This window comes from Neoarius graeffei, chromosome 1, assembly GCF_027579695.1.
Source record: "Neoarius graeffei isolate fNeoGra1 chromosome 1, fNeoGra1.pri, whole genome shotgun sequence".
In the NCBI taxonomy this organism is placed as follows: Eukaryota; Metazoa; Chordata; class Actinopteri; order Siluriformes; family Ariidae; genus Neoarius; species Neoarius graeffei.
Window position 1 is genome coordinate 115547350 of NC_083569.1, and position 288358 is coordinate 115835707.

A 288358-nucleotide genomic window follows, 5' to 3' on the forward strand; every position below is an offset into this window, starting at 1 on the left:
AACTGGACACGCACGCCATGCCCCAAAGTTTTGACTGCAAGTGTTTCATTTGAGAAATTAATGGTGAATATCATTATATTTGGGTTATGAGATTAATTTATAAGAAACAACCATTGATTTTAACTCCCTGAGCTCCCTTCATCCTACCCATAAAGACACCCCCCTCCCCCTAAACACACACACGGATCCCAATTACACACATATCACAATCCCAATCACACACATACACACATCTCAATCATGAACACACACACACACACAATCCCAATTATACACACAATCCCAACCACACACATACACACGTCTCAATAATGAAAACACACACGCACATGAGGCAATACCAGTGGTTGAGATGTTAAAATAGAATTTTGAAAAAAATAAAATTAATATATTAGCAAGGCCAGACACTGATATTGGTCAAATCCGACACTGATGTTGGCCAGGCCAACTTGGCCAGTTCAAATTTATACATGACCTTGGGTTACCATGGACCTCTAATGCCACTTTTCCACTACCAACGCGGCTGAGTTGGGCTGAGCCGTGCCGTGCTGAGTTGGGCTGAGTGGGGCTGTTGGGGTTGCATTTTGACTACAACCGTGCTGAACCGTGCTGGCTGGAAGTGGGTGGACACATTGGGTGGAGTTATCGAAAGTGGGTGGACGTCACGTGATGTCGTTAGGCGGCGCAAACAGTGACATCAGTGACCTTTTAAGCGGTAGTCTCACGACCCGGATAGTAAACAATAAACATGGAGTCGTTAGTGTTGCTGGTCTTGGTGCTGTGGCTTGTTATCACCGACAACGGCAACAAATACTGGCAAGCGCGTATAGATGAGGCGAGGCGCATAAGGCTTCAGAAATTCTCGTAATGCGTAATTCTTCTTCTTCCGGGTTTACGGTGTTTACAGATCCCAGCGTGCTCGTGGGGCGTGTGTGGGCATGTAAGGACAATCAGTGCACAGGGGAGTGTCTCCTCATGCCCCTAGCCCCACTCGGCTCGGTTTGGCTCGCTTCAGCCCTACTCCAAAACCGTGTGAGCTTTGGGTGCTAAGCAGGGCTGAAGCGAGCTGAGTCGTGCTGCTCTGAGGTAGTCGAAACGCGAGCCATGTCGGGCTGAAGTGAGCTGAAAAAGGGTAGTGGAAAAGGGCCATAAATGGCCTCTAACTCCCAAACCATGGCAGATGAAGCTCAAGTTTGTATGAGCAGTTAATATGAAATCAGCATTTTCCTGAACATAGCATACATGACCTCGGGGGACCTTGAAAGGTCAGACTCGAGGTCGCTCAACTTGAATTGCCTATCACTCCCAAACCATGGCAGATAGAGCTCAAATTTGTATAGGCCACTAATATAAAGTGATATATCACCTTTCCATTGAACATAGTTTATATGACTCTGTAAGGTTGCTCAACCTTGAATATTGTATACTCCCTAAACCATGGCAGGCAGAGTTCAAGTTTGTGTGATCAGCTAATATAAAGCCGTATAAGAGGATTCAAGAATAAATAAGCATGCTATGAACATAAATCAAGAACATGGAAAGACAAAGGCAGGAAACAAGCTTGCAAACACTATTGAAACTCCAACAAACTACAATAACAATTCATTTTTCAATATTATGTCAGTGCAAGAAACATCTTTCGATTACGTTCATTATGTCTTATATTAAATATAGTTAGTTTTTGTTTTTTTCTTTTTTATCAGACATCTAATTTTTGGGTTTGTTTACCTGACATGTTTCGACGTACAACTTCCGTCTTCCTCAGAGTGTCACCGGATGTTATTGGTGACGCATCTTTTATCAGCTGCTGTTTCTGTTTCTGTTTTCAAACATCAGCGCTGGATCAGGGAGGCCATGGAGATCCGTAAGCGAAGCCCGAGGACCATCAACCGGGATGAGGGAGCATAAATGCTCTCCCATACCTGGAGTGACATCTTGCAGGGGACGAACAGACAGTAGAAGGCGTGACCGACCTGTCAAACCAGACAGGAAGGCCACGCCTTCAGAAACAGCAGCTGATAAAAGATGCGTCACCAATAACATCCGGTGACACTCTGAGGAAGACGGAAGTTGTACGTCGAAACATGTCAGGTAAACAAACCCAAAAATTAGATGTCTGATAAAAAAGAAAAAAACAAAAACTAACTATATTTAATATAAGACATAATGAACGTAATCGAAAGATTAAGAATTAGTTACGGAGACGAAAGCATCAAGGAGTTTCGCCGCCTAGAGCGATTGACACGGAAACGGGCACGCTACAGGAATCACCTGAGATTCAATCTGCGCTGCCGGGATGAGGAAGTCGTACCGGCCAGCCTGAACATCAAGAACCCGATTCCAACCAGAAACGCGGAAAAGATGATCAGGAAAGTGCGGATGACTCTGGTAAAAGAACGGATACGGTGCACAACGGATAAACTAAATAATATCAACAGCGAACTACACAGGGAGACGGAAACTTTCAAACGCCGGTTTCCCCAAAACAAGGAAATGGAAATGGCAATACACGGACACTTGGCAGACATACACGAACAGGAATTCACAGAGACAAAAACCCGACAAATCCGAAAACTGGACAAACTCATCGCACAGAAAAAGAAGGCAGAACCGGAGCACGCACACATCAACGACAAATGGATTCATAACATATCAAGGTACAAACTCTCACAAGCAGAACGCAGTATATTAGCAAAAGGACTCAACTACGCTGTCACACCAAACAATATACCACACGATGAATTCATTCTGGCAACTGAATTAGCATGTGAGAAAATACAGGATCAGGGACAAAAAGCAGCACTAAGAAACGCAATAGCTGGTATATTGAAAACGGCCAAACCACCACCTAGCAACATCACAAAACAGGAAGCCAAAGCCATGAGAACATTAGCTAAAAATAAAGATATCACAATCCTCCCAGCAGATAAAGGCAGAACAACAGTTATTATGGACACTGATGAATATGAACGAAAAATGAATGAATTACTCAGCGACAACGCATTTGAAATATTAAAAAAAAGACCCAACAGAAGACAAGAAAAAGAAACTTAAAGCACTACTAAAACCACTACTTGATGAAAATAAAATAGATAAGCAGGATTACAATCATTTAGTACCCACAGCCAATGTCATCCCCAGGATTTACGGCACACCAAAAATACATAAACCAGGAACACCATTACGCCCCATAGTAGATAGCATTGGTTCAGTCACATACAACTTATCAAAAGCACTCACCGAAATAATTAAACCATTACTAGGACTCACAGACCAACACTGCAAAAACTCAAAACATCTGGCAGAAGAACTAAAAAACATCAAAATGCAGCAAGACGAAGTTTTCATTTCACATGATGTCATATCTCTTTTCACCAGAACACCCACGGAAGCCACCATACAGATAGTCTCATCTCATTATCTCTAGCCGCTTTATCCTGTTCTACAGGGTCGCAGGCAAGCTGGAGCCTATCCCAGCTGACTATGGGCGAAAGGCGGGGTACACCCTGGACAAGTCGCCAGGTCATCACAGGGCTGACACATAGACACAGACAACCATTCACACTCACATTCACACCTACGGTCAATTTAGAGTCACCAGTTAACCTAACCTGCATGTCTTTGGACTGTGGGGGAAACCGGAGCACCCGGAGGAAACCCACGCGGACACGGGGAGAACATGCAAACTCCGCACAGAAAGGCCCTCGCCGGCCCCGGGGCTCGAACCCAGGACCTTCTTGCTGTGAGGCGACAGCGCTAACCACTACACCACCGTGCCGCCCATACAGATAGTACAAGACAAATTAAAAACAGACAGGACGCTCAAGAAACGCACAAACCTCACTGTACAAGACATCACTCAGCTCCTTCAATTCATCGCCACATCCACATACTTTCAGTTCAGGAATACAATTTACAGACAGAAGGAAGGTTTTGCCATGGGAGACCCACTATCAGCCATCATGTGCGGCTTTTTCATGGAGGATCTGGAGCAAAAAGCACTCACTACAATACCAGCGGAATACAGACCAACACTCTGGAAACGGTATGTGGACGACATATTGGAAAAAGTAAAGAGGGGACACACTCAACAGCTCACCGACCATCTCAACACCATAGACAATACCGGCAATATAAAATTCACACATGAAGAAGAAACAGAGCAGTCAATAGCATTTTTGGATTTAAAAATACATCACACAGAAGATGGGGACATCAAAATAAAAGTACACAGAAAACCCACACATACCGACCAATATTTAAACTGGACTTCCGAACACCCCATAATGCACAAAATATCCGTAGTTAGAACATTACATGAACGCACAGCAATAATTACAGATCCACAGGACAAAGAACAGGAGGAACAACATATACAACACGCACTGAAGGCATGTCAATATCCACAATGGGCAATATCCAAAGGGACGGAACAGGTTAAGAACAACAAAACACAGAAGAAAGAGAAAAAACAAACTAACAAACAAGAACACAGGGGAGTAGTTACATTACCATACATCAGGGGAATAACTGAACGCATTCAAAGAGTAATGAGGAAACACAACATTAACACACCTGTCAAACCATACACAACACTCCGTCAGATCCTGGTTCATCCCAAAGACAGAATACATCCGGACAACAGATGCAACACCATATATGAGATTCCATGTCAATTATGCAATAAAACTTATATTGGGGAGACAGGAAGGAGTTTCAACACAAGAAAAAATGAACATAAGAAAGAGTGCGAAAAGGAGACAGCTACAAGACAAACCCGAATAATAAAAGAAAAGGCACAACAGGAAAATTATAAGTCAGCTATAACAGATCATTGCAAAAGGGAAAATCACATTATGGACTGGGGGAATGCCAGAGTCATCCGCACAGAAGATAACAAACATCAGCGCTGGATCAGGGAGGCCATGGAGATCCGTAAGCGAAGCCCGAGGACCATCAACCGGGATGAGGGAGCATACATGCTCTCCCATACCTGGAGTGACATCTTGCAGGGGACGAACAGACAGTAGAAGGCGTGACCGACCTGTCAAACCAGACAGGAAGGCCACGCCTTCAGAAACAGCAGCTGATAAAAGATGCGTCACCAATAACATCCGGTGACACTCTGAGGAAGACGGAAGTTGTACGTCGAAACATGTCAGGTAAACAAACCCAAAAATTAGATGTCTGATAAAAAAGAAAAAAACAAAAACTAGTGCAAGAAACATTTAGAAGTATAACATATCTTGCTAAAAAAAATTACTTTGCTAAAAAGAAAATTGTTCTTTTAGCGTTTCTTGCTAAGCGAAATTGCAAATTGCTAAAGAAAAATTTGAGTCTTTAGCACTTTTCGCTAAAACAATTTGGATCCTAGAGTGAGCACAGTTCTTCTCAAGCTCACCTCCAATACCCTTTCCCATAACTTCATGGTGTGGTTCATCAATTTTATCCCTCTGTAATTACTGCAGCTCTGCACATCTCCCTTATTCTTGTATATTGGGACGAGCACACTCTCCATTCATTCAGCATTTTCTCATTCTCTAGGATCTTATTAAACAATCTCCATTTATCTGGGCTTGGGACCAGCACCAAGAGTACGCTTATGCACCCCCAGTGGCTGGATTACAGTTATTATTGCACCTACTGGTTAAAAATAGGAACTGCAACAAGCACTGGGGCACAGATTTCTCTCTCTCTCTCACTCCCCAATGGTTGGGTTGCCAGATTGAGCTAGGTTAAGGAAAAGGATGGTGATTTTTGTATTTCTATATTGGAATTTTCATGACACTGTTATTCATATCAAAAGCAGTATACAATTAAAGTGTTGCTTGAAAGTACAGAAAATCATCATCATTGAACTGAATGACTTCAACATTCATCAGGATCAGGAGGAAAGTTGAACACCAGACCTCAGCTCATATCTGTGTTCTCGCTGGTTATTTTCATTATCCAGTGTAGTAAGATTATTCTTCCTTGTCTCTCTCTTTCTTCTCTGGCCTGTTTCTGTTCAGTTTTGCACTGCAAAGTCTGACAAATTTCCATTCTTTAAACCAAGCTCAGTTTCAGCCTGGCAGTAGTGACCTGGTACATTTATGAACACTATAGTGTAAGCACCATCAACACTTTAGTTTCACTAATTTCCACAGCAGGCTCTGAGTGGCATCACACTGCCAAGTCCATTAGTTTGGTTTTGTAGGAAAATCCCAGGAATGCATTGGATTTTATTGGTTCAAATAATGGAAATTTTTGAAATGTCTTTTTTTTTCTGTAAACGTTTTCTAAGAGTGCAAATAAAACAATTTGTAACACGTAGCTAAGACAAGTAGCGTGTGTGTGTTCTTTATCTTTCAAATGTTAGTAATCTCATCTCATTATCTGTAGCCGCTTTATCTAGTTCTACAGGGTCGCAGGCAAGCTGGAGCCTATCCCAGCTGACTACGGGCGAAAGGCAGGGTACACCCTGGACAAGTCGCCAGGTCATCACAGGGCTGACACATAGACACAGACAACCATTCACAGTCACACTCACACCTACGGTCAATTTAGAGTCACCAGTTAACCTAACCTGCATGTCTTTGGACTGTGGGGGAAACCGGAGCACCCGGAGGAAACCCACGTGGACACGGGGAGAACATGCAAACTCCACCCAGAAAGGCCCTCACCAGCCACGGGGCTCGAACCCGGATCTTCTTGCTGTGAGGCAACAGCGCTAACCACTACACCACCGTGCCGCCATAATGTTAGTAACGTTAAGATTAAATAATTTCTAATGCATACACTAAGTAATACAATAGGCACTGTGTGAAAACCACTTAATGTTCAGTATTAATTTTGGAAACATGCAGGAAAAAACCCTGCTGATTATTTCCTGAGTATGAATAATTTCACCCAAGTCATTAAAAATAAACTAGAAAGGTACTCGGCGGAGTGCATACCTCTGGCGCACACACACACACACACACACAAACAAACGTAGAGACTCACACTGTAAAACCTATTCAATTCCCAGCCACTTTATAAGAAATAAAGTTGTGGTCAGAATTTTACAAAAGACCTTTTCTTTTTCTGTGGCAGAATGATTGTATAACTTTAATAGAAAAATTATTTGGTGCATTACTTTTTAATTTATTTGGGGATTTCTGAAATCAACACAAAGTCAAAAAAAAAAAAAATTATATATATATATATATATATATATATATATATATATATATATATATATATATATATAAATAAAACACCTCATATTTGGTTAAATGTCCCTTTGCAAGTTTCACCTTGATCAGACACTTTTGGTCGCCATCAACAAGCTTCTGGCAGAATTCTGGTTGGATATTTGCCCACTCGTCCTGGCAGAATTGGTTGAGTTCAGTTAGCTTTGTATGTTTCCAGCAAAAACCCAACTTTTAAATATATTTTTGATAGAGTTGAGGTCAGGACTTGCTTAAAGCTTAATGTTAGCCTGCTTTATCCGTTCCACAACCAGATCTGATGTGTGTTGGGGGTCATTGTCCTTTTGGAACACCCAACTCTGTTCAAGCTTCTGATGATCTGAGGTTATGCTGAAGAATTCTGAGGTAGTCCTCCTTAACTATTCCATCCACTTTGTGCAGTGAACCAGTTCCACTGGTAGTCTTTGTTCATTCGTTCACCTACAAACTTTAGTCAAGCACTAACATCCCCATATCATCACAGCTGTTGGCTTTTGAACATTGTGCTAGTAACAGTCTGGATGGTCCTAATCCTCTTCAGCCTGCAGGACACAACAAGCATGATGTGTGTGTGTGTGTGTGTGTGTGTGTGTGTCCAATTGGACACAATATATGTGCAATATATTATACATGTCCAAATGAACTCTGAAGGTGTTAATTCAACACTGGGGAATTTGCTGTGTAGTCATATCCTTTATTCAATCATGCTGGTTTTTAATGTCGTGCCGCCTGAGGGATCAAAAGTCACAGGGTTCAGTATTGGTTTTTGGCCTTGGCCCTTACTTACAGAGATTTCTCTCGAGTCTCTGAACCTTTTGATGATATTATGGATTGTCGATGGTGAAATCCCGAAATTTCTTGCGATTGTACAACCCCGATTCCAAAAAAGTTGGGACAAAATACAAATTGTAAATAAAAACGGCATGCAATGATGTGGAAGTTTCAAAATTCCATATTTTATTCAGAATAGAACATAGATGACATATCAAATATTTAAACTGAGAAAATGTATCATTTAAAGAGAAAAATTAGGTGATTTTAAATTTCATGACAACAACACATCTCAAAAAAGTTGGGACAAGGCCATGTTTACCACTGTGAGACATCCCCTTTTCTCTTTACAACAGTCTGTAAACGTCTGGGGACTGAAGAGACAAGTTGCTTAAGTTTAGGGATAGGAATGTTAACCCATTCTTGTCTAATGTAAGATTCTAGTTGCTCAACTGCCTTAGGTCTTTTTTGTCGTATCTTCCATTTTATGATGCGCCAAATGTTTTCTATGGGTGAAAGATCTGGACTGCAGGCTGGCCAGTTCAGTACCCGGACCCTTCTTCTACGCAGCCATGATGCTGTAATTGATGCAGTATGTGGTTTGTCATTGTCATGTTGGAAAATGCAAGGTCTTCCCTGAAAGAGACGTCGTCTGGATGGGAGCATATGTTGCTCTAGAACCTGGATATACCTTTCAGCATTGATGGTATCTTTCCAGATGTGTAAGCTGCCCATGCCACATGCACTAATGCAACCCCATACCATCAGAGATGCAGGCTTCTGAACTGAGCGTTGATAACAACTTGGGTCGTCCTTCTCCTCTTTAGTCCAAATGACACGGCGTCCCTGATTTCCATAAAGAACTTCAAATTTTGATTCGTCTGACCACAGAACAGTTTTCCACTTTGCCACAGTCCATTTAAAATGAGCCTTGGCCCAGAGAAGACGTCTGCGCTTCTGGATCATGTTTAGATACGGCTTCTTCTTTGAACTATAGAGTTTTAGCTGGCAACGGTGGATGGCACGGTGAATTGTGTTCACAGATAATGTTCTCTGGAAATATTCCTGAGCCCATTTTGTGATTTCCAATACAGAAGCATGCCTGTATGTGATGCAGTGCCGTCTAAGGGCCCAAAGATCACGGGCACCCAGTATGGTTTTCCGGCCTTGACACTTACGCACAGAGATTCTTCCAGATTCTCTGAATCTTTTGATGATATTATGCACTGTAGATGATGATATATTCAAGCTCTGCAATTTTACACTGTCGAACTCCTTTCTGATATTGCTCCACTATTTGTCAGCGCAGAATTAGGGGGATTGGTGATCCTCTTCCCATCTTTACTTCTGAGAGCCGCTGCCACTCCAAGATGCTCTTTTTATACCCACTCATGTTAATGACCTATTGCCAATTGATCAAATGAGTTGCAATATGGTCCTCCAGCTGTTCCTTTTTTGTACCTTTAACTTTTCCAGCCTCTTATTGCCCCGTCCCAACTTTTTTGAGATGTGTTGCTGTCATGAAATTTCAAATGAGCCAATATTTGGCATGAAATTTCAAAATGTCTCACTTTCGACATTTGATATGTTGTCCATGTTCTATTGTGAATACAATATCAGTTTTTGAGGTTTGTAAATTATTGCATTCTGTTTTTATTTACAATTTGTACTTTGTCCCAACTTTTTTGGAATCGGGGTTGTACTGTATGTTGGGAAATGTTCTTAAACTGTTGGACTGTTTGTCCATGCAGTTTTTCACAAAGTGATGAACCTCGCCCCATCCTTGCTTGTGAATTACAGAGCCTTTCCAATTACGAGTTCACCTCTTTACCAGTAGAACGTTCCAGGCAGGAGGATTTTTTTTTTTTTGAGCATTCCACATCTGTCCCTCTCTTTTCTTGCCGCTGTCCCAACTTGTTTGGAATGTATTGCTAATCTATTTAATCTGTAAATCTCTGTGACTTTCATTTCTACAAATAAAACATACACTGTAATTAAATCCTTACAGAAGTTCAGATGATTAAGAGGAGGATATTGTAATCATGCATGAAAATCCCTCACCTTTCGGCGAAATTCGCCATTTTGAAACCAAAATGGGTGACCTACGTGAATCGTGTAGATCCGATGAGAAAAAAAAATTGGGGGGGGTTTGATATTGACCCAAAGGGCAAGGAGGTCGCTTCGCACCCATACACAGTTCATGCCGGTTTGCGCCTCCTCCTCCTGCTTTGATATTGACGCCATAGCGACGAGTACATCTCGCTGCGAAGGGCAAGCAGCATCATTTCGCGCCTCTTCTCCTGCTGGCCAGAGCGTGCACACATCAGTCAGAGTGCAGACCAGACCGCTGGAAGCTGGATGGAGTCATCGGACTGAATTTCCTACTTTTTTCAAACTTTCCTGATTTGCCATCAAAACAAACAAAACTTCGGGCTTGATTATGTCAGCATTCGAAAGAGGGCGCGCGCGTCTTTTGACAATCCCTGTGTCCGTAATCGCTCGCTACTCACTATATAGGGCACTGTATAGTGGAGACGCCATTTTGTAGTGCTGTCCGTGCTGAAAGAAATCAAATTAAAAGTCTCAAATTTGATTTAATAAAAGACAGCAGCAAAGAAGAAAGTATTCAGCCTTGATTTAAAAAGAACTGAAAGCTGCAGGTACTTCCATATCTTGGCAGGCTGAGTGGTATGCTGGGGCACCTCTTGCCAGCAGACCAGGATATCCAGAGGGAACTTGTGCAGTTCAGTGTTGACCTGACCATCCCCAGCTTTAAGGAGGGAGAGAGCATCGTGGAGTGGTGGGGTCATGTCTTCGACAAACCAGACAAGTACCCCTCCCTGGGTGCACTGGTTAAGTGTTGCCTCTCCATCTTTCATGAACCTAGAGTCGAGTCCTCATTTAGTCTGATGAATGATGTAATTGATCAAAGGAGTGGCAACATGAATGTGGAAACATTTAATGCAATACAGATGGTCAAGTACACGCTGATGTCCAGGGGGAAGACAGCTATGCAGCTCTTTAGAAGGGAGGACGTGAAGTTTGGGGAAGTGGACAGAACATTGTGCAAGAACATTAACTTTGCAGCAGCCACATACAAACACCAGCAGAGGGTGAACAAGGAGGAAAAGCAGCAGAGCAAGTATGGCTCTCAAGCAACTTGCAGTGCTCAGCAGACCAAGAAACAGACTGCTGAAGGAGAGAAGCGGGCAAGGCTGAAACATGTGGCAACTCGGCGAAAGTGGGCCATGGAGACACTGGTGGTCCAGGCAAATAAAAGGAAAAAATGATCACTATTCCTTGTGTGTTCTCCACTTTCTTCGTTCTATTATTCGCATTTTTTTCCAGGGCATAATTTCACTATAACTACATGTATTTGTACTATATGTCCTTGTGCAAATGTCAATACAGTATACTTAGTAAGGAGGCTATAATATTTATTCTGGGGGAGGACAGGACCCCCCAAACAAAATAAAACAACACCAGAGGCCACATCACCACTCGTGCACCCTTCTCACCTTTTTCACCCCTGACCCGTTTTCATGCCTGTGTAATATTCAGACTGCTGTTCTGATAGAAATGCTGGCACGTACTGCTGACGTCAGTACGTTTATGTAGACGTTTATTGAATGTTGCCCCTAGAGGTCAGTCCAGTGATTTGCATTAATAATAAAGCAGCGTTCATGTGAAGCTCCGTGTCAGCAGTAATTTATAAATCAAAATACAAGGTATAAACATTACATTGGCGACGAGGATAACGGTGAAGACCAAACGACAACATCAACAACACAGCACTCCATATTTCTGTTTTTATTAAGTTAGTTTACCTCAGTCAGTTCAGCTAGTCAGGTAGCAACGGTCAACATGCTAGCCCACGGCCCGGCTGTACCACAGTTTGATCCGGAGAGCGAGCCTAGCTCTGTTGGACCCCGTTGGACCAAGTGGCTCCAACGGTACGAAAACTACACCACGGCAATGAACATCACCGGAGATGCGAGATTAAAAGCTCTTCTGCTTCATCTGGCTGGTGAGAGGGTGCACGACATCTATGACATGATGGCGAGAGACGCAGACAAGTATGCAGACGTCACGGCTAAACTAACAGAGCACTTCGCGCCGAAAAGGAACGTCCAGTATGAAGTCTATGTCTTCAGGAAAGCTGCACAACTGCCTGGTGAGAGTTTGGATGTTTATACCACCCGACTTCGCATGTTAGCGAAACATTGTGAGTTTAGCGATGTGGACAATGAAATCAAATCACAGATCATTCAAAGCTGCACGTCATCCAGGGTGCATAAATACGGCTTGAGAAAAGCAGACAAAAAGCTAAAAGACCTGCTCGAGTATGGAAGGACTCTTGAAATGTCGGAGTTGCAGTTGAAGGGAATCGAAGAGGGCTCCAGCCTCACCGCGTCAGTAAACCGAGTGCAGAAACATCAGCCAGAGAGAAAAGCCTACCAACAGCACGCAGCGAGACGTACCGGTGGCGGCGGCAACACTCGGTGCAGAAACTGCGGGGGTGAGTGGCCACACTCCAACGACTGTCCAGCGAGAGGCAAACAGTGCAAAGCGTGCGGGAAACGGAACCACTTCGCAAGGCAGTGCAGGTCAAAACAACACACAGAGCAGACGACAGACACACGGACACACAGGAAAAACAGCAGAAGAAGAGTCAACCAGATAGAGACCCAACGAGAACCAGCTCAACATGAACCAGCCCGATGTGAGTCATCTTCAAGCAGTGATGATGAGTGCTATGCGTACACTGTTAAAAGCAGCAAAGACAGCAAGCAGCTACTGACGAAGATCACACTGAATGAAGACAAAGTGCAAGCTCTAATCGACTCTGGTGCTGCAGTAAACATCATCAGTGAAAAGACATATATACAACAACCTGAGCATCCAGCCTCGCCTCCTCTGCACAGACCTTAGAATACTGGCCTATGGATCCAAAGACGCTCTGCCCATCATCGGGAAGTTCACCGGCTGTGTAGAGGCACGGAACAAGAGGAAGACAGACGGCACATTCTACGTGGTCAGAGGTGATGGCTGCTCCCTGCTCAGTTACCAGACAGCGGATGAACTGGGGCTCATCAAAATCATACACTCCATCACGCCCCCACCAACAAGCCTCACAGTTGCGGATCAGCTCGTAAGCAGCCACCCTGAACTGTTCGACAGCATTGGTAAGCTCAAAGATTTCCAGGTCACACTGCACATCAACCCAGACATTCAACCAACATGCCAGCCACACCGCAGAGTCCCGTTCCACGTGCATGAAAAAGTTGAAGCTGAGCTGCGGAGACTTGAAGCAGAGGACATCATTGAGAAAGTGACCGGCCCAACACCGTGGGTATCACCCATCGTCACACCGCCGAAGCCCAAAGACCCAGACAAGGTGCGCATATGCGTTGACATGTGGCAGGCAAACACAGCCATTCTGAGGGAGCGTCACCTGTCCCCAACCATCGACGACATCATTCATGAACTGAATGGAGCAACGGTGTTCTCAAAGCTGGACCTGACGGCGGGGTACCAACAGCTGGAACTACACCCCGACAGCAGGTACATCACCACGTTCACCACACACCTAGGCCTGAGGAGGTACAAGCGCCTCAATTTTGGGATCTCCTCAGCGGCAGAAGTCTTCCAAAACACCATTCGTCAGACACTTCAGGGCATCGCCGGAGTGAAGAACCTCAGCGATGACATCATCATCTACGGGGCGACACAGGCTGACCACGACAAGAGCCTGACGGCAGTGTTCCAGCGGCTGAAAGAATGGGGCCTCACACTAAACAGGAAGAAGTGTGAATTCAACAAGAATCGGCTAGAGTTCTTCGGGTTCGTGTTCTCGGATGGTGGCATCTCAGCAGACCCAAGAAAAGTCGAAAGCATACAACAAGCAGACAAGCCCAAGGATGCAGCAGAGGTGAGGAGTTTTCTAGGCATGGCAAACTACTGCTCACGCTTCATCCCTGACTTTGCCACCGTCACAGAGCCACTGAGGAAACTCATCAGAAAGGACACTCCCTGGCAGTGGGGTGTTGAACAGGACGCAGCGCTGAGCAAGCTTAAAGACAGCCTCACCAGTGACACCACGATGGCATACTTCAACCCCAACATGGACACTGAGCTCATCGTCGACGCCAGCCCAGTGGGACTAGGGGCAATACTGCTGCAGAAAGACAAAAGCAACAGGAAGCACATCATCGCTTATGCAAGCAGAGCACTCAGTGACGTAGAACGGCGTTACTCCCAGACAGAGCGTGAAGCACTTGCCATCGTATGGAGCTGCGAACACTTCCATCTTTACATCTATGGCAAAGAATTCACCATGGTGACGGATCACAAGCCACTAGAGCTCATCTGGAACAATCCGAGGTCCAAGCCACCAGCCCGCATCGAGCAATGGGGACTCCGACTCCAGCCTTACAGACTCAAGGTGGAGTACCGAAAAGGCTCGGAAAACCCAGCAGACTACATGTCTCGTCACCCAATCCAAACACACCCACACAACAAAAACACACGTGCAACAAAGGTAGCTGAAGAGTATGTCAACTTCATCACACAGAACAACACACCAAGAGCAATGACACTGGATGAAATCAAGCGTGAGACACTCAAAGACGAAACCTTGCAAAAGGTCAGTACCCTCATCCGTAACAACACTTGGCACACAGTCACAACAGACACTGTTCTGAAGCAATACGAACATGTAAAGGGTGAACTTACAGTGTCACATGAGAGCAACATCATTCTGAAGGGTTCCAGGATCGTCATTCCCTCTTCACTCCAGCTCAGAGCCCTCCAGATCGCACACGAGTCGCACCAGGGAACCACCAAGACAAAAGCCCTGCTGAGAGAGAAGGTATGGTTTCCAAACATCAACCGGCAAGCTGAAGCGATGGTGAGAGACTGTCTAGCGTGTCAAGCCACCACACCAGAGACACACACCGAGCCTCTGCAGATGTCAGACCTCCCCGACACAGTCTGGCAGGACGTCAGTGCAGACTTCTATGGCCCATTGCCAACAGGTGAACACCTCCTAGTCATCGTGGATGAGTACTCCAGATACCCAGTAGTTGAGATCATACGCTCCACATCTGCAAACACGGTCATTCCTGTGATGGACAAGGTCTTCTTGATGCTCGGCATCCCCAGAACAGTGAAAACAGACAACGGCCCTCCCTTCAACGGTGAATAGTTCAGCAAATTTGCGGCCTACATGGGCTTCCACCATCGAAAAATCACACCACTGTGGCCTCAAGCCAACGCCACAGCAGAGAGATTCATGAGGACACTCGGTAAGTGCCTCCGAGTGGCACACATGCAAAATATCCCATGGAAACAGCACCTATACACATTCCTATGGGAATATCGTGCCACACCACACAGCACCACATCATCATCACCTGCCGAGCTGCTGCTCAAATGCAGGATCCACACCAAAATGCCCTCTGTGACCACACACACACTACACCCGACAAGGCCCTTCGCACAAGAGACCGCGAGGCCAAAGCCAAGATGAAAACCTACTCAGACACTTGCCAACACGCCAGGCCTCACCCTTTCCAACCTGGCGACATGGTGTTGTGTTCCCAACCCAGGCACAACAAACTTACCCCAGCATACAACCCCAAGCCTTACAAAGTAACCACTGTCAAAGGCACCATGGTCACAGCTGAGCGGAGTGGACACTCGGTAACGAGAAACTCCTCCTTCTTTAAAAAGCTCAGTCCTACACTGCACGACACAGCAGCTGAAGAAGAGGACGATGTCACCCCTGACGTCACTACTGGCACTGCCCCTGTGTTAGCAAGGTATCCGGCCAGGCGCCGACAGCCTCCACTGTACCTCAGTGACTTTGACACAGCCTGAGGAAAGACAGGCAACTTAAAAAAAAAAAGAGAGAGAGAGAAGATACTGTGAAATGAAATGTGTAAAGAAAAAAGAAACTGTGATTTATACTATTGTAATCGGTTATATATTTCTATGCTCCCTACTTGAAATCACTTTGGCAAGTCTGCCAAGTCTAAGTGCACCCGATTTCGTTAACTGTCTGATTTCTATGCACTACGCTTTGAATCTACTCGGGATAAAGTTTTAAAATCCCAGTATTTACCCAAGTTTGGGTATTGTTGTAGTTTCATACCCTATGCTTGAAATACTATACTTAAGTATTTACGTAACCTCTTCTTTACTTCTCATGGTTTTCATTGCTGCACTTGAAAATGTGTATGTTGTTATTGCCGCACTGAAGTAGTTAAGAAAAATGTGGTTCTTTCTATTCAAATCTGCACTTACCCATCTATGCTGAAACAAGCCAAATACTTACCTCATGGCGTTACACAGTTAATTACAAACTAAGTGAATGTATGATTGCCTCCATACTCACCTGTTTATTGCACCAAAGGAGTCTAATCATTTATGCAATTAATATTCAATGTATTGTGTATTGAAGTAACCAGAAGTGGCAAACATGGTTAAAAAAAAAAAAAAAAAAGAAGTGATGTAATATTCAGACTGCTGTTCTGATAGAAATGCTGGCACGTACTGCTGACATCAGTACGTTTATGTAGACGTTTATTGAATGTTGCCCCTAGAGGTCGGTCCAGTGATTTGCATTAATAATAAAGCAGCGTTCATGTGAAGCTCCGTGTCAGCAGTAATTTATAAATCAAAATACAAGGTATAAACATTACAGATATCTGGATGAATGACAGAAAAAAAGATGCTTTTGGCAAGAATGTTTTACTGTGGTTCAATTTCAACTTAAACTGACAAAGAATTGCTTTGCCAACATTATAGCTATTTTTGAAATATTGGGTGGTTAAAGCTTGCAGGTGCAGAAAAATCATAACCTCCATTTGCCTAAAAAATTTGTGAACATTTGGTTCAATACTAACAAGGTAACACATTTTTGTGTCTGTATCAAGAAGTACCAAAACTATTTACTCATACTCAGTCTGAAAAAATGCCATTGATGCATTTCCAGTTTATGTCAAATAAAATTATTCATAGGGTTGTTTAAAATGTCTCTTTCCACCTCTGTACACTTGGGAATTACTACATGTGCATTTTTTTTACCTATTTATTTATTAATTTATTATTATTATTATTGCAGGGAGAGTTAAAGCTGTGGTGTCCATTCAGCCTGATGCACATGTGTTCATTGGAGAGCATGTTACTCTCAGATGTGACACACAGGGAGGAGGAGACACTCAGCGGCCATACAGCTGGTATAAGAATAATTACAGATTATCACAGGGAGGACATATAGTCTTCAGAGACGGCACAAAGCAGGAGTTGTTTCTCAGGCCTGTTGGTGACTCTGACGGTGGTTCCTACACCTGCAGAGGACAGGATTCAGAGATCAGTGATGCTGTTACACTGACTGTATCAGGTCAGTCTGTGGGGGTTTTGTTTTAATTTAATATGTTCCCATTATTTTTTAGGGTTCAGATTTTGAGCTGTCAGTAACTGAGTCCGGGCGGTGTAGTGGTTAGCACTGTCGCCTCACAGCAAGAAGGTCCAGGTTCGAGCCCCGTGGCCGGCGAGGGCCTTTCTGTTTGGAGTTTGCATGTTCTCCCCGTGTCCGCGTGGGTTTCCTCCGGGTGCTCCGGTTTCCCCCACAGTCCAAAGACATGCAGGTTAGGTTAACTGGTGACTCTAAATTGACCGTAGGTGTGAATGTGAGTGTGAATGGTTGTCTGTGTCTATGTGTCGGCCCTGTGATGACCTGGCGACTTGTCCAGGGTGTACCCCGCCTTTCGCCCGTAGTCAGCTGGGATAGGCTCCAGCTTGCCTGCGACCCTGTAGAACAGGATAAAGCGGCTAGAGAAAATGAGATGAGATTTTGAGCTGTCAGTAACTGAGTCCGGGCGGCACGGTGGTGTAGTGGTTAGCACTGTCGCCTCACAGCAAGAAGGTCCGGGTTCGAGCCCCGTGGCCGGCGAGGGCCTTTCTGTGTGGAGTTTGCATGTTCTCCCCGTGTCCGCGTGGGTTTCCTCTGGGTGCTCCGGTTTCCCCCACAGTCCAAAGACATGCAGGTTAGGTTAACTGGTGACTCTAAATTGACCGTAGGTGTGAATGTGAGTGTGAATGGTTGTCTGTGTCTATGTGTCAGCCCTGTGATGACCTGGCGACTTGTCCAGGGTGTACCCCACCTTTCGCCCGTAGTCAGCTGGGATAGGCTCCAGCTTGCCTGCGACCCTGCAGAACAGGATAAAGCGGCTAGAGATAATGAGATGAGATGAGTAACTGAGTCCCTGTTTTGTTTAGTTTGTCTCGTCGGCACCAATTTCTTTCTTAATATATTTATTTATTTTTCTTTCCCAAATTCTAACAGAAAACGAGAGCGCCCGAAAGGGGAAACCGAGCCGAGCCGCCATTTTGAATCCTCATTCACGGCTGTAATGCAAATGGCTTCCTTCTCGGTATACAAGTGCACTTCCATGGCAGGAAAAACACTACATTCTGCCGCCTATGTAGTGCCCTTTTTATACAAATAGGAGTCATTCAGGATTCAGCCATGTTTTTGCTCGACCAAAGTTATCCAGTATTATGACCTTTATATTGCATAAATAAAGCCATTTGGTGAAACTTTGAAGAAGAGATTGTACTGGTTTAAAGTTTTTACCGATCGTAATATTATGTATGAGGATAACATGGTCCAAAATGGGCCTCATTAACTAATGAGATCAAACTGTGAGCAAGTTAGACGTTTTTAGCTTTCTGCTGAAATGTTTTATTTTATTTCTTCTTCCTCAGGGTAGTGAAACTCGCTCTCGCTGTGAACACTGTCGTTATCGCTATCCATGCTGTAAAATTAATGCTATTCTCCTGAGAAATGCTGCCAAACATTTAGGATACAGACCCGCTCGCCAGCCAATCAGAGCGCAGGATTTGGACCGCGAAAAATATATAAATGTTTGTTAGAAATATTTCTGAAAGCATTTAATGAGCACAGTGAATCTATTGCTTCTGTTGTGAAGTGAAAAGCAGCTCTGACACCATCATTTCATACCAACAGAAAAACCCAAAGTGACTGTGAGAGTGAATCCTCAGAGCTCCGTCTACACTGGAGACACCATCACTCTGAGCTGTGAGCTGCAGCAGGGGGCTGGATGGCAGTTTCTCTGGGAGAAAAAGAATCAGGATTCGCAGTTTGTGAACACTGGAGCTGCAAACACCAACTCAGTCAAAGTGACAGTTGATACTGCAGGAGAAACTGGGTATCGGTGTGGAGCACACAGGCGGAACGCATGGGCGCAAAGAGACTACTACACAGACTACAGTGATTTTGTCAGGATTACAGTAAGAGGTACCGCATAAAATTTTCACTTTTTTCAGCAGGTCTGAAGTTAGGAGGGGTGTGAATAAAAATACTGCATAATTAGAGCAATTCCATGTTATTCTATAATGTTTTAAATAATCTTGAAATAAGTTTTAAAAGGTAGGTGTTATTTGTGGTCAGTGAGGTCGAACAAGGCTCAGTAAAGTCAGTAAAACAGTTGAGGGTCATTCCACGTCAATTCAACCGGGGCCCGCGCACTTGGGTCTCAAATTCTGAAAAAATCACCAGATGTGCCCATGTTACCTAGGAGAAACACTGTAAATTTATTTGAATGTAAGATGTATACTTTCCATGTTACAGCCAGTTTTAGTGGGGGAGGGGGTGTCTATTTTGTTCAGACTCCTTTTTTTTTGTCAAAGTTCACAAGCCCATAGCTCAAGAACTAAACCATGTAGGAGGCTCAAATTTTGCATGCTGGTACATAAATAGGAATAGTATGTAGCAAAACTGTCATTTTGGGTCTGGATGATCCTGCATGGTCATAGCACTCCCTCAAAAATGATCAAAATTTTATTGGAGTTTTTGGCTGTGCTCTGTTTAGGCCTTCAGAAGACATATTTTTACCCAACATAGGCTCTTGATTTCTTTCCCTTATTGAGATAAGTAAGTAGAGAAACACTCAAAAAAAAAAGCAATAAAAAAAAAGAAACTCTATCAGTGTTTGAACAGAAGACCTCACAAGTCTGACAAATCATTTTGGATGTCATTTTCAGAGCATCGTAACACCTTGTGGGTAAATAACCAAAGAGTAAATAACCAAAGGCCAATTTTGCCCTGACATGATCACCTGAGAGTGCCTGTGCAGGGGTGGAGGGATCCTTTTCAATTTCAGTGATTCAGTGATTTTAGGGGCATCTGTGTTTACTCTCAATATTGATCCCTCCACCCCTGCACAGGCACTCTCAGGTGATCATGTCAGGGCAAAATTGGCCTTTGGTTATTTACTCTTTAATGTTATAGAAAACATATTGCTCTCAATGGTGCATTTTGCCCATGTTCAGGGTGGAAAATAAAAAAGAAAGATTCAAGTAAGACAAGCCAAATTGGTGTTTTTAAAAAGAAGGTATCATGGAGAATAAAGAAAAAAATATTTTAAAAAATCTGCGCACATTCCCACAAGGTGTTACGGTGCTCTGAAAATGACATCCAGAATGATTTGTCAGACTTGTGAGGTCTTCTGTTCAAACACTGATAGAGTTTCCTTTTTTTATTGCTTTTTTTTGAGTGTGTTTCTACTTACTTATCTCAATAAGGGAAAAAAATCAAGAGCCTATGTTGGGTAAAAATATGTCTTCTGAAGGCCTAAACGGGGCACAGCCAAAAACTCCAATAAAATTTTGATCATCTTTGAGGGAGTGTTATGACCATGCAGGATCATCCGGACCCAAAATGACAGTTTTGCTACATACTATTCCTATTTATGTACCAGCATGCAAAATTTGAGCCTCCTACATGGTTTAGTTCTTGAGCTATGGGCTTGTGAACTTTGACAAAAAAAAAGGAGTCTGAACAGAAATTGACACCCCCCTCCCCCAGTAAAACTGGCTGTAACATGGAAAGTATACATCTTACATTCAAATAAATTTACAGTGTTTCTCCCAGGTAACATGGGCACATCTGGTGATTTTTTTTTTCAGAATTTTTTAAGACCTAAGTGCGCGGGCCCCGGTTGAATTGACGTGGAATGACCCTTGAGTGTGTGTTTATCAGGGAGAGATTCACTCTCGTATGTGAGATACAGACTGGTGGATACAGGTGATACAACTGTTATTTCACAAAATATAATAATAATTTATTATTATTATTATTATTATTATCCATTCAGTGATTATGAGAAGAATGAACACATTCCTAATCTCTTATAAAAGTGTTTATACCTGTATGGAAACAGAGAAGTGCAGAAATACTCACTATAACATTTATTCCATGTAACTGTTGAATTCTGGATTCTGATTGGTCAAAAGGTGTTGATTAATTTTCTATAACAGCAGCTCTGACAGTGCACTTGTTACAGGTCCCAGGGATGGGAGACTGCGGTAACAAATACATGACCTGTATAAAGCAGGTAAAGCAGAGGAATGAGGACACAGTGCGCCTTGTTTCCTTCCCAGATTGCTTCTGAGGAAACGGCGTCAGTTCCGCTCCCTTACTGTTCCCCGGAGCAACTAGTGACAACACAAGCGTTCCGCCCCTCCCATTTCCAACATAAGCGAAGCACCTCAAGGCAATATACGACTTCTAATTCAAAACATAAATGTATACATGAGCAAAAATAATTATAATACTAATTAAAGGAGTCTTACCACCGAAATGTGGTCACTCTATTTTAGGTGTGCCACGCACTCATCCTAATATGGTACTGTTTCTATAGTAACAGCTCATTCAGAGGGACTTGTATGGTGGATGCTTCACATAATCTAAGCCCAAAGATAAAGAGATTAAAAACATGTAATTTAACAAAACTATAAAAAAAAAGTGTATAATTGTTGATATGGTGAAGTTTTCTGTTCGAAGATGTTTGTTTAATTTAATTTATGGAAGGATTCTCCAGTGTGGCGGCACGGTGGTGTAGTGGTTAGCGCTGTCGCCTCACAGCAAGAAGGTCCGGGTTCGAGCCCCGTGGCTGGCGAGGGCCTTTCTGTGTGGAGTTTGCATGTTCTCCCCGTGTCCGCGTGGGTTTCCTCCGGGTGCTCCGTTTTCCCCCACAGTCCAAAGACATGCAGGTTAGGTTAACTGGTGACTCTAAATTGACCGTAGGTGTGAATGTGAGTGTGAATGGTTGTGTGTCTATGTGTCAGCCCTGTGATGACCTGGTGACTTGTCCAGGGTGTACCCCGCCTTTCGCCCGTAGTCAGCTGGGATAGGCTCCAGCTTGCCTGCGACCCTGTAGAAGGATAAAGCGGCTAGAGATAATGAGATGAGATGAGATGAGATTCTCCAGTGTCAGCTCTTTGAAACAGTCAGAGCTAAAGATGTAGCTTTAAAGGAGAGACGCAGAGCCTTTATTTTTAAATGCATTTCTGAGTGGATAGTATCTCCATCCTTGACTCTTGTATGCTGTATAAATGGGAATAAAAAAATATATATTTTTGAGAGTTAAAATCGACCACAAAGTTGGCATTCGAGCTGAGCCAGCCAGCCCTGAGTGCGTGACGTCACTGCAGTAATCGGTTTTAAGGCCTTTTACAGCTATAGACCAAAGTCATATAAATAAAAACTTATGGTGAAAGTAAGAAAAACCGTTACCGACTTGCTCAACTAAGACTGGTTTGACTTCATTGATTGTGGGTTGACTCTCATTAAAACAGGATGGGTGTTATAACTTATGCAACATACATGTACATGCATGCATTTTCACTGATAAAATGTAAAAGGCTAATTAAATAATCAGATGAACTGAGACTATCACATTCTGAAGCAAATTAAATAATCTTATACCGGTAACTGAAACACACAATACAAGTTACATGTATTTAATCTAAATGCAGGTAAACAACGTGTTGTTTTTGTTGTTTTGTATCCAAATGAGAGTCGGAGCTTACCCGTCTGTGTTCTCGCTTCTTGAAGGCTGATCTTGTGGCCGATTGTTTTGAAACAATCTGACTTTCAGTTGTTTGTTCAGTTCTCCGTTCATTCACTTCTTCCACATAAGGGCGAGATGGCAGCAATATCCAGCGCAGAAATAAGATGGCTGCTCCACTCATTCTCTATTTTGTCTATATGGAGTATTCCACCATTACTGCTCGGCTCAGGCAATTGCAAAGATTTGGACGCGTTTTGCTAGACATTCACGGGCACATTGGGTGCCTATGAAGTGGTCTCTGCTCTGCACATTTTATTGAAGACTCGTACGAAACCTCTGATCTGTTGAGGAGCGTTGGCTATAAGCCCGTATTGAAAGAGGGTGCAGTATCAACAATTAAAGAAAAAGAAAACTACAAGAAAAGGAAAGTATTTATTTTGTTTATTTATTTAAAAAAAAAAAGCAAAGTTCAGTTGCACCAGTCCTCCCGGGGTGAGCCGAAGGTTGTTGCTAAAACCCGGGATGGAATAGGACGTGACATATCGCTCGGGCAGTGACCTCCCCTCAGTTCTTGCTAAAACTGGTGACATCCTGTTCCGTCCCGGGTTTTAGCAGTTTGAACATTCTTGGACCATGAATACAACGTAAATCCACCTTCTGTCATGTTGCTGGCAGGTGCAGCAACACATCCACGTGGCATGGCGATAAATTAGCTCAAAATGGAGGATCGGAGTTGCAGCCAGCTCTGTGTTTTAGTATAGCGGAAATGGTGATGAGACCGATAGGCTTCCTGCTGTGACCTTATGGACGTCAAGGTCATTCACTTAGACCGCTACCTATATAAATCACTTTAATCATAAAAATGACTATATTAGATTTATTGTTAACGCTTAAAACTATTCCTGTGCCATTCTTGAGGTCTCAAGGCATTTATACACAAAAGTGAGGACATGGCTCTGCGTATATGCTTTAAGTTTTCTGAAAAGGACAGAGGAGTTCATGCTTTGCAGTTTATCTGTAATAGGACAAGCTGCTTTTTTGCCTTATTAACTAAATGAGAGAGAAACAAATCAAGGCTGGTGAGGAAATGCCTGTTTATAGCTACAATTAGGGCTGTGCGATGTCCCCTTAATTGGCATCGACGATGTTTACAGTGCAAACATCGTGATGGACGATCATATCGTGGGCGGGGGGGGATTTTAATACCATGTTATTAAATATATTATTATTATTATTATTATTGGTGTGACCGGGTGTAATATTGATGATTTTTGTTTATTCCAACGCACATAAACCCATTTACTGATATGCGCGCGCACACACACACACACACACACACACACACACACACACACACACACACACACACACTCCCTCCCAGTGGGGGGAGCACTGATGTTTAAGTGGAGCTTGGACTCCTAGATCGTGAGCGGAAGCCACAAGCAGGGGAGGGGATAAAGGGACTAAAAAGGAAGAGAACATTTTGAACCCTTTTGGACGGAGCGTGTGGGGAGTTGTTCTGCTGGTAGCCTAAGGCTAGTTTTAGGCCGAGCTGACTCCTGGCATGGCTCATGCGTGTAGCTCCTTGGTCACTGGGTGTGTTTTGACTGCAAAGAGGCGAACATTTAGGCGAGCCCGTGCTCAGCAGGTGCCCCACCGCGAGGAAAGAGGCGAATATTGAGCGAACCCGTACTCAACCGGCGCCTCACCGCGAGGGAACAACTGCGAGAATTATAGGGACAGGCTCGCGTACTGGCCTCTGTGAACATCACGCCATCAAGGAGTAGCCCCGTAGGATCACCAGTGTACCAGGTAGCTGCCATTGTCTTGTTGTCTCTAGCCTCGTTATGTCTGCTAAGCTGCTATGGCAAACAATTATTAATGCTCATGTTCTGGAATGGTTACATTTTAATAACAGGAGCGGCGTCTGCGTGTGCAGACTGGTGGGTTCGTCATTCTCCCGCGGACTTACACCTAGGACCCACTGTGGCAGGTAGCTAACGTCCATGTTACTGTTAAATTAACTGGGGGGAAGACTTGGGTTGAGGGTGCCTAGTGTATTTAACTGGTTGATGAGTAATCTCTCACATCCCACCTTTCTGTTCCATATATACACACAAATAATGGGTATGCAACATTCATGGGAGAGTAAGAGTGGGAATGGGATTTGTGTAGTAAGAAATGTGATTTTAAATTTAATGTGTTTGTAGTCATGTGTATTTTTGGTATGTTTCAGTGGCTCAGTGCTCAGGGGGTGGTTGTGCCGCTTTCTCTCCCTCCTGTATAAACCTCCAAGCCGTTTAGTGTATTAAAATTGAGTCAGGGCCAGATTTATTTTGATTTTATGTCTGTTTTGTTTCGTTTGACTGAGGCCATAGTCCAGCATACGGTGTCTGTGTCAACTGGCTTGAAGCTACTTACAGCAGGGTTTATCATCGGTTTTCATTAGGTATTGCGGTGTGCATAAGACGTGTGCTCGATTTGTTGTGGCTCATTTCGTGTACTACAAGCCATCTTAACTATTGTTTGCCGTGAGGTTTTCACGTGTGATTGCGGTGCCTTTCTTATAGATGTGTGATAGCTATACCTGCTGTGGGTCTAGATTCTCAAAGCCATTGACACAGTACTGTGGCCTAGTCAGCCTCAAGTTAATTGTGGGTTTTTTGCATATTATGTATTTGTTTTGCCTTCATTATAGGGGGCGATAGTGAAGTTGTGCAATTTCCTTTTTTATTGAAATCGAAATAAGAAAGAAAAAGAGACAAAACGACATTTTCCTCTATTGAAGAAAAATAAACAAAATATATTTTTTTACTCCATTTTACTTGTCCTTTGGATCTTTTTGAATATTGTTGGGGAACCTTTGGTGAATTTAACATCCTTCACCATATTACATCTGGCGTAGTCGGCAGGATCCAAGGGCTCGTGATTGGAGTATGTTTTGTTTGGGGCTTTTTTGTTTTTTTTTCTTGGCCAGTATTGGGGTAGGGGTTAGAGGCTTGGAGGTAGGAAGGTTCTTTTTTTTCCCTTTGGTTTGGAGGAGAGAAACGGTATCACACCCGCATCGTGGGACATTGGATGTAGGATAAGAAACAGCTGAAGACCCGCCACTTTGACAAAGACTATGTCCACTCAAGAAAGCCTGGGCGACCTGCAGGACTTAATGAATGAATTGAGACAGCTTCGGGCTGAAAACGAACAGTTGAAAGCACAATGGGGGCAAGAGGGTGCAACAAGTGGTTCAACATCGAACAGTGAGTTAAATGCACTACCTGCTCCCATTAATTCTTAACCTGCAACTAGCAGTGTTTCAAGTCCTGTGCTGCAACCACGTTATGTTTATGTCCCACGTGAACGCAAGTGTTCTAAGTTCACAGATAAACTGTCTGTTGATCTACTCACCGTGGATCAGTGGGTCAAAGAGGCCCGTAGATGTTTGGATGCTTGTCCATTGCCTGAGGCAGAACAGGTGTTGTGTGCAGAGCTTAAGGGGAGTCGCTGCGTTTGTAGCTTAAGGCTACCAAAAAAAAAGAAATGACATTGGGTTAACTTTAGGTTCCTAACAGGAAGTGTTGTGCGCAGAGCCTAAGGGGAGTCGCTGCGTTTGTAGCTTAAGGCTACCAAAAAAAAAGAAATGACATTGGGTTAACTTTAGGTTCCTAACAGGAAGTGTTGTGCGCAGAGCCTAAGGGGAGTCGCTGCGTTTGTAGCTTAAGGCTACCAAAAAAAAAGAAATGACATTGGGTTAACTTTAGGTTCCTAACAGGAAGTGTTGTGCGCAGAGCTTAAGGGGAGTTGCTGTTGTAGGTTGAATTGGGATTAATTAAATTATAAATGTGATAATTAAATTAATCAATTTATAAATAAAGATCAGTCTCATAAAATCTTAAATTATTAATCTTAATACTCACCATGAATGGTTACATTCAAGATTAATGGTAGCTCTGTATTAGATGGGAAACCCAGTTGTATACAAAAGCTAAATTCTGAAGGAAAAAGGAGTTCTAAATAGTTGACCTTGTGAATAAACAACAGGAACAAGTAAAATGCAATTCAATTTTATTAGCTTTTATTTGTCTACTACTCACTAATAATAATAATCTCAAAATACATTCAATGTCGGCAAAGGTAATAACAAGACAAAACAATGGAACAATTACACCTGGACTATAAATTTGAGGGAAAGAGAGAGAGAAAAAGATAGAAAAAGAGAATCCCTTGTGTGTGCGTGTGTGTGGAGGTGTGTGTGTGTGTGTGTGTGTGTGTGTGTGTGTGTGTGACCTAGCTTGTCGTTAGCTAAAACAAAGGAATGTTAGCTAAATAGAACAAAGGATTAGCTCTGTGGCTAATGTGTGCTTTGTGTAGGTATCTGTGGGCAGATGCTAATGACTAGCCACTCTGGCAATGCTTGAACAAAATGGCGGTCAGTGCCTAGGTGTCATATCACAGGTAACTCAATGAGGAAGGTATCAAAATGGCGTCGGAAAAATGGCGCCTGCAGGCCTAGTCGAGAACACAAGCCTACGAGCTAGCGTATCACCCTGAGGTAGCTAGCAATAAGTTGCTAAGGAGAATCTGACCACGTTACAGCTGGATCCAAACACTGTACTTAACAATTCCCAACAGACTATCTAGGCAAAGAACTCAACTCGAGAGAGAGAGAGAGAGAGAGAGAGAGAGAGTGTGTATATATGTGTGTGTAAGAGGTGTTGGATGGAGAGGACTAGGCCTTGTAGCGGTCTAGCCTCGGAGCTTAAAATAACAAACTTGTCGCTGCGCTGCTAATCAGATAGGGAAGCTAGCAATGGAGTTAAGGAAAGATATCATGCAAGATACCCTGTCTAACAAGTTCAAAGAAAAAAAAACAGAACCAAAATAAACAATAAAACAAACAAACACCTTCCGTGTCTGAGCGGGTATGCTAAATAGCTCAAAGCTTAAACATGACCCTAACAACCATCTGAATAAGCTACAAATTAAAAATTTGCCCAAGTGCCTACTCAATGCGATGGAAGTTCTTTCTCCGATGTCCGCGCTGAGGGTCGCAGTCCGAGGAGAGGAGGTTAGCGGCGCGTTGCGTCCAACCGCGGCTAACGAAGCAGGGAGATGGAGGCCTAGCTGGCCCACGGTGCTTCAGGAGAAACCTCCGGTGATGCGTCGACGAGAAAAAGCTGAGAGGAGCGAAGCTGTCCGCAAATGCCTCTTAGCGTGGAAAACTACTTAACTGTAGTTAAACTTTGCAAAGGTTTAGAATCAAAACCACTATATCGCTGAAACTTAGCGGGTCGTTCAAAAGTTCGGCCGAAACTAATTTGAACAGGCTGTTCTCAGACAATAGCGGTTAATCTCAACACTGTAGGCGGGTGTGCCAACAGTCCGTCCGACCACTCCAGTAGTCAGAACATGAGAGGACGAATCGAGGCGCTCTCGATACAGTTAAAGCAGTTCCACTTTACGTCACATCCGGGTGGAGCGCGCAAGGAATTGTGGGATCGTTATAGGGGGCGCTGGCGAGTTACCAACATTCCCCCCTTGGCCATAGGCGCTGAAAGGAGTGATACCCTATGGGCACATGGTGTTTAGTCTGCGACCCACGGTCCCTAGTAATCCACAATGAGGTAGTTCCACAATGAGGTAGTTCCAAGGGTCCTTTCTGTGAAAAGTCTTTCAGACACAGTTCAACAGTTCAATTCATTTCATACAGTCCATAAGATGCATAGGCACTTGGGCATGAAAGCATAGGCACTTGGACATGAAAACAATTACACTATGGCTACTTAACTACCTTCTACATACAACATTTCACACAGCAAAACAGGAAAAATAATCAAAACTCCATAAAGGAAAATGGAAAAGAGGGGTTAGTTAGCGTGTTAGCAAGCCTACTCTTCAAGAAAGTTAGTGGAGGCCTTAGGCCTGATGGAGAATCGGACAATGCCACGATCTAATTTCTCAGGTGCGTAGATCGTTTTGTCCAGTTTGCGGTGTAGTGTCAGTATGTACCTATGTAGAGTGATGGCTATGAAGACTGTGATAACCCAACCGCTAGCTAGAAATCCCAGCGCAATTCGGCTTATTAAAGATCCTTGATCGGACGAAGGGTTTGCGCGGTTATTCAAGAAAGTGGTAGCGATGCCAGTGGGCTTAAGATCGAATTGCACGGTTTTGGTCCCTTCCAGCAGTAGTTGTGCTTGGAGGGTGGAGTTTATCTCAAGTTCGTGACCTGGGAAGACATCGGGCATTTCTATCTCGGTCTCATACTGGTCAGCGCTAAGGTGATGGAGGGTGATGTCACCCACGTGAACAGTGGCTCCTAGTGGGACACTTAGGAGAGAGGTTTCGTTAGGGATCTTCATTCTAGTGGCAGTGTTATGTTGATCATATGATACCAGAATCTCAGTTTGGGGAGTGTTGATTAGCCACCGATTACCAGCTCTTTCTACTCTAGTTCCTATTCCTTCATCTTTAATAGACAATTTGCCTGCACACTTCTGCTCGGGGACTTTTGTCAATCCACAGAGACGGTCTGTGGTGTCTCGGATAAAGGGATTGCTGGGGCAGACCCAGTGGATATCTTTGGTAGAGGTGCACATGTCTAAATTAGGGACGAGGTAGATAGAGGGGTTGTCATCGTGATAGGCTATGGTGGAAGGTGTCTGCAAACGTACGTGTACGTCGTTGTTCCAGAAACCTACATTAAGGACAGATTTGATTCTGTATATGTTTTGCCGTTCAATAACAGGGAGATTGAGGATGAAGCCTATTTCTAGGTTTTGAGGGTTCACAAAAATGGGGATAGCACTGCCAAGACTATAAGCCAGATGAATCTGTGATGAGTAAACGTTAGTCGTGGTAGTAGATCGGAGTATGCTGTCAACCATGCTGAGGGGTATCAAATATGGTGGGATTTTACCTCCACTCAGGGTGCTGAGAGAGCTACTTACTTCTCTCATCAGGTCCTGCATTAGGTCTCGGATTACTCGGACGTACTTGACTTCGCTTCTCATGATTGTCGCTAGCCTGTCTACGGCATGTACTGTGTTCTTGATTAATGTAGAATGCATGTTAACGGTTAGTATGGTTCCCTGCAGGGTTTTGCCTAGGCCCTGCAGCTCCTCCTGTTGAGTTAGTAGTCTACCCTGGATTTCTGGCATTTCTTCCTTAAGAATGTTCATTTCTCGTTTGAGTGGTAACAAGGGTGGTTACTTATAGATGCACGCTTATGGATTGAGAGGCATGCAACTAAGTTGGGCAGGCTATAACTCATTGTTTGTCCACCCCCCTATGGAGTGTGGACTGCTCAAAAAGCTTTATTTGGTTGCTATGGACCCATCTATACGAAGGCGCCTGGCTGGGCTTCGAAGTTTTGATGCGGTAGGCGACGGGGGACAGTTTGCCGACGATTTCGAAAGGACCGGACCAACGGGGTAAGAATTTTCTGGCTACTCCTACCGGTTTGGTGAAATTGAAGTATAGGACTCTGTCGCCTACTTCGTACTCACGGTGTGTCGCCTTTCTGTCGTAGTAAGCTTTCTGTCCTTTCGCACTCTTTTCGAGGTGTTCCTGGGCCCACGCAAATGTGGCCTGCAAGTGGCGTTGCAAGTCGGTGACGTACTGGTGTGCGGTGTACGCAGTGGCAACGCTTAGGTCCTCTGGTCGGTAGAGGAGGTGTAAGGGAAGAACCATTTCACGGCCAGTCATCATTTCGAACGGGGTGACTCCGGTGGTGCGGTGAGGAGTGGACCGAATGGCCATCAGCAACAGAGGGAGTTTGATGTCCCAATCTTTGCCATGGTGACTCACATACTTGCGAAGCATGCTCACGATGGTTTGGTTGGCGCGTTCGACCTGACCGGAAGACTGAGGATGATACGCGATGTGGAATTTTGCCTCGACTCCGAGCATCTCCCACAACACTCTCATGACCTCTGCGGTGAAATGAGTACCTCGGTCGGAATCAATGGATAGGGGCAAGCCCCAACGGCTGAACACATGGTTCATAAGAAGGAGAGCGGTGGTCTCTGCGGTTTCGTTTGGGGCGGGCAAGCATTCCACCCACTTCGTGAATGCGCAAGTGACGGTCAGGAGGTACTTATTACCTCGAGCCGATTTCGGCACCGGTCCGACCCAGTCTATCTGGAGATTAGACCAGGGGAATGAGATGCCTTTGCTTTGCAGTGGGGCGCGGTTCAACGGTTGGGCTGGTCGGAATTGGCAGCAAATCAAGCACCCTTTGACATACTCGGTAACGTCCTGAATCATGAAGGGCCAATAGACAATCTGTTGGAGTGTCTGGTAGGTCGCCTGAGCGTTCCTATGGCCCCCGCACGGGCTGTCGTGAGCGTACTGCAACATGACCCCCCTATGATCTGTGGGCACGACCCACCGGGGAGGTCCCTGGTTGCGTGGTGTGTACACCAGGAGTCCTTTCTCGAGTTTTAAGCCGTTTTTGAGATTGTGAAGGTGATTTAAGTCTCGGGACTGTTGCAACTCTTGTGGGGAAATTGGGGACGCCACGGGGTCCGCAAGGAACTTACGGATTTGGTGGATCACGGGATCCCTTTCCTGCATAGACACCAGGTCGGCATCCTGGGGCAGTCGGCCGAGTTGCACTGTTCCTGCTTGGGGTACTGCGTCAGTTTGACCTGCTCTAGCCTGTCGGCGAGTAATCGCGGTTACGTTATGGCGTGGCGTCTCGGGAAGCCATGACGGCTGGAATTCCCAAAGGGGGCCGTCTACGGCTCCCGCTTTGGCGAGGCCATCTGCCTCATCATTACCGACTTTGTCAGGTCCTGGGACTTGAGAATGTCCCTTCACCTTCTTCCAATAGACGCACATTCCCTGTTCGGTTACGAGTCGATCGCATGCTAGGAAGAGTTCGGAGTGTTTCACTTCCTTGCCCCTTGCGTTTTTCATGTCCTGCACCTTCCACGAGGGAAAGTGTGAGACGAAGCTATGCCTGGCATAATTTGAATCAGAGCAGAGGACTAACCGCTTGATGTTCTCACGGGCAGCTTGTTGCAGGACGATGAGCATGGCTGCTACCTCCGCATATTGGCTAGTCTTAGCCCTGAGTCGATGTTGGTATTTCCCTTGTATAGGGCCGTTCACCCATACGATACCGACACCGGCTTGGACTTTGCGTTCATGATGGAATGAGCATCCATCTATGTAAGCGGTGGGGAGGTCTTTGCAGACGTTCTCGTCATAGTAGTGGTGGTCGGAGGGGAGAGCAGGTACGGTTGTTAGTTCGGTTTGATCCGGACTATTCTCGCAGTCGCAATGCTGGCATTCCGCCAGGCCTCGGCCAAGCGCCATCTTGTGGTTCTGGGCGTACTTCACCTCGACGTCGTAGCCCTGTAATGCCATCATCCAAGCTGCGATGCGACTGTTCGAAACTCTTCCCTCTCTCAGCCTCTGGCTGTTCAAGAACGAGACCGGTTGATGATTGGTCTCTATCACCACCTTCTGGCCACCAATGTAACTTCGAAAGTGTTCAACGGCCCAGACCGTGGCCAGCAGGGCTTTTTCGCAGTCTGAAAATTTAAACTCCACAGCACTGAGGGGCCGACTGGCGTATGCTACGACACGGCGATCTTTGTCATGCTGCTGTGACAGTGCAGCGCTCAGGCAGTGGGTGGAGAAACTAGCCTCCAAGAAGAACGGTTTGTCTTTGTCGGGATACGTGAGGCAGGGAGCAGAGCAGAGCTTCTGCTTCATGCTCTTGAACGCGAGTTCTTGAGGCTCACTCCACTGGAAGGGTTTATCCTTTCGGAGGAGCTCGGTGAGCGGTCGTGCTATCTCCGCGTAGTCCTCGATGAACTGTCGGGAGTAGTTGCAGACCCCTAAGAAGCTCCTGAGTTCGGGTACGTTGGATGGGGCTTTGATGTCTTGGATAGCCCGCACCCTCCCTGACTGGGGTTCAATGCCATCTGGCCCGACGCACAGTCCAACGTATTCGACTTTGGTGTGACACCACTGCCCTTTGGTGACAGAGAGCTTCGCTCCTGCTCTGGACAGCTGAGACAGAACATGGTGTATCTCTTCGAGGTGTGCATCAAAAGTCTGTGACCTAATGAGGATGTCATCGACATAGATCAAGTTGCCACGAGCTGCGGCATCGCTCATTGCCTTATGCAAGAAGATGTTGAATTCAGCGGGGGAGTTCGCGTAGCCGAACGGACATCGGTTGAAAGTTAGCTGGCGGTTCCCAAAGGAAAAGGCCAGCTTGTGTTGGTCAGCTGGATCCACGCGCATGGTCCAGAATCCACTCGCTACGTCGGCGGTGGAGAAGAACTTTGCACCCTTCACCTTGGCAAGTTCTTGATCCAGATGGATCATGGGCCATCTTGACAAGGGCACTTGCTTGTTCAGCTGCCTATAGTCAATGGTGAGACGCCACTTGCCGTTCGGTTTCAGCACCGGCCACAAGGGGGAGTTGTAAGTCGAGTTACACTCGCGAATGATCTGCTTTTCCAGCAGAGTGTCCAGTGTTTCTTGTATTGAGTCGTATGCGGCTAACGGGATTTTGTATTGCCGCACGAACGTTGGTGGAGCGTTCGGATCTGTTGGGATTCGGACGGTGTGGATGTCTGTGACTCCGCAGTCATTAGAATCTCGCGCCCAGATCGCCTTGAAGTCGTAGAACAGTTCACGTAGCTGTTGTCTCTGGGCGTCCGTGGTCAGGCTGTCAGCTTTCACCAGCTGTTGTTGAACTTCTCGTTCGAAGCCTGGGTACGGTTCACCTAGAGCTGAATCGACGACCTCAGTTGCAGGGGTGTCGTTGCTCGATTGCGTGGCAAGAGCGTACACCAGCATGTGTTTCGGGGTGTCAGTTTTGGTCATGACTATGCGCTCGTCGCGAAGCATGTCGTGAGGTTCGACGCGGATCATGTGGAAAGGAAGAGTGATCCAGGGAGGTTCCACTGGATCGGAATGAGTGTCCGGCGTTCGCAGCTCACCGATGACTGGAATGGTGAGTTCAAAGTCATGGAATGCCTGGTCTATCAGAAGGCCTAAAGGCCGACGGGCGGGGATCGTGATGGCGTCCCGCGTGGAGTTTTGAACCAGGAGGTAAGCGGAACGATGACTCACTTCAAGCAGCGGAGTCCCACACACGGCTAAGTCAAGCTCCATGAAGAATCTGAGAGGCTGGAAGAACGCCTGGGAGCTACGAAACTGTTGGTCTTTCATGATGACCAGCTTAAGAGGGGAACCAGCAGTCCTAGCGGGAATGACAATGTCAAATTCGCTAGCGACATGGCAGGCTTGGGGAATCGTTTGTCCTGACCGCATTTGTTCCGGGTCAGCTTGGAACGGGTGCTTAGCAGCGTCGGCTTGGGTCCAGATGACCCGGTTGACTAGGTCCAGTTGGGCTCCCAGTCTGACCAAGATGTCTGCCCCAATGACCAGTGGGTCAGGAAGTCCGGGGACGACACTCAAGAAATGAAGGAATTCTCTCTGACCGATGGCGAGCGACACGGCGCAGACGCCCGTGGCTTTGATGGGGCTCTGGGGTTGTTCGGCTGACAGTAGCCGGTGGCTCTTCTGCACAAAGACAGGGGAAGGAGTGCTCTGACGCACTATGTCGAACCACGTTTGGCTGATGGCTGACTTCTCTGACCAAAGCGCTAACCTGACGGCAGGTGCCGTGACGCCGTTGACAGCAATGTTGCCAGATATCCAGGGGTAGTACCTGGTTGGGGCAGATTCGCCAAGAAAGCAAAGGAAAGACGGGTGGCCATCAAGCGCGTTGCGGTTGAGAAGAGTGTCGGTTGAGTTTGGTACGTCTTGACTCGGCTCAGGGTGGAGCGGAGTGGTCTCGAGGTTCTCGGGGACCTGCCCTGACTCAGCTATCGGTGGAGTAGCCTCCACGCTAACTTCATCGCAACAGGCTCGATCATGACGACGAGGATCTGGGGTCTGTGGGGACGCGACCTGGGCCCACAGTTGCCCACGACGACAGTCAATGAGGGGCGCTAGCCTATCTAGTAGGTCTTGGCCAATGAGGAACGGTTCTACCCCAACAGAGCAGATGTAAGTGGGGTGAGTGATGGACATGCCCTGGAAGGTGAGTTCTAACCATGCAATGGTTGTTACTGGGGCTTGATTCTGGGTGAAGCTAACCAAGTTGACGTCACAACGTTCGGTTCTGATGGGTCTACCTTGCGCGCGCCGCGCATCAGAAACCTCTGCAAAGACTTTGGAACACATCAGGGTGATTTCTGACCCGGTATCCAAGAGAGCTTGGAGGGAAACGTTGCCTTCTACCACCACTGGGGTATAGATACGCTTGGCGTTGCCTTTCCTAACCAAATCTCCAAGAAACTGTGTCAGGGGTGCATCCTGCGGGTCAGGCTTCACTACTGGGGGGGGTGGTTTCAACTCATCGCTGCCTATTGGGCAGGGGTCCTTTCCCCACCCCACAAGGTAGACACGCGGTGGTGGTGGGGATGGGTCCCGGCCTAGTCATGCTGACGGTTCGTCCCTGTCCTTGCTCGGCTTACCCTTCCTGTTCTTATTGCTCAGCAGTTGTTTAACCCGTGCTAATTCAGCCCTCAGTTCTGCCATCCCAAGCGGCTCTTGGTTGGCTTGTTTAGCGGTAGCTAGCTTAGGGCTCCGCTCCCTTCGAGAGGAGTTGCGATGGGGCCTTGACTGTCCGCTACTCTGAGATTTAGGGCCATGACTGCCAGGTTTGCGGTTACCTTGCCCTTTGGCGTTGGGGCCCTGTTCCCCCTTGGCTCCAGCTTGTCGAACTTTCCAGTTACCTTTGGGTTGACTCGACGTCTGGTGGCCGGGGTTTGGGTTCGCCCAAGGGGGCCCGCGGTTTGGGGCTTGACCCCCTTCTAGGCCTAAGGACTGACCTTCCTGCTCATATAGGCTGAGGACTCTGGGATCGTCCTCGTGGCGGTCTGTGGGTCGGACGAACGTCTCCCACGTTAGTTGTGCGGTGCGACGCATTTCTCTCATAGTATGGGGGCGCTGGCGACACGCGAGTGTTACTTGGTTACGGATGCACGGGTGAAGGTTATGGAGGAAGAGGGACTTGAAGTTGCGATCTTCCTCTAGCCCGGGCTCGCTTCTGCCCTGAAAGTACGCTGCACGGAGCCGACGGTAGTACTCGCGAGGGTGTTCGCTTCGTTTCTGTCTGATCAGAATAGCACCCATCGTCGCAGCAGTCTCATCCTCGTACAACGAGTATTCCTCTTTCAAGTACTTACGTATTTTCTTGTAGTCGTCGAGGACTGACTGCGGTAAGGTCTCAACGAATGCTCGTACGCCACTACCTAAAGTTTTCCAGACTAGTCTGGCCTTTTCATGCGACGTAGCCTCTGGCAGGTCCAGGAGGCTACGCTCGATTTCCCGGAAATAATCATTAACGCTTCGGTGTCTATGATTTTCTGGCTCAAAACGCTCTATGTCTTTCGCAAGGACGTCGATTTGGCGGATCCTAGTTTTGCGTTCTGCGACGAGGCGTTTTGATTTTGACCCGTAGGGGTCCTCGCTGTCTTCGCTATTTGAGCTGCTCTCATATCGCCTATGTCTGCGTTTCGGCTTGTAGGCGGCCTCTCCGTCAGAGGAGTCTGAGGGTATGTAGCGCGGCGTTTTCTGCGGGCTAGAGGCTGCAGCGATATTGAAGCGCGAGGGGGTGTAGTGGGGAGTAAAGTAAAAACTCCCAGCGCCACGAGGTGGCGATCGCGCGAGTTGAGCTTGAGTGCGGTGTCTGATCTACCGTTCTAAGCTCAGGTTCTTCCTCCTCCAGAGCGGAACTCTGTTCTTGGGAGGGTTTGGCCGATCCCTCATCTGAGCGACGTGCTTGCGTCACTTCTTCTCTGAGGTATTCTATTTCGCGCTTTAGTTCATCTTGTGTGGCTCTCAGGCCCACGAGGCTACTCTCCGCGCTTTCTGCTCTCCTTTGAGCTTCGGCCAGTTGTCGTTTTAGTGTTCTTTTCTCTTGTTCGAGGGTCATACACACATGTTCCATTTCCTTATAGTAGATCATGAACAATTTGGGTAGCCCTTCTGGGAGAGTCATAGTACGCTCCTTAAGTTCCCTAACGGCTATGTGTATTTCATCAAAGCGAGCCTTTTGGTCCAGATCACAGAAGTAATTTCTCCTATCCTCCGGGACTTGGCCTAAATCGCCTACAACATCGAAGAGAGAGAGGAGGGGCCCTTCTGACTCCCTTGATGGGGAACGCGACATTTTGTTCGAAATGTATTAATTAACTTAAAGGAAATTAATACTAGGTGTTGATTAGGTTAGAATTTAATTCAATCCAAGTTGCTAAATAATTGATGTGGTTTCTTAGCTACTTTGTTTTCACTAATGTTTCACTTGTATTAATTAGCTCAATTAATAATTAGTTAATAATAATGATTATTATTAATAATATTAATTAAGTACTTGGATTAGATATTACTCTAATGTACTAATCAATTAAACCAGTTTATCAGCTAACTGTGGTTGGCAGCTGAATTTCAGTTCTGTGATTAACACACTGTTAATGATTCACCATTAAAGTCATCTGTGTTATACCTTGGCAGTTGATTTTGGGTATACAGCAGTTTACAAGTTATTGTTGAGAAATTCACAAGGTCATTAAACTATTCCTCACACGGGGCACCACTTTAATGTAGGTTGAATTGGGATTAATTAAATTATAAATGTGATAATTAAATTAATCAATTTATAAATAAAGATCAGTCTCATAAAATCTTAAATTATTAATCTTAATACTCACCATGAATGGTTACATTCAAGATTAATGGTAGCTCTGTATTAGATGGGAAACCCAGTTGTATACAAAAGCTAAATTCTGAAGGAAAAAGGAGTTCTAAATAGTTGACCTTGTGAATAAACAACAGGAACAAGTAAAATGCAATTCAATTTTATTAGCTTTTATTTGTCTACTACTCACTAATAATAATAATCTCAAAATACATTCAATGTCGGCAAAGGTAATAACAAGACAAAACAATGGAACAATTACACCTGGACTATAAATTTGAGGGAAAGAGAGAGAGAAAAAGATAGAAAAAGAGAATCCCTTGTGTGTGCGTGTGTGTGTGTGTGTGTGTGTGTGTGTGTGTGACCTAGCTTGTCGTTAGCTAAAACAAAGGAATGTTAGCTAAATAGAACAAAGGATTAGCTCTGTGGCTAATGTGTGCTTTGTGTAGGTATCTGTGGGCAGATGCTAATGACTAGCCACTCTGGCAATGCTTGAACAAAATGGCGGTCAGTGCCTAGGTGTCATATCACAGGTAACTCAATGAGGAAGGTATCAAAATGGCGTCGGAAAAATGGCGCCTGCAGGCCTAGTCGAGAACACAAGCCTACGAGCTAGCGTATCACCCTGAGGTAGCTAGCAATAAGTTGCTAAGGAGAATCTGACCACGTTACAGCTGGATCCAAACACTGTACTTAACAATTCCCAACAGACTATCTAGGCAAAGAACTCAACTCGAGAGAGAGAGAGAGAGAGAGAGAGAGAGAGAGAGTGTATATATGTGTGTGTAAGAGGTGTTGGATGGAGAGGACTAGGCCTTGTAGCGGTCTAGCCTCGGAGCTTAAAATAACAAACTTGTCGCTGCGCTGCTAATCAGATAGGGAAGCTAGCAATGGAGTTAAGGAAAGATATCATGCAAGATACCCTGTCTAACAAGTTCAAAGAAAAAAAAACAGAACCAAAATAAACAATAAAACAAACAAACACCTTCCGTGTCTGAGCGGGTATGCTAAATAGCTCAAAGCTTAAACATGACCCTAACAACCATCTGAATAAGCTACAAATTAAAAATTTGCCCAAGTGCCTACTCAATGCGATGGAAGTTCTTTCTCCGATGTCCGCGCTGAGGGTCACAGTCCGAGGAGAGGAGGTTAGCGGCGCGTTGCGTCCAACCGCGGCTAACGAAGCAGGGAGATGGAGGCCTAGCTGGCCCACGGTGCTTCAGGAGAAACCTCCGGTGATGCGTCGACGAGAAAAAGCTGAGAGGAGCGAAGCTGTCCGCAAATGCCTCTTAGCGTGGAAAACTACTTAACTGTAGTTAAACTTTGCAAAGGTTTAGAATCAAAACCACTATATCGCTGAAACTTAGCGGGTCGTTCAAAAGTTCGGCCGAAACTAATTTGAACAGGCTGTTCTCAGACAATAGCGGTTAATCTCAACACTGTAGGCGGGTGTGCCAACAGTCCGTCCGACCACTCCAGTAGTCAGAACATAAGAGGACGAATCGAGGCGCTCTCGATACAGTTAAAGCAGTTCCACTTTACGTCACATCCAGGTGGAGCGCGCAAGGAATTGTGGGATCGTTATAGGGGGCGCTGGCGAGTTACCAACACTGTGTTTGTAGCTTAAGGCTAACAAAAAAAAAAAGAAAGCGGCACAAACACCCCTGAATGCTGGCACCTCTGATCCGCCAACTCGTTTATTACTTCCTCGGTGACGTGATGAATTACCGTTCAACACGAAACCATGAGCACGGGTGATGTGCAGTGGGTGTATGTGCACTCTAGCTTAATGCTAGCCTCATTACAGTAAATACCAGTCGAGCCACCAACTTGCGCTCTGCGCAAAAACTTCTTGTTAGGAACCTGAAGTTAACCCAACATCATTTTTTTTTGGTAGCCTTAAGCTACAAACGCAGCGACTCCCCTTAGGCTCTGCACACAGCACCTGTTCTGCCTCAGGCAATGGACAAGCATCCAAACATCTACGGGCCTCTTTGACCCACTGATCCACGGTGAGTAGATCAACAGACAGTTTACCTGTGAACTTAGAACACTTGCGTTCACGTGGGACATAAACATAACGTGGTTGCAGCACAGGACTTGAAACACTGCTAGTTGCAGGTTAAGAATTAATGGGAGCAGGTAGTGCATTTAACTCACTGTTCGATGTTGAACCACTTGTTGCACCCTCTTGCCCCCATTGTGCTTTCAACTGTTCGTTTTCAGCCCGAAGCTGTCTCAATTCATTCATTAAGTCCTGCAGGTCGCCCAGGCTTTCTTGAGTGGACATAGTCTTTGTCAAAGTGGCGGGTCTTCAGCTGTTTCTTATCCTACATCCAATGTCCCACGATGCGGGTGTGATACCGTTTCTCTCCTCCAAACCAAAGAAAAAAAAAAAAAAGAACCTTCCTACCTCCAAGCCTCTAACCCCTACCCCAATACTGGCCAAGAAAAAAAAACAAAAAAGCCCCAAACAAAACATACTCCAATCACGAGCCCTTGGATCCTGCCGACTACGCCAGATGTAATATGGTGAAGGATGTTAAATTCACCAAAGGTTCCCCAACAATATTCAAAAAGATCCAAAGGACAAGTAAAATGGAGTAAAAAAATATATTTTGTTTATTTTTCTTCAATAGAGGAAAATGTCGTTTTGTCTCTTTTTCTTTCTTATTTCGATTTCAATAAAAAAGGAAATTGCACAACTTCACTATCGCCCCCTATAATGAAGGCAAAACAAATACATAATATGCAAAAAACCCACAATTAACTTGAGGCTGACTAGGCCACAGTACTGTGTCAATGGCTTTGAGAATCTAGACCCACAGCAGGTATAGCTATCACACATCTATAAGAAAGGCACCGCAATCACATGTGAAAACCTCACGGCAAACAATAGTTAAGATGGCTTGTAGTACACGAAATGAGCCACAACAAATCGAGCACACGTCTTACGCACACCGCAATACCTAATGAAAACCGATGATAAACCCTGCTGTAAGTAGCTTCAAGCCAGTTGGCACAGACACCGTATGCTGGACTATGGCCTCAGTCAAACGAAACAAAACAGACATAAAATCAAAATAAATCTGGCCCTGACTCAATTTTAATACACTAAACGGCTTGGAGGTTTATACAGGAGGGAGAGAAAGCGGCACAACCACCCCCTGAGCACTGAGCCACTGAAACATACCAAAAATACACATGACTACAAACATTAAATTTAAAATCACATTTCTTACTACACAAATCCCATTCCCACTCTTACTCTCCCATGAATGTTGCATACCCATTATTTGTGTGTATATATGGAACAGAAAGGTGGGATGTGAGAGATTACTCATCAACCAGTTAAATACACTAGGCACCCTCAACCCAAGTCTTCCCCCCAGTTAATTTAACAGTAACATGGACGTTAGCTACCTGCCACAGTGGGTCCTAGGTGTAAGTCCGCGGGAGAATGACGAACCCACCAGTCTGCGCACGCAGACACCGCTCCTGTTATTAAAATGTAACCATTCCAGAACATGAGCATTAATAATTGTTTGCCATAGCAGCTTAGCAGACATAACGAGGCTAGAGACAACAAGACAATGGCAGCTACCTGGTACACTGGTGGTCCTACGGGGCTACTCCTTGATGGCGTGATGTTCACAGAGGCCAGTACGCGAGCCTGTCCCTATAATTCTCGCAGTTGTTCCCTCGCGGTGAGGCGCCGGTTGAGTACGGGTTCGCTCAATATTCGCCTCTTTCCTCGCGGTGGGGCACCTGCTGAGCACGGGCTCGCCTAAATGTTCGCCTCTTTGCAGTCAAAACACACCCAGTGACCAAGGAGCTACACGCATGAGCCATGCCAGGAGTCAGCTCGGCCTAAAACTAGCCTTAGGCTACCAGCAGAACAACTCCCCACACGCTCCGTCCAAAAGGGTTCAAAATGTTCTCTTCCTTTTTAGTCCCTTTATCCCCTCCCCTGCTTGTGGCTTCCGCTCACGATCTAGGAGTCCAAGCTCCACTTAAACATCAGTGCTCCCCCCACTGGGAGGGAGTGTGTGTGTGTGTGTGTGTGTGTGTGCGCATATCAGTAAATGGGTTTATGTGCGTTGGAATAAACAAAAATCATCAATATTACACCCGGTCACTTATTATTTTTATTATTATTATTATTATTGAAAGTATTAGATACTCATCTGAGGCTTTGGCACATAAAGAAAAAAAAGCACTAGGTGATGTGGAATATTTGGCCTTGATAACGGATATGTGGTCCAGCTGCAACATGATGCCCTATATGTCAGCTACCGTACATTATGTGGGCCGAGAGTGGGCAATGCAGTCCAAATGCCTGCAGACGAGTTTCATGCCAGAGACACATTCAGCGGACAATTTAGAAGACGCATTGCGCGAGACACTTGCCGAATGGAAAATAGAGGAGAAAAAGATCGCCTGTATAACAACGGGGCGAATATTGTCACAGCCATCAGGCAATTGAAATGGCCGTGGTTAAGTTGTTTTGGGCACAATTTGAACCTGGCCATAACCAACTCGCTTGCGCAACAGCGGGCCAGTACAGACCGAGCGTTTGGAGTTTGCCGAGCAGTCAACACTGCGTTTGCGCACAGCTGGCTTCGGAGAAATGAGCTGCGCAAAGCGCAGGTGGAAATGAACCTCCCCGAGCACTCACTGATCACGGTAAGATATTAATCTGCTCTAACAATGAAAGACTAGTATTCAAACTAGGAGAAGAAACTACACTTAAGCTATTACTCATTGTTTATTTACACCATATCAATTAAAGATGCGTTTCGGCCTTTAGTGCGCACTTGAACGCGCTAATTTTTCCAATTTGTTAGTGTTTGAATTATTGCACCAGCTTTTAAAATCATGATTTAATATTGTTTTTTTTTTTTTACTGTCTTTACATTTATCAGAATCACCTTCATTCTTCCATTTGGTTTGACATTATGGCTTAGAGTGGACCATTTTGTGTCTGAAAGTAGGCCTATTTACCAGATTAAAGTTATTTGACTTCTGCCGAAGTCTGCGCTTCACTGCCGTTTGATAAGGTGCAATATTTCCCAACTGAAGTCATTAATAGTGGCTATTTGTTTGAACAACATGACAAATTTTACATTAAAAGTATAGTGTAGGCTAAAAAATGAAGTCGAAATTTATTATTAGTAGCATACTGTATTTGTGTAACCACATGTTATGTTCACGAGCACGTCCCTGCACCATAGCCTACGTGAACAAGCGGTAATAGGATATTACTTTATAATGATTTATATAATTATGTATTTATATATATATATATATATATATATATATATATATATATATATATATATATATATATATATGTGTATATATATATGTATGTATATGTGTTATATAATATTTATATATTAAACAAAACTAACGAACTAAACTAACTTTTTAGGTTAAATAGGCCCAGATGATACCGTATGCATGTTTATGACAGGAGGGGGCGTGGTATCACGATGGTGGCTCTCCATCGTGATGGATGACCACCATCGTCGATGGACGATGGCATCGTCTATTGGCACAGCCCTAGCTACAATATAACGCATGTGATAACAGGGACACACGTGTTTCGTTGATGCTCCACAACATTAAATGGTAACTACAAATGGATAAAGTGCGATGTTGTTCAATAAAAAATTAAAAAATGGTAATCATTGACAAATTGCTTTAGTATCGGAGGAATGAAACACTTCGGTACATGATGTTATCAGGAAATAATCATCTGTAGTAACAGAAACTCCATCTCGTCACTGATTATTTTTCTGGAACAACACAACATGGTGTGATTTATTCCTTAAGTGTACATGTACAGTATAATACAGTGTCTCTGAAACTAGAAGTCTCAAATATGAGAAATGTAAGAAATCATCTTCACTTGATTACAGTGTAAAGACAACATAGATTGGACAATAAATAACTTATAAATACTCTAGATGTAAATACACAGTAATTAATACAAACCCAGGTCAGGAAATGTAGGGACGGCGTATTGAAATTGAAATTAAAACTGAAAACAATGATTTGTAAATAATTTTGATCTGCATTGCACTCAAAACCAAACAACAGCACATTATTTGAGTTTTTCACTCATTAATTTATTTATTTACTTATTTCTTTTTCAAAATAAACACTTTTTAATTTTGATTCTTGCAACACATGTCCAAAAATTTGGGACAGTAATGCCGCTTTTCCACTACCAACGCGGCTGAGCCGTGCCGTGCTGAGTCAGGCTGAGCGGGGCTGTTGGAGTTGCATTTCGACTACAACCGCGCTGAACCGTGCTGGCTGGAAGTGGGTGGACACATTGGGTGGAGTTAGCGAAAGTGGGTGGACGTCAGGTGATGTCGTTAGGCTGCGCAAACAGTGACATCAGTGAGCTTTTAAGCGGTAGTCTCAAAACCCAGAGAGTAAACAATAAACATGGAGGACATGGAGTCGTTAGTGTTGCTGGTCTTGGTGCTGTGGCTTGTTGTCACCGACAACGCCAACAGATCCTGGCAAGAGCATATAGATGAGACGAGGCGCATAAGGCTTCATAATTCTCGTAATTCGTAATTCTCCTTCTTCCGGGTTTACGGTGTTTACAGATCCCAGCGTGCTCGCGGGCATGTGAGGACACTCCTCCTCACCAATCAGTGCACAGGGGAGTGTCTCCTCATGCCCCTAGCCTCACTCAGCTCGGTTTGGCTTGCTTCAGCCCCACTCCAAAACGGTGCGAGTTTTGGGTGCTAAGCAGGGCTGAAGCGAGCTGAGTCGTGCTGTTTTTAGATAGTTGAAACGCGAGCCGTGTCGGGCTGAAGTGAGCTGAAAAAGGGTAGTGGAAAAGGGCCATTTAGCATTTACCACTTTGTAATGTTGCCATTCTTTCTCTCAACACTTAAGATGTTTAAGGACTGAAGACTCCAAGTGATGAAGCGTTTCAGGTGTTATTTTGTCCCGTTCTTCCTGCAAACAGGTCTTAAGGTGTGTAACAGTACGGAGTCATCACTGGCATAATTTCCATTTCTAAATTCTCCACACATTCTCTATTGGGGACAGAGGGGACACGCCCTCTTCTTCCACAGCCACGCCTTTGTGATGTGAGCAGAATGTGGTTTTGCATTGTCTTGTTGAAATCTCCCTGGAAAAGATTTTGTCTTGAAAGCAGCAGATGTTGCTCCAAAATACTTACCCTTTACACACCAAAATTCCTCCAGATTCATTGACTCATTTAATGATGAAATATCAAAATCCCTTTCTGTCTTTCTTTGAGGAACATTGTTTTGAAACATTTCAGGTCATTTTCTCACACATTTCTTGACAAACTGGAGATCCTCGGCCCATCTTTGCTCCTCAAATACTCGGCCTTTCCTGGATACTAGTTTTGTCCCAAATCATGATTACAATCACCTGTTGACATCACCTGTTTCAAATCACATCATTATTGAATTGTTTTCCCTCGTTACTAGCCCTAAATTGCCTCGTTCCAACTTTTTTTGGAATGTGTTGCAGGCCTGAAACACAGGAATGGATGGATTAACAAATGAAATGAAATGAATGGATTAACAAATGAAATGAAGTTAACCAACAAAACATGAAATATCTTGGGTTCATTCTGTTTGCAATGAATTACAAGTCAAAGTAAATTTAGAAATCACTGCTTTTGTTTTTTATTTGCATTTTCCATTTCTGAACTTGATTTGGGGTTGGATATATAACATTATAATATTATGTTTCTAACTAACATCTGACCTCCATCAAGTGTTGTAAAGTCATATTTATTTTGTTGAATAAAGCAATTTTCATAAACTATGATAGAAAAGATAGAGTTAAACACAAATTCACTGTAATGAAAACATGAGTTTAATGTGTTTTAAATAAAAATAGTACACCTGTACCTGGTTGAAGATGTAATCTGAATCAGAATATTTCATTTCAACTTTTGCAAATTCTTCCAAATTATTGTTTAGTTGTAAATATCACTTAAACTCAGATGTGTAGTTCCACTCATCTAACATCTTGGTGTAATTATGAATTATTTATAACTTTTCCTGACTGTGTATTTGGTCTTTTGTAGTTACTCTGTGACTCTGTAACCAGGGCTTTGTAAAATAAAGTGTTTCTGTAAGAAACCATAACTGCTGACAAATCACTTTAATCACATTCACACAAAATGGAACTGCTCACATCACGATCACCACTTATTGCTGATATAGCTGTTTTTCACAGCCCTGTTCTGCTTCCTTTTACCAGTGACAGAAACACGAGTGCGTAAGAATGAATCATAATGTATATGGTTCATAAAGACTACAGCCGACATTATCCAGTTCAGTTTGGAAACAGATGATACCTGTTCATAAATACATTGAAAAATGTAGATTTTTTTTTTTTAGTTTATCAAAAATATTTCTTTGTAAATTAGATGATAAACATAATTTCCACTGTTCTGAAATAATCTTTATAAATGAATGATGATGAATTAATAATGATAGCTTTGATATTTTATCATTTTTCTACAGTGAGACCTAAACCAGTGGCATCCGTGAATCCTGATAAACAGGTGTTCAGTGGAGACGACGTCACTCTGAGATGTGACATACAGGATGAAAGTGTCTCTAGCTGGCAGTACAGCTGGTATAAAGATCCTTCACACAGTCATGTCAGTAATGAACAGGTGTACACAATCAGTGGTGTTAAAGCGACCCACACAGGTAACTACACCTGTAGAGGAGCAGAGAGAGGAGGCTCACGCTCATCACACTTCAGTGATGCTGTTACACTGACTGTATCCGGTGAGTATGGAAGGTGATTTATTTTTTTCTGAAATGTACAGTTAGACATACATGAAAAACTTCTCACTGTGTATTAAATAAATCTCAGAAAATAAACCCTAGTTTTGTGTTTCCTGTGTAACAGAGAGACCACGGGCAGTACTGAGTGCATCTCCACAGAGCTGGCTGACTGAAGGAGACTCAGTGACTCTAAGCTGTGAGGTTACAGGCTCCTCTACAGACTGGACATTCAGCTGGTACACAACTGTTCCCTACAGATCCGGATTAACTCAAATAACAAATAGTCGTGGCTATAACATGTCTGTGGAGCTCCTCTCAGACAGCAGCAGAGGATCTGGAGGCAAATACACTCTCAGTCCTGCTGCTCTGAAACACACAGGAGTTTATATGTGCAGAGGAGAGAGAGGAGAACCAGCCTTTCACACACAGTACAGCAATCCACAGCCTCTATGGATCACTGGTGAGGAACATTAACAATGGGTTTGGGTTAAAGTTTCTGACTGCAAAGTTGAATTCTGGGTAAAATGTTCTATTTCTATTGCTGCTGGAATTTTGAGATGCTTTTTGCTGCACACACTGTGTCTCCTATGTGTAAATGTTTTACCGAGATAAAATACGTCCCACATTTTACGATTCCGGAGGTCGCTGAAGCAAGTGAGCAACAATATCACATGACCACTGTGGGGCGTGTTGGACCTACTTTGAACCAAAACAAGTCGGTGTGGGCAAACATGGTGGACTCAGCTCTCCTGCCAGCTAAAATCCAGCGGAAATGAAAAGGAAAGCCTGCCTAGTGAGTGTAACTGCAAGATAGAGCAAGGTTAGATGATGTGTCATTTTTCTGGACAGATAACTAAATCATTCTAGCTAGTGTTTAGCTATCTTAGCCTTAGAAGCCATGGGCTCGTCTCCACGGTAGCGTGTATGGAGTTATACACCTAATGTTTTGATCTTGCAGGGAAAGAAACAATAACACAAAAGCAGTAACAGAGAAAATATATATTTGTCTTTTTTTCGCGGATCTATTCGTGAAGGTCAACCACAAATTACATCCCTGTGACTCAAAACTCTCCGAGGTCGATGCAGAGTCACAATGTTTTCTTCGCGTCACCATCCTGGTGTGCCACAGTTCCATAGTTATGCTAACTGGTTAAAGCTCCCTGCATTCGGCTGTTTCCTGTTTCTGTAGGGCCGTACCGTATACCTTAAGAGGGAGGAAAATGTTCCATAACAGAGAAAAGCGACCCTCAGGACATCAAAATGATCACATCTCGTCAGCCTGATATTGTTCTTGCGAGATGTAGGAAAATGTCATGCATGGAAAATTTTTTTTGAAAATTTCAGATCACTTTGTAGTCAGCACCGTTAAACAGAGTATGATATGGTGGTGTGAATGTCAGTTGAGATTCATTCAATATTTATTAATATGTATAAGGCAGTTAAAGAGCCTTTCACTTCTCGTCCTTTTGGCTAAGATCAAGTGTAGTATTTGTTCTTATCAGTTTAATATCTGATATGTTCTCTAAATGAGCAAGTTTTGGGGCAGCACGGTGGTGTAGTGTTTAGCACTGCTGCCTCACAGCAAGAAGGTTCTGGGTTTAAGCCCCATGGCCAATGGGGGGCCTTTCTGTGTGGAGTTTGCATGTTCTCCCCGAGTCTGCATGGGTTTCCTCCGGGTGCTCCAGTTGCCCCACAGTTCAAAGACATGCGGTAAGGTTAACATGGGGCAGCCTTGGGCTGAAGTGCCCTTGAGCAAGGTACCTAACCCAACCCCTAGCTGCTCCCCAGGTGCTATAATATGGCTGCCCACTGCTCTGGGTGTGTGTGCGCATGTGTTCACTGCTTCAGATGGGTTAAATGCAGAGGATGAATTTCACTGTGCGTGCATGTGGCAAATAAAGGCTGCTGCTTCTTCTGAATGCTGGTTGAGTTTGGTGACAAAAGCCATGTGCTGTCTTTTTGTTCCGTCTCTGCTCCTCATTTTGTCATTGGTTTATTTTCCCTGATATAAAGAGGATGAAGGAGATGACTGAGGATCTATGGGCTGGAGGGTTTTATTATAAAATCCAGAAAGCCAGAGAAGGTCAACACTGAAGATGTAACTGAATATGAATATATTATTAAGAATGAACAGGGGTGGGTTTCCCAAAAGCCTCTTAAGGCCAAGAGAGTCTTAAATTACCTCGTAAGAGCCATCATCAAGCTAACGTGGCTTTCCTGAACAACATTGTTGCCTAAGTAGTCCCTTAGTTGCTCGAAATTTACGAGAGACCCAGACCACTCGTTCAAAACAGAGCGACTCTCTCACAGCCAAATACACAGACTGCGTATGCGCTGTAGAGGGATGCTCACAGTCAGCGGGGGAAACTGGTGTTGAATCTGCTGCCCATGTTAAATTATTTTTCTTTTAATTATTTTTCTTCACTTTCTGGTGCAAGTACATCCAGTTAATTATTAAATAAATAAGCAAAACTTTATGAATATATTTCAATATGTTATGGAATTACTTATGCATATTGTCATGTCACATCGATATCACCACGTTTTAATCAAATTTAAGTCCATTAGGCGAGTGATTCACTAATTTAGTGTCATAAATGAGACACATTTCTGCACCTCTAACATTGTCTCTGTGTGTGTGTGTGTGTATATGAGAGAGAGAGGGGGTTTGACCTGTGTGTAGTGTGTACCAAAGGAGGTTGAATTGACCTCCTGAGATAGATAGATAGATAGATAGATAGATAGATAGATAGATAAGGAGGTCAATACAACTTCCTTAGGTACACACTACGCACAGGTCAAAACCTCTCTCTCTCTCTCTCTCTCTCTCTCTCTCTCTCTGTGTGCACTTAGAAGAGAGATCATTGCCCACTCTGCACTGTGGATAACAGTTGAAATAATCCTGACTGCATAATCGGGCTGTAATAGTGAAATGAGTGAGCATGAGGAACACATTTACTTAAATATTTAGCTTATTATTTGCTCATTCTTTCATGTGAACATTTGTTCATTTAATTAAAAACACACTTGGAATAAAAATACTGCCCAAAAACAAAATGGTTTCATTAATTAATTACCACATGATATTTGTAATGCTTCCAGATGATACGATATATTCTCTTATTTTAAACACTTTATATTTCATTAGATTTTGGTTAAAAACGAATGCCATGTGACCTTATAGACTGGATTTAGCAACTACTAATGCCTTCAGCAACGACAGTACAATTGCTTTTAGCAACTACTAATACCGATATCAGGGACGCGCATTACAAAGATGCTCTTCAGATTCCTTCTTACGAGTGAGTTCGGGAAAACCATGTACAGAGACAATGTTTGTTGCTGAAGAGTCTCTCAACTCACTCTTTAGCTCTAAAGGGCAACATTACTGGAAAACCCACCCCTGATCATGTGTTCTTAACAGATACAAAGATGTTAACAGGAGGCGCAAGATTCTGGGGTTGTTTTGTTTGTTTGCTTTCAGAAAACTTTTCAGAAAGACAGGCCCATAAATACTTCAGGTTTAAACACTAATACAAACACAGATATGGATATTCAGAGGACCACACAGTTACAGATGATGCCATGATGTTAGGCTACATCCACACGACAACGGCAACGAGATGTTATTTAAAAATATATCGCGTCCAAATGGGCAACAATCAGTAAAATATCAGGTCCATATGGCAACGCAATGCTTGCTGAAAACGATGCAATACACATACCACACCTCTAGGGGCGCTGTAAGACGGTCCCTTCGGAGACACCAGAACAATAGAAGTAAGGATGCATATTAGCCACAAAGTCAGGAAAATCTGTTTGTAAAATTACATTATAATGACCAAATACAATGAAAAGTATTTTTCCAGTCTCACCTGTGAAAGGTAATCCCATGTGATCTCGTTTGGATGGCAAACCTGTTGGTACAGTTAAACGCAGCTAATCTTTATTCTCCGCTTTGACCTCTCCAAAATGGCGGCGAGGATGACCTATGATTCTACGCGGAAGGCGGTGTCTTTAATGGTCCGGAATAAATTGAATGCTAATTAAATAATGATTAATTTGCTCCTCTACGCCCTTTTTGAGGAATGTATTGTAGGACTTAAACCCACATCTGAAGAGGTGAGATCGCTCTTTTTTTCTCTATTTTTGCTGGCGGGATTGACTCTCTCTCTCTCTCACTTTGCACCATTACACAATAAATATTCACAGTGAAAATATTTTGTAAGCGCGTTTCATGAACCAAGTTATAGGATTTGTTGACAACTCGCATCGCAATGAGAAGATCATTGGCACTACTGGTGTTAAGAATCAGACCATTTCATAAATGAATATTTTGCTGTAGAGCTGCAGTGTTTGTACAATTGCATGTTTTTGCTTCACTATTACTGTCACTATTCTGCTTCTTGCATTACTACTGTGAACTAACACTGAACATAATAATAATAATAATAATAATAATATCTAAGCTCGTGTTTCATTCTCACTAGTGCTCTGTAAGGCTTTTTCCTGGTGATATTCGTTACACTTCTACCCGGCGTGAAGCACTCACAGTCATGTGGTTGTGACGTCATCGTAAACAAATCCGTTCTACTCATCCAGACGACTTCACAACGGCAACGTTGCCAGATCTTTCCACTCTGGAACCCGTTCTCAAAAAGATTGCGTTTTGGGCACCCAAAACGCCGGTGCCGTGTGGACGCCAGGCCTAAACGATAAGCAATTGTATCGGAGTCACCTGAATCCGTTGCCGTGTGGACAGGGCCTAATAGACTGTTATTAAACACAATACAAATAGCAGAGCTGTAAAACAGGTAAGAGTCCGACACAGTTAAGTACAATATAAGACCAGAGGGAAAATCCAAAAGAGTCATCAAAAGCAAAGGGTCTAAACACAGCAATGGCAATCACAAACTAAACATGGCTCTGAACTTTACACTGTGTAAATGTATGTGCTGGTCGAATGTAATCTACAATGAGGAAGTGATCTGGAGGTGGTGTGTTCGAGCTCAGCTCATACTGAGATGATGGTGCCCTCTGGTGGTGAGGAGGCATTGCCCTGCTGTCCTGTGTCTTTGATCATTTTTTTTGTTCCTTCGCAGCAATTGTAAGACTTTCCTGTGCTCCTCGTCCCAGTTTTAATTTTGTCTCTTGGTTTTGACCTTTACCTTTTTGCAGTGTTTATGATTATGGATTATCTGGGGTTAAACTTTTGTGTTATGACCCATGCTATGGACTGTGGTTTTAATTACTGGATTAATAAACAGAATTCTGAACACACATGCACTTACTGTATATCCTTATTGCATATTGCACTGATTCTTATTTACATGACTCTCTTCTCTGTTTAAGGTGAATCTCCTCCAGTCTCTCTGATCATCAATCCCAACAGAACTCAACACTTTACTTCTGACTCTCTCTCACTGAGCTGTAACTCTACTGACCAGAGTCGTTCTACTGGATGGACGGTGAGACGATACACACACAGTGAGGGAGTGTTAGATTGTTCTCCATGTAAAATCAGCTCCCTCTCCACATCCTACACTGGAGTTTACTGGTGTCACTCTGAATCTGGAGAAAACAGGAATCCTGTTAACATCACAGTGCAGCGTGAGTCTTCATGTAGTGTGTTTATTAGTAAAGGAAAAGGTAAATGTTTCATTACAGAATATTCAGAACTCCGAGTTTCCAACTGGGAAAAACTGTTCATGAAGACAAAAACACCTGGAATTTTTTCCCTTTTAAATATATATAAAAATGTATTCATAAACCTTTTAAATATTCACTTTAATACAACTGTGACTTTGTGTGTTGAACACAGTATCTTTATATAATGTAATCTACAGGGCTTAGTTTATCTAAGTCTGTGTACAATGTGCTGTTACACTTGTTCACACAGGTGTAAATTATTTTTTTTTTTACTGCAGATTGAACTAAAACAAACATTTCAAAAATAAAACATTATTATTTTATTCATTGTCAGGTCCATCACGTGTAGAAGCTCCATTCTCAGTGCTCATGCTGATCTGTAGTGTAGTGACGGCCTCTCCGTATCTGCTGGCGACCATCATTCTGCTGGTCAAATGTTACAGAGCTCGAGGTAAGAACTCTCTGTATGTTTCACATCATGATCAGACTATTTGAGTAGTCGAGAAAAACATTTTCACTTTCACAAAAGCAGAAGACATTTGACTCACTGTTTTCATTTTAAAAGCAAAAATCCACACTTGAGTGTTAAAGCACTTGTTCTAAAATGCACTTACAATAAGATTTAAATGTAAGTTTGATATAAAACAGCACATCTGTTTCTGAGAGTGAATTTACACGGAAAAGCAGAGAATGTGCGCACATCAGTAACACAGGTGCTGGACCAAACAGAAGATAACTAAAAGAAAATAAAGGTTCGCAACACTGTTATATGCTCCATTTTTTATTTTTTAATAGCACGAAGTTGCAGACGCTCAGTCCTTCATCAAGTGCAACAAAGAACAGGTGTAGAGGGTGTGGTATAAATACCTGGAAAGTAAAGTACATTTCTAATTTAATAGTCGTAGCATTAGTTTTTTAGACGTCTTGGTTACGTTGATGGTGAGACTGTACACACTGATCTATACCGTAAGCCCACTGACAGAAACACTCTGCTCCGTGGTGACAGTTATCACCCCACACATCTCATTAGGAGCCTCCCAATAAGTCAGTTCCATAGGGCTAGATGGATATGCAGTTCTAATGACAGATACGATGAACAGGTTTTTGATTTAACGAACAGGTTTTTGGAACGTAGATACAGAGAGGAGTGGATAACGGCGGCGAGGGAGCGTTTCAATACGATTACCCAGATTGAGGCACTACGGCCCAAAACCAAACCCCCTCCAAGTTCTCCTCCTCTCTGTTTTACCACGTATTCATCCATAGGTTTTAAGTTACAAAATATTTTGAAAAAACACTGGCATGTTATTAGCTCAGACCCTGCACTTCAGTTAATTTATAAGGAGTCTCCAAAGTTAGTTTACAAACGAGCTCCGATTCTACGCGATCAGCTGGTTAAATCATATACTACTGCACCAGAAAGACTGCGCACCTTCTTGGATATTCCAGAAGGGAACTACAAATGTGCTAATTGTGTCCAATGTGGCTATACAGCCAAGTGCACAACATATAAACACCCACACAATGGTAAAACACTAAAAACACGTGGAGTCATAACATGTAACACCTCTTTTGTCGTCTATCTCATAAGATGCCCTTGTGGCCTTGCTTATGTAGGGTGTACTTCTAGACCACTGCGTGTCAGAATGTGTGAGCACAGAAGTAACATCAGGTGCGGTGATGAGCGCAACCCTGTGGCGGCGCACTTTAAAAAGGCCGGCCACAATTTGTGCTTTTTTCAATACATAGGTATTGAGAAAGTTAACAAGCCCCCTAGAGGAGGTAACCATAAACGTCTTTTACTGCAACGTGAGACTTACCACATATATACGCTTAACACTGTCTCCAGCAGGCTTAAATGAGGAGTTTGACATTAGACCGTTTTTGTAGGTTAACTTCTTTATATGTGGTTTAATATTGATGTCTTTTCACTTGTATATCTTAGTTTGTTGGACTCTCCATCTTGTGTTTCCTTATGACTACCAACTGTACTGAACAAGTGTATGATTGTGTTATTGTATTCTTAATAATTTTTTTCATGATATAGACAATCTGTAAGGGGTTTTATGGTATTTAATTGTTTTCCAATGTTCTGGCCATGAGGCTGATGAGAGTTTTATGACCTCTGAAGTAACGGATTGTAAATATTGCATAGATTTATTCTAGTTGATTGTAAATGATGTTTTGGGAAAGGTGCCCTTTGGTGCCCACTCTGTATATATCCCCCCCTTTTTTTTTTTTTTGTATGACACCACACCCCCCTCCCTTTCCAGGTATTTATACCACACCCTCTACTTTGTTGCACTTGATGAAGGACTGAGCGTCCGAAACTTCGTGCTATTAAAAAATAAAAAAAATGGAGCATATAACAGTGTTGCGAACCTTTATTTTCTTTTAGTGAATTTACACGGGACAGATGCTTCAAGTGGAGTTACATTTTCACTTCATAAATAAAGTATATCAAGTACAAATTATTTAAAAAATCGTGCAGAAGTGTGTTTCATACGCAGATGTCACACTTCACTTCACTGTCATTAATAAACCTTAAAACAAACAAAACACCCTTTTAACTGTGTTTAAGGGGAGATCAAATACAGTTTGGTTAACTTTCTGCCATAAACACCTGAAATGAATTAAATGAATGTTTTAATGTCTTTCACAGCTCACACTGTTGAGAGAATTGAGAATGCAGTAATTGAGGAGTGAGCAAAGTTCATCAATAAGAGGATGCATTTACTGTAAAATAATTTCATCACATCATCTTTAGGGTTTTCTGAGGATTTTAAAAGAATCCTGATTTGTCATTTTCATGTTAATTTCAGAGCGGTTGGTGAAAAGCCCAGTGATACTGGAGTTAAAATAAGTGAAGCTTTGTGTGTCTGCAAAATAAAAACAAATTAATTGACTGTTATCTGAAACATGGTGGGGAACCAACATTGTGTTTTCTCGGTATTAGTTCTTCCACTGTATTTGTCCGGCTGTGTTCTATTTCTGTGTGAGATTAGCTCTAGATGAATTATGAGGAGTAGACTTACAATCTCTGTTCAATACTGTTATATTTTGTTTGACTTTTCAGCTGTGTGAAGTTTAACTGTAGTTGTGTGAGGAGATTTGTGGATGAAATGATTTGATCAATTAAATAAATGCATCATTATCAATGCACTGAATTATTAACCTGCTCGCAATCATGTATCATATGAAGCAATACACTGAGAAAACTCTTGTGCCTTTGCCAATATCAGCATTTTTACTATTTTGTATTTTTATACAGTGATGTACTGGCATTAAAACATTTACTGAGCTAAAATAATAAAAATAAAAAATTCACCAAGACAATGTTTACTTTATTTCTATTGCTTTTATTTCATGTTTTAAACCCCCTTCTGCTGCTGTATCGTTGTCTTTTCATGGTCTTATATTGTCAGTTGTCTCCTGCTGTAACACTGGAATTTCCCACATGGGATTAATAAAGTGTTCTCTTAAAAGCAGGTACAGGAACTGGATCCTGCAGTATTATTCAGTGTAAGTAGAGGATCTCAGTGCAGTAAAGTTCAGGACTAAATGAGAAATCAAAGAGAAGTGTTATTACTCTTACTGCATGTCTACACACTGCTACACTGATGTACAGGACTAACATCACACTGAAAATGTCCACAACACAACAAAGGAAATTAACATTACAGCAGCAGCAGTGATTCAGACAATCAAATCTCCTCATGAAGTGAATTATACGGTTTCACTGACTACGTTTACATGCACGTCCAAATCGAGCTGCTGTTGGTAATCGAGCAAAGGGTCCCAGCAGGAGTGCCAGAGAAATCCAATCCTACATGCACAAGTGAAATCGGGCTATTGTGCAAGGTGCATTGTGCACCCGAGCCACACGTGGCGCTACACGCCCCATCGTGTTGGTACACTTCCGGTTGTCATCATGAAGAGCTATAGTGTTGCCAGATACTGCTGACGTTTTCCAGCCCAAAACAAGTTCAAATCCGCTAAAATGCACTTAAAACCCCCAATCTGGCAATACTAGTAGTTCCGTGTTCAAGCTGTTAGGCTTGCTCTAACAGACTATGGCTACAAACTGTCCGGCGCAGACCACTGTTTTGTAAGACAACTTATTTTGCACAATAATATTTTTCTAAAGTCCATTTTTTGCTTACAAAAAAAATTTTTTTTTTTGCTTACAATTTAACTTATGTCTTAATAAACACACAAAAAGTTCAATTGTTTTGTTTTTATTGATATTCTTCAAATGTTGGAGATATATATATATATATATATATATATATATATATATATATATATATATATATATATACACACACACATACACACAAATACAATGACTTGTTTATGTACACAATTCACAGCTATGCAACAGCTGTACAGATGTATTTGGTGATACAGTAAGTGAGCTAAATTTTAACAGTGCAAACAATGCCACAAAAAGAAAAGATTCATGCCGTTGTCATGATTCGTTGTCATGCCGACCGAGGCTGTTGTGTTTCCCGCTTGTGGTCTCGTCACTCGTCACTTCCGGAAGTAGCTCGACAACTAGCTCGATAGGGTATACATGCACAAAGTAGCTTGGCAGAAATCGCATAAACTAGGTTGTGTAGCTCGATTCCGAGAAATCAAGTTCGGTTCAATTTCAGCCGAATTAACGTGTATACATGACATTTTGAACTTCGACTTCAGTCGAGCAACGGCAGAAATTCGATTCTCTCTATGTGCATGTAAACATAGTGAGTGTTAAACCCTGCTAGATAACTTCCTAGTCCTGGCAGAGGAATTAAATAGTCAGGATTAGAGGTTTGTGAATCAAGCTTGTATCAATATCCATGCTGTATATGAGCACAAACAGTCTACAAAACTGGGGAGAATTTTTGAAAGGTGTCTGCAGGGAAGACAATCACACACTTCTTCCAAGGGAAAATTGTAACAAATGGTTTCATGCATATTTTACTGTCTGAATCATGAGGTCATGCTACACCACCAGCAGCCAGCAGAGGGCAACAGTGGCACACAGTGAAAGAGACCATTCAGGAGAACTCCGTTACCCAGAATTCTCTAGGTTGATTATTCTGGATTGCCTGCACCTGCCAGGCAGGATACTTAAAGCCAGCCTTTCACACAGCCATCTGTCATGCCTCTGTAGAGAGGTGACTGGTATGGTATGTCAGGTCTTTGCCCAAGGAAAGGTTATAATGGGAAAACAAAAAATGGAAATAAAAATTAAAACATTTGAAAAAGAACTGAAAGGAAAGACAGGACAAAAGCAGAGGAAAGAAGGGACTAGAAATAATTAATGCTTGGCCAAGAAAGAAAAAAAATCAATTTATATTGTAAATCCTAGCTTAATGCGCACCTCTCCAGAAATCTAGCAACATAGTGCGTTAACGTAGGCCGCAACTGCAGTGTTTCCGTTAAGTATAGAGATGCACCGATACCACATTTGTGAAAACCGATACGAGTATGAGTACTATCATTTCAGTACTTGCCGATACCGAGTACTACGGATACTGTTGATGTTATTAAAATATAATTTTTCAAAAATTGCAGCATTTGAATATTTAATAGGCCTACTTTATCTATTTCCCGTGAATGTTGTTTTCTAACTGGAGTGATCATGCACACGGGTTCACATTGACATTCTCCGCTGCTCCAGAAGCGCAGAGTAGCCTTGAGTCCACGTCACACAGCCAGACAGCGCCTCTTCACTGTAGCGCTTATCTTTTGCAACATTGTTACAATAATGTTGCAAAACCTAAGCGCTGCTGCGCTAGGCCTACATAACAATGTTGCAAAAGAAGCGCTACCGTGAAATGAAGAGGCGCTGTCTGCTGGCAGTGTAACGTGGACTACAAGGCTATCTGCGCTTCCGTGTGCAACCTCTCTCGATTGTCGCGCAACATTCACTCCCAGAAAACTACACTCATTGCAAATAGCCTACACAAAGAATTAAATATTTAGCTGCTGCAATTTCTGAAAAAGGCTGCTATTTATTTGGATTAGATTACAATGTCCAACTTTCGAAGTCAAGAAAGACTTGCACTCTTGCAACATGTAAGACCGATTGTTGATGAAGGGAGGAGAGAGCAGTGAGTTACCACATGCAGCGTGATCATTTCACTCCGCTGGTCACTTACCCCCTCTATCATCGGCCTTCCGCAACATTGCGGTCTTGGTTGACTTAAGGGTTGTTCTGGTGGTGCGCTTAAACTACTCCAATTACATTTAGCAACAAGACAAGGGCGTGAAAGGGAGGAGCAGTGACCATCGCAACATCACAGAGAGCGCACAAGATAACAGTGGCGGCCGGCGACGATGTATTATTTAATTTCCATGGCCAGTAATGCAGACTAAAATATGCCCCCCCCTCATGTGCATGTGCGCACATCCTGCTGTGTGCTGCAGGAGAGTTGAATGCCTCGAGCACGCTCTTGTTCAGTCGCAGAACTTGTTAGGCAGACGCTGTTGCTGTCCATTCGCAACATCGCGTCCCGTGCTCGTGGAGCTCCATACCTGTAGATGGGATGTCAATTTCCTTGGTCTTAGCGTTGCCCTCAACTGAAACAAGTTGGAAAACTCAATCAGCCATTTCTTAAAGCTCTCTCTCTCACTCTTCACTCTTAAACTCTCCCGGTTGGACTCGGACTTAAAAACTCTGCCGGTTGGATTCACCTATACAAAAATCCGATTTTCATTTGTTTGTTAGTGAGTAGCCTGTCCTACAAAACCCTTACCTAGGCGAATAGCCAACATTAAAAAAGGACAACGTTGGGGATCTTGGCGTAGGCCTATCTGCGTATGGCAGCGAAAGGGAGTGGAGTGGAGAGATGTTTAAAATGACATTGTTGGGGAAAGATGTTGTGACGGCACTGTTTCATGACTACGCAAACACATCTTCGTCATGGAAAAATGGGTTGTTGTCGAACAATTTTTTTTGTCTTCTGATGAAATTAGCCTACGCTCAATGCTTGAGATTTACAATTTTTTTCCTGGGAGAGGCTTTTTTTCCTCGAACGGACGCTGGCAAAAGGCGCTTCACGGAACACTATCGGCGCATGATATAGCCTATCATATTATGCTCAAGCCTGAGCTCAGTTTTTTTTTCTCTCTCGAATGGAACAAAAAGCGCTGCGGGGAACATTGGTATCGGCGCATGGGATCGGCACTGGTATCGGTTCATGGTATCAGCAACTGTTTGACAAGTACGAGTATGAGTATATTAGTGGAGTATCGTGGCCGATGCCGATGCCAGTATCGGTGCATGCTTAGTTAAGTACAATTGGCTGCGGCGGGCCGCCACACCTTCAGGAATTTCGTAACACCCCTAGAGCTATATGTATTTGACTACATTATCCGTTGCTTGCCCAGTCTTTGCCTTTGGGGCGAAGCGCAGTTCCACTGGCCGAGCTAGCAGTTACTTGATTGGTTTCCACGGGTCGCCGTGAGCTCTGATTGGACAACGTTCCACCTGGAGCAGCATAGCCAAGCCACCCTGAGGTAAACTAACTGCTACGCGGCTGTCACTTCAGCTGTCAAATTGGGAAAGGTAAGTGTTGGCAACAATTCTTGAAAAGTAGACAGCAGATGTTATGTTACCTTATAATTCCAGTGTTACTTGAAACTGTTTCGGTATGTCACAATTACGTTATGTAAAACTGTTAGGCCACGTTATGTTACATACTGAGTACTGACTACTGCTGAGACGTCTCGTTTGGCCTCCCGGTCTTCTGTGGTAGATTAGTCCGTTCACAAACTGAGGGGATGAATATCCACATGTAAACAACTACATAGATCTTCTAGATAGATTATCGTTTGGCATTTTCCAGATATAGTTCGTGAGAAATGTAAGGGCAGTTTTTTCGATTTCATTACAGCCTATCGCCAGAGCGCTAGTTTTTATTTGAGCTTAATTAAGTTGACTGATAACGTCAACGCGATATCTTTCAATTGCAGATGAGCTTGTTGAAGTATTTCGCCAAAAAAAGAGAGGCGACAGATGAAGAAACTGGGCAGGTAAGATTCATTCGTGCAAAATAAGTCATTCGAGCTAGGGATGGGCATTCGATTACGTTTTCTTCGCCGATTGTTGGGAGAATTAACGATGAATGATCAAATAATAATTAACGTCTTTATATTAAAGTAATCAATTATGCTATAATTTATCCCATTAGATTCCATGGAGGCCGGCGTTGGCCGTATTGCATCCCATAGGGGCCGGCGTCAGTGTTTTTAATAGGCTATATAGGTGAACGGATGACGCCATCATCCCATTTACAGATAAGCCTAAATACTCTTAAGATCAATATTTCAGACCCTCTTTGATTTATTTTATAATAAAAACACGTCTTTGTAATCTATTTTTAGATATTTTAGTTTTACTATAGATCTTGCGGTTTGTGAGCCGTCCTTGGATACAAACCACAGGTTCTATCTGATAGCCTATACACTAAATATCGAAACTTCAGACCCTCTTCAGTGTGTTTTTAGAACCAAAGCCATAACATCTGTATTTAACTATTAGTTTTACTATGAGATGTTCCAGCTCCTTGTCCGTAGTCTAACACCGAGTCGATAGTTGGAATTGAGATGAACCGCCACCATCCTTTTACAAGGCTCCGGTGCACACTGTTCAAATGGTAGGCTACATTTTTGTTGTGGTGGATGAATTGTATTTATACGCTCCATTATAGTGATGACAGTAAACTTGGACATTTAAAAACGGTCCCACGCCACACTTCGCTGTGCTGCTTCATGTTGATTTGAATTGTGAGGGAGATTTCTCCACAATGAACAGGGTAAGTATAACACTTTGCTATATAAAAACAATATGGGCACACAAATATTCCTCATTTCGCTCATACAGTCTGTTCTGTTTGATGCCTAACAGGTGAAAACAGACATCAGAAACAGACTGCAGGGGGACCATCTGGCTGCATGCATGCGCCTCAGCATCAATGGACCTCCAGTCAGCGAGTTCCCCTATGAGCAAGCCTTAGAGCTATTTTTCAAAAAAAAAAACAGGAAAATTAAGTGCTCTGAGCCAGCCTGCAAACTTTGCCACTGACATGTTTGTGTGATTTCCAATAAATGTGTACTTGTAGTAATCATGTGTTGTGAGATTTATGTTCAGGGTGTGGGGGGAATTTGGTCTCCCTGACTGTTTTCTAAACTGCCTTGTTCTGCAGGTTATGCTTGTTCTTTCAAGACTAGGTTTATTCATTTATTCCCTTACAAAGGGTCACCATTTTAGTGTTGTCAAATTTCTCAGAATGCTCCTGTATCCTCGTACTGGGGTGGGACATCTGAGTGCAGGTCTTGCCACCGCACCTTCAAACATTTTCTAGGGGAAACACTGAACTGTGATTGGTTAGTCTGCTTCGTAGCATCACATTTCTGACGACTCATTCTTTTCTGCAAAAATCAGGAACTTATTATTGCATGAAAATAAATTTATAAAGTGTGAGGCTCTATAATGATTGTAGCTCATTATAATGGCCAGTTTAATCCTGCATCTAAACCTGTGGATTTAAAGACTGTGGTGTTATTTTCGGACCTCGTTCCTGAGTGTGCAGTGGGACTTTCATTTCAAGCTGCTCATAGTGCTGAATACAGACATGTTAAAGCACTTCAGGAATACTCAGTGAGAATTCACTTGGTTTATCGTTGAATAATATGCTGAAGTAAAATATCAGGAAATTTATTTCAAAACAACATTGTGTTATTTTCTGTTTATTATTCCTACAGTGAAATATGGAGCTCATGTAACCCAGTGACAAAGGGTTAAAAATGTTAATGTATTAATATAATGCTCCTGTTTTCTGTGTCAAACAATAAGAGATGATCAGCCATATAGTTTTACTGTTTTCTCATCTGACCCAACAGAGAGCTGATCAGCCACTCAGAGCGCATAGTCAGTCAGGTCCTGCCTTAATTGAACATGATTGACAGGTCATGACGCATCTGCATGATCAGATCTGTGCGAGACAGAGATGATGTGCTTGTGATAGAGTTAAAAGTAAAAAAAAAAAAAAAAAAGTGCTTAAAAAAAAAAGTATTTACAAGCTGACTAGTCAAAACAGATCACTGACGTGTCGAGGTGACCTGGAGTTTGGAAAGTCATGTTTTTTTCCTCTCCATCCATTTCAGTAAACTAGTAATATTTTGCTAATTGTGTGTGTGGCCCTGTGCGACCTGCATGTAACTGAGTTCGGTGGAAGCAGGGCCCAGAGCCATAGTTACAGTTAATAGTACAAAATGTGAGGGAGCTATTAAATTGCTATGTTGTCTATTATTGTTATAATCTTGAATGTAAATGTTTGAAAAATGTCATCTCAGTATTAACATTTTACTGTGGAAAATGTTATTAGGGATACATCAATTGTGAAATGCTTGATCAATACTGATATTTAAAATAATTTGCAAAATATGAATGTTTCACGGTTCTCCACGAGGGGTTTTAGAGGGGCAGGCCGCCCCCGTTTAATTTCTGCCGCCCCTTTACAAAAGGAAGAGACATCCCTTTGTTTTCTTCGTGACAGATAGCCTCTCTCTGTTGGAATACCGACAACGCAGCAACACCCGAGTGTGAAACTCATTTACCAGCAATTAGTTTAGTCAGTCTGACGATTATAGTCCAAGGCCCTGTCCACACGGCAACGGATTCAGGTGAATCCGATACAACTGTTTATCGTTTCAGCCTGGCGTCCACACGGCACCGGCGTTTTGGGTGCCCCAAAACGCAATCTTTTGAGAATGGGTTCCAGAGTGGAAAGATCTGGCAACGTTGCCGTTGCAAAGTCGTCTGGATGAGTAGAACAGATTTGTTTACGATGACGTCACAACCACATGACTGTGAGTGCTTCACGCCGGGTAGAAGTGTAACGAACTCGATGTGAGTTGTCAACAAATCCTATAACTTGGTTCATGAAACACGCTTACAAAACATTTTTCACTGTGAATATTTATTGTGTAATGGTGCAGAGAGAGAGAGAATAGCCCTTAAGACAGTCAATCCCGCCAACAAAAATAGGGAAAAAAAGAAGCGATCTCACCTCTTCAGATGTTGGTTTAAGTCCTACAATACATTCCTCAAAAAGGGCGTAGAAGAACAAATTAATCCATCAACGTGTAGCATTCAATTTATTCCGGACCATTAAAGACGCCGCCTTCCACGTAGAATCATACGTCATCCTCGCCGCCATATTGGATGGGTCAAAGCGGAGAATAAAGATGCCTCATTCATGTGCTGCGTTTAACTGTACCAACAGGTTTGCCGTCCAAACAAGATCACATGGGATTACCTTTCACAGGTGAGACTGGAAAAATACTTTTTGTATTGGGTCATTATAATGTAATTTTACGAACAGATTTTTCTGACTTTGTGGCTAATATGAAGTCTCGCGCATAATAGTTTATGCGCATGCGTCCTTACTACTTCTATTGTTCTGGTGTCTCCGAAGGGACCGTCTTACAGCACCCCTAGAGGTGTGGCATGTGTATTCAGGGTCTCTGCACATTTCTGACCAGCAAAAATAATACTTTTTAAGACCATTTTAAGACCACTGAGTATAAAAAATAAGACCACTACCGCGGAACAAATACCTACAGTAAAAAAAAAAAAAAAAGCACACTCTAGGTTAAGTTCAAAGCATTTTTTTTAATAAATAAGTGCATCTTCAGTTTACAAAACAGAACATTAGCTGCCTTCTCGATATTTTAATAGTAGGGTACTGCTGTAAACAAACAGTGAGGAAACAAATTGATCTTCAGTTAACAAAACAGAACATTAACTGCCTTCTCGATATTTTAATAGTAGGGTACTGCCATGAACATAAACAGTGAGGAAACAAGGAAGTTTGACTACTGATCGAACTGCCTCAGTGCATCGGATTTCTCCTTAATGTCAGCCTTCAGGCCAACCAACTCCTCCCTTTTTTCTTTGGCTCAATGTCTGAGTGTGTTGGATTTTGTTATAAATCACACTCACTCACACACACTCACTCTCACTAGAGGTCCTCATAACCAAGTCAAACAGTTGCAAAAGTTGCTTACCAATTACAGTATTAATTTCCCATTTACATGAAACACTGAAAACAAGACGTTTATCCTTATCTTAATTTGTTAGGTTGGTGGAAGCCTACCTTGAAGTTTTCCAGCAAGTCCTCAGCAGTTGAGTGGCCCATATACTGTGATCCGAGATACCGGGACTGCACTCGAGAACCAGTCTCATCGGTCACCCAATACCTCACGTGAATGTCGAGCTGCTTGCGCTTGGTGGTTCGATTCATAGACTCATCAAACATGACAACAAAGCTGCCTTGATTGACGGTAGCCAGAAGTTCACGTTTGATAAATGGAGCCAGACCAAATCGCGCTAGATACGATGTCTTGTCTTTCCCACAAGTAAACGATTTGGCATACTCGGAATCGGGGAACATTGCCTGGAAGACTGCGCCCACACCTTCATTTGAAGTGTATGAGTGGTGTCGGGTAATCGTCTGCAGAACCCACAGTATTTCTGCCTTCAGCGTAGCGGTTGGGGCGAATGCCGCGAAAGCACTTGTGCTGGGACCCGGAGACGCTAAAGCTGGCGTTGCACTTTTTGTGACCGTAGAGGCGAACATTGGCATGGGGACTGTTGTTGCCCGACTAGCAGCATAGCGCATATGCTTTTCCCCTTTCGAGTGAGCGTCAAGGGCTTTACAGCCCATTGTTGTTAACTTGATGTCTTTCCGACATACCTTACATCTCGCTTCATATTCTGAAGTTGCTGTTGTTAGCCAACTTTTGTATTTTGGCTCCTCAAGCCACTTGTTACTAAACTTACACTTCCCCATCTCCGTTCATGTTCAAGTTCAACCACTTCTTCCTCGTCTGCTCTATTCTCAATGGTTCTACTACATGGATAAAAGAACACACTGCCCCCTGTGGCGTGGTTCCTGCGCTATTAGAACTAGTGCTAGACACACAACGGCTCTTGTGCTACTTGTTCAGCATCTTGATAACAAACGACGCTGGTTGAATAAATAACATTAGCGCGGAAAAAAAATCCAGACATATGTTTTTTTTTTCATTTATCGTAGGCTACCCGGATGAAATTTAATACCTCCCATGTGAAATTTAATACCATAGCTCAAAAAAATAGCGAAATATAATGCTTTTTAAGACCTTAAAAAACACATTAAAAATAAGACTTTTTAAGACTTTTTAAGGATCCGCGGAGACCGTTGCGTTGCCATATGGACCTGATATTTTACTGATTGTTGCCCATGTGGACGCGATATTTTTTTAAATAAACATCTCGTTGCCGTTGTCGTGTGGATGTAGCCTAAGAAAAGCGTTTCACACTTCAGCATTTGACACATTGCTCTTGCACCAGGAGATAACACGCTGTGGCAGTGGGGGCGTGGTCAAGTATAGGTCTGTGACAGGAGGGCGGAGTCAAGGAAGGTAAGTGGCAGAATCACTACACTTGTCATTAATTAATGTTCGTGTGTCTTCCCAGGGACCGCGCCCTATTTAAGGAGCAAGAGCAGAGGGAGCTCTCTCCCCAACCAGACGGCTGATGTGTGTGCATGAGAGAGTATATATGAACGCTGAAAAGCTGAATAAAAGTTTTGTGAACTCGGTTCTGGCCTGCTGTCCTTCTGTGCTCCACCCACCTACATGAACTGTCACAGTGGTGCTGAAACCCGGGAGAGCACAGAAGGACGGCAGACCAAAACTGAGTTCACAAAACTCTCTTATTCAGCTTTTCAGCGTTCATATATACTCTCACACACGCTCCGACACACGCACACACATCAGCCACCTGGTTGGGGAGAGAGCTCCCTCTGCTCTCGCTCTCTCTCCTTAAATAGGGCGCGGTCACTGGGAAGACACACAAACACTAATTAACGACAGGTGTAGTAATTCTGCCACTTACCTTCCCTGACTCTGCCCTCCTGTCACAGACCCATGCTTGACCACGCCCCCGCTGCCACACACGCCTTTATAATAACGTGTGAATCAACACCAAGTTCAAGATAACTGTTATTGTCGGCAGAGAAATAAAGGATAAAAACAAAGTTCAAAGTTGGTGCATAGCCATGGAGCAGTGTAAATATAGTTAAAACATCTTTTCAATGTACTTTACTCTCTAAAAAGAAAATTTTTCCAGTGGTGCCTGCAATTACATTTCCATTTCAAACAATGTCAGCTTTTGTGGAGCAGTGTGAATATAGTTAATACAAAAACTTCTGTACTTTCCTGTTCTTTTTTCGTAGTTTGCTAAATAAAATGTTTTTTCCAGTTCCATTTCAATGTGTCTGAATATGATCAGTGTGTGATGTATGATGCGTTTTGTACCAGTCCAATTGATTCCTCTATTCTAAATGATTACTACTTGAGAATATTTTATGCAAATGACATGTAAATTTATGCAAATTTGTTTCAAGGACATCCGATTGACCCCCATCCCCCCTATATTTTCAATCCATGGAGAACCCTGATGTTTGGCCAACACCGGTGTGCATCCCTAGTTGTTAATACTAAAGGTACCTTTACCAGTGAGCACTGCAATTATCAGCAGAGCCATACCATATGGAACATGTAATCTGACACTGCCAATTTTTTGTAATATTTGATTAAGGTAAAGCTTCATACTACTGTCACAGTAGCTATGCTATTAGGTAGTTTCGTTTAATCAGTACTATAGTGTACAAATGTATGCTAGTGTTAGAGTATTGATTTAGATACTGATGGAGAAGTATATAATGCACTTTACTACACACTTTAAAAAGGTGTCAGAACAAGTGAACCAAGGAGAGAAAGATGAAGTGAAAACCAGGAAGGGAGAGTTTTGACAGAGGAAGAAAAAGAAATGTAGTGCCTCTCTAACATGTACTGACTAACGTGAGAGGTGGCTAACCTCATCTCATTATCTCTAGCCACTTTATCCTGTTCTACAGGGTCACAGGCAAGCTGGAGCCTATCCCAGCTAACTACAGACAAAAGGCAGGGTACACCCTGGACAAATCAACACGGCTGTCACAGACAACCACTCACATTCACACCTACGGTCAATTTAGAGTCACCAGTTAACCTAACCTGCATGTCTTTGGACTGTGGGGGAAACCGGAGCACCCGGAGGAAACCCACACAGACACGGGGAGAACATGCAAACTCCACACAGAAAGGACCTCGCCGGCCCCGGGGCTCGAACCCGGACCTTCTTGCTGTGAGGCAACAGCGCTAACCACGACAGGTGGTTAATCTGTGTTCTTTAAAAATATATATCAACTTATTATTGTCAACATAATGCGTGTATGACTACTCTTCTTAAAGGAAACACTTACTTTTAACCAGTGTTTACAGGAATTATTAATCTAAACCATGCATTTAAATGTCTTTCACTTAAATCACCATTTAAGCATCAGTTCTAACACGTTACCATTAACTAAAATGTATTTGTAATTACTTCCCTTCTTAATTCACACTTGTGCTTTAAATACTCTTTTTAGCTTGAACAAAATTACTACTTGTCTTACTTAACTTAAAATATCAACTGAGTAGTCAGTCAGTGCAACTGTTTTAGAACAACATATAAAAGATTTAAGCATTTAAAGGCTTTTCAAATCTCTCTTCAATTGGCATTCACAGACACATCGAAAAAGAAAGGGGGAAAAACAGGGCCCAAGAAAAGAAAATAGCCGGCAATAAAGCAGCCTAATTTCGAATCCCCAGTTCAAAAGGTGCAGCCTGAATGCAGCTCGTGTGCGGTGTAACCTTAAACAAAATGGCTGCTTCACCGTGCAGGCAAAAACACACACATGCTACCTTTACTCAACTGGAATGTAGCCTTATACACGCAGGGTCCAAGGCAGCAGGAGCAGGAGGAGAGATGGCGAGAAGAAACGCGTGGATGAAGAGAATATTCACAGTGCTGAAGAGAAGACTCACGCAGTTGAGCATCTTGGCAAAGTCCACCATTTGGCAGCGCTAGCCGGCTCCGTCGGGGTCTTTGTGTCCGCAGTCGCTCCACACCGGCTTTACCAGTCGAGGTCGCTGCTCGCTGCTTGTTAGCAAAGTCCGGGCAAAAATACTCGCCACTAAGTCAGCAGCTAACTTAAACTTCTTTCTGTCTTCTTGTGATGAGCATTTCACTCACACTGACAGAACTAGCACCATTAAAGCTTCTCTCAGAGTCCCGGCTGAACACTTCCACTATAAATGGTGTAGAAATCGCTTAAAACTTCGTGTTTCACTCCATATCAGACAACACGCTTCTCACGGCTTGCTCGGTCGTCACTCTCTTTCCGCTCCCCGTCTCGCTCTTCCACATCCGTTTCTCTCACTTCCGGCTCCTCTGACCTTGAATGTGATTGGCTCATTCACCAAAGTTCCGGAAATAAACGGATTGTGAAGTCAGTCAGCAAAACCATGAGCTCACAGCTACTTCAGGCAAACTGTTGTCATGACAACCGAAAATCCCTCAGGAGAGAAATACACCCAGCACACACGCACGCGCCGCTTCCAACACACGTTAATTCACAATTCTGACGAAAACAAACCACAATATAAAACTCAAACAAAACGCTTTCACTATAAAATAAGGGGTTTTTGGGAAAAAAAGTTCACCTCAAACAAATAACTGAAAAAAACCCACTTCGTAAAAAAAAAAACACAAACATTTGTTTAACTCCTTCTTCCTATTCTGACAGGCATATTTAAAGCATTTTCACATATATTATTGCACAACAAATATTTAACATATTAAATGCTGTATTCAGTGAAACATTAACATTAGCCAATACAGTATGCATTTCTCTCATTGCGCAACATCATTACTTCATTGCTGGTCAGTGAATCTTAACATTTTAACCTTAAATTCTATTTATTCAACTATGAACTTATTCATTTATATTCTCATGAACACATTTCAACAAACGTGACATCAGGGAAACTACTGTTTATTACTGGAGATGACGACGTGTGAAAAGTTATTGTACCAACCTGGAAATAATAAAGTAAATAAAATCTCATCATATCTAGCCACTTTATCCTGTTCTACAGGGTCGCAGGAGCCTATCCCAGTTGACTACAGGCGAAAGGCAGGGTACACCCTGGACAAGTCACCAGGTCATCACAGGGCTGACACACAGACAACCATTCACACTCAATTTAGAGTCGCCAGTTATCCTAACCTGCATGTCTTTGGGGGAAACCGGAGGAAACGGGGAGAACATGCAAACTCTGCACAGAAAGGCTGTCGCCAGCCACGGGGCTCGAACCCAGACCCTCTTGCTGTGAGGCGACAGCGCTAACCACTACACCACCGTGCCACCCCTGAAGTTAGACATCATTTAAAAAAAAACTTAAACTTGAATGGGATAATCAGTGACTATTATATCCTCATGACTCACTGCATTAGCAACACTGCAAAAGTCACTAACACAAGCTAATATTGAACCATTAACACCACAGTTGATACCTTTCCCATGTTCTTCCCCCAACTGTGGTCAAGAGATACATGGGAGCATCTGTGTGCAGGTAGCCAAAGCTAATACTTTGTTTTGAGTGGCTTTATTGCCATTAAACAAATGCAGCTGAAAACAAATGTCTGCTTTACAGCACTTTTTCCCCCTTTTCCCTTATTTCTCCAGGACTACATTACCCACAATGCATTGTTGTTAAAGCACCTCCCCTACATTTTACAACACAATGCTGGTGGAAAATTATGACATTAACCAACATGGCATTCATTACAATCAATCAATAAATAAATAAATAAGCAAGCAAGCAAATGATGCTATAAGTTAAAACTGCAGTACTCTAAATATTTAGATCTTTTATACAACATATTGCCTGATAGGTTCAGATTTTATAAATTATTTACAGGGATTTCCTTTTCAGGAAATTTCTGAGGAAACTCACCTTTCTCCTTCATGGTCCTGCCTTCAGGTGAAGAGATTTGGTGCCATTTGGAGATGTTTTTGCCTGTGTTTGGAGAAACTTACACAGAATTTTAGGAGTTGAAGATAACTCCATCAAATTTGAGATTCAGATGGACAAGTACTTTGGGCATCCCAAAGAGCTGAAATTTGACGACCACCATTTACTAAAACAATAAATAAATAAATATATATATATATATTTTAAATCTTATGATACACTGTAGATCCTTAAAGCTCAGCATGTCCACTCAGAACCACTACTGTGGAGTGTGACATGACAAATATATTCAATACTGAACCTAGGCACCCCCAAAACAGGCAGAAATCCCATTTACTGGCCTCTGGTTAAACCCATTCCAGTCTGAAGGAGGTCAGGATTAAAATTATACTACAGTTACCACTAGAGGGAGTCAAAGACAATTTATTTTCACTTTTCAATCACTGGCCACCACATACTGAGTTACTGTAGCCTTCCTGTCAGTGTGATCCAGTCTGGTCATTCACCTCTGACCTCTCTCATCAACAAGGTGTTTCTTTTTGTCTTTTTCTTTGTGTAATCTATACACACTGTTGTGTGTGAAAATCAAAGGACATTCTGAAGTACAAGTTACTGCATGAGTTAATGCATTGTGTTGCTGCCACATGATTGGCTGATTGGATAACTGCATGAATCAGCAGGTGCATAGGTGTTCCTAATAAAGTGGACAGTGTGAATATGATGAACACTTAATATTTTGCCTATTTACAGCATTGCTATTCAGAGTGTTATTCTTGAGCACAAATTATTTTAATTCCAGTAAAGTGAAACATTATAGATTTTACAGTGTGAGTCTTAAAACAGGCTTAATGGCAAAAATAAAGAGACAGGAGCAACCATGTCTGTGTCAACTAAAATAGACCCTCCCTCTCTCTGTCACAGGAAGTGGTAAGGCTTTAACACACACCGCTGCTCTGTCAGTCAGTCAGTAAGTCATTAGACTTACAGGAAGGAGCTCAGTCCACTCCCTGTGATGCTCTGTGAGTAAATGTTCTCTTTGTGTCTTCATTAGAGTGAGTGGTGGGGTATAAAGTTGTTATTCTGCAGGGTGAATGTCCTGAGTGATGAGTTTATTGTGTCATTAGGACATTGTGTGTACTTCAGCATGACTGCTCAGATGGACCAGTGTATCCATATCTGTTATGAGAAGGGTTTAGTTTGATGTGTAACGACTCTCAGATCAACAGTGATAGATCAACAGGTAAGAGTACAAGTAGAGCAAGTTTAATCCACAGGGTTTAAATAATCTCATGAGTGTAAATGAGTCTGTATTGTTGGAATCTGTTCCTGATCTTCTGTGTCCTGCTGTCATCTGCTGCTCAGTGACAACCTCTCATGATCATTTGATCTGAAAATGACTAGATGGTGTTTGTACCTTCATCAGCGGAAGTCATGGTTGTGATGAACTGAAATGTCTTTAGCTGCTGTGGTGAGACTCTGGTGGTCTTTCTTGTGCACAGAAAGGTTTTAACAAAACCATGTTAGCATTAACTAGACTTCCTGAGAAATTGCCGTAGAACTAAATGCCTAGTTTCCTTTTTTTTTTCTTTTTTACTATAATGGTCTGTGCAGGGAAACATCTTACCACAGGAAGTTCACTATAATACACACTAATGCACAGAACTTTTTGTTCCAATAATCATCAGTCATTATTTACCTTTCTGTTTAAAATAATAGAAAATAAGAGCAGAAAAAAATGTTTCTCATGAGTCCTGTACACACACAGGTCAGTGACCGTGTGAGAGGCCTGAGAGCAGAGGCCAGTTCAAGGATGTGGTTTATTTTCTATTTTAATATCATGGTGCAAATTCAGCTGTGAAGAAGGAGGGAAGTGTGAACGTGGACGTGTGAAAGCAAGAACTAACTTTTAACTTTGTAACTGGTAGACTTTACTGTGAACAGAGAAGTTTTAACAAAACCATGTTTGCATTAACTGGACTTACTGAGAAAATGCCTTATAACTCAATACCTAATTTCCATTTGTGTTCCTGAGCAGGGAAATACCTTACTACAGCAAGTTCACTATAATACACACTAATGTCTTGTGTGTGTGTGTGTGTGTGTGTGTGTGTGTGCGTTTGAATAATAATCATTCTTATTTGTGTAAAACAACAACAAAAGCAGTTATGCAGAAATAAACATGTCTCATTAGCCTTGTTCACCCCCCCCCCCACACACACACACACACACACAAGGCAGTGACCATTTCAGAGACAGACACTAGTTGGCAGTTGTGGTTTAGCTTCTTCTTCTTTTTTTTTAATTCAGCGATGTCAGTTCAGCAGTGAAGAAGGGGGAGGTGTGAAGATGGTTGTGTTAAAACAATAACTGACTTGTAATTTTTCAACTGGAACCCCACTGACAGTTATTGTTTTGTTTTAAAGCCAAAAGTTGTCCAAACTGAAAATATTTGCATGTTGCATGGATTCATGTTGCTGAGGCCAAATTCTGAACCTACCACCTGCGTCATGCAGCAAAAATCAAGGTGCATTCGACCAGGTGTCCAATTTCCAAACACCCAGTTTGGGTGGGCCTGTGCCCACTCGAGGGTCAGATTCCTTTTCTTGGCTGACAGGGCTGATCTTCTGCTGTTGTGGCCCATCTGCCAAAAGATTTCATGTTTTTTTGTTTGTTTGCGTGTGTGTGTGTTGTGAGATGTGTTTCTGTTCAGAGTGTCTATTTCAGATCTGCTGCATTTGCCTACAGGTCATAATACACCCCCTCAACTCAAAATTCCGACTTGTGAACTCTCAACTACGAGTTCCTCCAAGTTCAACATGGCAGTCAGACTTACACAAAGGAGCATCTCTTCAGGTGCAACTTTTTGGGCAATGTTGCTGGGCAGTGTTCCCAGCAACGGGCAACCAGGTGAGACACCAGGCAACTAATTAGGGCAACAGACAATTGGTAACAACCAATCAGATAAGAGCAAATCTGTTGCCAGGGAGACAGACACGCAAAGATGGACACTGAAACATTTGCAGCTGTCACTTTTGTCTCTGCTTCAGCCTTTATTTCGCTCAAGTCAGTATCATTTCTGGAACAAAAGTGAATAGATACTGTGGTCAAAAGATAATTTGTCATTATTTTTATAAGTCAAAATATTCTGTTAAAAGCAAACATTTCTTAAATCTCTTTAAAAATGCTACTAGCCTCAATCACATATGCTATAACGAATAACTGACACATACATCACAAAAACATAACGGCACAAACAAAATCATTTAATTCTCATGTCGGCAAAAAAAAAAAAGGACCTAGACCAGGAGATGCTGCTGAGGAGGAAAAGGAGTGACAGAGCCCCTGAAAGGCTTAATTTCTTTTTTAGATCCCAAAGTTTCACCCTCAGGTTCCAGAAGCAGTCGTGCTCTGTATGTGAATTAGATCAAACGATAAGTTAGACAATCTCTATCGCAATTTTTTTTTAAAAAATGAACTGCTCACCACTTTTACCTTGATGCAAGAGAGCTAACAGTATTCCTACATAGCTAGCAATAACTTTCAGCTAAAGTTAAGTATATTTGCAAAAAACACTGCTAGTTAGCCAAAACCCATTCAGTTTCTATGGAGCGGTGTTTAGGTAACCGCAGTTTACACTTAGCTCTTGTCTCTCTTTTTCTTTGCTCCACTGCCGTTGAGACACTGCCATCTTTGTTGAAAATTTCAGAAGCTCTCAGGTGGTTGTGTGATTCGCTACTAGCATTCTGATTGGATGATCTTAAAAAGTTGCCCGAAATGATCAAAATTGTTCAGATAGAAATTATGTTGCCCAATCTCAGAGGGAAAGTGTTGAAGTACAGTTGCCAAGCAACATTGCCCAAAATGTTGCCCCGTGTATCATCACCTTTACTTTTCAGTGAGTTATGCTGTATATAAAAAGGATTTGCTTTAGCGAAGTCTATAACACTGATCATACAGTTTATTGTGTTGAGAAGGAAGGCTAACAAAAGATGAAGATGGAGGCACCCATGTTTTCCCCCTCTGTACTTTGAATCAATGGAGGTTAAAATGATGTCATTCCGATCTCTAATTTAACTTTTCTGAGGTCAGTTGAATGTAGAATTCCTGTAACTTTACTGTCAGGCCATTCTTCTCTGACCTCTCTCATCAACAAGGCATTTCTACCTGTTGGGTTGTGTGGGTCCCCCCTCCCCCCATTTCTGTGTAAAGTCTAGACACTGCCTGCAACCATGTCACAGTGACTGAGATCACAGTTTTTCCTCATTATGATGTTTGATGTGAACATTAACTGAAGATCTTGACCTGTATCCTGGGCTGCTGCTGGCGAAGTGAATGGTGGTGACAATTATAAGGACCCACAGCATTCCAGTAGTTCACAGGCTCCTTGTTATCACTGAATTGTTGTGTGCATGATTCAGTAAATCACACTGACTGAAACAGAATTTAAGCAAGACCATGCAGCTTTGATGAAACAAATTACAATTTCCAAACCTGCTAAAGTCGGGCTACTTTTATCTTGTTTCTGATGTTAAGGCAGAGATATTCTGAGAGGAACATCTCTGGCTAAGGTGACTGGTTAGTGTTATTTTATTTGAACATTGCTGAAAATATCTTTGTGAAGTGCCCAGGCAGTCGTATCGGTTTGGTGTTTGTCCTGATATTTGTGTGCGCCTGTGCTCTCACAACTAAATGTTCTCAGAAACAGTTTACTGCTTATTTAGGTCTTTTCGCAACAGTTTCGGTTCTCAAACAAACATCTAAGCAGTGAACTAAGTGTGTGTTAGTTCTTTTACTGAATAGATAGTGTGGTAGATGACTTTTCATATCATGGACCATGAAAACGGTAGGGCTCGACTTACGGGAATGAATATTTTTTATAGTGACTGCTCTCCCTTCTCACTGTCCTTTCCTCTCATGGGCAATGTGTCTTCGAATCAGTTGCGAAGGAAAATGTGATTTGAAACAAAGAAATAAACATACATTTGAATTCATGTGACTGCTCTATAAGCCAATCAAAGTTCACTTATTTTTATATATATATATATATATATGAGTCTGTCTCATGGGCGGCATGGTGGTGTAGTGGTTAGGGCTGTTGCCTCACAGCAAGAAGGTCCCGGTTTGAGCCCCGTGGCCGGCGAAGGCCTTTCTATGCAGAGTTTGCATGTTGTCCACGTGGGTTTCCTCCAGGTGCTCCGGTTTCCCCCAAAGACATGCAGGTTAGGTTAACTGGTGACTCTAAATTGAGTGTGAATGGTTGTCTGTGTCTATGTGTCAGCCCTGTGATGACCTGGCGACTTGTCCAGGGTGTACCCCGCCTTTTGCCCGTAGTCAGCTGGGATAGGCTCCAGCTTGCCTGCAACCCTGTAGAAGGATAAAGCGGCTAGAGATAATGAGATGAGATGAGATATATATATATATATATATATATGAGTCTGTCTCATGGGCGGCATGGTGGTGTAGTGGTTAGGGCTGTTGCCTCACAGCAAGAAGGTCCCGGTTTGAGCCCCGTGGCCGGCGAAGGCCTTTCTATGCAGAGTTTGCATGTTGTCCACGTGGGTTTCCTCCAGGTGCTCCGGTTTCCCCCAAAGACATGCAGGTTAGGTTAACTGGTGACTCTAAATTGAGTGTGAATGGTTGTCTGTGTCTATGTGTCAGCCCTGTGATGACCTGGCGACTTGTCCAGGGTGTACCCCACCTTTTACCCGTAGTCAGCTGGGATAGGCTACAGCTTGCCTGCAACCCTGTAGAACAGGATAAAGCGGCTAGAGATAATGAGATGGGTCTGTCTCAGAAACTGGGTACTGTGGGGGTACCCCACTAAATATACTCACAGTCAATAAACTATGCAGTTTTGAATGGTGATGTGGGTTTTAATTTGAAATAAAATGATGAAATAAATAATATAACTATTCTTTAAGTTCGTTTCTTAAGACACATATTTTTTAGGATGTTACCTCGTTTGTTGACAGTTTCGGCAAACACTTCCGCCTTCTTGAAAACAGTCACCAGATGTCGAGTGGTGACATGCCTTATCAGCTGATGTACTCTATGGAGGCGTGAACGTCCCGCCCAATTTGACAGGTAGTCCACGCCTCCTGCTGTCAGGTCGCTGCCCCAGGTGTGTGACAGCGCGTACGCTCCCTTATCCCGGTTCATAGTCCTCTGCGCCCGCTTACGTATCTCCACTGCCTCTAAAATCCAACGCTGGTATCTATTCTCTTCAGCGCGAATGACTCTGGCCTCTTCCCAATTCAGAATATGATTTTGCCGTTTGCAGTGGTCTGAAATGGCTGATTTTAAGTTTTCTTGGTTTGCTTTTTCTTTTTTGGATCTTGTGAGTCTTTTTGTTGTTTCTTTTTCACATTCTAATTGGTGTTCTTTCCTGCGAGTGTGGAAGCATCTGCCCATTTCACCAATATAGACTTTATTGCATGAACGGCAAGGGATTTCATATATGACGTTGCATTTATTGTCCAGTTGTATTTTGTCTTTGGGGTGAACTAGCAGCTGTCGGAGGTTCTTGTATGGTTTGACCGGGGTGTTGATGTGGTATTTCCTTATGGATCGTTGGATGCGTTCTGTAACTCCTTTTATGTATGGTAGTGTGACAAACCCCCGGTTTGTTTTTTCTGTGTTTTTTCTTGTTTGGTTGTTTTTTTCCTTTTTTTGTGTCTGTATTTTTCCTTTTCAAATTGCCCACGGTGGATATTGGCAGTTTTTTAATGCCTGTTGGATGTGTTGTTCCTCCTTCTGTCTGTCTTTCTCCTCCGTGATGTTCTGTGTTCGGTCGTATAATGTTCTGATTACTGACATTTTATGTGCTATGGGATGTTCAGATGTCCAGAGAAGATATTGGTCGGTATGTGTAGGTTTTCTGTATGTTGTAATTCTGATATTACCTTCTTCTGTGTGGTGTATTTTTAGGTCCAGAAATGCTATTGTCTTGTCCGTTTCCTCTTCGTGTGTGAATTTGATGTTGCCTGTCTTGTCTATGGAGTTTAAATGATCCGTGAGTTGTTGTGTGTGGCCTGTTTTGGTTATTTCAAGAATGTCATCAATGTATCTTTTCCAGAAGATAGGTTTGCATTCGTCCGATGCTGTTTCTATGGCTCGGGTTTCCAGATCCTCCATAAAAAAGTTGCATAGAGTGGCAGATAGCGGGTCCCCCATTGCAAATCCCTCTGTTTGTCTGTAGATTGTACGTCTGAATTGGAAATATGTGGACGTGGAAATGAAATGTAATAGTTTTGTTATGTCCTGTGCTGTGAGTTTTGTACGTTTTTTCAAGGTTCTGTCTGCTTTTAACCGGTTTTCTACTATGTTGAGAGTGTTTGTGACCGGTGTTTTTGTAAAGAGGGATATGACATCATGTGATACAAAGATCTCATCCTTTTTTATCTTGATTTCCTTTAGTTCTTTCGCCAGTTGTTTTGAGTTTTTGCAGTGGTATTCCGTGAGTCCGAGGAGTGGTTTAATTATGTCTGCCAGCGTCTTGGAAAGGTTGTAAGTAACTGATCCTATACTGTCTACTATGGGTCTTAGTGGTGCTCTGGGTTTATGAATTTTCGGTGTGCCGTATATCCGGGGGGTGATGTCTGCTGTGGGGATGAAGTGGTTGTATGTTTGTTTATCGATTTTGTTGTCGTCCATTAACAGTTTGAGTAATAGTTTTAGTCTTTTTTTCTTTTCCTCTGTCAGGTCTTTTTTGAGTATTTCATATGTGTTTGGGTCCTTGAGCATTTCATTCATTTGTTTTTCATATTGATTAGTATCCATGATAACCGTGGTCATCCCTTTATCAGCCGGTAGTATTGTTATTTTCTTGTTCTTTGTGAGTGTTCGGATGGCTTCCATTTCCTGTTTAGTTGTGTTTCTGGGTGGCGGTTTAGCTGAGGTGAGGATGCCTGCTATTTCGTTCCTTAATGCAGCCTTCTGTCCTTGGTCCTGTAACATGTTGCATGCTAGTTCCGTAGCCAGTATGAATTCTTCATTCGGGATTTTATTTGGTGTGATGGCATAGTTTAGTCCCCGTGAGAGTATAGTGCGTTCTGCTGTTGTTAGTGTGTGTTTAGACAGGTTGCAAATCCATTTTTCATTTATTTGCTTGTCCTTGCATTTATTTTGTTTCTTTTTGATAAGCCTATTTAGTTTTTTAATATGGTGTGTTTTTGTTTTTGAGAATTCTTGTTCTTGTATTGCATTTAGATGTTCTTCCATACTTTTTTCCATGTCACTGCTGAGTTTGAACCGGCGTTTGAAATCTTGTGTTCTTTGTGTTATTTCTGTATTTAAGTTGTTGATTTTGTTTGTCGTGCATCTAATTCTTTCTCTTACCAGAGTCATTCGCGCTCTTTCGATGGTCCTTCCCGCGTTTCTTGTTGGAATTGGATTTTTTATGCAGAGGCTTGCTGGAATGATGCCTTCGTCCCAGCAGCAGAGATTAAAGCGGAGATGGTTTCTTTGTCGCGCCAGTTTTTTCTTTAGTTTTTCCAGGTAACGTACCTCTTTGGCACAATCTTCTCCATAACTTATTTTTAATATGTAGTGAAAGTTCATTATGTCTAATTATTATAACTATTCTTTAAGTTCGTTTCTTAAGACACATATTTTTTAGGATGTTACCTCGTTTGTTGACAGTTTCGGCGAACACTTCCGCCTTCTTCAAAACAGTCACCAGATGTCGAGTGGTGACGTGCCTTATCAGCTGATGTACTCTATGGAGGCATGAATGTCCCGCCCAATTTGACAGGTAGTCCACGCCTCCTGCTGTCACTACCATACATAAAAGGAGTTACAGAACGCATCCAACGATCCATGAGGAAATACCACATCAACACCCCGGTCAAACCATACAAGAACCTCCGACAGCTGCTAGTTCACCCCAAAGACAAAATACAACTGGACAATAAATGTAACGTCATATATGAAATCCCTTGCCGTTCATGCAATAAAGTCTATATTGGTGAAACGGGCAGATGCTTCCACACTCGCAGGAAAGAACACCAATTAGAATGTGAAAAAGAAACAACAAAAAGACTCACAAGATCCAAAAAAGAAAAAGCAAACCAAGAAAACTTAAAATCAGCCATTTCAGACCACTGCAAACGGCAAAATCATATTATGAATTGGGAAGAGGCCAGAGTCATTCGCGCTGAAGAGAATAGATACCAGTGTTGGATTTTGGAGGCAGTGGAGATACGTAAGCGGGCACAGAGGACTATGAACCGGGATAAGGGATTGTACGCGCTGTCACACACCTGGAGCGCAGTCCTGGGGCAGCGACCTGACCAGGGGCGCAGATAGGATTTTTGAACTGGGGGGGACTGAGCTGTCAGCAAATGATTCCATTTTGTGTATATATATATATATATATATATATATATATATATATATATATATATATATATATATATACACACACGCACTACCGTTCAAAAGTTTGGGGGCACTTTGAAATGTCCTTATTTTGAAAGAAAAGCTCTGTTCTTTTCAATGAAGTTCACTTTAAACTAATCAGAAATCCACTCTATACATTGCTAATGTGGTAAATGACTATTCTAGCTGCAAATGTCTGGTTTTTGGTGCAATATCTCCATAGGTGTATAGAGGCCCATTTCCAGCAACTATCACTCCAGTGTTCTAATGGTACAATGTGTTTGCTCATTGCCTCAGAAGGCTAATGGATGATTAGAAAACCCTTGTACAATCATGTTAGCACAGCTGAAAACAGTTTAGCTCTTTAGAGAAGCTATAAAACTGACCTTCCTTTGAGCAGATTGAGTTTCTGGAGCATCACATTTGTGGGGTCGATTAAATGCTCAAAATGGCCAGAAAAATGTCTTGACTATATTTTCTATTCATTTTACAACTTGTGGTGGTAAATAAAAGTGTGACTTTTCATGGAAAACACAAAATTGTCTGGGTGACCCCAAACTTTTGAATGGTAGTGTGTATACATGTTATTTCACCTCCCTCACTGCCATCACCAGGAACTACCTGCAGGCCAGGACAATGATAACATTTTAACATAGCCTATGGAAATCCAAAGTTTACACATTATCATCACGCACAGAAACTGCCAAATGAGTTTTAAAACCGCTAAGTTCCAACTGTTAAACATAGCGAGAGGCTGGGCTACGTGTGTGTGTGTAAAGTGTAAACCAGTGCATCCTGACTTTCTAACTATGCCTGTGTGTTGCATGAGCGGCAGTCAGTCAACAACTCTTCGCAAAGTTTCCTTATGAAACAATATGCTCGCTGAAATTATGGCAGGGAACGCCAGATTAAACATTAAAACTGCCTTCTGAGCACTGTATCTACAGGCTGCCACCGAAAGAAGGAGGCTACCAGAAAGGCATCTCTACTCCGTACGATTTTACTTTCACTTCGACATTACTTTGAACAGACTATCAAAAAATTGCAAGGTGATATGATAAAGTAAGGCACAGTTTACTTACAGTCGTTTTTTTTTAAAACGATGCAATCGTTTTCTGCCTTTTGGCACCCTTCATCATGCCGTGTTGGGGTCCTGAACTAGGAGCTGTCCCTGATATGCCTGTCAAACTTGTTATGGGTAACCATAGCAACCAAGCTCGAGCTCGTAACCTGTGGAGTCTGCACAGTTGCAACTATGTATGTGCTGCTGTGCACCTCAATAAACCGAATGGTAATTAGTCTTTTGATTTTTCCGTGAGGTTTGCCTTATGCAAAGAAAGACAGCATAGACGTTTTTTCCTCCCTATAAGTGGGGGGGACCGAACGAGGTGAATTTAAATCTGGGTGGGACAAATCCCCCCCGTCCCCCCCCCTCTATCTGCGCCCGTGGACCTGACAGCAGGAGGCGTGGACTACCTGTCAAATTGGGCGGGACATTCACGCCTCCATAGAGTACATCAGCTGATAAGGCACGTCACCACTCGACATCTGGTGACTGTTTTGAAGAAGGCGGAAGTGTTCGCCGAAACTGTCAACAAACGAGGTAACATCCTAAAAAATACGTGTCTTAAGAAACGAACTTAAAGAATAGTTATAATAATTAGACATAATGAACTTTCACTACATAATAAATAATATAGAGAAAACTAAATCTTTGATGTGAATATTCAGAATTTGCCAATAATTCTGCAAATTTGTGGAAAAATGGCAGCTTGATCTGGGACATGATAAAAGGTTGACTGTATCGCATTCCCTTAAAAAGGTTGTAGTCCACTGAAAAGTCTACAGTTATCACTGATTATATTTTAAGTTGTAACTTTATACACCTAAAGATTGGTGCACTCACAGAATAATCATAACCATAATAAAACATCATGCAAAATATTTGATCACCGTTGTAACTCCATTTTCCGCATACCCAATACGATTGTGTGTTTTGATCTAAAAGGAAAGCCTCAAGGTCAAGCTCACTACCTCACCAAAAGTAGTAACTAAAAATCACTACGCCATATAAAAATCTAGTTATAAATCTGCAATTTTGTTTTTTAAAAAGAAAGCTGAAAGTTAGGTATAGAATGTTTCTGACAGAATATGTAGAGCTCTTTCCAAAATGCTATAAATCCATTTTGATTGTTTTCAGAAAAATGACATTTACCCAGACCCATAAATTTTGCAAATATTTAGTTTATCCTGTTATAATAGATAGTTGGTTCAGTCTGAACATTTTCAATAATAATTGACAAATCTAACAACAATGTTATTGATTATAACTCCAAAGTTTATTATATATTTTTTTCAAAACACTATAAATCCACTCATTTTTTTCTGTCTTTCTGTTTTTAAAACAAGAGAACATGCTGTAGATATATAATATCAAGAACTTTCATCATACAATTTATAATAAAATCAAATAAATTATATAAACACTTAAATAACATTCATTTATGTTTAATCTTACATTTTAAGACTGTCCACCACAGAAAACAACTAACTAAATAACAAATGGCCAGTTAGTTCAATTTTTTAAATGCAATCCATTCAAAGTGTCTCCTTAAATAGCATGACAAAACCACTAATTAAATAACAATAATCAGCCCGCCACCAGCATAGCGAATTTTCTTCGTTTGCTCTCGTTCATGGTGATCTTTGTTTAAACGGCGTCTTCTACCACCTGGTGTAGGTCTCAGATGTTCTTCAGAACCATCAAAAAGTATTCACAACCACCATTTGCAAAAGTTATTTGTGCTCAAGAAGCTGCACAAGCAAACAAAACTCCCCGCTTCAGGGCACTGCCATGTGGGATAGTGTAGAACGCTGACCGAACTCTGATTGGTCTCGAGGAAATGTTGCACTCAGCCAAAAAAAACAGGTGTAGCGCCTATCGCGTTTTGGAGAGAAACTACAATTTGCAGCACATATAAACAAGGAAATATAGCGATTTGGCATGAAACATTAATGGAGCAGTGAATAGGCTCAGTACACAGCAGAATAGCATGACGAACTCGTTTTTTTTTTAATTTGGCGTTTATCGCGTTTTGGAAAAGAGCTCTTCATATGTTACGATGGTAGCTTGTCTTGTACGAATTTCTGAGCTATAAAATGAGTTGTGGTCTATTTTTTACTGTAGTGTGTTATTTGTGTGCGGGGAAGGACACACATTAATAATTTGCATGTGTAGAATAAAATTTTCCACTCCAGCAGTTAGAAATTGATCGTGCTTCCATTTGCGGTCTTTCTGTTACGCGGGTGATCTGTTCGGACGTTATCACTGAAAAGGTGAGTTTTGACAGCTTTATTTTGTTTTAGTCTTGCAGTATAAGGCAATAGAATGTTTCTTTGTCATCTTACTTTCATATTTCGTAGTGTTTGCGTATTTTTGGCCAATATTTTGCAACCACGGTCAATTTAGATCAAACTTTTGATAGAATCTACGGCCAGTAATTTTGCCCCGCCCCCACCTCGCACTCCATCCAGTGCGGTAGTGATGTCCCGTTGCTCGCGCGCCGCACCAGAGACCCGCGTGACCTTCAGCCGGTCCAGTCGCTGTTCTTTTACCACCGCCGTTATTCTCATCTTTCCAGTGTGTTCTTGATTTTTCCATTGTGTCCTATTGTCCTATTTCGCCATATCAAATACCCAAAATGTATCATATTATTCATATTTAAGTGAATAATCAATTCCGTCATCATAACTTGGCATTTTTAACCCAAGCAACCAAAAAGAGAAAATTTATTCAATATTTTCACTCATCTGTGAAGGAGGGGCTTTAATTCTTCATGATGTAGTTATTTTATATGTAAAACAATTTTACAAAAGCATTTGGATTGTAATAAAAAAAAAAAAATTCCACAGTGTAGGCCAGATGAAGCAAGATGCTATCTTTATTCTTATTAAACATGACAAAAGAAACATGCAAAAAAATAAAATAAAATTAGAAAATTTATTTTTTGACCAGAATGTCCCAAATGAGAGAGCAGTTTCTGAGACAGACCCAAATATATAATTTACCAGCTGGGAGGTGACCGAGGTCTTGAAAATACTGACCGAGTCCATCTGGGCCGAGGTCAGTATTTTCAAGGCCGAGGTCATGGTATTTCACCATACAGACTGACCTTAAGCTGGTAAATAATATATTTATTTTTTTCTTTCCCAAATTCTCACAGAAAATGAGAGCGCCTGAAAGGGAAAACAAAGCCAAGGCGAGCCGGCATTTTGAATCCTCATTCACGGCTGTAATGCAAATGGCTTCCTCCTGGGTATACAAGTGCACTTCCATGGCAGGAAAAAACCCCAAAACATTTTGCCGCCTATGTAGTCCTCTATTTATACAAAATTGAGTCATTCAGGAGACAGCCATGTTTTTGCTCGGCGTTAGCAACAGTTACAGGTGTTCAGCTTTCTCCTGAAATGTTTTTTATTTTGTCTTCATCAAGGTAGTAAAACTTGCTTTCGCTGTGAACACTGTCATTATCGCTATCCATGCTGTAAAATTAATGCTATTATACTGAGAAATGCGAAAATAAACATTGCCAAAAATTGCTACTATGTTTGTTGTGAACGAGCGAGTCTCCAAAGGTCCGTAACCAGGGTCCATATCAGAGGATTCTGGACCACTCGCGAGCCAATCAGAGCGCATGATTTGATGGAAACCAGACCACGAAAAAAATAATTAATTTTATTGGTTGGAGAACTGTTGGACCTGACCAATTCAAAATGTGTTCCACAGTCCATGTTTCATTCTGAGCTGGAGTCTGATCCAATAGGCCATTTGCAGGAATTGGTCACGTGTCAATTTTCTCCATGGCAACAAGCCTGTGGTGGGCAAGCTAACTTGACATTCCTTGACAACTATAAGAGTTTGACTGGCGATGCGAAGCAATCCATTTCTATAATAGCTGTTTTTACCTTTTCTACTGTATTTTTTGACCCGCATTTTTGTGTATACTTGGAAAAAGTTGGTGGTTTTAACTTCTGTCATGAGTTAAAGTGAATCATTGGCCATAAAAGAGAGTTTTTTCAACTCAAGTTGCTCGCCGCCGAAAGAAATTCACGTGCGACATGGCGGATGTATCTGCATTTATATATCTGTATTTATTTTCAAGAATCTTCACACATTAAGTGAATGATAAAGGTAGAAAATGAGAAATTATAAGTTATAAACATACCTGAGAAATCCACCATTTCACCAATGCGTCTTCGAATCAGTTGCAAAGGAAAATGTGATTAGAAATAAAGAAACAAACAAAGAAACATTTTAATTCATGTGACCGCTCTATAAGCCAATCAAATTCACTAAAAATATTTAATTTTATTGGTTGGGGAACTGAAGGGCCTGATCAATCCAAAATGTGTTCCACAGTCCATGTTTCATTCTGAGCTGGAGTCTGATCCAATTACAGTGCACTTTCATGTGTTTTTGGGGGGAGGGCTAAAGGGAGGGGGTGGGATTTTTCAGTTGGATACTTTCAAAATCTGGTTTCTCAAAAATGACCTACCCTAGCTTTAAATAGCAAGTCAATCACTACGTTTACATGCACATAGAGAGAATTGAATTTCTGCCGTTGCTCGACTGAAATCGAAGTTCAAAATGCCATGTATACACCTTAATTCGGCTGAAATTGAACCGAACTTGATTTCTCGGAATCGAGCTACACGACCTAGTTTATGCGATTTCTGCCGAGCTACTTTGTGCATGTATACCCTATCGAGCTAGTTGTCGAGCTACTTCCGGAAGTGACGAGTGACGAGACCACAAGCGGGAAACACAACAGCCTCGGTCGGCATGACAACAGTAGTAGCGAGCAGCAGAAGAGGTCAGGAGGAACAAACGAAGAAGAGAAAATGGCGATGTAGAGCTCTCTGAAGTGTGGGTGGAGCACAGAGGACGGCAGGACAAAGCTTCTGGTACTAATAGGCTTTTTATTGTCAGACTTTTCAGTTTAACAGCCTACTTTTATTCTTGAGAGAAAAAAAAAACACACACACACACACACACACACACACACACACACACACACACACACACACACACACGTGCGCGCGCTGTGTTCTAGTCCCGGGATGAGCTCTCCCCTCTGCTCTCCCTCTGCCTCCTTAAATAGGGCGCGGTTACTGGGAAGACACACAAACACAGGTTAATTACCGTCAGGTGAAGTGATTCTGCCACTCACCTTCCCTGGCTCCGCCCTCCTGTCACAGACCGGCGCTTGACCACGCCCCCACTGCCACAGGCAAGCAGAAACGTGCACTTCTGGAGCAATGAGGAGACAGAGTTCATGCTCATTCAGCTTAAGGAGTTGAATATATTAAAATTCATGGACGGGAGAAAAACGCGCAATGGAGAACACGGAACTGATAACTTTGTTTACACTCTTGAATAGCTCTTCATGACGACAACCGGAAGTGTACCAACACGATGGGGCGTGTAGCGCCACCTGTGGCTCGGGTGCACAATGCACCTCACACAATAGCCCGATTTCATTGTGTGCATGTACGATTGGATTTCTCTGGCACCCTGCTGGGACCTTCAGCTCGATTACCGACAGCAGCTCGATTTGGATGTGCATGTAAACGTAGTCAGTGAGGTTAGCTGGCTCGTCTTATGTACTGGGCATGATCATGCAAATGGGTCATTCCATGTCAATTCACACACCCTCCCCAGTGACACCTCTTCAGTGACACCCAGTGACGCCCTACTTCAGGCCATTAGCTGGCCATGTGGGCACATGATGACTGGAATGAACGTTTAACCCTATCAACAGACACCTTTTATCAAACTTTTAAGCCAATAAAAACTTTGATTATCCAACTCCTTCAATATAAACTTAGTATTTGTATATGGTACTATTTTTGCATATTTTCTGAAAAATCCTAAGTCCGGAAAGGTCAACTGTTGTTTTGACTGCCTATTCATGTTTAAGGTAGTAAAAGCACACCCATATAGTGATTTTGATCTATGGGAAGATTATTTATACCCAATACCCCATTAGTTATACTGACAATTACAAGGGATAAACCCTTTCCCGGCTGTTTCACGATGCTGTTTTTTTTACATTTGACACCTTTCCCTGTATCCAACCAAACTCTGACCACTATACACTTAATAGTTAAATGCATCTTTCAAACAGGAAAGGGAAAGATGCAAACAAGGGGATGATCCCAAGAAAAACATCCTGGTTGCTTTACTACATTTGTTCTGACATCCGATCTGGAAGTTAAACCTAGACTCATCAGTATATATATATATATATATATATATATATATATATATATATATATATATATATATATATATATATATATATATAATTTCCTCTTTTTACTAATTGATATGCTAATTTTCCCCACATGAGTACCATATACAAATGCTTAGTTTATATTGAAGGAGTTGGATAATCAAAGTTTTTATTGGCTTAAAAGTTTGATAAAAGGTGTCTGTTGATAGGGTTAAAGGTTCATTCCAGTCATCATGTGCACACATGGCCAACTTATGGCCTGAAGTAGGGCATACCAAATGGTAATTTTGTCCCGAAGCCATATTTGGGGCCCTCCTGTACCCCCACCAAACCTCTGAGTGCCCTGAAACTCTCTAAGTACACAGTAGAGTTCCCAAATATGATGATAAATCAGTTGAAACCCCATCTACATAAAACCTTTCCAAGATATGGACCCCCAAAATGTCAAAAAAATTGTGTCATTAAAAAATCCACTTTTAAGGGGTTAATATCTATAAAGTTAGTAAACCTGTGCTATTTTTAGGTGCAGAATCTGATAGACAGGGCCAGAATACATAGATGTAGCAATTTACAGGTCTATATCCCCCTTAGAACAAAAAATATGGGCCTCCAAAAATGCTTGCAAATTAAGTGCGCAATTCCCGGACCCCAAAAAAGGGCGTGGCACCCAAACTTTGAAGGGCCATAACTCAAAAAACGTTCGAGCTAGGAAGCTAAAATTTTGGATTCTTTCATATGACATCATAAGGTACTAAGAAACTAAAAATAAGGCAAATTGAAGAGGTGTCACTGGGGAGGTTTTGAGCATTTGTGTGAATTGACATGGAATGACCCAAATAATAGTAGGTACTATTAGTAGTTTCAAGTATGAACTGTGAACTGAGAGCACACAGTGTTAATGAGGAAATTACTTTAAAATCCCTAAGAACACATTTTCCCCTATTGAACTTCTCTGTATATTTGTTCATTAGTCCGACTGCACTATTGGTCCAGAGGAGCCCAGAATTCCTAGCTGTGACCCCACCTGTATCTGCATGATTTATTACACTGTGCTACTGTCACTTGATTGGATGATAGATAATTGCATGAATAAGCAGGTTTTCATAACTCAGACATCCCAAGTCTCCCGGAAGTTCCAGGAGTCTCCCGCATATTGATAGCGGCTCTCTGATGCCCGCACATTACATACAATCTCACGGAATCTAGAGCAAGCGAGCAAGCTTCATCCCAAACTTTTCGACCAGTCAGTCAGTGCATAGAGCATGAAGAAGAGTAACAGCTGCTCCAGCCATTTTCTGGAACCCAGGAAATTAATACATGGTACAAATCATCATTTGTTTGTTTTTGGGTGTTCAGCTTTCACAGTTATGATAAAGCAGTGTCTCTTTGTAAATGTTATCTTTGTAAGCTCACTTGTTAGGCACAAGGCTAAATAATGGCAATAAATTACTTTCGTTTTACAGTGCTGGAGTGGCAGGAGCAGGTGTCGTGCAACAGGCAGGAATTTGTTCGGATTCACCTCCAAAACCAAGTCGCTCATAAAACTACAACCTTTTCTAGTTCTAACAGAGCCAATTAGGACCATATACACCCTTTCTATTTTGTGCTACAATGTTAAGTAGAGGTGTGTGTTGGGGGTTAATGCGCAATTACTGTTATTTTTATTTATTTATTTAATTTTTTACTAAAATCATCATAGGCAGCACGGTGGTGTAGTGGTTAGCGCTGTCGCCTCACAGCAAGAAGGTCCGGGTTCGAGCCCCGTGGCCGGCGAGGGCCTTTCTGTGCGGAGTTTGCATGTTCTCCCTGTGTCCGCATGGGTTTCCTCCGGGTGCTCCGGTTTCCCCCACAGTCCAAAGACATGCAGGTTAGGTTAACTGGTGACTCTAAATTGACCGTAGGTGTGAATGTGAGTGTGAATGGTTGTCTGTGTCTATGTGTCAGCCCTGTGATGACCTGGCGACTTGTCCAGGGTGTACCCCGCCTTTCGCCCGTAGTCAGCTGGGATAGGCTCCAGCTTGCCTGCGACACTGTAGAACAGGATAAAGCGGCTAGAGATAATGAGATGAGATGAGATGAGATGAAATCATGAGATTAGACGCACCACCTAGTGTCCAGTGTTAGAAATTGCCAGTCATACACACCACCTAGTGCCCAGGGTTAGGTAAAGAAATAGAACAAAAGAGGCTGGCTATGATAAGACAATTCTTCAACCCAGAAACAGATAGAGTTCCGCTTTTAGGCAGTGCGTAAATCGATATATTACTTTGTTTTGAGTGGCTTTATTGCCATTAAACAAATACAGTTTAAAACAAATGTCTGCTTTGAAGCACTTTTTTTCCCTTTTCCCTTATTTCTCCAGGACTACATTACCCACAATGCATTGTTGTTAAAGCAGCTCCCCTACATTTTACAACACAGTGCAGGTGGAAGATAATGACATGACCCAACATGGCATTTGTTATAAATGAAATGAATGAATACACAAACAAATTATGCTCCGAGTTCAAACTGCAGTGCTCTAAATATTTAGATCGATTATACAACATATTGCCTCACAGATTTCAGATTTTATAAAATATCTACATGGATTTCCTTTTCAGGAAATTTCTGAGGAAACTCACCTTTCTCCTTCATGGTCCTGCCTTCAGGCGAAGAGATTTGGTGCCATTTGGAGATGTTTTTGCCTGTGTTTGGAGAAACTTACACAGAATTTAGGAGTTGAACAGAACTCCATCAAATTTGAGATTCAGATGGACAAGTACTTTGGGCATCCCAAAGAGCTGAAATGTGACGATCACCATTTACTTAAAAAAAAAAAAATCTTATGATACACTGTAGATCCTTAAAGCTCGGAGTGTCCACTCAGAACCACTACTGTGGAGTGTGACATGACAAATATATTCAATACTGAACCCAGGCACCCCAAAACAGGCAGAAATCCCATTTACTGGCCTCTGGTTAAACCCATTACAGTCTGAAGGAGGTCAGGATTAAAATTATACTACAGTTACCACTAGAGGGAGTCAAGGCAATTTATTTTCACTTTTCAATCACTGGCCATCACATACTGAGTTACTGTAGCCTTCCTATCAGTGTGATCCAGTCTGGTCATTCTCCTCTGACCTCTCTCACCAACAAGGTGTTTCTTTTTGTCTTTTTCTTTGTGTAATCTATACACACTGCTGTGTGTGAAAATCCAAGGACATTCTGAAGTACAAGTTACTGCATGAGTTAATGCTTTGTGTTGCTGCCACATGATTGGCTGATTGGATAACTGCGTGAATGAGCAGGTGCAGAGGTGTTCCTAATAAAGTGGACAGTGTGAATATGATGAACACTTAATATTTTGCCTATTTACAGCACTGCTATTCAGAGTGTTATTCTTGAGTACAAATTATTTTAATTCTGGCAAAATGAAACAGTGGATTTTACAGTGTGAGCCTTAAAACAGGCTTAATGTCAAAAATAATGGGACAGGAGCAACCATGTCTGTGTCAACTAAAATATAAAACTGACGTACATACACTCTGTCTCTCTCTGTCACAGGAAGTGGTAAGGCTTTAACACACACCACTGCTCTGTCAGTCAGTCATTAGAGTTACAGGAAGGAGCTCAGTCCACTCCCTGTGATGCTCTGTGAGTAAATGTTCTCTTTGTGTCTTCATTAGAGTGAGTGGTGGGGTATAAAGTTCTTCATCTGCAGTATAAATGTCCTGAGTGATGAGTTTATTGTGTCATTAGGACATTGTGTGTACTTCAGCATGACTGCTCAGGTGGATCAGTGTATCCATATCTGTTATGAGAAGGGTTTAGTTTGATGTGTAACGACTCTCAGATCAACGATGATAGATCAACAGGTAAGAGTACAAGTAGAGCGAGTTTAATACACAGGGTTTAAATAATCTCATGAGTGTAAATGAGTCTGTATTGTTGGAATCTGTTCCTGATCTTCTATGTCCTGCTGTCATCTGCTGCTCAGTGACAACCTCTCATGATCATTTGATCTGCTCAAAGAAAATAACTGGATGGTGTTTGTACTTTCATCAGTGGAAATCATGGTTGTGATGAACTGAAATGTCTTTAGCTGCTGTGGTGAGACTCTGGTGGTCTTTCTTGTGTACAGAAAGGTTTTAACAAAACCATGTTAGCATTAACTAGACTTCCTGATAAAATGGCGTAGAATTAAATGCCTAGTTTCCTGATGAAATGCCGTAGAATTAAATGCCTAGTTTCCTTTTTAGGGATGCAGTGCTGCTGCACTGCAACCTATTGTTCTTCTACGTGTTTCTTCTTCCGCTTTCATCTTCCATACAAATTTTGATTCGTAATAACTCAATAACCGTACGTCGCACACAGACAAGCAATATATCAAAACTTGCAGCTCGATCGGACTCAGTGTGCTATTACTTTGTTCATCAAAATGTGATTTTTTTCGCGACATAGTCGCGAAAAAATCACCCAAAATTTCCCATTCATTTCTATGGAATTATTTGAAAAGCTACACATATTTATAGCTACCCCTAGAACGGTCTGGCGCAAAGTTGTGAAATTTTGCACACTGATTTTTGACAACCTCAGGGTTCTTCTCAGCAAGTTTCAAGTCACCACCTTAAACTCTCTAGCGCCACCAACAACTCAAAGTCACAGGTACGTTTCTGCTTGTAACTTTTGAACCGTTGGTCCGATTTTCAAAAACTTGGTATCCCTGGAATCCTTGGGCCAAGCCGAATCCAGCGCATCCTATGACATCAGTTTTCCCGCCATTTTGAATTTTTTGAAAATCAATTAAAATGCTTCTCCTCCCTCAATTTTTGACCAATTTCTCCCAAACTTGGTACATGCCAACTTTGGACTAAGCTGCACAAAAGACATTCCCGGATTTTAGAATTTCATAAGCATTTGGCCGTGGCAGACAATCAAAATTGGCTGCGCAGACACAAAACAGGAAGTGTGCTCATATCTCGGCCGCGCTTTGGCGTATCTTAACAGAACTTGGTGGCATTATGCCCCACCCATCCACGAAGGCCCACAAAAAAAGTGGAAGAAGTTGGCCGCTAGGGGGCGCTACAGCTGGGAAAAGTGTCCTTTAGCTCATATCTTGACGTCATATTCTGGAAAAGTTCTGCAATTTTGTACACTGCTTATTGACAAACTCAAGGTTCTTCTCAGCAAGTTTTGAGTCACCACCTTAAACTCTCTAGCGCCACCAACAGCTCAAAGTCGCAGGTCCAAAAAACCCCATCTTCCGTACAAATTTTGATACATAATAACTCAATAACCGTACGTCGCACACAGACAAGCAATATATCAAAACGTGCAGCTCGATCGGACTCGGTGTGCTATTACTTTGTTCGTTATTCTACGATTTTTTCACGACGTGGTCGTGAAAAAATCGTCCAAAATTTCCCATTCATTTCTCTGGAATTAATTGAAAAACAATGCACTTTTTCAAACCTCCGCTGCTCTGGCATGCTTTCGCCTAGAGACATGATTCAAACTCTAAAACGTAGGAAAACTTCTCCTCTGTGGATCTGGCATTCGACTTTTCTGCTAGATTCTACACTTTTGGATCAGTCCCGGCTCAAACGCCATGTGGGTTCCGGGAGAAAATACGGCTTTATAATGGGTGTCTATTGCATTACACACCAGTGGAGCTCGTTTAGTTTGGAGTGTAGAGAGCTTGAAAAAATAGCTCAAACTTTCTCGCTTAAACTGTGTTTTCAGCCACAAATTTCACTCTACAGACATGATTTTCTCAAAAGTAGTAGTCACACTTGTCCTGATTCACACAATGTGTCTACCTAACTGATAGGATTTACAGTTTTTGAATGAGATGCCTCAAAGTAACGAGAGGACAGCAAGTCTGCCTCATTGACTCCCATTATAAACCTGGCAAAAAAGTCACTCGTTTTTAACTCGCTCTAGTGTCCTCATTTTTCACACTAGTGACAAAAAAATTACATCTATGTGTTCAGGAGACCCTTGTAGCGCTCACTGTGAAATAATTATGTGAATAGCTGCTTTCGGTTTCGAGTTATCCGTCGTTGTTCGAGGCCTGCTCCTGAGCAAAGAACAGCAGAAAACTGACAAGATCTTGTGTGACTCAGCGCTCCTGCTCAGGACCGTCGCCATGCCGACTGGGGCCAGTGAGGGAGCAGAGAGCACCGGCGCTTTAAGGGGGGGCTTCGGGGGGCTCAAGCCCCTGGGCCACAGCCAATCAGGGGCCTCGTAAAGGGGCCTTGTAATATTAATAAAATAATAAACTGTCGGAATCGTGGGCCTACATTAATGTACGGATAGAAATAAGGTTAGAAATAAATGAGCACACAGTAGCCTGCTGTAAGAGACATGGTGGATGTGGTTCGCGAAACGAACACCCACAACTGTACCAGAATAAAATGTAACAAAATGTAACGTCACGCACGAAAGCATGCCAAAGACTGCAGACTACAGACTACTGAGACACAAATTTAGAGGCATTGAAAGATGAAGCGTTCACATGTTAGCGGGGCGCATAAAAGGAAAAAAAGAGAGAGATGCAGGTAATGATAGAATCGTTGCCTAAAGTCACAGACTTTTTTAAGGTAAGGATCACCAATCTGTTCAGAATATCAGCTACTTATCAGTTATCAGCCGTACCAGCAGCTAGGCTATGTGTAGCTAGGCTAGATATGCTATGAGGTAACGGATAGCATATTATTACATTAAGATAGCTACTGTTTTTTACGTTTGTGAAGGTGGAGGAGAACCAAGTCAGCGAGGCAGATGAGACAAACTGGAACTGTGCTGAGGAAGAGGAGGGTGTCAACTGCTCAAATGAAACCGTGAGGAGGAGGGATGATGGGGATAATAAAATGTCTAAAACGGCATCTACTGAAGAAATTGATGAAAAGATTGTAGCCTATAATTTTCACAGTTCGGGCAGCAGACAGAGTAAGCAATACTGAGGGGAATAGCAATACAAAGCTAACGCATATCCACATTTCTCGCTAGCTGTGTTGGGTGTGTTGTTAACCCGTGTGGATTTAAGTGAAATACTTGAGAAGTTCTGTGGTCAAGACAACGTTTTAAGGTAAGGACACTTGATTATTAATGTTTGCCCGCCGTGGCTTGTTGTTGACGAAAGGCCCACATGATTTTGCCTTATGCAGCTACTGCTAGCGTCATGCTTTGAACTAGGTTAAGCTCATTTGCGCTAAAGGATGTGTTTATTCAAGGACTTTGATGTGGCTAGTTTCTTTTTTAAAAATCGTATGCTCAAAACAGTATGCCCGTGTTCATCATGTTTAACTTTTTTCTTGATGGAGTGCGTGAAATATTGTTGCAAGTGGTATTTCGATGCAGTCATGCCAAAGGAGAAGGAAGACTTGCATGATGCTTGAACACAGATCGGTAAAATAGACCCTAGTACAGGGGTGGCCAACCAGTTGGAGACCAAGAGCCACATTTTTTACTGTGTTACTGCAAAGAGCCACATCATACACATTGGCACACGAACATCACCCATCCCTTCCTCCCTCTCTCTCTCTCTCTCTCTCTCTCTCTCACACACACACACACACACACACACACACACACACACACACACACACCTCTGCTCAGCCAGATTAATAGTAAATGTCACACACCAACATATTTTCTCCTACAGTACTAAGACCACAGGCTGAGGCCAGTCATTTTTAACAATGGACATTGTGTGCACTCATAGGCAGTTTTAAACGGGGGCCAGAGGGGGCCAGTGCCCCTGTAAAATTGCTCCTGGCCCCTGTTGTGGCCCCTGTGCTGAACAGATAATAAGATTTATTAATTTTGACGTGCGTTGGCTCGAAGATTGGAACTGACATGACAGAGTGTTCTACACGGACTCCTTAAAGCGCTACACGCACACTGTTACCTGCAGCAGAAAGACCAGCAGCAGCAGCGCGAATTGTAAACTTCGGACGTGAGTGATAACAGCTGTCACGTCCGAAGTTTTTTGATTGAAAAGCCATCAGATACAGTAGCGTTGACACGTTTCACTGAGCCATATAAAGAAGTATTTTTTGAGCGCTTTAGACTATGCAAAATAGCTGTGGCACTCTCAGTGAGATCTGCCTCTTGTGAGCGGAGTTTCTCCACTTTGAAACTGGTGAAGACCTGCCTCCGATCCACCATTAGTGAGGAGCGTCTAAGCAATCTTGGTGTACTCAGCATTGAATCCAGAAGGTCCAAGGCTTTGAACCTTGATGCATTTGTAGACCGTTTCTCAAGGAGTCACAATCGCAGAATCTTGTTGTTGTAGTGTTTCAGCCTGCTGTGAATGCTATAGGGTGATTCTGAGACCACTGTATGTGAATTTATTTTTTCTTTCTATTTTTTTGTACATTCAAGTCTCATGCTGTGAAAAAGAAAATTCATTCATGCTGTGAATTTAAAAAGTGTCATTGGACAGATAAACGGTTCATTGTATGCAAAAATAGAAATCTTATTTTACAAAAAAGAGAAACATGGTTTTAAGATTTATTGAGCACAATTTATTTTATGTTTAGGCTATTGAGACAGAATGTTTATCTCATTGTATTTATGCTCAATGTATTTTGTTTTGGTTTTAAATAAACTAAACAAAACATTTTGAACGCTTAAATATTGCAATGTTTTTTCCTTATATGTGCCCCCCTGAAAAAACACTGGCCCCACCTCGGCCCCCCTAGTAATTTTGGTATAGAACCGCCACTGTGTGCACTTACTATGCATGCTGCTTAGTGGGACTCATGGCATTACCAAAAAAAACCCACACCATACATATGACCGCACATGAACATCGCCCCCCCCCTCGCTCTCCCTCACAGACACACATGCACACGCTCACGCACGCACCTCTGCTCAGCCAGATTAATAGTAAATGTCACACGCCAACATGAGAGAAATTTACTCCTTCAGTCAGTACTAATACCACAGGCCAGTCATTTACAGCAATCAGTATTGTGTGCACTTACTATGCATGTTGCTTAGTGGGACTTCTGACATTCCTTGCCTTGAACAATCCTCTTCAAATCTGGCTTGTATTCCGTCGTTGCCACTCGAAGCAGTTCTTTCACATGGGTTTCAGTCAGAACAGAACGATGCTTTGACTTCACGTGTTTCATGGTAGAAAACACAGACTCGCAGACATATGTTGACCCAAACATTGACAGTATCTTAAGCGCAGCCGGTTTCACATTCGGGTATTTTTCCAATGGCACACTTTTTTCCAAAACTCAATGGTGCCTTCCCTCAAAACAGGTTTCAGTTGGTCTTCCTCACGAAGATCGATCATCTCCAACTCAGCCGCAGCCTCATCTGTGACAAGCGGGGCTTTCAAACAGTCCATCTCTGCATTGAATGGGTCGACGAGGAACGTAACCTGTGGCCTTTTCAGTTGTACATCACAGAACCGGGTTACAAAGCTTTCGTGCAGGTTTTCAATTAGTGTTGCATATCTGGCTCCTTCCTTATTCAGGGAGGCGGGAAGCTTTGAAATGAGCTAATGACGACTGACATATAAGGCAGAATGGCTTGCCATTACGTTCAACAAAAAAGTATAAACTCTCCCACTCTGTTAAAAATGTCCTATGTTCGTCTTCATATTTTCGTTTTGCTGTGCATTTTTTCATTGCCATTTTGAGAGGCTACTTAACGATTATCTCACGCACATGTGCATTTGACATGACCTGAAAATACCATAATATACCCAAGCAAAGCAAAGATGCATTTGACGAAAATACCATACTGAACTCAAGCAAAGTGCACACGCACATAAAAAAAAAACCACAAACACAAACTTCGATATGAACGTAAGAGCCGCATGACACCGGGCAAAGAGCCGCATGCGGCTCGCGAGCCGCGGGTTGGCCACCCAGGCCCTAGTAGGACTTGGTTTCGTGTATTTCGGTCTGTAGAGTTATGAGTTTGGCCGCTGTCCATGGTGTTTACGTTTCATGTGGCCGCCGAGCCAAGTACCTTGACTTGCAGTGAATGTTTGTTTTCATGCCGCCGAGCTATTTTTATGTATTTTATTTTTTAAAAGGACTTGTCTGTAGGTGTGTGTGTTTTATGTTTACAAGACATAGGTTTACATTATAGCGCACGTGTGCTTGTGTGGTTATCTCTGGCCATGCCCCCGCATGAAAGTTACGCAGTATCACTGTCCTGTCCGTGGTAATAATCAGAACTGGCTCTGTAATGATAACGCGCGCAATCTTCTCTCCCTCTGTGGTCGGATGTGTTGAGCGATGTGAGCGTGGGCCTTGCGCAGCTATGCTGAGCCAAACGTAACCTATCGTAGGCTTCTAGGCTAATTACGCGCTTACACTGTAAATGCTTGACACGTATTGCAAATAAAATAAGAGTGTTTTCCTGGCCAACGGTAAGGCTAGGGTTGACAGGTAGCCTATGAGGGGCCTCAAAAAACCCAGTAGCCCCTGGGCCACAGGTGTCGATAAAGCGCCCCTGGCAGAGAGGGGAGGGGCTGCTGTCTCAAGCACACACATAATCACAGCATTGTAGCATCGTAGCAGGTCACACATTCACGGCCAGCAAACATGCGTGACCAAATTGCTTCATGCACTGCATCCTCTCACGATTTCCCGCAGGGGAATTGTCGACTCTCTAGTTTTTTTTTACTATTATGGTCTGTGCAGGGAAAAATCTTACCACAGGAAGTTCACTATAATACACACTAATGCACAGAACTTTTTTTTCCCCAATAATCATGAATCATTACTTACCTGTCTGTTAAAAATAATAGAAAATAAGAGCAGAAACAAACATTTCTCATTAGTCCTGTACACACACAGGGCAGTGACCGTGTGAGAGGCCTGAGAGCAGAGACCAGTTCAAGGATGTGGTTTATTTTCTGTGAAGGAGGGAGGTGTGAAAGAGGACGTGTGAAAGCAAAAACTAACTTTTAACTTTGTAAGTGGTGGACTTTACTGTGAACAGAGAAGCTTTAACAAAACCATGTTTGCATTAACTGGACTTATTGAGAAAATGCCTTATAACTCAATACCTAATTTCCATTTGTGTTCCTGAGCAGGGAAATACCCTACTACAGCAAGTTGTGCGTGTGTGTGTGTGTGTTGGAATAATAATCATTCTTTACTTATTTTGTAAAACAACTTCAGAGAACAGACACAAGTTGGCAGTTGTGGTTTAGCTTCTTCTTTTTTTAATTCAGTGATGTCAGTTCAGCAGTGAAGAAGGGGGGGAGGTGTGAAGACGGTTGTGCTAAAGCAATAACTGACTTATAACTTTTCAATTGTAACCCCACTGACACTTATTGTTGTTTTAAAGCCAAAGGTTGTCCAAACTGAAAATATTTGCATGTTGCATGGTTTCATGTTGTTGAGGCCAAATTCTGAACCTCCCACCTGCATCATGCAGCAAAAATCAAGGTGTATTAGACCAGGTGTCCAATTTCCAAACACCCAGTTTGGGTGGGCCTCTGCCCACTCTCGGGTCAGATTCCTTTTCTTGACTAACAGGACTGACCTTCTGCCTTTGTGGCCCATCTGCCAAAAGATTTCACGGTGTTTTTTTTTTTTTTGTGTGTGTGTTGTGAGATGTTTTTCTGTTCAGAGTGGCTATTTCACATCTGCTGCATTTGCTTACAGGTCATAAAATGCCTCCTCAACTCAAAATTCCTACTTGTGAACTCTCAACTACGAGTTCCTCCAAGTTCAACATGGCAATCAGACTTACACAAAGGAGCATCTCTAAAGGTGATGATTTTTAGGCAATGTTGCTGGGCAGTGTTCCCAGCAACAGGCAAACAGGTGAGACACTGGGCAACTAATTAGGGCAACAGACAATTGGTAACAACCAATCAGATAAGAGCAAATCTGTTGTCAGTGAGACAGACATGCAAAGATGGACACTGAAACATTTGCAGCTGTCACTTTTGTCTCGGCTTCAGCCTTTATTTCGCTCAAGTCCGTATTACTTCTGGAACAAAAGTGAATAGATACTCTGGTCAAAAGAGAATTTGTCATTATTTTTACATTTATAAGTCAAAATATTCTGTTAATCGCAAACATTTCTTAAATCTCTTTAAAAATGCTAATAGTCTCAATCGCATATGCTATAACGAATAACTGACACATACATCACAAAAACATAACGGCAAAAACAATATCATTTAATTCTCATCTTGGCAAAAAAAAAAGGACCTGGACCAGGAGATGCTGCTGAGGAGGAAAAGGGGTGACAGAGCTCCTGAAAGGCTTTCTTTCTTTTTTAGATCCCAAAGTTTCACCCTCAGGTTCCAGAAGCAGTCGTGCTCTGTATGTGAATTACATCAAACAATAAGTTAGACAATCTCTATCACAAATTTTTTTTAAAAATGAGCTGCCCACAATTTTTACCTTGATGCAAGAGAGCTAACATTATTCCTACATAGTTAGCGATAACTTTCAGCTAAGTATGCTCGCAAAAAACACTGCTAGTTAGCCAAAACCCATTCAGTTTCTATGGAGCGGTTGTTAGGTAACCGCAGTTTACACTTAGCTCTTGTCTCTCTTTTTCTTTGCTCCACTGCCGTTGAGACGCTGCCATCTTTGTTGAAAATTTCAGAAGCTCTCAGGTGGTCGTGTGATTCGCTGCTAGCACTCTGATTGGATGATCTTAAAAAGTTGCCCGAAATGATCAAAATTGTTCAGATAGAAATTATGTTGCCCAATCTCAGTGGGATAGTGTTGAAGTGCAGTTGCCCAGCAACATTGCCCAAAATGTTGCCCTGTGTATCATCACCTTTACTTTTCAGTGAGTTATGCTGTATATAAAAAGGATTTGCTTTAGTGAAGTCTATAACACTGATCATACGGTTTGTTGTATTGAGAAGGAAGGCTAACAAAAGATGAAGATGGAGGCACCCATGTTTTCCCCCTTTGTACTTTGAATCAGTGGAGGTTAAAATGATGTCATTCCGATCTCTAATTTAACTTTTCTGAGGTCAGTCGAATGTAGAATTCCTGTAACTTTACTGTCAGGCCATTCTTCTCTGACCTCTCTCATCAACAAGGCATTTCTACCTGTTGGGTTGTGTGGGTCCCCCCTCCCTCCATTTCTGTGTAAAGTCTAGACACTGCCTGCAACCATATCACAGTCAAAGTGACTGAGATCACACTTTTTCTCATTATGATGTTTGATGTGAACATTAACTGAAGATCTTGACCTGTATCCTGGGCAGCTGCTGGTGAAGTGAATGGTGGTGACAATTATAAGGACCCACTGCATTCCAGTAGTTCACAGGCTCCTTGTTATCACTGAATTGTTGTGTGCATGATTCAGTAAATCACACTGACTGAAACAGAATTTAAGCAAGACCATCAGCTTTGATGAAACAAATTACAATTTCCAAACCTGCTAAAGTTGGGCTACTTTTATCTTGTTTCTGATGTTAGGGCAGAGATTTTCTGAGAGGAACATCTCTGGCTAAGGTGACTGGTTAGTGTTATTTTATTTGAACATTGCTGAAAATATCTTTGTGAAGTGCCCCGGCAGTCGTATCGGTTTGGTGTTTGTCCTGATATTTGTGTGCGCCTGTGCTCTCACAGCTAAATGTTCTCAGAAACTGTTTACTGCTTATTTAGGACTTTTCACAACAGTTTTGGTTCTCAAACAAACATCTAAGCAGTGAAATAAGTGTGTGTTAGTTCTTTTACTGAATAGATAGTGTGGTAGATGACTTTTCATATCATGGACCATGGAAACGGGAGGGCTCTACTTAGGGGAATGAATATATTTTATAGTGACTGCTCTCCCTTCTCACTGTCCTTTCCTCTCATGGGCAATGTGTCTTCGAATCAGTTGCAAAGGAAAATTTGATTTGAAACAAAGAAATAAAGAAACAAACATACATTTGAATTCATGTGACTGCTCTATAAGCCAATCAAAGTTCACTTATATCTATATATGGGTCTGTCTCAGAAACTGGGTACTGTGGTGGTACCCCATTAAATATACTCAGTCAATAAACTATACAGTTTTGAATGGTGATGTTGGTTTTAATTTGAAATAAAATGATGAAAGAAATAATACAGATAAAACTAAATCTTTGATGTGAATATTCAGAATTTGGCAAAAATTCTGCAAATTTGTGGAAAAATGGCGGCTTGATCTGGGACACGATAAATGGTTGACTACATCGCATTCCCTTAAAAAGGTTGTAGTCCACTGAAAAGTCTACCGTTTAGATCAAAACGCACGATCGTATTGCGTATGCGGAAAATGGAGTTACAATAGTGATCAAATATTTTGCATGATGTTTTATTATGGTTATGATTATTCTGTGAGCGCACCAATCTTTAGGTGTATAAAGTTACAACTTAAAATACAATTCATGATAGGAAAGCCTCAGGGTCAAGGTCACTACCTCACCGAAAATAGTAACTTAAAATCACTACGCCATATAAAAATTTAGTTATAAATCTGCGATTTTGTTTTTTAAAATGAAAGCTGAAATTTAGGTATAGAATATGTTTCTTCTAGAATATGTTAAGATAGTAGCTGGTCTTGTACGAATTTCTGAGCTATAAAATGAGTTGTGGTCTATTTTTTACCGTAGCGTGTTATTTGTGTGCGGGAAAGGACACACATTAATAATTTGCATGTGTAGAATGGAATTTTCCACTCCAACAGTTAGAAGTTGATCATGCTTCCATTTGCGGTCTTTCTGTTACGCGAGTGATCTGTTCGGACATTATCACTGAAAAGGTGAGTTTTAACAGTTTTATTTTGTTTTAGTCTTGCAGTATAAGGCAATAGAATGTTTCTTTGTCATCTTACTTTCATATTTCGTAGTGTTTGCGTATTTTTGGCCAATATTTTGCAACCATGGTCAATTTAGATCGAACTTTTGATAGAATCTACGGCCAGCTATTTTGCCCCGCCCCCGCCTCGGGCTCCATCCAGTGCAGTAGTGATGTCCCATTGCTCGCGCACCGCAGCAGAGACCCGCGCGACCTTCATCCGGTCCAGTCGCTGTTCTTTTACCACCGCCATTATTCTCATCTTTCCGGTGTGTTCTTGATTTTTCTATTGTGTCCTATTGTCCTATTTCGCCATATCAAATACCCAAAATGTATCATATTATTCATATTTAAGTGAATAATCAATTCCGTCATCATAATTTTTAATTATTTTTAACCCAAGCAATCAAAAAGAGAAAATTTATTCAATATTTTCACTCATCTGTGAAGGAGGGGCTTTAATTCTTCAAGATGTAGTTATTTTATATGGAAATAAATTTTACAAAAGCATTTGAATTGTAATCAAAAAAAATTTCCACAGTGGAGGCCAGATAAAGCATATGATATCTTTGTTCTTATTCAACATGACAAAAGAAACATTGAGTGTTAGGTAAATGCAAAAAAAAAAAGTAAAATTAGAAAATTTATTTTTTGATCATAATGTCCCAAATGAGAGAACAGTTTCTGAGACGGACCCATATATATATATATATATATATATATATATATATATATAAAATTTACCAGCTGGGAGGTCCATATCATGAAATACCGTGACCGAGGGCTTGAAAATACTGACCGAATCCCTCTGGGCCGAGGTCAGTATTTTCAAGGCCGAGGTCATGGTATTTCACCATACAGACTGACCTTAAGCTGGTAAATAATATATTTATTTTTTTCTTTCCCAAATTCTCACAGAAAATGAGAGCGACCGAAAGGGAAAACAAAGCCAAGGCGAGCCGGCATTTTGAATCCTCATTCACGGCTGTAATGCAAATGGCTTCCTCCTGGGTATACAAGTGCACTTCCATGGCAGGAAAAAAAACCAAAACATTTTGCCACCTATGTAGTCCCCTATTTATACAAAATTGAGTCATTCAGGAGACAGCCATGTTTTTGCTCGGCGTTAGCAAGAGTTACAGGTGTTCAGCTTTCTCCTGAAATGTTTTTTTTATTTTGTCTTCATCAGGGTAGTAAAACTTGCTTTTGCTTTGAACACTGTCATTATCGCTATCCATGCTGTAAAATTAATGCTATTATACTGAGAAATGCAAAAATAAACATTGCCAAAAATTGCTACTATGTTTGTTGTTGTGAACGAGCGAGTCTCCAAAGGTCTATAACCAGGGTCCATATCAGAGGATTCTGGACCACTCGCGAGGCAATCAGAGCACATGATTTGATGGAAACCAGACCACGAAAAAAATAATTAATTTTATTGGTTGGGGAACTATTGGGCCTGACCAATTCAAAATGTGTTCCACAGTCCATGTTTCATTCTGAGCTGGAGTCTGAGCCAATAGGCCATTTGCAGGAAATGTCAATTTTCTCCATGGCAACAAGCCTGTGGTGGGCAAGCTAACTTGACTTTCCTTGACAACCATAAGAGTTTGACTGGTGATGCGAAGCAATCCATTTCTATAATAGCTGTTTTTACCTTTTCTACTGTCTTTTTTGACCCGCATTTTTGTGTGTACTTGGAAAAAGTTGGTGGTTTTAACTTCTGTCGTAAGTTACAGTGAATCATTGGCCATAAAAGAGATTTTTTTCAACTCAAGTTGGTCGCCGCCGAAAGAAATTCACGTGCGAAATGGCAGATATATCTGTATTTATATATCTGTATTTATTTTCAAGAATCTTCACACATTAAGCAAATGATAAAGGTAGAAAAGGAGAAATTATAAGTTATAAACATACCTGAGAAATCCACCATTTCACCAATGTGTCTTCGAATCAGTTGCAAAGGAAAATGTGATTTAGAAATAAAGAAACAAACAAAGAAACATTTGAATTCATGTGACTGCTCTGTAAGCCAATCAAATTCTCTAAAAATATTTAATTTTATTGGTTGGGGAACTGATGGGCCTGACCAATTCAAAATGTGTTCCACAGTCCATGTTTCATTCTGAGCTGGACTTTGATCTAATTACAGTGCACTTTCATGTGTTTTTGGAGGGAGGGCTAAAGGGAGGGGGTGGGATTTTTCAGTTGGATACTTTCAAAATCTGGTTTCTCAAAAATGACCTACCCTAGCTTTAAATAACAAGTCAATGAGGTTAGCTGGCTCGTCTTATGTGCTGGGCATGATCATGCAAATAATAGTAGGTACTATTAGTAGTTTCAAGTATGAACTGTGAACTGAGAGCACACAGTGTTAATGAGGAAATTACTTTAAAATCTCTAAGAACACATTTTCCCCTATTGAACTTCTCTGTATATTTGTTCATTAGTCCGACTGCACTATTCTTCCAGAGGAGCCCAGAATTCCTAGCTGTGGCCCCACCTGTATCTGCATGATTTAATACACTGTGCTACTGTCACTTGATTGGATGATGGATAATTGCATGAATGAGCAGGTTTTCCTCATAAACTCAGACATCCTAAGTCTCCCGGAAGTTCCAGAAGTCTCCCACATATTGATAGCGGCTCCCTGATGCCCGCACATTACATACAATCTCACGGAATCTAGAGCAAGCGAGCAAGCTTCATCCCAAACCTTTCGACCAGTCAGTCAGTGCATAGAGCATGAAGAAGAGTAACAGCTGCTCCAGCCATTTTCTGGAACCCAGGAAATTAATCTCATCTCATTATCTCTAGCTGCTTTATCTTGTTCTACAGGGTCGCAGGCAAGCTGGAGCCTATCTCAGCTGACTACAGGCGAACGGCGGGGTACACCCTGGACAAGTCGCCAGGTCATCACAGGGCTGACACATAGACACAGACAACCATTCACACTCACATTCACACCTACGGTCAATTTAGAGTCACCAGTTAACCTAACCTGCATGTCTTTGGACTGTGGGGGAAACCGGAGCACCTGGAGGAAACCCATGTGGACACGGGGAGAACATGCAAACTCCACACAGAAAGGCTCTCACCAGCCACGGGGCTCGAACCCGGACCTTCTTGCTGTGAGGCGACAGTGCTAACCACTACACCACCATGCCACCCCAGGAAATTAATCCATGGTACAAATCATTGTTGTTGTTGTTGTTGTTTTTGTGTTCAACTTTCACAGTTATGATAAAGCAGTGTCTCTTTGTAATTGTCATCTTTGTAAGCTCACTTGCTAGGCACAAGGCTAAATAATGGCAATAAATTACTTTCATTTTACAGTGCTGGAGCAGCAGGAGCAGGTGTTGCGCAACAGGCAGGAATTTGTTCGGATTCACCTCCAAAACTAAGTCGCTCATAAAACTACAACCTTTTCTGGTTCTAACAGAGCCAATTAGGACCATATACACCCTTTCTATTTTGTGCTACGACGTTAAGTAGAGGGGTGTGTGTGTGTGTGTGTGTGTGTGTGTGTGTGTGTGTGTGTGTTGGGGGTCAGTGCGAAATTACCATTATTTATTTTTACTAAAATCATCATATCTCTGCAACCATAAAATATATATTTTTCAAAATCCCAAAGCCTATGATCTTCTTGCAGTGTCCCTTTACAGAGAGCTGATTTTCAGGTGAATTGAACCTGTTTTAAATTTTAAGGTCAAGTCCCTACAATAATCACGGGATTAGCACGAAGGAAAAAGCCATTACAAGATTAATTTATAATTTATCACTCTGTGATCAACTTCCCTGTATATTTCTGAATCTTGTCATTGCCTTTTTGTCCACTGAAAAAACATGGTCCAGTGTCTTATTTCCTCTTGTGTGGCAGGTAACATGTTGATGCAGTCTGGGAAGTACTGTCTTCAAGTTGGAGTGATTAAAAGTCACCCGCAAAAATAAAGGCAGCCTCTGAGTGCATTTCCTGCTGTTTGCTAATGGCTGCATGCAATTCTCCCATTGCAAGCTTAGCATTAGCGTCTGGTGGTGTGTATATACAGCAGTAACTATAACTGATGTGAGTTCTCTTGGGAGATAAAAAGGTCTACACTTAACGATGAGAAACTCCGCGTTAGGTGAGCAGTGTCTCTCGACAACAACAGAGTTTGTACACCAAGCTCTATTTATATAAATGCACAAACCTCTACCTCTGGTTTTGCCAGAGCCATCTACACTCGAAATGAATGGACATGCCATCTTGTTATCTCTCTCAACTAACTCATCGGGTTTTTCTGTGTTTATAGGCTCTGAAAGAGAATCTCTCACAACATGAGCCAAATGTCCGCTGTTCAATTAATACTGTATCTTCAGGTACTATTAACACATTGTGGCGTGTACAAGGTGTGGGTGGAGCACAGAAGACGGCAGGACAGAGATCAGGATGACAACTGGGTTTTATTGCCAAACTTTTCAGTCTAACACACAGAATTCAGTCTAAGAGGCTGACACGCACACACAGACTGTCGTCTCCTCTGGATCATCACTCCCCTCTGCTCTCACTTTCCCTCCTTAAATAGGGCGCGGTTTACTGGGGAGAACACACACAAAACATAGGTTAATCACACTCAGGTGAAGCGATTCTGCCACTTACCTTCCCTGACTCCGCCCTCCTGTCACAGACCGGCGCTTGACCACGCCCCCGCTGCCACATACCCCCCCGCCCGACTCAGGCCGGGCGCCTGTCCGGCCCGCAGCCGACTCCCCCCCCCCCCCTTGACGGGAGAGGAAGTCCGCCACGACCATCTGCGTCCCCGGCCTGTGGACCACCTTGAAGTTGAAAGGTTGGAGCGCTAGATACCAACGGGTGATCCGCGCGTTGGCATCCTTCATGCGGTGGAGCCACTGGAGGGGTGCGTGGTCCGAACAGAGGGTGAAAGAGCGCCCCAGCAGGTAGTAACGGAGGGCGAGGACCGCCCACTTGATTGCCAGACACTCTTTCTCGATGGTGCTGTAGCGCCCCTCGCGCACCGACAGCTTTCGGCTGATGTATAGTACTGGGCGATCCTCTCCCCCCACCTGCTGGGACAAAACGGCCCCCAGCCCTCTGTCCGACGCATCCGTCTGTAACAAAAAAGGGAGAGAGAAGTCAGGGGAGTGCAAAAGTGGCCCCCCACACAGTGCAGCCTTTACCTCAGAGAAAGCCCACTGGCACTGCTCCGTCCACTGGACCGGATCTGGCGCCCCCTTTTTAGTGAGGTCAGTCAGCGGGCTGGTGACGTCCGAATAATTAGGTATAAACCTACGATAATAGCCAGCCAGCCCCAGGAACTGTCTCACCCCCTTTTTGGTCTTGGGCCTCGGGCAGGCCGCAATCGCTGCTGTCTTATTAATTTGGGGACGCACCTGCCCGTTACCCAAGTGGAAGCCCAGATACCGTACTTCCACCCGCCCAATCGCACACTTCTTCGGGTTGGCGGTGAGCCCCGCCCGCCTCAGCGACCTAAGGACGGCCCTCAGGTGTTGCAGGTGCCGCTGCCAGTCATTACTATAAATGATGATATCATCCAAGTAAGCGGCCGCATAGGTGGCGTGGGGCCGGAGGACCCGGTCCATCAGCCGCTGAAACGTAGTGGGCGCCCCAAACAGCCCAAACGGAAGTGTGACGAACTGGTGTAAGCCGAACGGTGTGGAAAAGGCCGTTTTTTCCCGGGATAATGGAGTCAAGGGGATCTGCCAATATCCCTTCGTCAAATCCAGTGTCGAGTAAAAGCGAGCCGTGCCTAGTCGATCGAGCAGCTCATCAATACGAGGCATTGGGTACGCGTCGAATTTAGACACCGCATTGACTTTTCTATAGTCCACACAGAACCGGACCGAGCCGTCGGCCTTGGGAACCAAGACCACCGGGCTGCTCCAGTCACTGTGGGACTCCTCGACGATGCCCATTTCGAGCATGGCCTGAAGTTCTTCCCGAACCACCTTTTTTTTGTGTTCGGGTAATCTATAAGGACGGCTACGCACTACCACCCCCGGGGGAGTCTCTATGTGGTGTTCTATGAGGTTGGTGCGACCGGGCAGGGGCGAGAACACATCCGAAAACTCGGCCTGCAACTGGGCGACCTCCGTGAGTTGGGTCGGGGAGAGGTGGTCTCCACAGGGGACCGGAGAGGTGCGAGATGCCAATGACCCTTTTTGAACCTCCGGCCCCAGCTCCGCCTTCTCCGGAACTACCGACACCAACGCCACGGGGACCTCCTCGTTCCAGAGCTTCAGCAGATTGAGGTGGTAGATCTGTAGCGCCCCCTCCCTGTCCGTTCACCTAACCTCATAGTCGACGTCCCCGACTCGCCGTGTGACCTCAAAGGGCCCTTGCCACTTGGCGATTAATTTGGAGCTCGACGTGGGCAACAGGACGAGTACCTTATCTCCCGGAGTGAACTCTCTAAGGCGCGTGCCCTTGTTGTACAGGCGGGCTTGCCGTTCCTGGGCCTGCCGCAAATTCTCCTGAGTTAAGTGGGTGAGTGTGTGGAGTTTTGCATGCAGATCCATAACGTATTGAATTTCATTTTTGCTTTGCGAAGGTCCCTCCTCCCAATTTTCCCGCAGTACATCTAAGATGCCGCGCGGCTTACGCCCATACAATAATTCAAACGGGGAGAACCCCGTGGAGGCTTGGGGGACCTCTCGCACTGCAAACAACAAGGGTTCGAGCCACTTATCCCAGTTACGTGCGTCCTCACTTACGAATTTTTTGATAATATTCTTGAGGGTGCGGTTGAACCGTTCGACTAAACCGTCCGTCTGTGGGTGATACACGCTGGTGCGGATCGGCTTAATACCCAGTAGCCCATACAGTTCGGCCAGTGTTCGTGACATAAACGAGGTGCCTTGGTCCGTCAGAATCTCTTTCGGGATTCCGACCCGGGAGATGACGTGGAAGAGGGCCTCTGCAATACTATGTGCGGAGATATTGCGAAGAGGCACCGCTTCCGGGTATCGCGTTGCATAGTCCACCAGAACCAATATAAAGCGGTACCCTCGTGCTGACCGATCTAATGGCCCGACGAGATCCATCCCAATTCTTTCAAACGGGGTCTCGATTAATGGTAGGGGGCGCAAGGGCGCTTTTGGAATGGCCGCTGGATTTACTAACTGGCATTCGCGGCATGCCGCACACCACTTACGGACGTCGCCGCGAATCCCCGGCCAATAGAATCGGGCCATTATCCGGGCGAGTGTTTTATCCTGCCCGAGGTGTCCTGCCATGGGATTAAAGTGGGCCGCCTGGAATACCAATTCCCGGCGGCTCTTTGGAATTAACAACTGGGTGACACGCTCCTTCGTCTGAGTGTCCTGCGTCACTCGGTATAACCTATCCTTTAAAATGGAAAAATAGGGGAAGGTCGGGGTGGCATTCGGCTGGAGCGTTTGACCATCGATTACTCTCACTTGGTCAAACGCGTGTCGCAGAGTTTCGTCTCGCGATTGTTCCAGTGGGAAATCCACGAGGGATTCCCCAATAGAAAGAGGAGGGGCCGGGGGCTCCTCACTCTGTCGCGGAGATGACGTAGACGGCTCTGCAACCGCAGCTCCAGCCAAAACGACACCGGGCCCCCCCCTGTTAACTGGCAGGACCCACTCTTTACTAGGTGTGCCATCAACCCCCGAAATCCCGGCCAATCAGTCCCCAAGATCAAAGAGTGGGTAAGGCGAGGATTAACCGCCGCCTTCACTATAGATTTTTCCCCTCTGAAATATATGTGGACCGACACCAACGGGTAGCAGTGAACATCCCCGTGCACACACAACACCTTCACCCCTTGTGCTCCCCCCAATGCCTCGTCTTGCACCAGGCTTTGGCGGATCGAGGTCTGGTTGCACCCTGAATCCACCAACGCCTGATATGTCGCCCCTTGTACACTTACCGGTATGCGATACGCTCCGGCCTGATCGAGGGCAGCCTCTGGCGCGTCGGGGATCCGCACCACCGCCCCCACCTCCATCGCGGCACACTGTTGCTGCAGGTGGCCCAGTTCCCCGCAGCGCCAGCAAACCGGCCCGGGCCTCCCCTCTGCAGCTGTGGATTGAGGGTCACTCACCTGAGGGGGGGGAGAGACAGACGCAGAAGGGAGAAACGGGAGGGCACCACGGGTGCGGCGGGCCGGCTGGGGTGGAGCTGGCCCCCGCCTCCGAGGTGGGGGAATGGGGCGAGGACGGGACACAGGAGGAGGGGGGAGAGAGAGAGAAGAGGGAGAGAGAGAAGAGGAGAGAGAAGATGACGTCCTCCGTTGTCCTGCCGCCGGGACAGCCGCCAGATGATCCTCCGCCAGTCCTACGGCCTGATCCAGCGACGCCGGGCGCTGGCACTGGACCCACTCCGCGGTTCCGGCGGGTAGGCGGGCGATGAACTGTTCCAGCGCCACCTGGTCGATGATCCCCTCGGTGTCGCGATCTTCGGCCCTCAGCCACCGCCAGCAGGCGTCCCGGAGCTGCTGGCCGAACGCGAACGGGCTGCCGACTTCCTCCATTCGTAGCGCGCGGAAGCGCTGGCGCTGCTGCTCCGGTGTGCGCCCCACGCGCTGGAGGACAGCCCGGCGAAGGTCAGCGTAGGCCAGCCGGTGGTCGGCGGGGAGCTGTAGTGCGGCTAACTGCGCCTCTCCCGTCAGGAGGGGGAGGAGGCGCGCTGCGCGCTGCTCCATCAGCCACCCCGAGGCTTCGGCGACCTGTTCGAATAACGCGATGAACGCCTCGGGGTCATCCTGCGGGCCCATCTTAGTCAAGGTGATGGGCCCGCGGCCGGGGCGCTGGTGGATCCCGCCGACGTGAGGAGGCGCTGGAATGCCTCTCGGTCTTCCTGTTGAGCCAGCACCAGGGCTTCGAAGCGGCGCTCCTGCTCCTTCCGGAGCGTGACGAGTGCCTGGTGCTGGCTCTGCTGAGCCGTGGCGAGGGCGTGGACCAAGTCCGCGAACGGGGAGGATTCCATGGGGCTGCAGGACAGGTGCTCCACCTTTCCCGGGTTTCGGCACCACTGTGGCGTGTACAAGGTGTGGGTGGAGCACAGAAGACGGCAGGACAGAGATCAGGATGACAACTGGGTTTTATTGCCAAACTTTTCAGTCTAACACACAGAATTCAGTCTAAGAGGCTGACACGCACACACAGACTGTCGTCTCCTCTGGATCATCACTCCCCTCTGCTCTCACTTTCCCTCCTTAAATAGGGCGCGGTTTACTGGGGAGAACACACACAAAACATAGGTTAATCACACTCAGGTGAAGCGATTCTGCCACTTACCTTCCCTGACTCCGCCCTCCTGTCACAGACCGGCGCTTGACCACGCCCCCACTGCCACACACATCATATCCATCTTCCATCAAATATGTGATTTTCCGATGTGAAAATCAGCACTCTCCAGTCACAAGACAAAGCAATTCTACAGAGATGCGAGAGCATTCTTTGTCAGAATCTTTCAAAAAATAAAGGAAAAATTCCCAGTGAGAGATCAAATCTTGATGAATCTGTTAGTGCTCAATCCTGAGAACCATGATGATGTGAAACCAGAGCAGATTTTGATTTTGGCAGAAAGATTTCCAAATGTAATGAAGGCAGATGCCAGAGAACAGCTCCATAGAAGTCCTGGATTATGTGTCATCTAACCTGGAAGCACTGGCGCCAAATTATAAGAATTTACCAGTTGATGAGTGCTAGGGGAAGCTATCCAAAGTCACATCTGTGAGCTCAGGGCTGTTGAGATTCAGGGAGCTCTATCAGCTGATGAAGCTGCTATTGGTGCTGCCAAATTCTAACTGTGACGGGGAAAGGGCATTCAGCATGGTGCGTCACATCAAGACAGAATTTAGGGGTCAGATGTCTCACCAAATACTTGTTAATCTTGCAAGACATCAGATTCAGGGTGGCACGGTGGTGTAGTGGTTAGCGCTGTCGCCTCACAGCAAGAAGGTCCGGGTTCGAGCCCCATGGCCGGCGAGGGCCTTTCTGTGCGGAGTTTGCATGTTCTCCCTGTGTCCACGTGGGTTTCCTCCGGGTGCTCCGGTTTCCCCCACAGTCCAAAGACATGCAGGATAGGTTAACTGGTGACTCTAAATTGACCGTAGGTGAGAATGTGAGTGTGAATGGTTGTCTGTGTCTATGTGTCGGCCCTGTGATGACCTGGTGACTTGTCCAGGGTGTACCCCGCCTTTCGCCCGTAGTCAGCTGGGATAGGCTCCAGCTTGCCTGCGACCCTGTAGAACAGGATAAAGTGACTAGAGATAATGAGATGAGATGAGACATCAGATTCACAAGTTTATTGACAAAGAGTGCTATGAGGTGGAGGTGTCTGGAAAATTGCTCAAATCTGCAAAGCAAGCAGCCTTTAAATACAAGGAAAGCTTGCAAAAGGAACAGGCATAGAACAGAGGAAAGGAAAGAGCCCTTTAGGCCTAGGCCTACATGTACAATTACATTCATTGTCATTCATGCAATTCATTCATTGTTCTGTTATATTCATCTGTGTTTTGGTATCTAAGTAAAGGAATGTTCTGTGGTGAAATTATCTCTATCTATCTATCTATCTATCTATCTATCTATCTATCTATCTATCTATCTATCCTGGTCATCCTTCCTTATTTATGGAGGGCGGGGTGTCCAGATTCACCCTTTTCCACCAAATCAGTTCCAGGGCTGGTTCGGGGCCAGTGCTTAGTTTGGAACCGGGTTTTCTGTTTCCACTGACAAAGAACTGGCTCTGGGGCCAGAAAAACCGGTTCCAGGCTAGCACCAACTCTTTGCTGGGCCAGAGGAAAGAACTGCTTACGTCAGCGGTGGGGTGGAGTTGTTAAGACCAACAACAATAACAAGACTGTGAAAGGTCGCCATTTTTAAGCAACGAGATATCATGGATGCAGTAAAGCAGCAGTGGTCTGTGGAAGAGACAATCTGTCTCCTAGCGATATGGTCCACAGATGTAGTCCAGGCGAAACTGGAGGGTGCTACGCCGACCAAGCCCGTATTACACCAAATACAAAAAGAAATGGCTGCGGCGGGGTACGAACGTACTCTTGAGCAGATCAGCAACAAATTAAAGAAGCTGAAGAAAGACTACAGGGACCAAAAAAAGGACCTCGGTCGAAGCGGCAACGGGCAGCCGAGGAAGAACACCTTCGATATTCTGGACTCGGTCCTCAGCGATAGACCGGCAAATAACGCCACCGGAGCCTTAAATTCAGCGACGGCGATGCTGGAGGCGATGGTGCCGCAATCAGAGCCTGATAAGTTTCTTTTCAAACATTTTCGCCTTGCATAAAGTTTTAGTTACTTCAGTTAATGTTTGTTTGTATAATGTTATAATGAAATCTGACGCATAGTTTCATTCACTAGTTCATTTTTGTAACTGTGAACTTAGTTCAAAATTTTTCATTATGAACTACGGTATGAACTGAACTAGCTCATTTTAAAATTTGTGAACTGAACTTTGAAATAGTTTATGTAGAAAGTGAACTTTCCCAACACTGGCTGTTTTTATGTGGTTTATAGAGTTGTCCACCATCGGGGACGAGGACCTGATGTCTCCACGCCACTGCAGCTCTCCTGCATCATCCAGCAGCTCAGGACAATCATAGCAGACCAGACCTGGTAAGTTGTTGTGCTGAGTATCCAGTAGTCTGTCTCACTGGATACTATGCAAACATGGATATATATCTAATAGTGTGACTTTATAATATAAATACATGCTGTATAAGTGATCAGTCATTCATATAAAATCCCCTACCAACCATAAACAGTTAACTAATGCTCTTATTGCTGAGCTGACATGTTTCTTATATTGTATTGCTGAACCTGTGTTAATCTACTTATAACTTAATAAAAAACTTTTAAACTCATTATTCTGTTCTTGTACATAGCTAAGAGGAAGCGAGACAGCAACACTGAGCTCCTGGAATACCTTGAGCGGGCGGACGAGAAGTTCCTGCAGCACAGCAAGGAAATGAACGATGCCTTGCTGCACAAGCTGGAGGCAGACAACAGTGCGTTCCTCAGTATAATGGGGCGCATGGTGTCTGTAATGGAGGCGCAATCCAGAAAATAATCACGCCACTTTTCTTGTTTTGCACCTTTGCACTGTTCACGTCACTTTATGTTGTGTTTCTATGCACTATGTAAATAAATGTTTTTTCTAAAGAGACATGTCTGCTTGTATATGTTTTCACTAGTGATGTAAAATTATTTTAACTGTGTAATAAGTACAAGTAAAGCTGGTTAGAGCTTGTGAAAACAAGTAATGAAAGAACTCAACAAGCTACCCTTTTCAGTCACTTTATTTACAAATAAATGACTCATTTCTATGAACTTATCGAACTGAACAATTAAACAACATTGACATGAAGTAAATAGCAAAATAACCAAACAAATTACTCGTTCCCTCTGTTAAAGTAGGCCATTAAAGCAGCTCTAATGTCAGCCCCTTCTTGACTACCATGTTCAGGTAATGCCTGAAGAGGAGGCTGGATGTTGGCATGTCTGTCTTGGTGCTCCTCAGTGAAATTGTCGCCATGTTCCTCACAGATGTTACGAAGGACACAGCAGGTCAGCGCCATTTTCTTGCACAGTTCCAGCTTGCAGTCATTTCTTTTTAGTAGGCACCTCCACCATCCTTTCAGTCTCCCAAATGCCATTTCCACAACTGATCGTGCACTGCTGAGTCTGTAATTGAATGCCATCCCTTCCGGTTGTAGTAGTCTCAGGGATACTGTTCTAGTGCTATAATGGGAATATGGCTTCCATCTATTGCACCAACACACTGTGGCACTCTCCAACGACTCTGAAAGAGAGCAGCCATTTCCACTAACCTCTCAGCATCAGGGCATGTAATGTGGGCAGGGAGCAGCACCTTGATGACTGTGTTACAGAAATTCTGAACGCAATTAAAGATGGTGCTCATGCCTACTCCAAAAAGATGGCTGATGGTCCTGTATTCACCGCCAGTGGCCAGCTTCCAGATGGCAATAGCCACCCGCTTCTGGTTTGGGGGACACAAACGGTAATTTGTGTTCCTTCTCCCCAAGACATGCCTCACCCGACTGCAGATATACTCAAATGACTCTCGGGACACACGGAAATTCTGCACGAACTGGTGAGAGGTGAAATCAGGAACAATTGTGTCCCACCAGTAGCGAGATCTTGGGTGTGCCCAGACAACATGGGATCTCCGCCTTGCCATCAGTCGCAAGATTACCTGTAAAGAGAAAAATGTATAGGTAAATAAACATGTTGTGTGGAGAGTCATCAATACTCAAACAAATATTCATCATGGTACTTAACCCTTGTGCCTCTTTTTCCCCTTAGATTAGAGTGGGATGTGTATTGAGAAATAAATGTGCATGTGTGAGTGTTGGAAACATAAGTGTTACATTTACTTATGGTGTTAATGTACAGCACATTTGCCATACTTTATATTCTATTGACCTTATTATATTTCTATATGTATGAACACAGAAATAATAAAGAAAATTAACAACTGACAAGCCAAAAATATCCTTAGTGAGGCATAAGGGTTAAAGAAACGAGGTTAAACATAAATCATTCACTTGTATTTCCATGCAGTTTGTTTACATTCACTTCAGTCAGTTAAGTTCATTACAGAGCTAAGCATCCTCATATCTACTGCTGTGGTAGATATGAGCGGCGACTTAAAAATCGCCAGTAATATGTTTGTGAATTTGTGATGATTCCAGCAGGGACATAACACCGGCTAACGTTAGCTCATAACAAAGGCTAACATAACCATCTCACATTCAGTGTAAGTAAGAGTCAAAACGTTATTAGGTTATTACCTGTCTCCTAGAACGTAATCACCATCCAATCAAAACCTGTCGATCAACACAAACACATTGGATCTGCCGTTTTCTGATCCCAATGAAGCACCGTAAAGCCAGAAGCAGCAGCTGTACAAACGTGAAGTCATCCATTGTTGTTGTTGTTGCTGCTTCTTCTTCTCCGTGGTGTTGTTGCTTCGATGTTCGCGCCAAGGTTTATGCAAACGCAGCGACGTAACTGACATACAGTGACGTAATGACCTGGCTCCCCTTAGCACCCCGAGCAATGGAAAAGCAAACTGGTTCTCAGCTGGCTCGCAAGTTGAACGAGTTGTGAACCCGCAGTAGCACTGGCCCCAAACCAGCCCTAGAACTGATTTGGTGAAAAAGGGGCATCAGTAAGGAGCTTAATATATGGCACATTGTAATTATCATAGTTTATGGGTTGGGGGCAGCTAAGTCCCCAAGCCAGGGTGTCAGCTATGAATCTGAGTGAATTGAGTGAATTCGGGTATTGTTCATCTCCAAAAGGCCACCCCAAAATCCACCAGAATGCAGGAAATCACATCAACCAAATCCAAAATTTTCTGGGCGGGGGGTGTCCCTGAAATGAATTTTGGCAAGTTGGGATGTCTGTAAAGTGTTCTGTGAGTTTATGTATTACCTCCCTCTCACAAGTGATCTGTCTTAAACGTTTATGCTTAAACAGACACTCTTACTTTATTTCCACTTTTTCTTTCAGTTGAACTGTTTGATATTTACTACTCTATTTATAAACCAACACAGAAGAACAATAATAATACACACATGAATTGGGCTTCTGAGAAACTATGTACAGAAATAAATATCTTTCACACTTGGATAGCCTGGCATGGTGGTGTAGTGGTTAGCACTATCGCCTCACAGCAAGAAGGTTCTGGGTTCGAGCCCAATGGCTGATGGGGGCCTTTCTGTGTGGAGTTTGCATGTTCTCCCTGTCTGTGTGGGTTTCCTCCGGGTGCTCCGGTTTCCCCTACAGTCCAAAAACATCTAGGTTTTGAATAATTTATGAATGTTATTATGTTTGAATGTGTACCCCACCTCTCACCCATAGTCAGCTGGGATAGGCTCCAGCTTGCCCGTGACCCTGCACAGGATAAGCAGCTACAGATAATGGATGGATGGATTGACTTAGATGGCCACATCATTTTGAAACTAACATTCATAAATATCCCAGTAATGCTTTGAAAATTAAACACTAAACTCAAAGGAGCTTGAAGTTGGATGAAAGATGAGCAACCTTGAAATTGTAACTTGTAAAGCTTTAAGCTTCTCTTGATTTAATGCAGTGGAGTCTCTACTGTGTGCTCTTTTTTGTATGTGAGAGTTTGAGAAAAACAAAAAGTATTGAAGATTTTTCAGGAAAGAGGAAGGAAGAGCAGATACAGTGCCTGTACACACTAAAAGAGAAGTTAAAGATCTGGGATACACTCATCCTCTCTTTCTTTCCTTGTAGTGTGATTGAAAGCGAGAAACCACAGGAAGTGTTGAGACTTGAACACACACCACACCTCATTCAGTCAGTCATTAGAGTTACAGGATGGAGCTCAGTCCACTCCCGGTGATGCTCTGTGAGTAAATGTTCTCTTTGTGTCTTCATTAGAGTGAGTGGTGGGGTATAAAGTTCTCCATCTGCAGTCTGAATGTCCTGAGTGATGAGTTTGTCTCATTAGGACATGGGGTTATGTTCCAGTGCTGAGATTATCACACTTTTAATCATAATATTTGCTTTAAATAAAGTAATTTTCATTAAATAAAGGCATTAATGAGCAGAATATTGACTTTTGTATTTCTTACAGCTGGTAGTTTAGATTTTCTGAATAAGATTGAATCTTTTGTGTCTACAATGTGCTGTTTCCATGAACATACTGAATAATTTTCAGATTTATGTCATGTTTTCTGTTTCTGTTCCCTTTTTAGTGCTGGTCTCACTGATACCAGTGGCCCATGTTCAAGGTGATTTATACTGTATACACTTGATCCTTTATATTGTGTAAATTTCTTCTTTCTAATGGGGCTATAAAGGTTGTGTAGAATTTGTTACTCGTTGTTTAATAATCATTCAGAAGAATTATGTTCATTTCAGATAAATAATGGTAATAAAATAAGAAAACAATGACCAACAAAAATTCTGACGTGAATACATAGTTTTACATGAGTTTCACTGTGGTTCTTTAATTTGACATAAAAATCCCTTTACTTTAGAGATGCATCAATACTGGTACTAAAAATGCTCCAGTATGAACAGACAAAGCCAGGTGATCCCATGTGACATGAGCTTAGTGTATGTTGTTGCACTTATGAACAGACGACACAAAACAACAATGATGTGGACGTACTTCACAAACTATGATCCCAGCAAAACCAGTGACTGTATATATGGGTTGTCATAGTAACAGGGATTCAAAAGTAAAGCCAAAATTGTCTCTGAGGCCTTCTCGTGGCTGGCTGCAGTACAGTTGTAACCCCGCCCATTTCTATGTTACTCTATGGGAAAAGTGTCAAACTTCCATTTTAAGTTACATCTCACCCCAATTATTTTCAGCAAAAGTGCTGTCATTTTTATAAATGGACCCTGAGATCGACCTCAAAATCTTATCTCATGATCAATGAATTTTATTGGTGTTATTTGGTGATAAAACAGGGTGTGGTTGATGAGCTGATTGACAGTTTTGGACATGACAATCGAGCCTCATGAACACACATTCACTTTCCAACACACACCTGAATCTCTTTACAGTTCTGCAGCAAAGTCATGTCCTGTTCTGCTGTAAACTCTTCTAACAGACCCTCAGCAGACATCAGAATGTTGCTCATTCTGATGTCTAAGCGAGCTTATTGTACTGACATTATAACTATGAGTGAATGAAGCGATGGGATAAACCAAGGCAGATAACATGAGCAAAATTTCAAAGCAATTTTTTTTAATTGACTATGATCTTAGCAAACAATCAAAGTAGCTTGGGAAGGTCAAAAGGTCTGATTTGTGTACCAGCCATCAAGATTTTCTAGATTAGTAAATACTTTTGAATATAAGGTCTGAATTTTAGATTTGAGATGCAGCTCATGACAAGAATCACGACAGCAGAGGAAAGTTCCCTTAGAGACAGAGTGCATCAGTGTGTTTAGGGATTTTTATGCACAGTGACATTAAACATTTTACAGTTTGACTTGGAAACTTGACAGAGATTTTTTGGCTCTTGTATCTCGTGCATGTTGTTTTTAAATGTTCTGGATGTCCATAAGATACACAGTGAGTGTGCTGCTGCATCTGAAGGTACAAAGTATAAATCAGAGCCCTCTGCTTCACACCAGGCCAAATCACACCACACCAGAGTTTTTTATTTTTATTTTTTCTATAACAGCACTTCTCACTTGCCTGGTAAGTCAGGACAGGGAATATTTCTGTGGTTTTTACTCAGATATGTTACACATGAACATGTTACTGATGTAATAAAATGTTTCAATGTTACAGTCGGTCTAAATTCTAAATCTGGATATTTTTTAAAGTATTGGGTGGTTAAAGCTTGCAGGTGCAGAAAATTCATAATGTCCATTTACCCCCCCCCCCCCCCCCAAATAAAAAAAAAATTGTCAACATTTGGTTCAATACTAACAAGGTAACAAATTTTATTGTGTGTATCAAGAGGTGCCAAAACTATTTACTCATACTCAGTCTGTAAAAATGGCATTGATGCATCTCTAGTTTATGTCTAATTAAATAATTCATAGTGTTATTTAAAATAACTATTTCCACCTCTGCACACTTGGGAATTACTTTAGTATATTTTAACAAATCATTATTATTATTATTATTATTATTGTCACAGAGTATATTACATTACCTTTATTTTGTTTGTATTTTGTTTTATACAGCAGTCTCACATAACATTTTGTTAAGGGCCTTGAGGAAATTGGTTCCGGGCTCTGATGGCTATTATAGCTGTCCCGGCTACTGGAGAAACGCTGGGGTCCTTGACGTGGCGAAGATGGGGGTGAGCTGGGGTAGCGTCGTCCCCTTTGGTCTGGGGATTGATGGCGGTGAGAATACCCCTGCTCCGGCGAGAAGCCACACCTTGGTGACCCAGCATAATGTTGATATCTCTGCAGTGATGCATGCGGAAAGAAGCGTGAAGCTGCTCTTCCCCGCTGATGAGGGGACCATTCTGGTGAGCGCTGGTGCTGCCTGAAGTCCTCATGCCTGGATGGTGAAGACTTGTGTCGTTTTAAGTCGGTCACCGCCAACCTCAAGGTCTGGACTTCCGCTGACAGTTGTTTGATGGCTGATAATACATCAGGGGTTTGGTCTGAGTATGCTGCTGCTTTGGTGGACACCATTGCTGTGAGGTTTGCAACTGGTTGTGAGCCGGTGTTAGAACTTGAAATAGTGGTGGCTGCATTCTGTGGTTGTGCAAGCCGAAGTGCTTCCTGTGCTCGCTCCCACTTACACGCCACTGCTAGGGCCTCCTCCAACGTGGTAGCCCCATGTTTGTGGCACTTCACTTGCAAAACTGGGTCTAGTCCAGCAACAAATCGTCAGAACCGCTCCATAGTTATAGCCAGCTTTCCATAATTTGGAAACGTTTCAAAAACTAGCCTAGTTATCTCTGCAGCAAAAACTTCAAGTGGGTCCTTCAGCATGCGCTGACGGGCATTCACAAAAGTCTGAAAATGTTGCAAAAACTGCTTGCTGCCAAAAACATCAGTCAGTCGGGAAACACACGCATCATAGTCCTTCTGTGTGGCGGGTGGCAGTGATAACCAGTATGCTAAGGCATCGCCACTTAGCCTAGTTGGCAAAATGGTAGCTAAATTCTGTTGCTGAGACGCAGGACACGCTCGTACAGCGAGCTCTAATCTGGCTTTCCACAGAGAAAAACTTTCTTTCTCCTTACTGTCACCGTGGGCAGCACGGTGGTGTAGTGGTTAGCACAGTCGCCTCACAGCAAGAAGGTTCCGGGTTCAAACCCAGTGGCCAGTGAGGGCCTTTCTGTGTGGAGTTTGCATGTTCTCCCCGTGTCTGCGTGGGTTTCCTCCGGGTGCTCTGGTTTCCCCCACAGTCCAAAGACATGCAGTTAGGTTAACGTGGGGTGGCCTTGGGCTGAAGTACCCTTGAGCAAGGTACCGAACCCCTGACTGCACCCCGGGCGCTGTGTGTGGCTGCCCACTGCTCTGGGTGTGTGTGCATGTGTTCACTGCTTCAGATGGGTTAAATGCAGAGGATGAATTTCATTGTTCATGAAGTGTGCATGTGACAAAAAGGTTTTTTTTTATTGAATTACATTGGTCCCCAGCAGTAGACTCACCCAGCCTAACATTAGCAGCATCCTCGCTCCTATTTGCTTCAGTTGTAGATGCATTTTGTGGGGCAAACAGCACAACTTCCTCATAGGAGCTCATGTTTCGTCGCCTGAGATCGGAAGACTAGCAGCTGATAAACGTTGTGACTTGCATAAGCACTCAGTGATTAGCAATGTTCATCCAAAATGCACTCACTGTCAAACTCAGCTAGCCCCAGTAACTTAGCCCACTGCTCGGTCGAAACCCCCCCCACGAATCTTCCAATAACAACGAAAACACCGCTGACACCAGCCTGTAACCCTAAAAGTTGGTGCAAGCGCGTGGAAACTCTCGTCCTCCTTACCGGGGCATGGAATAAACGGGCTACAGGTGGTTTACAGAAATTCAGTTTATTGCAGACCGAACACTTGCATACAACTTCTTCACTCCTCTCACGTCTTTTTCTCCTCTCTCCCCGTGTTCCTCTTTTCTCCTCCCCCATGGTCACTTTCCCCCCGGAACCAATTTCCTCAAGGCCCTTAAAGTGCCATTCCACCATTGGATGTATTCTTTGGCATAAAATACAATATATTTTGACAACATATATAAATGGTATCACTAGATAGAGAAATCTCATCTCATTATCTCTAGCCGCTTTATCCTTCTACAGGGTCGCAGGCAAGCTGGAGCCTATCCCAGCTGACTACGGGCGAAAGGCGGGGTACACCCTGGACAAGTCGCCAGGTCATCACAGGGCTGACACATAGGCACAGACAACCATTCACACTCACACCTACGGTCAATTTAGAGTCACCAGTTAACCTAACCTGCATGTCTTTGGACTGTGGGGGAACCCGGAGCACCCGGAGGAAACCCACGCGGACACGGGGAGAACATGCAAACTCCACACAGAAAGGCCCTCGCCGGCCCCGGGGCTCGAACCCAGGACCTTCTTGCTGTTAGGCGACAGCGCTAACCACTACACCACCGTGCCGCCATAGAGAAATCTTTTAGCTTCAAAATGATATATCAACCATAATTTTTTGACAATGACAAGTATATTAATTTTGCGACCAAAGTCACCTACCCTTTTAATTTCCGCGTGTGATGTCATCGGCAGGTTCCCCTTCTTGTGTACCACGTGATGTGTGACGTGGCACATATTATCAGCAATGGCGGATAGAACGCGATAAAAATAATACCAATAAATCTAGCTAATACCAATAAATCTAGCTAACTGAAAGATTAACTCAAAATTTTTCGCAATTTTTTTGGCCCCCATATACGAGGAGAAATGACTCTCTCACTTTGGGGGTTTCCTGGTCTAAAAATAGACCGACACGTGGTACACAAGAAGGGGAACCTGCCGATGACATCACGTTTCACTACCGCGCGGAAATTAAAAGGGTAGGTGACTTTGGTCGCAAAATTAATATACTTGTCTTTGTCAAAAAATTATGTTTGATATATCATTTTGAAGCTAAAAGATTTCTCTGTCTAGTCATGTTGTCATAAAATATATTGTATTTTATGCCAAAGAATAAATCCAATGGGGGAATGGCACTTTAACAAAATGTTATGTAAGACTGCTGTACAAAACAAAATAAAGATAATGTAATATACTCCGTTTTATCATTATTATTGCAGGGAGAGTTAAAGCTGTGGTGTCCATTCAGCCTGATACACATGTGTTCATTGGAGAGCGTGTTACTCTCAGATGTGACACACAGGGAGGAGGAGACACTCAGTGGCCATATGGACTCTACAAAGACGGAAGCTATCTAGCCTCAAAGGAGTTCAGTATCAGGTCTGTTGGTGACTCTGGCGGTGGTTCCTACACCTGCAGAGGACGGGATTCAGAGATCAGTGATGCTGTTACACTGACTGTATCAGGTCAGTCTGTGGGTGTTTTGTTTTAATTTAATATGTTTCCATTATTTTTTAGGGTTCAGATTTTGAGCTGTCAGTAACTGAGTCCCTGTTTGTTTAGTTTGTCTCGTCGGCACCAATTTCCTTCTTAATATATTTATTTATTTTTCTTTCCCAAATTCTAACAGAAAGCGAGAGCGCCCGAAAGGGGAACCCGAGCCGAGCCGCCATTTTGAATCCTCATTCACGGCTGTAATGCAAATGGCTTCCTCCTCGGTATACAAGTGCACTTCCATGGCAGGAAAAACACTACATTCTGCCGCCTATGTAGTGCCCTATTTATACAAATAGGAGTCATTCAGGATTCAGCCATGTTTTTGCTCGACCAAAGTTATCCAGTATTATGACCTTTATATTGCATAAATAAAGCCATTTGGTGAAACTTTGAAGAAGAGATTGTCCTGGTTTAAAGTTTTTACCGAACGTAATATTATGTATGAGGATAACATGGTCCAAAATGGGCCTCATTAACTAATGAGATCAAACCGTGAGCAAGTTAGAGGTTTTTAGCTTTCTGCCGAAATGTTTTATTTTATTTCTTCTTCCTCAGGGTAGTGAAACTCGCTCTCGCTGTGAACACTGTCGTTATCGCTATCCATGCTGTAAAATTAATGCTATTCTCCTGAGAAATGCTGCCAAACATTTAGGATACAGACCCGCTCACCAGCCAATCAGAGCGCAGGATTTGGACCGCGAAAAAAATATAAATGTTTCTTAGAAATATTTCTGAAAGCATTTAATGAGCACAGTGAATCTATTGCTTCTGTTGTGAAGTGAAAAGCAGCTCTGACACCTTCATCATTTCATACCGACAGAAAAACCCAAAGCGACTGTGAGAGTGAATCCTCAGAGCTCCGTCTACACTGGAGACACCATCACTCTGAGCTGTGAGCTGCAGCAGGGGGCTGGATGGCAGTTTCTCTGGGAGAAAAAGAATCCGTATTGGCAGTTTGTGAACACTGGAGCTACAGACACCAACACACTCAATGTGACAGTTGATACTGCAGGAGAAACCGGGTATTGGTGTGGAGCACACAGGCGGAACGCATGGGCAAACACAGACTACTGCACAGACTACAGTGATGAAGTCAGAATTACAGCAAAAGGTGCGTCATAAATTTTTCACTTTTTCCAACAGGTTTGAAGTTCTGAGGGGTGTGAATAAAAATACTGCATAATTATAGCAATTCCATGTTATTCTATAATGTCTCATCTCATTATCTCTAGCCGCTTTATCCTTCTACAGGGTCGCAGGCAAGCTGTAGCCTATCCCAGCTGACTACGGGCGAAAGGCGGGGTACACCCTGGACAAGTCGCCAGGTCATCACAGGGCCGACACATAGACACAGACAACCATTCACACTCACATTCACACCTACGGTCAATTTTAGAGTCACCAGTTAACCTAACCTGCATGTCTTTGGACTGTGGGGGAAACCGGAGCACCTGGAGGAAACCCACGCGGACACGGGGAGAACATGCAAACTCCACACAGAAAGGCCCTCGCCGGCCCCGGGGCTCGAACCCAGGACCTTCTTGCTGTGAGGCGACAGCGCTATATTCTATAATGTTTTAAATAATATTGAAATAAGTTTTAAAAGGTAGGTGTTATTTGTGGTCAGTGAGGTCGAACAAGGCTCAGTAAAGTCAGTAAAACAGTTGAGTGTGTGTTTATCAGGGAGAGATTCACTCTCATATGTGAGATACAGACTGGTGGATGCAGGTGATAAAACTTTTATTTCACAAAATATTATTATAATAAACCATTCAGTGATGATGAGAAGGATGAACACATTCCTAATCTCTTATAAAGGTGTTTATACCTGTATGGAAACAGAGAAGTGCAGAAATACTCACTATAACATTATTCCATGTAACTGTTGAATTCTGGATTCTGATTGGTCAAAAGGTGTTGATTAATTTTCTATAACAGCAGCTCTGACAGTGCACTCATTCTAATATGGTACTGTTTCTATAGTAACAGCTCTTTCAGAGGGACTTGTACGGTGGATGAGTCACATAATCTAAGCCCGATGATAAAGAGATTAAAAAGATGTAATTTAACAAAACAACAAAAAAAGGGTATAATTGGTATGGTGAAGTTTTCTGTCGGAAGATGTTTGTTTAACTTAAGGAAGGAGTCTCCAGTGTCAGCTCACTGTAACAGTCAGAGGTAAAACTGTAGCTTTAAGTTTTCTGACAAAGACAGAGGAGGTGTAGAAGAGAACCGCTTCCAACGGTGAGTCAGTGAGTGCTGTCAGAGCTGAAATCTTCAGAGAGAGAGATGTGTGTTTATGTCTTCAGCTTCTCTTTTAGTGGATACTAGTCAGTCGCATGAGTGACGCACGGTCGTTGTTTGAGTGACGTGCCTCAGAAGTACTACATAAGTATTCCACACTTGCTATTTGTGCGGCCCGCAAGACAGAAGTATATCTCACTTTCTACCCCTATGTGTGGTGTGCACGCAGCGCACGTGACATGAGGGGCAAGACTCTGGGTATATACAGTTAGGTCCATATATATTTGGACACTGACACAAATTTTGTTTTTTTTTACCTGTTTACTGAAACATATTCAGGTTATAGTTATATAATGGACAAAGTCCAGACTTTCAGCTTTCATTTGAGGGTATCCACATTAAAATTGGATGAAGGGTTTAGGAGTTTCAGCTCCTTAACATGTGCCACCCTGTTTTTAAAGGTCCCATGGCATGGTGGTTCATTGATGCTTTAAACGGGCTCGTGGAGGTTTCCGGATGTTATATCCGCAGCCTTTCTCGAAATGAACCCTCGGCACGTAGATATAGCCTCCTGGGAGAAAGCCCCATTTCAGCGCTTTTCCCAGTGCGTCATTTTGCTAATGAGAAGCAGGAGGCGGGGAAGGGTAGAGGGTGGGGGCGGGTCTTATCATTAATATTCATGACATGTAAACGTGTTACCTCTGATTGGCTAACAGCACTGTGACGCTACCTCCAGTGGGTCAGAACAAGCGGATGTGGGTGTCTTACTATGGCGAGAGAGAAGGAACAAACCGCGAAGGGAAAAATACCACGCGCTGACATCATTAAGGTGCGACGCGAGGAAATAAAATAAAATCAACAAATGTTTGGGTTTTTACTGAACAAACAAACAAATAAAATGAACGAGTGACTTAAAAAAAGAATGTGGGTGTCTTTGTAAAAACTGTTTTGATTGGCTATTATAACAGAGCATGCTGCATGCTTTTTGGTTTTGTAGCGCAGAGTACCTGGCTAACTGCAGGGAGCGGTTAGCTGCACAGCTAATGTAGCCATTGCAAGGCTAACGTGGCACTGATTTTAAAACACGGCAAAACATAAGCTCATAAGTTACAGTCAATTTCCAGACTAAACCCAGTTTAACAGAGCATGCTGCATGCTTTTTGGTTTTGTAGCGCAGAGCACCTGGCTAACTGCAGGAAGCGGTTAGCTGCACAGCTAATGTAGCCATTGCAAGGCTAACGCACCGATTTTAAAACACGGCAAAATGACTTAACAGTTATACACTTACTTGTTCACTGTTTGTGGCTGATGCGGCAGGGATGCTTGGTACGGACCCAGGCTTCAGTGACAGTTGATGTGCAAAACCTGCCCTGTACTGTCCCAAGTTGTGGAAACATTCATCAGGAAAATGCTTCCGACAAACATACACCGTCTTAGGTAGACTCGACGGCGTATTATTGAAGTAAATAAAATTAAGCCGCTGCGTCTTCAGGGGCTCTCCCGTCGGCAGTAAAAACAGACTCCTTTCTGTGTTGTCACATCCATGTACAGCGCAACTTCCATGTTTGGTGGCAACTTTTGAGCTGGGCGGGCAATCCATACAGTGGGTGGGAATCCAGAGGGGGGGCATGGGGATCATCTCCCTTGCTGACGTCGGCAAGGGAAGAGCTTCTCAATGCGCCGTTTTGACGCGCCATTCTCAAATATTGGGCATAGTTTGGTTTACACATTATGAAATTTCTAGCCACTGGGGTGACTTAAGAAGGTCAGAGGAACTCATTTTAACATTAAAAAACCTCAGAAAGTGAAAATTTCATGCCATGGGACCTTTAAAGGGACCAAAAGTAATTGGATAATTGACTCAAAGGCTATTTCATGGGCAGGTGTGGGCAATTCCTTCATTATGTCATTCTCAATTAAGCAGATAAAAGGCCTGGAGTTGATTTGAGGTGTGGCGCTTGCATTTGGAAGATTTTGCTGTGAAGAAAACATGCGGTCAAAGGAGCTCTCCATGCAGGTGAAACAAGCCATCCTTAAGCTGCGAAAACAGAAAAAACCCATCCGAGAAATTGCGACAATATTAGGAGTGGCAAAATCTACAGTTTGGTACATCCTGAGAAAGAAAGAAAGCACTGGTGAACTCATCAATGCAAAAAGACCTGGACGCCCACAGAAGACAACAGTGGTGGATGATCACAGAATAATTTCCATAAAATTTTGTTTCCAAAATTAATACTGAACATTTAAGTGGTTTTCACACAGTGCCTATTGTGTTACTTAGTGTATGCATTAGGAATTATTCAATCTTAACATTACTAACATTTGAAAGATAAAAAACACACACCCTACTTGTCTTAGCCATGCAATACAAATTGTTTTAATTGTAGTCTTAGAAAACGTTCACAGAAAAAAGATGACATTTCAAAAATTTCCATTATTTGAACCAATAAAATCCAATGCATTCCTGGGATTTTCATACAAAACCAAACTAATGGACTTGGCAGTGTGATGCCACTCGGAGCCTGCTGTGGAAATTAGTGAAACTAAAGTGTTGATGGTGCTTACACTATAGCCAGTGTTCATAAATGTACCAGCTCATGGACCAGGTCACTGCTGCCAGGCTGAAACTGAGCTTGGTTTAAATAATGGAAATTTGTCAGACTTTGCAGTGCAAAACTGAACAGAAACAGGCCAGAGAAGAAAGAGAGACAAGGAACAATAATCTTACTACACTGGATAATGAAGATAACCAGCAAGAACACAGATATGAGCTGAGGTCTGGTGTTCAACTTTCCTCCTGACCCTGATAAATGTTGAAGTCGTTCAGTTAAACGATGATGATTTTCTGTACTTTCAGGCAACACTTTGTCATTATATACTGCTTTTGATATGAATAACTGACATAAAAATTCCATAGGGGCAAGACTCTGGGTATATACAGTATATTGGGGAGGAACCAAGGAACCAATCATGTAGCAAATAGCATTGTAGAAGGGAAGAAGACCACCTCATTTGCTGTTTTTATTTGAGTATGTATTAATTTACCATGCAAATGTCAAATAATAAAACGTAAGGGAATAACGCATTTTATTACATTGTAAAAAATCCCAACTAAATAGCCCAACAGTTGGGCATTGAAACACACTTTGACTCCGAGCTGCTGTCCGGCTCCTAGTCCTGCTGAGTGGTGGGACGGAGTGTTGGGATGTCCTTGTCTTCATCACTGAGCATGGCACAATGGCCTGACAGCGATGATGGGATTGCAGTGTCCTCACTTCTGGGCATCGTTAGCTGAAACATACATGAAAATCAGCATACAGTGGTGCTTGAAAGTTTGTGAACCCTTTAGAATTTTCGATATTTCTGCATAAATATGAGCTAAAACATCATCAGATTTTCACACAAGTCCTAAAAGTAGATAAAGAGAACCCAGTTAAACAAATGAGATAAAAATATTACACTTTGTCATTTATTTATTGAGGAAAATGATCCAATATTACATATCTGTGAGTGGCAAAAGTATGTGAACCTTTGCTTTCAGTATCTGGTGTGACCCCCTTGTGCAGCAATAACTGCAACTAAACGTTTCCGGTAACTGTTGATCAGTCCTGCACACCAGCTTGGAGGAATTTTAGCCTGTTCCTCTGTACAGAGCAGCTTCAATTCTGGGATGTTGGTGGGTTTCTTCACATGAACTGCTCGCTTCAGGTCCTTCCACAACATTTCGATTGGATTAAGGTCAGGACTTTGACTTGGCCATTGCAAAACATGAACTTTATTCTTCTTTAGCCATTCTTTGGTAGAACGACTTGTGTGTTTAGGGTCGTTGTCTTGCTGCATGACCCAATGTCTCTTGAGACTCAGTTCATGGACAGATGTCCTGACATTTTCCTTTAGAATTCGCTGGTATAATTCAGAATCCATTGTTCCATCAATGATGGCAAGCTGTCCTGGCCCAGATGCAGCCAAACAGGCTCAAACCATGATACTACCACCACCATGTTTCACAGATGGGATAAAGTTCTTATTCTGGAATACAGTGTTTTCCTTTCTCCAAACATAACACTTCTCATTTAAACCAAAAAGTTCTATTTTGGTCTCATCCATCCACAAAACATTTTTCCAATAGCCTTGTCCATGTGATCTTTAGCAAACTGCAGACGAGCAGCAATGTTCTTTTTGGAGAGCAGTGGCTTTCTCCTTGCAACCCTGCCATGCACACCATTGTTGTTCAGTGTTCTCCTGATGGTGGACTCATAAATATTAACATTAGCCAATGTGAGAGAGGCCTTCAGTTGCTTAGAAGTTACCCTGGGGTCCTTTGTCACCTCGCCAACTATTACACGCCTTGCTCTTGGAGTGATCTTTGTTGGTCGACCACTCCTGGGGAGGGTAACAATGGTCTTGAATTTCTTCCATTTGTACACAATCTGACTGTGGATTGGTGGAGTCCAAACTCTTTAGAGATGGTTTTGTAACCTTTTCCAGCCTGATGAGCATCAACAACGCTTTTTCTGAGGTCCTCAGAAACCTCCTTTGTTCGTGCCATGATACACTTCCACAAACATGTATTGTGAAGATCAGACTTTGATAGATCCCTGTTCTTTAAATAAAACAGGGTGCCCACTCACACCTGATTGTCATACCAATTTATTGAAAACACCTGACTCTAATTTCACCTTCAAATTAACTGCTAATCCGAGAGGTTCACATACTTTTGCCACTCACAGATATGTAATATTGGATCATTTTCCTCAATAAATAAATGACAAAGTGTAATATTTTTATCTCATTTGTTTAACTGGGTTCTCTTTATCTACTTTTAGGACTTGTGTGAAAATCTGATGATGTTTTAGCTCATATTTATGCAGAAATATCGAAAATTCTAAAGGGTTCACAAACTTTCAAGCACCACTGTATATAATATTAATTACATAAGCATATATATACTGAAATGAATGTTTAAAGCATGTGTATTTACCTGTGAAAATCCCTCTGGCGGGGTGCTGCCTTCTGCCGGCTTGAAGGCAAACTTCTCCCTGTCCGTGCAGGGCTCGCTGGTGCTGCTACCATCATCATCAAACTCTTCCTCCTCCTCCCCCTCTGCTGTTTCATGTTGGGTTACTTCACTTTTGTTCGCTTCTTCTTGGGTCCCATTTTCTAAACTTTAAACTGAAAATTAAATTTTTCCCACAAAATATCCACTGTTCGTCAGTCGAAAGACAGATGCTGCAGACACGCTGGTTTTATACCCACTCCTGGCTTGAGTCACACGCAAGTTATGAGTGATTGTAACGTGCTAATCACATGCATCACACGCGCTTCACAAATGCGACCTGAACTCGGAGCGCAGGAAACTGGTAAAATGCAAGTCTCATACACTCCACACACACTGATCACATGCGTTAGATATACACTTTCCACAGGGTAACGGCACAATTTTTCCCACGCCTCGAGGAAGTCAGGTGTGCAACCTGTACTTGACAAGTACTTTGCCCGTACTCCTCCCCCAAACTTTCCCCCGGGTTCACCATGACCCTGCGGCACGCCTGCAAGCTACCAAACCCTGCGACCCGTGCGTGTCCAAAACACTTATGGGGGGTTGTGAATGAGGCTTAACTGTACATTTTGATATCATGAGAAAAAATAAGTTCTGAAGAAAATACCTTTTGTTATTTCAAAATCAAGGAAGTCATTATATCAAGATAACAGAATTGAGAAAAGAATAAATAAATAACTCATGGTCTTTCTGGACTTCCGGAGTGATATCTACTGACTGGGATAAGATTCATTTGGCCAATTTAATTTGTTTGATTAAATACAGTTATTATTGCACCTTCTTCTTTTTCTTCTTTTGGCTGCTCCCGATTAGGAGTCACCACAGCGGATCTTTTGTCTCCATTGCTCCCTGTCTTCCGCATCCTTCTCTACCACACCTGCCACTTTCATGTCCTCTCTCACCACATCCATGTACAGTGCTCAGCGTAAATGAGTACACCCCCTTTGAAAATTAACATTTTAAACAATATCTCAATGAACACAAACAATTTCCAAAATGTTGACAAGACAAAGTTTAATATAACATCTGTTTAACTTATAACGGGAAAAAGTAAGGTTAATAATATAACTTAGATTACACATTTTTCAGTTTTACTCAAATTAGAGTGGTGCAAAAATGAGTACACCCCACAACAAAAACAACTACATCTAGTACTTTGTATGGCCTCCATGATTTTTAATGACGGCACCAAGTCTTCTAGGCATGGAATGAACAAATTGGTGACATTTTGCAACATCAATCTTTTTCCATTCTTAAACAATGACCTCTTTTAGTGACTGGATGCTGGATGGAGAGTGATGCTCAACTTGTCTCTTCAGAATTCCCCATAGTTGTTCGATTGGGTTCAGATCAGGAGACATACTTGGCCACTGAATCACTTTCACCCTGTTCTTCAGAAATCCAACAGTGGCCTTAGATGTGTGTTTAGGATCATTGTCCTGTTGGAAAAGTGCATGACAACCAAGGGCACAGAGTGATGGTAGCATCTTCTCTTTCAGTCGAGAGCAATACGTCTGTGAATTCATGATGCCATCAATGAAATGCAGCTCCCCGACACCAGCAGCACTCATGCAGCCCCACATAAGGACACTGCCACCACCATGTTTCACTGTAGGCACCATGCATTTTTCTTTGTATTCCTCACCTTTGCGATGCCATACAGTTTTGAAGCCATCAGTTCCAAAAACATCTTGGTCTCATTACTCCAGAGTATAGAGTCCCAGTAGTCTTCATCTTTGTCAGCATGGGTCCTGGCAAACTCTAGGCAGGGTTTTTTGTGCCTGAGCTTTAGGAGAGGCTTCTTTCGTGGACGGAATCCATGCATGCCATTCCTCTGCAGTGTACACCATATTGTGTCCCGGGAAATAGTCACCCCAGTTTGGCTTTTTTTTGATTGATTGATTGATTGATTTTATTCCGAACAGTAAAGAAGATATAAAAACCAACAAAAAATAAAAATGCAATCATCAAAACATCGTCATAAACAGAATAGCGTAGCCACAAGGCAATAACATAATAATGTTCGGAAAGGATTAGGAAGAAGTAAATAACTTATCAAATCCTAACCCTCTATACCACCGTTAATCAAACGTCACTTTCCACCATAATAAACTATATATACAAAAGAAAGCAAAATCAACAAAAAAAAATAACATACCGACATACCAACATGGTATAATATTGATCAAATCATATATACAAATACTTATGCTACGCATATATACACACATACAATACATGTATATAAGAGCTCCACATTCAAACTGTTCCAAAGCTTTACTCCACAAATAGAAATACTGAACATTTTTAATGTTGTCCTAGCACTGCGGATTTTAAATTTCAATTTCCCCCTTAAATTATAGCCCCCCTCTCTATCTGAGAACATTTGGATATTCCTTGGTACATTATAATTCCTTACTTTGTACATTACTAAGGCAGTTTTAAATTCTATAATATCCCTGGATTTTAAACATTTTGAATTTAAGAATAGTGAATTAATATGATCTCGGTAACCAGGACTATGAATTATTCTTGTAGCTCTTTTTTGAAGTATAGTTATTGCATGAACATTTTATACGTATTTCCCCACACCACTGAGCAGCAATTTAAGTACGGTAAAACCAGGGAACAGTAAAGACTGCGGAGTGAATTATAGTCCAGGACGTGCTTAGCTTTACTCAACACAGATATGCTTCTTGATAGTTTCATTAGTATGTATTTTATATGTGATTTCCAATTAATTCTATCATCTATTATTACCCCAAGAAATTTATTATTAGAAACTCTTTCAACATCAACACCATCTACCTGTACATTTATTGCCCTATTTATTTTATAATTATTAAATAATGTGATTTTTGTTTTAGACAGATTTAATGATAATTTATTTCGAACAAACCAACTTTTTAACCTGCACAATTCTGAAGAGATTGTTTTCTAACTCATGTAAATTTGTTCCAGAACAAAACACATTTGTCTCATCTGCAAATAATACCATCTTAAATATCTTTGATACATTTCACATATTTATATAAAGAATAAACAGTTTAGGACCCAATACTGACCCCTGAGGGACACCACAATCAATATTCAAACGAGTTGAGACAGTCACCCAACTTCACAAATTGTGTCCTGTTGCTCAAATAACTTTTTATCCAATTTAATACAACTCCCCTTATCCCATTATTGTTCTATCTTATTAATTAATATATCGTGATTAATAGTATCAAAATATTTTTGAAGATCAATAAATATCCCAGCGACATATTTCTTATCTATAGAGTTACTGATTTCTTCAATCCATTAGTGCCATCTCTGTTGATCTATTTGCTCTAAATCCATATTGACCATCACTGAGTAGTTTGTATTTTTCAATGACTTTATCTAATCTGTTATTGAATAGTTTTTCAAGAATTTTGGAGAATTGAGGAAGTAAAGTGTAAGATTGTGTGTGTTCTCGTGCATAGCTGTCCTGAGCTTTATGACCCTTTCACACCCTGGTAAACGTGCATAATCGCGAGAACATACTCTTTTATTTTCTCTGTACCTTCTAGTTTCGCTGAAACCACATTCCTGGTTCCTCCTGTTCTAGGGGGTGTATGGTCTGCTCTTTCATGTATAATAAAAACGACTCCTTATCTGGCGAGTTGACCTTGTGCCCCCGAGCCCCTTACTTATCTTGTCACGCAAGCTTCTGATGTATATAAACCCTGCTCTTTCTGTGTATCGTTGAGCAGTGCTTGAATAAACCAGATTGATTTAACTCGTGTGGTTTGTTTTAACCCTGCTCCAGAGCGCTCTTACGTCAACGCATCTGAACTGAGACAGACACAGGTTCTAACAATTTGGTGACCCCGACGTGATACTCTCAATCAGGTAAGACATGTTTGATTGACTACCTGGTTGGCAGTAGTTTCGTAGTGTCCTACGGAGGACAGTTTTCCCTGGTTCGAGTCCAGGAAGAGCGCGCTATACAAATTTGTACTATATTTGTTGTCTGTTCCTCTTCAGATCCGTTTGTTGTCATTGTACGATGGGAAGCTCGTTCCCTAAGCCTGCGCCAGGGGAAACCCCGGCCGAGTGGATGACTAGGTGCGGTTTTGCTTATTATGTTTCTCCCTGGCTCGATAATTTGGCAGGTTGGACTGAGGCCAACCCTCAAATTCCTTCCTATCCCCGTCAAGGTACATTCGATCCTGGTTATCTTGCATCGGCCCATCGCATGATTTATGAGGGATTAGGGGACCCCGGCTGGGATCGCCCGTATATGCGGGATGGATATGCCAAATGGTATGATATGAAGAAGATTTGGGATAATTTTAAACAGGCTTATACTCCCCGTTCAGTCCTGAAATCCATCCCGAAGCCTCGGGCTGCACCCGTCACCAAGGAAACGGAGGAGGCGGCGCTAGGAAAATCCAAATCTCATTCTGCTCCTCCAGCCTCGTTAGATAGTAAACCTCCACCTTATAGTAAGGCTGGAAAAATTACTGGTAAATCGCCGTCAGCTGCAAAAACGATTCCTAAAATTTATCCGTCCCTGGCTGCTGTGTCTGCGTGCCCCCCCCCCACGGTTGACAGAGGGCAGCGTCCCGGAGGGATAAAGGGTGCGCCTGCATCAGCCAAGAACGGCAAAGACGAAGAAAGTAGTGACGATACCGATGATGACACTGATGATGACGATTGGGATAATCCCGATGGTGTGGGTCCAGACGCCGGCTCGCGTCCTTATCCGCCACAAAACGCTGCTTGTGTATGGGTTGCAAAGCGCAGTGGTATTGATATAACTCCTCCGTCCCCGTCGGCTCTTAAGGACATCATCTCGCTTCTTCCGTCACCCGATAAGCCCTTGCTTTTTGTTGATCAGTTAATTAATGTTTCTCGTAATTGTCAGCTTACGGGAGCTGATTACCGGTTTATTCTGCAAAATAAATTAGGAGGCGCATATGATGAGACAGCCCTGTTAGAAAACGTTCAGGTCCTCCGCCCCGTCAACGATATTGCTGTTAATGTTAGGGAGGAATTGCCTCCGGTAGGGGAAAACGGTCGCCCTCGCCAGCGCACCGTGTCTACCTTCTTTTGGAAAGACACGCCGGACGCGCTGCAGCAGCTTCGTGAGCAATTGACGCGATACCTGCTCGCCTTAAAACAAGCAAATAGAGACCTGTCACAGGTCACTAATTGCAAACAGGAGCGTTCTGAGCTGACGTCGGCTTTCTGGAAGCGCTTTGGGGAAGTTTGGCAACATTTGGGAGGTCTTGAACTTGATTTGGCAAACCCGAACCCAATGTTCTTGTCCACCTTTCTGTCTAATTGTCGCCCCGAAATACAGAGCGTTTTAAAACATCACTGGAGTGACCGGAATAATCTGGTCCTCCGTCAGGCCGGGGAGCGGGTGCGCACGCTGGAGAGCGATGGTCTTTTAGACTGTAAAACGAATAAAGCATGTTTATCCGTCGTGCCGGGCGGACGAGCGGAGGGACGACAGGAGAGGGGTCGCCGAACGGGACCGCGCGGCGGGGGAGGGAGGAGAAATGGAAAGTGCCACTATTGTGGAAAAGAGGGGCACTGGATAAGAGAATGTCATGCGAAACAGCGAGATGAGCAGGAACGCGAGAAACCCGTCATGCGCGCCGGTTCAAGCCCCACAGGGCAGAGAGATCCTGCCCGCCCATAGGGCTGCCCTCAGAGCGATGAAACCCCGACCGTTGCTATGTTAAATCTTTTATTCAGCTCCCCTCTTAACGAAGATCTTCCCACTATTGTTTTATGCCTGGCAGGGACTGAATATCCTTTTTTACTCGACACCGGGGCTACCATGTCCTCAGTGGGGAGGGAATATGCGGGTCCTTTATCTACACGGTCTGTAAGCTCTGTGGGAATAGAAGGGGTTCCTTTCCATTCCAGTTGCACGCCCCCCCTTTCTGTTACTTGTGCCCTTGATCCTTTACTGAAGTTTTCTCACTCCTTTGTTTGCATGCCTGATTGCCCTTTTAACCTGCTTGGACGGGACCTCATGAGCCTCCTAGGGCTCTCTATTTCTTTTAGTGGCTCACACATGGTTGTTGACATACCAGACGACACTTCGTCGGCTGCTCTTGCCCTCACCTCCCTTTCTCTTCCCCATAACCTTCTCAATGCTGCTTGTGCCGTTACCCACCTCACACCCTCTCTTTCTGACCTTCCAGCTTCTCTTTGGGCGGAACATAAGGACGAGGTGGGCTTTGTTAACTGTACCCCTTACGAGGCGGTCATTAAACACTCTTCGCCAGTATATGTAAAACAGTACCCCCTTTCCCCAGCTAAACTGTCTGGCATTGATGATGTTCTGTGTTCTCTCCTAGAGCAAGGTGTGGTTGTTCCCTGTGTCAGCCCTTATAACACCCCAGTGAATCCGGTGCAGAAGCCCAACGGCACGTGGCATTTCACCCAGGATTTGCGTAAGATTAATGAGTTAATTATCCCAGTCGCCCCATTAGTTCCAGACGTTCCCTCTCTTATGGCCTCGATTCCGTGTGAACATGCGTTTTTCTCTGTGATTGACCTCTGTTCTGCCTTTTTCAGCGTCCCTGTGGGCCACGACACGCAGCCCCTGTTCGCTTTTACGCACAGGGGAAAGCAGTACACATGGACCAGGTTACCCCAAGGATATGTCGATTCCCCCGCGGTTTTTACAGCCGTAGTGAGGGACGCCTTGGCCGGTTTGTGCCTCCCCTCGGGCTCCTCCGTGCTCCAATACGCGGATGATCTTCTGGTAACGGCGGAGGACGAGGACCTTTGCGCTAAAGCCACACTCGCTCTCCTCTCTCTTCTGGCGCAAGAAGGTTTCAAGGTCTCACGAACTAAGCTTCAGTTCTGCCTCCCCACTGTTCGATATCTGGGTCACGATCTCTCCCAGGGCTCCCGCAGGCTCAGCCCCGAGCGTGTGCAGGTCATCCTAGACACTCAGGTGCCTGCCACCAAACACGCCCTCATGGCTTTTCTGGGACTTATCAATTACTGCCGCCAGTGGATTCCTGACTGTTCCACCTATGACAAGTGTCTGCGCTCTGCAATTCTGCACTCGGACCCTTTGACTCAGCCCCTGGTGTGGTCTGATGAGATGCTGACGGCCTTCAGGGCCTTGAAACAGGCTTTATGCTCGGCCCCTGCTCTCGGACTTCCGAATTACCGTTTGCCGTTTCATTTATATGTGTGCAACCAGCAGGGAACTGCGTCTGGGGTTTTGGCGCAGGAGCACGGGGGGGGTATGCGGCCTTGTGCGTTCCTCTCTAAAACTCTTGATTCTGTGGCACAGGGCCTCCCTGCTTGCCTCAGGGCGGTGGCTGCATGTGCTGTCATGGTCACGGACGCTGAACGGCTGGTTTTGTCTCACCCGCTCGTTCTCCACACCTCACATGATGTAGTGCACGTTTTAAAGAACCTCAGTACCCAGCATTTATCTGCGCAGCGTCGCTCTGGATACGAGTCTATTCTTTTGGCCACCGAAAACCTTACTGTTAAGCCCTCCTCCTCCTTTGATTCTCTCGCGCACGCGCTTCAGCACCTCCTCAATTCACAGGATGATTTTCTTCCTTCTGAAACACACGACTGCATTTCTAGCATTCTTTTCGAGACAAGTATCCGCCCCGACTTACGTTCCACCCCCTTACTTTCAGGTGATTCGCTGTTCGTGGATGGCTCGTGTTCACGCCCCTCTGACGGCGTCTTTGTGTGTGGTTATTCTGTGTGCCGCCTTCCTGATGAAACTGTTGAAGCTTTTTCTCTTCCTTTCTCCTCGGCTCAGGCTGCCGAACTATACGCTCTAACCCGTGCATGTGTTATTGCCCAGGACACAGACGTCACTATCTACACTGATTCACGTTACGCTTTCGGCGTTGCTCACGACTTTGGTCGGATTTGGGCTTCGCGTGGGTTCACCACTGCAGACGGTAAGCCCATTTCTCATTCTTCGCTTGTTACTGATTTAATCACCGCCTGTCTTCTCCCGCGCTCTTTAGCCATTGTTAAGACTCGTGCTCATTGTATTGGGGACTCTTTTGAGATCAGGGGAAACTCTCTCGCCGATCGCATTGCCAAAGCCGCGGCTGCCTCCGGTGTTTTTCCGCCTTCGCTTACTCTCTCCCTGGTCTCATCCAGCCGTATGATTAGTGCCGTTCTTCCGGACATTGACTTGATCTCCCTCCAGGCCTCCGCTTCGGCCTCAGACAACCATTTCTGGGACTCATGCGGCGCGCAGCCGTCTGACGGCGTTCGGATCGATGCTCAGGGCCGCCTTTGTTTGCCTAGACATTGCACTCCTTTCCTCGTCCGCGAGTTTCATGGTCCCACTCACCGCGGACGAAGGGGGGTAGTGGAGGATTTATCCAAAATATTTTGCATCGACAAAATACACACCGATGTACATCACATTCTAGACAGATGTTTAACGTGCGCCCAGAATAATCCATCTAAACCAGGCGCGGTACATCAGCACCTTCCCATACCTGACACGCCGTTCCAGGAATGGCAGATTGACTTTACTCACATGCCAAAACAGGGCCCCTTTAAGTATCTCTTGGTCATGGTCGACAAATTTTCACGATGGGTGGAGGCTTTCCCTTGCGGGAAAGAAGACGCTCGCACGGCGGTAAACAAATTGACGCAAGAAATCATTCCGCGTTATGGTCTCCCGGTAGGGATAGACTCTGACAAAGGGACGCCGTTCACCTCTAAGGTGACACAAGAACTATGTAAGGACCTAAAAATCCTTTGGCGATTCCACATCCCGTACCATCCACAATCCTCCGGTATTGTGGAGCGCGCAAACAGAACAATCAAGGGTAAGCTGCGTAAAGCCATGCAAGAAGCTGGTACTAAAAATTGGGTACAAGTTTTGCCTTTAGTTCTCGCTGACATGCGAATGACCGCTCAAGTGGCCCTCGACAACCTGTCTCCGTACGAGCTCGTGATGGGCCGGCCTTTTCCTACACCCTGGCGCAGAGGTATGCAGGCTATAGGAACGAGTGATCTTGATGTACATCTCAGTGAGTACGCCGTGGGTCTCATGCGGGTGTTGGATGAGTACTGGACGAGACTAAATTCCAAAAAGCCTCCCATTCCTGAGGCACCCACTCACCCCTTTGAGGTAGGGGATAAAGTGTTGGTAAAGAAATTTGCGAAATTAGGCGCTCCTTTGGAGGAACCGCCCTACAGTGAACCCACGGATGTGCTCGCTGTAACTCGAACGGCTGTACTAACTGACCTTTTTCCACAGTGGATTCATGCCAGTCGAATAAAGAAGGCTCCAATGTAATAGAAATCTATATTGTTGATGCTTAACAGGTTTTTGTGTTTCAGAAAGTTGCTGTGACAATAGCTGACGGCCTTTTCAGGGATCCCCTTTCCAGCATCCGGAGTGATCCGGTTTCGGCTGATCTACAAAGAGGGGATGGTCGGTGCGTCCCGCAGACTTCTGAACTGAGGAATCTGGAAGACACGTGAGCCTGGGCTACCTTCAACTATCTACATCCTGTGGACACAGAAAGAACAAAGTCAGTGACCAGTATGACTTTCCTTCTGGTATTGGTCTTAGCGCTTGGAGCAGGGAATCCCGCTCAAGCCAGCCACGAGGACAACGTTTTTTGGCGATTTGCCAATTGGACTGCTAAACAACATACTAATCAGTCTTGTTATGTCTGTCAATACGTTAGAGTCTAAACTGTAGTTATACTCTGTAAACAAAGTATAAAAGAGGGGATTGTAAGATTGTGTGTGTTCTCGTGCATAGCTGTCCTGAGCTTTATGACCCTTTCACACCCTGGTAAACGTGCATAATCGCGAGAACATACTCTTTTATTTTCTCTGTACCTTCTAGTTTCGCTGAAACCACATTCCTGGTTCCTCCTGTTCTAGGGGGTGTATGGTCTGCTCTTTCATGTATAATAAAAACGACTCCTTATCTGGCGAGTTGACCTTGTGCCCCCGAGCCCCTTACTTATCTTGTCACGCAAGCTTCTGATGTATATAAACCCTGCTCTTTCTGTGTATCGTTGAGCAGTGCTTGAATAAACCAGATTGATTTAACTCGTGTGGTTTGTTTTAACCCTGCTCCAGAGCGCTCTTACGTCAACGCATCTGAACTGAGACAGACACAGGTTCTAACATAAAGAAACAGGTCTGTAATTTGTGAAGTTGTGTTTGTCCCCAGATTTATACAATGGAATTACTTTTGCCATTTTCATATTGGTTGGAAATGTACCGGTTTGAAATGACAAGTTACAGATGTATGTTAATGGTTTAGAAATCCCCCCAATAATAGTTTTCACTAGTTTCATATCAATATCATTACAGTCTGTGGATATTTTATTACTACATTTATTGACTATATCAATAATTTCCTTCTCATCTACTGGTGTAAAAAAACATAGAACAAGAATTCCTCTTTATAAAATTATCTATACAATCATCATTTGTTACTGGATCAGAGATATTTTGAGCTAATCTTGGTCCAACATTAACAAAAAAAATATTAAAACTATTAGCAACTACACCCATGTTATAATTTTCGATACCTTTGTCATTAAAGTATTTAGGGTAATGTGTCAAGAACCGTCTTTAATAATACTATTTAATATATTCCTTTATTATTTTTATTATTTATTAATTTACCATAATAATCCTTCCTACATCTCCTTATGATACTTGTTAACTTGTTTTTATATTTTTTATATTTATTCTTTGCTTCTTAATTTAATAAATTCTCTATATAGAGTGTTTTTCTTCTTACAGGCATTTTGTAATCCCTTAGTAATCCAAGGTTGGTCATTATAGTTTTGTTTTGTACTATATTGCTTCAGTGGGCAATTTTTATCATATAATAATTTGAATATACTTAAAAAGTTATCATATGCTCTATCAATGCTATTCTCTGTATAAACTGATTCCCAGTCTTGTATTAATAAATCATATTTAATGCAAACATGGCCTCCTCAGTCCTAACTCTTCTATACTTAAGTTTATGGTCTGTCACATTTCTCTTATGATTACAGTCATAAATTGTAAAAACTGGTAATCACTAGTAATCACTTCACTGGTAATCACTAGATCACTAATATCATTGATTAATATTCCACTTATAATGTTATTCTCTATATCATTGGTAAATATATTATCTATTAAGGTAGCACTATGGTCAGTAATTCTGGTGGGTCTGGTAATTTTTGGGTGGAGACTCATACTGTACATGGTATTAATAAATTCCTCAGTCATACTGTACTTATTAGGGTTCAACAGATCAATATTAGTATCCCCACAAATGAAAACTTTATTGTCTACTGTAAATGTCTTTTCTACCCAGTCCTTAAACGCCTCTATACTAGTTTCTGGCGCTCGATATGTACTGCTAATTAATACATTTCTACTTTTTTCAATATTAATTTCGATTGTTAAACATTCTAATAAGTTATCAATCACAGTTGTCATGCCATCTATTAACTTATAATTCAAATTACAGTCCACATACACCGCCACTCCTCCTCCACCTTTATTTTTCCTGTTTATATAATTAAATTAATATCCAGCCAGTTTGAAATCCACTCCTTTCTTCATGTCAATCCAGGTCTCTGAGATGGCAATTATGTTGAATGGATAGTAAACTGACTTAAGTATTTCTTGATGTGTTTGAAGTTAGCATACATGCTTCTGCTGTTGAAGTGTATTATTGATAATTTTCCCACGGCCTTAGTGGACTGATTGTACTCTTCCTCTGTGTAATAGTGGCAATTGTCCTTAATGGTTGAAAAAAAGTTATTGTCTGGGTCTGTCATTTTCTGTATCCAGTAGTTTATGGTCAGTGAATTCATGTGGTTTCAGTTCCAGGTTTTCATAATCAACAAGCATTTGCGTGAGCCGAGTAGTGTTCCGAGTAATGGATGAAGGAGTTATTTCGGTGTATGTCATAGTTGGGTTTGGTGTAGTGTCATGTCGGTATTGATTACTGTACAGTCCTGATAGTCATCACTGGTATTTGTCAAAGTCCTCGATGTTCCGTATGACCAGAACTCTCACCTCCTCCGGTGTCCCATTCAGCTTGATGAAAACTTTGCAGTTGGTGATCCATGTAGATTGAATTTTATTTTATTTCTTTAGTTGTTGTGCTTTTCTGGCGATGTCAGCATTGCATTTTGTCAGGTGCTCATTGATGTAGATGTTTGTCCCTTTCAGTTTCCTTCCTTGTTTCAGTAGTGTAGCTTTATGTTTCCGGCTGATGAATCTCATGATGACGGCGGTGTTCTCCTTGTCTCTCCTGGGTAGAATGTGGCAGGCCTCGACGTTGTTACAATCAATATCGATTCCCTTTGATTGTAGGAATGCCGACACTTGTTGCTCCACGGAGTTGCTGCCCCATTCATCAGATTCCCCCTCCCTTGTCACTGCTTTTGCATATGACCGGGGTTTAATCTGGATCCCAGTGACGATGATGTCGTTCATCCTGGTGTACTGTTCTAAATCAGCAACTCTGCTCTCCAGGTGGGCGAGACGCCGGTCCTTCTCGGCGTTCTGCAGCCTGAGCGACTTTACTTCCGTCACCAGCTCCATGATGGTTTTCTGTTGCTGTTTAATAACAGAAACCTCTTCTGCCAGAAAGTCGAGTGACTTTTTAATATCCTCGCCTTCCTCGGCTGTAAAGTTCTTTTTTTGGTGGCATAATTCACCAATAAAGCCATCCAATTCGGTAAAATGTTTGGAGAGTCCTTTCCTCACTTCACTGCCTTTCCGAAATTTCCCGCCAGAGGAAGTGACATGTGTCTGCGTGGGTTTCCTCGAAGCTTTCTACTTCTTTAGATAACTGCAGGGAACTTGCATGTCGATTTTCTTCAGCCCTTCTCATCAGAAGACACTCCTGTCGAGGTGTTAACTTCCATGGACGACCTGGACGTCTCTGTGAGATGGTTGCAGTTCCATCTTTCTTAAATTTTTGGACCACTTTTGCTACAGTATTCTGACTGATAAGTAAAGCTTTGCTGATCTTCTTGTAGCCTTCATCTTTGTGGTGGAAAGAAATTATTTTCTTTGGGGAATTCTGAAGAGACGAGTTGAGCATCACTCTCCATCCAGCATCCAGTCACGAAAAGAGGTCATTGTTGAAGAATGGAAAAAGATTGATGTTGCAAAATGTCGCCAACTTGTTCATTCCATGCCTAGAGGACTTGGTGCTGTCATTAAAAATCATGGAGGCCATACAAAGTACTAGATGTAGTAGTTTTTGTTGTGGGGTGTACTCATTTTTGCACCACCCTAATTTGAGTAAAACTGAAAAATGTGTAATCTAAGTTATATTATTAACCTTACTTTTTCCCCTTATAAGTTAAACAGATGTTATATTAAACTTTGTCTTGTCAACATTTTGGAAATTGTTTGTGTTCATTGAGATATTGTTTAAAATGTTGCTTTTCAAAGGGGGTGTACTCATTTACGCTGAGCACTGTATTTCCTCTTTGGTCTTCCTTGTTTTCATGTACCTGGCAGCTCCATCCTCAACATTCTCCTTCCAACATGCTCTGCATCTCTTCTCAGGATGTGCCCATACCATCTCAGTCTCATCTCTCTTAGCTTAATTCCCAAGCTCTCCACATGCGCCGTCCCCCTGATGTGTTCGTTCCTTATCCTGTCCAACCTTGTCACTCCCATCACAAACCTTAACATCCTCAACTCCGCCACCTCCAACTTTGCCTCCTGTCTCTTCGTTAAGGGTACGGTCTCCAATCCATACATCACAGCTGCTCTCACTACTGTCTTATACATCTTACCTTTCACTTTTGCTGGGACTTTCCTATCACAAATGACTCCCAAAATCCTTCTCCAACTGCTCCACCCTGCCTGCACTCTCTTTCTCACCTCACTCTCGCAGCCCCCGTTTTCCTGCACAGTTGATCCCAGGTACTTGAATTCACCAACTTTCTTTACGTCTACTTCTTGCATCTTCACTACACTCTCATCCCCATTCTCACTGATGCACATGTATTCTGTTTTGCTACTGCTCACCTTCATTACTCTTCGTTCCAGTGCATACCTCCATCTCTCCAAACCCAGCTCAATCTCCTTTCTACTTTCACCACATCACAATATCATCCACAAACATCATGTTCCACGGTGACTCTTGCCTCACTTTGTCCATCAAGCTATCCATCACTATGGCAAACAAGAAAGGACTCAAAGCAGATCCTTGATGAAGTCCCATCTTCACCTTGAACCATTCAGTCGTTCCAACTACACACCTCACTGCTGTTTCACTGTTCTCATACATGTCTTGCACCACTCTAATATACTTCTCATTCACTCCACACTTTCTCATACAATACCATAACTCGTCTCTCGGAACTCTATCGTATGCCTTCTCCAGGTCTACAAACACACAACGTAGCTTTCTCTGGCCTTCCCTGTACTTCTCCATTAACATTCTTAAAGCAAAAATTGCATCCGACGTGCTCTTCCTTGGCATAAACCCGTACTGCTGTTCACAGCTTGCTTCTTCTCAATCTCACCTCCAATACCCTTTCCCATAGCTTCATGGTGTGGTTCATCAATTTTATCCCTCTGTAATTACTGCAGCTCTGCACATCTCCCTTATTCTTGTATATTGGGACTAGCACACTCTCTTTCTCCATTCATTCAGCATTTTTTCATTCTCTAGGATCTTATTAAACAATCTCCATTTATCCAAGCTTGGGACCAGCACCAAGAGTACGCTTATGCACCCCCAGTGGCTGAATTACAGTTATTATTGCACCTACTCGTTAAAAATAGGAACTGCAACAAGCACTGGGGCACAGATTTCTCTTTCTCTCTCACCCCCCAATGGTTGGGTTGCCAGATTAAGCTCGGTTAAGGAAAAGGATAGTGATTTTGTATTTCTATATTGGAATTTTCATGACACTGTTATTCATATCAAAAGCAGTATACAATTAAAGCGTTGCTTGAAAGTACAGAAAATCATCATCATCATTTAACTGAACGACTTCAACATTCATCAGGATCAGGAGGAAAGTTGAACACCAGACCTCAGCTCATATCTGTGTGTTCGCTGGTTATTTTCATTATCCAGTGTAGTAAGATTATTCTTCCTTGTCTCTCTTTCTTCTCTGGCCTGTTTCTGTTCAGTTTTGCACTGCAAAGTCTGACAAATTTCCATTATTTAAACCAAGCTCAGTTTCAGCCTGGCAGCAGTGACCTGGTCCATGAGCTGGTACATTTATGAACACTGGCTATAGTGTAAGCACCATCAACACTTTAGTTTCACTAATTTCCACAGCAGGCTCCGAGTGGCATCACACTGCCAAGTCCATTAGTTTGGTTTTGTATGAAAATCCCAGGAATGCATTGGATTTTATTGGTTCAAATAATGGAAATTTTTTAAATGTCATCTTTTTTCTGGAAATGTTTTCCAAGAGTACAAATAAAACAATTTGTAACACAAGTCAAGAGTCAAGATAAACTTTATTATCCTCCAGGGGGAAACTCAAGTGGTCCATATTGCACATCTCCTCAAAACATACCAAAGACATATAGACAGACAGACAATAGACATACCACATTAAAATAAATCTGTGATAAAAGGTGTGATGTAAGATAAAAACAATAAGAGATAAAAACTGTGCGCTAGATAAAATAAATAAAATGCATAAAAGGACATTTGTACAGATAAGTAAACTAAAGTGCAGCAGATGTTTTTGGTATGTTATTGTATAGTCTTATTGCTGTGAGTACAAATGATTTGTAGTATCTTGCTGCCCTGATTGGCCTCTGCAGAAATCTGTTATTAGACCTGGTGCTTCTTAAAAACTTTGGGAACAGAGGATGTGTTGGGTCAGTTAAAATTTGATCCATCTTTCTTAAAATAAGCTCATTGTACAGCTCAACTGCAGATGTCTGGTCCACACCAATAACCCGGCTGACTGATTTAATGATGCGCTGCAATTTTTTGTGGTCCTGTACGTGCATATTTCCATAGACGCAGATTAGCCCAAATGATAAAATACTCTGTAAAAGTGATTTATAAAACAATTGGAGAATACTGCAGTCTAATCTAAAATCTTTGAGTTTCCTAAGAAAGAACATCCTCTGTTGTAGCTTCTTACATTTGGTCTGTGCACACTGGTTAAAACACAATCCGTCGTCTATCTCTATTCCCAAATACTTGTAAGATGAGACCCGCTCTATCTGTTCGCCATTAATCTTGGATGGGGAGATAGGTATTCCTTTTTTGCTAAAATCTATCACCATTTCCTTTGTCTTTTTAACATTGACCAATAAAAAGTTGTCTGTACACCACCTAATAATAAAACCCTGAACCTCCCTTTCAAAACCTTCAACGGATAAGGTGTCAATGTAGGAAGCCCACCAGTGCTGTGTCATCGGCGTACTTAAAGGTATGAGCTGGGGAGGATGCCTGGCAGTCATTGGTGTACAGCGTGTATAAAATTGGTGAGAGAACGCAACCATGTGGTGCTCCAGTATTAATTGTTTTCAGTGAGGAGATGTGGGAGTTAAATCTTACTTGCTGACTGCGTTCAGTTAAAAAAACATTAATCCACAGTATGAGTCTGGGATTTACGCCTAGGTGTAAAAGCTTTCTCACCATCAAATGTGGTTGTATTGTGTTAAAAGCACTGCTAAAATCAATAAAACCAATTTTTACCAGACTCCTTGGGTGTTCAAGATGCTCATACACGTTGTTGGTCAAGGTAAGGAGCGCATCTTCGACCCCCCCCTCTTGGCACAGTAAGCAAACTGATTGGGGTCTAAAGAATGTGATACTTCAGAGAGAAGTTGGTTTAGAACGATTTTTTCAAAACACTTCATTACAGTGGATGTGAGTGCAACAGGGCGCAAGTCATTAAGTTCCCTGGGTCTGTTGTTTTTAGGCACTGGCACTATTAAAGATCGTTTCCAAAGACTGGGGACCACACCAGTGTCAAGGGGCCATTGGAAAAGCCTTTGGAAGGGCTGTGCCAGCTCATTTGCACACATTTTAAAAGTTCTGTTGCTGATACCATCAGGCCCAGTAGCCTTACGTGGATTTATGCGTCTAAAAAAGGATTTTACCTTATCAACAGAAATGTCCATACTTGCACCCTCCATACCCCTCACTTCCATGCTAATCAAATGCTGCTCTGTTTTAAAATCATGTAGTAATAAGTTTAATTTATATAGCGCCTTTCAAGAAACCCAAGGACGCTTTACAATAATAGACAAATAAATAAATAAATAAAAAATAAAGGGAAAAAAATAATAAATAAATGAATAAATAATAAAAAGTAAAAAGTCCACCAAGTAGGGGTAAGGATGTAATTCCCATGGTGTGCAGCCACAGTCCCACCGAAAGGCGCATGAAAACGAGTCCCACATCTCCAGCACAGCTGCCGTGCCGCCACCAGCCACATCGCTCAAACACCACGCCATGGATCCACAAAGTGAGCAGAGAAGCTCCGCCACGCAGAGCGCTGGTATGTCCCAAACCGCCTGCACAGCCGCCGCGACGCCACCGAGCAACATCGCTCGGAACATCACGCCAAGCATTAAAGCGCAGAGCGCTGGACAACCACAAATGCTAAATGAGCAACGAGCTCACTGCAGTCCACAGCTGGGAGCGCAGGCATCGCCCACAGCGAACCAAGGCCTGGAGGGAACCGATGCCCAAAACTGGGTCTGGAGCTACACCACCACCGGTGGACAAAACACACAAACAAACATCAAACTACACAAACACAGAAAAAATAAATAAATAAAAATTAAAAAATAAAATAAAAATACAATACAAAAGCTCTGGTGAGAAGCGGCAGCCAGAATACGCACGACGTACTCTCAACCGGAAACGGAAATGAAAAAAAAAACTACAATAAAACCTACATATGTGTCAAACCTACAATAAAAATCATTTAACTCATTGGCCATGTTGAGCTCATTGTCTACTGCCATCAGATGGTTCTTAGGCTTGTAATCTGTAATTGTCTGTACCCCCTGCCATGCTCTTCTAGGGTCACTGTTGAAAAAAACCTTCAAGTTTGCGTTTATATGCGGATTTACAGTCTTTAATCAGGTTTTTGATCTTTTTCTGTACAGTTTTTTTTTTTTTTTTGTCTTCTGTAGTTCCACCCGATTTAAATAGACTCTTCTTCTGATTGAGAAGTTGCTTTAATTCCGGAGTCACCCAGGGTTTATTATTGGGGAACATTTTAATAGTCTTTTTGGGTATGATTGTGTCCTCACAGAATTGTATATGTCTGGCAATGGCAAACGCCGCATCGTTGACGTCATCTGTTCCATCTGTTATTACATTCCAATCCGTGCTCGCAAGGCAATCCTGAAGTGCGCCAGTCGCGGTAGCAGTCCAGCATTTAACGTCCAGTTTTTTAACTTTCTCATGCCTGAGCCTGGGTACATAGGCAGGGCTTAATTTAATCATATTATGGTCCGAGTTCCCTAGACCGGGTAGTGCTTTAGAGTAAAAGGCATCCAGTATGTTACCATAACAGTGGTCAAGGCAGGTTTTATCACGAGTGGGACAAGTGACATATTGCTGGTACGTGGGTAAAAGTTCCTTTAGAGTGCAAAGGTTGAAGTCTCCCATTATGAAATTAGCCGCATCAGGAGCCTCTGTCTCTGCCTGCGACACCAGTTCATGAAGCAGAGTGGCAGCAGCCTGTGTGTCGGCTGAGGGCGCAATAGAAAAAGTCTAATTTGGTGTATTTCCCGAGGCAAGTGATCGGGCCTCAGGCACAGCGAAAGCAATTCAATGTCTGTGCAAACTTTGTGCTTTGTTGTTATGTGTGCAGGGTAACAGTACTTATTGTTCACAAACACACACGCCCCCACCTCTCTTTTTCCCGGAGTTTTGATTGCAGTCCATTCCCACCAGCATGAAGCCCTCCAGGTCAACTGATGAGTCGGGGTCCGCGTCCGTGAGCCAGCTCTCAGTCAAGCAGATGAGGCAGGATTGCCGGTAGTCCGAAAGGTATTGGCTGCTGGCTCACAGCTCATCCACCTTGTTCCTTAATCTTTGGACATTGCCCAGCATGATCGATGGAAGTGGTTGTCGGTAGGGTTGCCTTTTAATCCGCCCCCGGATACCACCTTTCCTTCCGCGTTTCCTTGCTTTAGAGTTCTTACTTTTGACACAATCGAGTGATAGCAGCGATGTGTCATCCAAGCGAGGGAGTGCAAGAGATGGTCTGAGATTCAGCAGAAATTCCCTTGTGTAGGTGATGCGATTTGCTCGGCCATCATGCGTATTTGAGTTGTAGCCAACTGCATGTCTGACAACAACTAGAAAAGTGATCAAGCTCACCAGTAGAACGACTGAGTTCAGTTTCATTTTGTAGCTTACACGCTGACGGTTCAGGAACTTAAATGGTTGCTGTTTTTGTTGCGTATAAAAGACACACGATTTAAAACAAACAAAACAGGTAAGAGGAGACGCACAACAGACCGTGTCGCCGCTCGCGCATGCGCCACAGACTCCATGCAGACACGTAGCTAAGACAAGTAGAGTGTGCGTGTTCTTAATTTTTCAAATGTTAGTAATCTCATCTCATTATCTCTAGCCGCTTTATCCTTCTACAGGGTCGCAGGCAAGCTGGAGCCTATCCCAGCTGACTACGGGCGAAAGGCGGGGTACACCCTGGACAAGTCGCCAGGTCATCACAGGGCTGACACATAGACACAGACAACCATTCACACTCACATTCACACCTACGGTCAATTTAGAGTCACCAGTTAACCTAACCTGCATGTCTTTGGACTGTGGGGGAAACCGGAGCACCCGGAGGAAACCCACGCGGACACGGGGAGAACATGCAAACTCCACACAGAAAGGCCCTCGCCGGCCCCGGGGCTCGAACCCAGGACCTTCTTGCTGTGAGGCGACAGCGCTAACCACTACACCACCGTGCCGCCATATGTTAGTAATGTTAAGATTAAATAATTTCTAATACATACACTAAGTAACACAATAGGCACTGTGTGAAAACCACTTAATGTTCAGCATTAATTTTGGAAACGTGCAGAAAAAACCCTGCTGATTAATTCCTGAGTATGAATCATTTCACCCAAGTCATTAAAAATAAACTAGAAAGGCACTCGGCAGAGGGCATACCTCTGGCGTGCGCGCGCGCGCACACGTATAGACTTGCACTGTAAAACCTATACAATTCCCAGCCACTTTATTAGAAATGAAGTTGTGGTCAGAATTTTACAAAAGACCTTTTCTTTTTTTGTGGCACAATGATTGTATAACTTTCATAGAAAAAAAATTATTTGGTGCACTACTTTTAATTTATTTGGGGATTTTTGAAATCAACACGCAGTCAAAAATATATATACACAACACCCTCATATTTGGTTAAATGTCCCTTAGCAAGTTTCACCTTGATCAGACACTTTTGGTCGCCATCAACAAGCTTGTGGCAGAATTCTGGTTGGATATTTGACCACTCTTCCTGGCAGAATTGGTTGAGTTCAAGTTGCTTTGTATGTTTCCAGCAAAAACCCAACTTTTAAATATATTTTTGAGAGGGTTGAGGTCAGGACTTGCTTAAAGCTTAATGTTAGCTTGCTTTATCCGTTCCACAACCAGATCTGATGTGTGTTTGGGGTCATTGTCCCATTGGAACACCCAACTCTGTTCAAGCTTCTGATGATCTGAGGTTATGCTGAAGAATTCTGAGGTCCTCCTTAATTATTCCATCCACTGGTAGTCTTTGTTCATTCGTTCACCTACAAACTTTAGTCAAGCACTAACATCCCCATATCATCCCAGATGTTGGCTTTTGAACATTGTGCTAGTAACAGTCTGGATGGTCCTAATCCTCTTCAGCCTGCAGGACGTAACATCCATGATTTCTAAAAACAGTTCTTGTCAGACCACAGCATGTATATGTATGTATGTCCAATTAGACACAAATGAACTCTGAAAGTGTTAATTCAACACTGGGGAATTTGCTGTGTAGTCATATCCTTTATTCAATCATGCTGGTTTTTAATGTTGTGCCGCCCGAGGGATCAAAGGTCACAGGGTTTTATATTGGTTTTCGGCCTTGCCCCTTACTTACAGAGATTTCTCTGGAGTCTCTGAACCTTTTGATGATGATATTTTCAGCAGCCCGAACTCTTTTAGAAACTATGTTGTAGGATTTCTGTGTAAACTACTCAAAACCTGCTACGATATAGAGAGACCGTGCACCTGGTCCGCCGTCCGATCTTGCGCGTGCCATCAAACTTAGCGCACTGACTTTATTATAAATCATACATTTATGATAAATATGTGTTGTGAATAATAGTTTCATGATTTCACTTTTTTATTGTTAAAAGTGGGCGGTACCTCGCATGGGTTTTCCCGTTCGTGCTGACCCCTTTGGGTGACATTACCTTTTTTTCTTTTTTGTAAATTATTGTAAATTTTTTGTGTAATTTATTATGTATTTCATACAGTTAATGTTCCCAATAAAGCTGAAAAAAAAATATGGATTGTCTATGGTGAAATCCCGAAATTCCTTGCGATTGTATGTTGAGAAACATTCTTAAACTGTTGGACTGTTTGTCCATGCAGTTTTTCACAAAGTGGTGAACCTCGCCCCATCCTTGCTTGTTAATGACGGAGCCTTTCCAATTATGAGTTCACTTCTTTACCTGTAGAACGTTCCAGGCAGGAGGTTTTTTTTTTTTTGGAACACTCCACATCTGTCCCTCTCTTTTGTTGCCACTGTCCCAACTTTTTTGGAATGTATTGCTAATCTATTGAATCTGTAAATCTGTGTGATTTCATTTCTACAAATGAAACATACACTGTAATTAAATCCTTACAGAAGTTCAGATGATTAAGAGGAGGATATCTGGATGAATGACAGAAAAAAAGATGCCTTTGGCAAGAATGTTTTACTGTGGTTTAATTTCAACTTAAACTGACAAAGAATTGCTTTGCCAACATTATATTAGCTATTTTTGAAATATTGGGTGGTTAAAGCTTGCAGCTGCAGAAAAATCATAATATTCATTTCCCTAAAAAAAATTTGTGAACATTTGGTTCAATACGAACAAAGTACCAAATTTTCATGTCTGTATCAAGAAGTACCAAAACTATTTACTCATACTCAGTCTGAAAAAATGGCATTGATGCATCTATAGTTTGTCAAATAAAATTATTTATAGTGGTGTTTAAAATGTCTCTTTCTACCTCTGTACACTTGAGAATTACTACGTCCTTTGTTTTTTAACCTACCTACATACACGTACGTATTTTATTACAGAGAGACCTAAAGCTGTGGTGTCCATAAAGCCTGATACACATGTGTTCATTGGAGAGTGTGTTACTCTCAGATGTAACACACAGGAAGGAGGAGATTCTCAGAGCTCATACAGCTGGTATAAAAACAAAGATCCACTCTCCACAGAGGGAGGACATGTAGTCTACAGAGTCCACACAAACCCAGAGTTGTTTCTCTGGTCTGTTGGTGACTCTGACTGTGGTTCCAACACCTGCAGAGGACAGGATTCAGAGATCAGTGATGAGATAAGATAGCCTTTTATTATCCCACAAGGGGAAATTTACATTGTTACAGCAGCAAAATATATAAAGAGAAAAAGATAAGGCAGTGAAGGAGTGCAAAAGTACCAAGTATACAAAAAAGGATATTATATATAGGAAATAAACTACAAAATTTAGAGAGAAAAAAATTTAATTTGTATAAATTAACAGGTTTGCAGAAATATAGTTAACAAAAGTGTATTACATAGGTTGAATATACTACGTGATACACGGGCGGCACGGTGGTGTAGTGGTTAGCACAGTCGCCTCACAGCAAGAAGGTTCTGGGTTTGAACCCAGCAGCTGGCGAGGGCCTTTCTGTGTGGAGTTTGCATGTTCTCCCTGTGTCTGCGTGGGTTTCCTCCGGGTGCTCCAAAGTCCAAAGACATGCAGGTTAGGCTAATTGGTGGCTCTAAATTGACCGTGAGTGCGAATGGTTGTCTGTGACCTGCGATGATCTGGCGACTTGTCCAGGGTGCACCCTGCCTCTCGCCCATAGTCAGCTGGGATAGGCTCCAGCTTGCCTGCAACCCTGTAGGACAGGATAAGCGGCTGCAGATAATGGATGGATGGATACTCTAGCTGTAAATACACCAAGTCAGAAAATGTTGGGACGGAATGTTGAAATTGAAATTAAAACAAAACAATAATTTGTAAATAAATTTGACCTGCATTGCACTTGAAACGAAACAAAAGCACATTTATTATTTTTGTTTGTTTTTCCTCAAAATAAACACTTATTTTGATTTCTGGAACATGTCCAAAAATTTGGGACAGTAAAGCATTTACCACTTTGTAATGTTGCCATTCATTCTCTCAACACTTACAAGATGTTTATGGATGGAAGACACCAAGTGATGAAGCGTTTCAGGTGTTATTTTGTTCTGTTCTTCCTGCAAACAGGTCTTAAGATGTGCAACAGTACAGGGTGGTCACTGTCATACTTTCCACTTCTAAATTCTCCACGCATTCTCTATTGGGGACAGAGGGGACACACCCTCTTCTTCCATAGCCACGCCTTTGTAATGTGAGCAGAATGTGGTTTTGTATTGTCTTGTTGAAATCTCCCTGGAAAAGATGTCATCTTGAAGGCAGCAGATTTTGCTCCAAAATCTCAGTGTACTTTTCAGCATTAATGCTCAATCACAGAAGTGTAAGTTACCTTTGTCAAGGGCACTGACACAACCCCATACCATGACACACCCTGGCTTTTGGACTTGTTCCTGCTAACAATCTGGATGGTCCAGAGCACACAGTCTCCATTTCTTTCAAAAAAGACCTGGAAGACTGATTCGTCTGACCACAATACACGTTTCCACTGTGTGATGGTCCATCCCAGACACCTTTGAGCCCAGAGAAGTTGATGGCTCTTCTGGACACAGTTAACATAAGGCTTCCTTTTTGGGCAGTGAAATTTGAACTGGTATTTGTGAATGTAACTCTGTATTGTAGCTTGACAAAGGTTTGCCAAAGTAATCCCGAGCCCATGTGGTTCTATCAGCGACAGATGAATGGCAGTTCTTGATGCAGTGCTGTGTGAGGGATCGGAGATCACGGGTGTTTAGGATAGGCTTGAGCCCTTACCCTTTACGCACCAAAATTCCTCCAGATTCATTGACTCATTTAATGATATGATGCACCATAGAGGGTGAAATATCAAAATCCCTTCCTGTCTTCCTTTGAGAAACATTGTTTTGAAACATTTCAGTCATTTTCTCACACATTTCTTTACAAACTAGAGATCCTCGGCCAATCTTTGCTCCTCAAATACTCGGCCTTTCCTGGATACTGGTTTTGGCCCAAATCATGATTACAATCGCCTGTTGACATCACCTGTTTCAAATCACATAATTATTGAATTATTTTACCTCATTACTAGCCCTAAATTGCCTCATCCCAACCTTTTTAGAATGTGTTGCAGGCCTGAAACACAGGAATGGATTTATATTAACAAATTAAATGAAGTTGGCCAAGCAAACATGAAATATCTTGGGTTCATTCTGTCTGCAATGAAATACAAGACAAAGTAAATTTAGAAATCACTGATTTGTTTTTTTATTTGCATTTTCCATTTTCCAACTTTTTTTTCAGATTTGGGGTTGGATATGTCACGTTATAATATGCAGTATATATGTTTATAAACAAACATCTGAACTCCATCAAGTGTTGTAAAGTCATATTGATTTTGTTGAATAAAGCAATTTTCATAAACTATGATAGAAAAGGTAATGAGAGTTAAACACAAATTCACTGTAATGAAAACATGGGTTTAATGTGTTTTAAATAAAAATCATACCTCTGTACCTGGCCCAAGATGTAATCGGAATCAGAATATTTCATTTCAACTTTTTGCAGATTCTTCCAAATTATTGTGTTTAAATAAAAATAGTACCTCTGTACCTGGTCCAAGATATCATCTGAATCAGAATATTTCATTTTGTTTCAACGTTTGTAAATTCTTCAATATTATTCTGATGTTGCATATATCACAGAAACTCAGATGTGTAGTTCCACTCATCTAACATCTTGATGTAATTCGTAATTATTTATAACATTTCCTGACTGTGCATTTGGTCTTTTGTAGTTACTCTGTGACTCGGTGACCAGGGCTTTGTAAAATAAAGTGCTTCTGTAAGAAACCATAACTACTGACAAATCACTTTCATCACATTCACACAAACTGGAACTGCTCACATCACGATCACCACTTATTGCTGATATAGCTGTTTTTCACAGCCCTGTTCTGCTTCCTTTTACCAGTGACAGAAACATGAGTGTGTAAGAGTGAATCATAATGTATATGGTTCATAAAGACTCCAGCCGACATTATCCAGTTCAGTTTGGAAACAGATGATACCTGTTCATAAATATAATTTTTTTAAAAATGTATTTTGTTGTTGATAAAAACATGTTTTGGAGATTAGATGATAAATGTTCCACTGTTCTGAAATCATCATGATATATGAATGATGACAAATTCATCATGATAGTTTAGATCTTGTATTATTGTTCTACAGTGAGCTCGAAACCTATAGCATCCGTGAATCCTGATAAACAGGTGTTCAGTGGAGACGCCGTCACTCTGAGATGTGACATACAGGATGAAAGTGTCTCTAGCTGGCAGTACAGCTGGTATAAAGATCCTTCACACAGTCGTGTCAGTAGTGAACAGGTGTACACAATCAGTGGTGTTAAAGTGACCCACACAGGTAACTACACCTGTAGAGGAGCAGAGAGAGGAGGCTCACGCTCATCACACTTCAGTGATGCTGTTACACTGGAAGGTGTGGGTGTGTGAGTTTGCTTGAGTGAGACATTAAAATGTGCAATTAGATATTCTTAGATTCTCATTATTAAATAAACCTACAAATTAACAATTTTGTATTTCCTGTGTAACAGAGAGACCACGGCCAGTACTGAGTGCATCTCCACAGAGCTGGCTGACTGAAGGAGACTCAGTGACTCTAAGCTGTGAGGTTACAGGCTCCTCTACAGACTGGACATTCAGCTGGTACACAACTGTTCCCTACAGATCCGGATTAACTCAAATAACAAATAGTCGTGGCTATAACATGTCTGTGGAGCTCCTCTCAGACAGCAGCAGAGGATCTGGAGGCAAATACACTCTCAGTCCTGCTGCTCTGAAACACACAGGAGTTTATATGTGCAGAGGAGAGAGAGGAGAACCAGCCTCTCACACACAGTACAGCAATCCACAGCCTCTATGGATCACTGGTGAGGAACATTAACAATGGGTTCGGGTTAAAGTTTCTGACTGCAAAGTTGAATTCTGGGTAAAATGTTCTATTTCTATTGCTGTTGGAATTTTGAGATGCTTTGTTGCTGCACACACTGTGTCTCCGATGTGTAAATGTTTTGCCGAGATAAAATGCGTCCCACATTTTACGATTCCGGAGATCGCTGAAGCAATTGAGCAACAATATCACATGACCACCGTGGGGTGTGTTGGACCTACTTTTAACCAAAACAAGTCGGTGTGGGCAAACATGGTGGACTCGGCTCTCCTGCCAGCTAAAATCCAGCGGAAATTTAAAGGAAAGCCTGCCTAGTGAGTGTAACTGCAAGATAGAGCAAGGTTAGATGATGTGTAATTTTTCTGGACAGATAACTAAATCATTCTAGCTAGCGTTTAGCTATCTTAGCCTTAGAACCCATGAGCTCGACTCCACGGTAGAATGTATGGAGTCATGCACCTAATGTTTTGATCTTACAGAGAAAGAAACAATAACACAAAAGCAGTAACATAGAAAATATATATTTGTCTTTTTTTCACTGATCTATTCGTGAAGGTCAACCACAAATTACATCCCTGTGACTCAAAACTCTTCGAGGTCGATGCAGAGTCACAATGTTTTCTGCGCATCATCATCCTGGTGTGACGCAGTTCCATAGTTATGCTAACTGGTTAAAGCTCCCTGCATTCGGCTGTTTCCTGTTTCTGTAGGGCCGTACCGTATACCTTAAGAGGGAGGAAAATGGTCCCATAACAGAGAAAAGCGACCCTCAGGACATCAAAATGATCACATCTTGTCAGCATGATATTGTTCTTGCAAGATGTAGGAAAATGCCATGGATGGAAAATTTTTTTGAAAATTTCTGATCACTTTGCAGTCAGCACCATTAAATAGAGTATGATATGGTGGTGTGAATGTCAGTTAAGATTCATTCAATATTTATTAATATGTATAAGGCAGTTAAAGAACCCTTCACTTCTCGTCCTTTTGGCTAAGATCAAGTGTAGTATTTGTTCTTATCAGTTTAATATCTGATATGTTCTCTAAATGAGCAATTTTTTGGGCAGCACGGTTTGGCACTGTAGCCTCACAGCAAGAAGGTTCTGGGTTCGAGCCCCGTGGCCGATGGGGGGCCTTTCTGTGTGGAGTTTGCATGTTCTCCCCGTGTCTGCAAGGGTTTCCTCCAGGTGCTCCGGTTGCCCCACAGTTCAAAGACAGGAAGTCAGGTTAACATGGGGCAGCCTTGGGCTGAAGTGCCCTTGAGCAAGGTACCTAACCCAACCCCTAGCTGCTCCCTGGGTGCTGTAATATGGCTGCCCACTGCTCTGGGTGTGTGTGCATGTGTTCACTGCTTCAGATGGGTTAAATGCAGAGGATGAATTTCACTGTGCTTAAGTGTCCATGTGGTAAATGAAGGCTTCTTCTGAATGCTGGTCGAGTTTGGTGACAAGAGACATGTGTTTTTCTTTTGTTCCGTCTCTGCTCCTCATTTTGTCATTCGTTTATTTTCCCTGATATAAAGAGGACGAAGGAGATGATTGAGGATCTATGGGCTGGAGGGTTTTATTATAAAATCCAGAAAGCCAGAGCAGGTCAACACTAGAGATTTAACTGAATATGAATATATTATTTAGAATGAACAGGGGTGGGTTTCCCAAAAGCCTCTTAAGGCCAAGAGAGTCTTAAATTACCTCGAAAGAGCCATCGTCAAGCTAATGTAGCTTTCCCAAACAACATCGTTGCCTAAAGTTGTCCTTGAGTTGCTTGAAATTTATGAGAGACCCAGACCACTCGTTCAAAACAAAGAGCGACTCTCTCACAGCCAAATACACAGACTGCGCATGCGCTGTAGAGGGACGCTCACAGTCAGCGGGGGAAACTGGTGTTGAATCTGCTGCCCGTGTTAAATTATTTTTCTTGTTATTATTTTTCTTCACTTTCTGGTGCAAGTACATCCAGTTAATTATTAAATAAATAAGCAAAACTTTATGAATATATTTCAAAATGTTATGAAGTTACATATGGACATCTTAATGTCACATTGATATCGCCACATTTTAATCAAATGCAAGTCCATTAGGCGAGTGATTCACTAATTTAGGCCGAATCCCATTTCACCCCTTGGACCAACCCCTTGGCCCTTCCCCTCCATTTTACGCGTTCACGTGAAGGGGTAGGGGTATCCCAATCCCAGTTAACGCGGAGGGGTAGGGGAAGGGGTAGGGCTTCTGTACCCCTCCAAATGGAGATTTTCCTGGAGCTGACTCCAAACGAAGGGGTTTGAGTGATTTCCCACAATGCCATGCGGATTTCAGCGAGATTTCAGAAAGATGGTGGTTCCCGCGGCGAAAGATTGTCATAAATGTATTTTCTCCATTATTTACGTGTTTTAAGTTGTTATCCAGAGGAAACACGCCGCTTGATTCGCTTTCGAGCTGAGAATGAGAAGCGATTTCTGAAATCCAAGCTGCTGCTAAAAAGCTTTGGGAGTGAGTATTGTTTTCGGTTGCTTGACTGCGTACGTTTTGTTCTGTTATTCTCGCTTTTATTGTTTACATGAGTGTTCTGACACCTCATTCTGTCGGATGTGGTGCACGAAGCGCCAAAGATATCCCATTCAGTGGTGTTAGTTAACAAATCACACCCTGCCAGCAGAGATTTCTGGTTCTGGCTCTGACTGTAGCGGCTGGTCGCAGCCAATGACGCATTTGGTCGCGTTTTGCTAACGTAAACGCTGACGGAGGTACGCGATGACGTATGCGATCGTTGAAGGGCTATCCCAATACGTAGGGGTTGAATTTCAAGCCCTATCCCTTGTAGCTCAGTTTCAAGGGGAAGGGCCAAGGGGAAGGGGTAGGGGTAGGGGAAGGGGTAGAAATTAGAATTGGGATTGGGCCTTAGTGTCATAAATGAGACACATTTCTGCACCTCTAACCAGGGCTTTGAACCAGAATTTTTTTCCTATTGGTTCGTTCCGAACAGAAACGGAATTTTAACGTTTCCGGTTTTGGGTTCCACCATTAAATAGACGTTCCCGAACCGGTTAGAACAAAAAAATTTCGTTCCCGGAACGGTTAATTACATTCCCTGTCAGCTATTTAACAAGTGGCTATAAAATTATGTCTCTGTCTCATCCAGCTTAAGCCAAATATAGGCTAATACTATTACAACCTTCATTAAATAAGACAAGAAATAATTCAAAACAATTATTATTTCAAATGTTGGCGATTTGGATTCTCAGTATGTCTTCCCATCTACACAAACAGAAAAAGTGCCAAAAATGAAAGATAATTCGTTTAGTGTGTTACCAAAGGCTAGTCAGGCCCTATGCATTGATAGGCTAACAGAGGTTAACGTCATTTAATGTTCGCGAGCCTCTCATTAACGTGGACAAATATATTGATATCGTGTTTGAAATTGACGTTTTTGAATAACGATAGACTGCAATATTTACCTCTTATTTAAGATGTGGAGACGTGATAGTAGTCCACCCTCCCGCTCTCTCCATTCAGTCAGCGAACGTCACACAGGAAGTGAACCCCAGCGGGTCATAGAAACTTGCGCAGGAGAAGAATGACTTTTTTATTTGTAGGCTACGGAAACTTTGAGGAACGAAATAAAAACCGGTATTAACCGGTTACCATTATTTTTAATAGGCGTTTCTGTTCCGGAACATAAAAAATAATAACGTTTCTGGTTTCGTTTCTGTTCCATGTGAAATAGAAAAAGTTCCCGGTTTTGTTTTTGTTCCTTGAACCGGTTCAAAGCCCTGCCTCTAACATTGTGTGTGTGTGTGTGTACGAGAGAGAGAGAGAGAGAGAGAGAGGGGGTTTGACCTGTGTGTAGTGTGTACCAAAGGAGGTTGAATTGACCTCCATAGATAGATAGATAGATAGATAGATAGATAGATAGATAGATAGATAGATAGATAAGGAGGTCAATACAACTTCCTTAGGTACACACTACACACAGGTCAAAACCTCTCTCTCTCTCTCTGTGTGTGCACGTCTCAGGGAGATCATTGCCCACTCTGCACTGTGGATAACAGTTGAAATAATCCTGATTGCGTGATCGAGGGGTAACAGTGAAATGAGCGAGCACGGGGAACACATTTACTTCATTATTTAGCTTATTATTTGCTCATTCTTTCATGTGAACGCTTGTTCATTTAATTAAAAACACGCTTGGAATAAAAATACTGCCCAAAACCAAAATTATTTCATTAATTAATTACCACATTATATTTATAATGCTTCCAGATGATATTATATATTCTCTTATTTTAAACACTTTATATTTCATTAGATTTTGGTTAAAAACGAATGCCATGTGACCTTATCGACTGGATTTGGCAACTACTAATGCCTTCAGCAATGACAGTACAATTGCCTTTAGCAACTACTAATGCCTGTATCAGGGACGCGCATTACAAAGATGCTCTTCAGATTCCTTCTTACGAGTGAGCTCAGTAAAACCATGTACAGAGACAATATTCATTGCTTAAGAGTCTCTCAACTCACTCTTTAGCTCTAAAGGGCAACATTACTGGAAAACCCACCCCTGATCATGTGTTCTTAACAGATACACAGATGTTAACAGGAGGCACAAGATTCTGGGGTTGTTTTGTTTGTTTGCTTTCAGAAAACTTTTCAGAAAGACAGGCCCATAAATACTTCAGGTTTAAACACTAATACAAACACAGATATGGATATTCAGAGGACCACACAGTTACAGATGATGTCATGATGTTAGACTGCTATTAAACACAATACAAATAGCAGAGCTGTAAAACAGGTAAGAGTCCGACACAGTAAAGTACAATATAAGACCAGAGGGAAAATCCAAAAGAGTCATCAAAAGCAAAGGGTCTAAACACAGCAATGGCAATCACAAACTAAACATGGCTCTGAACTTTACACTGTGTAAATGTATGTGCGGGTCGAATGTAATCTACAATGAGGAAGTGATCTGGAGGTGGTGTGTTCGAGCTCAGCTCATACTGAGATGATGGTGCCCTCTGGTGGTGAGGAGGCATTGCCCTGCTGTCCTGTGTCTGATCATTTTATTCCTTTGCAGCAATTGTAAGACTTTCCTGTGCTTCTCATCCCAGTTTTGATTTTGTCTCTTGGTTTTGACCTTTACCTTTTTGCAGTGTTTATGATTATGGATTATCTGGGGTTAAACTTTTCTGTGTTATGACCCATGCTATGGACTGTGGCTTTAATTACTGGATTAATAAACAGAATTCTGAACACACATGCACTTACTGTATATCCTTATTGCATATTGCACTGATTCTTATTTACATGACTCTCTTCTCTGTTTAAGGTGAATCTCCTCCAGTCTCTCTGATCATCAATCCCAACAGAACTCAACACTTTACTTCTGACTCTCTCTCACTGAGCTGTAACTCTACTGACCAGAGTCGTTCTACTGGATGGACGGTGAGACGATACACACACAGTGAGGGAGTGTTAGATTGTTCTCCATGTAAAATCAGCTCCCTCTCCACATCCTACACTGGAGTTTACTGGTGTCACTCTGAATCTGGAGAAAACAGGAATCCTGTTAACATCACAGTGCAGGGTGAGTCTTCATGTAGTGTGTTTATTATTAAAGGAAAAGGGAAATGTTTCATTACAGAATATTCAGAACTCTGAGTTTCCAACTGGGAAAAACTGTTCAAGACGACAAAAAACATATGGAATTTTTTCTCTCAGTACATTCCCTGTGTAACACCCGTCCCATGTTGCTAATTGGATATATCTAGTGTTGTAGTACTATGGGCGAGGTCCTGGGTACATATATCTGTGGTTTAACATGAAAGGGACAAATGAAATGAACTTACCAGTTTTCTGAATGGTTAACTTGATAATGAAATGCTGAATTATTTGGCGGTGCCTCCACTTAGCAGAAAAATACAATAAGTTTTCACCTATTTTGAATCCCACTAAGAATTATGTTAACTTATTACCCTTTTTACTCAAACACCCCTTCATCAAATATACACATGACACACACTTTAAATCCAAATTGTGAATTTAGTTAACACGAATGTAAATAATAACAATTAAAGATAGTACAAAAATGTTGAATAGACCTGAATGAGCTTACCTTTAGAATTTCTCAGAAATTATTGTTCTTGTTAATTTACCACTTTTTACACCTTTAGTCTTACCTAACAGGCCCACCACTCACACACACACTGCAACAAAATGAAATAATGTCTCTCTTTGAAAAAGCAAAAAAATAAAAACCCATTGCAGGCCTGAGTCGTTGCTTGGGAGCGTGGAGACCTAAAACAAAATGGCCGCTTCACTTGTACAACACAAGCAAAAGAAAATAGCAGTGCACTAATCTATAGTTAATTACTCACAAGTCTTGGAGAGGATAAAGGGAAAAAGAGGGCTGAAACTGGCTAGATGATGAGAGAGGGGGTAACGATGATACCGGGGGTACTGGCAACCCAGTTCACTAAGGCAAACTTGGCACGAAGAACATCTACCCATCCAAAAGGGTCCAAGGATGACTTCCTGGTCCACAGTCTGATAGATGTACAACAGCATTTCTTTAAGTCACTTAGACCGAACACAAACTATTAACTCATCATATCATGCCGAGCTTTACACAAGTCATCATGCTAACACACATTAACCACACCCAGAAACAGTATTTGCTACCAAGTGAATAACGTGTTAATACGCTAGCGTGCTAATGCGCTAACGGCAATTAGCATTATCTCTATTGACAGCATGGATCAAAACGAAACATTACACAATATACACAAAGGTTAGTTTTACCTTCGGCAAGAGATATGATGTCTGATACAGCTTAATGAGACTCTGCATCCATCCACGTATCAACACCACACACTGCCACCACGTTTCCACTGTCTTCTACAGCTCGTCTGTTTACCCCGGCTGAGCCCTGTTATTCACAGGACAGGGTTTCCTCTATATCGCGCCTCTATGCACCTCTTACTGGCTAATCAACGAATAAACAACCAGTGTGATTGAATAAACCCAAGATTGTCAACCTTATTCCCTGCAAGGCTGGGTTGTACCTAACATGCTTTCTATGTGCAAATCAAACAAACTTTCTCCAGTGACCTGAATTACATCAAACAATATGACAAAGATGAATCAATCAGCTTATAATGATTTTAATTATTTAACTGTTTTACTGAACGTGTTTTTTATCAGAGTGACTTTTTAAACATTAAAGCTTATTTAATTATTTACACATTTCTTTGTCTCTGTCTTAACTGAAATCTTTTAAGACCGGGCTACACCTGTAATTTCTGTAATTCTGAGTATGGATATGTTTATGCTGTTACTTTCCAGACTGAGTACGAGTCCATGCTTACAGATACCCACAATGATAATGAAATGAGTATTTTATTGAGTATTAATCAATCAGGGATGTCACAAAGCATTTTATTTCTCTCTGTTTATGTTGATTGCTGCTGTGTGCAGTGAACTCATTGTGCTTGGTTTCTGATTAATATGTTCTGGTATTAAAACAGTGTTTGTAATAGAGAGTACAAGGTGGCAAACTGAGTCATATCAGTGAGTTTGGTGATTAGAAATGTGCTGTGAATTTCACCTTCACTCAAGTAGACGGTGTGGAGCGAGGGGAAAGGAAGTGTACATGGCTCAGTGCTGTCATGTGTGACAGTTTCTCTACACACTCTCTTCACTGTTCACCCTCACAGATAACTTTGTGCTGCCATAACTAATGGCACCTTCTGTTTGTATACAGATTTACACATTCAATATCGATCAGTGAGAAAATATTTATTTTGTAAATGTGGTTTTCTGTGTTGTAGATGGTGCTGTGATCCTGGAGAGTCCTGTCCATCCTGTGACTGAGGGACATCCTCTGACTCTACGCTGTTTATATCGAAACCCAAAGCCCTCAAACCTCCGAGCTGATTTCTATAAAGATGGATCAGTCCTCCAGACACAGACTACAGGAGAGATGATCATCCATAATGTCTCAAAGTCAGATGAAGGTTTCTACCACTGTAAACACCCAGAGAGAGGAGAGTCACTGAAAAGCTGGGTCTCAGTCAGATGTGAGAAACTTTTAAATATTCACTTTAATACAACTGTGACCTAATGTGTTGAACACAGTATCTTTATATCATGTAATTTATCGGGCTTAGTTTATTGAAGTCTGTGTACAATATGCTGTTACACTTGTTCACACAGGTGTTAATTTATTTATACTTCAGATTGAAATAAAACATACAAACATTTCAAGAATAAAACATTATCATTATTTTATTTATGGGCAGGTCCATCATGTGTAGAAGCTCCATTCTCAGTGCTCATGCTGATCTGTAGTGTAGTGACGGCCTCTCCGTATCTGCTGGCGACCATCATTCTGCTGGTCAAATGTTACAGAGCTCGAGGTAAGAACTCTTTCAGTATGTTTCACACCATCATGATCAGACTAACTTTGAGTAGTCGAGAACAACATTTTCACTTTCACAAAAATTATTTGACTCACCGTTTTCATTTTAAAAGCAAAAATCCACACTTGAGTGTTAAAGCACTTGTTCTAAAATGCTCTTACAATAAGATTTAAATGTAAGTTTGATATCAAACAAGCACATCTGTTTCTGAGAGTGAATTTACATGTGACAGATACTTCAAGTGGAGTTACATTTTCACTTCATTAATAAAGTACATTATGAATAAATAAATAGCGCAGAAGAGTGTTTCATATGCAGATGTCACTTTTCACTTCACTGTCATTAATAAACATTAAAACAAACACCCTTTAAACTGTTTAAGATGAGATCAAATAGTTTTGTTAATTTTCTGCCATAAACACCTGAAATAAACTATGAAATGAATTAAATGAATTTTTTAATGTCTTTCACAGCTCACACTGTTGGAGAGAATTGAGAATGCAGTCAGAGAGGAGTGAGCAAAGTTCATCAATAAAAAGAGGATGCATTTACTGTAAAATAATTATGTCTTCAGGGTTTTCTGAGGATTTTAAAAGAATCCTGATTTGTCATTTTAAAGTTAATTTTAATAGCTGGCTAAAGTCAGAGCAGTTGGTGAAAAGCCCAGTGATACTGGAGTTAAAATAAGTGAAGCTTTGTGTATCTGCAAAATAAAAACTAGTTAATTGACTTATCTGAAACATGGTGGGGAACTAACATTGTGTTTTATGTTCCCAGTAGGGCTGAACGATTTTAAGAAAACACTGAATTGCGATTTTTCTGGCAGATATTGCGATTTCGATTTCAACCACGATTTTTTTTTTCTTTAAATCAAGTTTCAGTGCAAATTAATTCATACAATGAATTCCATAAAGCTAATGCAAGAATGAAAACTGAGGTCAACAGATTTCAAATGTAGGCCTGTTTATTAACAATGAGTGCCTGAGGAACAAGTTATAATAACTTAAAATAAAAAGAGAGCCATCTTTCTTAAACTTTTGCTTCTTTTATTTTTCCCCATCTACAACATATCAGACATAAAAAAAGGTTGATCAATGGCTCAGCAGCATCAAAATATTGCACTTTTGTAAAAGAATGTACATAAGCATTATAAATTATAACTAGAGCCAACAGTTCCCCTGTGGGAAATTGTGAGAGTGATGCAGTGGCTATTGCAGGAGCTGCACTGTACTGTGTGAATGTGTGACTTGCCATTATGCTACAAGCCTGTGTCTCTCTGAGAGGGAGCAGCCCCTTCCTTGTGTGTGTGTGTGTGTGTGTGTGTGTGTGTGTGTGTGTGTGTGTGTGAGAGAGAGAGAGAGGTACTGATGGTGCGGCTGCAATGACGGGGAGCGTGAAGGGACTGTTCGGACAAGTGAAAAAGGTAAACCCCGACATTAAATGGATGCACTGTATTATTCATCGGGAAGCTCTGGCTAGTAAAAGAATGAGCCCTGATCTAAATGCTGTTATGGATGACGCTGTGAAGATGATAAACTTCATCCAGTCCCGGCCACTGAATCACAGACTGTTCGAAACTCTTTGCCATGAGAGCGGCGCGCAACACGACCAGCTACTGCTTCACACAGATGTCTGCTGGCTGTCTCATGGAAAAACGCTACTGAGGCTTTATGAACTTTGCAGTGAAGTTTTTGCGTTTTTGAAGGAGCAGCTGCACCCTCTTGCTGTGGTGTTTGAGGATGCCAATTGGGTGGCACGCCTGGCATATCTCGCTGATGTGTTTACCAAACTCAACGAGCTCAACCTCTCACTCCAGGGCAAGGAGTCACACATCCTGAGGATGTACGAGAAAGTGGATGGGTTCACAAAAAAGCTCAATCTGTGGCAAAGGAAATGTGAGGAGGGTGATGTGAGCCATTTCCCATTACTTCATGCACATCTTGCCACTACTGATGTCACCAGGGCTCCAGTGGTGAAACAGGTGGAAGAACATCTATCCAAACTCAACTCAGACTTTAACCAGTACTTTCAGGATATTGACAAAAAGTCAGAAAGCCTGGATTGGGTGAGGGACCCATTCACTGCAACTGAGAGCAGCAACAAGCTTCCTGCAAGGCTGCAGGAGCAGCTGCTGGATGTGTCTCCTGACCGGGGCCTGAAAGTGGCACATAGAGAAAAGACATTGACAGAGTTTTGGTGTAATGTGGAGAAGGAATATCCTGAATTGGGAAAACATGCAATGATTGAACTTTTACCTTTTGGATCAACATACATGTGTGAGGTGACATTCTCAGCTCTGACACACATAAAAACAAATAAGAGGAACAGGCTGGATGTGGAGAACAGCCTGCTAGCAGCTGTTTCCACACTGTCCCCAGATCTAGCAAAGCTGATGAAAGACAAGCAAGCTCAAGTGTCTCACTAAAGACCAGATTATACTACAGTAGTGAGTATTTTGAGAGGTTTTGTTTCAGATATTAAACAATAAAAATGCCTGTTTATGGAAGACTGTTTATGGAGGACACTCCAGTTTTGTGATGAATGTTACATGAGTTATGTTAATGTACTCTAAAAAAAAAAAAAAAAAAAGAGAAATGTTACTTGTTAAAGTTAGATATAACAAAAGGAAGGTTATTTTGATTTAGTATTTATACTATTTTGGTAAATTATTTATATTCCAAGAAAACATATTCTTATGTTGAATTAAGTTGAGGTTAAAAACAAAAAGAGAGAGAGGAAGCCTGAGAATTTTATGTTCACGTTAAGGAGATTAAATAAAATGATTTTCATGTAATAACCACTGTATTATGCTCTACTTTTGGAGAATCATCAACGCGTATGTGTGAGGGGGTACTCGTGGTGTGTCAAGAAGGCTCAGGGGGTACTCAAGCCAAAAAAGGTTGGGAAACACTGCTCTAGATGAATTAGGCCAAAAAAAAAAAAAAAGTGTGTTTCCGGTTACGTAGATTTCAAAACTAGGGTCGGTAGGCAGGCATTTTTTTTTTGAATTTTTTTTTTTCAAGATGGCTGCCATAACCTATATTTAGACAGGAATAATTTCACAAAATATAATGAATTTCTTTGCAGGTCACCTGAGTTACCACCTTCTGATGAATCTGATGCAGCATGAGACACCTTTTAACATTAATTTTTCTGTAAATATAACAGCTCAATACACCATGAGAGAGAGCAGCCCCGCCCCTCTCTGCTCCCTGAGTGCAGCTCGTCGCCTTGGTAACGGTGCAGGGAAAAGACACAATATAACAAGCAAAGAGCGCTTTTTCTCAGAGTTCCCTCTCCTCGAACAACGCTGATTTACACGGAAACGAAAGGAGCTATTCACAAAATTCTTTCACATTGAGTGCTACAAGGCTCCCATGAACAAATTAATGTATTTTTTTTTGTCCCTAGTGTAAAAAATGTGGACATTAGAGCGAGTTAAAAACAAGTGACTTTTCTGATTTTGCAGTAAAAGCACTGCCACGTTTATAATGTGAGTCTATGGGAGAGCACGGCTGTCCTCTCCTTACTTTCAGGCTTCTCATTCAAAAACTGTAAATCCTATCGCTCAGGGAGACACTTGTCTTGATTCACACAATGTGTGACTACAACTTTTGAGAAAGTTGTGTGTGTAGAGTGAAAATTGTGGCTGAGAACAGTTTAAATGAGAAAGTTAGAGCTTTTTTTTTCAAGCTGCCTACACTCTAAATAACGCCATAGACCCCCATTATAAAGTCTGAATTTCTCCAGATTTGCTCATGGTGTTTGATCTGTGACTGATCAAAAAGTATAGAACCCAGCAAAAAAGTTGAATGCCAGATCCACACAGGAGAATTTTGTCTCCGTTTTAAAGTTTGAATCATGTCTCTAGGTGAAAGACAAAATAAGCGTTCTCTCTGCTTCTGTTCCCTCCGCCGGCCCCGACACACTACTGCCTCCGCCGAGTGTGCGCGCACACACCGCATGTCGGGGCCGCAGATGAGTTACTCTCCCTGATCAACGAAGTCGGCGGGGAATTTGTGGTTATTATCGGTACAAACAGCGCGAATCACAACTTAAATGAGTGCGGTTCAGTTTGACATTATTGTCAGTCCGTTAGATAAACATTTAATTTTATTAAAATCGAAAATTAATATTTAGAGCCTGTGGGCTACAAATAAGACATTAAAGTAGCCGGCTGGACTTAATTGTGTAGTCGGCTGTATGGCCGGCAGCCGGCGCTTGTGGAAAGCCCTGATTTTCCCAGTGAGTGACAAAAACTTCCGGTTCACGCGGTTGGGTTATATGTAAAAGTCACGACTGGGAAAAAAATGAAAAAAAAGTTTAGGGTCGGGCGGTACGGATTAGGGTCGGTCGGGTAACCGGAAAAACACTTTTTTTTTTTTGGCCTTACAAGGAGTAGACTTAATCTGTTAGATACTGTTATATTTTGTTTGACTTTTCAGCTGTGTGAAGTTTAATTGTCGTTGTTTGAGAAGAGTTGTGGATGAAATTTGATCAATTAAATAAATGCATCATTATCAATGCACTGAATTATTAACCTGCTCGCAATCATGTATCATATGAAGCAATACACTGAGAAAACTTGTGTCTTTACCAATATCAGCATTTTTACTATTTTGTATTTTTATACAGTGATGTACTGGCATTAAAACATTTACTGAGCCAAAATAATAAAAATTTTCACCAAGACAATGTTTACTTTATTTCATGTTTTAAACCCCCTTCTGCTGCTGTATCGGTGTCTTTTCATTGTCTTATATTGTCTGTTGTCTCCTGCTGTAACACCGGAATTTCCCACATGGGATTAATAAAGTGTTCTCTTAAAAGCAGATACAGGAACTGGATCCTGCAGTATTATTCAGTGTAAGTAGAGGATCTCAGTGCAGTAAAGTTCAGGACTAAATGAGGAATCAAAGAGAAGTGTTATTACTCTGACTGCATCTCTATACACAGGAAATTAACATTACAGCAGCAGCAGTGATTCAGACAATTAAAGCTACTCATGAAGTGAATTACAAGATTTCACTGTTAAACCCTGCTAGATAACTTCCCAGTCCTGGCAGAGGAATTAAATAGTCAGGATTAGAGGTTTGTGAATCAAGCTTGTATCAAAAGCAATGCTGTATATGAGCACGAACACAGTCTACACAACTGGGGAGAATTTTTGAAAGGTGTCTGCAGGGAAGACAATCACACACTTCCTCCAAGAGAAAATTGTAACAAGAAAATAGTTTCATGCATATTTTACTGTCTGAATAAACATTTATTCCCTTTTGTTACTGGAAGAGGTCATGCTACACCACCAGCAGCCAGCAGAGGGCAACAGCAGCAGCACAGACCATTCAGGAGAATTCAGTTACCCAAAATTCTCCAGGTTGATGATCCTGGATTACCTGCACCTGCCAGGCAGGATACTTGAAGCCAGCCTGTCACACAGCCATCTGTCATGCCTTTGTAGAGAGGTGTCTGGTATGGTATGTCAGGTCTTTACCCAAGGAAAGGTTAAAAGGGGAAAACGAAAAATGGAAATAAAAATGAAAACATATTTGAAAAGGAACTGAAAGGAAACGCAGGAAGAAAGAAGGGACTAGAAATAATTAATGCTTGGCCCAGAAAGAAAAAAAGACCAATTTATACTGTAAATCCGAGCTTGGTGCGCACCTCTCCAGAAATCTAGCAACATAGTGCGTTAATGTAGGCCGCAACAACTGTGATTGGTTGGTCTGCTTCGTAGCATCACATTTCCGACGACTCATTCTTTTCTGCAAAAATCAGAGCTTATATTATTGCATGAAAATAAGTTTATAAAGTGTGAGGCTCTATAATGATTGTAGCTCATTATAATGGCCAGTTTAATCCTGCATCTAAACATGTGGATTTAAAGACCGTGGCGTTATTTTCGTACCTCGTTCCTGACTGTGCAGTGGGACTTTCATTTCAAGCTGCTCATAGTGCTGAATACAGATGTGTTAAAGCACTTCAGGAATACTTTTAGTGAGAATTCACTTGGTTTATCATTGAATAATATATGCTCAAGTAAAATATCAGGAAATTTGTTTCAAAACAACATTGCGTGTTATTTTCTGTTTATTATTCCTGCAGTGAAATATGGAGCTCATGTAACCCAGTGACAACAAAGGGTTAAAAAATGTTAATGTATTAATATAATGTTCCTGTTTTCTGTGTCGAACAAAGAGAGATGATCAGCCATATAGTTTTACTGTTTTCTCATCTGACCCAACAGAGAGATGATCAGCCACTCAGAGCGCATAGTTGGTCAGGTCCTGCCTTAATTGAACATGATTGACAGGTCATGACATCTGCGTGATCAGATCTGTGTGTGTGAGACAGAGAGATGATGTGCTTGTGATGAGAAAGTTAAAAGTAAAATAAAAAGGTTAAAAAAAAAAGTATTTACAAGCTGATTAGTCAAAACAGCAGATCACTGACATGTGTTGAGGTGACCTGGAGTTTGGAAAGTCCTGTTTTTCCTTCTCCATCTATTTCAGTAAACTAGTAATATTTTGCTAATTGTGTGTGTGGCCCTGTACGACCTGCATGTAACTGAGTTCGGTGGAAGCAGGGTCCAGAGCCAAAGTTACTGATTTCTGAGGTGGTTTGAAGCAGTAATATTAATGCTACTGATATAGTTACAGTTAATAGTACAAAATGTGAGAGATATTAAATTGCTATGTTGTCTATTATTATTGTTATAATCTTGAGGATGTAAATGTTAGAAAAATGTCAAATCTCAGTATTAACATTTTACTGTGGAAAATGTGTTATTAGGGATACATCAATTGTGAAATGCTTGATCAATACCGGTATTTAAAACAGGGATGTGATTTGGGGCTGGTGAAATTATATGAAAATTTTAGCCGGGGGTCTGGGGGCCGCAGGCCCCCAGCTGGTCCAGGGCAGCGCCCTGGTGGGGGGACAAAGTAGTCAATGAACCAAAGTAGTCAAATTTTGAAATGCAAGGTAGAACTGTCCAGACAAGTCGCCAGGTCATCACAGGGCTGACACATAGACACAGACAACCATTCACACTCACATTCACACCTACGGTCAATTTAGAGTCACCAGTTAACCTAACCTGCATGTCTTTGGATTGTGGGGGAAACCGGAGCACCCGGAGGAAACCCATGCGGACACGGGGAGAACATGCAAACTCCATACAGAAAGGCCCTCGCCGGCCACGGGGCTCGAACCCGGACCCTCTTGCTGTGAGGCGACAGTGCTGACTGCTACACCACCGTGCCACCCTTATTTTTTTTTTTTTTAATGCTGTAAATTTTGTTAATTATGCCTTAGATATCACGGTAATGTGTAAATAATGTAATGTATCTACACTGGTTGTAAATTTAAGTTCATTTCATTCATTCATAATTATCATACTTTTTTAAAAAATAATTTAAAAAATAATAAATAAATAAATTTAACAACCTGGCTGATAACACTCGTAAAGATGATGTTGACACTTCTCTAAAACGAAACTAACTTTATATAGTAGCCTCCATATACACACACTGAAGGCTCAATCCCAAATCACTTCCTCCTTCCTATACAAGTGCCCTACACCGCACACGCAGCGAGCCCCTGTAGTCTCTCTAGTGCACTCTACATACCTTATGGAGCGGTTTGGTCTTCAGCGCAACAGATTTCCTGCTGCACAGCGCTCGGCCTGTTAGCCAGAGCAGGCAGCTGCAACACATATTTTGACTTCCTATGTAGCCAGAAGAAGCTATACATGCTCCAAAATAGGATTAAATTATAAATAAATGGCCTTGACAGACTTGTGTTTAAGCGGTGCGTTAAAGCTCTTGCTAGCTACATGGCTAAGTAGCAACAAGCCTGAGTGTAAAGTAACAGAACTTCACTGCTACTAGCAAGCCGTGCTAACTCAGGAGCTAACTCTGGTGTCGGGTCTGTTCCCTGAGCAAATGTTCCAGTCATTTTACACCCAAAGTGGAAATATTTCCGCGGACTAAATGACGAACGGCATCTCCTCCTCTCTTTCCTTTCCGCCCAGCGCGCCGGTACGTGAACTCATTCCGGGTGACCGTCAGCCAACCTCTCGCCTCCCTAAACACACACACAAAGCCCACTAGCTCGACCCAGACAACCGTGTCCTGTCAAACACACTCGGCTCTGCCATGTCGGACAAAACGCACACATAAAAAGCTGAGTTTGTTCGTGACCAAACGCCACACACTCACAGATAACATGCTGATGCGTAGAGGGGCCTCCAGCAAGCACGCCATCTCTCTCTCTCTCCCCCTGAGCGAGAGACGATCCGCCCCGACCTGAACAAATGTCTCACAGTCTTATGTCCAACGTCTGTAGCAACCTCTTTCTCCAACCATTCCCAGCGGAACGTTTTTCACTATTCTGTCGATTTCTTTAACTCGATTTGCATCTTTACGCTCGATCACGGAGGCTGCCATCTTTCAACTCTTTGTTTGAAGCGAGCTTAGACAGCTATCTAACAAGCGCGTTCATTGGTTGTTACAGAGCGATGGGCCAATCACGTACCTCGTTTCATCTCAATGACGGAATTACTGAAAATCAGAATGAATAGGATACGAATGCGGATTTTTGAGCGAAAAATCGGAAAAATTTTTTTTTTCAAATTTTGAGGTGAAAAAAAGCGGAATTCCGCGAATTCGCGGAAAAATCACATCCCTGTTAAAATAATAATTTGACCAATATGAATGTTTGGCCGACACCGGTGTGCATCCCTAGTTGTTAATACTAAAGGTACCTTCACCAGTGAGCACTGCAAATATCAGCAGAGCCATACTGTATGGAACATGTAATCTGACATGTATACTGCCAATTTTTTGTAATATTTGAGTGAGGTAAAGCTTCATGCTACTGTCACAGTAGCTATGCTATTAGTTTTGTTTAATCAGTACAAAAGTGTACAAATGTATGCTAGTGTTAGAGTATTGATTTAGATACTGATGGAGAAGTATATAATGCACTTTACTACACACTTTAAAAAGATGTCAGAACAAGTGAACCAAGGAGAGAAAGATGAAGTGAAAACCGGGGAGAGAGAGTTTTGACAGAGGAAGAAAAGGAAATGTAGTGCCTCTCTAGCATGTACTGACTAATGTGAGAGGTGGCTAACCTCATCTCATTATCTCTAGCCACTTTATCCTGTTCTACAGGGTCACAGGCAAGCTGGAGCCTATCCCAGCTGACTACGGGCGAAAGGCGGGATACACCCTGGACAAGTTGCCAGGTCATCACACAGCTGCCACAGACAACCACTCACATTCACACCTACAGTCAATTTAGAGTCACCAGTTAACCTAACCTGCATGTCTTTGGACTGTGGGGGAAACCGGAGCACCCGGAGGAAACCCACGTGGACACGGGGAGAACATGCAAACTCCACACAAAAAGGCCCTTGCCGGCCACTGGGCTCGAACCCGGACCTTCTTGCTGTGAGGCGACAGCGCTAACCACTACACCACCATGCCGCCGGTGGTTAACCTCATCTTATCATCTCTAGCCGTTTTATCCTGTTCTACAGCGTCGCAGGCAAGCTGAAGCCTATCCCAGCTGACTACGGGAGAAAGGCGGGGTACACCCTGGACAAGTCGCCAGGTCATCACAGGGCTGACACATATGCCGCTTTTCCACTATAAACGCGGCTGAGTTGGGCTGAGCCATGCCGTGCTGAGTCGAGCTGAGTGGGGCTGTTGGAGTTGCATTTTGACTACAACCGTGCTGGCTGGAAGTGGGTGGACACATTGGGTGGAGTTAGTGAAAGTGGGTGGACGTCACGTGATGTCGTTAGGCGGCACAAACAGTGACATCAGTGATCTTTTAAGCGGTAGTCTCACGACCCGGATAGTAAACAATAAACATGGAGGACATGGAGTCGTTAGTGTTGCTGGTCTTGGTGCTGTGGCTTGTTGTCACCGACAACGCCAACAGATACTGGCAAGAGCATATAGATGAGGCAAGGCGCATAAGGCTTCAGAAATTCTCGTAATTCGTAATTATTATTCTTCCGGGTTTACGGTGTTTACAGATCCCAGCGTGCTCGCGGGGCGTGTGTGGGCGTGTGAGGACACTCCTCCTCACCAATCAGTGCACAGGGGAGTGTCTCCTCACGCCCCTAGCCCCACTCGGCTCGCTTCAGCCCCACTCCAAAACGGTGCGAGTTTTGGGTGCGAAGCAGGGCTGAAGCGAGCTGAGTCGTGCTGCTCTGAGATAGTTGAAACGCGAGCCGTGTCGGGCTGAAGTGAGCTGAAAAAGGGTAGTGGAAAAGGGCCAATAGACACAGACGACCATTCACACCTACGGTCAATTTAGAGTCACCAGTTAACCTAACCTGCATGTCTTTGGACTGTGGGGGAAACCGGAGCACCCAGAGGAAACCCACGCATACACGGGGAGAACATGCAAACTCCACACAGAAAGGGCCTTGTCAGCCACGGGGCTCAAACCAAGGACCTTCTTGCTGTGAGGCGACAGCGCTAATCACGACAGGTGGTTAACCTGTGTTCTTTAAAATATATATCAACTTATTATTGTCAACGTAATGAGTGTATGACTACTCTTTTTAAAGGAAAGACTTACTTTTAACCAGTGTTTACAGGAATTATTAATCTAAACCATGCATTTAAATGTCTTTCACTTAAATCACCATTTAAGCATCAGTTCGAACATGTTACCATTAACTAAAATGTATTTGTAATTACTTCCCTTCTTAATTAACACTTACCCTTTAAATACTCTTTTTAGCTTGAACAAAATTACTACTTGTCTTAGTTAACTTAAAATATCAACAGAGTAGTCAGTGCAACTGTTTTAGAACAACATATAAAAGATTTAAGCATTTAAAGGCTTTTCAAATCTCTCTTCAATTGGCATTCACAGACACATCGAAAAAGAAAGGGGGAAAAAACAGGGCCCAAGAAAAGAAAATAGCCGGCAATAAAGCAGCCTAATTTCGAATCCCCAGTTCAAAAGGTGCAGCCTGAATGCAGCTCGTGTGCGGTGTAACCTTAAACAAAATGGCTGCTTCACCGTGCAGGCAAAAACACACACATGCTACCTTTACTCAACTGGAATGTAGCCTTATACACGCAGGGTCCAAGGCAGCAGGAGCAGGAGGAGAGATGGCGAGAAGAAACGCGTGGATGAAGAGAATATTCACAGTGCTGAAGAGAAGACTCACGCAGTCGACCATCTTGGCAAAGTCCACCATTTGGCAGCGCTAGCCGGCTCCGTCGGGGTCTTTGTGTCCGCAGTCGCTCCACACCGGCTTTACCAGTCGAGGTCGCTGCTCGCTGGCAAAGTCCGGGCAAAAATACTCGCCACTAAGTCAGCAGCTCACTTAAACTTCTTTCTGTCTTCTTGTGATGAGCATTTCACTCACACTGACAGAACTAGCACCATTAAAGCTTCTCTCAGAATCCCGGCTGAACACTTCCACTATAAATGGTGTAGAAATCGCTTAAAACTTCGTGTTTCACTCCATATCAGACAACACGCTTCTCACGGCTTGCTCGGTCGTCACTCTCTTTCCGCTCCCCGTCTCGCTCTTCCACATCCGTTTCTCTCACTTCCGGCTCCTCTGACCTCGAATGTGATTGGCTCATTCACCAAAGTTCCGGAAATAAACGGATTGTGAAGTCAGTCAGCAAAACCATGAGCTCGCAGCTACTTCAGGCAAACTGTTGTCATGACAACCGAAAATCCCTCAGGAGAGAAATACACCCAGCACGCACGCACGCGCCGCTTCCAACACACGTTAATTCACAATTCTGACGAAAACAAACCACAATATAAAACTCAAACAAAACGCTTTCACTATAAAATAAGGGTTTTTTGGGGAAAAAAGTTCACCTCAAATAAATAACTGAAAAAACCCGCTTCGTAAAAAAAAAAAAAACACAAACATTTGTTTAACTCCTTCCTATTCTGACAGGCATATTTAAAGCATTTTCACATATATTATTGCACAACAAATATTTAACATATTAAATGCTGTATTCAGTGAAACATTAACATTACCCAATACAGTATGCATTTCTCTCATTGCGCAACATCATTACTTAATTGCTGGTCAGTGAATCTTAACATTTTAACCTTAAATTCTATTTATTCAACTATGAACTTATTCATTTATATTCTCATGAACAAACTTCAACAGGGTTACAATCGTGACATCAGGGAAACTACTGTTTATTACTGGAGATGACGACATGTGTGAAAAGTTATTGTACCAACCTGGAAATAATAAAGTAAATAAAATCTCATCATATCTAGCCGCTTTATCCTGTTCTACAGGGTCGCAGGAGCCTATCCCAGTTGACTACAGGCGAAAGGCAGGGTACACCCTGGACAAGTCACCAGGTCATCACAGGGCTGACACACAGACAACCATTCACACTCAATTTAGAGTCGCCAGTTATCCTAACCTGCATGTCTTTGGGGGAAACGGGGAGAACATGCAAACTCTGCACAGAAAGGCTGTCGCCAGCCACGGGGCTCGAACCCAGACCCTCTTGCTGTGAGGCGACAGCGCTAACCACTACACCACCGTGCCACCCCTGAAGTTAGACATCATTTTAAAAAAAACTTAAACTTGAATGGGATAATCAGTGACTATTATATCCTCATGACTCACTGCATTAGCAACACTGCTAAAGTCACTAACACAAGCTAATATTGAACCATTAACACCATAGTTGATACCTTTCCCATGTTCTTCCCTCAACTGTGGCCAAGAGATACATGGGAGCATCTGTGTGCAGGTAGCCAAAGCTAATACTTTGTTTTGAGTGGCTTTATTGCCATTAAACAAATGCAGCTGAAAACAAATGTCTGCTTTACAGCACTTTTTCCCCCTTTTCCCTTATTTCTCCAGGACTACATTACCCACAATGCATTGTTGTTAAAGCACCTCCCCTACATTTTACAACACAATGCTGGTTGAAAATTATGACATTAACCAACATGGCATTCATTACAATCAATCAATCAATCAATCAATCAATAAAAAAAAATAAGCAAGCAAGCAAATGATGCTATAAGTTAAAACTGCAGTACTCTAAATATTTAGATCTTTTATACAACATATTGCCTGATAGGTTCAGATTTTATAAATTATTTACAGGGATTTCCTTTTCAGGAAATTTCTGAGGAAACTCACCTTTCTCTTTCATGGTCCTGCCTTCAGGTGAAGAGATTTGGTGCCATTTGGAGATGTTTTTGGCTGTGTTTGGAGAAACTTACACAGAATTTTAGGAGTTGAAGATAACTCCATCAAATTTGAGATTCAGATGAACAAGTACTTTGGGCATCCCAAAGAGCTGAAATTTGACGACCACCATTTACTAAAACAATAAATAAATAAATAATTTAAAAAAAAAAATCTTATGATACACTGTAGATCCTTAAAGCTCAGCGTGTCCACTCAGAACCACTACTGTGGAGTGTGACATGACAAATATATTCAATACTGAACCCAGGCACCCCCAAAACAGGCAGAAATCCCATTTACTGGCCTCTGGTTAAACCCATTCCAGTCTGAAGGAGGTCAGGATTAAAATTATACTACAATTACCACTAGAGGGAGTCAAAGACAATTTATTTTCACTTTTCAATCACTGGCCACCACATACTGAGTTACTGTAGCCTTCCTGTCAGTGTGATCCAGTCTGGTCATTCACCTCTGGCCTCTCTCATCAACAAGGTGTTTCTTTTTGTCTTTTTCTTTGTGTAATCTATACACACTGTTGTGTGTGAAAATCCAAGGACATTCTGAAGTACAAGTTACTGCATGAGTTAATGCATTGTGTTGCTGCCACATGATTGGCTGATTGGATAACTGCATGAATCAGCAGGTGCATAGGTGTTCCTAATAAAGTGGACAGTGTGAATATGATGAACACTTAATATTTTGCCTATTTACAGCATTGCTATTCAGAGTGTTATTCTTGAGCACAAATTATTTTAATTCCAGTAAAGTGAAACATTATAGATTTTACAGTGTGAGTCTTAAAACAGGCTTAATGGCAAAAATAAAGAGACAGGAGAGACCATGTCTGTGTCAACTAAAATAGACCCTCCCTCTCTCTGTCACAGGAAGTGGTAAGGCTTTAACACACACCGCTGCTCTGTCAGTCAGTCAGTAAGTCATTAGACTTACAGGAAGGAGCTCAGTCCACTCCATGTGATGCTCTGTGAGTAAATGTTCTCTTTGTGTCTTCATTAGAGTGAGTGGTGGGGTATAAAGTTGTTATTCTGCAGTATAAATGTCCTGAGTGATGAGTTTATTGTGTCATTAGGACATTGTGTGTACTTCAGCATGACTGCTCAGGTGGATCAGTGTATCCATATCTGTTATGAGAAGGGTTTAGTTTGATGTGTAACGACTCTCAGATCAACAATGATAGATCAACAGGTAAGAGTACAAGTAGAGCAAGTTTAATACACAGGGTTTAAATAATCTCATGAGTGTAAATGAGTCTGTATTGTTGGAATCTGTTCCTGATCTTGTGTCCTGCTGTCATCTGCTGCTCAGTGACAACCTCTCATGATCATTTGATCTGAAAATTAATGGATGGTGTTTGTACCTTCATCAGTGGAAGTCATGGTTGTGATGAACTGAAATGTCTTTAGCTGCTGTGGTGAGACTCTGGTGGTCTTTCTTGTGCACAGAAAGGTTTTAACAAAACCATGTTAGCATTAACTAGACTTCCTGAGAAATTGCCGTCGAACTAAATGCCTAGTTTCCTTTTTTTTTTTTCTTTTTTACTATAATGGTCTGTGCAGGGAAACATCTTACCACAGGAAGTTCACTATAATACACACTAATGCACAGAACTTTTTGTTCCAATAATCATCAGTCATTATTTACCTTTCTGTTTAAAATAATAGAAAATAAGAGCAGAAACAAATGTTTCTCATAAGTCCTGTACACACACAGGTCAGTGACCGTGTGAGAGGCCTGAGAGCAGAGGCCAGTTCAAGGATGTGGTTTATTTTCTATTTTAATATCATGGTGCAAATTCAGCTGTGAAGAAGGAGGGAAGTGTGAACGTGGATGTGTGAAAGCAAGAACTAACTTTTAACTTTGTAACTGGTGGACTTTACTGTGAACAGAGAAGTTTTAAGAAAACCATGATTGCATTAACTGGACTTACTGAGAAAATGCCTTATAACTCAATACCTAATTTCCATTTGTGTTCCTGAGCAGGGAAATACCTTACTACAGCAAGTTCACTATAATGCACACTAATGTCTTGTGTGTGTGTGTGTGTTTGAATAATAATCATTCTTATTTGTGTAAAACAACAACAAAAGCAGTTATGCAGAAATAAACATGTCTCATTAGCCTTGTTCATCCCCCCCCACACACACACACAAGGCAGTGACCATTTCAGAGACAGACACTAGTTGGCAGTTGTGGTTTAGCTTCTTCTTCTTTTTTTTTTTTTAATTCAGCGATGTCAGTTCAGCAGTGAAGAAGGGGGAGGTGTGAAGATGGTTGTGTTAAAGCAATAACTGACTTGTAATTTTTCAACTGGAACCCCACTGACACTTATTGTTTTGTTTTAAAGCCAAAAGTTGTCCAAACTGAAAATATTTGCATGTTGCATGGATTCATGTTGTTGAGGCCAAATTCTGAACCTCCCACCTGTGTCATGCAGCAAAAATCAAGGTGCATTAGACCAGGTGTCCAATTTCCAAACACCCAGTTTGGGTGGGCCTGTGCCCACTCGAGGGTCAGATTCCTTTTCTTGGCTGACAGGGCTGATCTTCTGCTGTTGTGGCCCATCTGCCAAAAGATTTCATGTTTTTTTGTTTGTTTGCATGTGTGTGTGTTGTGAGATGTGTTTCTGTTCAGAGTGTCTATTTCAGATCTGCTGCATTTGCCTACAGGTCATAATACACCCCCTCAACTCGAAATTCTGACTTGTGAACTCTCAACTACGAGTTCCTCCAAGTTCAACATGGCAGTCAGACTTACACAAAGGAGCATCTCTTCAGGTGCAACTTTTTGGGCAATGTTGCTGGGCAGTGTTCCCAGCAACAGGCAACCAGGTGAGACACCGGGCAACTAATTAGGGCAACAGACAATTGGTAACAACCAATCAGATAAGAGCAAATCTGTTGCCAGGGAGACAGACACGCAAAGATGGACACTGAAACATTTGCAGCTGTCACTTTTGTCTCTGCTTCAGCCTTTATTTCGCTCAAGTCAGTATCATTTCTGGAACAAAAGTGAATAGATACTCTGGTCAAAAGATAATTTGTCATTATTTTTATAAGTCAAAATATTCTGTTAAAAGCAAACATTTCTTAAATCTCTTTAAAAATGCTACTAGACTCAATCACATATGCTATAACGAATAACTGACACATACATCACAAAAACATAACAGCAAAAACAAAATCATTTAATTCTCATGTCGGCAAAAAAAAAAAAAAAAAAGGACCTAGACCAGGAGATGCTGATGAGGAGGAAAAGGAGTGACAGAGCCCCTGAAAGGCTTAATTTCTTTTTTAGATCCCAAAGTTTCACCCTCAGGTTCCAGAAGCAGTCGTGCTCTGTATGTGAATTAGATCAAACGATAAGTTAGACAATCTCTATCGCAATTTTTTTTTAAAAAATGAACTGCTCACCACTTTTACCTTGATGCAAGAGAGCTAACAGTATTCCTACATAGCTAGCAATAACTTTCAGCTAAGTATATTCACAAAAAACACTGCTAGTTAGCCAAAACCCATTCAGTTTCTATGGAGCGGTGTTTAGGTAACCGCAGTTTACACTTAGCTCTTGTCTCTCTTTTTCTTTGCTCCACTGCCGAGACACTGTCATCTTTGTTGAAAATTTCAGAAGCTCTCAGGTGGTCGTGTGATTCGCTGCTAGCACTCTGATTGGATGATCTTAAAAAGTTGCCCGAAATGATCAAAATTGTTCAGATAGAAATTATGTTGCCCAATCTCAGTGGGAAAGTGTTGAAGTACAGTTGCCAAGCAACATTGCCCAAAATGTTGCCCCGTGTATCATCACCTTTACTTTTCAGTGAGTTATGCTGTATGTAAAAAGGATTTGCTTTAGCGAAGTCTATAACACTGATCATACAGTTTGTTGTGTTGAGAAGGAAGGCTAACAAAAGATGAAGATGGAGGCACCCATGTTTTCCCCCTCTGTACTTTGAATCAATGGAGGTTAAAATGATGTCATTCTGATCTCTAATTTAACTTTTCTGAGGTCAGTTGAATGCAGAATTCCTGTAACTTTACTGTCAGGCCATTCTTCTCTGACCTCTCTCATCAACAAGGCATTTCTACCTGTTGGGTTGTGTGGGTCCCCCCCTCCCCCCATTTCTGTGTAAAGTCTAGACACTGCCTGCAACCATATCACAGTCAAAGTGACTGAGATCACACTTTTTCTCATTATGATGTTTGATGTGAACATTAACTGAAGATCTTGACCTGTATCCTGGGCTGCTGCTGGCGAAGTGAATGGTGGTGACAATTATAAGGACCCACAGCATTCCAGTAGTTCACAGGCTCCTTGTTATCACTGAATTGTTGTGTGCATGATTCAGTAAATCACACTGACTGAAACAGAATTTAAGCAAGACCATCAGCTTTGTTGAAACAAATTACAATTTCCAAACCTGCTACAGTCGGGCTACTTTTATCTTGTTTCTGATGTTAAGGCAGAGATATTCTGAGAGGAACATCTCTGGCTAAGGTGACTGGTTAGTGTTATTTTATTTGAATTGCTGAAAATATCTCTGTGAAGTGCCCAGGCAGTCGTATCAGTTTGGTGTTTGTCCTGATATTTGTGTGCGCCTGTGCTCTCACAACTAAATGTTCTCAGAAACAGTTTACTGCTTATTTAGGACTTTTCGCAACAGTTTCGGTTCTCAAACAAACATCTAAGCAGTGACATAAGTGTGTGTTAGTTCTTTTACAGAATAGATAGTGTGGTAGATGACTTTTCATATCATGGACCATGAAAACGGTAGGGCTTGACTTACGGGAATGAATATTTTTTATAGTGACTGCTCTCCCTTCTCACTGTCCTTTCCTCTCATGGGCAATGTGTCGTCTAATCAGTTGCGAAGGAAAATGTGATTTGAAACAAAGAAATAAACATACATTTGAATTCATGTGACTGCTCTATAAGCCAATCAAAGTTCACTTATTTTATATATATATATATATATATATATTAGAGTCTGTCTCATGGGTGGCATGGTGGTGTAGTGGTTAGGGCTATTGCCTCACAGCAAGAAGGTCCCGGTTTGAGCCCCGTGGCCGGCGAAGGCCTTTCTGTGCAGAGTTTGCATGTTGTCCACATGGGTTTCCTCCGGGTGCTCCGGTTTCCCCCAATGACATGCAGGTTAGGTTAACTGGTGACTCTAAATTGAGCGTAGGTGTGAATGTGAGTGTGAATGGTTGTCTGTGTCTATGTGTCAGCCCTGTGATGACCTAGCGACTTGTCCAGGGTGTACCCCGCCTTTTGCCCGTAGTCAGCTGGGATAGGCTCCAGCTTGCCTGCGACCCTGTAGAACAGGATAAAGCAGCTAGAGATAATGAGATGGGTCTGTCTCAGAAACTGGGTACTGTGGGGGTACCCCACTAAATATACTCAGTCAATAAACTATACAGTTATGAATGGTGATGTTGGTTTTAATTTGAAATAAAATGATGAAATAAATAATATAACTATTCTTTAAGTTCGTTTCTTAAGACACATATTTTTTAGGATGTTACCTCGTTTGTTGACAGTTTCGGCAAACACTTCCGCCTTCTTCAAAACAGTCACCAGATGTCGAGTGGTGACGTGCCTTATCAGCTGATGTACTCTATGGAGGCGTGAACGTCCCGCCCAATTTGACAGGTAGTCCACGCCTCCTGCTGTCAGGTCGCTGCCCCAGGTATGTGACAGCACGTACGCTCCCTTATCCCGGTTCATAGTCCTCTGTGCCCGCTTTCGTATCTCCACTGCCTCCAAAATCCAACGCTGGTATCTATTCTCTTCAGCGCGAATGACTCTGGCCTCTTCCCAATTCATAATATGATTTTGCCATTTGCAGTGGTCTGAAATGGCTGATTTTAAGTTTTCTTGGTTTGCTTTTTCTTTTTTGGATCTTGAGTCTTTTTGTTGTTTCTTTTTCACATTCTAATTGGTGTTCTTTCCTGCGAGTGTGGAAGCATCTGCCCGTTTCACCAATATAGACTTTATTGCATGAACGGCAAGGGATTTCATATATGATGTTGCATTTATTGTCCAGTTGTATTTTGTCTTTGGGGTGAACTAGCAGCTGTCGGAGGTTCTTGTATGGTTTAACCGGGGTGTTGATGTGGTATTTCCTCATGGATCGTTGGATGCATTCTGTAACTCCTTTTATGTATGGTAGTGTGACAAACCCCCGGTTTGTTTTTTCTGTGTTTTTTCTTGTTTGTTTGTTTTTTTTCCTTTTTTTGTGTCTGTAATTTTCCTTTTCAAATTGCCCACGGTGGATACTGGCAGTTTTTTAATGCCTGTTGGATGTGTTGTTCCTCCTCCTGTCTGTCTTTCTCCTCCGTGATGTTCTGTGTTTGGTCGTATAATGTTCTGATTACTGACATTTTATGTGCTATGGGATGTTCAGATGTCCAGAGAAGATATTGGTCGGTATGTGTAGGTTTTCTGTATGTTGTAATTCTGATATTACCTTCTTCTGTGTGGTGTATTTTTAGGTCCAGAAATGCTATTGTCTTGTCCGTTTCCTCTTCGTGTGTGAATTTGATGTTGCCTGTCTTGTCTATGGAGTTTAAATGATCCGTGAGTTGTTGTGTGTGGCCTGTTTTGGTTATTTCAAGAATGTCATCAATGTACCTTTTCCAGAAGATAGGTTTGCATTCGTCCGGTGCTGTTTCTATGGCTCGGGTTTCCAGATCCTCCATAAAAAAGTTGCATAGAGTGGCAGATAGCGGGTCCCCCATTGCAAATCCCTCTTTTTGTCTGTAGATTGTACCTCTGAATTGGAAATATGTGGACGTGGAAATGAAATGTAATAGTTTTGTTATGTCCTGTGCTGTGAGTTTTGTACATTTTTTTTTTCAAGGTTCTGTCTGCTTTTAACCGTTTTTCTACTATGTTGAGAGTGTTTGTGACCAGTGTTTTTGTAAAGAGGGATATGACCAGGGGCGTCACTAGACCCAAGACCATACTGGGGCACAAAAGGGGCACAGGAAATGTATGCGAGCGCGCGAAGCGCGCGAGCTAAAAATTTTGCACTATATTTATATTTATATTTTTTATATAATATATATTACATTTTGTGTGTGTCTGTGCGCGCGCGCGTGTGTGTGTGTGTGCGCAGAGTGCATGCATGTGCAATTGAAATTCGGTTCAATAATTCAATTACAATACTCAACTGGACGTAGCCTCCAAAACAACAGTTGTGTGTCATTACGTTAGGTGGCTATCTTCACACAGTCCATCACAAAACTATCAACGCGATCTGGCAACACGCAAACTGAGGGCTCGCGGCTTGCCACGTTGCAGACGACGGAATGAATGCAAACTTTTCAATATCCCTTCGTTTCAAACAAAAAATCAAGACAACACGAAAACAATGTCCCAACACATATTAATTCTACAGCGTTACAAAAATGACAGTGGAATTACTGTCTACTAACCTGTAAACAGTTGAAAAACACGGAGAGATGGTTTCCCCTGCTCTGAATTTCATTGCATCTGAGGGCTGCTGGAGTCTGCGGTCCCCATAGCAACCAAGATGTTACTCATGTCACGCGCACACTTTTTTCACATTGCTTAGTGTGCGCGAGGCCAGCCAAAACTACCAATGTAAAAGCATTGTAGATGGTCTTCTTCGCGCATCGGTTAGCCTACCCCACGTTATGAATTAATTAAATTGCAGCTATTCCCAAGTTTAAAATTCAGAGCGTTTCGTCACTGGATTTTTTTTACTGGGGCACTACAGATCTATACTGGGGCACGTGCCCCAGTAAAATACCCCTGGCGACGCCGATGGTCACACACCTGGAGCGCAGTCCTGGGGCAGCGACCTGACCAGGGGCGCAGATAGGATTTTTGAACTGGGGGGGACTGAGCTGTCAGCAAATGATTCCATTTTGTGTATATATATATATATATACACACACACACACACACACGCACTACCGTTCAAAAGTTTGGGGGCACTTTGAAATGTCCTTATTTTTGAAAGAAAAGCTCTGTTCTTTTCAATGAAGTTCACTTTAAACTAATCAGAAATCCACTCTATACATTGCTAATGTGGTAAATGACTATTCTAGCTGCAAATGTCTGGTTTTTGGTGCAATATCTCCATAGGTGTATAGAGGCCCATTTCCAGCAACTATCACTCCAGTGTTCTAATGGTACAATGTGTTTGCTCATTGCCTCAGAAGACTAATGGATGATTAGAAAACCCTTGTACAATCATGTTAGCACAGCTGAAAACAGTTTAGCTCTTTAGAGAAGCTATAAAACTGACCTTCCTTTGAGCAGATTGAGTTTCTGGAGCATCACATTTGTGGGGTCGATTAAATGCTCAAAATGGCCAGAAAAATGTCTTGACTATATTTTCTATTCATTTTACAACTTGTGGTGGTAAATAAAAGTGTGACTTTTCATGGAAAACACAAAATTGTCTGGGTGACCCCAGACTTTTGAACGGTAGTGTGTATACATGTTATTTCACCTCCCTCACTGCCATCACCAGGAACTACCTGCAGGCCAGGACAATGATAACATTTTAACATAGCCTATGGAAATCCAAAGTTTACACATTATCATCACGCACAGAAACTGCAAAACTAGTTTTAAAACCGCTAAGTTCCAACTGTTAAACATAGCGAGAGGCTGGGCTACATGTGTGTGTGTGTAAAGTGTAAACCAGTGCATCCTGACTTTCTAACTATGCCTGTGTGTTGCGTGAGCGGCAGTCAGTCAACAACTCTTCGCAAAGTTTCCTTATGAAACAATATGCTCGCTGAAATTATGGCAGGGAACGCCAGATTAAACATTAAAACTGCCTTCTGAGCACTGTATCTACAGGCTGCCACCGAAAGAAGGAGGCTACCAGAAAGGCATCTCTACTCCGTACGATTTTACTTTCACTTCGACATTACTTTGAACAGACTATCAAAAAATTGCAAGGTGATATGATAAAGTAAGGCACAGTTTACTTACAGTCATTTTTTTTTTTAAACGATGCAATCGTTTTCTGCCTTTTGGCACCCTTCATCATGCCGTGTTGGGGTCCTGAACTAGGAGGAGCTGTCCCTGATATGCCTGTCAGACTTGTTATGGGTAACCATAGCAACCAAGCTTGAGCTCGCAACCTGTGCAGTCTGCGCAGTTGCAACTATGTATGTGCTGCTGTGCACCTCACTAAACCGAATGGTAATTAGTCTTTTGATTTTTCCGTGAGGTTTGCCTTATGCAAAGAAAGACAGCATAGACGTTTTTTCCTCCCTATAAGTGGGGGGACCGAACGAGGTGAATTTAAATCTGGGCGGGACGAATCCCCCCCGTCCCCCCCTCTATCTGCGCCCATGGACCTGACAGCAGGAGGCGTGGACTACCTGTCAAATTGGGCGGGACATTCACGCCTCCATAGAGTACATCAGCTGATAAGGCACGTCACCACTCGACATCTGGTGACTGTTTTGAAGAAGGCGGAAGTGTTCGCCGAAACTGTCAACAAATGAGGTAACATCCTAAAAAATACGTGTCTTAAGAAACGAACTTAAAGAATAGTTATAATAATTAGACATAATGAACTTTCACGACATAATAAATAATATAGATAAAACTAAATCTTTGATGTGAATATTCAGAATTTGCCAAAAATTCTGCAAATTTGTGGAAAAATGGCAACTTGATCTGGGACATGATAAAAGGTTGACTGTATCGCATTCCCTTAAAAAGGTTGTAGTCCACTGAAAAGTCTACAGTTATCACTGATTATATTTTAAGTTGTAACTTTATACACCTAAAGATTGGTGCACTCACAGAATAATCATAACCATAATAAAACATCATGCAAAATATTTGATCACCGTTGTAACTCCATTTTCCGCATACCCAATACGATCGTGTGTTTTGATCTAAATGGAAAGCCTCAAGGTCAAGCTCACTACCTCACCAAAAGTAGTAACTAAAAATCACTACGCCATATAAAAATCTAGTTATAAATCTGCAATTTTGTTTTTTAAAACGAAAGCTGAAAGTTAGGTATAGAATGTTTCTGACAGAATATGTAGAGCTCTTTCCAAAATGCTATAAATCCATTTTGATTGTTTTCAGAAAAATGACATTTACCCAGACCCATAAATTTTGCAAATATTTAGTTTATCCTGTTATAATAGATAGTTGGTTCAGTCTGAACATTTTCAATAATAATTGACAAATCTAACAACAATGTTATTGATTATAACTCCAAAGTTTATTATATATTTTTTCAAAACACTATAAATCCACTCATTTTTTTCTGTCTTTGTTTTTAAAACAAGAGAACATGCTGTAGATATATAATATCAAGAACTTTCATCATACAATTTATAATAAATCAAATAAATTATATAAACACTTAAATAACATTCATTTATGTTTAATCTTACATTTTAAGACTGTCCACCACAGAAAACAACTAACTAAATAACAAATGGCCAGTTAGTTCAATTTTTTAAATGCAATCCATTCAAAGTGTCACCTTAAATAGCATGACAAAACCACTAATTAAATAACAATAATCAGCCCGCCACCAGAATAGCGAATTTTCTTCATTTGCTCTCATTCATGGTGATCTTTGTTTAAACGGTGTCTTCTACCACCTGGTGTAGGTCTCAGATGTTCTTCAGAACGATCAAAAAGTATTCACAACCACCATTTGCAAAAGTTATTTGTGCTCAAGAAGCTACACAAGCAAACAAAACTCCTCGCTTCAGGGCACTGCCATGTGGGATAGTGTAGAACGCTGACCGAACTCTGATTGGTCTCGAGGAAATGTCGCACTCAGCCAAAAAAACAGGTGTAGCGCCTATCGCGTTTTGGAGAGAAACTACAATTTGCAGCACATATAAAAAAGGAAATATAGCGATTTGGCATGAAACATTAATGGAGCAGTGAATAGGCTCAGTACACAGCAGAATAGCACGACGAACTCATTTTTTTTTTTAATTTGGCGTTTATCGCGTTTTGGAAAAGAGCTCTTCATATGTTACGATGGTAGCTGGTCTTGTACGAATTTCTGAGCTATAAAATGAGTTGTGGTCTATTTTTTACCGTAGCGTGTTATTTGTGTGCGGGGAAGGACACACATTAATAATTTGCATGTGTAGAATAGAATTTTCCACTCCAGCAGTTAGAAATTGATCGTGCTTCCATTTGCGGTCTTTCTGTTACGCGGGTGATCTGTTCGGACGTTATCACTGAAAAGGTGAGTTTTGACAGTTTTATTTTGTTTTAGTCTTGCAGTATAAGGCAATAGAATGTTTCTTTGTCATCTTACTTTCATATTTCGTAGTGTTTGCGTATTTTGGGCCAATATTTTGCAACCATGGTCAATTTAGATCGAACTTTTGATAGAATCTACGGCCAGTCATTTTGCCCCACCCCCACCTCGCACTCCATCCAGTGTGGTAGTGATGTCCCGTTGCTCGCGCGCCGCACCAGAGACCCGCGCGACCTTCAGCCGGTCCAGTCACTGTTCTTTTACCACCGCCGTTATTCTCATCTTTCCGGTGTGTTCTTGATTTTTCCATTGTGTCCTATTGTCCTATTTCGCCATATCAAATACCCAAAATGTATCATATTATTCATATTTAAGTGAATAATCAATTCCGTCATCATAACTTGGCATTTTTAACCCAAGCAATCAAAAAGAGAAAATTTATTCAATATTTTCACTCATCTGTGAAGGAGGGGCTTTAATTCTTCATGATGTAGTTATTTTGTATGTAAATCAATTTTACAAAAGCATTTGGATTGTAATAAAAAAAAAAATTCCACAGTGTAGGCCAGATGAAGCAAGATGCTATCTTTATTCTTATTAAACATGACAAAAGAAACATGCAAAAAAAAAATTTTGAAAATTTATTTTTTGACCAGAATGTCCCAAATGAGAGAGCAGTTTCTGAGACGGACCCAAATATATAATTTACCAGCTGGGAGGTGACCGAGGTCTTGAAAATACTGACCGAGTCCCTCTGGGCCGAGGTCAGTATTTTCAAGGCCAAGGTAATGGTATTTCACCATACAGACCGACCTTAAGCTGGTAAATAATATATTTATTTTTTTCTTTCCCAAATTCTCACAGAAAATGAGAGTGCCTGAAAGAGAAAACAAAGCCAAGGCGAGCCGGCATTTTGAATCCTCATTCACGGCTGTAATGCAAATGGCTTCCTCCTGGGTATACAAGTTCACTTCCATGGCAGGAAAAAAAACCAAAACATTTTGCCGCATATGTAGTCCCCTATTTATACAAAATTGAGTCATTCAGGATTCAGCCATGTTTTTGCTCGGCGTTAGCAACAGTTACAAGTTTTCAGCTTTCTCCTGAAATGTTTTTTATTTTGTCTTCTTCAGGGTAGTAAAACTTGCTTTCGCTGTGAACACTGTCATTATCGCTATCCATGCTGTAAAATTAATGCTATTATACTGAGAAATGCGAAAATAAACATTGCCAAAAATTGCTACTATGTTTGTTGTGAACGAGCGAGTCTCCAAAGGTCTGTAACCAGGGTCCATATCAGAGGATTCTGGACCACTCGCGAGCCAATCAGAGCGCATGATTTGATGGAAACCAGACCACGAAAAAAATAATTAATTTTATTGGTTGGGGAACTGTTTGGCCTGACCAATTCAAAATGTGTTCCACAGTCCATGTTTCATTCTGAGCTGGAGTCTGATCCAATAGGCCATTTGCAGGAATTGGTCACGTGTCAATTTTCTCCATGGCAGCAAGCCTGTGGTGGGCAAGCTAACTTGACATTCCTTGACAACCATAAGAGTTTGACTGGCGATGCGAAGCAATCCATTTCTATAATAGCTGTTTTTACCTTTTCTACTGTATTTTTTGACCCGCATTTTCGTGTGTACTTGGAAAAAGTTGGTGGTTTTAACTTCTGTCGTAAGTTAAAGTGAATCATTGGCCATAAAAGAGTTTTTTCAACTCAAGTTGCTCGCTGCCGAAAGAAATTCATGTGCGACATGGCGAATGTATCTGCATTTATATATCTGTATTTATTTTCAAGAATCTTCACACATTAAGCGAATGATAAAGGTAGAAAATAAGAAATTATAAGTTATAAACATACCTGAGAAATCCACCATTTCGCCAATGCGTCTTCGAATCAGTTGCAAAGGAAAATGTGATTAGAAATAAAGAAACAAACAAACATTTTAATTCATGTGACCGCTCTATAAGCCAATCAAATTCACTAAAAATATTTAATTTTATTGGTTGGGGAACTGATGGGCCTGATCAATCCAAAATGTGTTCCACAGTCCATGTTTCATTCTGAGCTGGAGTCTGATCCAATTACAGTGCACTTTCATGTGTTTTTGGGGGGAGGGCTAAAGGGATGGGGTGGGATTTTTCAGTTGGATACTTTCAAAATCTGGTTTCTCAAAAATGACCTACCCTAGCTTTAAATAGCAAGTCAATGAGGTTAGCTGGCTCGTCCTATGTACTGGGCATGATCATGCAAATGGGTCATTCCATGTCAATTCACACACCCTCCCCAGTGACACCTCTTCAATTTGCCTGATATTTATTTTATTAGTGCCTTATGATGTCAAAAGAAAGAATCCAAAATTTTAGCTTCCTAGCTGGAACGGTTTTTGAATTTTGGCCCTTCAAAGTTTGGGTGCCGCGCCCACTTTTGGGGTCTGGGAATTGTACACTTAATTTGCAAGCATTTTTGGAGGCCCATATCTTTTGTTCTAAGGGGAATATAGACCTGTAAAATTGCTATATCTATGTATTCTGGCCCTGTCTATCTGATTCTGCACCTAAAAATAGCACAAGTTTACTAACTTTAGAGATATTAACCTCTTAAAAGTGGATTTTTTTAATGACAATTTTTTTTTGACAGTTCAGGGGTCCATATCTTGGAAAGTTTTTGTGTTGATAGGGTTTAAACTGATTTATCATAATATTTGGGAACTCTACTGTGTACTTGGAGTGTTTCAGGGCACTCAGAGGTTTGGTGGGGGTACAGGAGGGCCCCAAATATGGCTTCGGGACAAAATTACCATTTGGTACGCCCTACTTCAGGCCATTAGTTGGCCATGTGGGCACATGATGACTGGAATGAATGTTTAACCCTATCAACCTTTTATCAAACTTTTAAGCCAATAAAAACTTTGATTATCCAAATCCTTCAATATCTCATCTCATTATCTCTTGCCGCTTTATCCTTCTACAGGGTCGCAGGCAAGCTGGAGCCTATCCCAGCTGACTACGGGCGAAAGGCGGGGTACACCCTACACAAGTCGCCAGGTCAAAACACGGCTGACGCATAGACACAGACAACCATTCACACTCACATTCACACCTACGGTCAATTTAGAGTCACCAGTTAACCTAACCTGAATGTCTTTGGACTGTGGGGGAAACCGGAGCACCCGGAGGAAACCCACGCGGACACGGGGAGAACATGCAAACTCCACACAGAAAGGCCCTCGCCGGCCCCGGGGCTCGAACCCAGGACCTTCTTGCTGTGAGGCGACAGCGCTAACCACTACACCACCGTGCCGCCCACATCCTTCAATATAAACTAAGTATTTGTATATGGTACTATTTTTGCATATTTTCTGAAAAATCCTAAGTCCAGAAAGTAGGTCAACTGTTGTTTTGACTGCCTATTCATGTTTAAGGTAGTAAAAGCACACCCATATAGTGATTTTAATCTATGGGAAGATTATTTATACCCAATACCCCAATAGTTATATTGACAATTACAAGGGATAAACCCTTTCCCGGCTGTTTCACGATGCTGTTTCTTTTACATTTGACACCTTTCCCTGTATCCAACCAAACTCTGACCACTATACACTTAATAGTTAAATGCATCTTTCAAACAGGAAAGGGAAAGATGCAAACAAGGGGATGATCCCAAGAAAAACATCCTGGTTGCTTTACTACATTTGTTCTGACATCCGATCTGGAAGTTAAACCTAGACTCATCAGTATATATATATATATATATATATATATATATATATATATATATATATATATATATATATATATATATATATATATATATATACACAATTTCCTCTTTTTACTAATTGATATGCTAATTATCCCCACATGAGTACCATATACAAATGCTTAGTTTATATTGAAGGAGTTGGATAATCAAAGTTTTTATTGGCTTAAAAGTTTGATAAAAGGTGTCTGTTGATAGGGTTAAAGGTTCATTCCAGTCATCATGTGCCCACATGGCCAACTAATGGCTTGAAGTAGGGCATACCAAATGGTAATTTTGTCCCGAAGCCATATTTGGGGCCCTCCTGTACCCCCACCAAACCTCTGAGTGCCCTGAAACTCTCTAAGTACACAGTAGAGTTCCCAAATATGATGATAAATCAGTTGATTTAAAACCTTTCCAAGATATGGACCCCCAAAATGTCAAAAAAAAATTGTCATTAAAAAATCCACTTTTAAGGGGTTAATATCTATAAAGTTAGTAAACCTGTGCTATTTTTAGGTGCAGAATCTGATAGACAGGGCCAGAATACATAGATGTAGCAATTTACAGGTCTAATCCCCCTTAGAACAAAAAATATGGGCCTCCAAAAATGCTTGCAAATTAAGTGCGCAATTCCCGGACCCCAAAAAAGGGCGTGGCACCCAAACTTTGAAGGACTATAACTCAAAAAACGTTTGAGCTAGGAAGCTACAATTCTGGATTCTTTCATTTGACATCATAAGATACTAAGAAACTAAAAATAAGGCAAATTGAAGAGGTGTCACTGGGGAGGTTTTGGGCATTTGTGTGAATTGACATGGAATGACCCAAATAATAGTAGGTACTATTAGTAGTTTCAAGTATGAACTGTGAACTGAGAGCACACAGTGTTAATGAGGAAATTACTTTAAAATCTCTAAGAACACATTTTCCCCTATTGAACTTCTCTGTATATTTGTTCATTAGTCCGACTGCACTATTGTTCCAGAGGAGCCCAGAATTCCTAGCTGTGACCCCACCTGTATCTGCATGATTTATTACACTGTGCTACTGTCACTTGATTGGATGATGGATAATTGCATGAATAAGCAGGTTTTCATAACTCAGACATCCCAAGTCTCCCGGAAGTTCCAGGAGTCTCCCGCATATTGATAGCGGCTCTCTGATGCCCGCACATTACATACAATCTCACGGAATCTAGAGCAAGCGAGCAAGCTTCATCCCAAACCTTTCGACCAGTCAGTCAGTGCATAGAGCATGAAGAAGAGTAACAGCTGCTCCAGCCATTTTCTGGAACCCAGGAACTTAATACATGGTACAAATCATCGTTTGTTTGTTTTTTTGCGTTCAGCTTTCACAGTTATGATAAAGCAGTGTCTCTTTGTAAATGTCATCTTTGTAAGCTCACTTGTTAGGCACAAGGCTAAATAATGGCAATAAATTACTTTTATTTTACAGTGCTGGAGTGGCAGGAGCAGGTGTCACACAACAGGCAGGAATTTGTTCGGATTCACCTCCAAAACCAAGTCGCTCATAAAACTACAACCTTTTCTAGTTCTAACAGAGCCAATTAGGACCATATACACCCTTTCTATTTTGTACTACAATGTTAAGTAGAGGTGTGTGTTGGGGGTTAATGTGCAATTACTGTTATTTTTATTTATTTATTTAATTTTTTACTAAAATCATCATAGGCGGCACGGTGGTGTAGTGGTTAGTGCTGTCGCCTCACAGTAAGAAGGTCCGGGTTCGAGCCCCGTGGCCGGCGAGGGCCTTTCTGTGCAGAGTTTGCATGTTCTCCCCGTGTCCGCATGGGTTTCCTCTGGGTGCTCCGGTTTCCCCCACAGTCCAAAGACATGCAGGTTAGGTTAACTGGTGACTCTAAATTGACCGTAGGTGTGAATGTGAGTGTGAATGGTTGTCTGTGTCTATGTGTCAGCCCTGTGATGACCTGGCGACTTGTGCAGGGTGTACCCCGCCTTTCGCCCGTAGTCAGCTGGGATAGGCTCCAGCTTGCCTGCGACCCTGTAGAAGGATAAAGCGGCTAGAGATAATGAAATGAGATGAGATGAGATCATGAGATGAGACGCACCGCCTAGTGTCCAGTGTTAGAAATTGCCAGTCATACACACCACCTAGTGCCCAGTGTTAGGTAAAGAAATAAAACAAAAGAGGCTGGCTATGATAAGAAAATTCTTCAACCCAGAAACAGATGGGAGCTCCGCTTTTAGGCAGTGCGTAAATCGATATATTACTTTGTTTTGAGTGGCTTTATTGCCATTAAACAAATACAGTTTAAAACAAATGTCTGCTTTGAAGCACTTTTTTTCCCTTTTCCCTTATTTCTCCAGGACTACATTACCCACAATGCATTGTTGTTAAAGCAGCTCCCCTACATTTTACAACACAGTGCTGGTGGAAGATAATGACATTACCCAACATGGCATTTGTTATAAATTAAATGAATGAATACACAAACAAATTATGCTCAGAGTTCAAACTGCAGTGCTCTAAATATTTAGATCGATTATACAACATATTGCCTCACAGATTTCAGATTTTATAAGATATCTACATGGATTTCCTTTTCAGGAAATTTCTGAGGAAACTCACCTTTCTCCTTCATGGTCCTGCCTTCAGATGAAGAGATTTGGTGCCATTTGGAGATGTTTTTGCCTGTGTTTGGAGAAACTTACACAGAATTTAGGAGTTGAACAGAACTCCATCAAATTTGAGATTCAGATGGACAAGTACTTTGGGCATCCCAAAGAGCTGAAATGTGACGATCACCATTTACTTAAAAAAAAATAAAAATCTTATGATACACTGTAGATCCTTAAAGCTCGGAGTGTCCACTCAGAACCACTACTGTGGAGTGTGACATGACAAATATATTCAATACTGAACCCAGGCACCCCAAAACAGGCAGAAATCCCATTTACTGGCCTCTGGTTAAACCCATTACAGTCTGAAGGAGGTCAGGATTAAAATTATACTACAGTTACCACTAGAGGGAGTCAAAGGCAATTTATTTTCACTTTTCAATCACTGGCCACCACATACTGAGTTAATGTAGCCTTCCTGTCAGTGTGATCCAGTCTGGTCATTCTCCTCTGACCTCTCTCACAACAAGGTGTTTCTTTTTGTCTTTTTTCTTTGTGTAATCTATACACACTGCTGTGTATGAAAATCCAAGGACATTCTGAAGTACAAGTTACTGCATGAGTTAATGCTTTGTGTTGCTGCCACATGATTGGCTGATTGGATAAATGCATGAATGAGCAGGTGCAGAGGTGTTCCTAATAAAGTGGACAGTGTGAATATGATGAACACTTAATATTTTGCCTATTTACAGCACTGCTATTCAGTGTTATTCTTGAGTACAAATTATTTTAATTCTGGCAAAATGAAACAATGGATTTTACAGTGTGAGCCTTAAAACAGGCTTAATGTCAAAAATAATGGGACAGGAGCAACCATGTCTGTGTCAACTAAAATATAAAACTGACGTACATACACCCTCTCTCTCTCTCTCTGTCACAGGAAGTGGTAAGGTTTTAACACACACCACTGCTCTGTCAGTCAGTCAGTCAGTCATTAGAGTTACAGGATGGAGCTCAGTCCACTCCCTGTGATGCTCTGTGAGTAAATGTTCTCTTTGTGTCTTCATTAGAGTGAGTGGTGGGGTATAAAGTTCTTCATCTGCAGTATAAATGTCCTGAGTGATGAGTTTATTGTGTCATTAGGACATTGTGTGTACTTCAGCATGACTGCTCAGGTGGATCAGTGTATCCATATCTGTTATGAGAAGGGTTTAGTTTGATGTGTAACGACTCTCAGATCAACGATGATAGATCAACAGGTAAGAGTACAAGTAGAGCGAGTTTAATACACAGGGTTTAAATAATCTCATGAGTGTAAATGAGTCTGTATTGTTGGAATCTGTTCCTGATCTATGTCCTGCTGTCATCTGCTGCTCAGTGACAACCTCTCATGATCATTTGATCTGCTCAAAGAAAATAACTGGATGGTGTTTGTACTTTCATCAGTGGAAGTCATGGTTGTGATGAACTGAAGTGTCTTTAGCTGCTGTGGTGAGACTCTGGTGGTCTTTCCTGTGCACAGAAAGGTTTTAACAAAACCATTTTAGCATTAACTAGACTTCCTGATAAAATGCCGTAGAATTAAATGCCTAGTTTCCTTTTTAGGGATGCAGTGCTGCTGCACTGCAACCTATTGTCCTTCTACGTGTTTCTTCTTCCGCTTTCATCTTCCATACAAATTTTGATTTGTAATAACTCAATAACCGTACATCACACACAGACAAGCAATATATCAAAAGGTGCGGCTCGATCAGACTCGGTGTGCTATTACTTTGTTCATCAAAATGTGATTTTTTTTCGCGACATAGTCGCGAAAAAAATCACCCAAAATTTCCCATTCATTTCTATGGAATTATTTGAAAAACTACACATATTTATAGCTACCCCTAGAACGGTCTGGCGCAAAGGTGTGAAATTTTGCACACTGCTTCTTGACAACCTCAGGGTTCTTCTCAGCAAGTTTCAAGTCACCACCTTAAACTCTCTAGCGCCACCAACAGCTCAAATTCACAGGTACATTTCTGCTTGTAACTTTTGAACCGTTGGTCTGATTTTCAAAAACTTGGTATCCCTGGAATCCTTGGGCCAAGCCGAATCCAGCGCATCCTATGACGTCATTTTCAACCCCGGAAATTTTCCCGCCATTTTGAATTTTGTGAAAATCAATTAAAATGCTTCTCCTCCCTCAAATTTTGACCAATTTCTCCCAAACTTGGTACATGCCAACTTTGGACTAAGCTGCACAAAAGACATTCCCGGATTTTAGAATTTCCTAAGCGTTTGGCCATGGCAGACAATCAAAATTGGCTGCGCAGACGCGAAACAGGAAGTGTGCTCATATCTCGGCCGCGCTTTGGCGTATCTTAACAGACCTTGGTGGCATTATGCCCCACCCCTCCACGAAGGCCCACAAAAAAAGTGCAACAAGTTGGCCGCTAGGGGGCGCTACAGCTGGGAAAAGTGTCCTTTAGCTCATATCTTGATGTCATATTCTGGAAAAGTTCTGCAATTTTGCACACTGATTCTTGACAAACTCAAGGTTCTTCTCAGCAAGTTTCGAGTCATCACCTTAAACTCTCTAGCGCCACCAACAGCTCAAATTCGCAGGTCCAAAAAACCCCATCTTCCGTACAAATTTTGATTCATAATAACTCAATAATCGTACGTCGCACACAGACAAGCAATATATCAAAATGTGTGGCTCGATCGGACTCGGTGTGCTATTACTTTTTTCGTTATTCTACGATTTTTTCACGACGTGATCGCGAAAAAATCGTCCAAAATTTCCCATTCATTTCTCTGGAATTAATTGAAAAACAACGCACTTTTTCAAACCTCCGCTGCTCTGGCATGCTTTCGCCTAGAGACATGATTCAAACTCTAAAACGTAGGAAAACTTTTCTCCTCTGTGGATCTGGCATTCGACTTTTCTGCTAGGTTCTACACTTTTGGATCAGTCCCGGCTCAAACGCCATGTGGGTTCCGGGAGAAAATCCGGCTTTATAATGGGTGTTTATTGCGTTACACACCAGTGGAGCTCGTTTAGTTAGGAGTGTAGAGAGCTTGAAAAAAATAGCTCAAACTTTCTCGCTTAAACTGTGTTTTCAGCCACAAATTTCACTCTACAGACATGATTTTCTCAAAAGTAGTAGTCACACTTGTCCTGATTCACAGAATGTGTCTACCTAACCAATAGGATTTACAGTTTTTGAATGAGATGCCTCAAAGTAACGAGAGGACAGCAAGTCTGCCTCATTGACTCCCATTATAAACCTGGCAAAAAAGTCACTCATTTTTAACTCGCTCTAGTGTCCTCATTTTTCAGACTAGTGACAAAAAATTTACATCTATGTGTTCAGGAGACCCTTGTAGTGCTCACTGTGAAATAATTTTGTGAATAGCTGCTTTCGGTTTCAAGTTATTCGTTGTTGTTCAATGCCTGCTCCTGAGCAAAAAACAGCAGAAAACTGACAAGATCTTGTGTGACTCAGCGCTCCTGCTCAGGCCCGTTGCCATGCCGACTGGGGCCAGTGAGGGAGCAGAGAGCACTGGCGCTTTAAGGGGGGGGCTTCGGGGGGCTCAAGCCCCTGGGCCACAGCCAATCAGGGGCCTCATAAAGGGGCCTTGTAATATTAATAAAATAATAAACTGTCGGAATCATGGGCCTCCATTAATGTAAGGATAGAAATAAGGTTAGAAATAAATGAGCACACAGTAGCCTTCTGTAAGAGACATGGTGGATGTGGTTCGCGAAACGAACACCCACAACTGTACCAGAATAAAATGTAACAAAATGTAACGTCACGCACAAAAGCGCGCCAAAGACTGCAGACTACAGACTACTGAGACACAAATTTAGAGACTTTGAAAGATGAAGCGTTCACATGTTAGTGGAGGGCATAAAAGGAAAAAAGAGAGAGATGCAGGTAATGATAGAATCGTTGCCTAAAGTCACAGACTTTTTTTAAGGTAAGGATCACCAATCTGTTCAGAATATCAGCTACTTATCAGTTATCAGCCGTACCAGCAGCTAGGCTATGTGTAGCTAGGCTAGATATGCTATGAGGTAACGGATAGCATATTATTACATTAAGATAGCTACTGTTTTTTACGTTTGTGAAGGTGGAGGAGAACCAAGTCAGCGAGGCAGATGAGACAAACTGGAACTGTGCTGAGGAAGAGGAGGGTGTCAACTGCTCAAATGAAACCGTGAGGAGGAGGGATGATGGGGATAATAAAATGTCTAAAACGGCATCTACTGAAGAAATTGATGAAAAGATTGTAGCCTATAATTTTCACAGTTCGGGCAGCAGACAGAGTAAGCAATACTGAGGGGAATAGCAATACAAAGCTAGAGCATATCCACATTTCTTGCTAGCTGTGTTGGGTGTGTTGTTAACCCGTGTGGATTTAAGTGAAATACTTGAGAAGTTCTGTGGTCAAGACGTATTAAGGTAAGGACACTTGATTATTAATGTTTGCCCGCCGTGGCTTGTTGTTGACGAAAGGCCCACATGATTTTGCCTTATGCAGCTACTGCTAGCGTCATGCTTTGAACTAGGTTAAGCTCATTTGTGCTAAAGGATGTGTTTATTGAAGGACTTTGATGTGGCTAGTTTCTTTTTTAAAAATCGTATGCTCAAAACAGGGCGGCACGGTGGTGTAGTGGTTAGCGCTGTCGCCTCACAGCAAGAAGGTCCTGGGTTCGAGCCCCGGGGCCGGCAAGGGCCTTTCTGTGTGGAGTTTGCATGTTGTCCGCATGGGTTTCCTCCGGGTGCTCCGGTTTCCCCCACAGTCCAAAGACATGCAGGTTAGGTTAACTGGTGACTCTAAATTGACCGTAGGTGTGAATGGTTGTCTGTGTCTGTGTGTCAGCCCTGTGATGACCTGGCGACTTGTCCGGGGTGTACCCCGCCTTTCGCCCGTAGTCAGCTGGGATGGGCTCCAGCTTGCCTGCGACCCTGTAGAAGGATAAAGCGGCTAGAGATAATGAGATGAGATGCTCAAAACAGTATGCCCGTGTTCATCATGTTTAACTTTTTTCTTGATGGAGTGCGTGGAAATATTGTTGCAAGTGGTATTTCGATGCAGTCATGTCAAAGGAGAAGGAAGACTTGCATGATGCTTGAACACAGATCGGTAAAATAGACCCTAGTAGGACTTGGTTTCATGTATTTCGGTCTGTAGAGTTATGAGTTTGGCCGCTGTCCATGGTGTTTACGTTTCATGTGGCCGCCGAGCCAAGTACCTTGACTTGCAGTGAATGTTTTCATGCCGCCGAGCTATTTTTATGTATTTTATTTTTTAAAAGGACTTGTCTGTAGGTGTGTGTGTTTTATGTTTACAACACATGGGTCTACATTATAGCGCACGCGTGCTTGTGTGGTTATCTCTGGCCATGCCCCCGCGTGAAAGTTACGCAGTATCACTGTCCTGTCCGTGGTAATAATCAGAACCGGCTCTGTAATGATAATGTGCGCGTTCTTCTCTCCCTCTGTGGTCGGATGTGTTGAGCGATGTGAGCGTGGGCCTTGCGCAGCGACGCTGAGCCAAACGTAACCTATCGTAGGCTTCTAGGCTAATTACGCGCTTACACTGTAAATGCTTGACACGTATTGCAAATAAAATAAGAGTGTTTTCCTGGCCAACGGTAAGGCTAGGGTTGACAGGTAGCCTATGAGGGACCTCAAAAAACCCAGTAGCCCCTGGGCCACGGGTGTTGATAAAGTGCCCCTGGCAGAGAGGGGAGGGGCTGCTGTCTCAAGCACACACATAATCACAGCATTGTAGCATCGTAGCAGGTCACACATTCACGGCCAGCAAACATGCATGACCAAATTGCTTCGCGCACTGCATCCTCTCACGATTTCCCGCAGGGGAATTGTCGACTCTAGTTTTTTTTTACTATTATGGTCTGTGCAGGGAAAAATCTTACCACAGGAAGTTCACTATAATACACACTAATGCACAGAACTTTTTTTTTTCCAATAATCATGAATCATTACTTACCTTTCTGTTAAAAAAAATAGAAAATAAGAGCAGAAACAAACATTTCTCATTAGTCCTGTACACACACAGGGCAGTGACCGTGTGAGAGGCCTGAGAGCAGAGACCAGTTCAAGGATGTGGTTTATTTTCTGTGAAGGAGGGAGGTGTGAAAGAGGACGTGTGAAAGCAAGAACTAACTTTTAACTTTGTAAGTGGTGGACTTTACTGTGAACAGAGAAGCTTTAACAAAACCATGTTTGCATTAACTGGACTTATTGAGAAAATGCCTTATAACTCAATACCTAAGTTCCATTTGTGTTCCTGAGCAGGGAAATACCTTACTACAGCAAGTTGTCCATGTGTGTGTGTGTGTGTGTGTGTGTGTGTGTGTGTGTGTGTGTTGGAATAATAATCATTCTTTACTTATTTGTGTAAAACAACAACAAAAGCAGTTATGCAGAAATAAACGTCTCATTAGCCTTGTTCACTCACACACACACACACACACACACACACAAGGCAGTGACCATTTCAGAGAACAGACACAAGTTGGCAGTTGTGGTTTAGCTTCTTCTTTTTTTAATTCAGTGATGTCAGTTCAGCAGTGAAGAAGGGGGGGAGGTGTGAAGACGGTTGTGCTAAAGCAATAACTGACTTATAACTTTTCAATTGTAATCCCATTTCACCCCTTGGACCAACCCCTTGGCCCTTCCCCTCCATTTTGCGCGTTCACATGAAGGGGTAGGGGTAGCCCAATCCCAGTTAACGCGGAGGGGTAGGGGAAGGGGTAGGGCTTCTGTACCCCTCCAAACGGAGATTTTCCTGGAGCTGACTCCGAACGAAGGGGTTTGAGTGATTTCCCACAATGCCATGCGGATTTCAGCGAGATTTCATGCGGATTTCAGAAAGATGGCGGTTCCCGCGGCGAAAGATTGTCATAAATGTATTTTCTCCATTATTTACGTGTTTTAAGTTGTTATCCAGAGGAAACACGCCGCTTGATTCGCTTTCGAGCTGAGAATGAGCAGCGATTTCTGAAATCCAAGCTGCTGCTAAAAAGCTTTGGGAGTGAGTATTGTTTTCGGTTGCTTGACTGCGTACGTTTTGTTCTGTTATTCTCGCTTTTATTGTTTACATGAGTGTTCTGACACCTCATTCTGTCAGATGTGGTGCACGAAGCACCAAAGATATCCCATTCAGTAGTGTTAGTTAACAAATCACACCCTGCCAGCAGATTTCTGGTTCTGGCTCTGACTGTAGCGGCTGGTCGCAGCCAATGACGCATTTGGTCGCGTTTTGCTAACGTAAACGCTGACGGAGGTACGCGATGACGTATGCGATCGTTGAAGGGCTATCCCAATACGTAGGGGTTGAATTTCAAGCCCTATCCCTTGTAGCTCAGTTTCAAGGGGAAGGGCCAAGGGGAAGGGGGAGGGGTAGACAGACAATTGGTAACAACCAATCAGATAAGAGCAAATCTGTTGTCAGTGAGACAGACATGCAAAGATGGACACTGAAACATTTGCAGCTGTCACTTTTGTCTCGGCTTCAGCCTTTATTTCGCTCAAGTCCGTATTACTTCTGGAACAAAAGTGAATAGGTACTCTGGTCAAAAGAGAATTTGTCATTATTTTTACATTTATAAGTCAAAATATTCTGTTAATCGCAAACATTTCTTAAATCTCTTTAAAAATGCTACTAGTCTCAATCGCATATGCTATAACGAATAACTGACACATATACATCACAAAAACATAACGGCAAAAACAATATCATTTAATTCTCATCTTGGCAAAAAAAAAAGGACCAGGAGATGCTGCTGAGGAGGAAAAGGGGTGACAGAGCTCCTGAAAGGCTTTCTTTCTTTTTTAGATCCCAAAGTTTCACCCTCAGGTTCCAGAAGCAGTCGTGCTCTGTATGTAAATTACATCAAACAATAAGTTAGACAATCTCTATCACAAATTTTTTTTTAAAAATGAGCTGCCCACCATTTTTACCTTGATGCAAGAGAGCTAACATTATTCCTACATAGCTAGCGATAACTTTCAGCTAAGTATATTCGCAAAAAACACTACTAGTTAGCCAAAACCCATTCAGTTTCTATGGAGCGGTTGTTAGGTAACCGCAGTTTACACTTAGCTCTTGTCTCTCTTTTTCTTTGCTCCACTGCCGTTGAGACGCTGCCATCTTTGTTGAAAATTTCAGAAGCTCTCAGGTGGTCGTGTGATTCGCTGCTAGCACTCTGATTGGATGATCTTAAAAAGTTGCCCGAAATGATCAAAATTGTTCAGATAGAAATTATGTTGCCCAATCTCAGTGGGAAAGTGTTGAAGTGCAGTTGCCCAGCAACATTGCCCAAAAAGTTGCCCCGTCTATCATCACCTTTACTTTTCAGTGAGTTATGCTGTATATAAAAAGGATTTGCTTTAGTGAAGTCTATAACACTGATCATACAGTTTGTTGTATTGAGAAGGAAGGCTAACAAAAGATGAAGATGGAGGCACCCATGTTTTCCCCCTCTGTGCTTTGAATCAGTGGAGGTTAAAATGATGTCATTCCGATCTCTAATTTAACTTTTCTGAGGTCAGTCGAATGTAGAATTCCTGTAACTTTACTGTCAGGCCATTCTTCTCTGACCTCTCTCATCAACAAGGCATTTCTACCTGTTGGGTTGTGTGGGTCCCCCCCCCCCCCAATTTCTGTGTAAAGTCTAGACACTGCCTGCAACCATATCACAGTCAAAGTGACTGAGATCACAGTTTTTCTCATTATGATGTTTGATGTGAACATTACAGTAACTGAAGATCTTGACCTGTATCCTGGGCTGCTGCTGGTGAAGTGAATGGTGGTGACAATGATAAGGACCCACTGCATTCCAGTAGTTCACAGGCTCCTTGTTATCACTGAATTGTTGTGTGCATGATTCAGTAAATCACGCTGATTGAAACAGAATTTAAGCAAGACCATCAGCTTTGATGAAACAAATTACAATTTCCAAACCTGCTAAAGTTGGGCTACTTTTATCTTGTTTCTGATGTTAGGGCAGAGATTTTCTGAGAGGAACATCTCTGGCTAAGGTGACTGGTTAGTGTTATTTTATTTGAACATTGCTAAAAATATCTTTGTGAAGTGCCCAGGCAGTCGTATCGGTTTGGTGTTTGTCCTGATATTTGTGTGCACTTGTGCTCTCACAGCTAAATGTTCTCAGAAACAGTTTACTGCTTATTTAGTACTTTTCACAACAGTTTTGGTTCTCAAACAAACATCTAAGCAGTGAACTAAGTGTGTGTTAGTTCTTTTACTGAATAGATAGTGTGGTAGATGACTTCATATCATGGACCATGGAAATGGTAGGGCTCGACTTAGGGGAATGAATATTTTTTATAGTGACTGCTCTCCCTTCTCACTGTCCTTTCCTCTCATGGGCAATGTGTCTTCGAATCAGTTGCGAAGGAAAATTTGATTTGAAATAAAGAAACAAACATACATTTGAATTCATGTGACTGCTCTATAAGCCAATCAAAGTTCACTTATATCTATATATGGGTCTGTCTCAGAAACTGGGTACTGTGGGGGTACCCCATTAAATATACTCAGTCAATAAACTATACAGTTTTGAATGGTGATGTTGGTTTTAATTTGAAATAAAATGATGAAAGAAATAATACAGATAAAACTAAATCTTTGATGTGAATATTCAGAATTTGGCAAAAATTCTGCAAATTTGTGGAAAAATGGCGGCTTGATCTGGGACACGATAAATGGTTGACTACATCGCATTCCCTTAAAAAGGTTGTAGTCCACTGAAAAGTCTACCGTTTAGATCAAAACACACGATCGTATTGCGTATGTGGAAAATGGAGTTACAATGGTGATCAAATATTTTGCATGATGTTTTATTATGGTTATGATTATTCTGTGAGTGCACCAATCTTTAGGTGTATAAAGTTACAACTTAAAATACAGTTCATGATAGGAAAGCCTCAGGGTCAAGGTCACTACCTCACCGAAAATAGTAACTTAAAATCACTACGCCATATAAAAATTTAGTCATAAATCTGCAATTTTGTTTTTTAAAATGAAAGCTGAAAGTTAGGTATAGAATATGTTTCTTCTAGAATATGTAACGATAGTAGCTGGTCTTGTACGAATTTCTGAGCTATAAAATGAGTTGTGGTCTATTTTTTTACCGTAATGTGTTATTTGGGCGGCACGGTGGTGTAGTGGTTAGCGCTGTCGCCTCACAGCAAGAAGGTCCTGGGTTCGAGCCCCGGGGCCGGCGAGGGCCTTTCTGTGTGGAGTTTGCATGTTCTCCCCGTGTCCGCGTGGGTTTCCTCCAGGTGCTCCGGTTTCCCCCACAGTCCAAAGACATGCAGGTTAGGTTAACTGGTGACTCTAAATTGACCGTAGGTGTGAGTGTGAATGGTTGTCTGTGTCTATGTGTCAGCCCTGTGATGACCTGGCGACTTGTCCAGGGTGTACCCCGCCTTTCGCCCGTAGTCAGCTGGGATAGGCTCCAGCTTGCCTGCGACCCTGTAGAAGGATAAAGCGGCTAGAGATAATGAGATGAGATGTGTTATTTGTGTGCGGGGAAGGACACACATTAATAATTTGCATGTGTAGAATGGAATTTTCCACTCCAACAGTTAGAAGTTGATCGTGCTTCCATTTGCGGTCTTTCTGTTATGCGAGTGATCTGTTCGGACGTTATCACTGAAAAGGTGAGTTTTGACAGTTTTATTTTGTTTTAGTCTTGCAGTATAAGGCAATAGAATGTTTCTTTTTCTTCTTACTTTCATATTTCGTAGTGTTTGCATATTTCTGGCCAATATTTTGCAGCGATGATCAATTTGGATCAAACTTTTGATAGAATCTATGGCCAGCCATGTTGCCCCGCCCCCGCCTCGGGCTCCATCCGGTGCGGTAGTGATGTCCCATTGCTCACGCGCCACAGCAGAGACCCGCGCGACCTTCAGCCGGTCCAGTCGCTGTTCTTTTACCACCGCCATTATTCTCATCTTTCCAGTGTGTTCTTGATTTTTCCATTGTGTCCTATTGTCCTATTTCACCATATCAAATACCCAAAATGTATCATATTATTCATATTTAAGTGAATAATCAATTCCGTCATCATAACTTGGCATTTTTAACCCAAGCAATCAAAAAGAGAAAATTTATTCAATATTTTCACTCATCTCTGAAGGAGGGGCTTTAATTCTTCATGATGTAGTTATTTTATATGGAAATAAATTTTACAAAAGCATTTGAATTGTAATCAAAAAAAATTTCCACAGTGGAGGCCAGATAAAGCATATGATATCTTTGTTCTTATTCAACATGACAACAGAAACATTGAGTGTTAGGTAAATGCAAAAAAAAAAAAAAATAGTAAAATTAGAAAATTAATTTTTTGATTAGAATGTCCCAAATGAGAGACCAGTTTCTGAGACGGACCCATATATATATTATTTACCAGCTGGGAGGTCCATATTGTGAAATACCGTGACCGAGGGCTTGAAAATACTGACCAAATCCCTCTGGGCCGAGGTCAGTATTTTCAAGGCCGAGGTCATGGTATTTCACCATACAGACCGACCTTAAGCTGGTAAATAATATATTTTTTTCTTTCCCAAATTCTCACAGAAAATGAGAGCGACCGAAAGGGAAAACAAAGCCAAGGCGAGCCGGCATTTTGAATGCTCATTCACGGCTGTAATGCAAATGGCTTCCTCCTGGGTATACAAGTGCACTTCCATGGCAGGAAAAAAAACCAAAAAACATTTTGCCGCCTATGTAGTCCTCTATTTATGCAAAATTGAGTAATTCAGGATTCAGCCATGTTTTTGCTCGGCGTTTGCAACAGTTACAGGTGTTCAGCTTTCTCCTGAAATGTTTTTTTATTTTGTCTTCATCAGGGTAGTAAAATTTGCTTTTGCTTTGAACACTGTCATTATCGCTATCCATGCTGTAAAATTAATGCGATTATACTGAGAAATGCAAAAATAAACATTGCCAAAAATTGCTACTATGTTTGTTGTGAACGAGCGAGTCTCCAAAGGTCTATAACCAGGGTCCATATCGGAGGATTCTGGACCACTCGCGAGGCAATCAGAGTGCATGATTTGATGGAAACCAGACCACGAAAAAAAGAATTAATTTTATTGGTTGGGGAACTATTGGGCCTGACCAAGTCAAAATGTGTTCCACAGTCCATGTTTCATTCTGAGCTGGAGTCTGATCCAATAGGCCATTTGCAGGAATTGTCAATTTTCTCCATGGCAACAAGCCTGTGGTGGGCAAGCTAACTTGACTTTCCTTGACAACCATAATAGTTTGACTGGTGATGCGAAGCAATCCATTTCTATAATAGCTGTTTTTACCTTTTCTACTGTCTTTTTTGACCCGCATTGTGTACTTGGAAAAAGTTGGTGGTTTTAACTTCTGTCGTAAGTTACAGTGAATCATTGGCCATAAAAGAGATTTTTTTCAACTCAAGCTGGTTGCCGCCGAAAGAAATTCACATGCGAAATGGCAGATATATCTGTATTTATATATCTGTATTTATTTTCAAGAATCTTCACACATTAAGCAAATGATAAAGGTAGAAAAGGAGAAATTATAAGTTATAAACATACCTGAGAAATCCACCATTTCGCCAATGTGTCTTCGAATCAGTTGCAAAGGAAAATGTGATTAGAAATAAAGAAACAAACAAAGAAACATTTGAATTCATGTGACTGCTCTATAAGCCAATCAAATTCTCTAAAAATATTTAATTTTATTGGTTGGGGAACTGATGGGCCTGACCAATTCAAAATGTGTTCCACAGTCCATGTTTCATTCTGAGCTGGACTTTGATCTAATTACAGTGCACTTTCATGTGTTTTTGGAGGGAGGGCTAAAGGGAGGGGGTGGGATTTATCAGTTGGATACTTTCAAAATCTGGTTTCTCAAAAATGACCTACCCTAGCTTTAAATAGCAAGTCAATGAGGTTAGCTGGCTCATCTTATGTGCTGGGCATGATCATGCAAATAATAGTAGGTACTATTAGTAGTTTCAAGTATGAACTGTGAACTGAGAGCACACAGTGTTAATGAGGAAATTACTTTAAAATCTCTAAGAACACATTTTCCCTATTGAACTTCTCTGTATATTTGTTCATTAGTCCGACTGCACTATTCTTCCAGAGGAGCCCAGAATTCCTAGCTGTGGCCCCACCTGTATCTGCATGATTTAATACACTGTGCTACTGTCACTTGATTGGATGATGGAGAATTGCATGAATAAGCAGGTTTTCCTCATAAACTCAGACATCCCAAGTCTCCCGGAAGTTCCAGGAGTCTCCCACATATTGATTAGCGGCTCCCTGACGCCCGCACATTACATACAATCTCACGGAATCTAGAGCAAGCGAGCAAGCTTCATCCCAAACCTTTCGACCAGTCAGTCAGTGCATAGAGCATGAAGAAGAGTAACAGCTGCTCCAGCCATTTTCTGGAACCCAGGAAATTAATCTCATCTCATTATCTCTAGCTGCTTTATCTTGTTCTACAGGGTCGCAGGCAAGCTGGAGCCTATCTCAGCTGACTACAGGCGAAAGGCGGAGTACACCCTGGACAAGTCGCCAGGTCATCACAGGGCTGACACATAGACACAGACAATCATTCACACTCACATTCACACCTACGGTCAATTTAGAGTCACCAGTTAACCTAACCTGCATGTCTTTGGACTGTGGGGGAAACTGGAGCACCCAGAGGAAACCCATGTGGACACGGGGAGAACATGCAAACTCCGCACAGAAAGGCTCTCACCAGCCACGGGGCTCGAACCCGGACCGTCTTGCTGTGAGGCGACAGCGCTAACCACTACACCACCATGCCACCCCAGGAAATTAATCCATGGTACAAATCATTGTTGTTGTTGTTTTTGTGTTCAACTTTCACAGTTATGATAAAGCAGTGTCTCTTTGTAATTGTCATCTTTGTAAGCTCACTTGCTAGGCACAAGGCTAAATAATGGCAATAAATTACTTTCATTTTACAGTGCTGGAGCAGCAGGAGCAGGTGTTGCGCAACAGGCAGGAATTTGTTCGGATTCACCTCCAAAACTAAGTCACTCATAAAACTACAACCTTTTCTGGTTCTAACAGAGCCAATTAGGACCATATACACCCTTTCTATTTTGTGCTACGACGTTAAGTAGAGGGGTGTGTGTGTGTGTGTGTGTGTGTTGGGGGTCAGTGCGAAATTACCATTATTTATTTTTACTAAAATCATCATATCTTTGCAACCATAAAATATATATTTTTCAAAATTCCAAAGCCTATGATCTTCTTGCGGTGTCCCTTTACAGAGGGCTGATTTTCAGGTGAATTGAACCTGTTTGAAATTTTAAGGTCAAGTCCCTACAATAATCACGGGATTAGCACGAAGGAATAAGCCATTACAAGATTAATTTATAATTTATCACTCTGTGATCAACTTCCCTGTATATTTCTGAATCTTGTCATTGCCTTTTTGTCCACTGAAAAAACATGGTCCAGTGTCTTATTTCCTCTTGTGTGGCAGGTAACATGTTGATGCAGTCTGGGAAGTACTGTCTTCAAGTTGGAGTGATTAAAGTCACCCGCAAAAATAAAGGCAGCCTCTGAGTGCATTTCCTGCTGTTTGCTAATGGCTGCATGCAATTCTCCCATTGCAAGCTTAGCATTAGCGTCTGGTGGTGTGTATATACAGCAGTAACTATAACTGATGTGAGTTCTCTTGGGAGATAAAAAGGTCTACATTTAACCATGAGAAACTCCGCGTTAGGTGAGCAGTGTCTCTCGACAACAACAGAGTTTGTACACCAAGCTCTATTTATATAAGTGCACAAACCTCCACCTCTGGTTTTGCCAGAGCCATCTACACTCGAAATGAATGGACACGCCATCTTGTTATCTCTCTCAACTAACTCATCGGGTTTTTCTGTGTTTATAGGCTCTGAAAGAGATTCTCTCACAACATGAGCCAAATGTCCGCTGTTCAATTAATACTGTATCTTCAGGTACTATTAACACATCATATCCATCTTCCATCAAATATGTGATTTTCCGATGTGAAAATCAGCACTCTCCAGTCACAAGACAAAGCAATTCTACAGAGATGCGAGAGCATTCTTTGTCAGAATCTTTCAAAAAATAAAGGAAAAATTCCCAGTGAGAGATCAAATCTTGATGAATCTGTTAGTGCTCAATCCTGAGAACCATGATGTGAAACCAGAGCAGATTTTGATTTTGGCAGAAAGATTTCCAAATGTAATGAAGGCAGATGCCAGAGAACAGCTCCATAGAAGTCCTGGATTATGTGTCATCTAACCTGGAAGCACTGGCACCAAATTATAAGAAATTACCAGTTGATGAGTGCTAAGCGAAGCTATCCAAAGTCACATCTGTGAGCTCAGGGCTGTTGAGATTCAGGGAGCTCTATCAGCTGATGAAGCTGCTATTGGTGCTGCCAAATTCTAACTGTGATGGGGAAAGGGCATTCAGCATGGTGCGTCACATCAAGACAGAATTTAGGGGTCAGATGTCTCACCAAATACTTGTCTTGCAAGATTAACATCAGATTCAGGGCAGCACGGTGGTGTAGTGGTTAGTGCTGTCGCCTCACAGCAAGAAGGTCCGGGTTCGAGCCCCATGGCCGGCGAGGGCCTTTCTGTGTGGAGTTTGCATGTTCTCCCCGTGTCCACGTGGGTTTCCTCCGGGTGCTCCGGTTTCCCCCACAGTCCAAAGACATGTAGGTTAGGTTAACTGGTGACTCTAAATTGACCGTAGGTGTGAATGTGAGTGTGAATGGTTGTCTGTGTCTATGTGTCGGCCCTGTGATGACCTGGCGACTTGTCCAGGGTGTACCCCGCCTTTCGCCTGTAGTCAGCTGGGATAGGCTCCAGCTTGCCTGCGACCCTGTAGAACAGGATAAAGCGACTAGAGATAATGAGATGAGATGAGACATCAGATTCACAAGTTTATTGACAAAGAGTGCTATGAGGTGGAGGTGTCTGGAAAATTGCTCAAATCTGCAAAGCAAGCAGCCTCTAAATACAATGAAAGCTTGCAAAAGGAACAGGCATAGAACAGAGGAAAGGAAAGAGCCCTTTAGGCCTAGGCCTACATGTACAATTACATTCATTGTCATTTGTCATTCATGCAATTCATTCATTGTTCTGTTATATTCATCTGTGTTTTGGTATCTAAGTAAAGGAATGTTCTGTGGTGAAATATCTATCTATCTATCTATCTATCTATCTATCTATCTATCTATCTATCTATCTATCTATCTATCTATCTATCTATCTATCTATCCATCTCATCCTTCCTTATTTATGGAGGGCAGGGTGTCCAGATTCACCCTTTTCCACCAAATCAGTTCCAGGGCTGGTTCGGGGCCAGTACTTAGTTTGGAACCGGGTTTTCTGTTTCCATTGACAAAGAACTGGCTCTGGGGCCAGAAAAACCGGTTCCAGGCTAGCACCAACTCTTTGCTGGGCCAGAGGAAAGAACCGCTTACGTCAGCGGTGGGGTGGAGTTGTTAAGACCAACAACAATAACAAGACTGTGAAAGGTCGCCATTTTTAAGCAACGAGATATCATGGATGCAGTAAAGCAGCAGTGGTCTGTGGAAGAGACAATCTGTCTCCTAGCGATATGGTCCACAGATGAAGTCCAGGCGAAACTGAAGGGTGCTACGCCGACCAAGCCTGTATTACATCAAATACAAAAAGAGATGGCTGCGGCGGGGTACGAACGTACTCTTGAGCAGATCAGCAACAAATTAAAGAAGCTGAAGAAAGACTACAGGGACCAAAAAAGGACCTCGGTTGAAGCGGCAACGGGCAGCCGAGGAATAACACCTTCGATATTCTGGACTCGGTCCTCAGCGATAGACCGGCAAATAACGCCACTGGAGCCTTAAATTCAGCGACGGCGATGCTGGAGGCGATGGTGCCGCAATCAGAGCCTGGTAAGTTTCTTTTCAAACATTTTCACCTTGCATAAAGTTTTAGTTACTTCAGTTAATGTTTGTTTGTATAATGTTACAATGAAATCTGACGCATAGTTTCATTCACTAGTTCATTTTTGTAACTGTGAACTTAGTTCCAAATTTTTCATTATGAACTACGGTATGAACTGAACTAGCTCATTTTAAAATTTGTGAACTGAACTTTGAAATAGTTTATGTAGAAAGTGAACTTTCCCAACACTGGCTGTTTTTATGTGGTTTATAGAGTTGTCCACCATCGGGGACGAGGACCTGATGTCTCCACGCCACTGCAGCTCTCCTGCATCATCCAGCAGCTCAGGACAATCGTAGCAGACCAGACCTGGTAAGTTGTTGTGCTGAGTATCCAGTAGTCTGTCTCACTGGATACTATGCAAACATGGATATACTGTATACCTAATAGTGTGACTTTATAATATAAATACATGCCGTATAAGTGATCAGTCATTCATATAAAATCCCCTACCAACCGTAAACAGTTAACTAATGCTCTTATTGCTGAGCTGACATGTTTCTTATATTGTATTGCTGAACCTGTGTTAATCTACTTATGACTTAATAAAAAACTTTTAAACTCATTATTCTGTTCTTGTACACAGCTAAGAGGAAGCAAGACAGCAACACTGAGCTCCTGGAATACCTTGAGCGGGCGGACGAGAAGTTCCTGCAGCACAGCAAGGAAATGAACGATACCTTGCTGCACAAGCTGGAGGCAGACAACAGTGCGTTCCTCAGTATAATGGGGCGCATAGTGTCTGTAATGGAGGCGCAAGCCAGAAAATAATCACGCCACTTTTCTTGTTTTGCACCTTTGCACTGTTCACGTCACTTTATGTTGTGTTTCTATGCACTATGTAAATAAATGTTTTTTTCTAAAGAGACATGTCTGCTTGTATATGTTTTCACTAGTGATGTAAAATTATTTTAACTGTGTAATAAGTACAAGTAAAGCTGGTTAGAGCTTGTGAAAACAAGTAATGAAAGAACTCAACAAGCTACCTTTTTCAGTTACTTTATTTACAAATAAATGACTCATTTCTATGAACTTCTCGAACTGAACAATTAAACAACATTGACATGAAGTAAATAGCAAAATAACCAAACAAATTACTCGTTCCCTCTGTTAAAGTAGGCCATTAAAGCGGCTCTATTGTCAGCCCCTTCTTGACTGCCATATTCAGGTGATGCCTGAAGAGGAGGCTGGATGTTGGCATGTCTGTCTTGGTGCTCCTCAGTGAAATTGTCGCCATGTTCCTCACAGATGTTACGAAGGACACAGTAGGTCAGCGCCATTTTCTTGCACAGTTCCAGCTTGCAGTCATTTCTTTTTAGTAGGCACCTCCACCGTCCTTTCAGTCTCCCAAATGCCATTTCCACAACTGATCGTGCACTGCTGAGTCTGTAATTGTAGGTGTGTTGTTCAGGGGTCAATCTGCCAGTGTCAGAAAAGGGTTTCATCAGCCAGCTCTGCATGGGGTAGGCTGGATCACCTATCAGGTAATGTCCAACCTCACAGCCAGAGATGGTCACTTTGCTTTGACCTAGAAATTCCCTGTCACTTAGGACTTCCCACAAATGTGACTGTTTTAGGACTCTTGCGTCATGCACACTCCCTGGAAAGCCAACACACACATCCCAGAAAAAATCCTCTGCCATCTACAACTGCTTGCAGAACAACTGAATGCCATCCCTTCCGGTTGTAGTAGTCTCAGGGATACTGTTCTGGTGCTATAATGGGAATGTGGCTTCCATCTATTGCACCAACACACTGTGGCACTCTCTAACGACTCTGAAAGAGAGCAGCCATTTCCACTAACCTCTCAGCATCAGGGCATGTAATGTGGGCAGGGAGCAGCACCTTGATGACTGTGTTACAGAAATTCTGAACGCAATTAAAGACGGTGCTCATGCCTACTCCAAAAAGATGGCTGATGGTCCTGTATTCACCGCCAGTGGCCAGCTTCCAGATGGCAATAGCCACCCGCTTCTGGTTTGGGGGACACAAACGGTAATTTGTGTTCCTTCTCCCCAAGACATGCCTCACCCGACTGCAGATATACTCAAATGACTCTCGGGACACACGGAAATTCTGCACGAACTGGTGAGAGGTGAAATCAGGAACAATTGTGTCCCACCTGTAGCGAGATCTTGGGTGTGCCCAGACAACATGGGATCTCCGCCTTGCCATCAGTCGCAAGATTACCTGTAAAGCAGGGGCGCAGATAGGATTTTTGAACTGGGGGGGGACGGAGCTGTCAGTAAATGATTCCATTTTGTGTATATATATATATATATATATATATATACACACACAACCGTTCAAAAGTTTGGGGTCACTTTGAAATGTCCTTATTTTTGAAAGAAAAGCACTGTTCTTTTCAATGAAGATCACTTTAAACTAATCAGAAATCCACTCTATACATTGCTAATGTGGAAAATGACTATTCTAGCTGCAAATGTCTGGTTTTTGGTGCAATATCTCCATAGGTGTATAGAGGCCCATTTCCAGCAACTCTCACTCCAGTGTTCTAATGGTACAATGTGTTTGCTCATTGCCTCAGAAGGCTAATGGATGATTAGAAAACCCTTGTACAATCATGTTAGCACAGCTGAAAACAGTTGAGCTCTTTAGAGAAGCTATAAAACTGACCTTCCTTTGAGCAGATTGAGTTTCTGGAGCATCACATTTGTGGGGTCGATTAAATGCTCAAAATGGCCAGAAAAATGTCTTGACTATATTTTCTATTCATTTTACAACTTATGGTGGGAAATAAAAGTGTGACTTTTCATGGAAAACACAAAATTGTCTGGGTGACCCCAAACTTTTGAACGGTAGTGTGTATACATGTTATTTCACCTCCCTCACTGCCATCACCAGGAACTACCTGCAGGCCAGGACAATGATAACATTTTAACATAGCCTATGGAAATCCAAAGTTTACACATTATCATCACGCACAGAAACTGCAAAACTAGTTTTAAAACCGCTAAATTCCAACTGTTAACCATAGCGAGAGGCTGGACTACGTGTGTGTGTGTAAAGTGTAAACCAGTGCATCCTGACTTTCTAACTATGCCTGTGTGTTGCGTGAGCGGCAGTCAGTCAACAACTCTTCGCAAAGTTTCCTTATGAAACAATATGCTCGCTGAAATTATGGCAGGGAATGCCAGATTAAACATTAAAACTGCCTTCTGAGCACTGTATCTACAGGCTACCACCGAAAGAAGGAGGCTACCAGAAAGGCATCTCTACTCCGGACGATTTTACTTTCACTACGACATTACTTTGAACAGACTATCAAAAAATTGCAAGGTGATATGATAAAGTAAGGCACAGTTTACTTACAGTCGTTGTTTTTTTTTTTTGAAAAACGATGCAATCGTTTTCTGCCTTTTGGCACCCTTCATCATGCCGTGTTGGGGTCCTGAACTAGGAGGCGCTGTCCCCGATATGCCTGTCAAACTTGTTATGGGTAACCACAGCAACCAAGCTCGAGCTCGCAACCTGTGCAGTCTGCGCAGTTGTCTGTACTGCTGTGCACCTCAATAAACCGAATGGTAATTAGTCTTTTGATTTTTTCCGTGAGGTTTGCCTTATGCAAAGAAAGACAGCATAGACGTTTTTTCCTCCCTATAAGTGGGGGGGGACCGAACGAGGTGAATTTAAATCTGGGTGGGACGAATCCCCCCCGTCCCCCCCTCTATCTGCGCCCGTGCTGTAAAGAGAAAAATCTCATCTCATTATCTCTAGCCGCTTCATCCTTCCACAGGGTCGCAGGCAAGCTGGAGCCCACCCCAGCTGACCACGGGCAAAAGGCGGGGCACACCCTGGACAAGTTGCCAGGTCATCACAGGGCTGACACATAGACAACCATTCACACTCACGGTCAATTTAGAGTCACCAGTTAACCTAACCTGCATGTCTTTGGATTGTGGGGGAAACCGGAGCACCTGGAGGAAACCCACGCGGACAACATACAAACTCCACACAGAAAGGCCCTCGCCGGCCCCGGGGCTCAAACCCAGGACCTTCTTGCTGCGAGGCGACAGCGCTAACCACTACACCACCGTGCCGCCCAAAGAGAAAAATGTATAGGTAAATAAACATGTTGTGTGGAGAGTCATCAATACTCAAACAAATATTCATCATGGTACTTAACCCTTGTGCCTCTTTTTCCCCTTAGATTAGAGTGGGATGTGTATTGAGAAATAAATGTGCATGTGTGAGTGTTGGAAACATAAGTGTTACATTTACTTGTGGAGTTAATGTACAGCACATTTGCCATACTTTATATTCTATTGACCTTATTATATTTCTATATGTATGAACACAGTCAAAATAATAAAGAAAATTAACAACTGACAAGCCAAAAATATCCTTAGTGAGGCATAAGGGTTAAAGAAACGAGGTTAAACATAAATCTTTCACTTGTATTTCCATGCAGTTTGTTTACATTCACTTCAGTCAGTTAAGTTCATTACAGAGCTAAGCATCCTCATATCTACCGCTGTGGTAGATATGAGCGGCGACTTAAAAATCGCCAGTAATATGTTTGTGAATTTGTGATGATTCCAGCAGGGACATAACACCGGCTAACGTTAGCTCATAACAAAGGCTGACATAACCATCTCACATTCAGTGTAAGTAAGAGTCAAAACGTTATTAGGTTATTACCTGTCTCCTAGAACGTAATCACCATCCAATCAAAACCTGTCGATCAACACAAACACATTGGATCTGCTGTTTTCTGATCCCAATGAAACACCGTAAAGCCAGAAGCAGCAGCTGTACAAACGTGAAGTCATCCGTTGTTGTTGTTGCTGCTTCTTCTTCTCCGTGGTGTTGTTGCTTCGATGTTCGCGCCAAGGTTTATGCAAACACAGTGACGCAATGACGTGGCTCCCCTTAGCACCCCGAGCTATGGAAAAGCAAACTGGTTCTCAGCTGGCTTGCAAGTTGAACGAGTTGTGAACCCGCAGCAGCACTGGCCCCAAACCAGCCCTAGAACTGATTTGGTGGAAAAGGGGCGTCAGTAAGGAGCTTAATATATGGCACATTGTAATTATCATAGTTTATAGGTTGGGGGCAGCCAAGTCCCCAAGCCAGGGTGTCAGCTATGAATCTGAGTGAATTGAGTGAATTTGGGTATTGTTCATCTCCAAAAGGCCACCCCAAAATCCACCAGAATGCAGGAAATCACATCAACCAAATCCAAAATTTTCTGGGCGGGGGGTGTCCCTGAAATGAATTTTGGCAGGTTGGGATGTCTGTAAAGTGTTCGGTGAGTTTATGTATTACCTCCCTCTCACAAGTGATCTGTCTTAAACGTTTATGCTTAAACAGACACTCTTTATTTCCACTTTTTCTTTCAGTTGAACTGTTTTGATATTTACTACTCTATTTATAAACCAACACAGAAGAACAATAATAATACACACATGAATTGGGCTTCTGAGAAACTACGTACAGAAATAAATATCTTTCACACTTGGATAGCCTGGCATGGTGGTGTAGTGGTTAGCACTATCGCCTCACAGCAAGAAGGTTCTGGGTTCGAGCCCAATGGCTGATGGGGGCTTTTCTGTGTGGAGTTTGCATGTTCTGTATGTGTGGGTTTCCTCCGGGTGCTCCGGTTTCCCCTACAGTCCAAAAACATCTAGGTTTTGAATAATTTATGAATGTTATTATGTTTGAATGTGTACCCCACCTCTCACCCATAGTCAGCTGGGATAGGCTCCAGCTTGCCCGTGACCCTGCACAGGATAAGCAGCTACAGATAATGGATGGATGGATTGACTTAGATGGCCACATCATTTTGAAACTAACATTCATAAATATCCCAGCAATGCTTTGAAAATTAAACACTAAACTCAAAGGAGCTTGAAGTTGGATGAAAGATGAGCAACCTAGAAATTGTAGCTTGTCAAGCTTTAAGCTTCTCTTGATTTAATGCAGTGGAGTCTCTACTGTGTGCTCTTTTTTGTATGTGAGAGTTTGAGAAAAACAAAAAGTATTGAAGATTTTTCTGGAAAGAGGAAGGAAGAGCAGATACAGTGCCTGTACACACTAAAAGAGAAATTAAAGATCTGGGATACACTCATCCTCTCTTTCTTTCCTTGTAGTGTGATTGAAAGCGAGAAACCACAGGAAGTGTTGAGACTTGAACACACACCACACCTCACTCAGTCAGTCATTAGAATTACAGGATGGAGCTCAGTCCACTCCCGGTGATGCTCTGTGAGTAAATGTTCTCTTTGTGTCTTCATTAGAGTGAGTGGTGGGGTATAAAGTTCTCCATCTGCAGTCTGAATGTCCTGAGTGATGAGTTTGTGTCATTAAGACATGGGTTTATGTCCCAGTGCTGAGATTATCACACTTTTAATCATAATATTTGCTTTAAATAAAGCAATTTTCATTAAATAAAGGCATTAATGAGCAGAATATTGACTTTTGTATTTCTTACAGCTGGTAGTTTAGATTTTCTGAATAAGATTGAATCTTTTGTGTCTACATTGTGCTGTTTCCATGAATATACTGAATAATTTTCAGATTTACGTCATGTTTTCTGTTTCTGTTCCCTTTTTAGTGCTGGTCTCACTGATACCAGTGGCCCATGTTCAAGGTGATTTATACTGTATACACTTGATCCTTTATATTGTGTAAATTTCTTCTTTCTAATGGGGCTATAAAGCTTGTGTAGAATTTGTTACTCGTTGTTTAATAATCATTCAGAAGAATTATGTTCATTTCAGATAAATAATGGTAATAAAATAAGAAAACAATGACCAACAAAAATTCTGATGGGAATACATAGTTTTACATGAGTTTCACTGTGGTTCTTTAATTTGACATAAAAATCCTTTTAGAGATGCATCAATACTGGTACTAAAAATGCTCCAGTATGAACAGACAAAGCCAGGTGATCCCATGTGACATGAGCTTAGTGTATGTTGTTGCATTAATGAACAGACGACACAAAACAACAATGATGTGGACGTACTTCACAAACTATGATCCCAGCAAAACCAGTGACTGTATATATGGGTTGTCATAGTAACAGGGATTCAAAAGTAAAGCCAAAATTGTCTCTGAGGCCTTCTCATGGCTGGCTGCAGTACAGTTGTAACCCCGCCCATTTCTATGTTACTCTATGGAAAAAGTGTCAAACTTCCATTTTAAGTTACATCTCACCCCAATTATTTTCAGCAACAGTGCTGTCATTTTTATAAATGGACCCTGAGATCGACCTCAAAATCTTCTCATGATCAATGAATTTTATTGGTGTTATTTGGTGATAAAACAGGGTGTGGTTGATGAGCTGATTGACAGTTTTGGACATGACAGTCGAGCCTCATGAACACACATTCACTTTCCAACTCACACCTGAATCTCTTTACAGTTCTGCAGCAAAATCATGTCCTGTTCTGCTGTAAACTCTTCTAACAGACCCTCAGCAGGAAATTCTCTGCAGTTTTTCAGTATGTTGCTCATTCTGATGTCTAAGCGAGCTTATTGTACTGACATTATAACTAGCAAACATGAGTGAATGAAGCGATGGGATAAACCAAGGCAGATAACACGCGCAAAATTTCAAAGCAATTTTTTTTTTAATTGACTGTATGATCTTAGCAAACACTCAAAGTAGCTTGGGAAGGTCAAAAGTTCTGATTTGTGTACCAGCCATCAGGATTTTCTAGATTAGTAAATACTTTTGAATATAAGGTCTGAATTTTAGATTTGAGACGCAGCTCATGACAATAATCACGACAGCAGAGGAAAGTTCCCTTAGAGACAGAGTGCATCAGTGTGTTTAGGGATTTTTATGCACAGTGACATTAAACATTTTACAGTTTGACTTGGAAACTTGACAGAGATTTTTTGGCTCTTGTATCTTGTGTAAGTTGTTTTTAAATGTTCTGGATGTACGTAAGATACACAGTGAGTGTGCTGCTGCTTCTGAAGGTCTCATCTCATTATCTCTAGCTGCTTTATCCTGTTCTACAGGGTCGCAGGCAAGCTGGACCCTATCCCAGCTGACTACGGGCGAAAGGCGGGGTACAACCTGGACAAGTCGCCAGGTCATCACAGGGCTGACACATAGACACAGACAACCATTCACACTCACATTCACACCTACGGTCAATTTAGAGTCACCAGTTAACCTAACCTGCATGTCTTTGGACTGTGGGGGAAACCGGAGCACCCGGAGGAAACCCACGCTGACACGGGGAGAACATGCAAACTCCACACAGAAAGGCCCTCGCCGGCCACGGGGCTCGAACCCGGACCTTCTTGCTGTGAGGCGACAGCGCTAACCACTACACCACTGTGCCGCCGCTTCTGAAGGTACAAAGTATAAACCAGAGCCCTCTGCTTCACATCAGGACAAATCACACCACACCAGAGTTTTTTATTTTTTCCATAACAGCACTTCTGACTTGCCTGGTAAGTCAGGACAGGGAATATTTCTGTAGTTTTTACTCAGATATGTTACACATGAACATGTTACTGATGTAATAAAATGTTTCAATGTTACAGTCGGTCTAAATTCTAAACCTGGATATTTTTTAAAGTATTGCGTGGTTAAAGCTTGCAGGTGCAGAAAATTCATCATGTCCATTTGCCCCCCTCAAAAAAAAAATTGTCAACATTTGGTTCAATACTAACAAGGTAACAAATTTTATTGTGTGTATCAAGAGGTGCCAAAACTATTTACTCATACTCAGTCTGTAAAAATGGCATTGATGCATCTCTAGTTTATGTCTAATTAAATAATTCACAGTGTTGTTTAAAATGACTATTTCCACTTCTGCACACTTGGGAATTACTTTAGTATATTTTAACAAATCATCATTATTATTATTATTATTATTATTATTGTAACAGAGTATATTACATTATCTTTATTTTGTTTGTATTTTGTTTTATACAGAAGTCTCACATAACATTTTGTTAAGGGCCTTGAGGAAATTGGTTCCGGGCTTTGATGGCTGTTGTAGCCGTCCCGCCTACTGGAGAAATGCTGGGGTCCTTGACGTGGCGAAGATGGGGGTGAGCTGGGGTAGCGTTGTCCCCTTTGGTCTGGGGATTGATGGTGGTGAGAATACTCCTGCTCTGGCGAGAAGCCACGCCTTGGTGACCCAGCATAATGTTGATATCTCTGCGGTGATGCATGCGGAAAGAAGCATGAAGCTGCTCTTCCCCGCTGATGAGGGGACCATTCTGGTGAGCGCTGGCACTGCCTGAAGTCCTCATGCCTGGATGGTGAAGACTTGTGTCGTTTTAAGTCGGTCACCGCCAACCTCAAAGTCTGGACTTCCACTGACAGTTGTTTGATGGCTGATAATACATCAGGGGTTTGGTCTGAGGATGCTGCTGCTTTGGTGGACACCATTACTGTGAGGTGTGCAACTGGTTGTGAGCCAGTGTTAGAACTGGAAATAGTGGTGGCTGCATTCTGTGGTTGTGCAAGCCGAAGTGCTTCTTGTGCTCGCTCCCACTTACACCCCACTGCTAGGGCCTCCTCCAACGTGGTAGCCCCATGTTTGTGGCACTTCACTTGCAAAACTGGGTCTAGTCCAGCAACAAATCGTCAGAACCGCTCCATAGTTATAGCCGTCTTTTCATAATTTGGAAACGCTTCAAAAACTAGCCTAGTTATCTCTGCAGCAAAAACTTCAAGTGGGTCCTTCAGCATGCGCTGCCGGGCATTCACAAAAGTCTGAAAATGTTGCAAAACTGCTTGCCGCCAAAAACATCAGTCAGTCGGGAAACACACGCATCATAGTCCTTCAGTGTGGCGGGTGGCAGTGATAACCAGTATGCTAAGGCATCGCCGCTTAGCCTAGCTGGCAAAATGGTAGTTAAATCCTGTTGCTGAGATGCAGGACACGCTCGTACAGCGAGCTTTAATCTGGCTTTACACAGAGAAAAACTTTCTTTGTCCTTACTGTCACCGTGGGCAGCACGGTGGTGTAGTGGTTAGCACAGTCGCCTCATAGCAAGAATGTTCCGGGTTCAAACCCAGCAGCCAGTGAGGGCCTTTCTGTGTGGAGTTTGCATGTTCTCCCCATGTCTGCGTGGGTTTCCTCCGGGTGCTCTGGTTTCCCCCACAGTCCAAAGACATGCAGTTAGGTTAACGTGGGGCGGCCTTGGGCTGAAGTGCCCTTGAGCAAGGTACCGAACCCCTGACTGCACCCCGGGCGCTGTGTGTGGCTGCCCACTGCTCTGGGTGTGTGTGCATGTGTTCACTGCTTCAGATGGGTTAAATGCAGAGGATGAATTTCAGTGTGCATGTGACAAAAAGTTTTTTTTTATTGAATTACATCGGTCCCCAGCAGTAGACTCACCCAGCCTAACATTAGCAGCGTCCTCGCTCCTATTTGCTTCAGTTGTAGATGCATTTTGTGGGGCAAACAGCACAACTTCCTCATCGGAGCTCATGTTTCGTCGCCTGAGATCGGAAGACCAGCAGCTGATAAACGTTGTGACTTGCATAAGCACTCAGTGATTAGCAGTGTTCATCCAAAATGCACTCACTGTCAAACTCAGCTAGCCCCAGTAACTTAGCCCACTGCTCGGTCGGAAAAAACCCACGAATCTTCCAATAACAACGAAAACACCGCTGACACCAGTCTGTAACCCTAAAAGTTGGCGCAAGTGCGTGGAAACTCCCGTCCTCCTTACCGGGGCGTGGAATAAACGGGCTACAGGCGGTTTACAGAAATTCAGTTTATTGCAGACCGAACACTTGCATACAACTTCTTCACTCCTCTCACGTCTTTTTCTCCTCTCTCCCCGTGTTCCTCTTTTCTCCTCCCCCATGGTCACTTTCCCCCCGGAACCAATTTCCTCAAGGCCCTTAACAAAATGTTATGTGAGACTGCTGTACAAAACAAAATACAAACAAAATAAAGGTAATGTAATATACTCTGTTTTTATTATTATCATTATTATTATTACAGGGAGAGTTAAAGCTGTGGTGTCCATTCAGCCTGATGCACATGTGTTCATTGGAGAGGATGTTACTCTCAGATGTGACACACAGGGAGGAGGAGACACTCAGTGGCCATACAGCTGGTATCAGAACAATAATAGCCTCTACACAGACAGAGGATATCTAGCCTCAACAAAGGAGTTCAGTATCAGGTCTGTTGGTGACTCTGTCGGTGGTTCCTACACCTGCAGAGGACAGGATTCAGAGATCAGTGATGCTGTTACACTGACTGTATCAGGTCAGTCTGTGGGGGTTTTGTTTTAATATGTTTCCATTATTTTTTAGGGTTCAGATTTTGAGCTGTCAGTAACTGAGTCCCTGTTTGTTTAGTTTGTCTCGTCGGCACCAATTTCCTTCTTAATATATTTATTTATTTTTCTTTCCCAAATTCTAACAGAAAGCGAGAGCGCCCGAAAGGGGAAACCGAGCCGAGCCGCCATTTTGAATCCTCATTCACGGCTGTAATGCAAATGGCTTCCTCCTCGGTATACAAGTGCACTTCCATGGCAGGAAAAACACTACATTCTGCCGCCTATGTAGTGCCCTATTTATACAAATAGGAGTCATTCAGGATTCAGCCATGTTTTTGCTCGACCAAAGTTATCCAGTATTATGACCTTTTATATTGCATAAATAAAGCCATTTGGTGAAACTTTGAAGAAGAGATTGTCCTGGTTTAAAGTTTTTACGGAACGTAATATTATGTATGAGGATAACATGGTCCAAAATGGGCCTCATTAACTAATGAGATCAAACTGTGAACAAGTTAGAGGTTTTTAGCTTTCTGCTGAAATGTTTTATTTTATTTCTTCTTCCTCAGGGTAGTGAAACTCGCTCTCGCTGTGAACACTGTCGTTATCGCTATCCATGCTGTAAAATTAATGCTATTCTCCTGAGAAATGCTGCCAAACATTTAGGATACAGACCCGCTCGCCAGCCAATCAGAGCGCAGGGTTTGGACCGCGAAAAAAATATAAATGTTTATGTTAGAAATATTTCTGAAAGCATTGAATGAGCACAGTGAATCTGTTGCTTCTGTTGTGAAGTGAAAAGCAGCTCTGACACCATCATTTCATACCAACAGAAAAACCCAAAGCGACTGTGAGAGTGAATCCTCAGAGCTCCGTCTACACTGGAGACACCATCACTCTGAGCTGTGAGCTGCAGCAGGGGACTGGATGGCAGTTTTACTGGGTCAAAAATTATCAGCATCTGAACACTGAAGCTACAGACACCAACACACTCAATACGACAGTTGATACTGCAGGAGAAACCGGGTTTCAGTGTGGAGCGCGCAGGCGGAACGCATACTACACATACTACACATATTACAGTGATGAAGTCAGGATTACAGTAAGAGGTAAGTACAGCATAAATTTTCACTTTTTTCAGCAGGTTTGAAGTTAGGAGGGGTGTGAATAAAAATATTGCATAATTATAGCAATTCCATGTTATTCTATAATGTTTTAAATAATCTTGAAATAAGTTTTAAAAGGTAGGTGTTATTTGTGGTCAGTGAGGTCGAACAAGGCTCAGTAAAGTCAGTAAAACAGTTGAGTGTGTGTTTATCAGGGAGAGATTCACTCTCATATGTGAGATACAGACTGGTGGATACAGGTGATAAAACTTTTATTTCACAAAATATTATTATAATAAACCATTCAGTGATTATGAGAAGGATGAACACATTCCTAATCTCTTATAAAGGTGTTTATACCTGTATGGAAACAGAGAAATGCAGAAATACTCACTATAACATTATTCCATGTAACTGTTGAATTCTGGATTCTGATTGGTCAAAAGGTGTTGATTAATTTTCTATAACAGCAGCTCTGACAGTGCACTCATTCTAATATGGTACTGTTTCTATAGTAACAGCTCTTTCAGAGGGACTTGTACGGTGGATGAGTCACATAATCTAAGCCCGATGATAAAGAGATTAAAAACATGTAATTTAACAAAACAACAAAAAAGGGTATAATTGGTATGGTGAAGTTTTCTGTCGGAAGATGTTTATTTATTTAACTTAGGCCATTATTAAAAAATTTTCTGTTTCCGGTCTACCCGCCGGGTGAGTGCCGTTTGTGCGGTTGAATATATATATATATTTTTTAACGCCGGTTTTTCGACATTTTTTTTCGGGTTCGTAAATCTAAAATCGAACTTGACATTTACGCATTCCCAGGGCTTTCCACTAAGGCTCATACTAGCCAGCCATGACAAATAAGGAGACGACAGTTCCCCTGTGTGAAATAGTGAGAGTGCTGCAGGTCGCGTATCGCAGGCTATGAGGCTCCGATGCTCTGAGCCTGTGTGTGTGTGAGAGAGAGAGAGAGCAGCCCCGCCCCTCTCTGCTCCCTGAGTGGAGCCCCTCCCCTCTCTGCTCCCTGAGTGGAGCTCGTCGCCTTGGTAACGGTGCTCAGGTGCAGGGAAGAGACACAACATGACAAGCAAAGAGCGCTTTTTCTCAGAGTTTCCTGTCCTCGAACAACGCTGATTTACACAGAAACGAAAGGAGCTATTCACAAAATTCTTTCACATTGAGCGCTACAAGGCTCCCATGAACACATTGATGTAATTTTTTGTCTCTAGTGTAAAAAAATGTGGACAATAGAGCGAGTTAAAAACAAGTGATTTTGTAGTAAAAGCGCTGCCAGGTTTATAATGGGAGTGAATGGGGCAGCGCCTGTCCTCTCCTTACTTTCAGGCTTCTCATTCAAGAACTGTAAATCCTATCGTTAAGGTAGACACATTGTGTGAATCAAGACAAGTGTGACTACAAGTTTTGAGAAAATTATGTGTGTAGAGTGAAATTTGTGGCTGAAAACACAGTTTAAATGAGAAAGTTTGAGCTACTTTTTCAAGCTCTCTACACTGTAACTTAACGAGCTCCACTGAAGTGTAACGCCATAGACACCCATTATAAAGTCTGAATTTCTCCAGAATTGATCGGGAGGAAACACAAAATAAACTCCTGTGCACGCAGCTCCCAGGGTTAAATGTATTTTCCACAGACCATTTATTTATTCACTTTACTCAAATACAAAGTAAAATGGCAGTAAATCTTCTTTCTTTTCTTGCGTATTGCATCATGAGGCGTTCCTGGCTTGTAAATCTCTTATTTTCGGCGCATGACACATTCACACAGCTGAGCATGCTATGAATTAACAACGACAACGGTCTGCAGTGGGGCTACACAATTACACACTCAGCGAACATTTCTCCATTTGTGTATGAAAATACACTCCAACGACTCAGTTTGGTTTCATTTACAACCAACGGTGTCTTTTGATGCCAGCACGTAATTGAACGAGAGAAGACTGGTTTACCGGAGACAAAATAAGCGTTATCTCTGCTTCTGTTCCCTCCGATGTCGCCTCCGACGGCCCCGACACACTACTGCCTCCGCCGAGTGCACGCGTATACACTGCATGTCAGGGCCGCAGATGAGTTACTCTCCCCTGATCAACGAAGTCGGCGGGGAATTTGTGGTTATTATCGATACAAACAGCGCGAATCACAACTTAAATGAGTGCGGTTTAGTTTGACATTATTGTCAGTCTGTTAGATAAACATTTAATTTTATTAAAATCAAAAATTAATACTTAGAGCCTGTGGGCTACAAAAATAGTCATTTAAAGTAGCTGGCTGGACTTAATTGTGTAGTCGACCGTATGGCCGGCAGCCGGCGCTTGTGGAAAGCCCTGCATTCCGCGCAGAATATAGAACTGAATCAGCTCTGCGCATGCGCCGTGCGGCACAAAAAAATGGCAGCCGCCATGAAGGAAGGAGATCCGGAGTTTTCAAACATTTGCTTAAGTGTGAAATCGCAAAATGGTATTCTAGCGAACAACAAAATAGTAAAGATTCAGAAAAACAAATCATTCACTGATCATTTTAATAGTGTAATTTCATCTGAACTAGGCCTAACGGTCGATTTAGAACTACAAAAAGTCTGTGTGTCGGACATTTTAAGTACCTTTGTAAAAGTTTTGCAAATGTTGCAGTCAGTATTTAAAATGCTAACTTAGTTTTTGTACAAGTTTCAGTTGATTTAACTGTCATATTTTATTAAATGTGTCTGCTTTTGTAATAAAGTACTGAAAGAAAAAGCAAACACAGCATTGCAATTTCTTATCCATCTCTCTCTCTCTCTCTCTCTCTCTCTCTCTTTTTATATATATATTTATATATATTTTATATTTATAAATATATATATATATATATATATATATATATATATATATATATATATATTAATTACATTACAGTGGTGCTTGAAAGTTTGTGAACCCTTTAGAATTTTCTATATTTCTGCATAAAAATGACCTAAGACATCATCAGATTTTCACACAAGTCCGAAAAGTAGAGAAAGAGAACCCAGTTAAACAAATGAGACAAAAATATTATACTTGGTCATTTATTTATTGAGGAAAATGATCCAATATTACATATCTGTGAGTGGCAAAAGTATGTGAACCTTTGCTTTCAGTATCTGGTGTGACCCCCTTGTGCAGCAATAACTGCAACTAAACGTTTCCGGTAACTGTTGATCAGTCCTGCACACTGGCTTGGAGGAATTTTAGCCCATTCCTCAATACAGAACAGCTTCAACTCTGGGATGCTGGTGGGTTTCCTCACATGAACTGCTCGCTTCAGGTCCTTCCACAACGTTTCGATTGGATTAAGGTCAGGACTTTGACTTGGCCATTCCAAAACATTAACTGTATTCTTGTTTAATCATTCTTTGGTAGAACGACTTGTGTGCTTAAGGTCGTTGTCTTGCTGCATGACCCACCTTCTCTTGAGATTCAGTTCATGGACAGATGTCCTGACATTTTCCTTTAGAATTCACTGGTATAATTCAGAATTCATTGTTCCATCAATGATGGCAAGCTGTCCTGGCCCAGATGCAACAAAACAGGCCCAAACCATGATACTACCACCACCATGTTTCACAGATGGGATAAGGTTCTTATGCTGGAATGCAGTGTTTTCCTTTCTCCAAACATGAGGCTTCTCATTTCAACCAAAATGTTCTATTTTGGTCTCATCCTTCACAAAACATTTTTCCAATAGCTGTCTGGCTTGTCCACGTGATATTTAGCAAACTGTAGATGAGCAGCAATGTTCTTTTTGGAGAGCAGTGGCTTTCTCCTTGCAAGCCTGCCATGCACACCATTGTTGTTGTGTTCTCCTGATGGTGGACTCATGAACATTTAATATTAACCAATGTGAGAGAGGCCTTCAGTTGCTTAGAAGTTACCTTGGGGTCCTTTGTGACCTCGCCGACTATTACACGCCTTGCTCTTGGAGTGATCTTTGTTGGTTGACCACTCCTGGGGAGGGTAACAATGGTCTTAAATTTCCTGCATTTGTACACAATCTGTCTGACTGTGGATGGGTGGAGTCCAAACTCTTTAGAGATTGTTTTGTAACCTTTTCCAGCCTGATGAGCATCAACAATGCTGTTTCTGAGGTCCTCAGAAATCTCCTTTGTTCATGCCATGATACACTTCCACAAACATGTGTTGTGAAGATCAGACTTTGATAGATCCCTGTTCTTTAAATAAAACAGGGTGCCCACTCACACCTGATTGTCATCCCATCGATTGAAATCAGCTGACTCTAATTTCACCTTCAAATTAACTATTAATCCTAGAGGTTCACATACTTTTGCCACTCACAGATATGTAATATTGGATCATTTTCCTCAATAAATAAATGACCAAGTATAATATTTTTGTCTTATTTGTTTAACTGGGTTCTCTTTACCTATTTTTAGGACTTGTGTTACAATCTGATGATGTTTTAGGTCATATTTATGCAGAAATATAGAAAATTCTAAAGGGTTCACAAACTTTCAAGCACCACTGTGTGTGTGTGTGTGTGTATGCATATGTGTGTGTGTGTATATATATATATATAAAATCCCTCCCTCCTGACTGAATTTTTTTGCTCACCCGGTGGACAGGAAATGGATTTTTTTTTTTTTTAAGGATGGCCTTAAAGAAGGATTGTCAGCTCACTGTAACAGTCAGAGGTAAAACTGTAGCTTTAAGTTTTATGACAAAGACAGAGGAGGTGTAGAAGAGAACCGCTTCCAATGGTGAGTCAGTGAGTGCTGTCAGAGCTGAAATCTTCAGAGAGAGAGAGAGAGATGTGTGTTTATGTCTTCAGCTTCTCTTTTAGTGGATACAAGTCAGACGCATGAGTGACACACAGTCATTGTATGAGTGATGTGCCTCAGAAGTACTACATAAGTATTCCACACTTGCTATTTGTGCAGCCTGCAAGACAGAAGTACATCTCATTTTCTACCCCTATGAGGGGCAAGACTCTGGGTATATACAGTTAGGTCCATGTAACTTTGGACACTGACACAAATTTTGTTTTTTTTACCTGTTTACTGAAACATATTCAGGTTATAGTTATGTAATGGACAAAGTCCAGACTTTCAGCTTTCATTTGAGGGTATCCACATTAAAATTGGATGAAGGGTTTAGGAGTTTCAGCTCCTTAACATGTGCCACCCTATTTTTAAAGGACCAAAAGTAATTGGACAATTGACTCAAAGGCTATTTCATGGGCAGTGTGGGCAATTCCTTCATTATGTCATTCTCAATTAGCAGATAAAAGGCCTGGAGTTGATTTGAGGTGTGGTGCTTGCATTTGGAAGATTTTGCTGTGAAGAAAACATGCTGTCAAAGGAGCTCTCCATGCAGGTGAAACAAGCCATCCTTAAGCTGCGAAAACAGAAAAAAACCCATCCAGAAATTGCTACAATATTAGGAGTGGCAAAATCTACAGTTTGGTACATCCTGAGAAAGAAAGAAAGAAAGAAAGAAAGAAAGCACTGGTGAACTCATCAATGCAAAAAGATCTGGACACTCACAGAAGACAACAGTAGTGCATGATCGCAGAATAATTTCCATTGTGAAGAGAAATCCCTTCATAACAGCCAACCGAGTGAACAACACTCTCCAGGAGGTAGGCGTATCAATATCCAAATCTACCATAAAGAGAAGACTGTATGAAGTAAATACAGAGGCTCCACTGCATGGTGCAAGCCACTCATAAGCCTCAAGAATAAAAAGGCTAGATTGGACTTTGCTAAAAAAACATCTAAAAAAGCCAGCACAGTTCTGGAAGAACATTCTTTGGAAAGATGAAACCAAGATCAACCTCTACCAGAATGATGGAAAGAACAGAGACATACTGTGTGCTCAAATGCAGCCAAACTGATTGGTCGGCATTTCATAATACAAATGGACAATGACCCAAAACATAAAGCCAAAGCAACCCAGGAGTTTAAAAAAGCGAAGAAGTGGAATATTCTTGAATGGCCAAGTCAGTCACCTGATCTCAACCCAATTGAGCATGCATTTCACTTGTTAAAGACTAAACTTCAGACAGAAAGGCCCACAAACAAACAGCAACTGAAAACCACTGCAGTAAAGGCCTGGCAGAGCATTAAAAAGGAGGAAACACAGCGTCTGGTGATGTCCATGACAGACCTGCCAACCTTTACGCATTTTGTGTAGCAGATACGCATTTAGACATCAAACTATGCTGCTACGATTTAACAGTTCAAAATATGCAAAAAGCCACTGATGGCTTTGAGTTCAAAGATTGTCTGCATTCGCGTACGAGGCAACTCGTCTATGGGTGTGACCGCATTGACCAGCAACCTGTAGAGAAAAGAAGCCTTCAACCAATCACAGCGCTGGTTTTAAACTCAACTAGGCCTAGGCTATGAGGTTAAGCGGAGAGCCGAGGAGCCGTCAAAACAAAAGTAACGAAATTGATTTTCATCCCTCTCGGTCGATCTTCATACTGTGACTGGCAGGCGCGCGGAAACACATTTTAGGTCAGGGCTGCTGCATATTAAGTAGCCTGGTTAATGGGGGTCATGGGTTTATATATATGCCGTTATAATGCACTTTAAGATCGATACCTTGACATCACTGCAGCGCGGTACCCGACGTTCCATAATCTGCATGTAATCAGAACCAACCTGTGATTTTGGGCCAAAATTCCTCACTGTATGGCTATCTCCATAGTAATGAGTTTTTACCTTTGACCTTACAATGTAGCCTACACTGTAAGAAGTGATTTTCGAGAGTGGTAAATATAATCTATGCAAACCAGATAAAATTTACTCGATTATTGCAATCAGCCAAGGAATTATAAAGTAATCGGTAAATTATACATATGCTACCTATTCGTTAACAGTAACAGCCGTTACATGGAAAAATCTGGTAAAATATACCCCAAAGCCGTGCGTCAGAGTTTGAGTGAGCGGGACAGGGAACTCTCGGACTGCCATCTTCCTCTCTCCGGCTGAAAGTGTTGTTTGCATTAGCCAATTATCCAGAAACAACATTTGAAGCTGTTAGATAGTGAGTTATAAAACAGGTTCATTACTTGAAGTGTTGTGTGAAGCTGTTGTACTGCACTTTATTCTGTGTTTTTTTTTTTTTTTTGAATGATTTTATGGATTAAAACATTGAGATGATGAACCATCTGAAAGTCTTTTTTTGGGGAGTACATCTTACCTTCTCCGAATAAGTAATGGTTACTAAGTGATATTAATTACCTTTTGATTAGTAATTATCAGGTATTACCTACTAGCAAACAAGAGATAATTTTACCCAATTTCAATGAGAAAGTAGCTGTTGAATAGATACATAAATGTGAGGTAAATTTTCTCATCTCATTATCTCTAGCCGCTTTATCCTTCTACAGGGTCGCAGGCAAGCTGGAGCCTATCCCAGCTGACTACGGGCGAAAGGCGGGGTACACCCTGGACAAGTCGCCAGGTCATCACAGGGCTGACACATAGACACAGACAACCATTCACACTCACATTCACACCTACGGTCAATTTAGAGTCACCAGTTAACCTAACCTGCATGTCTTTGGACTGTGGGGGAAACCGGAGCACCCGGAGGAAACCCACGCGGACACGGGGAGAACATGCAAACTCCACACAGAAAGGCCCTCGCCGGCCCCGGGGCTCGAACCCAGGACCTTCTTGCTGTGAGGCGACAGCGCTAACCACTACACCACCGTGCCGCCTTGAGGTAAATTTTACCCAATTTATTTAAGTATTTCATAGCTTTTTGTTTGTTATTTTATACTCAATATATGGAATTAAATCTACCCCAGACAAGTCAATGCAAATTGTTACCTCAGATTTATTGGGTAAATTCTATAGGTTACTTTTTTCAGTGTACATAAAAACGAATTTTAAATACACATCAGTCAGTTTTATCCATTATGTTTATATTCTGATATGAATTTCATTGTGTGATATTTTAAAATTGCTCAGATGGCAAAATTAGTAATGATTTAAAACGTTTCATCCCTGCTCAGTAGGAGTGTGCAGCACCCTCAGTACTCCAGTAGAAGGCGCTACAGCGCCCTCAGCACCCCACTTCCCGTGCCCTTGGTGACTGGTTTTACAAGGGAGGATGGTGCTAAACACCGTTTCGAAGTTAAATGGGCAGGGCAAGGGTATTGTGAATAAAGCAAGGACAACTGTCCTAACGTCATAGTTCAAAGCACAGTGTTCCGCCTTATCTGAAGGAAATATTTGTTCCAGCTTGTTTTGATATTTGACCCAGGCTTCTCAATCCAAAAAATATTGCATAGCCTAAAGTGAAAGTGTAGTAGCCTACTGATGTTTCCATCCAGTCAACCGATAGACGCGTTAAAATCTTCTGAACTTGGCCACTCGTGCATGTGAGATTCAGTGAGCAGTGCATGAAGTGTTTTCACACAAGTGTGTGTGGTGGAGGATGAAATGTGTGTGTGTGCCTTGCAGTTAATAATACACAACGTCAGATGAGGATACTGACAGAGAGAGAGAGGGAAGCAAATCTTAAAAGAAGCGAGTCTATGCCCCTCAGAAGTTCCTAACGAAGTATCAGTGGCCATGCCTCCGCCCCTCTAAACTGCCTAATCATGCGTTTTGCACAGTGTGCAATTATGATTTTGACATTAGCCATCAAGGAAATACAGGTAATAATATTGCTAACATAGAAATGCTTGCATTTATATACATAGGCCATTATTTTTTCCAAATTAGGCCAGGTCAGGGACGGCATGGTGGTGTAGTGGTTAGCGCTGTCGCCTCACAGCAAGAAGGTCCGGGTTCGAGCCCCGTGGCCGGCGAGGGCCTTTCTGTGTGGAGTTTGCATGTTCTCCCCGTGTCCGCGTGGGTTTCCTCCGGGTGCTCCGGTTTCTCCCACAGTCCAAAGACATGCAGGTTAGGTTAACTGGTGACTCTAGATTGACCGTGGGTGTGAATGTGAGTGTGAATGGTTGTCTGTGTCTATGTGTCAGCCCTGTGATGACCTGGCGACTTGTCCAGGGTGTACCCCGCCTTTCGCCCGTAGTCAGCTGGGATAGGCTCCAGCTTGCCTGCGACCCTGTAGAAGGATAAAGCGGCTAGAGATAATGAGATGAGATGAGGCCAGGTCAGTGAATATGAATGTTATAAAGGCTATGTTATTGGATAGGCCAGAGTAGCCTATAACTTATTTTCAGTAAATTTTTCTGTAAGTGTGGTTATCAGTGTGCATTTACTAAATATTAATATTGAAAAATATATATTTATATAGGTACTCTGGAATATTCACTTTCAATGTTTAGTGTAGCCTAGTTCAAAGTGTAGCAAGGAGCAACAGAATCTCTTTTACGGTCAAAACTAAATTTATGAAAAAAGGATTTTGTGTGTGTGTGTGTATTTTGCAGATTGCCGGCGTCTGTTTTAAAAGACATATGCTATAGCCCTTTGGTTTTTCTGTTATCTATACAATATAATGCTAAATGTCAAAAGGGACATAGCATGCTATTTGGGATTCTTTGTTGTTTATAATTCCCAATGTATTTAAGACACAATATGCCAAAGGCAGTACATTTATCCCTTATCTTTAAGTTTAAGGTCTGTATAAGGGACATATTTTTTGGGCGCAGTTGCCATGTGCCAAATGTCTTGGTGAAAGCATTGGAAATATATTCATGCCTTTTCATTAAAAGAGTTCTTGTTTTCTTCATAGTCTACTTGTATGTTGAATAACTAGATATGGTGGTGAGTGGGAACTCTGTGCTTAGTAATACATTGTAATGAGTGAGCATGTGAACAATCAGTACTGATCAGCAAATGTGCCTGACCTCGTGCCATGCTGCGCCACACCACCGCGATAAGTTGCTACTCAAAATTTTTTTCCAAGGTTGGCAGGTATGCCATGAGTTCAAGACTTCACGCATTCATTGCCAACAAAGGGTTTTCAACCAAGTATTAGAAATGAACACTTTATTTACAATTATTTAATTTGTCCAATTACTTTTGAACCCTGAAATGAAGGGATTGTGTTTAAAAAATGCTTTAGTTCCTCACATTTTTATGCAATCATTTTGTTCAACCCACTAAATTAAAGCTGAAAGTCTGAACTTCAACTGCATCTGAATTGTTTTCAAAATTCATTGTGGTAATGTACAGAACCAAAATTAGAAAAATTGTCTCTGTCCAAATATTTATGGCCCTAACTGTATCTTGGGGAGGAACCAAGGAACCAGTCATGTAGCAAGTAGCATTGTAGAAGGGAAGACCACCTCATTTGCTGTTTTTATTTGAGTATGTATTAATTTACCCTGCAAACGTCAAATAATAAAACATAAGGGAATAACGCATTTTATTACATTGTAAAAAATCCCAACTAAATAGCCCAACAGTTTCGGCATTGAAACAGACTTTGACTCCGAGCTGCTGTCCTGCTCCTAATCCTGCTGAGTGGTGGGACGGGGTGTCAGGATGTCCTTGTCCTCCTCACTGAGCATAGCACAATGGCCTGACGGCGATGATGGGATTGCAATGTCCTCACTTCTGGGCATCGTTAGCCGAAACATACATGAAAATCAGCATATATAGTATTAATTACATAAGCATATAGATACTGAAATGAATGTTTAAAGCATGTGTATTTACCTGTGAAAATCCCTCTGGCGGGGTGCTGTGCCTTCTGCCAGCTTGAAGGCAAACTTTTTTTTTTAGCTGCACCATCTCGTATGGGCCCCAACTGAGTGGCAACTTTCAATCCTTGCAAAGTTCGACTGGTCGGGATTCATCCAAACCCCGGGCCCGCTTCCTGGAGTAACTCGCTTGGTGTTCTATACCTGAACGCTAGAAGTCTAAAAGCCATTGTCAAGTCTGTTGATGATAACTACACCTGTCCGTGCAGGGCTCGCCAGTGCTGCTACCATCATCAAACTCTTCTTCCTCCTCTGCTGTTTCAGGCTGGGTTATTTCACTTTTGCTTGATTCTTCTTGGGGTCCATTTTCTAAACTTTAAACTGGAAATGTTTAAATTTTTCCTGCAAAATATCCAGTGTTCTTCAGTCGAAAGACAGATGCAGAATGCTGCAGACACGCTGGTTTTATACCCACTCCTGGCTTGAGTCACATGCAAGTTATGAGTGCTAATCACATGCATCACACACGCTTCACAAATGCGGCCCGAACTCGGCGCGCAGGAAACTGGTAAAATGCAAGTCTCACACACTCCACCCAACACTGAACACACACTGATCACACGCGTCAGATATACGCTTTCCACGGGCTATGGAGTCCTTTTTTCCTGCGAGTGCTGGTGTTAATTACTAATCCTTTTTTAACTTTTTTCTACAAATAATTTTCCAGTATCCTCTTCATTTTTATTGTACTGTCGCTTTCCTTTTTGTACTTTTCACTTTCGCTTTCCTTTTTCCGTTTTTTTTCTTTCTCTCTTTCTTTTTTCGGAAGAACGCCGAGACCGGAAGCTTTCTTTTTCTCTCCTCCTGTGTAAAGACCACAAGCGGAGGCCATCCACATCGGATCTGCTTTAATATAAACAGATCTTCGATTAAGGTATGTGAATCTTTTCATCATGACACACCTTCAGCCTGTTCAGTGTGCTGAGTGCAGGATGTTTAGTCATTCTTCCTCTGTCACTAGTGATAGCTTTATTAGCTTTATTTGTGATAAGTGCAGATTAGTTAGCTCTCTGACGGAGAAGATTACAGTGCTAGAAGCGCGTGTCCAGGCTTTAGAGAAGGTTAGTGAGCGTGAGAACAGTGTAGTTTCTGTAGGGGGAAAGTCTGGATGCCCTAGGTGGAGTTAGTAATCCCCCAACTCCGGCATTAGAGCTCTTTCAGCGGGGTGAATGGGTGACGGCTCGGCGGCATAAGCGTAGAGCCAAAGCTACCGCTGAGGCTCGCCCACAGGAGCACCACTCCTCTCCGCGTCATGTGCCGAACAGGTTTGCTCTCCTTAGTGATGCACCCACTGAGAAGCCTGAAAAAAGCTCTGGTTATAGGGGACTCTATCATACGGCATGTGAAATTAGCTCAGCCTTTAGGGGCACCAGCAGCTTTAGTCAGGTGTATACCGGGAGCCAGGGTGCTAGACATAGCAGGTAATCTTAGGGTCCTAGGCAAGCACAAGTTCTCGAAGATAGTTATCCATGCAGGAGCTAATGATATACGCCTTTGTCAGTCTGAGGTTACTAAGAGTAACTTTGTAGAGGTGTTTAAATTAGCGAAGGTGATGTCCGGATGGCCTTTCTGTTTCTTCACGTGCAGCAGTAAAAGACCTCGGAGTGATTTTTGACCCCAGTCTTTCATTCGAAACTCATATTGATAACATCACCCGGATAGCTTTCTTTCATCTCAGAAATATTGCAAAGATAAGAAATTTAATGTCATTACATGATGCGGAAAAACTAGTCCATGCTTTCGTTACCTCCAGGTTGGATTATTGTAATGCCTTACTGTCTGGATGTTCCAATAAGTGCATAAACAAGCTCCAGTTAGTTCAAAATGCAGCAGCAAGAGTCCTTACTAGAACTAGAAAATATGACCACATCACCCCTGTCTTATCCACACTGCACTGGCTCCCAATCAAATTTCGTATTGATTATAAAATACTACTATTGACCTTTAAAGCACTAAATGGTCTCGCACCACAGTACCTGAGTGAACTTCTGCTCCTCTATGACCCGCCACGCCTACTTGGATCAAAAGGTGCAGGCTATCTGCTGGTACCTCATATAGTGAAGGCTACATCAGGGGGCAGAGCCTTTTCTTACAAAGCTCCACAGTTATGGAACTGCCTTCCAAGTAATGTTCGGGAATCAGACACAGTCTCAACGTTTAAGTCTAGGCTGAAAACATATCTGTTTAGTCAAGCCTTTTGTTAATGGTGTTTATGAGGTAAAGGTGTAGATCTAGAGGGGTCCTCAGACATCGTGTTTTGGTAAACTGGGATGTATGGATGCTGTCAGTCCCCACTTGCTTGCTCACTCGAGTTTGTTGACGGTGTAGTGGCTGGCTGCTTTATGTCCTGGGGCTCCCTCATGCCTGTGTTACCTTCTGGCTCTCCCCCTTTTAGTTATGCTGTCATAGTTAGTTGCCGGAGTCCCTGCTTGTACTCCGTGCAATATGTATACTGTTCCTACTTATTCAGGTGACATTGGGCATACCTAACAACCTGCGTTTCCCCCCCCCCCCCCCCCCCCAAAATATGTCCCTCTGAGTTACATGTTGGTCCTGGGATTGAGATGCTGGCCTCTTCTGCCCCTCGGATCTGCTTGATCCATCCTGGTGCCCTGTGTCTAGTCGGAGTTTTATCGCATCGCTCCTGTGAAGGACGGCCCCATGAGGACAGTTGAGGGTTATACCTGGAGGACGCTCTGGACTCTTACAGTAATGCTTTTATGGCTGAGGACTACAGTTGACTTGCTAACTTTAGGACTGCAGTTGTCATGAACAGTTTTGCACTCAAGTTTCCATCAATGAGTTATAACATCAACGAAACTGTCTTCATGTTAAAACTGTTAATGTTATAGTTATGCTGTCTGTTGTTGCCCAAATGAGGATGGGTTCCCTTTTGAGTCTGGTTCCTCTCAAGGTTTCTTCCTCATGTCGTCTGAGGGAGTTTTTCCTTGCCCCCGTCGTCACAGGCTTGCTCATTGGGGATAGATTAGGGACAAAATTAGCTCATGTTTTAAGTCGTTCAAATTCTGTAAAGCTGCTTTGCGACAATGTTTATTGTTAAAAGCGCTATACAAATAGACTTGACTTGGCTAACGGCACAATTTTTCCCACGCCTCGAGGAAGTCAGGTGTGCAACCTGTACTTGACCAGTACTTTGCCCGTACTCCTCCCCCAAACTTTCCCCCAGGTTCATCGTAACCCAGTGACCCGTGCGTGTCCAAAACACTTACGGCGGGTTGTGAGTGAGGCTTAACTGTACATTTTGATATCATGAGAAAAAATAAGTTCTGAAGAAAATACCTTTTGTTATTTCAAAATCAAGAAAGTCATTATATCAAGATAACAGAATTGAGAAAAGAATAAATAAATAACTCATGGTCTTTCTGGACTTCCGGAGTGGTATCTACTGACTGGGATAAGATTCATTTGGCCAATATTTCATTAGTTTGATTAAATACAGTTATTATTGCACCTTCTTCTTTTTCTTCTTTTGGCTGCTCCCAGTTAGGGGTCGCCACAGCGGATCTTTTGTCTCCATTGCTCCCTGTCTTCCGCATCCTTCTCTACCACACCTGCCACTTTCATGTCCTCTCTCACCACATCCATGTATCTCCTCTTTGGCCTTCTTTGTTTTCGTGTGCCTGGTAGCTCCGTCCTCAACATTCTCCTTCCAACGTGCTCTGCACCTCTTCTCAGGATGTGCCCATACCATCTCAGTCTCCTCTTGGCTTAATTACCAAGCTCTCCACATGTGTTGTCCCCCTGATGTGTTCGTTCCTTATCCTGTCCAACCTTGTCACTCCCATCACAAACCTTAACATCCTCAACTCAATCACCTCCAACTTTGCCTCCTGTCTCTTCGTTAAGGGTACGGTGTCCAATCCATACATCACAGCTGGTGTCACTACTGTCTTATAAATCTTACCTTTCACTTTTGCTGGGACTTTCCATCACAAATGACTCCCGAAATCCTTCTCCAACTGCTCCACCCTGCCTGCACTCTCTTTCTCACCTCACTATTGCAGCCCCCATTTTCCTGCACAGTTGACCCCAGGTACTTGAATTCACCAACTCTCTTTACGTCGTCTACTTGCATCTTCACTACACTCTCATCCCCATGCTCACTGATGCACATGTATTCTGTTTTGCTCCTGCTCGCCTTCATTCCTCTTCGTTCCAATGCATACCTCCATCTCTCCAAACCCAGCTCAACCTCCTTTCTACTTTCACCACATATCACAATATCATCCGCAAACATTATGTTCCATGGTGACTCTTGCTTCACTTCGTCCATCAAGCTATCCATCACTATGGCAAACAAGAAAGGACTCAAAGCAGATCCTTGATGAAATCCCATCTTCACCTTGAACCATTCAGTCATTCCAACTGCACACCTCACTGCTGTTTCACTGTTCTCATACATGTCTTGCACCACTCTAATATACTTCTCATTCACTCCACACTTTCTCATACAATACCATAACTCGGTGTTTCCCACACATTGACGAGACTATGGCGCCCTGCCATAGTCTAATTTGGGCCGCCATAGTCTAAGTCCGCGCACGCACGCACAGCGATACTGACGCACCCGGCCTGACATTGCGTGCATTACCTATCTGAGACAGTGTGAGGAGACAACTCTGATAAACTACATCCTGTCTGCATCTACATGTTAAGGTAAGTTTATACAACTTCATGTAGCCTTTGACACGATTGAGAAGGTGACATTTAGGCTACGCTATTGTGCTTTATAGGCGTATGGAGAGCACACTGATGGATGACATTAAGTGTATTGTTTCAGTAAAATTACTTTGTCCATTTTCGTACTGGCAAACCTACCTTTTCTGTAAGGCAACAGTAGGCTATTTTGAGGCAATATTAGTTAGCCCTATGTAGTTATCTAATTCGTCAAATTAACTTTATCATCCTACCAGGATCAGGTCGTTTCCAAATTCACCAGCGAAGTGCTTCCCGCTTGACATTGTATGTGCGCAGTCTATCCAAGTGATGGAGACGTGAAGTGACAGCAGTGATAAACTAATCTAGGTCTGCATGTACATGTTAAAAGGGAAAAGTAGTCTATTCTAACAGAGAGCGAACTTCGATGCCACTTTTGAGAATTGCTGCTAGTAGCCTTAACGCGATTTGTTACTGGTGAGACGGAAGACGTTAAATTATTTTTAGCCTTTTCTAATAGGCTACCTTCTAAAGGTGAAGCTATTAGGCCACATAACTAAGGGAATGTCATGTTCGTTACCTACTTAATTTAATTAACTTCTTGACTCGAATTTGATCGTTTTTGATTGATGTGATGTGAATCTCAATTGGTGATCGTTTTTGATTCACCAGTGATGTGAATTTCAATTTACATTTACCCATTGTTTTTATGCTCAAATCCCACCCAAGTTCAGTCTCACTTTCACTTAATTAAATATTTCAGAGTGAGCTCTACAATCACATGACTCATTGTAGTAACAAGTTGTTTGCCATTTTAGGTCAAAACAGACCTATGTAGCAGACTGCAAGGAGAGCACCTGTCCGCCTGCTTGAGGATTTCCATTAACGGGCCACAACCAGTAGATATAAATTATGAAAGGGCACTCGAACTTTTTTTTTTTTTAAAGCTAAGAAAAATCAAATGCACAAGTGCAGGGTGTGGTCTTTGTAAATAGGGCTCTGTAGCAACATACTAAAATAAAATACAAGGTGCATAACCAATACCAACGAATTTGTTCTTTGTTAGTCTTAGTTTAGTAGTATTAGTAGGCTAAACAACCCCCCGCGCACCCCTGCAATTCAACCGGACACGCGCGCCATGCCCCCCCCCCCATGGGCTGCCCCCATAGTCTCCAAAATTTCTGTGGGAAACTCTGCCATAACTCCTCTCTCGGTACTCTATCGTATGCCTTCTCCAGGTCTACAAACACACAACGTAGCTTTCTCTGGCCTTCCCTGTACTTCTCCATTAACATTCTTTAAGCAAAAATTGCATCCGACGTGCTCTTCCTTGGCATAAACCTGTGCTGCTGTTCACAGATTGCTTCTTCTGGGCTCACGCTAGCCACTCGCACGTCCGCAAATTGCGAAGTTTTATTCCAATTTGCGAAAAGAAAATCATCTGTATTCGCATTTTATGCGAAAGTCACTTAAAGTTTAAGCAAAATCCATCAAACAATTGCGATTTCTCAAGATAAACAGTACCTTTCGTGTCCATCTTCGATGTTTTGATTTATAACCAACGCCCCCGAGTTTCGAAGCTTCTTATTGGTTGACCGCAAATTACGTCTTCCAGTAGCATCGGACCTTACATATAAAATGATCAATTTCCAAGTTGCGCTGATAATGTCGGCAATTCTCGCTCATTAGTGAACAAGATTTATAGCGAGGTTTGTTTAAAATAAATTATCCGACTTTACATATGACAAAAACTTATCTAAAAAGTGAGAACATATTAGAATATTCTGTTAGCTTTCTCAGTTAGGGATTATTACGTTCCCCGCGGCAAAATAGGGGATGGGGGAAGCAACAGAGATAAACCAAAACGACCCGGGAGGAAAAAGAGGACAAGGAGGCGGACTCGGGGCCGAAACGGAAACCGGTTTTATTCACAAAATAGAAAAAAAAAAACTAAAGTCACTGGTCTCCAAACAAGGGAAAAACAAACAAGAGTCAAGTTCTCTCACCAACACTACAAAAAACCACAACCAAACAGATCCGGGATTACGCATGCTCCTTTCCCCTTAAAGGAGTAGCACACTCTCGCTAGATGCGGCTCACAGCTCTCTCTCTCTCTTAACTGTAAAGACTCTCGTCTCTGCGAGCCTACCACACAGATTTAATACTTGTCATTTTTAGAGCATATCTAACAACCTGTTTTCTTCCCCCCCCCCCAATCTGTCCCTCTGAGTTACATGTTGATCCTGGGACTGAGATGCTGGCCTCTTCTGCCCCTCGGACCTGCTTGATCCATCCTGGTGCCCTGTGTCTGGTCGGAGTTTTATCGCACCGCTCCTGTGAAGGACGGCCCCATGAGGACAGTTGAGGGTTATGCCTGTTAAAACTGTTAATATTATAGTCAGGCTGTCTGTTGTTGCCCAAATGAGGATGGGTTCCCTTTTGAGTCTGGTTCCTCTCGAGGTTTCTTCCTCATGTCGTCTGAGGGAGTTTTTCCTTGCCACCGTCGCCACAGGCTTGCTCATTGGGGATAGATTAGGGATAAAATTAGCTCATGTTTTAAGTCGTTCAAATTCTGTAAAGCTGCTTTGTGACCATGTTTATTGTTAAAAGCGCTATACAAATAAACTTGATTTGATTTGATATGCACCCACGCATAACCACACACACGACCCCTGGCACCAGGGTCGTAACGGATAAAAACACGATATAACCATTCTAAAGACGTATTTTCTACATAATATCAACCCTGACAGAACTTGGGAAGAACTCACAGATGAACCAGGATATATCGACCAAGTGTACCTTGTTGTCAGAGCGTTTTGACGCACATGGTTCAAAGTTTTGACTGCAAGTGTTTCATTTGAGAAATTAATGGTGAATATCATTATATTTGGGTTATGAGATTAATTTATAAGAAACAACCATTGATTTTAACTCCCTGAGCTCCCTTCATCCTACCCATAAAGACACCCCCCTCCCCCTAAACACACACACACACACACACACGGATCCCAATTACACACACATCACAATCCCAATCACACACATACACACATCTCAATCATGAACACACACACACACACACAATCCCAATTATACACACACATATACATACACACAAACCCAACCACACACATACACGCGTCTCAATAATGAAAACACACACGCACACGAGGCAATACCAGTGGTTGAGATGTTAAAATATAATTTTGAAAAAAATAAAATTAATATATTAGCAAGGCCAGACACTGATATTGGTCAAGTCCGACACTGATGTTGGCCAGGCCAACTTGGCCAGTTCAAATTTATACATGACCTTGGGTTACCATGGACCTCTAATGCCGCTTTTCCACTACCAACGCGGCTGAGTTGGGCTGAGCCGTGCCGTGCTGAGTTGGGCTGAGTCGAGCTGAGTGGGGCTGTTGGGGTTGCATTTCGACTACAACCGCGCTGAACCGTGCTGGCTGGAAGTGGGTGGACACATTGGGTGGAGTTATCGAAAGTGGGTGGACGTCACGTGATGTCATTAGGCGGCGCAAACAGTGACATCAGTGACCTTTTAAGCGGTAGTCTCACGACCCGGATAGTAAACAATAAACATGGAGTCATTAGTGTTGCTGGTCTTGGTGCTGTGGCTTGTTGTCACCGACAACGCCAACAGATACTGGCAAGAGCGTATAGATGAGGCGAGGCGCATAAGGCTTCAGAAATTCTCGTAATGCGTAATTCTTCTTCTTCCGGGTTTACGGTGTTTACAGATCCCAGTGTGCTTGTGGGGCGTGTGTGGGCATGTAAGGACACTCCTCCTCACCAATCAGTGCACAGGGGAGTGTCTCCTCATGCCCCTAGCCCCACTCGGCTCGGTTTGGCTCGCTTCAGCCCTACTCCAAAACCGTGCGAGTTTTGGGTGCTAAGCAGGGCTGAAGCGAGCTGAGTCGTGCTGCTCTGAGGTAGTCGAAACGCGAGCCGTGTCGGGCTGAAGTGAGCTGAAAAAGGGTAGTGGAAAAGGGCCATAAATGGCCTCTAACTCCCAAACCATGGCAGATGAAGCTCAAGTTTGTATGAGCAGTTAATATGAAATCAGCATTTTCCTGAACATAGCATGCATGACCTCGGGGGACCTTGAAAGGTCAGACTCGAGGTCGCTCAACTTGAATTGCCTATAACTCCCAAACCATGGCAGATAGAGCTCAAATTTGTATAGGCCACTAATATAAAGTGATATATCACCTTTCCATTGAACATAGTTTATATGACTCTGTAAGGTTGCTCAACCTTGAATATTGTATACTCCCTAAACCATGGCAGGCAGAGTTCAAGTTTGTGTGATCAGCTAATATAAAGCCGTATAAGAGGATTCAAGAATAAATAAGCATGCTATGAACATAAATCAAGAACATGGAAAGACAAAGGCAGGAAACAAGCTTGCAAACACTATTGAAACTCCAACAAACTACAATAACAATTCATTTTTCAATATTATGTCAGTGCAAGAAACGGGCGGCACGGTGGTGTAGTGGTTAGCGCTGTCGCCTCACAGCAAGAAGGTCCTGGGTTCGAGCCCCGGGGCCGGTGAGGGCCTTTCTGTGCGGAGTTTGCATGTTCTCCCCGTGTCCGCGTAGGTTTCCTCCGGGTGCTCCGGTTTCCCCCACAGTCCAAAGACATGCAGGTTAGGTTAACTGGTGACTCTAAATTGACCGTAGGTGTGAATGGGAGTGTGAATGGTTGTCTGTGTCTATGTGTCAGCCCTGTGATGACTTGGCGACTTGTCCAGGGTCTACCCCGCCTTTCACCCGTAGTCAGCTGGGATAGGCTCCAGCTTGCCTGCGACCCTGTAGAAGGATAAAGCGGCTAGAGATAATGAGATGAGATGAGATGTCAGTGCAAGAAACATTTAGAAGTATAACATATCTTGCTTAAAAAAATTACTTTGCTAAAAAGAAAATTGTTCTTTTAGCGTTTCTTGCTAAGCAAAATTGCAAATTGCTAAAGAAAAATTTGAGTCTTTAGCACTTTTCGCTAAAACAATTTGGATCCTAGAGTGAGCACAGTTCTTCTCAAGCTCACCTCCAATACCCTTTCCCATAACTTCATGGTGTGGTTCATCAATTTTATCTCTCTGTAATTACTGCAGCTCTGCACATCTCCCTTATTCTTGTATATTGGGACGAGCACACACTCCATTCATTCAGCATTTTCTCATTCTCTAGGATCTTATTAAACAATCTCCATTTATCTGGGCTTGGGACCAGCACCGAGAGTATGCTTATGCACCCCCAGTGGCTGGATTACAGTTATTATTGCACCTACTGGTTAAAAATAGGAACTGCAACAAGCACTGGGGCACAGATTTCTCTCTCTCTCTCTCTCTCTCTCTCTCTCTCTCTCTTTCACCCCCCAATGGTTGGGTTGCCAGATTGAGCTAGGTTAAGGAAAAGGATGGTGATTTTTGTATTTCTATATTGGAATTTTCATGACACTGTTATTCATATCAAAAGCAGTATACAATTAAAGTGTTGCTTGAAAGTACAGAAAATCATCATTGAACTGAATGACTTCAACATTTATCAGGGTCAGGAGGAAAGTTGAACACCAGACCTCAGCTCATATCTGTGTTCTCGCTGGTTATTTTCATTATCCAGTGTAGTAAGATTATTCTTCCTTGTCTCTCTCTTTCTTCTCTGGCCTGTTTCTGTTCAGTTTTGCACTGCAAAGTCTGACAAATTTCCATTCTTTAAACCAAGCTCAGTTTCAGCCTGGCAGTAGTGACCTGGTACATTTATGAACACTGGCGATAGTGTAAGCACCATCAACACTTTAGTTTCACTAATTTCCACAGCAGGCTCTGAGTGGCATCACACTGCCAAGTCCATTAGTTTGGTTTTGTAGGAAAATCCCAGGAATGCATTGGATTTTATTGGTTCAAATAATGGAAATTTTTGAAATGTCTTTTTTTTTTTTCTGTAAACATTTTCTAAGAGTACAAATAAAACAATTTGTAACACGTAGCTAAGACAAGTAGCGTGTGTGTTCTTTATCTTTCAAATGTTAGTAATCTCATCTCATTATTTGTAGCCGCTTTATCTAGTTCTACAGGGTCGCAGGCGAGCTGGAGCCTATCCCAGCTGACTATGGGCGAAAGGCGGGGTACACCCTGGACAAGTCGCCAGGTCATCACAGGGCTGACACATAGACACAGACAACCATTCACACTCGCATTCGCACCTACGGTCAATTTAGAGTCACCAGTTAACCTAACCTGCATGTCTTTGGACTGTGGGGGAAACCGGAGCACCCGGAGGAAACCCACGCGGACACAGGGAGAACATGCAAACTCCGCACAGAAAGGCCCTCGCCAGCCACGGGGCTCGAACCCGGACCTTCTTGCTGTGAGGCGACAGCGTGCCGCCATAATGTTAGTAATGTTAAGATTAAATAATTTCTAATGCATACACTAAGTAATACAATAGGCACTGTGTGAAAACCACTTAATGTTCAGTATTAATTTTGGAAACATGCAGGAAAAAACCCTGCTGATTATTTCCTGAGTATGAATAATTTCACCCAGGTCATTAAAAATAAACTAGAAAGGCACTCGGCGGAGTGCATACCTCTGGCGCACGCGCACACACACAAACAAATGTAGAGACTCGCACTGTAAAACCTATACAATTCCCAGCCACTTTATTAGAAATAAAGTTGTGGTCAGAATTTTACAAAAGACCTTTTCTTTTTCTGTGGCAGAATGATTGTATTACTTTAATAGAAAAATTATTTAGTGCATTACTTTTTAATTTATTTGGGGATTTCTGAAATCAACACAAAGTAAAAAAAAAAAATATATATATATATATATATAACACCCTCATATTTGGTTAAATGTCCCTTAGCAAGTTTCACCTTGATCAGACACTTTTGGTCGCCATCAACAAGCTTCTGGCAGAATTCTGGTTGGATATTTGCCCACTCTTCCTGGCAGAATTGGTTGAGTTCAGTTAGCTTTGTATGTTTCCAGCAAAAACCCAACTTTTAAATATATTTTTGATAGAGTTGAGGTCAGGACTTGCTTAAAGCTTAACGTTAGCCTGCTTTATCCATTCCACAACCAGATCTGATGTGTGTTGGGGGTCATTGTTCTGTTGGAACACCCAACTCTGTTCAAGCTTCTGATGATCTGAGGTTATGCTGAAGAATTCTGAGGTAGTCCTCCTTAATTATTCCATCCACTTTGTGCAGTGAACCAGTTCCACTGGTAGTCTTTGTTCATTCGTTCACCTACAAACTTTAGTCAAGCGCTAACATCCCCATATCATCACAGATGTTGGCTTTTGAACATTGTGCTAGTAACAGTCTGGATGGTCCTAATCCTCTTCAGCCTGCAGGACACAACAAGCATGATGTGTGTGTGTGTGTGTGTGTGTGTGTGTGTCCGTCCAATTGGACACAATATATGTGCAATATATTATACATGTCCAAATGAACTCTGAAGGTGTTAATTCAACACTGGGGAATTTGCTGTGTAGTCATATCCTTTATTCAATCATGCTGGTTTTTAATGTCGTGCCGCCTGAGGGATCAAAAGTCACAGGGTTCAGTATTGGTTTTCGGCCTTGGCCCTTACTTACACAGATTTCTCTGGAGTCTCTGAACCTTTTGATGATATTATGGATTGTCGATGGTGAAATCCCGAAATTTCTTGCGATTGTACAACCCCGATTCCAAAAACGTTGGGACAAAGTACAAATTGTAAATAAAAACGGCATGCAATGATGTGGAAGTTTCAAAATTCCATATTTTATTCAGAATAGAACATAGATGACATATCAAATATTTAAACTGAGAAAATGTATCATTTAAAGAGAAAAATTAGGTGATTTTAAATTTCATGACAACAACACATCTCAAAAAAGTTGGGACAAGGCCATGTTTACCACTGTGAGTGGTAAACATGAATGTCTCTACCAGTGTATTGATCAAATCAATAGCTGGATGTCACAAAATTTTCTTCAGCTGAACACAGATAAAACAGAAGTAATTCTATTTGGAAAAAAGATGAAAGACTCACGATTACCACTATTCTTGACACAAAAGGGATTAAAACTAAAGAAATGATTAAAAATCTTGGTGTTTTCTTTGACAGTGAGCTAAACTTTGACAGTCACATGAAAGCAATCACTAAAACGGCATTTTATCACCTAAAAAACATTTCCAAACTAAGAGGACTTATGTCAAAAAATGATCTGGAAAAACTAATACATGCCTTCATCTCTAGTAGGGTTGATTACTGCAATGGCCTTTTCACAGGCCTGCCAAAAAAGACCATCAAACGACTTCAGCTGGTTCAAAATGCAGCGGCTAGGGTTCTCACACGAACAAAAAGAACAGAGCACATTACCCCAATTCTAAGGTCCCTTCACTGGCTTCCAGTAAGCTACAGAATTGACTTTAAAGCATTGTTGCTGGTGTACAAATCTCTAAATGGTACAGGGCCCAATTACCTCTCTGATATGTTGCAGCGGCCTAACCCAATCAGATCTACCAGATCAAAACAGAAAAATTTACTATTAAAACCAGTTGTTAAAACAAAGTGTGGTGAAGCAGCTTTTAGCTACTATGCAGTGCAGCTATGGAACCAACTGCCAGAGGACATTAAAAATGCTCCTGCTGTTGGCAGCTTCAAATCTAGACTAAAGACCAAGCTGTTTTCAGATGCTTTCTGTTAAATAATTAATATTGTCTTTTTTATATTCTTTATAATCTTTACTTCTCTGCATGTTTTAAATTTACTTTAACTTTATCCTATTTTATTTTTTTTTCTTTTCTTTCTCATCCTATTTGAACTACTACTTCATTTTATTATTTTATTTTTACTATTGTTTAATTCTTATTTTCTTTTAATTTCTTTTAATTCTTTTAATTAATTGTTTTAGAATAAAAATAAAATTATTTTATGTAATTTTATTTCTCTATTGTTTACTGTTTTTGTTTTTACTTCTGTAAAGCACATTGAACTGCCATTGTGTATGAAATGTGCTATATAAATAAACTTGCCTTGTGAGACATCCCCTTTTCTCTTTACAACAGTCTGTAAACGTCTGGAGACTGAGGAGACGAGTTCCTCAAGTTTAGGGATAGGAATGTTAACCCATTCTTGTCTAATGTAAGATTCTAGTTGCTCAACTGCCTAACTAATGCAACCCCATACCATCAGAGATGCAGGCTTCTGAACTGAGCGTTGATAACAACTTGGGTCGTCCTTCTCCTCTTTAGTCCGAATGACATGGCGTCCCTGATTTCCATAAAGAACTTCAAATTTTGATTTGTCTCACCACAGAACAGTTTTCCACTTTGCCACAGTCCATTTTAAATGAGCCTTGGCCCAGAGAAGACGGCTGCGCTTCTGGATCATGTTTAGATACGGCTTCTTCTTTGAACTATAGAGTTTTAGCTGGCAACGGTGGATGGCACGGTGAATTGTGTTCACAGATAATGTTCTCTGGAAATATTCCTGAGCCCATTTTGTGATTTCCAATACAGAAGCATGCCTGTATGTGATGCAGTGCCGTCTAAGGGCCCGAAGATCACGGGCACCCAGTATGGTTTTCCGGCCTTGACCCTTACGCACAGAGATTCTTCCAGATTCTCTGAATCTTTTGATGATATTATGCACTGTAGATGATGATATGTTCAAACTCCTGCAATTTTACACTGTCGAACTCCTTTCTGATATTGCTTCACTATTTGTCAGCGCAGAATTAGGGGGATTGGTGATCCTCTTCCCATCTTTACTTCTGAGAGCCGCTGCCACTCCAAGATGCTCTTTTTATACCCAGTCATGTTAATGACCTATTGCCAATTGACCAAATGAGTTGCAATTTGGTCCTCCAGCTGTTCCTTTTTTGTACCTTTAACTTTTCCAGCCTCTTATTGCCCTGTCCCAACTTTTTTGAGATATGTTGCTGTCATGAAATTTCAAATGAGCCAATATTTGGCATGAAATTTCAAAATGTCTCACTTTCGACATTTGATATGTTGTCTATGTTCTATTGTGAATACAATATCAGTTTTTGAGGTTTGTAAATTATTACATTCCGTTTTTATTTACAATTTGTACTTTGTCCCAACTTTTTTGGAATCGGGGTTGTGTGTTGGGAAATGTTCTTAAACTGTTGGACTGTTTGTCCATGCAGTTTTTCACAAAGTGATGAACCTCGCCCCATCCTTGCTTGTGAATGACAGAGCCTTTCCAATTATGAGTTCACCTCTTTACCAGTAGAACGTTCCAGGCAGGAGGATTTTTTTTTTTTGAGCATTCCACATCTGTCCCTCTCTTTTGTTGCCGCTGTCCCAACTTGTTTGGAATGTATTGCTAAGCTATCTAATCTGTAAATCTCTGTGACTTTCATTTCTACAAATGAAACATACACTGTAATTAAATCCTTACAGAAGTTCAGATGATTAAGAGGAGGATATTGTAATCATGCATGAAAATCCCTCACCTTTCGGCGAAATTCGCCATTTTGAAACCAAAATGGGTGACCTACGTGAATCGTGTAGTTCCGATGAGAAAAAAAAAAATTGGGGGGGTGGGGGGGGTGGTTTGATATTGACCCAAAGGGCAAGGAGGTCGCTTCGCACCCATAGACAGTTCGTGCCGGTTTGCGCCTCCTCCTCCTGCTTTGATATTGACGCCATAGCGATGAGTACATCTCGCTGCGAAGGGCAAGCAGCATCATTTCGTGCCTCTTCTCCTGCTGGCCAGAGCGTGCACACATCAGTCAGAGTGCAGACCAGACCACTGGAAGCTGGATTGAGTCATCGGACTGAATTTCCTACTTTTTTCAAACTTTCCTGATTTGCCATCAAAACAAACAAAACTTCGGGCTTGATTACGTCAGCATTCGAAAGAGGGCGCGCCCGTCTTTTGACAATCCCTGTGTCCGTAATTGCTCGCTACTCACTATATAGGGCACTGTATAGTGGAGACGCCATTTTGTAGTGCTGTCCGTGCTGAAAGAAATCAAATTAAAAGTCTCAAATTTGATTTAATAAAAGACAGCAGCAAAGAAGAAAGTATTCAGCCTTGATTTAAAAAGAACTGAAAGCTGCAGGTACTTCCATATCTTGGCAGGCTGAGTGGTATGCTGGGGCACCTCTTGCCAGTAGACCAGGATATCCAGAGGGAACTTGTGCAGTTCAGTGTTGACCTGACCATCCCCAGCTTTAAGGAGGGAGGGAGCATCGTGGAGTGGTGGGGTCATGTCTTTGACAAACCAGACAAGTACCCCTCCCTGGGTGCACTGGTTAAGTGTTGCCTCTCCATCTTTCATGGACCTAGAGTCGAGTCCTCATTTAGTGTGATGAATGATGTAATTGATCAAAGGAGTGGCAACATGAATGTGGAAACATTTAATGCAATACAGATGGTCAAGTACACGCTGATGTCCAGGGGGAAGACAGCTATGCAGCTCTTTAGAAGGGAGGACGTGAAGTTTGGGGAAGTGGACAGAACATTGTGCAAGAACATTAACTCTGCAGCAGCCACATACAAACACCAGCAGAGGGTGAACAAGGAGGAAAAGCAGCAGCAGCAGAGCAAGTATGGCTCTCAAGCAACTTGCAGTGCTCAGCAGGCCAAGAAACCGACTGCTGAAGGAGAGAAGCGGGCAAGGCTGAAACATGTGGCAACTCGGCGAAAGTGGGCCATGGAGACACTGGTGGTCCAGGCAAATAAAAGGAAAAAATGATCACTATTCCTTGTGTGTTCTCCATTTTCTTCGTTCTATTATTTGCATTTTTTTCCAGGGCATAATTTCACTATAACTACATGCATTTGTACTATATGTCCTTGTGCAAATGTCAATACAGTATACTTAGTAAGAAGGCTATAATATTTATTCTGGGGGAGGACCCCCCCAAACAAAATAAAACAACACCAGAGGCCACATCACCACTCCCGCACCCTTCTCACCTTTTTCACCCCTGACCCGTTTTCATGCCTGTGTAATATTCAGACTGCTGTTCTGATAGAAATGCTGGCACGTACTGCTGACGTCAGTACGTTTATGTAGACGTTTATTGAATGTTGCCCCTAGAGGTCGGTCCAGTGATTTGCATTAATAATAAAGCAGTATTCATGTGAAGCTCCGTGTCAGCAGTAATTTATAAATCAAAATACAAGGTATAAACATTACATTGGCGACGAGGAAAACGGTGAAGACCAAACGACAACATCAGCAACACAGCACTCGGTATTTCTGTTTTTATTAAGTTAGTTTACCTCAGTCAGTTTAGCTAGTCAGGTAGCAATGGTCAACATGCTAGCCCACGGCCCGGCTGTACCACAGTTTGATCCGGAGAGCGAGCCTAGCTCTGTTGGACCCCGATGGACCAAGTGGCTCCAACGGTACGAAAACTACACCACGGCAATGAACATCACCGGAGATGCGAGATTAAAAGCTCTTCTGCTTCATCTGGCTGGTGAGAGGGTGCACGACATCTATGACATGATGGCGAGAGACGCAGACAAGTATGCAGACGTCACGGCTAAACTAACAGAGCACTTCGCGCCGAAAAGGAACGTCCAGTATGAAGTCTATGTCTTCAGGAAAGCTGCACAACTGCCTGGTGAGAGTTTGGATGTTTATACCACCCGACTTCGCATGTTAGCGAAACATTGTGAGTTTAGCGATGTGGACAATGAAATCAAATCACAGATCATTCAAAACTGCACGTCATCCAGGGTGTGTAAATATGGCTTGAGAGAAGCAGACAAAAAGCTAAAAGACCTGCTCGAGTATGGAAGGACTCTTGAAATGTCGGAGTTGCAGTCGAAGGGAATCGAAGAGGGCTCCAGCCTCACCGCGTCAGTAAACCGAGTGCAGAAACATCAGCCCGAGAGAAAAGCCTACCAACAGCACGCAGCGAGACGTACCGGCGGCGGCAACACTCGGTGCAGAAACTGCGGGGGTGAGTGGCCACACTCCAACGACTGTCCAGCGAGAGGCAAACAGTGCAAAGCGTGCGGGAAACGGAACCACTTCGCAAGGCAGTGCAGGTCAAAACAACACACAGAGCAGACGACAGACACACGGACACACAGGAAAAACAGCAGAAGAAGAGTCAACCAGATAGAGACCCAACGAGAACCAGCTCAACATGAACCAGCCCGACGTGAGTCATCTTCAAGCAGTGATGATGAGTGCTATGCGTACACTGTTAAAAGCAGCAAAGACAGCAAGCAGCTACTGACGAAGATCACACTGAATGAAGACAAAGTGCAAGCTCTAATCGACTCCGGTGCTGCAGTAAACATCATCAGTGAAAAGACATATATACAACAACCTGAGCATCCAGCCTCGCCTCCTCTGCACAGACCTTAGAATACTGGCCTATGGATCCAAAGACGCTCTGCCCATCATCGGGAAGTTCACCGGCTGTGTAGAGGCACGGAACAAGAGGAAGACAGACGGCACATTCTACGTGGTCAGAGGTGATGGCTGCTCCCTGCTCAGTTACCAGACAGCGGATGAACTGGGGCTCATCAAAATCATACACTCCATCACGCCCCCACCAACAAGCCTCACAGTTGCGGATCAGCTCGTAAGCAGCCACCCTGAACTGTTCGACGGCATTGGTAAGCTCAAAGATTTCCAGGTCACACTGCACATCAACCCAGACATTCAACCAACATGCCAGCCACACCGCAGAGTCCCGTTCCACGTGCGTGAAAAAGTTGAAGCTGAGCTGCGGAGACTTGAAGCAGAGGACATCATTGAGAAAGTGACCGGCCCAACACCGTGGGTATCACCCATCGTCACACCGCCGAAGCCCAAAGACCCAGACAAGGTGCGCATATGCGTTGACACGCGGCAGGCAAACACAGCCATTCTGAGGGAGCGTCACCTGACCCCAACCATCGACGACGTCATTCATGAACTGAATGGAGCGACGGTGTTCTCAAAGCTGGACCTGACGGCGGGGTACCAACAGCTGGAACTACACCCCGACAGCAGGTACATCACCACGTTCACCACACACCTAGGCCTGAGGCGGTACAAGCACCTCAATTTTGGGATCTCCTCAGCGGCAGAAGTCTTCCAAAACACCATTCGTCAGACACTTCAGGGCATCGCCGTAGTGAAGAACCTCAGCGATGACATCATCATCTACGGGGCGACACAGGCTGACCACGACAAAAGCCTGACGGCAGTGTTCCAGCGGCTGAAAGAATGGGGCCCCACACTAAACAGGAAGAAGTGTGAATTCAACAAGAATTGGCTAGAGTTCTTCGGGTTCGTGTTCTCAGATGGTGGCGTCTCAGCAGACCCAAGAAAAGTCGAAAGCATACAACAAGCAGACAAGCCCAAGGATGCAGCAGAGGTGAGGAGTTTTCTAGGCATGGCAAACTACTGCTCACGCTTCATCCCTGACTTTGCCACCGTCACAGAGCCACTGAGGAAACTCATCAGAAAGGACACTCCCTGGCAGTGGGGTGTTGAACAGGACGCAGCGCTGAGCAAGCTTAAAGACAGCCTCACCAGTGACACCACGATGGCATACTTCAACCCCAACATGGACACTGAGCTCATCGTCGATGCCAGCCCATTGGGACTAGGAGCAATACTGCTGCAGAAAGACAAAAGCAACAGGAAGCACATCATCGCTTATGCAAGCAGAGCACTCAGTGACGTAGAACGGCGTTACTCCCAGACAGAGCATGAAGCACTTGCCATCGTATGGAGCTGCGAGCACTTCCATCTTTACATCTATGGCAAAGAATTCACCATGGTGACGGATCACAAGCCACTAGAGCTCATCTGGAACAATCCAAGGTCCAAGCCACCAGCCCGCATCGAGCGATGGGGACTCCGACTCCAGCCTTACAGACTCAAGGTGGAGTACCGAAAAGGCTCGGAAAACCCAGCAGACTACATGTCTCGTCACCCAATCCAAACACACCCACACAACAAAAACACACATGCAACAAAGGTAGCTGAAGAGTATGTCAACTTCATCACACAGAACAGCACACCAAGAGCAATGACACTGGATGAAATCAAGCGTGAGACACTCAAGGACGAAACTTTGCAAAAGGTCAGTACCCTCATCCGTAACAACACTTGGCACACAGTCACAACAGACACTGTTCTGAAGCAATAAGAACATGTAAAGGGTGAACTTAGTGTCACATGAGAGCGACATCATTCTGAAGGGTTCCAGGATTGTCATTCCCTCTTCACTCCAGCTCAGAGCCCTCCAGATTGCACACGAGTCTCACCAGGGAATCACCAAGACAAAAGCCCTGCTGAGAGAGAAGGTATGGTTTCCAAACATCGACCGGCAAGCTGAAGCGATGGTGAGAGACTGTCTAGCGTGTCAAGCCACCACACCAGAGACACACACCGAGCCTCTGCAGATATCAGACCTCCCCGACACGGTCTGGCAGGACGTCAGTGCAGACTTCTATGGCCCATTGCCAACAGGTGAACACCTCCTAGTCATCGTGGATGAATACTCCAGATACCCAGTAGTCGAGATCATACGCTCCACATCTGCAAACACGGTCATTCCTGTGATGGACAAGGTCTTCTCGATGCTCGGCATCCCCAGAACAGTGAAAACGGACAACGGCCCTCCCTTCAACGGTGAATAGTTCAGCAAATTTGCGGCCTACATGGGCTTCCACCATCGAAAAATCACACCACTGTGGCCTCAAGCCAACGCCACAGCAGAGAGATTCATGAGGACACTCGGTAAGTGCCTCCGAGTTGCACACATGCAAAACATCCCATGGAAACAGCACCTATACACATTCCTACGGGAATATCGTGCCACACCACACAGCACCACATCATCATCACCTGCCAAGCTGCTGCTCAAACGCAGGATCCACACCAAAATGCCCTCTGTGACCACACACACACACACACACACTACACCCAACAAGGCCCTTCGCACAAGAGACCGCGAGGCCAAAGCCAAGATGAAAACCTACTCAGACACTCGCCGACACGCCAGGCCTCACCCTTTCCAACCTAGCGACATGGTGTTGTGTTCCCAACCCAGGCACAACAAACTTACCCCAGCATACAACCCCAAGCCTTACAAAGTAACCACTGTCAAAGGCACCATGGTCACAGCTGAGCGGAGTGGACACTCGGTAACGAGAAACTCCTCCTTCTTTAAAAAGCTCAGTCCTACACTGCACGACACAGCAGCTGAAGAAGAGGACGATGTCACCCCTGACGTCACTACTGGCACTGCCCCTGTGTTAGCAAGGTATCCGGCCAGGCGCCGACAGCCTCCACTGTACCTCAGTGACTTTGACACAGCCTGAGGAAAGACAGGCAACTTAAAAAAAAAAAAAAGAGAGAGAGACAGAGAAGATACTGTGAAATGAAATGTGTAAAAAAAAAAAGAAACTGTGATTTATACTATTGTAATCGGTTATATATTTCTATGCTCCCTACTTGAAATCACTTTGGCAAGTCTGCCAAGTCTAAGTGCACCCAATTTCGTTAACTGTCTGATCTCTATGCACTACGCTTTGAATCTACTCGGGATAAAGTTTTCAAATCCCAGTATTTACCTAAGTTTGGGTATTGTTGTAGTTTCATACCCTATGCTTGAAATACTATACTTAAGTATTTACGTAACCTCTTCTTTACTTCTCATGGTTTTCATTGCTGCACTTGAAAATGTGTATGTTGTTATTGCCGCACTGAAGTAGTTAAGAAAAATGTGGTTCTTTCTATTCAAATCTGCACTTACCCATCTATGCTGAAACAAGCCAAATACTTACCTCATGGCGTTACACAGTTAATTACAAACTAAGTGAATGTATGATTGCCTACATACTTACCTGTTTATTGCACCAAATGAGTCTAATCATTTATGCAATTAATGTTCAATGTATTGTATATTGAAGTAACCAGAAGTGGCAAACATGGTTAAAAAAAAAAAAAAAAGTGATGTAATATTCAGACTGCTGTTCTGATAGAAATGCTGGCACGTACTGCTGACGTCAGTACGTTTATGTAGACGTTTATTGAATGTTGCCCCTAGAGGTCGGTCCAGTGATTTGCATTAATAATAAAGCAGCGTTCATGTGAAGCTCCGTGTCAGCAGTAATTTATAAATCAAAATACAAGGTATAAACATTACAGATATCTGGATGAATGACAGAAAAAAAAAAGATGCTTTTGGCAAGAATGTTTTACTGTGGTTCAATTTCAACTTAAACTGACAAAGAATTGCTTTGCCAACATTATATTAGCTATTTTTGAAATATTGGGTGGTTAAAGCTTGCAGGTGCAGAAAAATCATAACCTCCATTTGCCTAAAAAATTTGTGAACATTTGGTTCAATACTAACAAGGTAACACATTTTCGTGTCTGTATCAAGAAGTACCAAAACTATTTACTCATACTCAGTCTGAAAAAATGCCATTGATGCATTTCCAGTTTATGTCAAATAAAATTATTCATAGGGTTGTTTAAAATGTCTCTTTCCACCTCTGTACACTTGGGAATTACTACATGTGCATTGTTTTTACCTATTTATTTATTAATTTATTATTATTATTGCAGGGAGAGTTAAAGCTGTGGTGTCCATTCAGCCTGATGCACATGTGTTCATTGGAGAGCGTGTTACTCTCAGATGTGGCGCAGAGGGAGGACGAGACATTCAGTGGTCATACAGCTGGTATAAGAATAATTATAGCCTCTACACAGCCGGAGGATATCCAGCCTCAAAGGAGTTCAATATCTGGTCTGTTGGTGTCTCTGACGGTGGTTCCTACACCTGCAGAAGACAGGATTCAGAGATCAGTGATGCTGTTACACTGACTGTATCAGGTCAGTCTGTGGGGGTTTTGTTTTAATTTAATATGTTTCCATTATTTTTTAGGGTTCAGATTTTGAGCTGTCAGTAACTGAGTCCCTGTTTGTTTAGTTTGTCTCGTCGGCACCAATTTCCTTCTTAATATATTTATTTATTTTTCTTTCCCAAATTCTAACACAAAGCGAGAGCGCCCGAAAGGGGAAACCGAGCCGAGCCGCCATTTTGAATCCTCATTCACGGCTGTAATGCAAATGGCTTCCTCCTCGGTATACAAGTGCACTTCCATGGCAGGAAAAACACTACATTCTGCCGCCTATGTAGTGCCCTATTTATACAAATAGGAGTCATTCAGGATTCAGCCATGCTTTTGCTCGACCAAAGTTATCCAGTATTATGACCTTTATATTGCATAAATAAAGCCATTTGGTGAAACTTTGAAGAAGAGATTGTACTGGTTTAAAGTTTTTACCGAACGTAATATTATGTATGAGGATAACATGGTCCAAAATGGGCCTCATTAACTAATGAGATCAAACTGTGAGCAAGTTAGAGGTTTTTAGCTTTCTGCTGAAATGTTTTATTTTATTTCTTCTTCCTCAGGGTAGTGAAACTCGCTCTCGCTGTGAACACTGTCGTTATCGCTATCCATGCTGTAAAATTAATGCTATTCTCCTGAGAAATGCTGCCAAACATTTAGGATACAGACCCGCTCGCCAGCCAATCAGAGCGCAGGATTTGGACCGCGAAAAATATATAAATGTTTATGTTATAAATATTTCTGAAAGCATTTAATGAGCACAGTGAATCTATTGCTTCTGTTGTGAAGTGAAAAGCAGCTCTGACACCTTCATCATTTCATACCAACAGAAAAACCCAAAGCGACTGTGAGAGTGAATCCTCAGAGCTCCGTCTACACTGGAGACACCATCACTCTGAGCTGTGAGCTGCAGCAGGGGACTGGATGGCAGTTTTACTGGGTCAAAAATTATCAGCATCTGAACACTGAAGCTACAGACACCAACACACTCAATACGACAGTTGATACTGCAGGAGAAACCGGGTTTCAGTGTGGAGCGCGCAGGCGGAACGCATACTACACATACTACACATATTACAGTGATGAAGTCAGGATTACAGTAAGAGGTAAGTACAGCATAAATTTTCACTTTTTTCAGCAGGTTTGAAGTTAGGAGGGGTGTGAATAAAAATATTGCATAATTATAGCAATTCCATGTTATTCTATAATGTTTTAAATAATCTTGAAATAAGTTTTAAAAGGTAGGTGTTATTTGTGGTCAGTGAGGTCGAACAAGGCTCAGTAAAGTCAGTAAAACAGTTGAGGGTCATTCCACGTCAATTCAACCGGGGCCCGCGCACTTGGGTCTCAAAAAATTCTGAAAAAATCACCAGATGTGCCCATGTTACCGAGGAGAAACACTGTAAATTTATTTGAATGTAAGATGTATACTTTCCATGTTACAGCCAGTTTTACTGGGGGAGGGGGTGTCAATTTTGTTCAGACTCTCTCTTTTTTTTTTTGTGTCAAAGTTCACAAGCCCATAGCTCAAGAACTAAACCATGTAGGAGGCTCAAATGTTGCATGCTGGTGCATAAATAGGAATAGTATGTAGCAAAACTGTCATTTTGGGTCTGGATGGTCCTGCATGGTCATAACACTCCCTCAAAGATGATCAAAATTTTATTGGAGCTTTTGGCTGTGCTCTGTTTAGGCCTTCAGAAGACATATTTTTACCCAACATAGGCTCTTGATTTTTTTCCCTTATTGAGATAAGTAAGTAGAAACACACTCAAAAAAAAGGAAACTCTATCAGTGTTTGAACAGAAGACCTCACAAGTCTGACAAATCATTTTGGATGTCATTTTCAGAGCACCGTAACACCTTGTGGGTAAATAACCAAAGAGTAAATCACCAAAGGCCAATTTTGCCCTGACATGATCACCTGAGAGCGCCTGTGCAGGGGTGGAGGGATCAATATTGAGAGTAAACACAGATGCCCCTAAAATCACTGAATCACTGAAATTGAAAAGGATCCCTCCACCCCTGCACAGGCACTCTCAGGTGATCATGTCAGGGCAAAATTGGCCTTTGGTTATTTACTCTTTACATTAATGTTATAGAAAACATATTGTTCTCAATGGTGCATTTTGCCCATGTTCAGGGTGGAAAATAAAAAAGAAAGATTCAAGTAAGACAAGCCAAATTGGTGTTTTTAAAAAGAAGATATCATGGAGAATAAAGAAAAAAATATTTAAAAAATCTGCGCACATTCCCACAAGGTGTTACGGTGCTCTGAAAATGACATCCAAAATGATTTGTCAGACTTGTGAGGTCTTCTGTTCAAACACTGATAGAGTTTCCTTTTTTTTATTGCTTTTTTTTTTTGAGTGTGTTTCTACTTACTTATCTCAATAAGGGAAAAAAAATCAAGAGCCTATGTTGGGTAAAAATATGTCTTCTGAAGGCCTAAACGGGGCACAGCCAAAAACTCCAATAAAATTTTGATCATCTTTGAGGGAGTGTTATGACCATGCAGGATCATCCAGACCCAAAATGACAGTTTTGCTACATACTATTCCTATTTATGCACCAGCATGCAACATTTGAGCCTCCTACATGGTTTAGTTCTTGAGCTATGGGCTTGTGAACTTTGACAAAAAAAAAAGGAGTCTGAACAAAATTGACACCCCCATCCCCCAGTAAAACTGTCTGTAACATGGAAAGTATACATCTTACATTCAAATAAATTTACAGTGTTTCTCCTAGGTAACATGGGCACATCTGGTGATTTTTTTTCAGAATTTTTTGAGACCTAAGTGCGCGGGCCCCGGTTGAATTGACGTGGAATGACCCTTGAGTATGTGTGTTTATCAGGGAGAGATTCACTCTCGTATGTGAGATACAGACTGGTGGACACAGGTGATACAACTTTTATTTCACAAAATATAATAATAATTTATTATTATTATTATTAAGCCATTCAATGATTATGAGAAGAATGAACACATTCCTAATCTCTTACAAAGGTGTTTATACCTGTATGGAAACAGAGAAGTGCAGAAATACTCACTATAACATTATTCCATGTAACTGTTGAATTCTGGATTCTGATTGGTCAAAAGGTGTTGATTAATTTTCTATAACAGCAGCTCTGACAGTGCACTTGTTACGGGTCCCAGGGATGGGAGACTGCGGTAACAAATACATGACCTGTATAAAGCAGGTAAAGCAGTGGAATGAGAGGACAGTGCGCCTTGTTTCCTTCCCAGATTGCTTCTGAGGAAACAGCGTCAGTTCCGCTCCCTTACTGTTCCCCAGAGCAACTAGTGACAACACAAGCGTTCCGCCCCTCCCATTTCCAACATAAGCGAAGCACCTCAAGGCAATATACGACTTCTAATTCAAAACATAAATATATACATGAACAAAAATAATTATAATACTCATTAAAGGAGTCTTACCACCGAAATGTGGTCACCCTATTTTAGGTGTGCCACACACTCATCCTAATATGGTACTGTTTCTATAGTAACAGCTCATTCAGAGGGACTTGTATGGTGGATGCTTCACATAATCTAAGCCCAAAGATAAAGAGATTAAAAACATGTAATTTAACAAAACTATAAAAAAAGTGTATAATTGTTGATATGAAGTTTTCTGTTTGAAGATGTTTATTTAAATTAATTTAATTTATGGAAGGAGTCTCCAGTGTCAGCACTTTGAAACAGTCAGAGCTAAAGATGTAGCTTTAAAGGAGAGACGCAGAGCCTTTATTTTTAAATGCATTTCTGAGTGGATAGTATCTCCATCCTTGACTCTTGTATGCTGTATAAATGGGAATAAAAAAAATATATATTTTTGAGAGTTAAAATTGACCACAAAGTTGTCATTCGAGCTGAGCCAGCCAGCCCTGAGTGCGTGACGTCACTGCAGTAACCGGTTTTAAGGCCTTTTACAGCTATAGACCAAAGTCATATAAATAAAAATTTATGGTGAAAGTAAGAAAAACTGTTACCGACTTGCTCAACTAAGACTGGTTTGACTTCATTGATTGTGGGTTGACTCTCATTAAAACAGGATGGGTGTTATAACTTATGCAACATACATGTACATGCATGCATTTTCACTGATAAAATGTAAAAGGCTAATTAAATAATCAGATGAACTGAGACTATCACATTCTGAAGCAAATTAAATAATCTTATACCGGTAACTGAAACACACAATACAAGTTACATGTATTAATCTAAATGCAGGTAAACAACGTGTTTTTGTTGTTTTGTATCCAAATGAGAGTCGGAGCTTACCCGTCTGTGTTCTCGCTTCTTGAAGGCTGATCTTGTGGCCGATTGTTTTGAAGCAATCTGACTTTCAGTTGTTCGTTCAGTTCTCTGTTCATTCACTTCTTCCACATAAGGGTGAGATGGCAGCAATATCCAGCGCAGAAATAAGATGGCTGCTCCACTCTCTCTCTGTTTTGTCCATATGGAGTATTCCACCATTACTCCTCGGCTCAGGCAATTACTAAAACCCGGGATGGAACAGGACGTCACCGGTTTTAGCAACAACTGCAGGGAGGTCACTGCCCGAGCGATATGTCGCGTCCCATTCCATCCCGGGTTTTAGCAACAACCTTCGGCTCACCCCGGGAGGACTGGTGCAACTGAACTTTGCTTTTTTTTTTAATAAATAAACAAAATACTTTTCTTATAGTTTTCTTTTTCTTTAATTGTTGATACTGCACCCTCTTTCAATACGGGCTTATAGCCAACACTCCTCAACAGATCAGAGGTTTCGTACGAGTCTTCAATAAAATGTGCAGAGCAGAGACCACTTCATAGGCGCCCAATGTGCCTGTGAACGTCTAGCAAAACGCATCCAAATCTTTGTAGTTTGAGCATTCTTGGACCATGAATGCAACGTAAATCCACCTTCTGTCATGTTGCTGGCAGGTGCAGCAACACATCTACGTGGCATGGCGATAAATTAGCTCAAAATGGAGGATCGGAGTTGCAGCCAGCTCTGTGTTTTAGTATAGCGGAAATGGTGATGAGACCGACAGACTTCCTGCTGTGACGTTATGGACGTCAAGGTCATTCACTTAGACCGCTACCTATATAAATCACTTTAATCGTAAAAATTACTATATTAGATTTATTGTTAACGCTTAAAACTATTCCTGTGCCATTCTTGATGTCTCAAGGCATTTATAAATGAAAGTAAGGACATGGCTCTGCGTATATGCTTTAAGTTTTCTGAAAAGGACAGAGGAGTTCATGCTTTGCAGTTTACCTGTAATAGGACAAGCTGCTTTTTTGCCTTATTAACTAAATGAGAGAGAAACAAATCAAGGCTGGTGAGGAAATGCCTGTTTATAGCTACAATATAACGCATGTGATAACAGGGACACACTTGTTTTGTTGATGCTTCACAACATTAAATGGTAACTACAAATGGATAAAGTGCGATGTTGTTCAATAAAAAATTAAAAAATGGTAATCATTGACAAATTGCTTTAGTATCGGAGGAATGAAACACTTCGGTACATGATATCAGGAAATAATCATTTGTAGTAACAGAAACTCCATCTCGTCACTGATTATTTTTCTGGAACAACACAACATGGTGTGATTTATTCCTTAAGTGTACATGTACAGTATAATACAGTGTCTCTGAAACTAGAAGTCTCAAATATGAGAAATGTAAGAAATCATCTTCACTTGATTACAGTGTAAAGACAACATAGATTGGACAATAAATAACTTATAAATACTCTAGATGTAAATACACAGTAATTAATACAAACCCAGGTCAGGAAATGTAGGGACGGCATGTTGAAATTGAAATTAAAACTGAAAACAATGATTTGTAAATAATTTTGATCTGCATTGCACTCAAAACCAAACAACAGCACATTATTTGAGTTTTTCACTCATTAATTTTTATTTCTTCATTAACTTATTTATTTACTTATTTCTTTTTCAAAATAAACACTTTTTGATTCTTGCAACACACGTCCAAAAATTTGGGACAGTAAAGCACTTACCACTTTGTAATGTTGCCATTCTTTCTCTCAACACTTAAGATGTTTAAGGACTGAAGACTCCAAGTGGTGAAGTGTTTCAGGTGTTATTTTTGTCCCGTTCTTCCTGTAAACAGGTCTTAAGGTGTGTAACAGTATGGGGTCGTCACTGGCATATTTTCCATTTCTAAATTCTCCACACATTCTCTATTGGGGACAGAGGGGACACGCCCTCTTCTTCCACAGCCACGCCTTTGTGATGTGAGCAGAATGTGGTTTTGCATTGTCTTGTTGAAATCTCCCTGGAAAAGATTTTGTCTTGAAAGCAGCAGATGTTGCTCCAAAATACTTACCCTTTACACACCAAAATTCCTCCAGATTCATTGACTCATTTAATGATATGCAACATAGAGGGTGAAATATCAAAATCCCTTTCTGTCTTTCTTTCTTTGAGGAACATTGTTTTGAAACATTTCAGTCATTTTCTCACACATTTCTTGACAAACTGGAGATCCTCAGCCCATCTTTGCTCCTCAAATTCTCGGCCTTTCCTGGATACTAGTTTTGTCCCAAATCATGATTACAATCACCTGTTGACATCACCTGTTTCAAATCACATCATTATTGAATTGTTTTACCTCATTACTAGCCCTAAATTGCCTCGTTCCAACTTTTTTTGGAATGTGTTGCAGGCCTGAAACACAGGAATGGATGGATGTATATGAACAAATGAAATGAAGACAAAACATGAAATATCTTGGGTTCATTCTGTTTGCAATTAATTACAAGTCAAAGTAAATTTAGAAATCACTGCTTTTGTTTTTTATTTGCATTTTCCATTTCTGAACTTGATTTGGGGTTGGATATATAACATTATAATATGATGTTTCTAACTAACATCTGAACTCCATCAAGTGTTGCAAAGTCATATTTATTTTGTTGAATAAAGCAATTTTCATTAACTGTGATAGAAAAGATAATGAGAGTTAAACACACATTCACTGAAATGAAAACATGGGTTTAATGTGTTTTAAATAAAAATAGTACACCTGTACCTGGTTGAAGATGTCATCTGAATCAGAATATTTCATTTCAACTTTTGCAAATTCTTCCAAATTATTCTTATTTAGTTGTAAATATCACTTAAACTCAGATATGTAGTTCCACTCATCTAACATCTTGGTGTAATTATGAATTATTTATAACTTTTCCTGACTGTGTATTTGGTCTTTTGTAGTTACTCTGTGACTCTGTAACCAGGGCTTTGTAAAATAAAGTGTTTCTGTAAGAAACCATAACTGCTGACAAATCACTTTAATCACATTCACACAAAATGGAACTGCTCACATCACGATCACCACTTATTGCTGATATAGCTGTTTTTCACAGCCCTGTTCTGCTTCCTTTTACCAGTGACAGAAACACGAGTGCGTAAGAATGAATCATAATGTATATGGTTCATAAAGACTACAGCCGACATTATCCAGTTCAGTTTGGAAACAGATGATACCTGTTCATAAATACATTGAAAAATGTAGATTTTTTTTTTTTTTTAGTTTATCAAAAATATTTCTTTGTAAATTAGATGATAAACATAATTTCCACTGTTCTGAAATAATCTTTATAAATGAATGATGATGAATTAATAATGATAGCTTTGATATTTTATCATTTTTCTACAGTGAGACCTAAACCAGTGGCATCCGTGAATCCTGATAAACAGGTGTTCAGTGGAGACGCCGTCACTCTGAGATGTGACATACAGGATGAAAGTGTCTCTAGCTGGCAGTACAGCTGGTATAAAGATCCTTCACACAGTGGTGTCAGTAGTGAACAGGTGTACACAATCAGTGGTGTTAAAGTGACCCACACAGGTAACTACACCTGTAGAGGAGCAGAGAGAGGAGGCTCACGCTCATCACACTTCAGTGATGCTGTTACACTGACTGTATCCGGTGAGTATGGAAGGTGATTTTTTTTTTTCTGAAATGTACAGTTAGACATACATGAAAAACTTCTCACTGTGTATTAAATAAATCTCAGAAAATAAACCCTAGTTTTGTGTTTCCTGTGTAACAGAGAGACCACCGCCAGTACTGAGTGCATCTCCACAGAGCTGGCTGACTGAAGGAGACTCAGTGACTCTAAGCTGTGAGGTTACAGGCTCCTCTACAGACTGGACATTCAGCTGGTACACAACTGTTCCCTACAGATCCGGATTAACTCAAATAACAAATAGTCGTGGCTATAACATGTCTGTGGAGCTCCTCTCAGACAGCAGCAGAGGATCTGGAGGCAAATACACTCTCAGTCCTGCTGCTCTGAAACACACAGGAGTTTATATGTGCAGAGGAGAGAGAGGAGAACCAGCCTTTCACACACAGTACAGCAATCCACAGCCTCTATGGATCACTGGTGAGGAACATTAACAATGGGTTTGGGTTAAAGTTTGACTGCAAAGTTGAATTCTGGGTAAAATGTTCTATTTCTATTGCTGCTGGAATTTTGAGATGCTTTTTGCTGCACACACTGTGTCTCCTATGTGTAAATGTTTTACCGAGATAAAATACGTCCCGCATTTTACGATTCCGGAGGTCGCTGAAGCAAGTGAGCAACAATATCACATGACCACTGTGGGGTGTGTTGGACCTACTTTGAACCAAAACAAGTCGGTGTGGGCAAACATGGTGGACTCAGCTCTCCTGCCAGCTAAAATCCAGCGGAAATGAAAAGGAAAGCCTGCCTAGTGAGTGTAACTGCAAGATAGAGCAAGGTTAGATGACGTGTCATTTTTCTGGACAGATAACTAAATCATTCTGGCTAGTGTTTAGCTATCTTAGCCTTAGAAGCCATGGGCTCGTCTCCACGGTAGCGTGTATGGAGTTATACACCTAATGTTTTGATCTTGCAGGGAAAGAAACAATAACACAAAAGCAGTAACAGAGAAAATATATATTTGTCTTTTTTTCGCGGATCTATTCGTGAAGGTCAACCACAAATTACATCCCTGTGACTCAAAACTCTCCGAGGTCGATGCAGAGTCACAATGTTTTCTTCGCGTCACCATCCTGGTGTGACACAGTTCCATAGTTATGCTAACTGGTTAAAGCTCCCTGCATTCGGCTGTTTCCTGTTTCTGTAGGGCCGTACCGTATACCTTAAGAGGGAGGAAAATGTTCCATAACAGAGAAAAGCGACCCTCAGGACATCAAAATGATCACATCTCGTCAGCCTGATATTGTTCTTGCGAGATGTAGGAAAATGTCATGCATGGAAACATTTTTTTGAAAATTTCAGATCACTTTGTAGTCAGCACCGTTAAACAGAGTATGATATGGTGGTGTGAATGTCAGTTGAGATTCATTCAATATTTATTAATATGTATAAGGCAGTTAAAGAACCCTTCACTTCTCGGCCTTTTGGCTAAGATCAAGTGTAGTATTTGTTCTTATCAGTTTAATATCTGATATGTTCTCTAAATGAGCAAGTTTTGGGGCAGCACGGTGGTGTAGTGTTTAGCACTGCTGCCTCACAGCAAGAAGGTTCTGGGTTTAAGCCCCATGGCCGATGGGGGGCCTTTCTGTGTGGAGTTTGCATGTTCTCCCCGAGTCTGCATGGGTTTCCTCCGGGTGCTCCAGTTGCCCCACAGTTCAAAGACATGCGGTAAGGTTAACATGGGGCAGCCTTGGGCTGAAGTGCCCTTGAGCAAGGTACCTAACCCAACCCCTAGCTGCTCCCCGGGTGCTATAGTATGGCTGCCCACTGCTCTGGGTGTGTGTGCGCATGTGTTCACTGCTTCAGATGGGTTAAATGCAGAGGATGAATTTCACTGTGCTTGAACGTGCATGTGGCAAATAAAGGCTGCTGCTTCTTCTGAATGCTGGTTGAGTTTGGTGACAAAAGCCATGTGCTGTCTTTTTGTTCCGTCTCTGCTCCTCATTTTGTCATTGGTTTATTTTCCCTGATATAAAGAGGATGAAGGAGATGACTGAGGATCTATGGGCTGGAGGGTTTTATTATAAAATCCAGAAAGCCAGAGAAGGTCAACACTGAAGATGTAACTGAATATGAATATATTATTAAGAATGAACAGGGGTGGGTTTCCCAAAAGCCTCTTAAGGCCAAGAGAGTCTTAAATTACCTCGTAAGAGCCATCATCAAGCTAACGTGGCTTTCCTGAACAACACTGTTGCCTAAGTAGTCCCTTAGTTGCTCGAAATTTACGAGAGACCCAGACCACTCGTTCAAAACAGAGCGACTCTCTCACAGCCAAATACACAGACTGCGTATGCGCTGTAGAGGGACGCTCACAGTCAGCGGGGGAAACTGGTGTTGAATCTGCTGCCCATGTTAAATTATTTTTCTTTTAATTATTTTTCTTCACTTTCTGGTGCAAGTACATCCAGTTAATTATTAAATAAATAAGCAAAACTTTATGAATATATTTCAATATGTTATGGAATTACTTATGCATATTGTCACGTCACATCGATATCACCACGTTTTAATCAAATTTAAGTCCATTAGGCGAGTGATTCACTAATTTAGTGTCATAAATGAGACACATTTCTGCACCTCTAACATTGTCTCTGTGTGTGTGTGTGTGTGTGTGTGTGTGTATATGAGAGAGAGAGGGGGTTTGACCTGTGTGTAGTGTGTACCAAAGGAGGTTGAATTGACCTCCTGAGATAGATAGATAGATAGATAGATAGATAGATAGATAGATAAGGAGGTCAATACAACTTCCTTAGGTACACACTACGCACAGGTCAAAACCTCTCTCTCTCTCTGTGTGTGTGCACTTAGAAGAGAGATCATTGCCCACTCTGCACTGTGGATAACAGTTGAAATAATCCTGACTGCATAATCGGGCTGTAATAGTGAAATGAGTGAGCATGAGGAACACATTTACTTAAATATTTAGCTTATTATTTGCTCATTCTTTCATGTGAACGTTTGTTCATTTAATTAAAAACACGCTTGGATTAAAAATACTGCCCAAAAACATAAAATGGTTTCATTAATTAATTACCACATGATATTTGTAATGCTTCCAGATGATACGATATATTCTCTTATTTTAAACACTTTATATTTCATTAGATTTTGGTTAAAAACGAATGCCATGTGACCTTATAGACTGGATTTAGCAACTACTAATGCCTTCAGCAACGACAGTACAATTGCCTTTAGCAACTACTAATACCGATATCAGGGACGCGCATTACAAAGATGCTCTTCAGATTCCTTCTTACGAGTGAGTTCGGGAAAACCATGTACAGAGACAATGTTTGTTGCTGAAGAGTCTCTCAACTCACTCTTTAGCTCTAAAGGGCAACATTACTGGAAAACCCACCCCTGATCATGTGTTCGTAACAGATACAAAGATGTTAACAGGAGGCGCAAGATTCTGGGGTTGTTTTGTTTGTTTGCTTTCAGAAAACTTTTCAGAAAGACAGGCCCATAAATACTTCAGGTTTAAACACTAATACAAACACAGATATGGATATTCAGAGGACCACACAGTTACAGATGATGCCATGATGTTAGACTGTTATTAAACACAATACAAATAGCAGAGCTGTAAAACAGGTAAGAGTCCGACACAGTTAAGTACAATATAAGACCAGAGGGAAAATCCAAAAGAGTCATCAAAAGCAAAGGGTCTGAACACAGCAATGGCAATCACAAACTAAACATGGCTCTGAACTTTGCACTGTGTAAATGTATGTGCTGGTCGAATGTAATCTACAATGAGGAAGTGATCTGGAGGTGGTGTGTTCGAGCTCAGCTCATACTGAGATGATGGTGCCCTCTGGTGGTGAGGAGGCATTGCCCTGCTGTCCTGTGTCTTTGATCATTTTTTTGTTCCTTCGCAGCAATTGTAAGACTTTCCTGTGCTCCTCGTCCCAGTTTTAATTTTGTCTCTTGGTTTTGACCTTTACCTTTTTGCAGTGTTTATGATTATGGATTATCTGGGGTTAAACTTTTCTGTGTTATGACCTATGCTATGGACTGTGGTTTTAATTACTGGATTAAACAACAGAATTCTGAACACACATGCACTTACTGTATATCCTTATTGCATATTGCACTGATTCTTATTTACATGACTCTCTTCTCTGTTTAAGGTGAATCTCCTCCAGTCTCTCTGATCATCAATCCCAACAGAACTCAACACTTTACTTCTGACTCTCTCTCACTGAGCTGTAACTCTACTGACCAGAGTCGTTCTACTGGATGGACGGTGAGACGATACACACACAGTGAGGGAGTGTTAGATTGTTCTCCATGTAAAATCAGCTCCCTCTCCACATCCTACACTGGAGTTTACTGGTGTCACTCTGAATCTGGAGAAAACAGGAATCCTGTTAACATCACAGTGCAGGGTGAGTCTTCATGTAGTGTGTTTATTATTAAAGGAAAAGGGAAATGTTTCATTACAGAATATTCAGAACTCCGAGTTTCCAACTGGGAAAAACTGTTCATGAAGACAAAAACACCTGGAATTTTTTCCCTTTTAAATATATATAAAAATGTATTCATAAACCTTTTAAATATTCACTTTAATACAACTGTGACTTTGTGTGTTGAACACAGTATCTTTATATAATGTAATCTACAGGGCTTAGTTTATCTAAGTCTGTGTACAATGTGCTGTTACACTTGTTCACACAGGTGTAAATTATTTTTTTTTTTACTGCAGATTGAACTAAAACAAACATTTCAAAAATAAAACATTATTATTTTATTCATTGTCAGGTCCATCACGTGTAGAAGCTCCATTCTCAGTGCTCATGCTGATCTGTAGTGTAGTGACGGCCTCTCCGTATCTGCTGGCGACCATCATTCTGCTGGTCAAATGTTACAGAGCTCGAGGTAAGAACTCTCTGTATGTTTCACATCATGATCAGACTATTTGAGTAGTCGAGAAAAACATTTTCACTTTCACAAAAGCAGAAGACATTTGACTCACTGTTTTCATTTTAAAAGCAAAAATCCACACTTGAGTGTTAAAGCACTTGTTCTAAAATGCACTTACAATAAGATTTAAATGTAAGTTTGATATAAAACAGCACATCTGTTTCTGAGAGTGAATTTACACGGAAAAGCAGAGAATGTGCGCACATCAGTAACACAGGTGCTGGACCAAACAGAAGATAACTAAAAGAAAATAAAGGTTCGCAACACTGTTATATGCTCCATTTTTTATTTTTTAATAGCACGAAGTTGCAGACGCTCAGTCCTTCATCAAGTGCAACAAAGAACAGGTGTAGAGGGTGTGGTATAAATACCTGGAAAGTAAAGTACATTTCTAATTTAATAGTCGTAGCATTAGTTTTTTAGACGTCTTGGTTACGTTGATGGTGAGACTGTACACACTGATCTATACCGTAAGCCCACTGACAGAAACACTCTGCTCCGTGGTGACAGTTATCACCCCACACATCTCATTAGGAGCCTCCCAATAAGTCAGTTCCATAGGGCTAGATGGATATGCAGTTCTAATGACAGATACGATGAACAGGTTTTTGATTTAACGAACAGGTTTTTGGAACGTAGATACAGAGAGGAGTGGATAACGGCGGCGAGGGAGCGTTTCAATACGATTACCCAGATTGAGGCACTACGGCCCAAAACCAAACCCCCTCCAAGTTCTCCTCCTCTCTGTTTTACCACGTATTCATCCATAGGTTTTAAGTTACAAAATATTTTGAAAAAACACTGGCATGTTATTAGCTCAGACCCTGCACTTCAGTTAATTTATAAGGAGTCTCCAAAGTTAGTTTACAAACGAGCTCCGATTCTACGCGATCAGCTGGTTAAATCATATACTACTGCACCAGAAAGACTGCGCACCTTCTTGGATATTCCAGAAGGGAACTACAAATGTGCTAATTGTGTCCAATGTGGCTATACAGCCAAGTGCACAACATATAAACACCCACACAATGGTAAAACACTAAAAACACGTGGAGTCATAACATGTAACACCTCTTTTGTCGTCTATCTCATAAGATGCCCTTGTGGCCTTGCTTATGTAGGGTGTACTTCTAGACCACTGCGTGTCAGAATGTGTGAGCACAGAAGTAACATCAGGTGCGGTGATGAGCGCAACCCTGTGGCGGCGCACTTTAAAAAGGCCGGCCACAATTTGTGCTTTTTTCAATACATAGGTATTGAGAAAGTTAACAAGCCCCCTAGAGGAGGTAACCATAAACGTCTTTTACTGCAACGTGAGACTTACCACATATATACGCTTAACACTGTCTCCAGCAGGCTTAAATGAGGAGTTTGACATTAGACCGTTTTTGTAGGTTAACTTCTTTATATGTGGTTTAATATTGATGTCTTTTCACTTGTATATCTTAGTTTGTTGGACTCTCCATCTTGTGTTTCCTTATGACTACCAACTGTACTGAACAAGTGTATGATTGTGTTATTGTATTCTTAATAATTTTTTTCATGATATAGACAATCTGTAAGGGGTTTTATGGTATTTAATTGTTTTCCAGTGTTCTGGCCATGAGGCTGATGAGAGTTTTATGACCTCTGAAGTAACGGATTGTAAATATTGCATAGATTTATTCTAGTTGATTGTAAATGATGTTTTGGGAAAGGTGCCCTTTGGTGCCCACTCTGTATATATCCCCCCCCCCTTTTTTTTTTGTATGACACACCACACCCCCCTCCCTTTCCAGGTATTTATACCACACCCTCTACACCTGTTCTTTGTTGCACTTGATGAAGGACTGAGCGTCCGAAACTTCGTGCTATTAAAAAATAAAAAAATGGAGCATATAACAGTGTTGCGAACCTTTATTTTCTTTTAGTGAATTTACACGGGACAGATGCTTCAAGTGGAGTTACATTTTCACTTCATAAATAAAGTATATCAAGTACAAATTATTTAAAAAATCGTGCAGAAGTGTGTTTCATACGCAGATGTCACACTTCACTTCACTGTCATTAATAAACCTTAAAACAAACAAAACACCCTTTTAACTGTGTTTAAGGGGAGATCAAATACAGTTTGGTTAACTTTCTGCCATAAACACCTGAAATGAATTAAATGAATGTTTTAATGTCTTTCACAGCTCACACTGTTGAGAGAATTGAGAATGCAGTCATTGAGGAGTGAGCAAAGTTCATCAATAAGAGGATGCATTTACTGTAAAATAATTTCATCACATCTTCTTTAGGGTTTTCTGAGGATTTTAAAAGAATCCTGATTTGTCATTTTCATGTTAATTTCAGAGCGGTTGGTGAAAAGCCCAGTGATACTGGAGTTAAAATAAGTGAAGCTTTGTGTGTCTGCAAAATAAAAACAAGTTAATTGACTGTTATCTGAAACATGGTGGGGAACCAACATTGTGTTTTCTCGGTATTAGTTCTTCCACTGTATTTGTCCGGCTGTGTTGTTCTATTTCTGTGTGAGATTAGCTCTAGATGAATTATGAGGAGTAGACTTACAATCTCTGTTCAATACTGTTATATTTTGTTTGACTTTTCAGCTGTGTGAAGTTTAACTGTAGTTGTGTGAGGAGATTTGTGGATGAAATGATTTGATCAATTAAATAAATGCATCATTATCAATGCACTGAATTATTAACCTGCTCGCAATCATATATCATATGAAGCAATACACTGAGAAAACTCTTGTGCCTTTGCCAATATCAGCATTTTTACTATTTTGTATTTTTATACAGTGATGTACTGGCATTAAAACATTTACTGAGCTAAAATAATAAAAATAAAAAAATTCAAGACAATGTTTACTTTATTTCTATTGCTTTTATTTCATGTTTTAAACCCCCTTCTGCTGCTGTATCGTTGTCTTTTCATGGTCTTATATTGTCAGTTGTCTCCTGCTGTAACACTGGAATTTCCCACATGGGATTAATAAAGTGTTCTCTTAAAAGCAGATACAGGAACTGGATCCTGCAGTATTATTCAGTGTAAGTAGAGGATCTCAGTGCAGTAAAGTTCAGGACTAAATGAGAAATCAAAGAGAAGTGTTATTACTCTTACTGCATGTCTATACACTGATGTACAGGACTAACATCACACTGAAAATGTCCACAACACAGGAAATTAACATTACAGCAGCAGCAGTGATTCAGACAATCAAATCTCCTCATGAAGTGAATTATACGGTTTCACTGACTACGTTTACATGCACGTCCAAATCGAGCTGCTGTTGGTAATCGAGCAAAGGGTCCCAGCAGGGGTGCCAGAGAAATCCAATCCTACATGCACAAGTGAAATCGGGCTATTGTGCAAGGTGCATTGTGCACCTGAGCCACACGTGGCGCTACACGCCCCATCGTGTTGGTACACTTCCGGTTGTCATCATGAAGAAGAGCTATAGTGTTGCCAGATACTGCTGACGTTTTCCAGCCCAAAACAAGTTCAAATCCGCTAAAATGCACTTAAAACCCCCAATCTGGCAACACTAGCAGTTCCGTGTTCAAGCTGTTAGGCCTGCTCTAACAGACTATGGCTACAGACTGTCCGGCGCAGACCACTGTTTTGTAAGACAACTTATTTATTTTGCACAATAATATTTTTCTAAAGTCCATTTTTTGCTTACAAAAAAAATTTTTTTTTTTTGCTTACAATTTAACTTATGTCTTAATAAACACACAAAGTTCAATTGTTTTGTTTTTATTGACATTCTTCAAATGTTGGATATATATATATATATATATATATATATATATATATTATACACACACACACACACACACACACACACACATATATACACACACAAATACAATGACTTGTTTATGTACACAATTCATAGCTATGCAACAGCTGTACAGATGTATTTGGTGATACAGTAAGTGAGCTAAATTTTTAACAGTGCAAACAATGCCACAAAAAGAAAAGATTCATGCCGTTGTCATGATTCGTTGTCATGCCGACCGAGGCTGTTGTGTTTCCCGCTTGTGGTCTCGTCACTCGTCACTTCCGGAAGTAGCTCGACAACTAGCTCGATAGGGTATACATGCACAAAGTAGCTCGGCAGAAATCGCATAAACTAGGTCGTGTAGCTCGATTCCGAGAAATCAAGTTAGGTTCAATTTCAGCCGAATTAAGGTGTATACATGACATTTTGAACTTTGATTTCAGTCGAGCAACGGCAGAAATTCGATTCTCTCTATGTGCATGTAAACGTAGTGAGTGTTAAACCCTGCTAGATAACTTCCCAGTCCTGGCAGAGGAATTAAATAGTCAGGATTAGAGGTTTGTGAATCAAGCTTGTATCAAAATCAATGCTGTATATGAGCACAAACAGTCTACACAACTGGGGAGAATTTTTGAAAGGTGTCTGCAGGGAAGACCATCACACACTTCCTCCAAGGGAAAATTGTAACAAATGGTTTCATGCATATTTTACTGTCTGAATAAACATTTATTCCCTTTTGTTACTGGAAGAGGTCATGCTACACCACCAGCAGCCAGCAGAGGGCAACAGTGGCACACAGTGAAAGAGACCATTCAGGAGAACTCCGTTACCCAGAATTCTCTAGGTTGATTATTCTGGATTGCCTGCACCTGCCAGGCAGGATACTTAAAGCCAGCCTTTCACACAGCCATCTGTCATGCCTCTGTAGAGAGGTGACTGGTATGGTATGTCAGGTCTTTGTCCAAGGAAAGGTTATAATGGGAAAACAAAAAATGGAAATAAAAATTAAAACATTTGAAAAAGAACTGAAAGGAAAGACAGGACAAAAGCAGAGGAAAGAAGGGACTAGAAATAATTAATGCTTGGCCAAGAAAGAAAAAAAAATCAATTTATATTGTAAATCCTAGCTTAATGCGCACCTCTCCAGAAATCTAGCAACATAGTGCATTAACGTAGGCCGCAACTGCAGTGTTTCCGTTAAGTATAGAGATGCACCGATACCACATTTGTGAAAACCGATACGAGTACTATCATTTCAGTACTTGCCGATACCGAGTACTACCGATACTGTTGATGTTATTAAAATATAATTTTTCAAAAATTGCAGCATTTGAATATTTAATAGGCCTACTTTATCTATTTCCCGTGAATGTTGTTTTCCAACTGGAGTGATCATGCACACGGGTTCACATTGACATTCTCCGCTGCTCCAGAAGCGCAGAGTAGCCTTGAGTCCACGTCACACAGCCAGACAGCGCCTCTTCACGGTAGCGCTTATCTTTTGCAACATTGTTACAATAATGTTGCAAAACCTAAGCGCTGCTGCGCTAGGCCTACTAGGCCTACATAACAATGTTGCAAAAGAAGCGCTACCGTGCAATGAAGAGGCGCTGTCTGCTGGCAGTGTAACGTGGACTACAAGGCTATCTGCGCTTCCGTGTGCAACCTCTCTCGATTGTCGCGCAACATTCACTCCCAGAAAACTACACTCATTGCAAATAGCCTACACAAAGAATTAAATATTTAGCTGCTGCAATTTCTGAAAAAGGCTGCTATTTATTTGGATTAGATTACAATGTCCAACTTTCGAAGTCAAGAAAGACTTGCACTCTTGCAACATGTAAGACCGATTGTTGATGAAGGGAGGAGAGAGCAGTGAGTTACCACATGCAGCGTGATCATTTCACTCCGCTGGTCACTTACCCCCTCTATCATCGGCCTTCCGCAACATTGCGGTCTTGGTTGACTTAAGGGTTGTTCTGGTGGTGCGCTTAAACTACTCCAATTACATTTAGCAACAAGACAAGGGCGTGAAAGGGAGGAGCAGTGACCATCGCAACATCACAGAGAGCGCACAAGATAACAGTGGCGGCCGGCGACGATGTATTATTTAATTTCCATCGCCAGTAATGCAGACTAAAATATGCCCCCCCCTCCTCTCATGTGCGCACATCCTGCTGTGTGCTGCAGGAGAGTTGAATGCCTCGAGCACGCTCTTGTTCAGTCGCAGAACTTGTTAGGCAGACGCTGTTGCTGTCCATTCGCAACATCGCGTCCCGTGCTCGTGGAGCTCCATACCTGTAGATGGGACGTCAATTTCCTTGGTCTTAGCGTTGCCGTCAACTGAAACAAGTTGGAAAACTCAATCAGCCATTTCTTAAAGCTCTCTCTCTCACTCTTCACTCTTAAACTCTCCCGGTTGGACTCGTACTTAAAAACTCTGCCGGTTGGATTCACCTATACAAAAATCCGATTTTCATTTGTTTGTTAGTGAGTAGCCTGTTCTACAAAACCCTTACCTAGGCGAATAGCCAACATTAAAAAAGGACAACGTTGGGGATCTTAGCGTAGGCCTATCTGCGTATGGCAGCGAAAGGGAGCGGAGTGTGGAGAGATGTTTAAAATGACAGTGTTGGGGAAAGATGTTGTGACGGCACTGTTTCATGACTACGCAAACACATCTTCGTCATGGAAAAATGGGTTGTTGAACAATTTTTTTTGTCTTCTGATGAAATTAGCCTACGCTCAATGCTTGAGATTTACAATTTTTTTCCTGGGAGAGGCTTTTTTTCCTCGAACGGACGCTGGCAAAAGGCGCTTCACGGAACACTATCGGCGCATGATATAGCCTATCATATTATGCTCAAGCCTGAGCTCAGTTTTTTTTTCTCTCTCGAATGGAACAAAAAGCGCTGCGGGGAACATTGGTATCGGCGCATGGGATTGGCACTGATATCGGTTCATGGTATCGGCAACTGTTTGACAAGTACGAGTATGAGTATATTAGTGGAGTATCGGGGCCGATGCCGATGCCAGTATCGGTGCATGCTTAGTTAAGTACAATTGGCTGCGGCGGGCCGCCGCACCTTCAGGAATTCCGTAACACCCCTAGAGCTATATGTATTTGACTACATTATCCGTTGCTTGCCCAGTCTTTGCCTTTGGGGCGAAGCGCAGTTCCACTGGCCGAGCTAGCAGTTACTTGATTGGTTTCCACGGGTCGCCGTGAGCTCTGATTGGACAACGTTCCACCTGGAGCAGCGTAGCCAAGCCACCCTGAGGTAAACTAACTGCTACGCGGCTGTCACTTCAGCTGTCAAATTGGGAAAGGTAAGTGTTGGCAACAATTCTTGAAAAGTAGACAGCAGATGTTATGTTACCTTATAATTCCAGTGTTACTTGAAACTGTTTCGTTATGTCACAATTACGTTATGTAAAACTGTTAGGCCACGTTATGTTACATACTGAGTACTGACTACTGCTGAGACGTCTCGTTTGGCCTCCCGGTCTTCTGTGGTAGATTAGTCCGTTCACAAACTGAGGGGATGAATATCCACATGTAAACAACTACATAGATCTTCTAGATAGATTATCGTTTGGCATTTTCCAGATATAGTTCGTGAGAAATGTAAGGGCAGTTTTTTCGATTTCATTACAGCCTATCGCCAGAGCGCTAGTTTTTATTTGAGCTTAATTAAGTTGACTGATAACGTCAACGCGATATCTTTCAATTGCAGATGAGCTTGTTGAAGTATTTCATCAAAAAAAAGAGGCGCGACAGATGAAGAAACTGGGCAGGTAAGATTCATTCGTGCAAAATAAGTCATTCGAGCTAGGGATGGGCATTCGATTACGTTTTCTTCGCCGGTTGTTGGGAGAATTAACGATGAATGATCAAATAATAATTAACGTCTTTATATTAAAGTAATCAATTATGCTATAATTTATCCCATTAGATTCCATGGAGGCCGGCGTTGGCCGTATTGCATCCCATAGGGGCCGGCGTCAGTGTTTTTAATAGGCTATATAGGTGAACGGATGACGCCATCATCCCATTTACAGATAAGCCTAAATACTCTTAAGATCAATATTTCAGACGCTCTTTGATTTATTTTATAATAAAAACACGTCTTTGTAATCTATTTTTAGATATTTTAGTTTTACTATAGATCTTGCGGTTTGCGAGCCGTCCTTGGATACAAACCACAGGTTCTCTCTGGCCGAATCCCATTTCACCCCTTGGACCAACCCCTTGGCCCTTCCCCTCCATTTTGCGCGTTCACGTGAAGGGGTAGGGGTATCCCAATCCCAGTTAACGCGGAGGGGTAGGGGAAGGGGGAGGGCTTCTGTACCCCTCCAAACGGAGATTTTCCTGGAGCTGACTCCGAACGAAGGGGTTTGAGTGATTTCCCACAATGCCATGCGGATTTCAGCGAGATTTCATGCGGATTTCAGAAAGATGGCGGTTCCCGCGGCGAAAGATTGTCATAAATGTATTTTCTCCATTATTTACGTGTTTTAAGTTGTTATCCAGAGGAAACACGCCGCTTGATTCGCTTTCGAGCTGAGAATGAGCAGCGATTTCTGAAATCCAAGCTGCTGCTAAAAAGCTTTGGGAGTGAGTATTGTTTTCGGTTGCTTGACTGCGTACGTTTTGTTCTGTTATTCTCGCTTTTATTGTTTACATGAGTGTTCTGACACCTCATTCTGTCGGATGTGGTGCACGAAGCGCCAAAGATATCCCATTCAGTGGTGTTAGTTAACAAATCACACCCTGCCAGCAGAGAGCTCTGGCTCTGACTGTAGCGGCTGGTGGCAGCCAATGACGCATTTGGTCGCGTTTTGCTAACGTAAACGCTGACGGAGGTACGCGATGACGTATGCGATCGTTGAAGGGCTATCCCAATACGTAAGGGTTGAATTTCAAACCCTATCCCTTGTAGCTCAGTTTCAAGAGGAAGGGCCAAGGGGAAGGCGGAGGGGAAGGGGGAGGGGTAGAAATTAGAATTGGGATTGGGCCTCTGATAGCCTATACACTAAATATCGAAACTTCAGACCCTCTTCAGTGTGTTTTTAGAACCAAAGCCATAACGTTTGTATTTAACGATCTTAGTTTTACTATGAGATGTTCCAGCTCCTTGTCCGTAGTCTAACACCGAGTCGATAGTTGGAATTGAGATGAACCGCCACCATCCTTTTACAAGGCTCCGGTGCACGCTGTTCAAATGGTAGGCTACATTTTTGTTGTGGTGGATGAATTGTATTTATACGCTCCATTATAGTGATGACAGTAAACTTGGACATTTAAAAACGGTCCCACGCCACACTTCGCTGTGCTGCTTCATGTTGATTTGAATTGTGAGGGAGATTTCTCCACAATGAACAGGGTAAGTATAACACTTTGCTATATAAAAACAATATGGGCACACAAATATTCCTCGTTTCGCTCATACAGTCTGTTCTGTTTGATGCCTAACAGGTGAAAACAGACATCAGAAACAGACTGCAGGGGGACCATCTGGCTGCATGCATGCGCCTCAGCATCAATGGACCTCCAGTCAGCGAGTTCCCCTATGAGCAAGCCTGAGCTATTTTTCAAAAAAAAAAAAACAGGAAAATTAAGTGCTCTGAGCCAGCCTGCAAACTTTGCCACTGACATGTTTGTGTGATTTCCAATAAATGTGTACTTGTAGTAATCATGTGTTGTGAGATTTATGTTCAGGGTGTGGGGGGAATTTGGTCTCCCTGACTGTTTTCTAAACTGCCTTGTTCTGCAGGTTATGCTTGTTGTTTCAAGACTAGGTTTATTCATTTATTCCCTTACAAAGGGTCACCATTTTAGTGTTGTCAAATTTCTCAGAATGCTCCTGTATCCTCGTACTGGGGTGGGACATCTGAGCGCAGGTCTTGCCACCGCACCTTCAAACATTTTCTAGGGGAAACACTGAACTGTGATTGGTTAGTCTGCTTCGTAGCATCACATTTCTGACGACTCATTCTTTTCTGCAAAAATCAGAAACTTATTATTGCATGAAAATAAATTTATAAAGTGTGAGGCTCTATAATGATTGTAGCTCATTATAATGGCCAGTTTAATCCTGCATCTAAACCTGTGGATTTAAAGACTGTGGTGTTATTTTCGTACCTCGTTCCTGAGTGTGCAGTGGGACTTTCATTTCAAGCTGCTCATAGTGCTGAATACAGACATGTTAAAGCACTTCAGGAATACTCAGTGAGAATTCACTTGGTTTATCGTTGAATAATATGCTGAAGTAAAATATCAGGAAATTTATTTCAAAACAACATTGTGTTATTTTCTGTTTATTATTCCTACAGTGAAATATGGAGCTCATGTAACCCAGTGACAAAGGGTTAAAAATGTTAATGTATTAATATAATGCTCCTGTTTTCTGTGTCAAACAATAAGAGATGATCAGCCATATAGTTTTACTGTTTTCTCATCTGACCCAACAGAGAGCTGATCAGCCACTCAGAGCGCATAGTTAGTCAGGTCCTGCCTTAATTGAACATGATTGACAGGTCATGACGCATCTGCATGATCAGATCTGTGCGAGACAGAGATGATGTGCTTGTGATAGAGTTAAAAGTAAAAAAAAAAAGTGCTTAAAAAAAAAAGTATTTACAAGCTGACTAGTCAAAACAGATCACTGACGTGTCGAGGTGACCTGGAGTTTGGAAAGTCATGTTTTTTCCTCTCCATCCATTTCAGTAAACTAGTAATATTTTGCTAATTGTGTGTGTGGCCCTGTGCGACCTGCATGTAACTGAGTTCGGTGGAAGCAGGGCCCAGAGCCATAGTTACAGTTAATAGTACAAAATGTGAGGGAGCTATTAAATTGCTATGTTGTCTATTATTGTTATAATCTTGAATGTAAATGTTTGAAAAATGTCATCTCAGTATTAACATTTTACTGTGGAAAATGTTATTAGGGATACATCAATTGTGAAATGCTTGATCAATACTGATATTTAAAATAATTTGCCCAATATGAATGTTTCACGGTTCTCCACGAGGGGTTTTAGAGGGGCAGGCCGCCCCCATTTAATTTCTGCCGCCCCTTTACAAAAGGAAGAGACATCCCTTTGTTTTCTTGGTGACAGATAGCCTCTCTCTGTTGGAGTACCGACAACGCAGCAACACCCGAGTGTGAAACTCATTTACCAGCAATTAGTTTAGTCAGTCTGACGATTATAGTCTAAGGCCCTGTCCACACGGCAACGGATTCAGGTGAATCCGATACAACTGTTTATCGTTTCAGCCTGGCGTCCACACGGCACCGGCGTTTTGGGTGCCCCAAAACGCAATCTTTTGAGAATGGGTTCCAGAGTGGAAAGATCTGGCAACGTTGCCGTTGCAAAGTCGTCTGGATGAGTAGAACATTTGTTTACGATGACGTCACAACCACATGACTGTGAGTGCTTCACGCCGGGTAGAAGTGTAACGAACTCGATGTGAGTTGTCAACAAATCCTATAACTTGGTTCATGAAACACGCTTACAAAATATTTTCACTGTGAATATTTATTGTGTAATGGTGCAGAGAGAGAGAGAATAGCCCTTAAGACAGAGTCAATCCCGCCAGCAAAAATAGGGAAAAAAAGCGATCTCACCTCTTCAGATGTTGGTTTAAGTCCTACAATACATTCCTCAAAAAGGGAGTAGAAGAACAAATTAATCCATCAACGTGTAGCATTCAATTTATTCCGGACCATTAAAGACGCCGCCTTCCACGTAGAATCATACGTCATCCTCGCCGCCATATTGGATGGGTCAAAGCAGAGAATAAAGATGCCTCATTCATGTGCTGCGTTTAACTGTACCAACAGGTTTGCCGTCCAAACAAGATCACATGGGATTACCTTTCACAGGTGAGACTGGAAAAATACTTTTTGTATTGGGTCATTATAATGTAATTTTACGAACAGATTTTTCTGACTTTGTGGCTAATATGAAGTCTCGCGCATAATAGTTTAAGCGCATGCGTCCTTACTACTTCGATTGTTCTGGTGTCTCCGAAGGGACCGTCTTACAGCACCCCTAGAGGTGTGGCATGTGTATTCAGGGTCTCTGCACATTTCTGACCAGCAAAAATAATACTTTTTAAGACCATTTTAAGACCACTGAGTATAAAAAATAAGACCACTACCGCGGAACAAATACGTACAGCAAAAAAAAAAAAAAAGCACACTCTAGGTTAAGTTCAAAGCATTTTTTTAAATAAATAAGTGCATCTTCAGTTTACAAAACAGAACATTAGCTGCCTTCTCGATATTTTAATAGTAGGGTACTGCTGTAAACATAAACAGTGAGGAAACAAATTGATCTTCAGTTAACAAAACAGAACATTAACTGCCTTCTCGATATTTTAATAGTAGGGTACTGCCATGAACATAAACAGTGAGGAAACAAGGAAGTTTGACTACTGATCGAACTGCCTCAGTGCATCGGATTTCTCCTTAATGTCAGCCTTCAGGCCAACCAACTCCTCCCTTTTTTCTTTGGCTCGACGTCTGAGTGTGTTGGATTTTGTTATAAATCACACTCACTCACACTAGAGATCCTCATAACCAAGTCAAACAGTTGCAAAAGTTGCTTACCAATTACAGTATTAATTTCCCATTTACATGAAACACTGAAAACAAGACGTTTATCCTTATCTTAATTTGTTAGGTTGGTGGAAGCCTACCTTGAAGTTTTCCAGCAAGTCCTCAGCAGTTGAGTGGCCCATATACTGTGATCCGAGATACCGGGACTGCACTCGAGAACCAGTCTCATCCGTCACCCAATACCTCACGTGAATGTCGAGCTGCTTGCGCTTGGTGGTTCGATTCATAGACTCATCAAACATGACAACGAAGCTGCCTTGATTGACGGTAGCCAGAAGTTCACGTTTGATAAATGGAGCCAGACCAAATCGCGCTAGATACGATGTCTTGTCTTTCCCACAAGTAAACGATTTGGCATACTCGGAATCGGGGAACATTGCCTGGAAGACTGCGCCCACACCTTCATTTGAAGTGTATGAGTGGTGTCGGGTAATCGTCTGCAGAACCCACAGTATTTCTGCCTTCAGCGTAGCGGTTGGGGCGAATGCCGCGAAAGCACTTGTGCTGGGACCCGGAGACACTAAAGCTGGCGTTGCACTTTTTGTGACCGTAGAGGCGAACATTGGCATGGGGACTGTTGTTGCCCGACTAGCAGCATAGCGCATATGCTTTTCCCCTTTCGAGTGAGCGTCAAGGGCTTTACAGCCCATTGTTGTTAACTTGATGTCTTTCCAACATACCTTACATCTCGCTTCATATTCTGAAGTTGCTTTTGTTAGCCAACTTTTGTATTTTGGCTCCTCAAGCCACTTGTTACTAAACTTACACTTCCCCATCTCCGTTCATGTTCAAGTTCAACCACTTCTTCCTCGTCTGCTCTATTCTCAATGGTTCTACTACATGGATAAAAGAACACACTGCCCCCTGTGGCGTGGTTCCTGCGCTATTAGAACTAGTGCTAGACACACAACGGCTCTTGTGCTACTTGTTCAGCATCTTGATAACAAACGACGCTGGTTGAATAAATAACGTTAGCGCGGAAAAAAAATCCAGACATATGGTTTTTTTTTTCATTTACCGTAGGCTACCCGGATGAAATTTAATACCTCCCATGTGAAATTTAATACCATAGCTCAAAAAATAGCGAAATATAATGCTTTTTAAGACCTTAAAAAACACATATTAAAAATAAGACTTTTTAAGACTTTTTAAGGATCCGCGGAGACCGTTGCGTTGCCATATGGACCTGATATTTTACTGATCGTTGCCCATGTGGACGCGATATTTTTTTAAATAAACATCTCGTTGCCGTTGTCGTGTGGATGTAGCCTAAGAAAAGCGTTTCACACTTCAGCATTTGACACACTGCTCTTGCACCAGGAGATAACACGCTGTGGCAGTGGGGGCGTGGTCAAGCATAGGTCTGTGACAGGAGGGTGGAGTCAAGGAAGGTAAGTGGCAGAATCACTACACTTGTCATTAATTAATGTTCCTGTGTCTTCCCAGGGACCGCGCCCTATTTAAGGAGCAAGAGCAGAGGGAGCTCTCTCCCCAACCAGACGGCTGATGTGTGTGCGTGAGAGAGTATATATGAACGCTGAAAAGCTGAATAAAAGTTTTGTGAACTCGGTTCTGGCCTGCTGTCCTTCTGTGCTCCACCCACCTACATGAACTGTCACAGTGGTGCTGAAACCCGGGAGAGCACAGAAGGACGGCAGGCCAGAACTGAGTTCACAAAACTCTCTTATTCAGCTTTTCAGCGTTCATATATACTCTCACACACGCTCCGACACACGCACACACATCAGCCATCTGGTTGGGGAGAGAGCTCCCTCTGCTCTCGCTCTCTCTCCTTAAATAGGGCACGGTCACTGGGAAGACACACAAACACTAATTAACGACAGGTGTAGTGATTCTGCCACTTACCTTCCCTGACTCTGCCCTCCTGTCACAGACCCATGCTTGACCACGCCCCCGCTGCCACACACGCCTTTATAATAACGTGTGAATCAACACCAAGTTCAAGATAACTGTTATTGTCGGCAGAGAAATAAAGGATAAAAACAAAGTTCAGTTGGTGCATAGCCATGGAGCAGTGTAAATATAATTAAAACAATCTTTTCAATGTACTTTACTCTCTAAAAATAAAATTTTTCCAGTGGTGCCTGCAATTACATTTCCATTTCAAACAATGTCAGCTTTTGTGGAGCAGTGTGAATATAGTTAATACAAAAACTTCTGGACTTTTCTGTTCTTTTTTCGTAGTTTGCTAAATAAAATGTTTTTTCCAGTTCCATTTCAATGTGTCTGAATATGATCAGTGTGTGATGTATGATGCGTTTTGTACCAGTCCAATTGATTCCTCTATTCTAAATGATTACTACTTGAGAATATTTTATGCAAATGACATGTAAATTTATGCAAATTTGTTTCAAGGACATCCGATTGACCCCCATCCCCCCTATATTTTCAATCCGTGGAGAACCCTGATGTTTGGCCAACACCGGTGTGCATCCCTAGTTGTTAATACTAAAGGTACCTTTACCAGTGAGCACTGCAATTATCAGCAGAGCCATACCATATGGAACATGCAATCTGACACTGCCAATTTTTTGTAATATTTGATTAAGGTAAAGCTTCATACTACTGTCACAGTAGCTATGCTATTAGGTAGTTTCGTTTAATCAGTACTATAGTGTACAAATGTATGCTAGTGTTAGAGTATTGATTTAGATACTGATGGAGAAGTATATAATGCACTTTACTACACACTTTAAAAAGATGTCAGAACAAGTGAACCAAGGAGAGAAAGATGAAGTGAAAACCAGGAAGGGAGAGTTTTGACAGAGGAAGAAAAAGAAATGTAGTGCCTCTCTAACATGTACTGACTAATGTGAGAGGTGGCTAACCTCATCTCATTATCTCTAGCCACTTTATCCTGTTCTACAGGGTCACAGGCAAGCTGGAGCCTATCCCAGCTGACTACAGGCGAAAGGCAGGGTACACCCTGGACAAGTTGCCAGGTCATCACACAGCTGCCACAGACAACCACTCGCATTCACACCTACGGTCAATTTAGAGTCGCCAGTTAACCTAACCTGCATGCCTTTGGACTGTGGGGGAAACCGGAGCACCCGGAGGAAACCCACGCGGACAACATGCAAACTCCGCACAGAAAGGCCCTCGCCGGCCACGGGGCTCGAACCCGGACCTTCTTGCTGTGAGGCAACAGCACCAACCACGACAGGTGGTTAACCTGTCTTCTTTAAAAATATATTTCAACTTATTAGTGTCAACATAATGTGTGTATGACTACCAGGCTTTTAGGCAGGATTTTTTTTTAGGGAGTCTAACTTTTTTGCAGGTGTCACTGTATGTGGCGAGGTGTAGCGGCGCGTTGAGCGCCGCTGGCACGAGTGTTTTAGGGGGTTCCGGGGGTACTCCCCCGGAAAATTTTGAAATTTCTAATGCTCTCAAATGCTATTTCCTTCATTTTGACAGCAAATTTTGAGCAATACAGCCAAGTGTTTTTGCCTTTGTTACAACATTCTTGTATCGTATATTTTTAATGAATATTATTATTAAAATGGGTATATTTCTGGGATTTTTTGAGCTGGAGTTGCATATTAAGCATGACAAATTAGCTATAAAGCTTTCTGATCGCAGAATACTACATAAATAAAGCTTGTTGTAGCTGTGTTTGTCTCAGTCAGTAGTGCACCTATTGCAATTGCATTACATGTGACAACCAACCCCGAACACAGTGTGACAACCAACCCCGGCTGACCAGTTTTGCTTTCAAAGCCGCTAGCGTCCAAAGATTTAGTATAACAAAGAAAAAAAAACACACAGGAAATATGGCTAAGTCTTCAAACATTATAATGGTATTCGTTTTTTCAATAGAAACCCATTAATTACAAAGCTAGAAGCTATCTTCCTTACCAAATATCCCACGTGTTCGTCCTTTTCACGTGCGTTCTTTGGAATCCCAGCATCCTTTAGAACGTGTCGTATTTGATTATTGTTTAGCCTACTAGAAATACTACCCGCCGGCTCGACTACCACACTCTCCACTACGTAGCCTGTAATGTTGGGAAAATCTGCATGAAAATGTGTTATTTACTGTTAAAAGGATTTATTCGGGATAAATAACATGTCAGGTAAGGCCGGTTTTCTATAGACTACATTCCACATTTAGCTGCGGCAATATAGTCTACGGCTATATTGTCTGGATATTTATGCCAGTGTCTCCTAGGCATACATCTTTTCCCCCTCTGCTCTGGGAACGCATATTACAAGTGCTTTGTACACCAAATTTATTTAATAACCCATTTATTTATAACGAGGGCTCTCAACTTTGAAATTAGTGCAGCCATACACTGTAAAAAATATAAATGACAGTTGTTGTTCAAGCTCACAATTTTATTGTAAACTGACTCAGAAAAACAATTTTGACATCTAACAAACAAACTCACGTTTGTACAACTCATTTTTCTTAGAAAATAACTAACAAAGATACTTGATTAAGCAAAACAAGTTTTTCTTAGTTTCCCTCAAATTTCTAAAGACTGTCCTACTCTCTAACAAGAAGTTTTAAGTTTTCTTACTTTATGTTCATTGACACGCCTACTACGGGGTTTCCTTCCTTTCTCCACAAGCCCAACGTTTTCTCCTTTCACTTCGAGGTCGCAAAGGAGGTTGACACGATTGGCTGTCTCCAGAGTTTCATATCAGGTAATTATCGTAATTTCTTGACCGTAAAACTTTATAGAAGACATATGTGCAAAGAAACAAATAAATATTCGGTCGGTGAACTAACAAGCGTCGAGTATTTCATGCATTTCAACCGAATTACCGAAGTCGTTTAGTTTGCTAACATGTTCTGACATGTTGCGCCATGCACTGTTAGGACAGAATTGCTAAAATGTTAAACCTAATTGGAAATACATGTTGTGTAAGGACCGCAAGCTCTGAAAATGTTGTTAAATGTGTTCTACTGTGATTAATGAGTATTTTCGAGCAGGAGGGAAAGAATTACGTTTGCTTAAGAATCAAGCAGTAGTAATGTTAGCAGTTACAGTTAGCTAGTGGTAGTGACAGTAA

General features: G+C 42.2%; 1 protein-coding gene and 3 pseudogenes across 1 annotated transcript; all 4 read left to right on the forward strand.

Annotated features, from left to right (window-relative positions):
• Window positions 1-15353: 15353 nt before the first annotated feature.
• On the forward strand, window positions 15354-165020 carry LOC132885998 (uncharacterized). The gene is made up of 16 exons (XM_060920540.1): window positions 15354-15843; window positions 17110-17388; window positions 19018-19308; window positions 46133-46405; window positions 46530-46865; window positions 51758-52015; window positions 52389-52505; window positions 113333-113490; window positions 116572-116675; window positions 116822-116853; window positions 117203-117238; window positions 122210-122455; window positions 161434-161691; window positions 163934-164182; window positions 164405-164521; window positions 164998-165020. Exons 1-16 carry the CDS (start codon window positions 15354-15356, stop codon window positions 165018-165020), a joined length of 3267 nt encoding a protein of 1088 aa, XP_060776523.1.
• LOC132898040 (U2 spliceosomal RNA) lies at window positions 47856-47969 on the forward strand (annotated as a pseudogene).
• LOC132897996 (U2 spliceosomal RNA) lies at window positions 157077-157180 on the forward strand (annotated as a pseudogene).
• Window positions 165021-267395: 102375 nt separating the features above from the next.
• Window positions 267396-267509, forward strand: LOC132897920 (U2 spliceosomal RNA; annotated as a pseudogene).
• Window positions 267510-288358: the final 20849 nt, after the last annotated feature.

Coding starts and splice junctions, on each gene's coding strand:
- LOC132885998 (XM_060920540.1), top strand. CDS start 15,354: ATGGGAATATCGTGCCACACCACACAGCACCACATCATCATCACCTGC. Junction 15,844..17,109: donor ACAGCCTCCACTGTACCTCA/GTGACTTTGACA, acceptor TTATTATTGCAG/GGAGAGTTAAAGCTGTGGTG. Junction 161,692..163,933: donor TGTTAACATCACAGTGCAGG/GTGAGTCTTCAT, acceptor TCTGTGTTGTAG/ATGGTGCTGTGATCCTGGAG.